Below are 288,358 nucleotides of genomic sequence, written 5' to 3'. Positions count from 1 at the left end.
ATTGCTTAAAACCAGTGTTTCTCAAACTTCTAAAACCGTCGCCCAATTTGTTGTTATTTAAAAAATATTTTAGTTAACTTGAATAAGGCTCTTACTGAACTTTAACACCACCCTCATCATTGAATTAATTTGAAAAATGACAAGAGAATATATATATATTTAGGGTTTAGAAAATAAATAGTGAAAAATATTATGCAAAAAACTAGAAATTAACTGTAGAACTTTTTAAACTGTTAGAAATTAACTGTAGAAGACTGCTAGAAGAAACTAGCTATATTTAAAAGAATCTACGGGATCTTTTAAAATTATTTTTCCTTTCTGGGTCTGTTAAATCTCAGATGACGTTTTTTAAAACAAGTTCACTGTTACAAATTCCGGAAACTTTTATGGTAAATATTACTGTAAAATAAAGTGTTTACAGTACAGAAAAATGTACAGTAATTGTACCGAAAATTATAAACGATTGCAGCGCCAATTGACACACCACGTGATTTACAGTGCGAAGCATAAACCCACGGAGTAGTGCATTTTGCCTTTTTTAGACTCTCGTTTATTCTACTATAAAATTTTATAGTAAAATAGGATTTTGCGGTAAAAGTTACTGGTAACATGGATGCCAGTAACTTTTACCATAAAAATTTTGGATTTTTTTTAACAGTGTTGCCTTATATCAGATCAGGGGTTCCCAACCTGAGGGACGTAGAAGAACTTCAAGGGGTGTTGATGTACTCTAAAAATAAAGTTAAAAAGTAAAACTTAACTATAATTGATTCAACTTTGAGGTTACATGTAAATATTTTGGACGTTATCGCCGTGTTTGAAGTTTATACTGCAGCTATTACACGTATTTGCAGCATTAGCAGGCATAAAGCTAAAATATCGTCAAAGATGGACATTAAAAGTGACTTTTCTTTTAATTTGAAGTAAAAACAATAATGGTGAAGTGAAAGCGACATAAAATCGAAACACACACACTAACATAAATGCAAATTAAAAAAAAAACTGTTATTATTAACGAACTAGAAAATCACCCGTCATGGTGTGGCGGGAGAAAATTGTTTCTACATTTGAACGAAGTCACTGCCTGTTTGATGATATTTTGATAGTTCAAATTTTAACCCTAACTCCAGGGGATTAAAGTAGATAGTGATCATTGTTGACCCTCTTTTCGATTCTTCATTCTTCTGAAATGACAGTCTTACCAGTAAAACGATTAAGTTACCGGATCCAGTTCAGCCTTGTCAAAATAAAGCATCTCCCTGCATTTCAAGCATTACCAAAAAATATCATCTAATTGTAAAAAAAAAAAAAAAACTCACAGAAGTTTTGGTGCTTCAACAATGAAATAATGCCGTCATGCATGCTAAGGCCGCTAGTTTCATTGTTGGTGACGTCAGCGTTACTCGATTAGTGAATTAGTTATTATATATGTATGAGAATTATAATTAGAAATTAATACGTTAACATAGTTTTTAAACCAATCTGATATATAGTTTTTTAAAAAAATTATGAGAAAATGGCGACCGTACAAATATTACTGATTTCCGCTCAGGAATCCCATTAACACATTAATAAGATGCTTTCTGTTTAGAATCTCAATTTTGCCAAGCATTTATTACTCTCACACATTCTCTATCAACTCATAAATAAATTTTGTACTGCCAAGAAAAGTTAAATTCTTGATTTTTTCATCGTTTAAGAACTATGAGCTGAATATTTTTCGAACCAAGAGTGTAAAAATACTGAATTTAGTAAACAAGAATAAACAGATGTTTCGTAACATTTGATGATAAAAATTCAGGAAACTGTGAATTTGATGAAGAAAAAAACAATATCTATTGGAATGGGGGAGAAAACTTGAACGGAAAACAACATGCATATAGGAAATCAATTTGAAAATATTTTTCGTGAAAACAGTTTCTCCCTAAAGATTTCCAATTCTCTATTTAATACACAGAAAAGAGATAAAAATAAAAAGCTGCAACATTTGTTGACAAAATTTCTAAGAAAAACAACGTTTTTCAACGACAAAACAAAGATTCTCATCAATCAAATTTTGAGTGATTAAAACTGAAAGAAGTTGTTGATTTGACTGCCGTTCTAACTATTTTTTTTTTCAGGACGTTAACTCGACAACTTTTTTTTCTTATATTATGTTGAAAATGTCGGCAGAGAATTTTTAATTAATAAAAGGCTTTTTTTGTATCTCTCTCTACATATAAATATCACTATAGTACGATTAAATAAAATAAAACCACAGCCAGAGTTTCAAGTCATTTCCTACAGCGAAAATTTTAGCTATAACATGATTTTTTTAAGAATAAAGTTAAAAATTAAGTCTTAGTACAGGATAGCTTTCGTAAGTTGAGGATTGACCTTGACAATGCTTACTTCTATTTGGAGTAATTGGGAAAGGTGAATGGTGCTGAGTTGAGCAGGGTGATTTTCTTAGTAGTTTTTCCCATATACATCACTCGTGTGTGTGTTGAAAGAATCGAAAGTAAACATTCTCAAGGTCATGCCTCAACTTATTTGAGCCACACAATAACAGACAGTTCAAAATATATTGATTGATTTTTACTTGAGTGATTGAAATTTGATCTTTGTAAAAAATTATATGCTCAACAACTCAACAAGGTTAGGTTGCGTAACGCTTGAAAGGGATTCCATGATTTATAATTAGGATTTTATATAATTGCGTAATGGGGTTTTCTGAAATCGCCTACTGCGCAGATGCTAGAGAGCACCTGAGGTCATAAGATTATTGGCAGTCATCGACAAGAAAATCCTGACCAAATAGCAGGATAACAATTTATGTAATATTTCTTGACCGCTATTCGGGAGAAAGGGCGGATAGGCTGCCCATCCAGTAAAAATTTCTCATTAGGTAGTACAATAAAATAGCGTGCATGGTGTGAGTATGATCCATTGCTCTCCTAAATATTTGATTGATGACAAGTGTGAACAAGAGAAGTGGGAATTCTACTTCAATCGTTATTGATACAAGAGTACTAGTATTGGTGCAAACATATAAATTACATGTGTGTGTGGTAAAATAATCAAGGTATGACAATAACGTATACATTTTTCAGTACTTCTTCATACCTTTAGAGAACAGGGTTTTGTGAAGAAAGTTTTTCCAGATGCTTAGATGTAAAGCATTATTAATGACAACTTTACTGGTTTTACCATTAATAATACTAATACCATTACCATTAATAATACTAATTCAAAGGAACAATGATGCAAGTTGGTTTACCTAACTCAACTTAGAGAAAAAAATAATTAAACAGCCGTGTTTTTTTTTTTTAGCTTAGTTTCTTCAGGGTATTGTTCATGTTGAATTTTTTGGTAATTAACTTGATTTATGTTCTTCCGTGTGCATATTTTATTCTTCAGTTAAAAGCTCAAGAAAACAAATTTCTTTGTAGAAATTTCGTTTCGGATTAATATTTATACATATAGCATTTAGTAGTTCTTATTGTTTAGCGTTCGTTATTTTCATCATTTGTTTTGTTATCTATAGCTGACATTTTAGTTTTATTATTTATTTAATTCGTTGTCTTATTTTATTATGTTAATATTCAGCGATTTTCGCTCATAACTGAGGTGACAGCAGTGCTTCTTGAAATTCTTTTTTTAAAAAGAATTCTAAAGGTACAGAATTTGAGAAAAATAGGAAGGGGAGGGCTCTAGAAAAATATAAAAAATCGAACTTATATAACGTACACATTTACTGGAGCTATTCGGGGTTCTTATAAAAGTACAATACAGTTAATATTTGATACGCTACCATTCTTCCTTATAATGCTTCAGCATTTCATATTTTAACAGCGATTTTTAATTTTGTTAGCATCATCTCTTCAAACCTTCTTAAGATTTCAAAGCGAAAAACCTTCTAATGTTATTTCTACCGGGATTCAAAAACGAAATTAAATTAATTTCAAAGCATGAAATTCAAACTGACTTAAGAAATAAATGAAAAATTACCTAGTTCAAAAACAACAAAAAAATGTTCCGAAAAATTCTTTTCATATTTCGTTCTCTACGGGAACAACGCTCTAATCCACAACAATGGCACAACACGAGTTAATTACGTAATTCGAGTAAGGAAAGAATCAACCTGTCAGAGTCATTTTCATCCCAAAATCTCTCAAGCTGTGTGAAAGAGGAACGAAGGCAACAAAAAACTTTAAACTTGGTGACAAGGGGTATTGAAATCAACTTCCTCCAAAAGTTTATTTTAGGCCTTTATCGAACGCGCACTGGAGTACATGATTCTTCCGCAGCATTCGGGGAGGGGGAGAGGGGGGGGGGGCGAACTCGCGTTCTATTCGTCAGCGTCTAGCCGGTGTTTCGACCCAATGTATCAGTATCCCAAAGTTCCATTTAACTTCTTTTTCTCTTCCAGGTGAAGCGGCAACAACGCAAAATTGGTACCCGACGCAGATTTATTTCCTGACAGGGGATTTATTCGAAAAGAGAGAATTCAGAAAGTTTCGATCGTCTTTTGGAAGAAAGTTCCGGAAGAGAAGGGCGTGACAGGGAATTTAATAGCCACGACGTAGTGGACGAAGATGCGATTCCGGATGCGTTCAAAACTCGCGGCTCCTTCGACTTGGTGGAAAAGGAATGGCATCAAGTATCGGAATGAAAGCCGATTTACAGCATACAAAAAACGAATGTGGAGGAGAAATGAAAATAAAAACACATTATAAAATTAAAGTGTTGTCAGAAAACTGTAATTATAATAATAAAAGTTGAGCGCATGAGTTCACGATCAGCAGTAAATTCAAAGGATCTAAAGTAAAAACGCTTCCCGTAAGAAATTATTATTCTACTGCACAAAATGAAATGTAACGAAAATGTTCACGAATTAATTTCAAAATAAATAAATAAGTTGTTCTTTCTAGATCCTTACGATTTTTTAAAGCTGGAATACTTTGTACAAATCGGATTTGTAATTGGATAAATAAAAGGACACATTTCGCCAGTTTCAACAATCCATTAGTTTTCAGCTTCATTTTCTTGTTTTTAAGTTTCAGTTTCATTTCTCAGCACATTTATTTCTGAAGTTTTCTTTTTTTTTTAAAGGGTTTTTCAGGATTACTTTCCTTATGCTAGACATTTTTTTAGAAGGCCCATTTACTTTATTTGAAAACTGTTACCTGAATCCTACCAGGGACTAATGTCCTTAATCTGACGGAGATTTGATTGAATTCATTCAGAAAATGATTTTCAATTCAATCGCATGCATTTTATAAGCCAGCACTCTCTTTTCTGCAATCACTTTAGTTTCTTTCACTAAATTTTTCAAAATAACTTTACATAGCTAGATGCATATACAGCGATCCACCATACACTGATTAGCTACCTACTAGCGGGTCGCGTCATATAGCTTAAGAAATGATGTCCAAGTGGCGTGAAACGTCACAGAAAATTTCTCCAGTCGAAATAATTGTCGACAAACTAAGGACTTACTGCATAGTCAACTTTAAACTTGTAGCACCCATCGCTAGACTAGGGAAAGTTCACCGTTCTTTACACAGCAGTAGACATTGGTTAACAATATACAAATAATTTTTTAAAAAATGCATAAAAACAATGAAAAGGAAAAAGTTTTTTTTTTAACTTTTTAAGTATAAATTAACATGATCATTAACAAATGCAGACATTTCAAATGGCTTTTAATAAATGCTAAAAGATACATTGCAAGAGGTACTGGAAAAATAAATGAAAGCGCAGACTCCATACGTATTCGCAACTCCAGAACTCGAATACGCTACCTTGCAGTGATAAACAATGCTAAAGAAAAAGGTAAAACATTTCATTCCACGTGTTTTCTTTGGGGTAAATTACAGGCTTCAGACAGTTTATAATGTAATGTAATTTCAGAAGAATAGAAAAGAAAGCTTCCCACAAACACGATGAAAAATTACTGTCATTCACTAAGCATCAAAGCAAGTTATAAGTTACGGCATTTGTTTGTTTTACCTTTTTCATCGGCCATTAGACAGTGGCTGCAGCGCCGCCTATAGTTTATTGGAGTTGCGAATAGGAGCCTCTTTGAATAATGAATTTTTCGAAAACAATATTATTCTAAAACACAAGAGTTACGCAACCACTAAATTGATTAAAATAAGAAGTAAAACATAAATGAAGTAATCAATGAATAAACAAAGGAGAAAATTGTAATTTACATTCAGCAAGATTTATGACTTTCTCAAAAGTGCCCCGTTACTGTGGAATATTTAAAATAGAGTTAAAAGCACTATGCTAAATGAATCTGGCAAAGAAATGACTTAAATATGTAAGTTTCCAAATTTACCAGACAGAAATACACGGACAAGTATGTTGACCTTGAATAGTCGTAAGTTACATAGCATGAATAATGTTTTTACGATTCTCATACCAATGCGGATAGACCGTATCTCCCGTTCCAATCGAATTGGCTGCACAAATTGGTGATCTAAATCTTAAACCTTCGATTTGGGAAGTCTTGAAATAGAAATTAATGATGATTTCCAGACATTAAGGGTTCGAATCTTGACGATCGAGGGGAATGATTTGTTGGGAAAATGGGCAATGAACAAACGCATAACTCTTGAATTTGAAAAATACTCTGGTAATTTGTTCATTAAATTATTCAGATTTAATTAACGATGCAAATATTAGTGCAATCCTTTTGGGTAATTTTGAACCATGTATGATAACTTTGCACCGTTTAATACTTTTTAGTATATTTGACTTCAAAAAGAAACTGTAAAAAGGCCCAGTGTTACATTTTTTATTTTGCAAGATAAGTTGGCAACACTTCATCTTCCTGTTTCATCCTATACTTTTGAAGTGAGTGTAAGTTCTTGAATGCTAATTTTAAGTTGTGAAAATCGTTCATTTTACCACTTAATACTGCAAATGACGGAAATCTAACGCTCTGAAATAAGTGAGGACTTTTTAAACTTCTAGGAATTTTACATTCTGGTTCAATGTTGCACTGCCTTCTTTTAAAAAAATGTATTTTACACTTCATTTCTCACATGTTTTAATATATACCTTCAGGGGCAGGATAACTTTGTACCAGGTACATTATTCATTAAAAAAAGGTTTTTATAACTAGTATTTCGTAATTTTGGATAATTAAGCAAATATTTGACTTTTTCTAGTTTTATGCCAATAAATGCAATAACACTAGTTGTTAGATTAATATAAGTGCTCAAAGCTCAAAATTTCTCTTCATTAAAAAATAGTTCCTTGTGTGTGCAGTTATTTTTATGTTGTGCTTTACAACGGTTTATACAGTTTGCTTCTGTACAAAAGTAAATGTTTTTATTCTCGTTTGGAATTATCAGGAAAATTAAGGTTTAGAATCTTTTGTTAGAAACTTCGTTTAAAGCCCTCTTTTGCTTATTTATTTATTATTCAGCCAACTGACACAGTGGCTTCAACAATTAGCTAAAAAAAAGAATGTGGCCTTAAACCAAGCCACGGTGCGTCAAAAGGGGTTAAAATACTAAGTTGAATTCGAAATACTCTTTATTCAATGGAAAAGAAAGAAAGAAATGAAAAGAGAGCAACTCCTTCAAATCTCCCTACAAACCCCGTAAGTTTAGAGGCATTAGGTAGTGCTTCGAACATCAAAGATGCAATGGCAAGTCATTGATCAACTGTCCATCGCAGATGGGTTTGCACGCTGATGCGAATGGATTTTGTCCATTACTGAGATTCGAGGCACGGCTACGTTGTGAAATAAATGCAACAGGAGCGATGGAAAATATGTATCATGCAGGAATTACTGTCTGACGTGAAGGGGGCATAATTACGCTAGAAAACAATGAAATCAGTTATGTTAAATCATTATGCTTGTGCAGTTTAACTTGCTTATAACGAGAGCGAACGGGAAGCGTTATTTGATCGTTGTAACCGGTGCTCGTAAAAAACAAATCCGTGAAAAAAATCGAACATTCACACATATTTGTTTTGTGTAGATGTGTGTGTCTTTTATACAGTAACAAAGAACTAGGTAATTTGCTTTGAACTATCTTATTGCCTTTATCTTGTGTTATTGTTTTCGAGGAATAATCATGGCCGACCAAGGGTGCCCAAAAGGGGAGGGGGGGTTATGGCGCGAGTTGCGCCATCAAAATTTTTGGGAGGGATTTTTTTGTTTATTTTTTTAACTTCAATAGTATAAATTTATTTATTGATTTATTTTTAATTAAATCTATTTATTTTATTTTATTTCATTCTGTTTATATTTTATTTCATTTATTTATTTAGTTTATGTGTCTGTGTGTGTATGTCATTGATGTAGCACAGAACTTTTCAAATAAAATAAAAATGACAGTAATAATTTAAAATAAATAAATAAAATTAAAAAAAGTAAATTAAATATAAAAAAAATTTAAAAAAAGTAACTTAAATTAAAAAAAATAATAATAAAAGTAAATTAAAAAAATTGGTTTAAAAATATAAAAAAGGGAAAGAAGGTTGAGGGGTTTTTTCGGGGGGGGGGGATTTGCGTTATTGAACTTGGGGGGGGGGGATGAGCACCCCTGTGGCCGACGATATTATGACGATACTTTGAGTGTTTTGAATCAAGATGTATCCCAAGAAGCTAAGGATCTTGAGATACAGCGGTGCAATTTGGGCAACTATGTCCTCGGAAGTAAATCTCTATGTGTAACGAGAATCGGCGTGACAAGGCAAAATAACTTTCCACTCCCCACCCATTTCCCTTTCTGGTTGTCATGGTTACAGCAGCATGAACTTTTTAAAATAAATTACTAACCTGGTTTAAAATTATCCTGCTACTTACCCAGGAAAACACATGACGGTTTACCGTATCGAAGCATTTTATACAAGAAGTAAAACGACTTGGCAGTGTAAAAAAACATGCCTCGTTTCACTACATATTTCTAAATGCTTTGAGAAGTATCACACGTTACAAAACTATTAAATTATTATTTCATAGTATTATTATTTTATAGTATTATTATTTTATAGTATTGCTGAATTAATTATCAACCTTACAGGTGTTAGATTTAAGACTTTAAACTATTTTAAAACAATCAGCATCATTTGCATAATTTTACTTAATAGTGTTTTTACTTGAATTTCAATTTGGCAACACTCTTAAGTTTTGTACGTGTTCATTCTTCTAAATTTTTACTGTAACAGTTTATTCCATGTTTATGATGTGTCGTGTGTTGTTTTTACGTCAGATGTTTAATTTGTTATTTATTTGCCAGTTTTACTCTTAGTCAAAATAAAATTGTTTCATATGAAAATATTGCTGAACTCTGCTGAATACTTTAACAATCGAATGTTAAAAACCAATGCGAATTTCAAAATAAAATGCACTGTTTCTGAGCTTGTACATAAGTGCTCTTAATTGTGGCAAACTCAATGACAGGGACGCGTCGACGCGCGGTTTACTTGTACGACAAGGGGTTGATTTTACGGAGATGATAGTCAAAAAAAATGTTTTTTTTTTTTTTTTTCTGTACTACCTAACTTCCTACCTGGTTAAATTTTTATCGTATTTCATAATTTCAAGGCATAAGAAATCGTCCATGAATTGTATCCCAAGAAATAGCAACTTTACAAAAATAGAAACACGAGCACTAAAGAAATAACAAATTTGAGATTCTAATTCTTAAAAAACTCTATATCTATTTTCCACTGAAGAATAAGTTTCCTGAAAACAAAATTATTTTCAAAAATTTTTGGTACCTGTTCAATAATTTTACCATTTTTTTTAGCTTTTATAAGGTCACAAATTCGTCTCATAAGCAAACATGCATTTGATAATATTCCTTTTCAGTATTCAAAAATACGACGATCTTCAAATACAGCCAGCTAATCAGAATTTTAAAAATTTCATCAAAATAAAAATCCAACTTCACAGAGATGAACTATTTTACAAATTTTAAATGATCATGTCCTTCATTTTCTGTACCATTCCTTTAAACGAATTTACCTGTCTTCCCTTTTAAACACGGCAGCTTCTTTTTTTTTTTAATAACTTTTTTCAAAGTTCAAAAAGAATGGAATCAGAAAACCCAATTTTTACGCACGAACTATCCCACAAAAAGGAAAATGAACAATTCGTCATCTATATTCAAGTTCAAGAATCTATAATACCTCAAGCAGAGTGGAAGTAAGAGTTTATAAAAAGCAATTTTCGAATATGTCAAAAGAGTAGGATTCAATTCTTTTGAAAAATATAATAGCCTACCTATTCAAACAAAGGGCGAAGTCAATTTTCTTTATTCTTAATAATCATTTCAAATTATTCAGAAGATTAAGCTAAACCGTTAAGTTCCATCATAATTTGAATTGCTTGTTGTACCAATCGCCTTCATCATTTATGACTGACGTTTAGAAACTGAATTTCTCATCATGAAATTCTACTTAGATTCATCTATACTAATAATATAAAGGGAAAATTTTCAGCATTTATTACCCGGTTCATTTAAAAATCAAGGGTTTTCAATTCTTTTTTTTTTATTGAAATTTTTTTTTCGGTTTTCTTATTTAAGAAAAAATCGATGTGGATAAGAGTGCGTAATTTTTTAACGAAAAAAAATATAGATCATATAAATATCAAAGCGTCATGTACTTAAAATGGTTTTTTTATTCATTGTTGTCTTATTAACGCGGGTGAAACCGCGGGGTGCAGCTAAAAATAAATAAAGAAAAGTATGAATTGTTTCTCAATATTATTACTGACCCAGGCAACGCTGGGTATGTTTGCTAGTCTACAATAAAAGTGTTTCTTTAAAAGAAAAACCATCTAGAGCAAGGGTTCCCAAATTGGAAGCCGAGAAGTGTCCATGATATCAATATACAGTGAAATACCGTTACAACGAATACCAATACAACGAAATATTCGTTTCAAAGAACAAAACTTTCAGTCCCGGTTGAATTTCCATTACGTTGCTCGAATTCCATCACAACGAAATCCCTGTTACAACATACAAAAGTTGCGGTCCTTTAAGTTCATAGTAACGAAATTTCACTGTATGTATATTAATAAAGATAGACTGGAGTGTTGTGAGGAAATTCAAATTTTGAAAAGGGTGCCGTGAATCGGAATAATTTGTGAACGTCTGATCTAGATGGTTTAGACACTGTATAGAATTCCTCATAGCTCAAGCACTGTATAGAATTTCTAGACATTTTATATTACAGATTTCATACTACTTATCAAAAAAATAAAAAAAAGCAACCCCCCACCCCCCTCTCCCTCCGACAGAAGAAATGTTAATCAAGATACCGCGATTAACTATGCTAAAAAAGACGCTTTCTTCTCTGATTTTGATGCAACAGTACAACCGCGATTCAGAATCTTATAGTGAGTTTAGATTATGTTCTCGGAAATTTAGATCAAGACCCAACTGGCAAAAGAAAAAAATCTTTCTGATAAGGTGAATTTTTTCATAGATTTTGCTTCATGTTCAATCCCATGAAAGATTTCTAAAGGATCACCCCCCCCCCCCCCGGGCTTTGCTTTTTTTTTTTTTTGCCCTAAAATACATTTCTCACAAAATTTGCTAACGCAAGAAATATCCTTCGTAAAACTTTTAGTTTTAATCACATTCTCTATTGATACTTTTTTAAAACGTTCAATTCAAGTGCCACAGAAAAAATACTGGGTTGGAATTGTAGAAAATTTTCCGCCTCAAATTTTTAGGCAAGAAAACTGAAAATCTAAGTACTACGGTGATCTGACGCCAGGTATTTATCGAACCCCGAGAAGGATAGACATAGTGTACGAGTGTGAAAATAAAAATAGAGACTAACTGAGGAAAAAGAGAGAGAGAGAGAATGAGATTGGATTCATCAGTGTTGGAAGTCTCAAAAAACAATGGTATTTACATAATAAACTTGCTTTTGCGAATGCTTCTGAAGATTTAGTTATCTTATTTTTCATTTTTTTTTTTTTTTTTTGTTTTTCATTTATTTTATTCCAATAATCTTTGCTTTGATTTTACCATTCAAACCACGAAAAAAGTGTATAGCATTTTAGTTTACTAAAAGAAGAGGTTCACCAAATATTTTTCAAAGGACATTTTAAAGTCGAAATTACGGCCCGGGTGAGGGAAGGGCGTGCCAGAAGTGGCAGTTAGAAAACGGAACAGGAATTTAACGGAACGTCGTTAAATTTACATAACAAGAGCTCTTGGAAGAGTTGGAAGTTTGCAGGTAATTAATTTGTTGCGCATGGGAAAATTAACAATTAACATCATCTCAAAGTTGATTCGGGATCTGCTAGTGTCACGGAGGTGATATCACAGAGAAAATATGAGAGTTTAAATGGAGTTCTATGGATTTCTAGAGATTAATACAGCGGACGAAGTTTAATTACAGACCCTCCCACAAAACTGAACGCCGATTTTTTGTGAAATAAAATGATTATTAATCATTGTAATATCAATGTAAATGTTTTGCATATCAGCTGAATGCATAAATAGAAGATAATAAAAATAAAACGGGAGGGGCAGAGATATTTGCAACGCTTTACGCACAAGAATATACAGGAAAGGAAAAAAAAAACAGAAAAATCTTTAAATTTAAAAAAGGAACATAAAACAGATAAAATACTTTTCAAGATAAGATTTGAAAAAAAAAAAAAAAGTACTTTTTGAAGATTTTTTAAAAATGTGATGAAGAAGTTTCATTCTAGTTAAATTTAGTTCGACACCATGAAATACAGAAAGAAGTATTGCAATACTTTGTAGATTCTATGGCTAAAAGACAGGTTTTTGTGTTCAGCGCCAGAGGAGGTCGAAATCATATTAAATACTTTTCGGTCTTATTGCACTCATTTCATTTCTTTCCTGCCCAGAAGAACTTAAAATTGTTTCTTTATTTCATTTTATTTCACGGGAATGAACTTATGACAATCGAAACTTGAATTTAATATTGTTTACTATTATTTTTAAAATGAAATAACTGTTGTCTTCAAAGTAGTTTAACATATTAACATCTAAAATATAGTAGAATTAAAGAAATAGTAACCATTACTACTATTATTATTATTGATCTTACTGTAGAAAAAATATGATTTCTCAATCCCATAATACTTTTGAGCTGTAGCTATCGACTGGAGTCAAATTGTTGTAACTGTAATAAGAATTTTACTGTAAGGAGAATTGCTTCCTATTTAGAAGAAAAAGAAATTGAAATGTGGGAAAAAATATTGAAACATTTCTTTATAAAAAAAAGAGAATATCTGAAAATGTTACAGGTGAGTCATCACTGTTTTTAGTCAAGACTTGAAGAGTTAGCAGAGTAAAAAATAACATTTTCATGTATGGAAAAGCTCAAAAAAAAAATAATAATAATAATAATAATAAATAAATAAATAAGAATAAAGCGTAATATATTAGTTTAGAAACTTCATTAGCAAAATAGTCGAACACGAATTTTAAATTACACGTGTTATTGTATCTGTCCTCTATTTCCAAAATGGAGATTGAATGGAAGGAAAATTTTGATGAAATAAAAAAGCTGTCTGAACAGAGGGCATTTAATTTTCAGCACTGCGCAGAGAGAGAGAGAAGGGGATAGACAAAATACCATCCTAGATGTCTTAGTTTTTTTTTCATATTGCAAGTCCTAGTATGGTAATTCATTTACATTAAGGTCTTTAAGTCCCCCTCTCCCAAAGAAAAGTTTTGGCAGTGCTAGTGCTTTTTACGAATAAAAGTTCAAGAGACATGATATTTTTTAGCTCATAAGAAAATGAAAAGAAGAAGAAGAAGAAGAAAACAATACGAGGAAAGAAAAAAAACTTTTTTTTTTCATTTTCTTTCTCGCTAAGAGTGTTGAAAAATATTTAATATGCCTGTATCAAATGAACTGCTTTATAAAATAACGACAAAAAGGTTTTATGCGAATTATGCTTGTCTTTGTAGAGAATCAGTTACAGATTCAACAATTGAAAATCGGTTGTTGAAACAGACAAACACGCTATCGCGCGTCCTTGATGTTGATCATTCTACTACGTCAATAACTTTTCCACCAGCAAATTAACACTACATATATAATACTAAATAAAATACCCTCCCTTGTCAAAGGTCACCCATTACCTCTCCCTCAACCTTTGTTTAGGATAGAAAAAACAAATCACGTGAAAAGTTCAGAGTGTACTTTGATGCTTAATTACAAGATTTAAAAGAAGTTTTTCAGAGGTTATGGATAAAAATATTATGAATCAACAACACATGAGATCAATAAATATATTTTTCTGTAACAAAATATAATTTTAATAAAGAGTTCTTAAAATTATATTAAGACTTCATTAGAGTTCTATTTAAAAGAATAATTCAAAGATCTGAGGTGCAGTATAAAACAGTAATGAAATCAGAAAACAATCAAAATAGTCCGAATAGTACTACTCCCCCCCTTCCCTACCCCCAAAACATATTATATATATATATATATATATATATATATATATATATATATTTATATATATATATATATATATATATATATATTTATATATATATATATATATATATATATATATATATATATATATATCAGGGTTGGCAAAAACCCGGGTTTTTTTTAAAAGCCCATGGACCCAGGGTTTTTTGGGTGTTTTTAAATAAAACCCAAAAAAAAACCACACTAAAGCTGGGTTTTTTAAAAGAAATGTTTTTTTTTTTTTTTTTGTCGTTTTTTAGGGAAAATGGGGTGCTTGTAGCATATTGTAGTGTAAGTATATGGACAAAGCACAAAAATTGTTTTAGGGTGAAAATACTGGAAAATTCAGCGCTTTCTGAAGAAAAGTAAAAAAGACAACGAAACCCAAGAATGGTGAAGTTTAAGATTTTTTAGTTTCGATGATTACCAACAGTTAGGGCAAAGTTACTTCTCGAGTGATAAAATCTATTGTTCGTTTTTAATTACTACATTTTTTATTTGCATTTTACTTTATTGTATTTCATTTTGTTATGCAAAACTACTGTAGAACGTCAAAGTAGTTTAAATCCCTTTTTACTGAATTCCAGCTTAATCAAGACATTGAATTTTATGTTGCCTGTTTTTCTATTTCTGTGTATCGAGTAAGAAATATTCAACTTTTTGTAAGATAATGAAAGTACATACTATTCTGTTTTCTGTTCGACCGTTTGTAAAACCTGTTAATTTCTAAAACATATACGTTGTTTATTTGAGATTTGTGACATGTTGGTTTGCAGAAAATAATTCACATGAAAGCCTTATAGCTAGAGTATTTTCCTCTGTACAATCTACAAATATCGAGAAAATCAGACGTGACAGGACTTAGTCCAGATAATTTGAGTTATTTATTGATCGGTTAAAGAAAAAGTTAAATATATTTATTTAAAATCTTTGAAGTATTTTTTAATGCCATTAAGAGTTAAGAAATACTATTAAAGTTCAAAATTCCTTTTTTATGTCCATTGTCTGTGGTGAAGAACAAATAAAAAAGAAGTTTAAATTGTGAAAGTATTTAAATTAATTATTGTTTTAAAAAACTTCTCAGAAAATTTAAAAAAACCCAAAAGTGGGTTAAATAATGGGTTTTTTTGAATGGGTTTTTTCAAAAAAACCCATTAGGTCCATCTCAATTGGGTCCAATCTGGCCAACCCTGATATATATATATATATAGTTTAACATTATTGTCTTTCTTTTTGAATTGCAAATCTAGGATGTGTTACAAATTTGATCAGTTTTTAAAAAAACAAGTAAATAATAGTAAAACTGTTTTTTGTTAACACAAGAAAAAAAAATATCATAAAGAAAGATACAAACATAAAAGGCTATATTAGAGAAAAAATAAAAACATCACATTAATTCAAAATGACGAAATGAAGTTCTGAAAACTTACCGAGAGAGAGATACGGGAGATTTAATCCAAAAGCGCATCGCAAGTTGGAAAAGTTTTTCAATTACAGCATCAGTTGAGAAAACGAAAAAAGGTAAAGAAAATCACACCACAACAAAGCTCGTTCTAATCCATAGGAAATGACTCACTACCTTGTAACTGAGAAAGATAAAACAGTTTCCAAACTTTTCCGAATCCAATCCATTTTTATGGAAACGTTGTTATGGTAACGGGCCACATCACACAACACAAAAAATACGAATCACTGGGATAATTGCGTCCAAAAATTTTCCCAAATAAGATCGGAATAAATTTCATCATTTTCAAACAAGCGACAAGAAAACTCGACTTTTTATTGTTGTCATATCAACAACTTCAAACGTGAGACGAACGGGGAACCCGGCTCTTCAAAGTCGGATGAAACTCTGTTGTCGTATAGAGGTAACTAAGGGTTGCCGTGCATAAAATTTCTCGCCAATAGGAGAAGAACCGCCAAGTTTGAAGCAGACGGAGGGCAAAGTAAATAATAGGTTATGAAATGGGGATAACGTTATTTGAAGAGAAAGTGTTTTGTTTTATCCGACTGATAACACATGGTTGCGGTTGAAGTTAACGGAAGTAGGGCGCATCTCTTCTGTGTTCTATTAATGCTTCCAAATTCATGTTTGAGAGATTTGCTTTGCGGGACTGCTGTTATTTATACAAAGCATATTTACATTTTGCAAGGGGTAAGGTTTTGGTACGTAGGGCACGAATGCGATGCGAAGGTTTTAATGAAAGCAATTAACAAGCTACGAAACACATTTGAAAATTTCTCTCATACTTAAGATGTAGTTTATCATGCAAATTTCCTGGCTTTAAAGATGTAGTTTTACAGGTGACATTTTATCAGGTGATATGGATATTTTATGAGACGATTTCACTTTTTTAAATGCCAAAATCAGAGAATAAAAATAGATTTTTGTCGGAAAGATTTTTTTTTTTTTGCGAACCAAAAATATTACTTTTGGACAATTGAACATAACAAGTATTTCTTATTTCTCAAAATATGTAAAATCCAACTAATGTACCAGAAATTTATTGAATAATTCATATTTAAGACCTGATAAGTCATATTTAAGCGTAAATAAAAACTTTTCCGACATTTATTGTACTTTTAACACTTATCTGAAGTCATGTTGCTCGAAACATATAAGTTTCAGTTAAAACGAGAAACCTTTCCTTGATTTACCATTTGCTACTGATGAAAAATCATTTGACGTTGCTTTTTCAGTGAAGTGCAGAATTCTAGTTTTGGGTAAAGAAAAATAAATAACAGAACTCAAACGTACAAAAATAAAAAAAGATACCATCGGCAGTTAATCCCCACTTATATGGAAGATCCTCTCTCTGAAAGTAAATCCTTTAGAAATAAGATCTCTTTTAATTTTAGAGTGCTAGACTAGCAAAAGGCGAGGATTTTTCGGTTTTTTTCTGAACTTCATCTCAGCCAGTATTTCTCAATCTTCTTTGACCTGAGGACCGGAAATTTTTTTAAAACATCTTTAGGACCGATAGGGCTTTTTCCTTTTAAACTTTTCTATGTAGCGCACAACTATTATATACGTTAAATGCAAGATTTTAAAAACGATTTACTTACAATAATATTTAAATATTAAGATAAATAGTTACTGCAACTGTTAGACATAAGAAAATAAACCTTATAAACCACAGAAACTTGTGAAAAGTAATAATGAAATTAAGTAAAAGGTATCGTATAGATGCTATTCGCATGGTTTTTGGAAAAAAAAAATCATTTTTAACCTTTACAGGTAAAAAATCTCTGAGGAACAATCAAATGTTTCCAACTCCTCATCTAAACAAATCATTTAAAATCAAATTCTGCTGCAAAATTCATTTTAACACCACAACGAATGAGTGTAAAACTTTTGAGGGCCATTCCATAGAAAAGCGAACATTTTGTCGCGAACGTAACAACTTATATATTTCATTAAAAACAATGATTGAAAAGATAATGAATAAATGTCAAAACTTAAGAAATCGCAAGCTTAAGTTTCTGATTTCTTAACTGAGTTAAGTACTGATTTCTGCAGCCAAAAATTTCGTCAGAAACTTTTAAAATAAACTTTTTAATGAAATATTTTAGCTGTCACTTGCAGAAGAAAAGGGCTGTGTTCCCGTGGTATGAGCTTTTGATATTCAGAAAGATACATATGCAAGAAAATAATTATATTCTAATACAAACTTTCAGTTACACGACAATTGCAATGTACTAAATATTTTTACTCACTACCTTACAAAATGTCTTTTTTTTTTTTTTTTTTTAACGATATGTGAGGAAATTAGCTTTGTCCTAAACATCTAATATCGAAATTTGTGGTACCATTTTCCGATCTAGAAAGAAGTAGAAAACACAAACAAGTTGTTGAAATGTAGAAAATACAGTGACTCCCAAAAGTGTTCGTACACCTACGACTTTCAATGAAATAGGACCCTAGCCATTGGTTAGAATTAATATTTCGGAATAGGTATTTATTTATCAGATCTGTGATTAATTTTCAACGAAATTACATGATTTTTTTTTTAATGTTAAAACTTAATTTTTTTAAAATCAAAAACAAAAAAGTGCTGGGAAATTTTATCTCACAAAAGTCTTCGTACACTTTAAAAAATGTTTATGTATTATTGAATAATCTAACTTTTTATTGAGTTATTATTTAGTAGAATATGATGCAGTATCAACAACACCTTTTAAACGTCTATGAATAGATTTCATTATTTTTTCTTTCTTTTCTTTTTGCGTAATTTCTGAGTAAGTGTTCAACCACACTCCGAGTCTTACTGTTTCTGGCTCTACTTTCGTTTCAAAGCGTATTTTCATAATCTAGCCTCCAGATATCTCTAAATATGTTACATTAAGTTCAAATCTGAAGATGGAAGGAGACAGTTTTTGAGGCACTAGACGCAAACGTTGAAAACCGTGTGCTTCTTATCGTTATCTTGATAAAAAACAAAGTTGTTTCCGATAACCAAATTTTTGGTTAAGAGTTTAAAACTGGTTTTTAAAATATTTAAATGAACAACATGATTCATTATTTCATCCAAAAATTCCAAACTACCAAGTCCTGATGCTGATATGCACCCTCACACAAGAACACCTTCACCGTCCTGATTAACTGGTTCAACTAAGTTCTCAAGATTAAGTTCCTAATTTTTTCTTCTATTTACAATTATACAACAATTTAACCAAAAATGTTGAGTTCATTTTCATCTGTAAGTAAGACGTAATGCCAAAATGTTTTGAGCTTATTTATCATTCATTTAGCGACGAAAAACGTAAGCTTTCTGTTTTTCGCACGGCCAATAAAATTTCTGCGAGAAGAGGTCCCGTTTAATCCAGGCTAATCAAAGAACTTGATGAACAATTTTAGGTGAAAATTAAATGTAACAATTTTCATTTAACTCTGCAGAAACTTTAACAGCACTCAAATGTGTATTTTTGATAAATTTTTAACTGTAAATCTCCGATCATGCTTTGTCAACTTTGCCGGTTGACCTTTTTTTACTTTGTTTTCGGTTCGATTCTTTTTTTTAAAGCCTTTTATCAAGCACTTTACTATAGAATGGAACAAATTAAATTAATTTAAGAGACATTTCAAACCAATTTACCGCTACTATAAGGAAAAAATTCAAATTTCGAATGATGTTTGTGTTTTCTTACGAATACCAGACATTTTAAAGTAATAAGCACAATATTAAGGAATAAATTAACAAAAAAATAAAGCCGAATGACTTTAAAGGGTCAACACAACACAAAAATAATAAAAAATAAACATATGATAATTTTAATCACAAATTTATTCGAAAATATTTGAGTGTACGATGATTTTTGTGGCGTATTATTTCTCTCTCTCTTCGTTTTTTGACCCACTTCAAAAAGAAGATCCGTCAATATTTTGAAAAAAACTACAGGGTTTTAATTAGAATGACATAGGAATGATGTGAAAAAATATTGGACTTCATATTCGAATTCAATTTCGCGTTATTACGGTTTTACTAAAAAATTTCAAAGTGTACGGACACTTTTGGGAGCCACTGTATTTCAAAAAAAAAAAAAAAAATGGAACAAAACAGCAGACGATATTTTTCTACACCGGATTTCAGGAATAAGCAAACTTTTTGATGTGAAAAGATAATAGAGAAACTTATGACATAAAAACCTTTTATATTTTTAGAAGCATGACAAAGTAAATAACATTTATAGGAATGGGATAAATATAAAATTTATTGAAAGCTCTACTCCAACCGATACCGAAATAATAATCGATTGGATGTAGTGAAAGGGAGAAAAACCGATAACATGTGACAGAGGCAGTCGGAATTTTTTGCTCAGAGAAACGTCGATGGATTAACCGTTGACCATAAATACGCTACCTTGCGGTGATTAACAATACTAAAGAAAAAGGTAAAACATTCCATTCCACGTGTTTTCTTTGGGGTAAATTACAGGCTTCAGACAGTTTGTGATGTAATGTAATTTCAGAAGAATAGAAAAGAAAGCTTCCCACAAACACGATAAAAAATTACTGTCACTCACTAAGCGTCAAAGCAAGTTATAAGTTACGGCATTTGTTTGTTTTACCTTTTTCATCCGTCATTAGACAGTGGCTGTAGCACCCCCTATAGTTTATTGGAGTTGCGAATTGGCTGCCAACTATCTTAACTGCTTTTAAGGTTAGTTCTATTGTTAGTTTTGTATTTAAGCGTATAGAAACCGATCAATTACGCTATGAATAACTTTATTAACTGAGCAGAAGAAATACATAGCACTTGTCGAAGTTGTACATAGGGGAAAAAATCCTTAGGTACAGAGTACGTAATATTAATATATATTAATTAAAAAAAGTAAACGAATTTATTATTTATTTTGTGAAAGGGCAACTTACACACTGTACACATTTATATCGACTGTCAAGTGCCTGTTTGTCATATATAGACACGGTATGAAAACTTTAAAATTTAAATCACGTTATTTTGATGCAAATGTAGTCATGCATGGAATCTTGTCACAATGTATAAAATCTTGTATAGAGGGCATATCTTCATTTTTGAATTTCTTCAAACTTCGCATATGCTAAATGTTATTTTTAATGTCTAGGCGGATAATCGGCCAGTTGTGGACATGTTTAAGGGCCTTTTTTCGTTCTGTTTCTTCATTTATTTGAATACATATGTTACAGCTCTAATTCAGGAAAGAAAAAAAAAAAAAAAACAATTCCACTGGTGTTAGGATTTAGTTCTCTTAGATCATTGTGACATTTCCACTTTTGTAGTTATGATATTTTCATTAATTGTCAATTATGATTCAGATGTATTATTTGACTCTTTCACTTCTTTGGGTAGGGGGTCAAATATGTTGACAAAATGTATGATATCATTTATGGACATCCCCCAACGGACGATTTCTGAAATTGAGTTTAAATGCATTTGCGGGGCTCCTCTTTGATCATTGTAACATTTCTATTCGCAATTGCAACTAGAAGGAAATAAAAGCAGCGATTTCCTTCCGTTTCCGGTCTTACCATCAAGTAGTTGATAAGAAAGTAATTACGTTGGTCTTTCGGCGGGTCGTAATAGTTTCACATTAAAGTGCGTGACACAAGAAGAAAAAGCTGCTCTTCGCTCACAGGGCAGATGTAAAAATTTTTTTAAAAATCACCGACACAGTCTTCGCTTGTAGTTTAATGTCAATGGCAGTACTGGCATCTGGTTTTCTTTCACTAAATCTTCCGAACGGAGTAACCGTTAAAAATGATTAAACCGGTTATTTATTTATTTTTAATATGATAGTGCTAGTCCGACAAATGCCGAAATAAAAAGAAAAAACTTTGGCGACTAGTTCTTTCCAACAAGAAAATTTCTAACTATTTTATAGCGCGTTCACAATCCATAAATCTATGCTTGCTTTGCTTCAGACTTGAAATTAAATGGTTAACTTTATTAGCAAAACTAACTTTATAATTACTACTATTCATTTTTGGTTTTAGCAACGGTTAAAATGTTTTGCTCACTCACCAACGACAGAGCAAGTATAATAAACGCTTATAGAAAAAAAAGCTTTTAAAAATGTTTGACTCGGAGGAAATTCGATATTATTTGCAAAGTTTGAAAAGTTTTAGAAGTCCATAATCCACTATTTTATGCGTGCTTAAGTTCAATCTTAAAATTAATTTGTTTATTTAATTAATAATTAACTTAATAATTGCTGATATTCATTTTTGTTTTTGGCAACGCTTAAAAAGTAAATCCCAAACTGACAGGACAGAGCAAGAGCTTTTATAAAATTTACTAATAAGAACTTTCAAGGTTAAGAATCTTAAACAGGAATACGACGACGCAGTTTTTTAAATTCTGTTGACTGTTAAATTGACTGCCTAACGGATCGCATGCTCAAGCAAAATAACTTCTTCGTGTTTGTGTTGGGGTGTGAAATTGTTTTTCGCGTCCTCGGGCTTTTACGACCTATATTTTGTTGAGGATGATGATGCTTCCATTCGTCCTGCCTGGACAGATTCCAATGTTTGTGGCTGTTGGCTCAACTGAAAGGGGGAGGGAATGATACTCTCCTATCACCTTGGCAACGCGTGCCAAAAGCGGAGCAGAGTTGACAGCTACGATCATCGATATGACTGCCCCTGCCTGGTTATAAGTAGGTTAGGGCTGAGATTCTTTGCGATTTTTTTTTTAATACCTCACTTATTAGGTTTGTACAAAAGGCTGCACGTGCTTCTCTTTCAGTGTGTTCCACCCAACATTTCTGTAGGTCCAGTGACTGGATTTTTGTTGGCAAACAACTTTTTCCCCAAAAAAATTCAAAATTAATAATAATTTTGAAAACGTGAATTTCGTTGGATTAAACTAATACTAATCGCTCATATTCTACGTATCGATTCAAGGTACCCACCCCCTCCTCCTCCTTGCCGGGCAACATGAAGAGTAATTAACTCGGTTCAAATATTGTCAACAGGAACATTTTAACTTTTAACGCTATCAGCGGTTTGCTTATTTATGCATTTAAAAGAGAATTGTTAAAACACTGAGTTAAAGTTTTAGCTCCTTATCCACACACAAATCCAGAGCCCAAACAGGGGGGGGGGGAATTATGGCGCAAGTTGTACCATCAACATTTTTTCTTGGGGGAATTTTAAAATTTTTTAAATTCAATTATTTAAATTTATCTATTGATTTATTCTTAATTTAAATTTTTTATTTTATTTATTCTGTTTATATTTTATTTCATTTATTTATTTAGTTTGTGTGTGTGCGTGTTATTTCATTGGCGTAGCACAGAACTTTTCTAATAAAATAATAAGAATAATAATAATTAAAAATAAATTAATTAATAAGTAAATAAAAAATAATAAATAAATAAGCAAAATTTTAAAACATTAAAATAAATAAATAAATAAGCAAGTAAATTAAAAAATATATATGTAAAAAAAATAAAGAAAGGAAACAGAGTACAGAAAAATTTTGGTGGGAGGGGGATATTTGCGCCATTGGATTTAGGGGGGATAGGCACCCCTGCGTAAATCAATACAATTCGCAACTTAAAAAAGAAAAAAGAAAAAGTTCCATTACATTAGCAGGGTCAGACAAATTCAGAGCATCAGGTCGCTTGAAAAAAAAAAAACATCTTCGCTACTAGTTCTTTCAGAAAAAAACTCTAAGGAATATAATTTTTTATTTACTACGCTTGTACTCTTGTAAAAATCTAAACGGAGATAGAACATCTTTTAGGAGACACCGCAGTTATTATGTTATTAACTGGCAACAGATTTAAAAAAAAATGTCTTAAGCAATTTTTTTTAAACATCTAAATAAGAAACAGGAGAACATAAATTCTAAAGTTCTTTTCAAATCATTCGTAGAGCTAATACTTGAAATACTAAAAAAAGAAAAAATCAGAACAATAATAAATAAATGGTCGTCCATTAATCTATTTCATTCATTTTATTTTCTAACTTAGTTCATTCTAAGCATCTTTTTTACAAAATCCAAATAAGAAGTAGTAGAACGTAAAATCTAAAATACTTTTTAAATTCTTCAATTATTTCATTACTAAAATAAATAAATAAATATATAAAAACAATAATTAATACAATGTCGTTCGTTAATCTATTTCATTTTATTTTCTTTCTTAGTTCATTCTAAACTCTTGAGGAAACTCAGGCAAAACAAAAAGTAATAAATAGAAAGAAAAAAAAATAAATAGAAAAAAATCGTCTAATTTTTTTTTCTATTTATAAAATAAATAGAAAAAAAATCGTACAAGACATTCTAAAACGAAGCGAGACAATATTTCTAATATCTTTCATAAGAAACGATCGATGCTTAATATAGAAAAATTAGTTTGTTTCTAGCTAAAATTTTGAAATGACATTTTTAAAAATCTAATAAGAAAATAGAAAAACATAAAATTAAAAGATACTAATAGGATGTTTTAAATACATATAATGATTAAGATAAATAAATACCTTTGTGCTGAACAGTAAAGTAAGACAAAACCACGTTAGAAGAAGCACAAATATAATGATTGCTCCTTTAAAGGAAGTTCAGGAGAGGAAAAAAAAAGACTTATCGACAAATGTCGAGGGATTGGCAATTTTCATATTCGTGGGAATAGTGTGTGGTTGTGGAGGGGGGGGGGGGGAGACCCTTTACTCGCAAAAAGAATCGAAAATTGACCCTCGAAACACAAAAGCGATCACTCGCCATTTCTGGCCTACTGTTTCGAAAATACATAACGGCTGTTTGTAGCTGAGAACACAGATATCAGAGATGAGAGGGGAGTGGGCTGGGATAGGCTGGGAGGGAGAAAGAATGATTCGAACCCCATCGGAAGAAACAGCCGGCACGCGCCGCTGACGAGTAGTAGATCCATCTGCTACTCTAGCATCCAATCCTGTCAAAGCAGCCAGATTTTCCAGACAGGTGTTTCAGGAAGGGAGAAAGGAAAAAAAAAAAGGTGCTGGGAACCCGACAGCTATCAGACAAACAGAACATACAGGACTCATTATTTTGATTGGAAGTCCCCACAAATGACCTACTATATATTTCGCAGAATGAATGCAATGAGTAGAGCCCGGCACGAAAAAAAAACATGAAAATAATGTGCAAATCGTAGCAAAAATACCTAAAATATGTATTAAAAACTTAACAATATGCACTAAAAGCTTAAAAAAAAATGTGTGTCGTCATAAAGACACTCGATAGAAGTGCAACTTTATCGTTTCTTTCTCTGTCTCTCATTTATTTATTTATTTATTTATTTATTTTTTACATTCTGAATTGCCACATCACTTGCACGTTTTCTCTCACACCACCTCTTATTCTTTCTGCGCCTGATTTACCATATTCACAACAAAGTTGTATATTTTAAGGAAAAAATCTATTATAAGCAACGAGAAAACGCAACAATATTCGAAATCCGTTATTTAATTGTTGTCAAAAACAATAAAAAATTGATGGTAATTATAAAGTTAATTTTTATTAATAAAAGTGAGCAAACTAATTTCAAATCCAAACTGAATAACTTTGGATCTGAAGTATTGTGGGTTACGCTTGTAAACTGATGACTTGACTTGAATTTAAAAAATCTTCGAAAACCTGCATTATTTTAAAAGTTTTTCAACGCCCAAAATGCACAAATTTATGCTTGCCTAAGTTTAGTCTTGAAATGCGTTTGTTAAATTTACTAAAAAAAACTTACTTTATAATTAATGTCAGTTTTCATTGTTTTTGGCAACAATTAAGAAACAACTACGTCACTTTTGTCACACAACAAGCTTACAGATCAGAATTTCAAAGCCCACGCATAAAAAGTTTCACTGCAATGTACAAAAAGGTACATGTTACACTAATATTTTCTTAATCCTGCCTGCAAAGTTGTCACACATCTGACTAAAAAATAGCTTATCTGCTTTTTCATTTCGTTACTAAGGCGATAAATGTATTTTATTGGCAATTATTTACACAAATAGTGAATGCCTATTAACTACTTTTTTTGCAATGAATTACGATATGCTAATGAAAATTTTCTTTTGACAGAGAGTTTTTTTTTTTTTTCATTTATTTCTATTTAAAAAGATAAAAGTATCTTTTCAGCTTCTGCAGAATATCTTTAAAGTTACACGTATAAATAAATAAAGCACGTGAAAACCGCAGTAATATGCATTTATTATGAAAAATTTGTTTTCATGCATTTGTATGCATCAACGTCAATAAAATATGCAATTGCATATGCACGTCAGCATATGCATATAATCTGTGATCCAGTAATGAGAGAAAAAGAGAAGTACAGAAAAACATCTACATCAAGATTAAGAACTCCGATATTAGCAAAAAAAATAAATAATTAAGTACGAGAATAGTACCAATATCTCTAATTAATTGGATTAATTCTACTGTTTCATAACACTTCAAAACACAATGGAACAACTAATGGTATTTGTATTTTTACATTTTTCTAATAACATGAAGAATAAATTTTAAGCAGTACGAATAAGGATTTATGTTTTCAGAAACGTGTGTTCACACTTCAACGCACAGGCACTAACATTGTTTAATAATCATTAACCACTTAATATTTGTATCATTCTTGCGAAAATAATACAAATAATGTCCAAGACTTACTTTTTTTAAAAATCAATTTTAATAATTTCCACTAATTAATAATTTTATAAATGGTGAACAATGGTTTGTGCATAAATAATTTATGAAGGATTTAAAAATATGTTTGCATTTCAAGACTTTTAATTAACATTTTAACGACCTTATCATTTGAAGCTAAAACACGTAATATTCTACTACTTGTTTCAAAGCAAAATATATTTGAATCCTTTCTAAGTTACTGATGTAGAAACGATTAATACTAAGAAATTCACAAATAAAAAAACCAATAAAAAAAATAGTTTATGGAAATTATTAAAGTTGATAAAATTAAAAATTGTCGGACATGATTTGTACTATTTTCGTAAAAGTGACCCATTTACAAAATAATAAAAATAATAATAATAAATAGATAAATAATACAAATATTTACAAGTTTTTTGAAACTGCCATTTAAGCGACGTCACAAGCACAAGAAATTATTTTATTCCACTGAATGTGTCGAGTTGCAACATAATCATTCCCGCAAAAAAACAAATAAAAAACGCAAACTGAGCACAGCTAAGTACTATGTTTCAGCAAAAATCGAAAGGTTACACGTATTGAGCGTTTACAGCCGAAATACCAATTTGGTATTTTTGTTTACGCATAGTGCTAGGACTAAGATAATTCTCCTAATCTTAAGTCTTTTATACAATAAGAAGCATAGATAGTAGGAAGTACTTTTTTATCAAATTTTACCTATTAAAAGAGAGAATTAATACAGCAGGAAAAAGCTGTACAAATTTGCATCAGCAAATCTTTATTTACATAAGCATACACTGTAAAAAAAATTCGGAAACGTTTCTGAGTATATCGTGCAGCTGCGGTTCATGAAATTTTCAAAAACGTTTTTGAGTATTTCGGAATTCTCTTTCTGTAATGTCCGGAAACGTGTCTGAGTATTTCGGAATCCTCTTTCTGTAATGTCCAGAAACGTGTCTGAGTATTTCGGAATCCTCTTTCTATAATTTCCAGAAATGTTTCTGAGTATTTTGGAATCCTCTTTCTGTAAGTTTCAGAAACGTTTCTGAGTATTTCGGAATCCTCTTTCCGTAATTTCCAGAAATGTTTCTGAGTATTCCGTGCAGCTGTGGTTCATGAAAGTTTCGAAAACGTTTCCGAGTATTTCGGAATTCTCCAAACAATTTTCAAAAACGTTTCTGAGAATTTCGGAATCCTTTTTCCGTGATTTTTTTCTAAAAAATAATTCTTTACTATAGTATTGCATGCCATATCAGTTTCAGTTTTTTCATATCTAAGAGCAATGAAACAAGCAATTTTAGAATCATTCGTGGATTTTTTTTTTCTTCTGAATTTCTAATGACAAATAGCATGGTTAACAGCATAACATATGCACAGTTATAAATTTTTGAAAATTTATGAAATAATATAGTAGTTTCATTCATAATCACAAAATCGTCGGGGGAGGGAAGGGGAGTACTTTCTCAAAAGTGGGATTGTTTGTCAAACAATATTAAACTTCAGTTTTTCTCTCAATATTTTCAAGACAAAATTATCAACATATTGTATTTTTAATGCAGAACTTAAAAACATATCTTGTATCAAACTTGATAGCTTTTATTTTCGGATAAAATTTGACAGAACTTACCTACACTTTGCGTTCCGAAATTCGTTCATGTCAAGTCAATTTCTTTGACGAACAAAGTGTACCGAAAAGTACCAACAGAGAAATTGATGAATTTAAATATGACACCAAAGTCCCCCTGCTGGAACCATTCGGGTTTATTCTTCTGTTCTTGCCCTTTTCCAGTTTATCACAAATATAGATACTTAATCAAAATAGGTTACTGATTTAGAGTGTGCGCAAAATGCATTATATATTTTATTTATTAAAACATTGAACTCTATTACATGATTATTCCATTTCATATATACGAGAGTCCCCCCCCCACACCATAAGAGTGATGGTGCACCCATAAAATGATATAAAGCGCCCCCCACCTTAAAAAAAGCAACCCCTTGAAAATGTCAATGGCACAATCTGCGTGGTGAACGCCCCTCGTCTTCTCACCATATGTGCATTGCATACTAATAACATAGTATTTAAAAACTGATCACTTTTAAAACGATGACATGAAATAATATTACTTTTTATTTCAGCATGTAAATGCAACTGTTCCATTTTTGCCACTGACTCATTCCTCCTGACTGTCCTACATTAAACTAGTATATCCACGAAGGAAATGTTATTTTCGGAACTAATGTCAAGGAATTTTTTTATTGTTAACCACATTTAACAAAATGAATAAGCAGATGAATTAATTTCATAACTATGTTTTTACTAATAGATAACATGGTCATTTTCTAATGGTATAAATATTTTTAAATGAATGAATTAATTATAATAAAAAAAGATAAATTATACCGGCACATTTTTTTGTGAAGCATATTACAATACAAGAAAATATTTGCATTACCATATTTCTAATGAATTAAACAATTGATTTTTTTTTCTTTTTGAACCAAAATGTATGTACATCCAAGTATTTCGAAATAACTTTTCTGTGATTGCTTCTCAAATATAAATCTTACTTCTTTTGCGTAATTAATCAGTTTCAGTTGGTTACAACAAATAGTACACCGCGCACATAGGTATGTAGGATAACTTTAAATTAATTCGATAAACCCAAAAACAGTTACAATTGGAGCCTCATCAAATGCAAATCAACAAAAATATAAATGTATATAACAACATGTTTTAAAATATTCATTAATACTTACAAGTGAACATGAGCGGAAGAAAATCTAAGTACCTCCATTACAACTGAATAAGTAATCCAAAGGGTTTCGTTTCATTAAGTATAAACACGGGTGTTGAAACTATTCACGCTTGAACACACAATATATATCTAATTATGGTCGCATTGGAAATTGTAAAGAAGCAAATGGTTACTAACTTAATAGCTGCGTACATCGTCTAAAAAATCAAGGGCAGTCCAAAATGCAAAGGCGTAAAATTAGTTTCGACACATTTTACTACTCTCTAGACATGAAATAACAAGCAATCCAATGCTAAACAGTTGCTGATTGCAGCAACCATAGATAAGAAAAAAAGAAGTTCTCGTTATTTCCGACTCATTGGCGCCTGTGTTGGAAGGATGAAATAGGTTTCGAAGCGTTGCGTCATCACTTCCGCTTCTAGATATCTTGAAATAACAAAAAGCTTTCTGAATATTGAGGAGTTCGCTATTGGATGAAGGATTCCTACTATTTCGGAAACGTTTCCGATATATCCAGAAACGTTTCCAAAATTTGTTACAGTGTAGCTTGTGAAACTTTAACTACGAAATACAAAATGTTTTAGAAATAAGTACTTTTTAAAATATAAAAATGTCTCATGCTGCACTAGTACCATTGTATCCTCTCAAAACTACTAAAATGAAATATGTAAAATGTTTAAAAACATACAAAAAAAAAAAAAAAACTTGTGTTAGCTATTTGAAAACATCGCTAAAAAGTTTTTAAAAATTTAAGAACTATAAATGTCAATAAAGTTAAAATAAATTAAATTTTAGAGCAAACCGTCCGATAAAGTAATGATAATAATAGAAAATATCCGACTCTCTCTCTCTATATATATTTTTTTAACAATAGAAAAAGTTAATTTAAACAATAGCTGCAAAACACACCACCTACTTATATTCTTTCTACAATTAGGTCAGTTTATTAAGCTTTCAATAAATTCTTAAGAAAATACTTACCTCGATTAAAAAGAAGTAGAAAGCAAATTATCAAGTATAACTTTAATTTTGAGTGTGCCAATCCAGAGCAAACTTTTACTTCAACTTTGTTAATGGATAAGGTCATTTTAACGATTTGACTAATGAGTTTAAATCAATCATTTAAATAATTGCATTCCATTTTCAAGCTATTAATCACAGAAGTATTTCCCCCTCCTCTTGACTTAATTTTTCCATTCAAACGGAAACTAATAAATAATTTCCCGTTCGTTATGTTTTCTAAAAACATCTTTCCTTGCTTTAAATATACGTAAAAAAAAAAAAAAAAAAAATCAACATTCAAGCTTTGTTAGAACAACGTTTTTTAACCTTTTATAGTTCACGTACCGGTAAAATAGAAGCGGGGGGGGGGGGGGGTATTTATACCGGTAGATTTTTTTTTACAAAAAAAAAAAAAAACTGCAAAAAAAATTTATAATAAAAGTTTTAACTATCATTTAAGTAAAACAATAGTTGAATGTAAAGAAAAAAATATTAGGTCCTATACTTATCTGTATAAGCAGTCAAGTCCCATTATTTACGAGGGTCAGAAAGAATCCTCCTGCCCTCTCGGCTTTGAAAAACGAATGTTTTACATACAAGTGGGCGAGATTTTTGTTTTGTTTTTTTCTTTTAAAAACTGCATTGAGTATTTAACCTTTGTGCCCCCCCCCCCTCGTTGGAAAATTTTGAAATAACGAGCTTGTCTATGCATAAAAAAAAACACGCAGAAAATAACCGAACATTTTAAATGTACATAATTACAAAAAATTCAGTTAAAAGGGAAAAAGTAACACGTGACTAATGCGAGTACTGCCAATCTTCAAAACAAAAAGTAATTATTCTAGAATCTAGGTCGCGGCATTAATTTTAAATGCCAGGTTAAAATTATATATAATTATATATATTATATATATTTACATATAAATATGGCATTAAGGTTTTAAAAAACGCACAGAATTTTATCTTTATTTTTAATTATTACTATTGTAGAATTAGAAAATTCTGTAACGCGGACAACTCTGAGGACCGGTCGAAGTTTTCCGCGGACTGGTGCCAGCTAACCAGGCGAGCGGTAGAAAATGTATGGGCTTAGAGCACATTAATAGGAGATCGAATAGCATGGCATCCCACATTTTATCACAAATAAATAGCAAAAAAGGAAAAAAGATAAAAGGAAAAAAAAAAAAAAAGAGAACTAAGTGGAGTAAAATGCAGCCCAAATAAATGTTGACACAGTCGTCATTCTGATGCGCAGTATATGAATACGGATTAGTCATGAAAGTAGCGAAGTGATGTTTTCATCAAAAGTTAGATTTATACAACTGTTTACTGAAAGAGCACACAATATGATAACTTTTACGAGCAACGTCTTCTCCAACAAAAAATAAACGTATTCAAAAGGGAAGAAAAAAAAAAGCAATTGGGTTGTTTCCGAAATTTTAAAGTATTTTTTTCTGAAAAAGCATACTTAAACACATGGGATTTAACCATTTTTTAAATATTTTGACAAAGTTTAATATTTAAAAAAAATATTTTAATCGGTGTTTAATCGATTCAGTTCAATTTTTTACGCTTCTGCGCATGACATCACAAGTAATAAAATACCATTCACTGATGCCTTTAGCGTAAACGCAATATTTTGGCAAGAGATAAAGTTAAAAATATTGTAGCACAATAATAGTAATGAATTTCATGTTTGCTTCAGAAAAGCCTACACTCAAAATTCTTATTATGATTGCAAAAATATTGCTGTCTAATGGCAACCTCTTTTTAACAATGCGCTAACATTCAGTGCGCCAATGGAGTAGCGCGCCAAAATACATCACTTTTGAAGTCATAAAGATCACGCCTTATTTCCAAAATCGGACATTAAAAAAACAATAAAAAATAACTGTTGGGAAAATAAAAGTTTTTTCTGGCTTTATGTAATTATTATTATTATTAATTTTATTTATTTATTTATTTATTTATTTTTTGTTTATTTTATCAACTTTATTCTAGTGCCTAAAAGTAGTACTTTTGACTAAAGGAAACAACCCCATTAGCACAGGACAATGGCTTTTTAAAATAAAATTTCAATATTTTTCACTTCCTACTATTAGTTTACACCTCCACTTATATCTTGTTCAAATTTTCAATGTTGATAAAATACTCTTTACTCATCCACTCAAGTTCAAATATTTTTTTCAAACTTATAGTGGATGACACTCGTTCTTATACACTTTTTTCAAACACTAATTCATTAATTAACTTTAATTTCCATTAAATATTGTCATTCTGTCATATGTATATCATATTTATATTCATTCTAATTATTTAATCAAAAGTAACTAAAATAAAAATTTTCTTTTTTAACCTAAGTAGGAATTGACTTTTTTTTTACATTACTTGTACATAGAGTTTCAGCATATTTTCGTGAATCGCAAAATTTTCTTGAAAATTTCCATAGCCGAATGTTGATAAAGTTTAACAACATTCTGCTACGGAAATTTTAACTTAAACCAAGATTGGGGTAGTAGTTTTACCGCCTGTTTGCGAAAGTGCAGGACATTTTAATGTCTTTTTTTATTTAAGGTTTTATTAAAGGGTAAGGGAAGTATGGAAATTTATTCATGATGATGCTCAAGATTTTTGACTTTCCAGAGCTTACATATTTTATCCATCAAAGAAGTCGTTAGATCGCATTCATACTTTTTTTTTTCAAAGATATATTGCGTTGGTTGATAATTTGGAAGGAAAGTTATGCTTTAACAAAAGCAGCGTAAATGGAGATGATCTAGCAGTACTATATTTAAATCTGTGCTTTATCAAGTTGATCTGCTACATGTGAAAAATCTATGAAACTTAAAAAGTTTATCACTGCGCAAAAATTTAAAAGAAACAAAAATAGAACAAAAGAAGCCGTTCGAAGCACAAAACAAAAATAAAAATTACAGGTTAGATAAAAAAAAAAAAGTCTTTTCATTCAAAAGTTAAAATTGAAAAAGGGGTCCGTTCTAACCCCAAAACACGTGTTTGCTGCAAAACATTTTACAATTTTTTGTTTCACAAAATTGATCTTCATGAGTTTAAAATATTTAAAACTTGAAAAATTTTATTGTTTTCAAAAAAAAAGAAAAAGTAAGAAGAACAAAGCATAACTCAAACTGCAAATTGAAGAAAAAGTCGAATGTCTTCTCATCAATAAGCTCGTATAGTTTCCATTGAAAAAGAGGTTCCTTGTGATCTCAAAATACGTGTAGCGTAATTTTGAGTTACTAAAGTTTGTTTTTAAAACGTTTTCTTTTAAATCTAACCTAGATATCACTAAACCCACTAAGTGCATCAAGAAAATCATTCCTCTTATTAATATAAGTTTCCTTTCAGCCAATTGTTTCGTCCTCATACGCTTTTACACCAATCGAACACCAGTACTTTCGCCAAAGTCATAAACTGAAGAAATTTTGAGAAAAATTCTCATTCCCCTCGCCATTTTTCTAGATTCTATTTCTTTTATAAATTCCAACAATTCCGCAAAAAAGCCCCAAGTCGTTTTCCCCCATTTTGGTCGGAATGTGGCAATGAAGCGAGAGATTCATCTTTTTGATTCGAAAAAAGGTCATATCGCATGCTATCACACTTCCGTTGAATTTATAAATGTTTTTTTTATTTTTCCAAACTCCGCTTCACTGAAAGAGGGAGTTCTTAAGCAGCAAAGTTAGGAGCATTTCCCCGCACAGGGTACAAGAATTTTATCTGCGTAAGCATTAAATTGTTAAAAATAACCCACCTTTGGATTCTTGGAATGGAAAGAACAATTTGCCTACCGTTTTATTCGTTTTCTAATGTTTTTTTATGATTAGAATTTCACGATAAAATCTGCGAGAACTATTTATTTTCAAGAAAAATATTTAACTTTAACTCAATAAATAAAACAAGAAGTTCCACACAGAATAATTTAAGGAGCCTACTTTCTGGTTTGCTAACTTTTCAGCTACTAAATCTCTCGCTGTTGAATTAAGGCCGCCAATTATTTCAAATATATATTTTTCATAATTAGAACAACTTTATAAAAACGAGATATGAGTAAAACCAGTTTTTTTTCTGTCGTTACAACTAATATGATAACGAGGGAAAAAATAATAACATGAGCGGATTTAGGATCATGTGTTTGGGATCATTTGAGTTTAAAAGCTTAAAACAAACGGATGACTCCTTTAATGGGATATCACAAAAATAACCGCTATTAAAATCAGTTATTCGAACTTTAAAAAAGCACGTAATTAACGCAAGAAATAATCTTTACTAATAATAAAGCTGAAAGTCTCTGTCTGGATGTCGGGATCTCTCTCTATCTGGATGTCCGGATCTCTGATCACTGTGACGCGCATAGCGCTTAGACCGTTCGGCCGATTTTCATCAAATTTGGCACAAAATTAGTTTGTAGCATGGGGGTGTGCAACTAGAAGCGATTTTTCGAAAATTCGATTTTGTTCTTTTTATATTCCAATTTTAAGAACATTTTACCGAGCAAATTATCATAACATGGACAAGTAAATTACCAAATTATCATAACGTAGAACCGTAACATGGGCGACCAAATGAACATAGCAAATTGGCGAGAAATTCACCATCCATTATTTGTAAACATACAGGCGAACCAAATGACCTTTTAATTTTCTACTACGGGCAAAGCCTTGCGGGTACAACTAGTAATTTATAAAGCTATACTTTTCAACGTCTAAGAACAGTGCAACCTCATTACTAAAGCATTGTAAAATTTATTGGGGATGTGAGACAAGACAACACCAATAGCTTCCACAAATTTTACTTGCTACAGCGTCAAGTATCAACGACAACCAGTCTCAAAATTATGCTGGAAACATGCAGGGCTTAATTTCGAATGAAAACAAATGCAGAAGCCTAATAGTCCCCAGAACTTATTTTAATGCGTAAAAAAACCTCAATTCTGTGCAAAATCTGAAGAATCATGCAAAATTGAAAAAAAAAAAAAGTGCAGGGGTTGAGCTCCCGTGAGCTTCCACGAGAAGTAAGCCCAGAATATATGAATAAAAAAAAGGAACCCCATAGTAGGAAAACCAACATATTGGATGACTTTCTCCCGAGGAAAATTTGAAATGTTTTACCACCGAGACTAATTTTACTTCCTTTTAGAAAAAAGGAAGTATTGCATTCGCGAAAAAAATTTCACTCAAAATTCGGCCTTAATTTCCATTTTGCTCACCCTCGAATTAATGTTTTTTTTTTTTTTTTCAACCCGACTACACGCGGATATGCGCCTAAGAACGTATAAACACTCGAAATATCCATTTTGACATTCCCTGAGTTAATTACAACGACTTTTCTCGTGATGTCCGTATGTGCGTATGTATGTGCATATGTATGTCGCATAACTGAAGAACGGTATGTACTAAAAAGTTGAAATTTGGTACGTAGACTCCTAGTGGGGATCTAGTTGTGCACCTCCCCTTTTGGTTGCATTCGAGTGTTTCTAAAAGGGTCTTTTGCCCCTTTTTTGGGGGGAAATCAGTGTTAATTTCGATGCAAACTCAAGTGGTGTTATAATTTAGCGGACACTTAGCGATAGATTGCCAGTCTTTTGGACGCCAAGTTTGTCGTCAACTTGGCTTTTTTTTTTTTTTTTTTTAAATCTGGTTTCAATTTGGCCACTGTTGGTGATATTTAGAGAGTAAACTATTGAATCACATTAAAATTGCCAACAATGGGAAAATGACATCAAAATTGGAGTAAACGGAAGTCATGTAATGCACAGATCAGCTCGTTTTAAATCACTGTAATGTGACGTATTCGAGCTCTAGAGCTGCGAATTAGTAAATTTCAGCGTATGGTTTAGCTTATTCTGACTGTTACGAACTTATGGTTTATAAATGATGAGATACTGAGTGAAAACAGATAAAAAGAGCCATTTATTTCAAGAACGGTTTACGCAAATCAGGAATTCCACCACCGAAGCATTCTCGTGCACGTCATCTTAAAGTGAACTGAGCAAAAGCAGCAGCTGCCAAATCACTGAGCTTTTCTCTGGACGGAAACTCTGATTCTAACTGACGCATATTGAGCATAGAAATGCCGCTTCGATCTTAACTAAAAAAACATTTAAAAATGTAATTGTAATGTATGTAAGTTTAGACAATAAAAAAAAAACGAAAGAACAATTGCAATACGGAAATAATAAGGAATTAGTGCTTTTCGCCGAAGCAAAAAGATTACCTAAGACATAGTTGAGTTTTTAATAAATTAAAGCTTCATAAAATATATTTCATCTATTTGTTTTCAACAATGAAGTTGAATTATTAGCTACAAAATATTTGTTCACGTTGAGTAACTGGCACAACACCAGCGTGAAACGAAAATCTCTACTAATAATAAAGCTCGAAGTCTCTCTGTCAGGATATCTGGATCTCTGTGACGCGCGTAGCGCCTAGACCGTTGGGCCGATTTTCATGAAATTTGGCAAAAAGTTAGTTTGTAGCATGGGAGTGTGCACCTTGAAGCAATTTTTCAAAAATTCGATTTTGATCTTTTTCTATTCCAATTTTAAGAACATTTTCCCGCGCAAAATTATCATAAGATGGATGAGTAAATTAATAAGTTATTATAACGTGGAACCGTAACATGGGCAAGCCAACTGGCGAGAAATTCACCATACATTATTTGTAAATATACAGGCGAACCAAAAGACCATTTAATTTTCTACTGCGGGCAAAGCCGTGCTGGTACCACTAGTAACTTATAATTTCTTGAGAAACTGGTAGGCAAACAACAATAAAAGAAACGCAGAAGTTAGTACAATTATTAGGTATACAATCTAGAACTAATTATATGAAATTTATTTTAGAATGGTTTGAGAAAATTGTCGCAAGGGAAAAACTAATCAATACATAAAATCATTCGATGCTTCCAGACAGGGTTGGCAAGTTTTTGCCATGAGCAATGAAATCATGAGTGGGGGGGAAACATGGAAAAAACCGCGGTTTTCTCCAACCCGCAAAAATAAGTTTCTGCCAAAGTGGCAAAAATAGAATTTTGACCGAAAACTCACGGGGGTAGTTTTTTAATTTTATCTCCACTGCAAGTTAAAATAAATAAATAAATAAATATGTGTTGAAAAAATTTTATTTTGTTTTAAACGCTAAGATTTTTTTTCAAAGTATTCAAATTAAAAAAGGGACTATTTCTATTTAACACAACAAAATAATTGTGGAGTAATTTATCAAAAAGAAACATATCCACTTTTTAGAAAAATTCATTTTATGACATTTTCTAAATCTTTCAGACGACCTTTATCAAATCACTTACTCTCAAGAAGTCCAAACGTAGAAAATCCGATTTTATTCAAGGGTTAAACGTGGCTTTTTGATCAAAAGGTAACAAATCCGCCCTCTGCATGTTTTATTTTGAACAAAAGGGGACATATCCTGAAAGAATCTGTAGTACGAAGACTTATGGATCCAAAGAAACACATGTCCAAACTCCTCAAATTTTAATCCACTATTTTTTAGGTCCATGTACTTCAATAAGAGAATATGAGATGGTGAAATATTAGAGTTTTGGTGAAATTGGAATTTTCAACATTTAGGTTTTCATTCAAAAGGGCACAGATCCAAAATTAGGATGGCGATATCTCCTTGTTTTTTATTATTATTATTATTATTATTTGTTTTTTTACAAAAACATTTCTTACTCTGGGCCATGATTTGCTGTAATTTTGTGCTAAATTCTGTACCCAGTGAAGTTTATAAAACTATTTTGCTCTTACCCTAATTCTCTTTTTTCACCTCCTGAACATTTTTAGAAAATGGATATGTTCCCTTTTGATAAATTAGTCCTCAATTGTTAACTTAAAATACAAAAGTGATTAGTCTTTTACTAGAGACGTGGTTAGCATTGGTAGTTTCTGTGTCCATCTTGAATTCTTGCTCCCCCCCCCCCCAGATGGCCTTTTCACCCTTTTGAAACACACAATGTGTTGTATTTATGTTAAATGCATTTAATTAACTTAGAAAATAAGCAAACCAATAAATATTGAAGTGTCATTTTTCTCTTTCCATTATAAAAACTTTTAGTTAGACACATATATGTATTTCTATATAACATATCCGAAGTTTCATATAATGTGTCACGCAATCGCTATGAAAATATTCTAATCGCACCCATTAATTTGTTGTCCTGCTTAAATATAAACAAACAATAAGTAATCTTAAAACAGAAAGGGAGAAAAAAAGCGTTATTTCTTTAGTAGAGTAAATAAAGTTCTAGTATTTTTTTCGATTATTTGACTACTCTCTGTTCAATTGAATAGCGTAAAAATCTGATAGAAAATTTCACATTATTTTTATAAATTTACTTATCACAAACATCTAATTTTTTTTAAATATTAAACAGTTAGATAAAAAAATTATTGAATATGGCCTAGCTGAGATTTAAAACCAATGCCATTACTATTATATGTATTTTTTCAATTTATAAATTACTACTATAATTAATATTAAAATTGATATATGAAATATTTATTTACAGGGTATTACTTGTATCATTGTTATTCCTTAATTAACAGAGTTGATTACAACTTTATTTGTGATTGAGTTTTTACCACTTTTATTTATTTATTTTTTATTTATTTTTTTTTCACTGTCCCGGCAAAAATACCATTTTGCAGGTAAAATCTACCTACCCTGCTTTCATATTAACCCGACAAATCAAACCTTTCATCGGCAATTCTTCAAAAATTCAAACACGTCAAGATTTCTGTTTCAACCATTTTCCGACATCATGCGCTCTCGTTCAAAAACGGAAAGCATTTTTAACTTCTTTTTCCTTCTTTCAGAAGCACATCCGAAGACAGATTACGCGTTGTAAGGCTTTTGAACATTTCTTCCAAATTCCATTTTTCTCCGAGAGAGAAAACTTTCCTTCGAAACTAAAAGCAGGTAAAGATTTTTGCAAAGAAGAGTAAAGGAAAATGATACATCAAACCACCTGCTCTTTCGTCTCACGGAATTCACGTGCATTAGAAAACTGCGGCGTATTTTCCGACTGATTTCTCAATGTTCGAGGCAAACAGGGAATGTGAAAACACACACACACTTTTACATAAACATAGAAAATGAGATATCTATTTTGTAGTTGGGTGAGACGCGGGGAAACGCCTTCCCCCGAATATTTTGTTCGTTATTGTCAAAATCATGCAAATTAAATGTAAATTAGTTTTGACAGTGGCGTCGCTACGGGAGAGGGGGCGGTCCGCCCCGGGAGACACTTACAGTGAAATTGCAAGTTTTTGAAAAATGTAATGCCAAAATGCATTTTTAAGGTTACGAATTTAAAAATTTTCACAGGGGGACTAGAAAATTGAAAAATTTCCTCAGAGACCCCCGGATCCCTTCTCCCCCACTCCACACCATGGAGCGAATGCTATACTCAGTATTACTTTCATATTGTCAATAGTAAGACCTAGTAGTGACTTCCTCTACAACCAAACAAGAAGTTCTGTCTAGAACTAGACGAGCCTACTTTCCCGTATACCCATATTACTTTCTAGTACCTGATCAATATTCTCAAAAATAGCTAAAGTCGCAAATTTTTTCAAACATATTTTTAAAATGCTTTAAGCTGATTTCTAGGAATAAAATATTCCTCACTCATCTAAAAAAATTAGATGCGTAAAAAAAAAGAAAAAAAAAACGAACAAATAAAATAGCAGCAACTTTTAAACAAAGCAGCGAATACACTTTTTTCCATTAAAAAAAATCTTTAACAGCTTTCAAAACGAAAAAATAATAATTAAAATTAATAAGCTCATTAAAATAAATACATCATATCAAAAAAAAATGTCTTTTTCCCTGTTGCCAAAAACTTTTTTTTAAATGAATTAATGCACTTACCAAAACAAAAAAAAACAATAAAATGTCAACTTAAAGAAATAATTTTCATTGTCAAAAAAAAAAAAATAAAAAAAATCGTCTGCGCATATCTATTGTCATGCAGAAACATAAATGACTTCGAGGTTATTCGCCAAAAACTGAGTACCTAAATTGAAACTTTAGCGTAAAAATAAAAACAAATCATATCAACAATAATTATTTCACAGTTAAAACCAAAGCTGCGGAGTCGGAGTCAATCTCATTTTGAGATAAAGGAGTCGGAGTCGAATGTTTAAGAACCGGAGTCAGTCATTTGTCCTCCGTGTGTAAATTTTTGCCAAAGCTACGAAGTCAGAGTCGAAGTCGGGGAGTCGGAGTCCGATTAATTGTCGGGCACAGGAGTCGGAGTCGGAGTCAAGTGCCCCTAAATTCCCGGAGTCGAACTCTGGAGTTTGGCGTCAAGAGTTATTTCCAACAAAATTTGTTTAAAGTAAATCCGCCTTCAAGTACAGAATCTACATTGACTTTCAGTTTCCCCGTAGGCGCTACTGTTAAGGGGTTTGAACTGTTCAAAATTGAACGGAAAATCGTTCAAATCAAAAAGATACTTTACATACAAGTTTTTCATCAAAAGCTTTTTCCTACAAAGTTTGTTCGAAGCAAATTCGCCTCACAGTTCGGAATTGCCTTGAATTTCCCCGTAGACGCTAATGTTAAGTTTTTTTTAAATGTTCAAAATTGAACAAAAAATTGTTCAAATCAAAAAGTAAAATATGGAAATGAGATGTCCTCGCTGAGATCTTTCGAACAAAAAAAAGTTTTTTCGAATCGGACTATTCACTCAAAAGTTATTAGGGGGGGGGGGGCAGACAGACAGACCGACAGACATTTTTCCCCATCTCAATACCCTAGTTTAAAATTTTTAATTTTTCGATATTTATTTAATTATTTTAATTATTTTTGACATTTTTTTGTTTTTCACGATATTTTTAAGATGCATTGAGCCTTCTTTCATGCTTTTTTCTTCTTTTTCTGACTTTTACTGGGAAAGTAGGCTTAAAACTGAGACCCACAATCTTTCAATGTGTTTGAGATATGCTTTTGAAATAATTAAGGGGCCATCAATTTCATACAGCCCCTTATTATTGTTTTGACCTGGAGTCGGCCCTGCACTTATGCGTCTGGGGCAAGTTATGTAAAATGCGTTTAGTTTTTATTTGCCTTTTGTACATTAACCAATTTAAAATTTTGTTATGCACAAATGTAGATGTTTCTGAAAATTTTATGAATTTCATGCTTACGTAGAACATTAAAACCTTTTATTTATTTATTTATTATTTTTTTGCGTTTTATAGTGGGGGGGGGGGGGGGGGTGACAGTACAAATTACCGCCCCGGGTGTCACCCATGCTAGGTACGCCACTGGTTTCGAATCACATTTTTCGAAGAAGAAAAAATAAATGCCGGCTTTTTGAGTTACAGCTGATTAAGTTAAAGCATTAGATCGAAGTTTAAGTAGTGACGCGTCCGCCATCTTGGGGCTAAATGTCGTTTCCTTCCTATGTCTGATCTAAAAGTAGCGTGTTTTGCTTTTTGATTATGGTGCTTCATGACTCTAGATTGACGTGGATTTAACAAGAAAACACAATCAAAAGCAAAGCAGAACACCATACTTCACCATAGCAGACATAAAGAAAATGGGGCGTAAGCATCAAGATGGTGGACGTATTTTAAAGTCTCCAACTCCGACTCCTTTTCCCCAAAATCAGTCCGACACCGAATCCGAAGCCCTACTAGAAAGACATTCATCCTCCTAACACCAAAGCACTCACAAACGTGGCAAAGATATGGATTATAGAAGACGCCAGTATACTTCGAACTTGGCGGCGGAACTTGACGTTGGCGAAAACAGCAAAAAAGAACAATTATTTGGCTGAGTTTCAAGTAAGATAACGAACATCATAGATATGCATCCTCATCAAAATCAGCTTAAACTGACGAGCTACATTAAAATATCGATAAAAAGAATCGGCGCTATCATCCATGGTAATCGATATAAATAATTAAATTATAATTAAAATCGTTCGCATTCATATTAAATTAAACTTGAAGTACATACAAAGTGGGAAATCACAAAATAAATAAATAAAGTTTAAACAATAGAAAAGGAAGAAAGTAAGAAAGAAAGACAAAAAGGAAATTTAATATGAAAGTCAGCGGTGCCCAACCTATGGCCCGCGAAGTTTATCCATGTGGCCCGTTGTTATGTTCAATGTTACGAGTCGAAAACTATGTTCTTGAAATTTCCTAAAGAACCTATCATCTTTATTCGGTGCTAAGAATGATTGGTGAAAACTTGGATCCTGATTGATTTTAAGAGACATATGAAGAATTCGTATTGACAAAATAAGTATGTAGCAAACATTTATTGGTTTGTAAACTGCCTTCCTAATATTCCATGTTATCTAGAAGAAAAAATTCAAATGCATCAATTTTATATGTGTCCCGGCCCGCGAGACTTATTTTAATATGAGGGGCAGCCGTCGGGTAAAAAAGGTAGGGCACAACTGTTCAAAGTTAATAACTAAAATTTTTATTCAGTAAGCGAAGAATGCAAAACTGAGAAAAAGAGTTAGACTAAGACTAAAAATATAATGAAGAGCAGCACGTGTTTTTTCGATTTCAAAGTAGGGCAGGCGATTCTGAACCAGTGGTCCGGCGGACCGGCATCGGTCTGCAGATAAACTTAACTGATCCTCATAGATTTTTTGCTCATCCACGTTAAAACATTTTCTTCTACTAAAAATAAGTTGAAATTAAATTAATTAAATTAAAATAAACCTTGCGTTACTTTTTTACTCGAATTGTGTGAATATTTTTGGTAAATTTCTACGATTTTTCAGAAATGTTTATTTACTTTGAACAATTATTGTAATTATTATTTTTGTTCCTTTTAAATATTTTTGTAGTGCTTTTTTAAAACCAAATAAATTTTTGTTTAATTATTTATTCATTACTATTATTTTGTAGGTAAAAAAAAGAAACTAGCACACGGATTTGATTTTTTTCCCCTCATAAGTTCTGAGCGATTCCCGAAACTAAAAAACACACACCTCTTGGCAGATCCGAGGGGAAAAAAAATCAAACATATATAATAATAATAAAAAAAAAAAAATAATAAATAAATAAATAATTCACAACTCTTTAACGGTGCGCTAGTCGAAGTTTTTTTTTTTTCAATTTATTAATTAATCACTTTATTGATTATTATTTTATTTATTTAGTAATAAGTACTTTTATTTATTTTTAGGGTTAAAAAACCTCAACGGGCAGCGAAATTTAGTTTCAAGCTTTTGCCTGTATGTGGGCTAAAAAAGGTTGAGAAACGGTGTTATAAGGTATACGTTAAAAATTTTAGGACAACAATATCTATCAAGACTGAAATAAAACTCTTTGTGTAAAAATAATTGCCATTTTAATTTGTCGTGGTTAGAATGAAAGAGGCGTAAGTCATACAAAGTTTCGGTTGATTGAAGGTTTTGTAAAAACACCTGCAAAAAGATTTGGAGTAAGAATTTTAATTTAAAGAGAAGGCTTAGTATTTCAACATAGGTACTTTTTTTAATCATTATACAGCATTTTTTATGAAAAGTTACTTGTTTTAAAGTAATTTTAAATGACTACTGTCATTCTAAAAATGATGATGAGTTTTTATGAAAGAAAGTAAAGAACATGCACAGACTGTCACGAGTGAGTGATGCTTCCTTCCTAGGAAAATATTCCAGCTGCTGATCCAATCAGCGATAGGGAAACTGACTTATGCCACAGTCATCCTCACATGATCAGTAGTTTCAGTTAGTGGACTATTTTCGTGTACTCTACTCCGAGCGAGCAATATAATTTTGCATTCTTTTGCGCCGTTAGTACCTAATAGAGGAACTAAAAAAGGAACAAAAATCCATGTTATACATGATTTGAAAAATTTTTGACTTATATACCTGACTCCTGTTGTTCTAACCATTATCATTTAAGTAGGATAACGGCACCAGTAACAGACATACTTAAGACATCGCTCTCAGGTTAACTCAATTTCTGAGCCATTTAATGTATTTAGATTTTTTAAACTATTTTTCTCTCTTTCAACTACATCTCTTCTAAAGTTTGGCTGCTTCTGATCCATTGAATTACTTAATTCTATTTTTATTTGCTCAATTTCGAAAAATAGGTCCAACCCCCCAATAACAGACACTGACAATTCTGATGATACCCAGTAGCAGATAGAATAACGAAAGGATAAGTAATGGTCAGAATTCCCCTTTCTCTTCAAAATGTGCAAAAGTTCTTTATTTTTAGATCTAAAACTTCATTAAATTCAATTGAACATGAAACACCAGCAGACCACGTGGTGACTGTTCATAACCTTCCACCACTGCCTTGTAAATACCAACTGACTCACAAAATTCACTGTGGTAACACTAGATGGTTGCATCGTATTCCTGGGACACAGCAACATCAGATTTACCCGCCTAAATTATTATTTAAATCCAAACTTACGACTGTCAGTTATTGAACCCTTGTCTGTTATTGGTGCCGTTACCCTATAGTAGATAAAACTGAAGCGTGAAAGAAAAATTTGACCGCCAAATTTTGAGCAAACAAGAGTAAAAACAAGCGTAGAAGAAAAATCGAGCAATATAATATCATTTTTGGAAGGAAATGCACTATGAATAAAGTGATAAAGATAATAGCTTTCTCTCTTCTCCCCAAAAATAAATATATATTTCCTCGAAGGTAAGCGCAGGAAAATTAATTACGTTTCAGCCAGTTCAACGAATTCCTACTGCGCTGGAAATGGCGCTGTCGAATAAGTGTTATGACAGACCGCGACAATGTTTAAATCGAAATCAGGTTTACTTTTGGTCGACTATTTTCTGTTAAGTTTAAAGATTATAATTTACTTTAGCAGCAGTTCTGTGCGCCAAAATTTTTAATTTTAGAAAATGCTTTATCTGATGTAGAATACAGGGGTGCCCCCTCCCCTGAGAGCAAGGGCGCGCCCCACTAAATGTCGTGAAGACACCACAAAAGCAGAACCCCCCATAAAAGTGAAAAATACCCCTCAAAACACCCCCTAAAAATTTTAATGGCGCAGTCTGCGCCATGACGCCCCCCCCCCCTCCCTAGAAGGGCACCCCTGTAGAAAAACTACAATGCAGTCATTTCATAAATAATTCGTATCAAAAAAGTGATAAACAGAGTCAAAGATACGCAAAACTACCAGGTATTTTACTATACAATCCAGTAAATTTAGAATTTCAATGTTTAAAGTCAAGAGCGATGTATAACGTAGCAAGGCGACTTTTAAGTATCAAAACACTTTTTGCTATCTAGTTCTTGGGTTAGGTGGTCATGTCATATGCAATGACAAAAAAGGTCTGCGATTGAACCTCTACAACACTTTCTATGATTAATCAAGGGGATGCCTACAGTTGTGTCAGGCCCACTGTCCTAAAATTTCAAAATCGGGACCTGCTAGTTACTTTCGATTCGGGAACTAAGGCATGGTCTTTATGACGTCACAAGTGATGTACTTTGGCGCGCTACTCCATTGCCGCGCGCAATATTTATGCTTTGCTGTCAACCGCGTTGCCAGGACATGATAATTTGCGTTGTGCGCTAACGTCATCAGTGAATGACATTTCATCACTTGTGATGTAGTGTACAGAAGCGTAAAAAATGAATTTCAATCTGCGGACCGATTAAAATAATTGTTAAAAAATATTAATTGTTGTCAAATTATTTTAAAAATTGGTTAAATCCTATGTTTTTAAGCATATTCTTTCAGAAAAAAATATTTCAAAATTTCGGAAAATACCCAATTGGTGAAAAAGCAGCCCAACTGTACAGGTTTTAGGTCAAGCGATGAACAGTTTATTTTCATAGGCTACAACAGAGAACTCTTCGTTTCCGTAGCGCACGTTGCCCAGCTGCAGAAAAATAAACGCTTATTTTCGGAGGCCTCTTTTCTGGGAAAACGGGCCATCATCACCTTTTGATCTGAACCAATAAACACAGTTGAAACACCTTCCACCGAAATGTGGGAAAGAAGAGCTGGCGATTGACACCCCAAGCGCGCTTGGATAAATAAAAAGCTATTGATCTTAGCATTGCTGATTTATCCCAGGATCGTCATGGAGTATATCATTAGCAATCACTTCGTCGTGGATTTCCAGTTGATTAAAAAAAAAAAATTGAATTTTGACATTTTGAATTCAAATTATGTTTTTCGCAATCACGAGTGTGTGTGTGTGTGTGTGGGTAGGCGTGTGTGTTTGTGTGGGGGCGGGGATATGTGTGTTTGTGTCTGTGTGCAGGCATGAGTATGTGGGTAGTTGTGTGTAGGTGCCTGTATGTATGCGTGTGTGTATGTGTTTGTGTATGTGTGTAGGTGTATGTATTTATGTATATATATGTGTGTGTGTAGGTGTGTGTATGTATGCGCGTGTGTGTGTCTGTAGTATATGGACGCAACCTGGAAATGGTTTTCGCTATAGGAGCAGTATCGTGAGGACCCGGTCGACGGTGAAGCTGCAGAGGGTGGCGATGGTGGAGGGAAAATAAAATGATAGGAATTCAAAACTGTCAAGTGAGAGCAATAAGCAATCGTGATTGTTCAAAAAAAAAAAAAAAAAAAAAAACCATCGTGACTGCAACTACAAAATTATTATTTAGAGGAGAGTTTCGCAGTATTCTAAAGTTACAGTCGAGCTAATCAATGCAAATCAAAACTGCACATTCAATAGTGTTGAAAATTTCTCCATATTCAAATTTCTCGATGATAGTCAATACACTACAGGAAAGGGGGGGGGGTCAATTAACTTTTGAGATAGTTACATTCTTTTTACGTAAAAATAGTTTTAAATATGTGTGTTGCACATCACATTAAAGTTCGTAAAAAGTGATGCTACAAGACATATTAAAGAATTGTCTAGCATTATTTGTTACATAGCAGTAATGAATTACTTAAAATTATTAAATATTAATACGTATTAAAATTATTTCTTAAAACTTTTTATTAGAAGTATTAATACGTTAGGCGCCAAGGTTCCAAATGTTTATCACTTTTACATCTCAGGTGTTCAAGTTCAAAATAACTATTATTGTTTGATTTGACATGGAATATGACCCATTGGTAAATAGTAGGGCTCGACCGATGGCATTTTTTGGCCGATGGGCCGATGCCGATTGTTGGCTGATTGTTCAAAGATGGCCGATGGCCGATTGTTTTCCTCCAAATGGCAGATGCCGTTGGCCGATGGCAAAAAAAAAAAAAAAAAATCTAACAGAAATAAATTGATAAGATTGTCAGGGATTTTAAGGATCATTGATTCATTTCACTTTACTTCCTTTCTACGAAGAAGGAATTGTAATCACAAAAAAGAAAAAGAAAAAATCAGATTTCGGCCTAAATTTTTATTTTACGATCACCCAATTTAAACTTCACAAGTTTTTTCTGCACATCTGTACATGCATATGTACCTAAGAACATATAGATGACAGAAATATCTATTTTAAACGCCTCCTTAGTTAATTATCGCAAATTCTCTTGTGATGGCTTCATGCGAGTAAACTTGCGTCACTCAAAAACGTTATTAAATAGTAAGTTGAAAACTCATACGTACGTACACTGTAACAAATTTCGGAAACGTTTCTGGATGTATCGGAAACGTTTCCGAAATAGTAGGAATCCTTCATCCAATAGCGAACTCCTCAATATTCAGAAAGCTTTTTGTTATTTCAAGATATCTAGAAGCGGAAGTGATGACGCAACGCTTCGAAATCTATTTCATCCTTCCAACCAGGCGCCAATGAGTCGGAAATAACGAGAACTTCTTTTTTTCTTATCTATGGTTGCTGCAGTCAGCAACTGTTTAGCATTGGATTGCTTGTTATTTCATGTCTAGAGAGTAGTAAAATGTGTCGAAACTAATTTTACGCCTTTGCATTTTGGACTGCCCTTGATTTTTTAGACGATGTACGCAGATATTAAGTTAGTTAATAACCATTTGCTTCTTTACAATTTCCAATGCGACCATAATTAGATATATATTGTGTGTTCAAGCGTGAATAGTTTCAACATCCGTGTTTATACTTAATGAAATGAAACCCTTTGGATTACTTATTCAGTTGTAATGGAGGTACTTAGATTTTCTTCCGCTCATGTTCACTTGTAAGTATTAATGAATATTTTAAAACATGTTGTTATATACATTTATATTTTTGTTGATTTGCATTTGATGAGGCTCCAATTGTAACTGTTTTTGGGTTTATCGAATTAATTTAAAGTTATCCTACATATACCTATGTGCGCGGTGTACTATTTGTTGTAACCAACTGAAACTGATTAATTACGCAAAAGAAGTAAGATTTATATTTGAGAAGCAATCACAGAAAAGTTATTTCGAAATACTTGGATGTACATACATTTTGGTTCAAAAAGAAAAAAAAAATCAGTTGTTTAATTCATTAGAAATATGGTAATGCAAATATTTTCTAGTATTATGCTTCACAAAAAATGTGCCGGTATAATTTATCTTTTTTTATTATAATTTATTCATTCATTTAAAAATATTTATACCATTAGAAAATGACCATGTTATCTATTAGTAAGAACATAGTTATGAAATTAATTCATCTGCTTATTCATTTTGTTAAATGTGGTTAACAATAAAAAAATTCCTTGACATTAGTTCGAAAATAACATTTCCTTCGTGGATATACTAGTTTAATGTAGGACAGTCAGGAGGAATGAGTCAGTGGCAAAAATGGAACAGCTGCATTTACATGCCGAAATAAAAAGTAATATTATTTCATGTCATCGTTTTAAAAGTGATCAGTTTTTAAATACTATGTTATTAATATGCAATGCACATATGGTGAGAGACTGTGCCATTGACATTTTCAAGGGGTTGCTTTTTTTAAGGTGGGGGACGCTTTATATCATTTTATGGGTGCACCATCACTCTTATGGTGTGGGGGGGGGGACTCTCGTATATATGAAATGGAATAATCATGTAATAGAGTTCAATGTTTTAATAAATAAAATATATAATGCATTTTGCGCACACTCTACAAATAAAATCAGTAACCTATTTTGATTAAGTATCTATATTTGTGATAAACTGGAAAAGGGCAAGAACAGAAGAATAAACCCGAATGGTTCCAGCAGGGGGACTCATTGTGTCATATTTAAATTCATCAATTTCTCTGTTGGTACTTTTCGGTACACTTTGTTCGTCAAAGAAATTGACTTGACGTGAACGAATTTCGGAACGCAAAGTGTAGGTAAGTTCTGTCAAATTTTATCCGAAAATAAAAGCTATCAAGTTTGATAAAAGATATGTTTTTAAGTTCTGCATTAAAAATACAATATGTTGATAATTTTGTCTTGAAAATATTGAGAGAAAAACTGAAGTTTAATATTGTTTAACAAACAATCCCACTTTTGAGAAAGTACTCCCCTTCCCTCCCCCGACGATTTTGTGATTATGAATGAAACTACTATATTATTTCATAAATTTTCAAAAATTTATAACTGTGCATATGTTATGCTGTTAACCATGCTATTTGAATTAGAAATTCAGAAAAAAAAAATCCACGAATGATTCTAAAATTGCTTGTTTCATTGCTCTTAGATATGAAAGAATTGAAACTGATATGGCATGCAATACTATAGTAAAGAATTATTTTTTAGAAAAAATCACGGAAAAAGGATTCCGAAATTCTCAGAAACGTTTTTGAAAATTGTTTGGAGAATTCCGATACTCGGAAACGTTTTCGAAACTTTCATGAACCACAGCTGCACAGAATACTCAAACATTTCTGGAAATTACGGAAAGAGGATTCCAAAATACTCAGACACGTATCTGGACATTACAGAAAGAGGATTCCGAAATACTCAGACACGTTTCTGGACATTACAGAAAGAGAATTCCGAAATACTCAGAAACGTTTTTGAAAATTTCATGAACCGCAGCTGCACGATATACTCAGAAACGTTTCCGAATTTTTTTTACAGTGTAGTACGATCTAAAAGTTCGAGGACAAGTTGTTTAAAACTTTACCCTGAATAGTTCACATTACCGAAGTACATCTATCTACAAAATACTCACCTTGAACGACTATGCACTTCTGCCAACGTTGATGTGACAAACAAATAACATAACGTTTCGTCGGACTTAGCTCCGTGTGGCTTTTACCTGTTCCCAACAAAAAAAAAAAAAAACATTTGCATGGACGCCGCTTTTTTCCGTCAGGAGAAGATAAAGCTGCATCACAGAAGGTAGCGAAAAATGACTTCCAGGAGTGTTTCCAAGAGTTATATGAAAACTGGCAGAATTACATAGTTTCTCAAGGTGAACTTTTGAAGGTAGATGTGCTTAGGTAATGTGAACTATTTTGGGTAAGGTTTTATACAGCTTGTCCTCCGAACTTTTGGATCGTACTACGTACAATCTGTATAGGGTGTAGTTATGCTTCTCCTTTTTTGACTCTATATGATGGAAGAGAAAGAACAACAGCAAAAAAATAAAAATAAAAAAATAAATAAATAAAAAATAAATAAAGGAAGAAAAACAAAGAGACTGTTTAATAACCAATTGACTTTTTTTTATAAATTGAACATATAACTAAGGTTTCAGTAATATTGTAATAATGTATGGATTTAGGTACACTAAACATCGTTGAAAATCATTAAATTATGTTGTTTAATCATTTAGAAAAATATTAAGAATAAAACTATGAAACCGTCAACAAATTACGCAATTCAAGTGGAAAGATTGCACGTAGACATTTTTTAGTCATCAAATTAAACAAAAGAGGGAACAGATAAATTACAATATTAAATCATAATAGGAATATTTATATACTTATTTAAAATTTATCAAAGGAAAAGTTTGCATTTTTCATAAAAGCTATAACCGTGACATAAATTTTGCAAAAAAAAAAGAAATAGCCACGAAAAGAGCGAGGTTCTTAAAACGCAGCCACAATAAACAAACTCAATATTTACATCAAGTTAATAACTGAATACATATACTACTTGATCTGATGTTTTCACACGTAATATTGAACAATTTGATTGATCAATCTTTTATGAAGCACTACAAACAAGTTCAAATTAAATTTTGAAATTTAACAATAATTTTCTGAAATTTAAAAAATTGCATAATAGAAAATCCAAAGAAACTTTCCTATAACATATTATTAAAAATATGATGAAAACGAAAATAACTTATTCATTTATTTTATATATATATATATATATATATATATATAGTTACTTATACAACAGAAAAAAAATCGATCGCTATTAATGATGCAAAAAAGATGGCGCATTATGAAATATAGGTGAAACAAGTATAAGAAATACGCAAGATGATATTTCTTGACCAAAATAAATAATCGCTAAATATTTAAGAAGTGCTTGAAACGACGAGGGTGGGTTAGGGGGGTCACCCTCTGATTTTGGAGTGACTCACAACTTTAAACTTCGGCCTCATTTTTTTAGTACAGAACCGCTACCACCAACGACGCCTCGGAAGAGTTTCTGAATCTACTTCAGCACTTTCGAAGAAAAAATTCAAAAGTCCCTTTGGTTTCCGAATTATGTTTCCATTCAAAACATCTTTAATCAATTTCTGACAACAATAGATAAAGCTTGAGAAAAAAAAAATCTCTAATTTTATGAATGTTGTTAGTTTTAAACAACTCAGAAGTACAACTAGAGTTTAATTTCAGAAATTGTTCGATTTGGAGAAGGGGCACGCAAGTGTTCTCGGAAATACAAAAAATAATCGTTAAAAAATAGAGTTCAAAATAATCATAAACAATGAGCCAGGAAAACCCTTTTAAAACTTGCACCCGAGTTTGTTTTGACGAGCAGTGGCGGATTTAAAATATAGCAAATGTTGCAATTGCGCGAGAGGCCCCATAACCATAGGAGAACCGTAGGAGTTACAAAAATGCTTACGATAAATGTTTTACAACTTCTGTGCTAGAGAAATAGGGCCCAAAAATGTATTTCGACGGGCCTCAAACTTGTAGGTCCGCCGAAGCAATACAGAAAAGACTGCATTACTGTGATTCATATTACAAATATCGAAAAATTAAAAATTACCGTCGTTTCAACTGGAATCTAACAAAATGAAACAAAACCGGTTTCGCCATCTCATATTTGTTTCCATGGTCTCCAATTCGGCAATATATCATTGAATGATCGTCAGTCTGAGACGCTATATTAGTTTAGCATTAAAATAAGTAATTAATAGCCACAAAAAATGAGTAAATACGCTTTTTAGAACACCCGAACGAAAACAAAAAGTGAAGTTCACAACTGGAACGTACGCACACCCCACATGCGAAAATTTAGCCTTCTACAGTTTACCATTTTTGAGTTATTAATTATGAGAGATACGTACATCCAGCCGCAAGAAACAACGCAACAATTAACTTATTTGGTACCTGAATGCTGTATAAAAAACTCTTTCAAGGGTGACTAAAATAGAAATTCATACTGAAATTTAAGTAAACAATTTTATATGAAAACAATAACTCCCTTTTGTATTAAAAAGTAAAACAACAAAGGTCCTTTTTTTTTTTTTTTTCAAAAACATCGGCCAATTCCATCGGCTTTTCGATGTTTTTTAAGGCCGATGGGCCGATGTTTAATGCAAGTTAGCATCGGCCGCCGATGCCGATGGCTAAATTGTTGAACCATCGGCGCCGATGCATCGGCCAGACCGATGCATCGGTCGAGTCCTAGTAAATAGCTAAAGATATTCAATCTGAAAGACTTATTAATTTTCCAAATCTTCAGAATCCTAGACGAAACACTTAAAAGTAAAGAAAACTAATTGGAATTTCAAATATGAATTTCAAAAAATAATATTCTAAATTAAACATAATTAGCGGCTTCCACCGGCCATTGAGCGACTAAATGAAAAGAATGACAATTATAACTTAATAATCAATCTTAACTTCATCGTCACTTCAAAAATTAAATTGATGACCTTAAAGTGAGCAAAAGGCGTTATTAAGTAACTTGTAAAATATTCACCATCGGATTCTAAAGACAACCCAGTGGTCGGAAGTAGCGCGCTACAAGAAGCGACGCTACTATAGTAGTTACATTTTTTTAGTAGTTTGTATTGTAGCGTGCTACTTAAAATAGAGTAGCGAGTAGTTCGATACAAAAAAATAGTAGTTTGTACTGATTTTTGGAAACTACGTTTAAATTAAGTTTAAAAAAAAACATCTTGTCAATAGATTACGAAAAGGCAAGGTGTCCAGATCCAGAACCCTAGCTTAAGTTCAAAATTAATTAATTAGATCCTACAAAATATAAGTTTCTATGAAATTAATTCCGATATAGAAAATTGAAGTTTTCCCCTCTGTTTAAAAGATGTTTTCTCGTCTAATTGATTTATGTATATGTATATGCCGATGTAAAATTTAAATCAAATCATGACTGTTTCTATTTACAATTTTCAAATAGCCCGAATTGTAAAAATTTGAATCTTTCATTTTTTTAATCCTTTCTTGCAGCGAATATTCGTAAAAATGGTTTTAAAAAGAAAAGAAAGAAAGAAATGATAATTATAAGTAATTTTCCATGTTCAAATGATCTAATTCATTAATCTGAGCAACTTTTCGAATTTTTTTCATTCAATCCTCAAACGGTGTGTGTATATGCTTTTATTTATTTTTATTTTTTAAGTAGCGACTACATTTCAAAAGTAATTTGTAGTCACTACATTAAAAAAAAGTAGTTGTAGTAAACAACATTTGTAGTGAAGTAGTTGTAGTTCGTTAAAAAAAAAAGTAGCTTTTCCAATTATTGAAACAGCCTTTATGAACTATTATTACACTAGTTAATGTATTTTGGACTACTACATTTTAAGAAATTAGATTTTTTTTTAAAGGGTGGGGGGTGACGCGTTGCACTTATAGTGAAAAAAAATGCTATTATTTCAAAAAAGCGGTGACTAATGAAAATATTACGACCACCCGCGACTAAAGAATCCTCCCAATCTTGGATGTTAATAGAATCCAGAGGCTGGCCACTGAAAATGAAAAATGGTTTCGCCTTATGCTAAAAATTAGAAATAAGATCCAACTGAAATAACAGCACGTTAGTTTTTATAACAGCCATTAACATTGAACGTACATATTTTAGAGCAGAAGAAATTTCTGACAAGAGTTATGGAATCATTACACCGTTGTGGATTTTACAAAAGCACCGCATCCACAGATAAGAAATAGTTTACGCTCCTGTGTTCTAGCGAAAAGAAATAACCCTCAATAATTCTTTATTCTATTTAAGGATAATGAAACACAGATCCAAATATTCCGATAGAATTGAGAGGCTGGCTACAAAAAATGGTAAATTATTCACAACTGGGTTCCGTCTCATTCTAAAAATTTGCTAAATGCTTATGAATTTTCATATCAGTAGGTAATGCACCAAACATTGAACATTGAGCATTCTCACATTCTCGTATTTTAGGGCAGCCCAGATTTCTGTCAAGAGTTACTGAATCATCACATCATTGTAGATGTAACAAAAGCAACACATCCACAGATAAGGAATAATTTACGTTCCTGTGTTCTCGCGAAAAGAATACAAAGGTCAGCTTATAAAAGCAGCGGAATGTGACGAAAATTCAAGGGCTAATCCTATTACAATAGGTATTAGTACATATTACCGTCATTTTATCGCAAGTTTTTTTTATCGCTTTGGCTGCACAAAGAAGCAACAAAGGATTAACCTCCAACTCTAGATCGACAAGAAAAAACATAAACAATTCCTGAGTTTTTGGGCACATGCATTGTAATTTAATGAGCTAATGTTTAGATCATTTATGTAGGACTGAATGTCAAAAAATAACTTAAATTAGCTCTTATATTACGTACAAAGATTCTCAGGAATTTTCTGAACACATCCCAGAGAATGAACACCTAGTGATTTTCTTGCGGTTTCGACATTTTTTTAATATCTTTTTAATTAGATGAATTGGCAGCAGTAATTTGCTTCCACAAAATCCTAAAAAGCAAAGAAAAGAAAAGAGGGAAAATAAATAGTTTATATATATATATATATAAAAACAGGAGGTAAACAAAAGAGAGAGAGTATACAAAATAAAAGAGAGCGGGTGTAACAGAAATCGAGTTTGAAGAAGATTCAATAAAACTATGGTGTAAAAGACAAATTTCCTGTTTTAACTGACCAGAAAAATTAATTGTTTTACCAGGTTAGGCTTGTTAATTTACTAGTTTTCTGCACTACTTTTTATTTATCCCTCCCCTCTCACCGAAAAAAAAAAAAAAAAAACCCTGACTAGAGCGATAAAAGTTCTCCCAATTTCATTTTCTTTAAACAAATTATAGGGGGACCCGGGGTAAAATGGGTATAGTTGCATTTTTCTTGATTTTATTCTACTGGACAACATTTTTTGAAAATAAAAAAATATGGTGAAAATGTTTACATATCAGGCAATATTTTGACTTGAGTAAAAAAAATCCAGCAACTCATTTAACAGGCTTAGCAACAATTTTATTTTTTCAGAACACAAAGCAATGCGTTTATAGTGAGTGATAAACTTCTTTCTAGAAAAAGTTACAGGAAGAGTTTTGGAAGTTTTTTATTTGGATTTGATAGAAAAAGAATTTTTCTAACAGAAAACTCAAAAAATAAGTAAATTTTAATATTTACAAAAATTTTGTAGCACTTTTAGTTGCACGGGGTAAAATGGGTATAGCCAACATTTTCGAGTTAAAGACATTGAATGCATGAAGATTAAAAAACTTAATTATCTTTGCAAGACAAATGTTACATATTATTCATCTTTTAAACTAAAAGTATGTTTTTAAAAAGTTTTATAAATAATTACTCTTCATTTATTTGTTGTATTTTAATTACTACAACTTATGCCATTATTACTTAAAGGTATTATATTTTTTGATTATTATCGATATAGTTCATGATGACTGTAGATTAGTAATTTACTGTAAATATATTATGTATATAGTTAATTGCTACACATTATAAAACATAGTAAGATTGATAGCTAATGTGCTGTCTTTTTAATTTTCTTTTAAAACCACCAACCCCATTCCCAGAACATAGTCTAAGTACAACCTCACATACAATCACAACAGAATCCTTATGCCTCATAGCAAAGTTGTACTGAATAACTAAATCCTCCTACTATACCTCTTGGTTCACAGCCATTTTTTAGCACTGTAAGGAAATGAAAAAGTTACAAAAAAAAAAAAAAAAGTAAGAGTAAACAAAAATGGGAGATGTAATTACAGAGCAGGTGGCTGCAAGATTGTACACAAACTGGCAAGAGACAAACAAAAGCAGAAAAAATAAATAAACATAAAATAAATAAATTTAAAAAAAAAACAATAATTGATAAAATAACTAATGAAGTAAAAGTGAAAACTAGTGGTTCTCCTAGTTGTTAATTCCAGCAATTGGCGACAGGGCCGTTGTTAAATTTGTGGAAGTCATAGGTTTAACACTGAAATCTCAGCTGAAGGTGAATATACTGAGAAGTTTACTACAAAATCATCTGCCAAATTATCCTATGTGCTCCCAAGAAAGATGACATTGATGTTGTGCAGGCATCACAAAGTTGTAAAAATACTACCTCAGCCAAACTGCAAGTCTTTGCCAATGCGCTTTTTTTTTCGTAAATTTGGTTCTGTAAACATTTTTTGTGGTTGTTTTGGATTAAAGTTTTTTCTCCTCCAATGCAATTATACTCAATTAAAAAAAAATTCTCCATTAGTTACAGTGTAGTTCAACTTTAAACAGCATATACCCATTTTACCCCGGTGTATACCCATTTTACCCGAAGCACGGGGTAAAATGGGTATACACAGGGGTAAAATAGGTATACCCCTTTACACTAAATTTAAAGCAAAAAGTTAACACAAACTATGCCCAAATTAGACCTAAGATACACAATGTATAGAATATTCAACAAAAACACAATTATATTTCATGATATTTATGCTATGGGTCACTGAAATTAAAAATGCTGTTTTTTATACCCATTTTACCCCGGGTGACCCTATACATTAATAAAAATGTTTTTTTCTTTGTCAACTACTAAATGCAAGTTTTTAACGATTCTATGATGAGTTTCTGAATATAAAGTTGAGCTAAAGCGCTCATTTACTTTTTAAATTATCCTACCCATACAATTTTTTTTTTTTTTTTTACAAATCCATGTTTTGAAATATTCTTAGATGTTACGTTAAAATAATGATTCATGTGATTGGTGAAAAACATTGAACAGCAGAATATATCCTTATCTTTACTAATAAAGCTGAAAGTGTGACTGGATCTCTGTCGGGATATCTCTTTGTAACGCGCATAGCACCAAAGATGCTCGGTCGATTTTCATGAAATTTGGTACAAAATTAGTTTGTAGCATGAGAGTGTGCCCCTCGAAGCGATTTTTCAAAAATTCGATTTTGCTCTTTTTCTATTCCAGTTTCAAGAATATTTTACCTAGCAAATTATCATAACATGGACGAGTAAATTAACATAGCAAATTGGCGAGAAATTTATCATCCATTATTGGTAAATATAGAGACGAACCAAATGACCTTTTAATTTTCAACTACGGGCAAAGCCGTGCGGGTACTGCTAGTTCAAAATAAAGTAATTTTAAATATAACTCAGATTACACTTGATATGTAGTAAGTTTACATGATTTGTTTCCTATTATAGTCTCATTTTTCATTGCACAGTTTATAAGGTAACCTTTTTTTTTTTTTAAGCATTTTCTGAGTTTTAGATGTGGCACACAATTGCTTTACTTCTTTAAGCTGTAGAATGTTAATGATTCAATTTGCTACAAGTTATAAACTCCAGGTTCTTTATGAATGCTACGTAACTACAAAGCTGCTTTCAGGTTACAAAGAGCCCGTCTTCTTTTAAGCTAAGAATGCAGCATAAAAAAAAGAAGGAAATTAATTTTATTTTGATATCTTGAATTCAAATTATGTTTTTCGCAATCACGAGTGTGTGTGTTTTGTGTATGTGTGTGTGTATGTGTTTGTGTGCGCGTGTGTTTGCGTATGTGTTTGTGTGCGCGTGTGTTTGCGTATGTGTAGATGTGTGTATGTGTGTGCAGGTGTGTGTATGTGTTTGTGTGCGCGTGTTTGCGTATGTGTTTGTGTGCGCGTGTGTTTGCGTATGTGTAGGTGTGTGTATGTGTGTGCAGGTGTGTGTATGTGAGTGTAGGTGTGTGTATGTGTGTGCAGGTGTGTGTATGTGAGTGTAGGTGTGTATATGTGTGTGCAGGTGTGTGTATGTGAGTGTAGGTGTGTGTATGTGTTTGTGTGCGTATGTGCAGGTGTGTGTATGTACGCGTGTGTGTGTAGGATATGGACGCAACCTGGAGACAGTTTTCGCTAGAGGAGCAGCATCGTGAGGCGGCCGGCTGACGGTGGTGCTACAGAGGGAGGCGGGGGGGGGGGGAAATAAAATCATAGGACATCAAAACAGTCAAGTGAGAACAATAAGCAATCGTGATTGCTCAAAAAAAAAAAAGAAAAAAAAAAGAAAAAAAAAAACACCGGAAAAGAGAAATGTATCAAAACTATGGGTAAAAGTCTGTCTTAAAAAAAGGAGACTAAAACATTTTGGACACATTAAAAACGTAAAAATTAGGCTATAAAAAGTATAAATTACACATAAGATAATCGGACGTAAGGTTACAGCCAAAAAGAACTAAATCACCAAAATCCAAAGCGGAGGGAAAAAACAGCAGGTAAATACATCACAAGAAAAGAGCGCAGATAGAATTTTAATGAAAATTTGTCAACGTCGAAAATTTAAACTCAAATATTAAAATTTGCTCCTGGTCCCCAACACTGGTTTAACACATATTACGATCACTTAGTTACCGAATTATTCTACGAAAACTATTACCAACGATTTTAAAAGGAAAACAGAGGGTACATTATTAAACGAATTTCGCTGACGCAAAATACATTTTCCATTTCCTTCCACGATTTCGACAGAATTGTTTTTCAATTACAAATGTGTGTAGTTAAAATTTCACGTTCAGTTTTACGCAACGATTTAAATATTAACTATCCATCCCTAGCGTCCTCGAAAAATAAGCAATAAAAGGAATAAATAAAATGAATCTGCAGACACCACTAGAAGCATTCTGTGGCGAAATACATCCAATACTCGCATCTAATCATGTGACTGCTGAATGAAATTAAAATCATTTGGACTGTTAGGAGCATTTCAAAACCTCACATCACCTGAGTGCAATATAAACTGTCTCCGCGAGTGTCATATTATTAATTAAGAGTTACTCGGCGACAGTAAACAGTTTACCTTTCGGCCCGAGTACTGGACACACGTTTTGCGATGATTGGCATGTTTTTCAACAGCTACGTGTTGTTACAATTTAAATTATGGCATCTGTAATTTGTAGCGATATTTATTTTTCGAAATGGAAGTAAAATTCTTTGGAATTTTGTTCGTTCTTTTATTTTGATTTGATTTTTTAAAAAATCTTGAATTTTTATGGGTGTCCCTTACTTTTCACCGCCATTTAAGTCCCCCCTCCCGTTTTTCAGTTTCAATCTTACTTTTTGATTTATTAAAGTGGGGGGGGGGGGGAGGAAATTTTAAATGTCGGCGAAAAGTAGTGTAAACCTTTTTATTACTTTAAAAGCAAACCACGGTCAACAAGAACATAATTGAATGGTTATCGGGACGTTAAAAAGTCTTGTAGGGGGTCGCAGACCTATATTTCTATTACTAACACAAATAGAAGTGCAAATTGGACATAGAGAGTGATCTGGCAAAAGGAATGTAGCAGCAAATTTGAGCAATTCAATGAAGGAATCACACAATGAAAAAGCATTTGACGTAATCCTTTTATCCAACGTATTCTGAGGCTCTTTTAGTATTAACAATCAAATTTACGAACATTAAAATTTCTTTTAAGTTAGAACAACATCTAATTTCAAGCAAGAAACGATAATAAAAATATTAAAGGTTGTTGTTGCAACTGAAGAAATTCACCGAATTACAACTGAAATAAAACAGATCCTAAACAATTAATGCGGTACCTGCCGATTCTCGAAAGCAAAGACTACCACTCAGGACAGATTCCATTTCAAAAAGGGGTGATAGGTTGAGGATGGGCACTCACCGTTCGCACTTTTGTCTTTGAACACGTTATTTTGCACCTTTTACTTCAGGGTGTCCCTCCCTATTTTGATAAAATCACAGCAGACCTGACGCATGCGCAAATTGGCGCTAAGTCTCGGCTAAGGAAAATGAACAGTAGATGGTAAGTATTGGTGTGTTTACTGCAACGAAAGGTTCTCAAACTTTTCACTACTGAGGACCACTTAGTACCCTTCAGAATTCTTAGCGGACCCCTTAAAATAGAAATAATATTTTCACAACAATTTTCTTTCATTGATTTCATTACAAATTTAGATATGATATCGATTAGTGTTCACCAGCTATTTGCGGATTACATGAAAATTGCTCGCGGAACACAGGTTGAGAACATGGCCCGATTCAAGGGGATCAAGGCCAAATAACTTTTTGGGGCCCACTGTATTGAAACTTAACAATTTCAGTTATTGGACAAAACAATTTCAGCCATTGTCTAAAACAATTTTAGTTATTTGAGGGCTCCTAGGCCATGTCCTAGTCGGCTCACTCAGTAATCAGGTCCATGTTGAGAATCACTGCACTACAGGATCAATCATTTCGTTAAAGTAATCTGACGTACATAGGACTAAACATTTTCACAAACTATTTTTTTTCGATACGTTTTTTCTTTTTTTGGTGTCAGTAACTAAAAAAATATTCTTTAAGCCAAGGGATAAATGTAGTCGTTCTTGAAAGTTTTTATGCTTAATTACAACTTAAGTAATAATACTAATTGGAAAAATACCAGGTAGTACGTTATTTAGTCGTCCTCTTTTATAAATTTAAAAATTTAGCACCAACCAATCTATTATCCAAATAATGCTGCAGAATTATGCAATTCCCCACAGGACACAATGTTATGATCCATAATTCCACGGAGTAAGTTTTAACCATGCTTACATTCGCCTTCCGGAAACTACAACACAATGCCTTCCACCGATAAATCAAAGTGATTTACTTACATGGCCAACAATTTGCTTCGTGTTCATTTGCCGAAGTCTCTGTATACCTTCATGGATATCCCGAATCCTCCGCAAATTGTCCTCTGGAAAATAAAAGAACAAAATTACTGGCCTGCCTGGAAAACAATTAAAATTATTTATGCGAAACACGTAAGCTAAGAATGTTGCGTGGCTTCATGAAAAGTACAACAAATATAAAATACCTAGAAGAGAAACTCAGGGTCGTATACAAGGGGGAGGTTTATAGGGTTCAAACCCCCTCCGAAATTTTTCAAAACTATTTTAAATTTCTCAACAAGTAAGTTTAGTTAAACCCTCCCCGAAACAAAAGTCTGGTTACGGCCGTGAGCAAACTGTACCATAAACTAATTTCGAAGATTTCGTAACTCTTTGTTGTAGCACTAAATTGAAACCAAGAAACGTTAAGTAAATGTTTTAAAACAATTGCGCAGTTACACCAAGAAATACTTGAAGGGTGTTCGTTCTTGTTTGCTGACTGATGGCAGTTAAGTTTACCGGGCATAATTGGATGTTAACAAAATTATGTAAACACAAATACTTCTTGCCTCGGGCAGAGTATAAAATATAAATGACTCATGGCCAGGAGGAAATCCATCATCGTTCTTGCAGTAATTCATTAAGAACAGAGGATGTGCAACATCAACGATGGCTTTGGATTAAAATTCAATTAGTTTTAGAAAAGAAAATATACATTTCGCATATAACGATTTAAGTTTGCAAAGTACTATGTAGGTTATTTTATTATGGAAGAAAGTACCGCTTTTGTCCTTCAGGATGAAACACTTTATAAAACAAAACCGACATTCGAGTAATTATTATCTACACTTTTACTCTCTCTATATTTCACAGTTCCTCACTCACATTTTCACCCCTTAACTGCCGCAAGCGTATATATACGACTGGCTCAGTAGATGCGTTAACTGCCTCGTGCGTATATATACGCCCTTCAGAAATATTATCATTTGAAGGGCCACGAGGAAGAATGATCGTAGTCTACATTGCAACAATTTCTCCTCACTGCGTTTTTAAGCTTGAAACCTCGAATCTTTTCCGAGTTAGCCTTGTTCTTCCCTGTTAAAACTCACTCACTATGATGATTCTTGCCTGAATAATATTTCTCTTAAATACTGTCTGTAATAATCTACGTGTTCCCATTGGTTAACCAGAGATTTTTAGCAAAATGTACTTTGATCGTTCTTCCCCGTAGCCCTTCATTTGCATTGCGCTTTGATTGTAGTACAGGTATACCGAATACCGGTATTTCAAGCAATTTTGAGATTTCGTAATATCGGTATTTGTTGAAGTTAAACACCGGTTTTTTCGTTATAAGCTGAAAATAATGAATAGCTGCAATTCAAGAATTTCCAATTTATCTTATTAAATATCTACTTATATTTTAAATGTACATTCCTTTTCCCATGATACAGAACCAAAGTTAGTCTATTTATGTAAAAATTTGGCTTTAAAAAACACGAACTAATAAAATGTCAATAAACAAAAGTAGCGGAAAGATTTCAAAATGATATTTTCATTACTAGATGGTGAGATGAATCGCATTTTCATCTGCTTTTGTACACCATGTTCTTATTTTCTCCATTTCCCTGATCACTCACTTTCCCTTTTGGGAAAGTTAATTTCGAGTGTAATTTTGAATGCATTTGTCCTATGAACATTTTATTCCAACCATCAATTGCAGTAATATTTTATGATTTATTTTTAATTATTTGTCTCAACTGTGCTAAATTTTGACAAAAACGTTTTCTTGTTAGCATAACAAATGGCAATTTGTCGTCACCAGTATTGGTTTGTTGTCCTGTCTCGCTATTTTGCTTTCTACTTGGCAAGATAAGATTTAAAAATTATATATTGCTTTGAAAATTTGCATAAGAGGTGAAGCATCATCAAATGAAACATATTTTCAGATATTTACATAATTATAATTGTGAAGAATTTGGAAAATATACATACCGTTTTTGAGTTATGCGAGATACATACGCACATACACACATACGCACATACACACATACGCACACACACACATACATACGTACATACGGCCGTCACGAGAAAACTCGTTGTAATTAATTGGGGGATGGTCAAAATGGATATTTCGGATGTCTACACGTTCTTATATATCCACGTGTGGTCGGATTGAAAAAAAAAAAAAAAAACTCAATATTCATTCGGGGGCGAGCAAAATGGAAATTAAGGCTGATTATCGGGTGAAATTTTTTTCGCGCGAATACAATACTTCCTTTACTTCGTAAAAAGAAGTAATAACATGCGCAGTTGGAAATGTTGCACATTATTTGAGCGAATATCAAGAAAACGTACGCTCGTCACCAACAGATACAGGGCCAACGAGAGGCCATGTCAGTCTAGTCGGAAACTAAGGTTCCGGCCCTTGCAAGGGCCCGGTTTAAGTTCAAGAAATATTATTTTTACGAGTTTTATGGGAGCAATTTGCCCAGCGAGCAAACTGACAAAGGGCCCACCTTGGCTCTGGGTGGCCCTGAACAGATAGCATGAACAGATTACATTATCGAGTAAAAAATCATAATAAACAAAATTAAAATGCAGATCTTACTACAAATTCAGAATTTCTTCAACAATAAACAGCAATAATGAGCAAATGTAAAACTTAACCCTAACATTTAAACTATCACATTGTTATCTTTAATTTTGAGTCAAGAATACATTTTCATTTAATTTAACCTTGGTATTACTTTTTAAAACAGCACAAAACAAATAAAAAGCTACAAAGACAAAAAAAATTTAATAACAGGCAAAACTTTGTTTCCCAAAATTAATTATAATAAAAAACAACCATTAATCATTCAGGGGGAGAACATTTGGTTCTTTTATAGCATAGAAGGAAAACACACATATTAACGTCACTAATATTTTTTTCGGTCTAAAAGTTTTAAAAACAAAAACATATTTTTAGTTTTAATCTTAGATTAATAAGCAGCAGTAAATTGAACTATTTGCAGATCAAGTTTAAAACAAACTTTCGAACAAAGCTTAATTACAGAGCAGACAAAAATTAAGAAAGAGCTAGCTTAGCCACGCAGTTAAAAGAACAATTTTCGTGTCGGAGCGTATCATATTCCGATTTTCTTTTATAAATTTCTGAAAATAAAAATACTAACTTTCATTACTCTTTGCTTAATGATGTGACATTCCATCGACTAACACAATTAAATTAATTATGCTGAAACGCCTGCGTTGTAATTTCATTAAAGTTTAATTAGGGTTGCGATCAAATAAATAAATAACACGGTAAAACTATTTTGTGTAAATAAAAGTATTAAATGATTGCATTTTTTTCTTTCCAAAAGATTAAGAAATAATGAAAAAAAAAATACTGCATCCATATGTGTAACATTTGGGTATAACGTAAAAATATTTCAATTTTAATAGAAAGAAAAACCGACTCACTCCAATTTTTAACATTAATTAGCTATAAAAATGTGCCTTTCTTTTATTATAAGTTGAAAGTTTTATTTCCTACTAGTGGCACCCGCACGGCTTCGCCCGTAATAGAAAAATTAAAGGTCTTTTGGTTCGCTTGTATATTTACAAATAATGTATGGTAATTTTCTCGCCAATTGGCTTGTACCGACGTTACAGTTCCACGTTATGATAATTTCGTATCTCGCCAATTGGCTTGTGCCCATGTTACGATTCCACGTTATGATAATTTCGTAATTTATGATAGTTTTTTTTCTTAAAATTTGAATAAAAAAAGAACCACATCGAATTTTCGAAAAATCGCTTCGAGGTGCACACCCCCATGCTACATACTAACTTTGTGCCAAATTTCATGAAAATCGGCCGAACGGTTTAGGCGCTATGCGCGTCACACACATCCTACAGACATCCAGACATCCTCCGGACAGAGAGACTTTCTGCTTTATTATTAGTAAAGATAAATACAGGTTATCCAATGTCTACAATTAAACGACCCTACTTTAGAGTTGTCTAGCGTAAGTCAGTTTTTTTTTTTTTTTTTTTTTTTTTAATAAAGAATAAAGTATTTAATTTTAAAGATGAATACGTAAGATTTTTAGAATAGATTGTTTTTTTTTTTTTTTTTTTTTGAAAAAATGTGTTTGTTATATGTTTTTGCCATTTAATTCCTTATTATTGAAATGTTCAAGTAACGGCAATAACTGCTTTTAAGGAAAGCAAAAATTACAATCGTTAAGGTTTTATTGCAAGCATATTTTCGCCCATTTGTTCTTCATTTTTCCTCTACCAAACACACCTTTATGAGAATGGACTCCTCCGAAAGGAGGCGTGGCCAAGCCCCATCTCCTAACAGCCGGACTGTAAATGTTTCGTAAACATTAACAAACACAACGTTTTTTAGATCAAAAATTAAATACTAACCGTTTCTTCATTGCAAGGAAAAGAAGGAGCAATGCTATGGGGGGGGGGGGGGGATCCCACTCTGCTTACTTAAAACTTATTTTTGGAACTCTCTATCACAGAATCAAAAACTTGTGCCAAAAATGTTCTGCATTAATGTTTAAAATCTTTTATTTTAAACAATCATGTACTCGAATACATTAGTATAATTCTAGAAAATAGAAAAAAGTTTTTACTTAACTTCAAGCTTCGTACCTAAACGTGAAAATCATTTCTGTTCCCCATTAGCAGATTCTAAATAAAATTTTTAAAAAATATATTGAAGGCTTAACTTTAAAAAATAGCCTAAAACCTACAGCGAATGAGCTTTTGAACGGTAAAAGTTTTCAAAGTTAAACAGTATGTCCTAACAGGAAAGAAAATAAAAATAATAATTAAAAAAAAAGCGAGTGAGCAAAAATTTAGAAGCAAAAAATACAAGGGGGGAAAAATCAAACTAACTTAATTAGATTATATGTTTCACTAGAAAAGGAAAGTTTAGACCTTACTACAGTTTTGAGTACTTCGTTGTCATGGTGACGAAGCAACAAGCCTATTGGAGTTAGACGATAAATAATACAAACATTATAACAAGAAAATGTAAGGACTAACGCGAGAAGTATTGGAAAGGATTTAGTTCTAATCCGGTCTGGCGGGGAAATGTAGACACCATTTTGTTTTTGACGTCATTCGAAAAGCGATTTTCGCTGGACACAGTTTCTAATTATGTTCCAGCCGAAAAGAACATTTTCCATCAAATTGAAACTGTTCCAGACCGCTTAGTCAGTCTAATCGATATTGGCGCACATTTTCCAGCAGGAGAAAGTAGGAAAATAAATAAGAACTTAAGAGATGTGAATTAGAAAGATCTTTAAAGAGACGATTTTTTACTGGAAGTTCAAGGACAATGGTTTTCCGAGACATTGGGCTGATAATCGAAAAAAGTAATTATAAGACAGACTAGCGGAATAAAATGGTACCGGCTCGAAATACAATCACAGCTCAGTTTAGAGAAAATGGTGAGGAATATAGACAGAGAAAAGTGAAAAAAGAATCAATTGTTTTTTAGAAATGTGACAAACATTTTAAAAAGAAAACATTGAATAAATTGAAACAAAATTAGAATTTCTATTTGTTACTGATGCTTTCAGGCAGGGGAGAGTTGCTCACATTGGGGCACACGTGGACACAGAACATCTCGAGATAGCTTTCTCTTACCTTTTATTTTAAATTAACTCTTACCAGGAAAACATACCAATAGTGCAATGAGGAAAAACATTAAAATAGGCAACCACCGAAAGCATTTCAATGCAACATTTTTCAAAGCAAAACGGTTTTTCATCCCCCCCCCCCCCCCCATCGAGAAAACGGTCATAAAAGTTCGTTTTTATTTGTATTTTTTTTTTTTTTTTTTTTTTACAAATTGCAAATTTAAAGGTTTGGTGAGAAATGGAAGGCTACCACACGACTTCACCGTTTGTATGTGGCAGGACATCCATCTGCAAAGCGTATGACAGATATCTTCCATTTCTCACCGAGACTCGCTAAATTTGGCGATTTTTCTTAAATTTATGACAGACTTTAAGACTTTATATTTTAAACCCGGGGACATGAGGGCAAGTAATTTATGCGTCCAAAATACTATGCTCTTTCGATAGCTACTTACTTAGATTTTGCTAATTATTACACTATTGTGTGGTCTCCTGATTTGCACAAGATGCAAATGTAGATACAAGACCTTACAATCGGATACGTCTCGTCTCCACTGTTAAGTAAAAAATTAATAAGATTTTTCTTCTGCAAATGAGTCTAGTACAGGGGTGCCGATCCCCCCCCCCCCCCATGTTCAATGGTGCAAATTCCCCCCAAAAAATGTTTCTCAACACTCTTTCCCTTTTTTATTTTTTAGCTCTGTTTTTAAAATTTACTTCAAAAAAAAAAAAAACTTAGCACTAGTAGTAAACTTTCGTTCTCTTTTTTTTAAAATATTTTATTGACATTTTTTAAATATTTCTTTTATTATTATTATTATTACTAGTATTAGTATTATTTAATTAGAAAAGTTCTATGCTACGCCAATGACAAATACACACACAAACAAACAAAATAAATAAATGAAACAAATTATAAACAGAACAAAATGAAATAAAATAAATAATTTAAATTTAAAAAAATCAATAAATAAATTTTACAAAATTACACCCCTCCCCTCCCAAAAAAAAGTTGGTACAACTTGTGCTATGATCCCCCCCCCCCCTTGTGGGCATCTCTGACAACCTTCATGCAAAAGATTCACAAGTTTTATAGTGGAATTTTAACGAAAATATCTGAAATGTTGAGTATTCAATCTAAGTTGCTCAGTAAAAAAATGAATAAAAAAAAAACTGACTTTAAGAAGAAGAGGAAAATAATCATTTTCGAAGGATGAACAAGCATTCTAAGCAATGATGCTACCTCACAAAGCAATTGAATTTGATTTGAAATAAATTTTAAGTTTTAAAAATGAAAATAATTCTCTTTCCCATACAGAAATCGTTTCCTAACCACATTTTTAGATTGAGTGAATTCCATTCATAAAAGACATTTGTATCATAAATATTTCTGTAGTAACGTCAGAAGCATCTTATTATAACTGATGAAAATTTTTCGAGGGTTCGGCAAATCACATAAATAACAGAACTCAAAAATAAACACTCAGACATTTCCCCTTGAAGAGAGATTTCAGCACTTGGGGGAAGATTCATCAGAAAGAAGTTTCTACTTTTGATTTCCTTCTTTAATGGCAAAAAATTATTATGAATTTCCGGAGCATCACTCTTTTGACAAGCAAGCGAAATCGAAAATAATTTATTTTATTACTTTTGCTTTGTACTTCTGAGTTGGGCAATTTACTAACTCGTTGTTGTTAAATGAAAGACGAAAAGTCAGTTTATTGCTATATTCAATCATTACATGAGAATGCTAAAGTTAAAAGTGAAAGTTATTTATGAAAGTTTGGATTGCTGAAGCATTAATAAAACTTTTTGTAAAATAAGTCCAATGTTTAAAAAGCGAAATTTTTACCTTTTTGATTATGTTGGCAAATAGCTTGCAAAAATGATTCGCATAAGACACACACACAAACACACACACACACACACACACACACACAAAAAAAAAAAGAAAGAAAGAAAGAAAAACACTGAAATCACCAGTAGTCGGTACTGAACGAGAACTTGTCACAACGCTAGTATAGTCAGGGACGTAGGTTGAGGGTGGCGAACTTTACAAGTTTTACTGTATTTTAAACTGTTTATAATTTTTCTACAAGAAATCTCCTTAACCTAAGCCTCTAGCCGAAGTTTAGTTTTATATATTAACAATGAGAAGAGTTCTCTCTCGACTTATTATAAAAAAGCAGTTTTAAGAATGATCGCTCAAGTGTCATCCCCATTTTGGCATTAATAAGACTTTTGGAAGAATAGTATTTTTAACTGACTTTTTGAACATTTTTCTAATATTCCCTACTAACATTTAAGCTCTATTTGTCAATATTTTTCTTTTTTCTCTCCAAGGGCTTGTAGTTCTTCTCAAGTGCCGTCGTTGCCAAAACAAATTCACTGAAAACGAATATGTAATTATATCTTTACAACTACAAAACCTTGAAATGGCAACAACAGGCACAGAGAGAAATTTTAAATGGAGGAGATTTAAAAAATGGACAGACAGATAGGTAATTCTCACAATGAAGGGAAATCTTTGTCCTCAAACATTCGAAGTAATTTGGAAGGCTTTCCAGAATTTTTTAAACTTCAGGTAGGTTTGATTTGTTATTCTTCATTTGAAGTAAAAAATTACTCTTTGATTGAAAATTTCAAAAAAGCGGAACAAATGTTTGAAATGCCATTAGCATCATTAGCATACATGTTCACAGCAGGTATGTCTGGTATTATGTGTTAATGAAGTGTTAAACTCATGTTTGAGACGAAAAAAAAAAACTTTGGTTTAAAGGAATTTAAAAAGATCACTTATCCAAAAAAATTCATTTTTTTTAAAAAAAATATTATACGATTTAATAAAAGAATTAAAATTTGACCTTCATATCTCATTTTAAAAACAAGAACATATAATAGCTGGTCATTAATCTATAGTGAAGCACCGTTTATATGTTTCTCTTTTACACGTTTTTTATCAATTATACGTTTTTTAAATTGGTCCCTGTAGAGTCTAATACGCATTAATCTATACCTATTATACATTTTATCATTTGTACGCTTTTTCCATACAGTCCCTTCAAAAACGTACAGACGGTGCTTCACTATTTCATACTGACAAAACGACATTTGAAAAAAAAAAAAAAAGAAAAGAAAAGTTTCCCCGAGGGCAACAGGTAGCCATTTTAGATTAGTGTGTAAATAAAAGCATCAGCGGTATTTGGGAAACAAAAGTTAAATATTAGACGAGTAGGGGAATCTAGGGTAAAGTGAAATGGTGAAGTCTTTTATGTGCTTTTAGCGCCACCTATCTAGTAATACTAACGCATATAGTCTATTCCCAGTCAAGAAAAAAAATACCTCTAAAACTCAAAGCGTATGATTTTCAGAGACGCGACAAGAAATTTTCAAAAGTCGATACTCGTATTGTAATATTTTGTTGTAAGTCAAGAAATATATTTTGTGATTAAATGATGAAAATCTTGTTATTAACATTTTAAATATTAATTGAGAACTTCTAATATTCCGTGCCAGTATTTATTTGTTTAATATTGAGCATATTTATATTTTAAATGTTTCGATCAGTTAGTCAAGTGCATGCAGGGCAAAGTGAAGTAGTTCATTTCACTTCATTTCTTCATTTACTTATTCAATCTTTTATCAAATCACTTGCGAGTCATTCCATTTCAAATCAGGCAGGCAGGTATGAAAAGTGTCATATGACCATCACCGATTTTTTTGAAAAAAATACAGTAGTTACAACTAAGGGACATATGAAATATCCCAAAAGGATTTTGCAAAAAAAATTTTTTTTCTTCAGTTACAGCCTATTAAAATTCTGCACAAAATCCGCCATTTTAGAAAAAAAACCGGCAAAACACTCCATTTCAAATCGACATTATTTCAAAAGTATTTAACCTATTTGAATAATTCTTTTTTCTAAAAATAAATAAGGACCCATATATCCTCTAGACATCGTTTTTGAAAGTTTAGTTAGGTTTTTTGATAAAGAAAAAAAATCATTTTTGTCGCGAAAAAACTGCATTTTTACCGATTTTATGATTTTTTTTCTCCATGAAAAAAAAGTTTTTTTTACTAAACGGAGATGGCAGTCTAAAGCCCTTATATGATAGTTTCATAACATATTTTATTAGAATCCTTGGATGCATAAAACCTCGGAAATAAAATTTAAAATTTTGAAAATTTTCAAAAATTAGCGATTTTTGAAGTGATTTTACTCAAAAAACCAATTTTTTAAAAATCTAAAAATTGGCTCATTTGAACCCCATATAATGCTTAACAAGTGGGTAGACACCGCATCCCGTATTTTTTTCCCATAAAATGTTTTATGATTTTTTGAAAGTGACCTTATCGCCCATGGCATGCATGTAAAATAAAAATTTCTAATAATTTCAGTAACTGAAATTCTAGTTATATTAATGCCTAATAACTACAATAAAGGTGCCCTTTATCAGGAAAAACTAAAATCTTACTAACTTTTAATAATATATCAGTAACAAACCGCTGTTGATGACCTAGTCAATTCGTCTTTTTGTAAGACTCTGTGTGTAGCCTTTAGATAGAAGAGCCTTTGGTGATTATATTAATGACTAATAGCAACGATAATGATGTACTTTATCAGAAACAGTAAAAATCTATATATTTTTTAAATAAATATTACTTTATTTTGTCTCCAAAGCTATGCATTCACCGTTACTTTCATATGCAGCAACGAATCATATTTTTTCTCTTTCAATTCTTTTTCTCTTCAACTCAATTACGCGACAGGGGAAACCATCAAAGGGAAGAACAATACAATGCATTTAAAACGATTAATTTTAATTTCGTGCTTTGGTTGACATTGGCGAATGTTGTCACATAATTTTTGGATCCTACCTAGTATGATTACTTTTATACGTAAGAATATGTATACTAAATTCATACCGCAAAACTCACTTGTAGTTTAAGAATTTAAAAAGCCCACTGTTTTATGAGAGAAATAATTAATTGAACATGGTTGTAAGTTGAGGTAACCAAACAGATATCACCAAAGGTAGCTATTATAGCCAGGGATCCAATTTCTAACAAAAGAAGGTCAGGATCCCTATAGTCTTCAGAACTTATTTTAATGCTTAAGTGGCCTGAATTCGGTCAAAAATACAAAAATTTGAGTGAAACAAATAAGGAAGTATGGGATCTCAGCTCCCATAACAATTAGGCGCTGATCAGCAGAAAAATATATTCATTTAACAAAGTACAAAAAGACGAATTGACTGGGTCATCAGAAGCAGTTTGATACTGCTACATTATTAAAAGTTAGTAAGATTTTAGTTGTTCCTGATAAAGGGCACCTTTATTGTAGTTATTAGGCATTAATATAACCAGAATTTCAGTTACTGAAATTATTAGAAATTTTTATTTTACATGCATGCCATGGGCGATAAGGTCACTTTCAAAAAATCATAAAACATTTTATGGGAAAAAATACGGGATGCGGTGTCTACCCACTTGTTAAGCATTATATGGGGTTCAAATGAGCCAATTTTTAGATTTTTAAAATATGGGTTTTTTGAGTAAAATCACTTCAAAAATCGCTAATTTTTGAAAATTTTCAAAATTTTAAATTTTATTTCCGAGGTTGTATGCATCCAAGGATTCTAATAAAATATGTTATGAAACTATCATATAAGGGCTTTAGACTGCCATCTCCGTTTAGTAAAAAAAAACTTTTTTTTCATGGAGAAAAAAAATCATAAAATCGGTAAAAATGCAGTTTTTTCGCGACAAAAATGATTTTTTTTCTTTATCAAAAAACCTAACTAAACTTTCAAAAACGATGTCTAGAGGATATATGGGTCCTTATTTATTTTTAGAAAAAAGAATTATTCAAATAGGTTAAATACTTTTGAAATAATGTCCATTTGAAATGGAGTGTTTTGCCGGGTTTTTTCCAAAATGGCAAATTTTGTGCAGAATTTTAATAGGCTGTAACTGAAGAAAAAAAATTTTTCTTGCAAAATCCTTTTGGGATATTTCATATGTCCCTTAGTTGTAACTACTGTATTTTTTTTCAAAAAAATCGGTGTATGGTCATGTGACAGACCCTGCCTGATCTGAAATGGAATGGCTCTTGCGTATTAATTTATTAATTATTTCATTTGCATTTCTTCATTTAATGATTTATTCATTTATTCACTTATTTTCTTATTCATTCACTATTTTATTAACTCATTCCCCCCCCCCCTCATCTATTAACTTATTTATTTATTTATTTACTTTTAATTCGTTCATTGTTTCATTTCTTCTTCACTTATTCATTCATTCGCTTATGTACTCATTTTATGATCAAAAACATCTTTAAAATTAAATAAAAAATATTTCATAAGAAAAATATTTTATTTTTCATTTTGCCCCACGAAAAAAAGTGAAAACTTTCCACCTTTTTTTTGGAGGTACACAGGTATTGCCAAAAATTAAAAATAATGTTTCAATGAAAGTTATATTAGAAAATATATTGTTTTTTCTTTATGTACCGTAATTTTCAGAACAAATTTCCAACTAGTTCATTTTGAAAAAAAAAAAATTCTTAACTATTTCACTTTGTCCCACATTCCCCTGCAACAATTGTATTTCAATAGAATGGATTATAATTTTCTTGATATATTTTTAATTAAAATGTTTATTTTATTGATTGACATGTATGTTTAAATGCCACAGAAAGGACTATTGTATTGTGGTTTAAAATATTATTTTAATTCAATTTGGTCGTTCATTAGCATGGACATATACTTGTGTCATTAGTATATATTTTTCTGTCCATACCGGTGACAATAAGCTCATGAAAAATTAATAACTTCTTTAATGTGAAAATTTAATTATTTAGCTTGGCTTACAACAGGCAAAGCATACATGACAATTTATTAGCTAGTCCCCTTAAATAAAAAAAAGGGGGAGAGTATAAATTGGTATAGATGAAAAAACATGTGAAGAAAAATATATATGTACGCATACAAATCGATAGAAAGATAGATATAAATAGATAAGACACAGATAGATAAATACACCCATGGACAAACCGTTTAGAAAAATAGATAGATATAAATCGGCAGGTAGATACATAGAAATGGAGAAACGTAAATAGATAAATGGATGAAGATTGATATAAACAGAAAGAATAGATAGATATAAATATACAAATTGGTGCAGATGGAAAAACAGATTGGAAGAAAAATAGATATGTATAGATATAGATAGATAGATATAAATCGACGGTAGATCGATAGATAGAAATATATAAACATAGATAAAGAAATATGTAAGATAGACATAAATGGTGGGAGGAAAACAATTTTTTATTTTGACCATTTTTTTTATTTGCACTGCATTGCCATAAGTTCTATTTCATCATGGGAGAGAGTATAACCCAGCCCCCCCCCCCCCTCCCTCGCTATGCCACTGTAGAAATTAAAACCTAAAACAAAACAACAAAAAATAGCTTTGTTTAAAGTTTGGAGGAGTTCGTAAAATTTTTACATTTTCCTCCGGCATGAAAGAATCAGCGCCAGCGTTCAGGTGACAGTGGCGGGAGTGAAGAAAAAAAAAAGAAGAGAAGCCTTTCGGCCTCTTTAGCACTCGGGCAAGTCGTCAGGTGGAAACAAAGAACTCAGAATCGTTTAACCTTGGACGCAACTTCCCAACGTTTCCAGTCCACTTCTCTTCGCCTCAACAAGAGCAAGGAACTGGAACAGGGGATCGTTCACCAATTGTCGGTCGGGGAGCGACGAATCCCTCGAATTCGGTCAGTAGCGGCTCTGACCTTTCGCCTATAATAAGTGTAAAATATCAGCCTTCAAAGCGAAAAGTGTTAATAAAAAAAGATGCGCGTTTTTCGGAGTGAAAATGAAAAGCAAGTTTTCACGACAAGAGATGAATTTTTGAATTTAAAAAAATATCAGAGAGAAAGTGTCTATTCATCAAGCACACACCTCGTGTATTTCAAAAGGGGATTCTGCTTGTAGCCAGGCGCGGACCCCTCTTTTGGTTACAAAAATAGCTTAAAATTGCGTTATAAAGTCTTATTTTTCGAAACATTCGCATAGACTTCCTATTTATGCTCAAAAAATGAGTGAAGAACCCCCCTTCCCCTCCATTATTGAAATAACTCCCTCTGAAACCCGAAGTTGGGTCCGCGAAAAAAAACTGCAAAACAAACCCCTAGGGAAAAAAGATCGGTTTTCATGATTAAAAAAATATTTTAGGGGAGAGTACCCCCATGAGTCTCCCAAATTGCTACAGTGAAACCTGTGTAAGTTGACCACTTGCGGTGCACTACTTTAGTGGTCAACTTAAGCAGGTGGTCAACTTACAGAGGTTAAATTATATGATAAGATCTAATTCTATGCCTGAAAATAGCAGTCAACTTACACAAGTGGTAAACTTACAAGGGTGGTCAGCTTTACAGGTTTTACTGTACAAATATTCATGCACCTCTCTAGCCCATCAGAAGAGTGTTAATAACTTATTTTATGCTCCCTTTTCCTTCGAATAAAAATAATAGCTTTGAAACTGTCGAAAACTGTGGAAGGCGCCATTTCGAAAAGGGGGGGGGGGGGAGACGTGATGGGGAAAACGATGGTCATATTTAGGTTCAGCGGGTCAGTACATGTACATACGTAAGTACTGACGACTTGATTACTTAGCACATGAATTACACAAGAATACACATGAATTATGTCAGAAGTTTTTTGAAGGACATTGCTTGGTTCCAGAGGCGGCGATTGGTACTGAAAAGTGCTGGGGGGAGGGGGGGGGCAAAAAAAAATTAAAAGCCTAGAACTTCAAAAAAAAAAAAGAAAGAAAAAAAAAGAGAGAGAGAGAGAAAGTACAAAATTTTGCTAGGGCTGATTTTGAGAGCAGAATTGATGTAAATCTAGCAACTTATAATTCACGTTTCTATAAGGATTTTGATAAATTTTGTACATAATAAATTTCTCCGAAGAAACACTTACACATGAATTAGACTTACATTATTTACTCTCATTGCCTGTTAAGTAAAACAATTGCTTTATTAATATCTAAACAATGAATACATCAGTTAATAAAAAAATTTTGAAAAAAAAAAAAAAATAGAACCGACTTCAAAATTGCTCTAAAAAGTGAAAAATAATTTTATTCTTTAAACACCATCGATAATACTTTTAAACATAATTTTTGAAGTTGGCGCAAAAACGATCGATAAAATCATTCACAGCCATAACTCAACTACAAGTATAAATTTAACCAGGTCCAGTTTCTTCACTACCACATGCATTACGCATTGATGACAGCATATTTGAGTAACGATATAAATGTTTCGTTCCTAACTTTGGATGATTTTTTGATAAAAATATGAACGAAGCATGGTTACAATGGATTTTACTTTTTGTTTTTGCGCCAACTTCAAAAATTATGTTTAAAAGTATTATCGATGGTGTTTAAAGAATAAAATTATTTTTCACTTTTTAGAGCAATTTTGAAGTCGGTTCTATTTTTTTTTTCAAAATTTTTTTATTTCATTCTTTTTAGTGTAAATGTAGATATTTCAGTAAAAGTAAGAAGTTACCTAGTAAGAAGTTCGGCTCTATATCACTGTATTGCTTTAGAAAAGCCTTTATTCAAAATTATCATTACAATTACTATTAATGTTACTGTTATATGGCACCAAACTTTTATAACAATGAGTTTCCTATTGTCGCGTAGATGAAGATAGCGGAGACAATGTGAAAGCCAAATGAAGCGAGTACTCGTTAGTCTCAACTCGAAATCTTTATTCAGAACTTTTTTTTCTAAAGAACAAATATGGTCAAACAAAGTAATGGGACCTAAGTTGAGCCATCCCCTATCCATTAAAAAAAGAATCATAAATCGGTTCACTAGGTGAGACGCTATGAGTGGACAAAAAAAAAAAAAAACAACAAAAAAAAAAAACATACATACGGTATGAACTGATAACCGCCTCCTTTTTGAAATCGGTTAAAAACTACTGCTTGTGCTAAATAATGTTTCTGGTGGTTGCTGCAATGCGGCATGATTTTGAAAAAAATTTCAATGAAAGCTTTCCTGAGATCAGAACTTTAAACGCGTTTTACTCAAAACTTTAAAAATTCCACTTACATCCCTTTGTTTCTCACTGCCTCATATGAGTTTTAAATTCTAGCCAATTAGTTACTTTATGAAGAGAGAGGTTTTGTATAAAAAAATAAATAGGTTCTAAATTGAATGGCTATAAATTTATGTAGAAACATATTTGCTAAAACTCGTGTCAAGTGGACCAGTCAATCTGCTTGCGGACCAATATACATCTTCGTACTTACTGGTTCGCAGGATCAGTAATTTTTTATAAAGATTTTAATGCTGCAGTAAAAAGGCGCTAAGAAATCTATTAGCAAAATATAAAGATAACAGGAAGAAGTATTTGTTTTCACAAGTTTCTAAAAAACCAAAAAAACATTCAAATACAGATGCAAAGAGAAAGTATGTTATTAGCAAAATACGACAACAACTTACCACCATACCTCCCTACGTCAATTGCTGCAACTATTCATCTTCAACTGATATAAGAAAAAAAAATCCGAAGCATCTTCATTCGACTATGTGACAGGGAAAGTGAATCGTTCAAGCACAATAAAACTCGACCTTTATCATAAGATTTTGTTGTTGAAAGCAAAAGAAAATCCCAAACGTGATTTAGATGTAAATGGCAGCCAGTAATCGTGGGAGACCGCTATAAAGTGCCTAGAAAAATTCATAATTCAATTGCTTAACATTTAAATTTTCAATTCACTTCTTATCTCGACGAAAGTCGTTTCCCAAGGATTAGCTGGGGATGAGGGCAGGGAAGGGCTGTCAACCAGCTAACACAAACGATTTACGATGCCGCTTGTCGATAGTGCCAGCGTAGGAAGAAGAATTATCCTAACATACGTGAATATGTTCGCATAGAATTCGTGCAAGAATCGGAGAAGTTTGCAGAGGTTAGAATTTGAATGAGGCCCATGACACAAGACATGAATTGAAAAATTACAACAGTGTAATCTGTTCATCAAAATTGATAGGCAGAATTGCCAAGCAAATATTTTCACCAGGTAAACGTTTTACAACTCACTACGTCCTACTCCCCACGTAAGATGAAAGCAATGTCTGTTGCATCTTTTTATTTGCTGACTCATTAGGATTATTCCCTCAATCACAAGGATTTTTACCATCCAGTCTTTAGAATTTGCTCCATTTCTTTGTACTTTTTTGATAAGGATTTTAATTTATTAGATTTTTCCCTTCGTCACCTTCACATTGACTAAGGACATTTTACAGCGTATTGCTCTTCAAACTTGAGGGCAGTATTACTTAACAAACATTTAAGCCAGGTCTTCATTTTATGCCGATACCTATATAAAATAGAAAGTAATATTCGGTTTCGAGAGGGATCTTTTTCTTTGCTGGCTCATTAGAATTATTCTTTCAGTAAGAGAGGTTTTTACCATCCAGTCATTAGATTTTCTTTCGCTTTTAGTATTTTTCCCTAATGATTTTGTTACATAAGTATTAATCGATTTGTCATTTTTACACTAAGAACATCTAGCAATGCATTCCGTTTATCCAACTTGTATTTTTTTCTATAATAGTTTAATTACATTAGGTTTTTTTTTTCTTAGTCACTTTAATACTGTTTTGAGATGTCAAACGAGTATTCTGCTCTTCAGATTTATATTTTTCTTTCAACCGATTTTACAATAATATTTTTTATCTAGCCATATTTCCACTGAATAAGGACATCGTATAGTGCATTCTGTGTAGTGTGAATTATTAAACAAAAGAAAATTTGCACCAGGCTTAATATCAACAACCTGGACTTGTGAACAGAATTGTGTAACAAACATGCTCGCCAAGTCTGCGTTTCCATATCCCCTGGGCAGTTCCCAATATAAAGTTACAAGCAATGTTCACTTTCGAGAAGGATCTTTTTATTTGCTGACTCAGTAGGATTATTTAGTCATAGGGAATTTTTCCATCAATTCATAAAACATTTTTCCAGTTTCAAGTACTGTTCCTTTAATGGTTTAATAACTAGTGCTTTTCAATTAAACATCTTAAGATTCCAGAGATTAAGACCTCAAACCATTACGATTTCACTGTGCAAGTATTTTTCACTGCATTTTTGGGCTATAAGCAAATTTTAACTTTTTTGCCGTTGTGTGTCAAAAACGAGGGGCGGGGGGGGGGGGAGAGACAGAGAAAGTTTTCTGTTTTATACTTGAGCTTTTACTTCAAACTGGTTAATTTTCTAAGACGTTTTACATTTCACACTTCAACTTTTGCCTCATGTAACTTTTCTATCGAATTTTTAAAAGATGCAATCCGCTCTATTACTTTTTGTGATGAAATCCCATTTAAAACAAAACAGATGAAATAAGTTTCACAGTTCAGTGAGTTTGAAGGTAAAGATCACACTGAACTAAAATACAAATCGCTTCCGGAAATAACATGGGTATCCAATGTATCTAACCGACATACCTTGTCAATATCAAAAAATACTACAGTATCTTATACTTCATGGAATTGACAAGAGTAATAAGATTCAATTTTCACAAAAGATGACTGTGGGCGCAACCATTATTCAATCTTGTAGAAAAGCAAAAGCATCGTTCTACAATTTGCAGTTGCCCTGGAGCTATCCCAATATGAAACCGACTATCGAATTCGAGTAGAAAACTGGTCATTTCTCCGGCAATCTCGGCTTTCCGCTCGAACATAACCGCACATTGTTTCCAGTTTAATGTAGGAAGGAACGATTCAACTCATCTTTTTGTCAAGGTAATAGATGGGAATAAATTTTTGACGCACGAGCTCAGTAGGTAAAAGTTTTGAAAGAATTATACTTCGTCTAGACAACTGCTGTACATTTGCGGGAAACAAGAGTATTCGCAACTCCAATAAACTATAGAGGGCGCTGCAGCCACTGTCTAATGGCGGATGAAAAAGGTAAAGGAAACAAATGATATAACTTATAACTAGTTTCGACGCTTAGTGAATGATAGTAATTTTTCATCGTGTTTGTGGGAAGTTTTCTTTTCTATTCTTCTGAAATTACATTACATCACAAACTGTCTGAAGCCTGTAATTTACCCCAAAGAAAACACGTGAAATGGAATGTTTTACCTTTTTCTTTAGTATTATTAATCACCGCAAGGTAGCGTATTCGAGCTCTGGAGTTGCGAATAGGGTAAGCGAAATTCCAATCTGTTGCAAAGGAAGATAATACATGGGTTTACCAATTGGAAGACAAATAAATTCATTCAAACAAAATTCTTTGTTTCAAAATTCGTACATTTAACTTAAATATTTGTTCATGAATACCTAAGTAAAGACTTCAAGAATATTGTCTAAGTCAATCAATTTAATCAAAAAGGAAAAACTGTTCTCTGAAACGTAAGTTTTTACCATGATTTGCTTTTTTTTTAACTGTCATTCTTACCTCAGTTCAATTTAACCATTTGAGGCATATTAGCTTCATTTGAAATCCTAACCTTTTATTACCATTTAGCCTTCTTTTTTTTTTTTTTTTTTTTTTTGCTAGGTGAGACGGTGGTTTCAACTGAATCCACCTGCTCCCATTAAAAAAACACAAATATATGCTCTGTGCCACAAGGGGTTATAGTAAATATTAAGTAGCTGGTTGCATGCTCACTAGTTGCTAACATTCTCTGATGCTTAATTAGTAAAAACTGGCTTAGGCATGCGTTAATTGGTGCAATATCAACCATGATCATCTCACCTCGAGTCTATTAGAAATTTCTTGACGCATTTTAAGTTCCCAGTTGGCTGACTTACAATTCCAACCCCCACCCCCTTCTTCTTTTTTTTTGTCTGCATTGTTTTTTCGTAACAAGACAAAAGGAAATGCCTGCAACAATCCATTTGAATTGAAAAATGAGTACTACAGTCCCTTCAAAAAATGAGGCTTTTTAAAAACTTTTATTGTAATCGATCTTTGAAGGTAAATCACCTAAATTTATCAAGGACATTTTACGCTAATATATCATTCTCATTCTACAAAACAATGAGTGTTCAAAACCTTATCCGATTAATTAATTTTTATTGCAAATTCGATTTGTTGCCCGATTTGTCCAGATCCAAACCTTAACCAATCCGCATCGACAAGATTCTATTTCAAAGCAAGAGAATTTTTTCCATTGGTCAACTTCTGTGGAATATTTTTTTTTTTTTCACCTGCAATTCCAAATCAAAACCGTGCAATTTCAATACAACTTCGATTTGCTGCCAAATTAATTCAGAGCGGCCAAGAATCTGAATTGATCCACATTGAACGAGATTCCATTGTTAAATAGGAAAAACTTTTCTGATTGATACATCAACTTGTATGGATGTTTTTTACCTGTAATTCCGAATCTTAACAAATCAACATTGACGACATTCCATTGCAAAGCACGAAAAAGAAAAAAAAAAAAAAACTTTTACCGATCTGATTGATTCATCAACTTTAACAGAACATTTTTTTCTTTCTAAACTTCCCAACAGATGGAATAATATGGCTCGTCCTTTAGCAGTTCATTTCCTGCCCAACTCTGACAATAGCCGCCTACCTTCAGCTGCAAATGTCAAACGCCTCCTCCAAGGGGATTATGACACTTTATTTATCAATATATAGATCGAGACCAACCTTCCATCGGAGGCTTTTAAATCGAGAGAGTGCTTTTAGGCGTAGGTAACGACGTTTCACGGCCAACGGGGTATCCGAATACCCAGGCTGGCTGTCACCGACGGGATAATGCGTCCGGTTTTGCAATTGAATTTCTCGGATAGAACTCGAAAATGGAGAAAAGAAGCTTAGATAGTTCCAAAAGCTTTGCTCTCGTTTTTCTTCCTTTCCCTTTCGCGTTATGGGTTTATAGAAGTAAAAAAGTTTGTTTTTTGTTGTAATGTGTGATACTTTTTTTAAGAAGTCTTTATATATACACTTATGTATCATTTTCACGGTTTGAGACACAACTAAAATTCTTAGTGGCAAACTCATTTTTCATTTTCTTCAGATTATTTGTGTGCGTTTGTACCTTATATAATACAGTAAAATCCTTAGAGCAGGAATTAAAATGGGGGGAGCAAGTCCACTCATTGGCTAAGCAAAAGCTTGGGCAAAGATCTCAAGTCACGTGACTCAACGTCGACGAATGATTGACACGTTCTGCAGTAAACTAGAGAAAAAAAAACCCGATCTCTTCCAATGCTTTTCTTTAAAGTCTATCACGTGAAGTGGGGTCCTTCCTTTATGAATGAAAGACTTCACTCCCTCCATTTTATCTCATCTCAATGGTAAAATCCCGTAATAACGAATACTAGCACAACGAAATATCCGTTAAAACGAAATAAATTTTCAGTCCTGTTTTAATTCCTATTGCATTGTTTGAATTCCACTGCAATAAAATTCCCATTTCACCGAACAAATATATGGTCCCTTGAAGGTCGTTGTAAAAGGATTTTGTCCTCAGGTCTCATTTTCATACGTATAACATCTACTTCCCGTCAAATACGTAAAAAATCACTTAAATTTGACAAAGTACAATGAAAAAGTACCACTTTTTAGTTCAAAAAAAAAAAAAAAAAAAAAAAAAACCTATTGCACGCATTTTAGAAATAAAATAAATGTAAAAGGTCAACATCGTAAAACGAAAATGAACTTAGAAGAAAATTTCGTTAAATGATGTTCCCTAAGACAAGCAAATAAAAATTTACGATTTATATTAATATCCTCGTAATAACTCGCTAAAGGTTCGGGTGACGAGATACCGTACACGTACAAAGTCCCGAGTTTTTCCTAAAAGACATATTATCTTATGAATTTTAAAGCTTCGAGAGTAGTAAATACTAAACTATGTTATTAAAATAATAAAAAGCAAATGTGATGTTCAAAAGTTACCAGCATTTTTCGAAATACTTGTTTCGGTAAACTTGTCAAGATCTAGAAAAGCGCTACAAAGAGTGGAATTTTGCACAATACAAGAAGATGAAGATAAAATTCCAAATTGTACAGCATAAAGTGAAAGATATGTCTGCCTGCTCGAGAAATACTTTTATCTTTCCATCTAAAGTATCTATTTTAAGACCTTAAAATCAGAACACATTGAACATCTTTATACCGTTGAGTTTAGGGGACATATTTTGCACCGGCGGCGGGGCGGCGTTTTAACAAGATCGCGGTAAAATGAAAATTGAATTTTTACCAAATGTAAGTTAACGAAAATAATACGGTACAGTAAGTACAAAAAACTTTGAATTGTAATCAACTCGCGATAATTAGAAATCTTATAACTCGAATATTTCTTTGTCTCGCGAAGATTTCATCAGGGCTGCGTTGCGGAGTCGAGGCCGGAGTCGGACATGACCGATTTCAGGAATTTTACAGCCCAAGACTCCCGACTCTTTTACCCCAAAATCAGAATCAGTCAACTCCGACTTTGACTCCGCAGTGCTGGCAGATGTTCGGACTCCTAGGGAAAATGAATGACTCTGACTCTTGGAATTTTAAAGTCTACGACTCCCGACACCGACTCCTTTACCCTAAAATCAGTCCAACTCCTTAGTCCTGCTTCCCAAACTCGAACTATTGTCCGTTTTCCACTTGAAAGCACTTGACTCCGCCTTCGTCACGTGGCATCCGATGATTCTATTTCGCTTGTTTTCGGCAGAAGGCATATTCGGATCATAGCATTTTGTTGCAAAAGCAGCAGTTTTTAAAATGTAAGAATAACGAAAGTAGCAACAGGCAAGTGATGAAAAATACACTAAGACTTTTTTTTGTACATTAAAATTTACGCCAAAGTTAAGGTTGTATAGTTGTCTCATTTACAAGAACGGGTATATGAGGAGCAAACATTCAAACCATGTTTTCTCCTTCGGATACAGTTTTTCAGGAAACACAAAAAACTAATATATTTAAAAAAAACTTGTATTAGACCCCAATTATCATTTTTTTAGTTGTATTACTGATTACTAGTAAGACTTGTAGGCGTACTTTACCTAATAAACTTAAAATGAATTAGAAAAATGCATTTGAAATTTTGAGAAATCATGTTTTGACCGAATTCAAAGGAGGAAACGTGTTTTGAATGTTTTCAATGTGGAAGAAAAAGGATATATCGTAAAGGATAATCGTAGCAATTTAAGTTACTATCCTATGAAAAGGATAGTAACTTAAATTGCTACGATTACATTTTTTAATGGAATAAAACTAATTAATGACATAATAAAACTGATTGTTATAAAATAAAGCTAGAAATTTATATGTGAAAAAAAATTGTCCTGCATAATCCTCATCCAAACAATCGCACACTACTTCCTCCGTTTCATCATTGCGTGCAGGTAAATTATAAATAATGTCTTTGTACCAATTAAAATCAGGTTGATTTTGCCACTCTTCGCCATACAATTAAGTTTAAAAGTTTGTCTACGTCTCTTTTCTTTTCAACTGATATTCCATGGCTAAGAGGAAGAGATTGTAAGACAACACTTTTCACAATGTGCATCTATATTTCTTCCATCCCTAAATTAATAATAAAAATTTAGGTAAAAGCACACCGCTCTAAAATAAACAAACAAACCCCCCCCCCCCAACATAGTACCAAGCAAACAATAACATAACCTCTGAAACACTAGACACATTGGGAAATAGCTGGGTCACGTGATCAGTAAGAACAGCTCTGATTGGTTGACTGGAGGAATCACTGTTTGACTGGAAACTGGCTCTGGAGGAAACACTTTTTGAATGAAACCTGAATTTTATAAATTGGTTTATAATGGGAAAAAATATGTTTTTGGTTGAAAACAATAGCATATTTTTGTACCATTTAATGTTGAGTTCAAAGAAAAATCACTAACTCATTTTTTTTTATTTTTGGAGAAAACACTGTTTGAATGTTTGCTCTTCATATGTGTACCAATCACCCCCGCGTACAATTGAACTCTGCGTTCGAGAAGGCGGGGCAAAGTTCCTTCTCGAGGAAAACGGACAATATCTATATTTCGAGGGTTTTAGCCGGTTCCTCCGGGACTTCGAGTCATCACTGTTGCCTACAAATGTACAAACTTGACTAAAATTGCGTTAAATATACACAAACTAACAGTAATCACAGCCTAAACAGGATTACATCTCATACAGGCGGACCAGCGTGCGTGTTCTTAGAACATAAAGAACTTGAAATGGAACGCAGTAGGTACCGAGTCTTTGAAAAGGGACACACATAATATTATGAAGAATGCTTTTGTACAAACCGTTTTTGAACAATTTGCACTGAAACAGTTTGTTGTTTCAAAAAAAAAAAAAAAATCAAATCGACTGATCCCAAATCACTGAATTCATTACAAGAAAACGCTTTATTTGGAATAACTACAAAACACCGGTCTTCCTCAAACATTATTCAGGATATTGAGGTCACATAAGCCAATCCATCTTTACTAAGAATAAAGCTGAAAGTATCTCTGTCCGGATCTCTGTCTGTCAGGATCTCTCTCTATCCAGATCTCTGTCTGTCAGGATCTCTGTGACGCGCATAGACCGTTCGGCCGATTTTCATGAAATTCGGCACAAAGTTAGTTTGTAGCATGGGAGTGTGCACCTCGAAGCGATTTTTCAAAAATTTGATGTGGTTCTTTTTCTATTCCAATTTTAAGAACAAAACTATCATAAGATGGACGAGTAAATTACGAAATTATCATAACGTGGAACCGTAACATGGGCACAAGCCAATTGGCGAGATACGAAATTATCATAACGTGGAACCGTAAGATGGGTACAAGCCAATTGGCGAGAAAATTCACCATACATTATTTGTAAATATACAGGCGAACCAAAGGACCTTTTAATTTTTCTATTACGGGCAAAGCCGTGCGGGTACCACTAGTAGAACTTTTAATGGAATGCAGTAGCAGATATCGTACATAAAAAGGTAAGACGTGCGATACTAATTGAGACTTCGCTAATAAGAGAAAACGGGCCATTTCCATTTCTTAGAATATCGGATGACCCACGGCGTAACCGATTCTGTTGAATACCGAGGCTTGGTATAAGGAGGTTACACACATAATAATATAAGGGATACTTTTGTACAAACCGTTTTTCAACAATTTGTACTGAAACAGTTTGTCGTTTCAAAAAAGTAAGCAAATCGAATGGTCCAAAATCACTGAATTCATTACAAGAAAACGCTTCATTTGGAATAATTACAAAATACTGGTCTTCCTCAAACAGGATATTGAGGTCACATAAACCAATCCATTCATTACATAAAAGACTGATTAAGACTGAAGTATTCCATGCGTCACTAGGTCCAAAAGGTACAAATCTAATAACTCAGGCATATCTTCTGAATAACTTGAAGTTCCGATAGCAGGTAAAACCGAACATAATCCATCCAGTAGCATTAGAGTAATTGAAAAGAAACAAAACGCTCTAACCCCGAAAAAGGACGATTGGAAAAATAATGGACACTAGGGTGGATGGAATAAGCAATGCGTCTGAACGATGGCGGGAGAACTCATTTTCTGGTAATGATAGCACAACTGGAAGATTGGGAGTTTACCTCGCTGCAGCAGTAGGTTAGGTATTTGTTTCCATCGATCACGTCTGGTTCTAAGAATGTTATCTTGGTCCGTGTAAGTATCAAAACTTCTTCTGGAATAGAGAAATCTCTGTTCGAGCAATTTCAGCGGAGCAAAGTTTGGGCGCTTATAATAAAATATAACTTCCCTCTCTCCCTCGACATTGTAATGTTTGGTAAATGTCAGCAAGGTTAATGAAAATATACATCTCTTCTCCACATAGTAAAAATGAAGTCCCCAAAAAGCGTCTGTGTGTTTGAACTCGCAAAACTCGAGAACTACCCGGCCGATTGCGCTGAAATTTTCACAAATTGTTCCTTTGAGTCCCGAAAAGGTTTGCAGACCAGTTCAAATAAAATTCGATGAATAGTTCTTTTTTTACTCCAATTTACGTCCAATTTTCACATAAATTCTCAAATATTTGGGTGAAAAATTTCTTGCACATATTAATATTACATATCGTTAGAAAGGGTAGAATTTCCCGCGTTCCACGCAATTTGTTTCAATGATCTAACTTTATTACGGCGGGAATTATTTGCGTTTTTAGCTCGAATTTTTTTAGGCTTAGCTGACATTTAGGCACTACTTTCTTCATTAATAAAGCAATAAAAAGTGAAGGAATTGTCCCACAGCTTTCTTTTCGAAGCCATTGGAAAAAGCGACCTTTTTTACTCCATATCTAACTCGACCAATGGTCGAAAAAATAAGCTTTTATCTCGAAAAGAAAAAAAGTTCACAAGCCTTTTTAATTCAAGTTTAAGAAATCTCGATTCCATTCAAACTGTGAACCATTTTCTTTCGCATTTTAATTCCTTAAACTTATTTTATTTTGTGTTTCCATGGTTACGCATTTTAAATCCATCTTTCTGGATTTAATTTCTTTAAAATGTTTTAATATCTGTCGTCATTGTTTGGAAGGGAAATCATGATGTTTTTTTTATTTATTTTTTACTCCTGATTATTGAATATACGTCACTTGACACAATTTTTATTTTCAAGGTAGACCGGGCAACGCAGCTAGTTCACATATAAATTGTTATTATAATTTCTTACTTAGCAATATTGATGTGAAACAAAACATGTTCAAGCAAGTGATTAAATTAAGGGGTCACATTAAAAAAAGGGGGGGGGGGGCATGAGGACGGTTCTCTTCCAAAAGGGTTTATTTTTACTTCGGAAAAAAAACTGAAAAATTTAGTATTTCTGCTTTAAAAAATGAATTTCGAAATTTTTCAACATTAACATTCTAATGCTTTTTTTTTGTTTGGTTGTTTAAAATGTCTTTGATGCTCAGTATCACTCATGAAAACACTAACTTCGTAATGATGCAAGTTACAAAATAATTTAATTTCCCTGCGCACCCAAGTATTATTTGCCGCTTTCTCGCTACAACTGTTATGTATACACAAGGCGGAACTAGAATATCAATATTATTAATTAGTGGAAATTGCTTAGTAAAACCAAAAAGAAAAAGAAAAAGCCAATTTCTGTCAAAAAATTCATTGAACATTTACAAAATCATTTTATTCAAAATTCATGGTTGAATCATGATTACAATAAATTGTATAATTTTTGGTATTGAGAACAAGAAAGCTACTGGCTTAATTTTTCGAATAGGTTTAAAAGTTTGGTGTACATTTCAGTTAAAAAGAAACAACAATATACACTGCATTTATGTTTTTAAACATTTAACATTTTTTCAGTTTTTTAAACCGCCTAAAATTTCCAGAACTTTTGCATATCTGAGTGACATGAACCCCGCCGTTTATTAATTTTTTTTTTTTAAATCACTTCACCAGCTAAGGTGTTTCCAATGTGTGAGGAATGGGTGGCTTAGGGAGGGGAATAATTGTAAGGGGGTACAAAGCTGTTACCAACATAGTTTTCAATACAAAAAGAAAATGAGTGCCAGAAAATAAAAATCAGCAAAAAGACATTGTTTATAGCTTTCCGGTTTGAGTGCCCACATTAAGAACATCGACATATTTTTGGTGATATCACGGTTTTGGAACATTTGTGATAAAAAGCACCTCAATAACATTGAATTAATAAATGTTGATTGTTTTATTCTAAAAGTTATATATTAAAGTAGTAAAATTATCAATACAGTAGAACTCTAACTATCCGAACCCCTATTTTCCGAGTCGCTTTCAGAATTGAGATTCGCAACATAATAGTTCTGACTACGAGCTATTCCCTTCGGGAAACTAGTCAAACAATACACTTTCGGGGACAAATTTTCCAATAGGCAGAGCTGCCTAAGGCGGCAACTTTTCAGGGGAGGCACTGGTTTTCAGAAACCATAAATGTTTTGAAATTATTATTCTTGAAAGTGAAATACAGCATTCTATCATTTTCGATAGTGACATCTTTTTCTTGAAATTTAATAATGTTTCCTTTCACATATCTTATGAAAATGAAATATTTTTCAAGCATGTGGAAATAGATTAGTATAAAACAATTAGTGTGAAGACGAAAAGCGGGCGTCGATTGACGAAAAGCAGGTGTCATTGCGTTTGACCAGAAGTCGCATTTAAATTGGGAGCTTGACTTACATTTTTAGTGCCATACTGCAGTTTATTTCATTGTGGTTTATTTTCTCTTTTACGTCTTTACTAATAATAAAGCTGAAAGTCTCTCTGTCCGGATTTCTGTGACGCGCATAGCCCGTTCGGCCGATTTTCATGAAATTTGGCACAAAGTTCGTTTGTAGCATGGAAGTGTGCACCTCGAAGCGATTTTTCGAAAATTCGATGTGATTCTTTTACTATTCCAATTTTAAGAAAAAAATTATCATAAGATGGACGAGTAAATTACGAAATTATCATAACGTAGAACCGTAACATGGGCACAAGCCAATTGGCGAGATACGAAATTATCATAACGTGGAACCGTAAGATGGGTACAAGCCAATTGGCGAGAAAATTCACCATACATTATTTGTAAATATACAGGCGAACCAAAGGACCTTTTAATTTTTCTATTACGGGCAAAGCCGTGCGGGTACCACTAGTAGAACTTTTAATGGAATGCAGTAGCAGATATCGTACATAAAACGGTAAGACGTGCGATACTAATTGAGACTTCGCTAATAAGAGAAAACGGGCCATTTCCATTTCTTAGAATATCGGATGACCCACGGCGTAACCGATTCTGTTGAATACCGAGGCTTGGTATAAGGAGGTTACACACATAATAATATAAGGGATACTTTTGTACAAACCGTTTTTCAACAATTTGTACTGAAACAGTTTGTCGTTTCAAAAAAGTAAGCAAATCGAATGGTCCAAAATCACTGAATTCATTACAAGAAAACGCTTCATTTGGAATAATTACAAAATACTGGTCTTCCTCAAACAGGATATTGAGGTCACATAAACCAATCCATTCATTACATAAAAGACTGATTAAGACTGAAGTATTCCATGCGTCACTAGGTCCAAAAGGTACAAATCTAATAACTCAGGCATATCTTCTGAATAACTTGAAGTTCCGATAGCAGGTAAAACCGAACATAATCCATCCAGTAGCATTAGAGTAATTGAAAAGAAACAAAACGCTCTAACCCCGAAAAAGGACGATTGGAAAAATAATGGACACTAGGGTGGATGGAATAAGCAATGCGTCTGAACGATGGCGGGAGAACTCATTTTCTGGTAATGATAGCACAACTGGAAGATTGGGAGTTTACCTCGCTGCAGCAGTAGGTTAGGTATTTGTTTCCATCGATCACGTCTGGTTCTAAGAATGTTATCTTGGTCCGTGTAAGTATCAAAACTTCTTCTGGAATAGAGAAATCTCTGTTCGAGCAATTTCAGCGGAGCAAAGTTTGGGCGCTTATAATAAAATATAACTTCCCTCTCTCCCTCGACATTGTAATGTTTGGTAAATGTCAGCAAGGTTAATGAAAATATACATCTCTTCTCCACATAGTAAAAATGAAGTCCCCAAAAAGCGTCTGTGTGTTTGAACTCGCAAAACTCGAGAACTACCCGGCCGATCGCGCTGAAATTTTCACAAATTGTTCCTTTGAGTCCCGAAAAGGTTTGCAGACCAGTTCAAATAAAATTCGATGAATAGTTCTTTTTTTACTCCAATTTACGTCCAATTTTCACATAAATTCTCAAATATTTGGGTGAAAAATTTCTTGCACATATTAATATTACATATCGTTAGAAAGGGTAGAATTTCCCGCGTTCCACGCAATTTGTTTCAATGATCTAACTTTATTACGGCGGGAATTATTTGCGTTTTTAGCTCGAATTTTTTTAGGCTTAGCTGACATTTAGGCACTACTTTCTTCATTAATAAAGCAATAAAAAGTGAAGGAATTGTCCCACAGCTTTCTTTTCGAAGCCATTGGAAAAAGCGACCTTTTTTACTCCATATCTAACTCGACCAATGGTCGAAAAAATAAGCTTTTATCTCGAAAAGAAAAAAAGTTCACAAGCCTTTTTAATTCAAGTTTAAGAAATCTCGATTCCATTCAAACTGTGAACCATTTTCTTTCGCATTTTAATTCCTTAAACTTATTTTATTTTGTGTTTCCATGGTTACGCATTTTAAATCCATCTTTCTGGATTTAATTTCTTTAAAATGTTTTAATATCTGTCGTCATTGTTTGGAAGGGAAATCATGATGTTTTTTTTATTTATTTTTTACTCCTGATTATTGAATATACGTCACTTGACACAATTTTTATTTTCAAGGTAGACCGGGCAACGCAGCTAGTTCACATATAAATTGTTATTATAATTTCTTACTTAGCAATATTGATGTGAAACAAAACATGTTCAAGCAAGTGATTAAATTAAGGGGTCACATTAAAAAAAGGGGGGGGGGCATGAGGACGGTTCTCTTCCAAAAGGGTTTATTTTTACTTCGGAAAAAAAACTGAAAAATTTAGTATTTCTGCTTTAAAAAATGAATTTCGAAATTTTTCAACATTAACATTCTAATGCTTTTTTTTTTGTTTGGTTGTTTAAAATGTCTTTGATGCTCAGTATCACTCATGAAAACACTAACTTCGTAATGATGCAAGTTACAAAATAATTTAATTTCCCTGCGCACCCAAGTATTATTTGCCGCTTTCTCGCTACAACTGTTATGTATACACAAGGCGGAACTAGAATATCAATATTATTAATTAGTGGAAATTGCTTAGTAAAACCAAAAAGAAAAAGAAAAAGCCAATTTCTGTCAAAAAATTCATTGAACATTTACAAAATCATTTTATTCAAAATTCATGGTTGAATCATGATTACAATAAATTGTATAATTTTTGGTATTGAGAACAAGAAAGCTACTGGCTTAATTTTTCGAATAGGTTTAAAAGTTTGGTGTACATTTCAGTTAAAAAGAAACAACAATATACACTGCATTTATGTTTTTAAACATTTAACATTTTTTCAGTTTTTTAAACCGCCTAAAATTTCCAGAACTTTTGCATATCTGAGTGACATGAACCCCGCCGTTTATTAATTTTTTTTTTTTAAATCACTTCACCAGCTAAGGTGTTTCCAATGTGTGAGGAATGGGTGGCTTAGGGAGGGGAATAATTGTAAGGGGGTACAAAGCTGTTACCAACATAGTTTTCAATACAAAAAGAAAATGAGTGCCAGAAAATAAAAATCAGCAAAAAGACATTGTTTATAGCTTTCCGGTTTGAGTGCCCACATTAAGAACATCGACATATTTTTGGTGATATCACGGTTTTGGAACATTTGTGATAAAAAGCACCTCAATAACATTGAATTAATAAATGTTGATTGTTTTATTCTAAAAGTTATATATTAAAGTAGTAAAATTATCAATACAGTAGAACTCTAACTATCCGAACCCCTATTTTCCGAGTCGCTTTCAGAATTGAGATTCGCAACATAATAGTTCTGACTACGAGCTATTCCCTTCGGGAAACTAGTCAAACAATACACTTTCGGGGACAAATTTTCCAATAGGCAGAGCTGCCTAAGGCGGCAACTTTTCAGGGGAGGCACTGGTTTTCAGAAACCATAAATGTTTTGAAATTATTATTCTTGAAAGTGAAATACAGCATTCTATCATTTTCGATAGTGACATCTTTTTCTTGAAATTTAATAATGTTTCCTTTCACATATCTTATGAAAATGAAATATTTTTCAAGCATGTGGAAATAGATTAGTATAAAACAATTAGTGTGAAGACGAAAAGCGGGCGTCGATTGACGAAAAGCAGGTGTCATTGCGTTTGACCAGAAGTCGCATTTAAATTGGGAGCTTGACTTACATTTTTAGTGCCATACTGCAGTTTATTTCATTGTGGTTTATTTTCTCTTTTACGTCTTTACTAATAATAAAGCTGAAAGTCTCTCTGTCCGGATTTCTGTGACGCGCATAGCCCGTTCGGCCGATTTTCATGAAATTTGGCACAAAGTTCGTTTGTAGCATGGAAGTGTGCACCTCGAAGCGATTTTTCGAAAATTCGATGTGATTCTTTTACTATTCCAATTTTAAGAAAAAAATTATCATAAGATGGACGAGTAAATTACGAAATTATCATAACGTAGAACCGTAACATGGGCACAAGCCAATTGGCGAGATACGAAATTATCATAACGTGGAACCGTAAGATGGGTACAAGCCAATTGGCGAGAAAATTCACCATACATTATTTGTAAATATACAGGCGAACCAAAGGACCTTTTAATTTTTCTATTACGGGCAAAGCCGTGCGGGTACCACTAGTAGAACTTTTAATGGAATGCAGTAGCAGATATCGTACATAAAACGGTAAGACGTGCGATACTAATTGAGACTTCGCTAATAAGAGAAAACGGGCCATTTCCATTTCTTAGAATATCGGATGACCCACGGCGTAACCGATTCTGTTGAATACCGAGGCTTGGTATAAGGAGGTTACACACATAATAATATAAGGGATACTTTTGTACAAACCGTTTTTCAACAATTTGTACTGAAACAGTTTGTCGTTTCAAAAAAGTAAGCAAATCGAATGGTCCAAAATCACTGAATTCATTACAAGAAAACGCTTCATTTGGAATAATTACAAAATACTGGTCTTCCTCAAACAGGATATTGAGGTCACATAAACCAATCCATTCATTACATAAAAGACTGATTAAGACTGAAGTATTCCATGCGTCACTAGGTCCAAAAGGTACAAATCTAATAACTCAGGCATATCTTCTGAATAACTTGAAGTTCCGATAGCAGGTAAAACCGAACATAATCCATCCAGTAGCATTAGAGTAATTGAAAAGAAACAAAACGCTCTAACCCCGAAAAAGGACGATTGGAAAAATAATGGACACTAGGGTGGATGGAATAAGCAATGCGTCTGAACGATGGCGGGAGAACTCATTTTCTGGTAATGATAGCACAACTGGAAGATTGGGAGTTTACCTCGCTGCAGCAGTAGGTTAGGTATTTGTTTCCATCGATCACGTCTGGTTCTAAGAATGTTATCTTGGTCCGTGTAAGTATCAAAACTTCTTCTGGAATAGAGAAATCTCTGTTCGAGCAATTTCAGCGGAGCAAAGTTTGGGCGCTTATAATAAAATATAACTTCCCTCTCTCCCTCGACATTGTAATGTTTGGTAAATGTCAGCAAGGTTAATGAAAATATACATCTCTTCTCCACATAGTAAAAATGAAGTCCCCAAAAAGCGTCTGTGTGTTTGAACTCGCAAAACTCGAGAACTACCCGGCCGATTGCGCTGAAATTTTCACAAATTGTTCCTTTGAGTCCCGAAAAGGTTTGCAGACCAGTTCAAATAAAATTCGATGAATAGTTCTTTTTTTACTCCAATTTACGTCCAATTTTCACATAAATTCTCAAATATTTGGGTGAAAAATTTCTTGCACATATTAATATTACATATCGTTAGAAAGGGTAGAATTTCCCGCGTTCCACGCAATTTGTTTCAATGATCTAACTTTATTACGGCGGGAATTATTTGCGTTTTTAGCTCGAATTTTTTTAGGCTTAGCTGACATTTAGGCACTACTTTCTTCATTAATAAAGCAATAAAAAGTGAAGGAATTGTCCCACAGCTTTCTTTTCGAAGCCATTGGAAAAAGCGACCTTTTTTACTCCATATCTAACTCGACCAATGGTCGAAAAAATAAGCTTTTATCTCGAAAAGAAAAAAAGTTCACAAGCCTTTTTAATTCAAGTTTAAGAAATCTCGATTCCATTCAAACTGTGAACCATTTTCTTTCGCATTTTAATTCCTTAAACTTATTTTATTTTGTGTTTCCATGGTTACGCATTTTAAATCCATCTTTCTGGATTTAATTTCTTTAAAATGTTTTAATATCTGTCGTCATTGTTTGGAAGGGAAATCATGATGTTTTTTTTATTTATTTTTTACTCCTGATTATTGAATATACGTCACTTGACACAATTTTTATTTTCAAGGTAGACCGGGCAACGCAGCTAGTTCACATATAAATTGTTATTATAATTTCTTACTTAGCAATATTGATGTGAAACAAAACATGTTCAAGCAAGTGATTAAATTAAGGGGTCACATTAAAAAAAGGGGGGGGGGGCATGAGGACGGTTCTCTTCCAAAAGGGTTTATTTTTACTTCGGAAAAAAAACTGAAAAATTTAGTATTTCTGCTTTAAAAAATGAATTTCGAAATTTTTCAACATTAACATTCTAATGCTTTTTTTTTTTGTTTGGTTGTTTAAAATGTCTTTGATGCTCAGTATCACTCATGAAAACACTAACTTCGTAATGATGCAAGTTACAAAATAATTTAATTTCCCTGCGCACCCAAGTATTATTTGCCGCTTTCTCGCTACAACTGTTATGTATACACAAGGCGGAACTAGAATATCAATATTATTAATTAGTGGAAATTGCTTAGTAAAACCAAAAAGAAAAAGAAAAAGCCAATTTCTGTCAAAAAATTCATTGAACATTTACAAAATCATTTTATTCAAAATTCATGGTTGAATCATGATTACAATAAATTGTATAATTTTTGGTATTGAGAACAAGAAAGCTACTGGCTTAATTTTTCGAATAGGTTTAAAAGTTTGGTGTACATTTCAGTTAAAAAGAAACAACAATATACACTGCATTTATGTTTTTAAACATTTAACATTTTTTCAGTTTTTTAAACCGCCTAAAATTTCCAGAACTTTTGCATATCTGAGTGACATGAACCCCGCCGTTTATTAATTTTTTTTTTTAAATCACTTCACCAGCTAAGGTGTTTCCAATGTGTGAGGAATGGGTGGCTTAGGGAGGGGAATAATTGTAAGGGGGTACAAAGCTGTTACCAACATAGTTTTCAATACAAAAAGAAAATGAGTGCCAGAAAATAAAAATCAGCAAAAAGACATTGTTTATAGCTTTCCGGTTTGAGTGCCCACATTAAGAACATCGACATATTTTTGGTGATATCACGGTTTTGGAACATTTGTGATAAAAAGCACCTCAATAACATTGAATTAATAAATGTTGATTGTTTTATTCTAAAAGTTATATATTAAAGTAGTAAAATTATCAATACAGTAGAACTCTAACTATCCGAACCCCTATTTTCCGAGTCGCTTTCAGAATTGAGATTCGCAACATAATAGTTCTGACTACGAGCTATTCCCTTCGGGAAACTAGTCAAACAATACACTTTCGGGGACAAATTTTCCAATAGGCAGAGCTGCCTAAGGCGGCAACTTTTCAGGGGAGGCACTGGTTTTCAGAAACCATAAATGTTTTGAAATTATTATTCTTGAAAGTGAAATACAGCATTCTATCATTTTCGATAGTGACATCTTTTTCTTGAAATTTAATAATGTTTCCTTTCACATATCTTATGAAAATGAAATATTTTTCAAGCATGTGGAAATAGATTAGTATAAAACAATTAGTGTGAAGACGAAAAGCGGGCGTCGATTGACGAAAAGCAGGTGTCATTGCGTTTGACCAGAAGTCGCATTTAAATTGGGAGCTTGACTTACATTTTTAGTGCCATACTGCAGTTTATTTCATTGTGGTTTATTTTCTCTTTTACGTCTTTACTAATAATAAAGCTGAAAGTCTCTCTGTCCGGATTTCTGTGACGCGCATAGCCCGTTCGGCCGATTTTCATGAAATTTGGCACAAAGTTCGTTTGTAGCATGGAAGTGTGCACCTCGAAGCGATTTTTCGAAAATTCGATGTGATTCTTTTACTATTCCAATTTTAAGAAAAAAATTATCATAAGATGGACGAGTAAATTACGAAATTATCATAACGTAGAACCGTAACATGGGCACAAGCCAATTGGCGAGATACGAAATTATCATGACGTGGAACCGTAACAATGGGTACAAGCCAATTGGCGAGAAAACTCACTATACATTATTTGTAAACATACAGGCGAACCAAAAGACCTTTTAATTTTTTCTATTACGGGCAAAGCCGTGCGGGTACCACTAGTTATTAGTATTTAAAAATAGTAATAAAATACGAGCAGGCACGCTTGTCATATCGTCGCCTCAGAGCAAAACCAAGACATCTGATCCCAGAAATAACACTAAGGTATCCTACTGTTGATTACTATTGTAAGATATCCTACTGAGGCGACGATATATACATAACTTCTAATGAGAAGAAGTATTAGGTGTCATTAAAAAACAATTTTAGAAATTTTTAAAAAGAAAAAGAATCTCAATGTTGCTATTTTATCTCCAAATCCACCGACTCATCAGCAGAATTTTCCAAATAAGGAACATTTGGGAGGTCACAGAGATCTCCCATTGGGGCATCCCTGAATGTAAAGCCTCACCATTTCATCATAAGCTTGACTTTAAATTCCGGGAACACTATTTTTTATGTTTTTTGAGTCAAGGATTTTTTTTTTACTCTTTTGGAGGGGGGGCCGGCAGATTTCAAATCTGCCTAGGGGCGGCGAGGAGCTAAATTCGGCCCTACTTTGAAAGAGATATTCAGCAAGCAATGAGGTTTCATTTTAAGTACGGTATGTACATACTATTTTAATGTACAGCACATGTTTGTACTCTAAAAAAGTATAAGTGTTGCCTTTTCATTTGATTAATTAAAAGCTCTCTTTCTTTAAAAATGTTTTTTTTCCTCCCATTCTCTCTTAACGGGCATTCAATAAATAATTAAAATGAGCACTTTTTTCGGACAAACTCCAATTATCCGATATTTTGATCATCAGAATGGGGTCCGGTCGCAATTGATACGGATAGTTGGAGTTCTACTGCACTTATATATGTATAATTTCTTTATGAAATAAGAAGGCATAAAAAGTTCGGAAACCACTGAGTTAAGGGTTAAAATACTGAATCATGATCAGTTAAAATCGAAGATTTCTGGGAATAACGACGGCATCTATGATTATTTTATTGACACAGACGCGGAGAAATGACCCTGAAAACCTCAGAACAGTTCTAATCTTGAAAGCAAAAAGTATCCACAACGTTCCAGCATTCCAATCATTCTTTGCATACGATTCAAATCTTTTGTGGTAGGATCTAACTCAACCAATCGTTTTTCAGCTGGAGATTTCACAACTAATCCAAGTACTTTGACGTAAATCCCACAAAAAGTAAAAATACCTCTTTTGCAAAAATACAGAGATTACCATATTCAGTCGATATAACTTGACATCACGCTAGTTTACAACTTCGGTTTTTTGTATGTAAACAGGATAATAAAATCATGTATAAACACCTGGTCGCATACCATATTTTAGCAAAGACTATTGATAACTGAAACTCAAACCAGCGTTTTTTAAATTGTGTTTTGTAGAACCCCAGGTTCCACTGGCGAGAGAAGGAGGAGTTCTATAAAACTTGCATGTTTTAACCTTCACTTTTCAAATTTGTCACGTAAAATTTTTATTAAAATAACGTTTTTTCAAAATTAAAAAAAAAAAAAACTTTTACTTTCGTTAACTAATCCTAGCATTATTATCCATCAGAGTTAGCCAGTATTGAAATAATTTTATTTGTCGCCTAAAATAATGCACATTTCAGGCTATCAAAATGACCCTGAAATTGTGTCTTTAAGATTTCAACTTCAAAAGTTTTCCGAGATCAATCCAAAAACACATCTTCCTCATCTAATGTCTCCAATAGGGTTTCCAATCCCGAGCCGAATTCAGTCCTGCGGCATTTCGGGATTGTAAAGTGCCAATCCCGCGGGATCCCGCGGAATTGATTTTATTCTTCAAAAAATTAAATTTTTATAAGAGAAAACATTGTGCTTTTTAGGATAGACTGCTTTTATTACTTGAATTAGCAGTCTTCTTGAATTTAGTACAACAATTGTAAAGCACTACAAAGTCAGATCCTAATTAGCAACTATCGTTTTGTAAGCAAAAGTGTGCCGCTCGTATGGGATGGTAAAGGATTTTTACTCTAAAAATAATGCGCTTGATGAAAACACGTACTGTGGCTCCACTGCAATTGGTTTTACTAAAATCAAGAAATTGTGGACAGTTAGAAAAAAATCCGAATTAATTTCATTACCTTCTGAAATAGGTTTTTCTTTTCTTATGCTGGGTTTTTGCTCAAGAACTGTAAATTTCGGACAAAAACGATGTTTGTTGGATATGCGTTTTGCTGTATCAAATTTAACTTGCATTGATAATACCTTTGTTGCTTCATTAACGGTGTTCAAAGTATCAGTGAATTTAATTCATTACAGCAAGGGGTGAATGGGTGAATACTGCTTGATTTCAACCAAGTTGCAGTCTTAGTAAAAGAGTTTGGATACCTTTGCTAATTTTATCTCCCACTTTAAAGAGGAATTCAAAAACATGAGCAGCTTCAGGGGCGTGCACAAAGGGCTGAAGGGGGGGACATCAGTTAGCCCGGGCCCGAGGCTGAAGGCGGCTCAATATTTTTAAAATGATGGGTGAAATACAAGGGTAAACAATATAAAGGGGGTCCCGTAAAAGTTATTAGTAACGGGCCCCAAAATTTCTGTGCAAGCCCCTGAGCAGCTTAACTTACTGCACTGTCATGAGAGTCATCCTGTGTTTCATACAAACTTCTGTCACCCCTTTTAAAGTCGTGCCGAATACATAAATAATGTCAGATTTTTAATTGCTTTCTTCTTTGGAGTGCACCTTTTGTAACTTTTAGGTTTTGAGTGTATTACAGAAATGCTCCAACATTGCATTCAGGCTACTCAGCGGGTTTTAGAATATGTTATAACCTTTCTCTATGTTTTAAGCGTAATTTACTGGATTTTGAATTTTAGTGATGGATTTCAAAATGCTTATAAGTTTTACGCATTTTCTCAATTGATGAATGAATGAAAATTGAAACTTCGAATGAGAATACCAATTCATTCTCGGAAAAATATACTCTATTGTTATCGTGTCCTGAAATGGTAAATCCATTGTTGTTCATATGAGACACAGTTTTACTTGCACGCCTTGCAGATATACAAGGAAGAACATTCAAACTTCAGATGATGCTTGTGAAAATAATCGTTTTATGGGCGGCAAAAGCTGGAAAACACTAGAATGGAAAAAAAATTGCGGGATTGGGAATCCCGCGGGATTGCGAGCGAAATCTCGCAGGACCAATCCCGCTAAAAATCCTGCAAGATCCCGCGGGATTCGGGATCGAGATAGGAAATCCTAGTCTCCAAAGATAACCTAAAAATACGTTTTAAAAACTTCAATTTCGAAAAATTTCCGGAAGTAGCTATTGACTCCTTAACGTCAATATCTTCTTTCGGAAATTTTTCGAAATTGAAGTTTTTAACATCACCAATGGTTGTTTAAAAGTAACTTCAGTGTTGAAAAACTTTCGGAAGAACACCACAAAACCCCCTTTTCTACAACATATCCAAATATTGACAAAACTTGAGATTTTTCACTTCAATTTCAAATATTCTGCTGTAGATTCTAGCCACTCTCACAGTATCTATGGCAGCAGTTGAAAAGACAATTTTTTCGGCACCTATCGAGTGAGTACCAATTTAAGGAGCAATACTGCCGTGGGCAGGTAAACGGCAGTATCTGCAGAAATGAGTTTTCGAGATGTTCGATATTTTGGATTCAATGTTAACAACAGGAAAGTGTTGGAATTAGACGCGCTTTTTTTTTTTTTTTTTTTTTGCACTTTTTTTGCACTTTTTTTCAGCGGAAACCAAATAAGCAAGCTTGTGGTGTAGAAGTTAGTGGAATAACAAGCATAAGCAAATTTGTGGAATAAAAGTGCAGAAACTGTAAACATTCTTAAGGATTCTACAAATCAAAGAAATTAATAAACGCTGCACTAAACATACAGGCGCACGGTTTCCTGTGATTTTTTTACAGAGGAAATAATATCAGGATACGAAATTACGGATAAAAGTGAAGAAACTGTTAATATTCTTAGTTTTAATACCTTTGATCATCCTTTTCTTCTTATACTTCCCGAATTGGACATACATAGTTTAGTTATGCAGTAAAATTATTCAAAAACTGTAAATTGAGGATTTATGTCAGTTCCGTCGACAACACGTGGTCTGTCATCTATGTCAGAAAATTGAAGTACAAAAATCTAACAACTTAATTAAAATGAACTTCCGATTACGTGCGTTAATTAGCTTTGTAACACCCAAACTTGTGTCTGAAATATTGATAGCTATTCGAGCAATTTTAACGTTGTTATTTGTTTAAATTGTATCTATAGAATTTAAATTAGAGCTTGCTAGGCCAGGCATGTTCTAAAAAAATGGAAACGCAAATGCGCGGCAATTCATTTAAACCGTGGTCATTAGTTGTCTCGTTAAAAAACGTCGCAGAATGGGAGAAGAAAAGCGAGGTGACAACTTGTGCGACACCAGCACGCAGAATTAACGACCAAATAATTGACACTATTTTAACGACAAGTGACAGCTGCGGGATGAAGCGGGTGTGGCGGACTTTTAGACACTTTTTTTTCAACAGCAAGCAAGAGGAGAAATTAATTACAAGCGGGTGCTACCGCCAGGGACGCAGAGGTCTCAGAACTCTGTCAGGCGCAGATGTAACTCCTATACAGAGGATATAAAAAATTGAGAAATAAAAAGGTCTCGGTCGTTTGATTCATACGAATACAGGACGCGGCTAATTCGCCATGTAGTTAGTTTCTATCCAATTAGTGATTGGCTGATTTATCGTAAAAGCTTGGAAGACATCCACGAGTGTCCTTGGAAAATGCAGAATACGGGTTTCGCTATTGGTTGCTCTGCTGCACGGTGGGCGTTTCCGGTGTTGTCTCATCGTACAAGGACAGATTTGTCGATGATAACAGATCAAAGTAGTCAGCATAGGTAAAAATCTCAAAGATTTCTTTTCGTATGCAATTTTATTTGAGCAACAGCACATCACAACAGCGCCCACTTCCCCTAAGAGCAAGGGCGCACCCCCTAAATATCGTGAAGACTCCCCCCTCTCCGAAAAAGAGAAAAATACCCCTCAAACCCCCCCTCCTAAAAATTCCAATGGCGCAGTCTGCGCCACGACTCCCCTAGGTGGGCACCTCCTGCATCATGAAGATGTTTTTCACTCATAACTCTTAATCGAGGGGGTTGATTTGGAAACTTAATGATATTGTGCATGTATCTTGCTGTTTGTTCCCCATAAAATGCATTGGAGTACATACGCTTAAGTTGCCCTTCCCCCTGGAAAACTTTGAAATGACAGGACCGCTTTTATTTGCAAAACCAGAATATTATTACCAGGGCGCTCCGATGGACGCCCCTGGTCATAATATTCTGGTCACATAATGACCATAATCTGGTCATAATATTCTGATGGAAGGTGGAGGACACTGTGACCTTCCAAAAATTTCCTTACTCGGCAAATTTAGAGACATAATTGCAATATTGTAATTTTTAAATGCCCGAATGCCAATTTTCATTAGATGTACCTATGTGTGCATACCCATATTTTATCATTTGGCAAAATTTGGAATTCCATTCGGCAAATTAAGGATTTCCGTACTCCCAAAAATTTTAATTTGTTGCTCCTCTAATTAAGACTGCCACTGGGCTGAGGAAATGCGACGTGTGATTATATTGCATATCGTCACCCAAAGCAACAGTATATCTTACTGTTATTTCTAGGTTTTGATGCCTTACTGTTGCTCTGAGGTGACGTTACGCCCCCAGTACAAGATGTATGATACAAGCGGTTGATGAACAGGGGGGGGGGGGGTGAATGGCAGATTGGTTATGCGTTCAGTAAGAACTGTTAAATTGCAAATGAATGCCTAAGTCGGTAGTTAACGCGATTTGGATAAAGTTTCCAAAAAGAAAAAAAGAACTAGTTTAGTTGGATATTCACGTCCATGAAATTTATCAAATCAGTCAATTAAAAAAATATAGACAGTTAACAGCATGTATGGTGTCCATGGACAATCAAAAATGTTTTTATCGTGTAAGTTCAGTTGATTCATATTGTTTCACGAGAAGCGATAGCGGAAGTAAGCAAAAGGGTTGCTGTTTCATCACCAACATTTGTCACAATCACATTTTTCCAAGTTGAGTAGAAGGCTCTTTGTATGATAGGAAGGATAGTAGGCTGCTTTTTACTGCCTTTTACAAAATAAAGAAAGAATTAAAATCACAAAAACATTTTCACTCTATTTTCGGCCTAAATTTCTATTTTACTCACTTAAAAAGAATGTTGACTAGTTTTTTTCGGTTAGGCAGAGCGCAGTTAACAGCATCAGTAAACTTAGCAGTTCCGTGGTAAAGCTCAGGTCTATAGAAGGCGATACAGAACTTAGATAAAAAATTTCTTTCGCATATCGCAATTCAAAGAAACACTTCCCACATTGATGGCAGAAAATTCGCGATACATGCTAACTTTTTCGATATTCATTCTTCTCCTTTATCTCGGTTGCGAAGATTTTTAAAAAATCGATTAAGTGATTTTCGATATGCAGCAGTTTAATAGAAGAACTGAAATTTGCCCGCTTTTTCAGAGCTTCGTACTTGAAATATTGATGCAAAATAAATTGCAGTGTACAGTATTGCTCCATACATAAATAACTCTATAAATATGTTCATAGAGGTCATCATGGACGCCGTGGCATCGCAATGAGTTCATAGAAACAAATGCTAATTCAAAAATGACAAATTTCGACGCAAAGAAGATGGTCATGACCGTAAATTGAATTTTGTGAGTGGCACCGTGCTAAATTAGCATAGGACGATCAATTCCCATACACCACACTAAAGATGTAAAATTTCCGAAAATTTTGAATTGGTGGGGAAAAAAAAACGGTTTTTTTTTTCTGTTTCTTTTTTTTTTCCTCTCTAGAAAAATTGGAAAATTTGATTTTTTAATGAATAAAAATAGGGTTTCTTAATTTTTCTTGTAATATATAAAGGATTTCTTAATTATTATTAAAAATTATTATTGAAGGTTTACGCATTAAAAAACATATGCAAACCAATCATCTTCTTTTTCTACTTGACAGAAATACACATGAAACTTACCTTTATTAGAAAAACAAATAGCCTTTTTGTTTTATAACCAAGAGCTTTCATGGTCAAACACGAGAGATAAGTCAAATCGTTGGTTCAACCAATAATATTGGGCATGGTGTGTCTATTCATAACAATTAGGTTTTCTATTTTAGATTGCCTTTGAAACCTGAAATAATATCAGCAATCATTGACATTCAAACACGATTGATATTGTTTGAAAGAAAAATAAGTATGATTTCCCCCTCCCATGCAATGTAACTTTACTGTCGGAAAATGAAAGCTTTTGAGTTTTGATTTTTTCCAAACCAAGTTAAGTTCAAATCAAAACTAAATTGGTTTTTCTTTATCTTTCCAACAGAAACCCCAAACCAAAACTGCGTAATGGTTTCTAAAGCTGAACAAAAACTCACGCTGGAGTTTTAGTTAATTATATGGCCGTGGTAAACACAGTAGTAAACGTAGTCATACCTGCGCTTTTGAAAAAAAAAAAAAAAAAGAGTTATTGTAACCGAATTGTACTCTGTTTCGCATTTTGCTTAATAAATGAAATGTGTTTTAGGGTCATTTTATCGGGAACTATTTAGAAAAATTCTGAAAAAAAAAAAAAGACATTTGAATCAAATACATGGAAGAGCCAAAACGCACTATCTCAGTTTGAGTTCAACTGCAGATTCCACTTCTGTTTTTAGCATGGTTGAGTATGCAGAATTTTTTTAAAGTGGTGTTTAATTTACTGCTATGTGAAGTTATAATAATTGAATTCTGTATTTTTTCAAAACTTTTTATTTAAGTTTAAGTTTTGTTCTGTGTTATGTAAAAAATTGTTGGGTTTTGTTCAATGGACTGTAAAAGTTAATAATAAAATAGATAATATGGTCTCCCCTCCCCTCCCCCCCCCCCCAAAAAAAAAAACGAAAGTCGATTTTTCAAGTCGCATACCCTCTTATATTTTCCCTTTTAGATCCAAAAAAAGTAAAAAAAGTTTCATACAATTTGAACAATGGCAACCCGTGCCGACATGCGCTTGAAAGTGTGAACCAACACTGTGTACTAGACCGAATCGAAAAAATATTTTTTTCGAAGTTTGAAACTTCATGTTTATAAAACGTTGCCTCTAGCCACACATGTACCACAAAAATATTTATCCAAATCAAAAAATATTTAGGTGTCGAGCAGGCTTAAAGTTTTCTTTAAAAAAATTTAATTTAATTTCTCTATATATTTTTCAAAATGTAAGGTAAATTTTAAGAAGTTGTCAAGATAAAATATATAAACAATAAAGTCGATAATGGCAATTTTTGCTCTCTTGCGATATCTAAGTCTCTCACCTGGTACTCAAAATATGGGTCTTTTCAATTTTCAGTTAAATTTTTCATTTTAAATATTTTTTTTATTATTCATTTGCAAATGTTGATTTGAAAATTTGTTTGCTAATAATTTTTGAATTTGATATTTTATTTTTTAAATGTATGTGCAATTTCTTAAAAGGTAAATCGAAAAAAAGCAATTTTTCGAAGAAAATTATAAATTTTAGATCTCCTGATAGACACCCAAATATTTTTTAATTTGGATAAATATTTTTGTGGTACACGTGGCCATGTGAGACTATAGAGCAACGGTTTTTTTTCCCCCCCAATGAAAATTCGAACTTCCAAAAAAAAATCTTATTCGGCCTAGTACACAGGGTTGATTGTGCACTTTCTGGCGCAAGTCGGCACGGGCAACCGCTGTTTAAATTACATGAAACTTTTTTTTACAGTTGTTTTGATCTAAAAGGGAAATTAAAAGAGGATGTGCGACTTGAAAAACCGACTTTAATTTTTTAGGACACTCTAATAAATAAAAAAATAAATATATATTGATATTATTGAGATACTTTTGTGGAAAACAATTAATTTTTTGGGCAAAAAGTGTTAAATGTTTTTTGATCTATAAGTTTTATTATCAAACAACAACTTGCATTATCAAAGTCAGACACTATTTTAGCATACAAGGAGGGGGTGGGGGGAGAAGGAAATAGCATCAGAATTTAAGTATGAGATCTACAAATTTTATCACTTTTTGCTGAAAATTTCAGTTAAAACTTCCTGAAAAGTTGGAAAATTTCAATTTTTCCGATTCCGAAATAACCCCCTTCGGGGGTAAAACGTTTTTTTTTTCCCGTGTTTTTCCGAAATTTTCTGGGTTATTTTCGGACCGCTTTCATCTCTACACCACACCCACTTAAGGTCTCCGGATTTGACCCTTTTTCGGTTAGGGCAAATCGAAGCCAGTGCTAACGGCACAAAACTTGCCACAGTCAATGAGTTGAGAGCAACCATTGAGAGGAAATGTGACCAAATATCAATCGATGTGATTTGAAACGTTTTAGATTTCATTGGTCAGCGTAATCAGTTCCTCCCTATATACATTTTTTATATATGTAGTGGCTCTAGCTTGAACCACAATGGCCAGATATTTGAATACTTTCGTTAAACGGCTTTTTTTCATTTTTTACATTGGTTCACACTATTTTTAAATTTAGAACATTTTTGTACCAAAATAATTGTTTGCGTTATAATCATTGAAAAAGAGTACAGCCTCTCCCCCCCCCCCAAAGATTTTATTGTGACCACCCAAAACTTTCCTTTATTCGGCAAATTTTGTCTGACGCTTCGGCAAAATTATCGTCATCCGACGAAATTTGGAATCCCATTTGGCAAATAGAGAATCCCCACCCCCCACTCCGAAAATTTAAGTAAGGCCCTGAAAGGGCACACATTTTTTGGGACAGTTTGTACTTTAATTCATTTTCCTTTTAGTGTAGATTTTCCAAACTGTCATTTGAAAAAATTCGACTTTCAAAAACGAAAGCCACTTTAATAAGTGATAGGCAAAGTAGACGAAGGAATAAAATAACGAGCCCCAAAAAAGGATATTACTTTCAAGCAATAATAGCCTCACTAACCTCATTGTTAATGAGACAATGGCGGAAGGAGAGAGTAAGAATCACAAGTCGTCTGACACGACAAAACGCACGGCCGAGGCCAGACAAAACAAACACTTTAACAAACCACAGATATTTTAGCATCCCATTTAAGGCTCAAGTTTCAACCTCCCACACAGCGAGGTCGACATCAGGAATATCGACCCATTCACGACACTTAAATTAGAAACACAACTTCAGGGCGAGAGAAAGACGTGGCTTTCTCTTGAGAGAGAGAGAATCAATCGCGGCCACAAAACCGAATCTAAAAATATCCTTCTCCTGACGATCGCTCCCCCTCCAAAAATTCTTTGAATAATAAAACCGCGCGCGCGAGTGAAAGGGAAAACAAATCGGAATCCTGGGTAATTAAAAGCGCGCGCGAGCATTGTCGGTCAAGCCGCGTTTGGCGGTCTTTGATTCAGAACCGCCGGGGCGGAACCAATTAACGCAATTAGCCGCACTTGACGCGAAATGAATGGGTTTTCTGGGAGGGAAGGGGTTGAGGAGACGTCACGGCCAGAGTGAAGCCGGAAAATCAAATCCATAATCTATTGTGAGCACCTGAAACAGCTGTGATGGGAGCTGTCAGGGAGTCTACACTATCCAACTTTCTCTTTTTGTGGCGTATATAGTTGTATTGTTGTGTAAAGTAGTGGATGTTGTATCTTCCATCTTCCTTTGTATAACATCCATTAAAATAAACTTACCACTCGCTCAAAGTGAACACAAACGCATCTGGAGTTCGGTAGCATCCTCAATCCTTTTTTGAGCAATCACGATTGCTTATTGCTTTCATTTGACTATTTTTGGCGTTCCAATCATTTTATTTTCCCGCCGCCACCCTCCGCACCATCACCGTCGACCGGGTCCTCACGATGCTGCTCCTATAGCGAAAGCCGTCTCCAGGTTGCATCCATATCCTACACACACGCGCATACATACACAACTGCACGCACACACACATACACAACTACACGCACACACACATACACAACTACACACACAAACACATATGCCTACACACACATACACATACCCCCCCCCCACACACATTCATACACACAACTACCCACACATTTATACCATCACACAGACGCAAACACACATGCCTACACACACATACACCTACACACAAACACACATACCAACCACACATAAACACATACGCCTACATACACACACTCGTGATTGCGAAAAACATAATTTGAATTCAAGATGTCCAAATTCATTTTTTTTTTTTTTTTTTTTTTTTTGCGCAGAAGAGGTACGAGGTTCGATTAAAAAGTAAAGTTCCCATCAGTTTTACAAATATACAGCACTGTCTATTCTCATTGAAATTTACACCGTTGGAAACAAAAATATTTTTCTATTTTTATTCGTGATGGCATAATCGAGTTCTCATAATCAAATCACTCGATTATTCAAGATCACTCGAGAACTCGATTATCACGAGCTCTCGATTTTCAGATCTCGAGTTCTCGATTATTGTATTTCTAGTTCTCGATTAGCACATCTCGAGATCTCGATTTGAAACACCTCGAGATCTCGATTAAAAACATCCCGAGGTGTCTATTGCTCGAGTGTTCTATTCAAAAGATCTAAAAAAGTCGATCGCTCGCGTTCTCGATTCAAACGATCTCGAGAAGTCAATCGCTCGAGTTCTCGATTTCAAAAGATCTCGATTATCAATCAATTATCAGTACTCGATTCTCGAGATCTCGATTCTGCCCATCACTTTTATACATAATCGCCATCTTTTTCTGTGCATTATTGTCGACGGTGCCCTAACATCTAAGACGAGTGTGACAGAATTGCACTGCCAACCCGTTGAAAAAAAGCGTTTCACCCCTTTTTTAAGTTCGTCGTCGCTCCGGAAACGTTGGCCATGAAAGTGTTTCTTAAACTTAGGAAACAAGAGGCAATCACTTGACTCGAGCTCCGGACTGCAATCAAGAACGGAGTCATGTCCCACTCTGGCGGTGGAATTCTCAATACAGAAGTTAAGACACCGTCGACAGCAATGCACAGAAAGAGATGGCGATTATGTATAAAAATAGAGAAACGTTTTTTTTCCTTCCAACGATGTAAATTTCAATGAGAATAGACAGAGTTGTATATTTGTAAAATTGATGGAAACCTTACTCTTGGATCGACTCTCGTATTTTTGCGCGTATTGCATTTGAAAGGATTTATTATGAATCATAAAATCGCATAATGGTAAGTAAAGTGACACAACTCACAAAAAAAAAAAAAAAAAAAAAGAAAAAAGAAAAGCATTGGGGGAAAAAAAAACAGATTTTACGCAATAGTAGTTTCAAGTGATTTGGTTTCAAACATTACAATACGAGCAAAAATGTAAAATGCGATGTTTACAGGTTAGTTTTTGTTGCATAAATTAATAATGCATACTTCAAGCTCGAAAAATTTAATGATTTGTCACAGTGGCATACCCAGAAATTAATTTCCAGTTTTGAATTATCACTTGAAAAAAAAACTAAAGCACACGCAATATTTGTCACAAATCGACTATAGTAAAATTATTAGCATTGCGAATCTTTTTGATTTTTAGTGCAGCCAGAATGTTTTTCGGAGGGGAGCCCCCTCCCCTTTAGTTAATAACAAGCCAGAAATTTTTACTGAGTGGCTTTTAGTCATAGTCATAACAGTCCTTAAAAGAGTTCTAAAGAACTAAACCTTCCCTTTGGATACTGAACGCCATTGGTAAAAGTTTAATTCGATGCAAGTGAAGTATTTCTGTTTATTATACTACAAATGAAGACAAACTTTTTTTTATGTATTGTTGAGTCTCGACTTACGCGAGGGATGCGTTCCGAGACTCCTCGCACAAGTCGAAATTCCGCGTTGTGGAAAAGGGTATGTAATACGAATTTTTTATTAACATACCCCCAATTGTTTTAGACATTTTTAAATACCCCTCAAACTGTTTTAGACCATTCCTCAACCATATAATGTAACCGTTTTTTAAACAAAGAGCTAAATTTTCTGCTTTATACAACATAAAATACTGTTACGATGCACAAAATCAATAGGGGAGAGAGACATAAATTAAAACGGTACGGTACGTACAGTATGGAAAAATAATAAAGCGCTGCACAATAACAGTTGTACCGTAGATACAATAGTTAAATTAGACTTATGAAAAATGTGGAGTGGTTTTCTCCCCACTCTTAAATACACACTAACCAAGCGATATTTAGACTAGTTTGGTGTAGGAACTTGCGCAGTCAGTGATGCTAAAAGGATGAAAGTACATTCACGGAACCATTATTTTCCAAATATTTTCGTGTTGCGAGCAAGGAATTCACGTTAGTTTAAAAATTCGTTACTAGTGAAAAACTCGCGTTATAGCCATTTCGCGTAAGTTGAATCGCGTTGTAGCAGCAGTCGACTGTAATAAAACAAACATGCTTCTTTGGTGATTACTGTTTAGCGCCAAAAGGTCAAGACTTTTTCTACATAAAAAAGTTACTAATTTGCTATAAAAAACATGCATATGGTGCAAATTTTCCAATTTTGTGGACCTACAAATTTACAAGGCGAAGATGAAGTCCTCATACAAGCACTTATATTGTTATTGCACTTGCTTACATACGGAATGACCAACGTAACACTCGCTATATCGCGAAAAACAATTCTATTACACAACTTAAAAAAAAGAAGCCAAAATCCTCTGTAACACAAAACAAGAACACAAAATCTAATGCATTAGCTGCTATCACGATATGTACCAATGTCACTGAACTGTATCCATGTTACTCCGAACATTTAGCTGCGACTTACTAATGGCAGCGAAAGTAAAAAGTGCAGCAGACGATTTGAAATAACTGACAAATAGGAAAATGGGCTGCTCTCTTTAAAACTCTCTTTTTTTTTTTCTTTCTAATCAAATAAAAACACTTAAGCGGCAACTCAAATATGAAATGGACGCAAAATGGATTCCAAAACCAGCCGCAGCGGCACGCACATCTGCCTCGTTTATGGGGATGCTGTTTTATTTTTCCATTGTTCGGAGGTTGCTTTTTAATCCCTCCTAAATTGAGACGGATTAAGATGGACAGGTGGTAGGGTAAAAGACCCAGTAACTCTTCCCAGTTTTTTATAAAATAATGGATGGCAAATGCGGTAGGGAGGACGTAATTTCAAATATGTAAGATATGCTGCTGACCACTAAGACCGCGAGAATTTTTTTCCGGTGGAGAGACGGGGAGGGGGGGGGGGTCTTTGACCATAACCAGAGACAAACGAAATCTGTAAAATCTTAGGAACCAGGAAAAGATTTTAGTGCGTCATACAATTTATTTCTCTGAGGTTATAGGAAAATGTCTAACGCGATTTCTGAAGACTCTTGTCCTCATAGACATTAAGATCCTAGGATTCACATGGGGGGGGGGGGGGTACCCTCAAAATACTCTTTTGTTACAATCCTGGTGCAGATTCTCAGTTTAAGGGAGCTCAAGGAAAGGAAATATTTATTACCAAGTATCTCTTAAGTCTTATCACCAATTTAAGCGCTACTTGAGTTAATATTTTTTCTAAAGCGAACCTTTCTGCATTTGTTTTCATTTAAAAAATAAAATTTTTTTTGGTAGATTTTCCCAATATATCTTTCTGTTTAATTATTAATCCCTTTTAAATTGTATATTTCGAAAAACATTTTAAGCGGGGGAAGGGGTAGCTCAGATATTTTCCCCCATGGTTTAGCAGTATATTTTGCGTATGGAAACAGATTTCAGTACAGATTAGAGTTATTAAAATTTGATATTTTTATTAACTTATTCATTAAGGGCTGGAGAAGAAATGTTTTTACATACATTTTTGCAAAGAAAAAAGTACTAAAAGCAAGGGAAAATCTAATTTCTACGGGAAGAGGGGCTTGAGCCCCCCCCCCCCCATATGGGAGCCTATGTCGTTAAAGCACTTTCCAACCATCCGTCTCCAGCAACGCCTTAAAAGAGAATGTTCACAAAACAATGGCTCAAATGTTAAAAAAAAATCATTGAGAATTTTAATAAGGTTCCGGTAACGACGGTAATTAGCCCTTCTCTTTTTTTCTCGACGTCACATACAGCTAGATAAAGTATCTGTAATAAACTTAATGCGCTGCAGAAATTTAATCTATGTTTGTTAAATTTAAAACACGTACACCAACTATTACGAAGTAATTGAATACAAACAACTTGGTAATTTAAACTACTTAAATTATTGATAGTTACTCATCTGAACGGTTACTTATCTGAATTATTAATGGTTACTTAACCTGACAAAGCAGAATCACATAAATCGGGACAATATCTAAATACAACCCCGCAAGTCGTTGGCACGAATCACACGATACGTGCCGCTCTCTGGTGCTCGATTTAGCACATGCGGAGAATGCCCAAGCTAAGACTACTTCATCATTTTCGAATAATTAATATCACGAACAACCTATCCAAAGGTACTCGGTTAAGTTTTATTCTAATTTTAAACATCCTTCTGTTTTCAGAAAACATTTCTTTCTTTCAAACACTAGTGAAAAGAAGAATTTGTGATTAGGATTTGTTCTAGAAAATAAGATAAATCAGGACACTTTAAAATCTTTGATGAACAAAATATTATTGATAATATCTTTAAAGACAAATGATGCATGAATAATTGATAAGCACGATTTCTTGCGAATGAGCCGATTTCCAACGGAACCAGTTGCATCGAAGTATGCACAGGTAGTGCAGATGCAAGGCGGGTACTATAATGGTTAGGACGACTTTTCATAAAGGGTCATTTCTTCATTCTTACCGTTCGAAGAACATTCTGTCGAATATTTTTAGTTCCACATTCCACTTAGAGAACCGAATTCGCGCTGCCGCGATGCTACCTCACAACAAGGGAGGAATGGTGTTAAGGTGCCGAACGCCGCTACAATACTGATGTTCTATGAACACAATTTCTATTTACATAAAATTTCCTTTAATTCATTTTTTTTTATTTCATTTTTGTTGCAACGTTTAGCATTCATCGATCTTTATCATCATTTAAAATTTGCTTTACAACAGTAACCAAGAGCTGAGAAAGAGAGTACCATCTTAGTTTACAGATAGAAATGAACGAAATTTTTTCATAAAATTGTCAAGTTAGCCTAAGAAAGTGAACCATATATACGTGCAGCCTGCAATAATAGAAAAATAGTTTAGGGACTACAAAATGCACGAGTGCATCCCAATCCCCAATAAGCAGGAACAGAGAAAAGTGTTGAAATAAAAAAAATCCTTAATTCTAGAAAAAGGAGCTCCAGCTCAGTTTCAAAATCGGAGCTGAAACCCTTGCAGTCTTCCCTCTTCCACGATGTCAACAGCAGGAACTCTACCTCACCTCTCACCTCTACTCAGCAAGCTTTGGGACCACGCCATCCCCCGCCACAACCTGCGGTTGCAGAACACTCATAATTATATTACTAACAATACATATTGGTCAGCGCCGCCTGGAACAAAACATCTCAGATTACCAATTAGTATCTCGGCAAACCAACGCCTTTTCGTATCTAGGCAGTTGGAGAAAAGGTCTTCCTACTTCATGTTAATGCAGTCATCATGGCCATGATAATTTGGCTTTTTCACCCCGTTTAAAATACAAAAACTTACCAGTATTGATTGAAATTAAGCAAGTGTAATGCAGTGGAATATCGTAAAGCATAACGTAACAAAAAGTAGAGTAGTGACTCACCCAGAACCCTAGTCTGGAAGCGAGGGATTTGGTTTCGCAAAGCATGCCTCGGCAACGAGGCTGATCGATTTGAGTTGTTGAAAATCTGGGCATCTTTCAACTTGAACATCAAATTTTCTTGGAGATGCCCTGAAAATATAAAGAGCAATTGAAGTAATGTTAATAAATAAGTAAATTACTAAAATAAAAAATAAAATGAGTTGAGTTACGGTAGCATATAATAAAACACCTCAAAAATTTCTGAATAATTGAAATATTTTCAGGATGCAAGAGCACGGCACGCAATTTTCGGTGTGGCACATGGTTCAATGTTGACATGTTTCCAAAACATATGTTTACAGCGAAAATTGCGGTGGACGAAGATTGATTGGAAAAAATACAGAAAATGGGATCCAAAAGAAAAACCAGAATCCAGAAATATAAGAAATATAGGATCGCTCTGAGGTCTGAAATAGTAAAAAAAAGGAGGAAAACTTTACGAAACAAACATAGAAAGCTGGAATTCCGGCAAAATCCGGGCAAATCTCATTTTTGTAGGGTGCTTAAGGGCATAAAGCAGGTGCAGGCAGTCAAAGTTGATTTTCTGCAGAAATTTGTACAATGTCTGCAAATATTTCTTTAAGGGGGTCCGGGACACATTTTGAAAATATTTTTATTATGTACTTTAGAGTTTTGAAATCTTTTGAACTGATTCATCATTTATTTAATAAGCAAAATCATAACATAAATATGAAAAAAATTATTTTTTTATTTAAATTTAATTAGTTTTTTCCAAAAAAATGGGGTTGCTTTAAATTGCTATAACTCAAAATATTGTTGGTCAATTTTCAATTTTTTTTCAAGAAAGTATGCACAAATATCTAGGCTTTAATTTTTATTTGGCGATTTTAAAAATATTGATTCGATAAAAAATAAAAAATATTTGAAGAAAAATTTCAAAAATTTCGAAGATACTTTTTTTAAAAAAATCATAATTTTTTCAGTAAACATTTTTTTCAAATTCGCCGAATAAAAATTAAAGTAAATTGCTTGAAAAAGATATGCTCCAAGTTTCATTACTTTATCTCTATCGGTTCCTGACTTATAAGAGTTTGAATGCAAGAAATCGGGAAAAATTGCATCATGGAGAAAAACGCGTTTAAAGTTTTAAAGTTATGTACACATTCGTTAGATGCCTGCAACAAAAATAACTATAACTTTCGTTCTATTTAAGGTAGAAACAAGATTCAAACGTCCTCTTAAGCAGAAAAAAACGGAGCAATTTTTCAAATTATAAAAAAAAATTGCAAAATTTGAGGATTTTTGTGTCCCCGGACCCCCTTAAGTTCAAAGTAAATTTGAAGTTCCTACAAATGACGCATCAAATTCAAAAATTTGTGCGAGCTTTCCGCCGAATTAGCGTATTTTTGGATTTTCTTGTAACATGAAGAAATCTGTAGAAATTGTGCAGAATTTCTGCAAAATTATATCTTTAGTTGGAAGATATTTGTAGAAAATCTGCAATTTTTCTGCAGAAATCCTACAGAAATTTGTCGGAGTTTTCCTCTCACATTTGAACAGAATTGTTCTGCAGCTCAGCCATCTATTCTGCGACGTACGTAGCAAATTTAGTTGTATTCTGCTATGGGATTTACGCGTAAAAATAAGATATGGGGACTATAGGGCACCTGCACTTCTTTTGGTAGAAATTAAGCCCTGCTGTCAAACCACTGTGCAGACAGAAGAAACGAACTAAAATGCTAAGCGAAGCCATTGTTTCAAAGGGTTGTTTTCTAAATTTTGAGGAGTGCATAAGAAGTAAATGTTGGGGTTTCATACATGATCCACCACTCACATTACAAAAAAATCCTCTCATCAGTTAAGGGTTACCTGTTAATTTATATGAATGGAAAAGTTTAGGAATTTTGACTTCGTAAAATTTTTCAGCTTTGTTATCGTTTCGGAAGAAATAATTCTACAGAAAACAGCTTAATTTTCTTTCTTTCTTTTTTTTTTTTGAAATTCTTCTTGCAATTTGAAGTTTGAAATCCTGTAATTCGTACCATGCCTGAAATCAAGTCCGAGTCATATGGGCGCAAGGTATTGGTTTTAACCATTAGACAACAAAAACATAACTTTAACATTTATCATTTGTTAAAAACTTTAATCATAGTTAGCATGAAACAGGTGTGAATGCAACAGGATCACAAAGTACTCAACTTCTATATACTGGTTATTATAAACAGCACTTTTGGCACCAAAATCGTAAAAAAAACAGCTGCATTCGAGGAGATTGATTTTAATGTAGCACAATTAGTGCTGCAGTTGTATGTGTGTGGAAGGAGGGGGGGGGGGGCGTTCTCCGAAATATTTAGTCTTTTCATTGTAAAATTATTGCAAGTGTTAGTATGAAATAAATTAGCTTCAATCCCCTTTGTTTTGAAGAGTCCCCCCAAACCCCAAGGTGAGCTCCCCCTAATATTTCTCCCAACTACAGCAATGTCTACGCGTCAGTGGTTTTAAAAATGATCATATATTTATCAAATGATATATAATAGGGTCGTTTCAAAAATTTTAAAAGTATTTTTTCTGAAAAAGCATGCTCAAAAACATAGGATCTGACAATTTTTTAAATAATTTGTTTAAGTTTAATATTTTTAAAAAATTACTTAAATAGGTGCTCTTTTATTGTTTACGCTTCTGTCCGATGACATCACAAATGATGAACTGTCATTCAATATTGCCATTCACGGAGCAAAATATTTAATTCGCATCTTTACTCTCGTGTATTGGCAACGATATGGTTGATAGCAAGCGTAGAGCGCAATTTTAATTCGCTTCTTGATTATCATAACGTGGAAACGTTATAGAAACATGCGCCAAAGAGCATCATTTGTGACGTCATCAAGACCACGTTTTGTTTGAAAAATCGACATTTAAAAAAATAATTAAAAAATAACTGTTGGGAAAATGAAAGTATTTTCTGGGTCCATGTTATTGTTTTTGCTTATTCTATCAATTTCAGTGACAAAAAGTACTACTTTTGACTGAAGGAAACAACCCTATTGTACTTTCACGAATCAAATTTACTAAGGTTTTAAGGTTACGTTTACTTCCAGTCACTTTTCGGTAAAGATAAATGACGTTCAGTAAATAAAACATGATTTGAGAAGACGAACGTAAAAATGTGATTAACAGATATAAAAAGAAAAAAAGGGGGATGACATACCATTTTGAGTAGGATTGAGCTCTTTCATGTTTTCTGTATCGTTATCTTCTGATTCGATATCTGATAAAAGAAGTTTTTGTTCCTCTAGTTCTAAGATATCATGCTCTGGAAAGACAAACAAATATCACATAGAAAAAAAAAAGACAAGAATCTACATTTTAATAAAGATAATAGGTAAGATAAAAATTAAAAAATAAATAAATAAGGTAGACTTGTTAATGAAACATCAACCTCAGTGAATGGCCAGTTAATTTTTCTTTTCTTTTTTAAATAAAGATTTTAAAAGGGTTTTCTTCGATGAACGACTGTCAGTTGTTTCTCTTTCATACTTCTATTCCAATAAGAGCACGACCAAAAAATGCTCTGTTTGTCCACTGGTTGGGGGTGTTCATTCACTGAGTGTACCAGAAGCAACTTTTTTTTTTTTAACTTTAATCCCTCCATTAAGTTCGACGCGGAACCGTAAATGTTCTTCCAATTTTTAAAAAATAATTACATTACATATAAGGCAGTGAGAAGCAAAGGGATGTAAGCGGACATTTTCAAGTTTTGAGTAAAACGAATTTAAAGACAAAAAAAAAAAAAAAATTAATTTGAATTTTTGGCATCTTGAATTCAAATTATGTTTTTCGCAATCACGAGCGTGTGTGTTTGTGTAGGCGCATGTGTGTGGGTGCGTAAGTGTATGTATGCATGTGTGTGAGTGAGTGTTGTGTACGTGCGTGTGCGTGTAGGTGTTCGTGTGTGTGTCTGTGTAGGCGTTCGTGTGTGTGTGTAGGCGTTCGTGTGTGTGTGTGTGTAGGCGTTCGTGTGTGTGTGTGTGTGTGTGTAGGCGTTCGTGTGTGTGGGACATGGACGCCACCGCCCAGCAAAAGTGGATTTCGGGGGACAGTGCTCAGGAGCAGCCGCGCCGCCGCCGGTGGACGGTGGTGCTGCAGCCCTGGTCCAAGCTGAAAAAGGAACCACAACGCCAAAGACAGTCAAATGAAAGCAATAAGCAATCGTGATTGCTCAATAATGTCCTAGGTAAGACTTTCATTGAAAAGTTTCCTAAATCATGTTGTATAACAGCACCTACCAGGGCTACTAGTACTATCTCTTGCCCCAAGACAGAGGAGGGGTTCACCTACCATTTGTACTGGTTATTTCCAAATTTATAATTTTGCCACTTACATCCCTTTGCTTCTCACTGCCTCACGTATATCAATTTAAAAAAATTTACTGTCATATGTCGAATACTACATTTTTTTCGGAATTTTTGAAAGTAAAATTTTGCTAGTGTTCATTCACAGGTCCGCCTGTACAAAGTATCTGAATCAAATGATCCTGGGGCCGTGTTTTCGTGTGTTCGAAGTGAAACTAACAGGTCAAATCAATGAGCAATACGTGAAAAAGAAAAATAGCACATTAGATAAAAGCTCTACATTTTTTGCAAATACTCGGCATGTAGTAAAGCGTTTTCACTAATCGCTTTTCATACATGTAAACACGTTCAGTTGCTATCAATAAAGGAACTATCAATGAACTGTCATTTTCAAATTATGTAGAATTAGATGCGTTGCCCGGTCTACTTTGAAAATAAAAATTCTGTCAAGTGACGTATATTCAACAATCAGGCTAAGATAAAAGAAAAAAAAAAAACTATCATGCAAAATTTCCCCTCCATGACGACAGATATTAAAATACATTTAAGATATTAAAATAAAATGAGAAAAACGAATTTAAGAAGCGTAACCATGGAAACACAAAATAAAATAAGTTTATGAATTGAAAATGAGAAAGATGGAAATAAACAATGGATTTAAAAAGCGTTACCGTGGAAACGCAAAATAAAATGGTTAAAATCTTGAATAGAGAACAGATTTTTGAGCTTCATTCAATTCGCTTGTAACTTTTTTTCCAATGGAGATAGAGGGTTCAACTTTCGACCAAGGGTCCAGTTAGATCTGGAGTAAAAAAAAGCAGCTCTTTCCAATGGTGTCAAAAAGAAAACTGTAGGACAATTCTTTCACTTTTTATTGATGTATTTAATGAAGAAAGTAGTGCCTAAATTTCAACTAAGCCTAAAAAAATTCGAGCAAAAAACGCAAATAACTCCCGCCGTAATAAAGTTGGAGCATTGGAACGAATTGCGTACAACGCGGAAAATTCTACCCTTTCTAACGAAGTGTAATATTAGTATATGTGCAAGTATTTTTTCACCCCATATTCGATAATTTATGTGAAAATTCGCCGTAAATTGGAATAAAAAAATTACTCTTCGAATTTTTTTCAAACTGGTCTGCAAACCTTTTCGGTGCTGGAAAAAAAAAAAAAAAAAATGCTGTGAAAATTTCAGCAAAATCGGCCGGGTAGTTCTCGAGTTTTGCGTGTTCAAACAAGCAGGCGCTTTTTGGAGACTTCATTCGGCTTATTAGAAGAAAAGTTGATTCAACTAATTTGCCTCATGTGAAGACAACGAAAAACGCCAGCCAACTATAGCTGACAGGCAACTTATTCGATAAGTTGATTACACTAACCGCGTCGTATGTAGGAGGCCGATGACCATCAATAATTGGTTGAAGAAGAAAGAGACAATCTCTTAAAAATAATCGTATAGTTAAGAAAAATATCTTATAAACATTGTGATTTTCAGAAAATATTCAATATCACATAACTAAACATTTTCGACTGCAAAATCCATTGAAAAAACATTCCTTTCTCTGATGATGTTCACCAATTATCTATGCATATCTTGAACAGAAAAATCAACGTAAGTTTTTCGCAGTATTTTTTGAAAAACACTCGACACTGAAAGAATGTCATTCTCAACTGCCTAAAAGTCTTTTTATTTTCCTGCTGAGAAGCGATGTCAAGAAACACATATAAAAAAAATTCCTCACACATTTTCGAGGAAAAAAAACTACATAATGAACTCCAACTATTTGATTTGACATCTTTCGAACTCTTTAAAACATTTTTTTTTTCTAATCGACACTGATTTTTAATATGTGAGTACAAAAATATTTTTTTTTCCTTTATTAATTAATTAATTTCAGAAAACATGAAGCAATTTTTATTTGTCAGTTTTCATTTACCGCAGCCACTTACCAACGTCGGTATGGTTTTGTTTAATATCTGTGGTGATGACTAAAGGCTGAACTTTTTCTTTTGGCTCAACAGCAGATTTGTAAGGTTCAAAACCGTTTTCTTGCTTCCGGCAGCTAAAATGGAGAAATGAAAATTAAAAAATGACACTGAACAACGATGAAATTACAATAAAGCATCTTTTTACTTCCTTTTACAACGAGCTGATGTGTGCATCACATGACTTCCTTTTACTCCAATTCAAAGTCATTTTCTCATTATTGGCAGTTTTAATATGATTCAAAAGTTTACTCTAAAAAAAAAAACGCCAAAGTTGTCGCCAAGTTGGCAACAAAATTTGGCGACCAAAAGACTGGCGATATATCGCCAAGTGTTCGCCATATTATAACACCGCTTGAGTTCACATCGAAATTAACAATGATTTTCCCCCAAAAAGGGGCAAAAGACCCCCTTTGGAGCATCCGAATGCAACCAAAAAGGGAGGTGCACAACTAGATCCACCTAGGAGTCTAAGTACCAAATTTCAACTTTCTAGGACATTCCGTTCTTGAGTTATGCGACATACATACACACATACCGACGTACATACAGACGTCACGAGAAAACTAGTTGTAATTAACTCGGGGATCTTCAAAATGGATATTTCGAGTGTCTTACGTTCCTAGGCATGTATCCACGTGTGGTCGGGTTGAAAAATAAGCTCAACATTCATTCGGGGGTGAGCAAAATGGAAATTAATGCCGATTTTTGAGTGAAAGTTTTTTTGCGAATACAATACTTTCTTTTTTGTAAAAGGAAGTAAAAAATAAATTTTCACTCAAAAATCGATCTTAATTTCCATTTTACTCACCCCCGAATAAATATTGAATTTTTTGCGACTCGACCAGACGTGGATAAGTGCCGAAGAACGTATAGACACGTGAAATATCAATTTTGTCGATTCCCGAGCTAATTACAACGAGTTTTCTCGTGACGTCTGTATGTACGTATGTATGTGTGTATGTATGTCGCATAACTCAAGAACGATAAATCCTAGAAAGTTGAAATTTGGTACGTAGTCTCCTAGTGGGGTCTAGTTGTGCACCTCCCCTTTTGGTGTCATTCGGGTGTTCCTAAAGGGGTCTTTTGCCCCTTTATGGGGGGGGGGGAATCGTTAATTTTGATGTAATCTCAAGTGAAGTTATAATTTGGTGGACACTTGGTGATATATCACCAGTCTTTTGATCGCCAAGTTTTGTCGCCAACTTACCTACAAATTTGGCGATTTTTTTTTTTTTTTTTTTCCTCCAATTTGTTATAATTTGGCCACTGTTGGTGATATTTAGAGAATAAACAATTGAATCACATTAAAATTGCCAATAATGGGGAAATGACATTAAATTGGAGTAAAGGGAAGTCATGTGATGCACACATCAGCTCTTTTTTTCTTCTTATTGTAAAGAAGGGGGGGGGGGGGGGAATGAAGAAAATCAACGTTAAAAGCACAAATTATACAAAAAATTGCAGACACGTGTTTCGGGGTTGCAAGGGAATCTAGTCTTGTAGAGTCCATTGCAACTCTAGTTTGTGCAATAGAGTGAGTTCGTACAAATCTCTCTATTGTACAAACTAAGCTTTTTTTACGCTCCCCGCATAAAATAGTATTTTAGAAGAATATTATTTTTTGCAATAGCCTTGTACTTCACACTTGACACGCCAGGGTCCCCTGTACCTACCACTAAACGTGGTTTAACCGGTTTGGATAGGGCCCTGAAGACAAAACCTTAATATCAGATTTTTTTAAACGTTGCACATCTCCAGAATCCACAAAGAAGTTTATAAAAAGCAATGAAAAATTTCCAAGAGACTAGCAAAGTGTCATTTTTGTAAGGGAGGAGAACAAAGAAAATGTCTTTTAAATCCAGCACAATATAAGAGAGGTTATACTGGCTGACAATGTAGAAATTAGGAAATTCTATAACTTGTTAAAAGGTTAAGTAAAATTTCTACTTTGCATCCTAGTCTGATTTTAAGTTAAGTTGTCATTCAGTATTCTAACGTTACCAGGGGTGCCCACAGGGGGGGGGGGGGTTATGGCGCAAGTTGCGCCATCAAAATTTTTGGGGGGGATTTTTTTTTCTTGGGGGAATATGAAATTTTTGAATTGCGGAAAGAAAAAATATTTAAACTCATTCAACAAGATATATATGCATTAATAATACTTTTTCCACGTACTCTTCAGAGACATCGCGAAGGGGGTGATGTTCACCCCCTCCCACAGTTTTTCAGAAGTGGGGTCACCAATATCATTTCAGAGATGCAAGTAACGAAGAAAAATTGAAACTCTTCGTTGTTTTAAAAGAAATAAAATAGTAATTATAAATGAACAATTGAAATAATAGTGACAAAAAGTATTTTTTTCTGTAAAATTTGAATAGAAAAGTAGTCTTAAAATACAATTTAGTAGCATCCACGATATCTTTTTACTAAGAGTATCTAAGTAAGGCCCGCGGAAATGTACGCTTCAAACATTCAAAAAAAAAAAAAAAAAAAGTATGCAGTACAGTACACTAGGCCGCAGAGTGAGTATGTCTGCCTAGTTGGAAACTGTGGGCTCGGCTTAAATTAAAGTGTTGTGCATAGAGCGGCCCTGGTCATAAAAAACTATGCTTCATGGTTCTTCAGTTTAAAATTTAAAAAAAAAAATACAAAAATAAATAGGACAGCCCTTAGTGTAGTGGTCGCGAAACATTCCCGTATGTTTTTATTATTTTTTTTATTTTTATTTTTTTTAATGACAAATATTTTCCTGAAAATCATTGCTAAGTGGAGAAAAATGTATGGGTCGTCGAAATAAATTGGAAATATTCACAGAGAGAGGGAGAGAGAAAAGAAAAAAACACTTAAATAAAAAAAAGAGATTCAAAGTATTGTAATGAATACTCACACCAAAATTTCTAAATGTTTGAATGGAAAAATCGTAAGTAAATCAAAACTTGATCAAGAGATGCAGGTGGCATATTTGCAATAACATGAAGTGGAATAGAAACCTAAGGTATCACAGAAAATTACTACATCCGTTCAAAATGTTAAAAGTCCTTTCTCTAAGGCCGTAAACACTTGTATTGCAAGAAAACAAAAATATTAGGCCGGGAAATTGAAAATTTTACTAAAGAAACTCCAAGTAAATAATCGTGTTTGGCAAATGAAAATTGGAAGAAAATATTGCCACAATATTTGTATCAATAATTAAAATTTACAATGAAGATAGGAGGAACGTAGCCAAACTAAAATCCCGGGAAAACGTTCTCAAACCCCACCCCTTTTCCCTTACTCTAAAGTCATTAAAGATGGCCTAAACCTGAGTATTTAGGACAGTAATTTCGAAAAACCATGAGAGTGCTCCCAACGTAACCTCCGAGAAACGCCCTCTCAATTAATCATTCATCATCATTCAAGGTCGAATAAATTTCGTCGTTTGGACTTTAATTTAAAAAAACTCCCTGAGGTGTCCCGAAACTGTGTTGTCCTCCAAATATTACCGTAGATCCTCAAAAATTTCATTTTTAAGGTTTCAATTCAGAAAAATTTTCGGAGGAGGCCAAACCTTCTATTCCTCTTACAGTATTGAAAATCGTCTACGACAGCGTTAATTAAATTTTAAATTTGAAAATTTGCCAAGGGAGGACTCCGAATCTCTCCACCCGTTAACATTACCAAAAATCTTCTGAAACTGCGGTTTCTATAGATCGTATTTTTTCCGAGAGAATGCCCCCCCCCCCTCTCGCCAACATCATTGAAAAATGTCTTAAACCTCGGTTTTAGTGCTTCAATTACGGAACATTTCTGGTCGCGAGCCCCTTCAAAATTCCCCCCCCCCCCACTTTTCATCGAAAGTTGGCTTAAATTTCGTTTTCGAAGCTGTAATTTCAAGTAACTGGTAGTGCACAAAATTTTTAGAAAAAAAAAAAAAACTCTACAATCACGTTTTTGAGCCTTCAAAATTTCAAAAAATTTCGGGGGAGGGTCGCCTTTGCCTTTAATATTACCATACATTGTCTAAAACTGCATTTTTCGAATTACAATTTTCAAATTTTTCCCGAGGGAGAGCCTGCGAACCCCCCTTTACGTGTGTGTCACAATCAGAAATAATTCACAATTAGGAATGCGTGCTTGAAGTTTGCATTTGGAAAAATTATAGAACGATGCCCTAGAGTCTCTTTCTCCCTTAACATCACCATTGGTCGTCTGAAACTGTGTTTTTTAGATTCCAATCTCGGAAATTCCGGGGGAGAGCCCCCGGACCCCCTCTTCTGAACATAATTAAATATAACGTATGATAGTGTTGGGAACTTAAATTTGGGAAAATAATCGGAAGAGGCTATCCTGGACATCCACTCTCCTTCTTCCCAAACTTAAAATGTAGTCTAAGCCTGCGTTTTTACATCTTCAATTTCGAAATAATGCAAGAAGGTAGCCCTCCGACACCCCCTAAATCTGATTGAATATTATCCTTGCGATTAAATTTATATTGCTAGTACTAAGGTCTAGTAATATGACTATCCCTGCTAAACCAGAAGCCATATTTTCTCTCTCTCTCTGCATATTGGAACATGCGTTTGAAACAATTAAGGGGTCACCAAAAGCTTACAAACCCCCTCCCCCCAGTTTTGTGATCTGGCGACGGCCCTGGTACTCCCTTTCCAAAATTTAATGACTGTGTCTCTTTTTTAATAAAGGGAACGTCCCAGACGGCATGGAGTTAGTGTCCATCTTAAAACTGGATCAGACGATTTGATTTTTTTTAAATTTTTTATAAATTTTCTTGAAGTAGCACAATTCTGCATGATGAATACGCGTGACAGTGATGAGAGGGAGAGAGGTCAAAAATGTTTTATTCTTTGTAATAATTCTGACCAGTGTGCTGTAGTGGTCTTTCTTTGAAGTTTACGAATAACATATTTTTTATCCCTCCAATCGACAATTAATGTATTTTCTTCATTAACTAGCTTAAGCTTACGAATAATTTTTCATTTCACTTCACTCCCATTTTTAAACTGGTTGTTTTAATTTATCATTAGAGGATTTTTATTAAAACTTTCAGTGATGTTGGTTTTCGCTGATGGAAGTGGAACAGTCTGTTCTTAAGGTGTTTATATTATTTTTCATTGCCCCTTTCCTTAACACGATCAAAGACAAGCCTGGAACTGCGTTTTTGGAGTAGCAATTTCAAAAAATTGCCGGGGGAATGGCATCGAAATTCACTTTCCACTAACATTACCAAGATCGATCAAAACTGCATTTTTAAAGCTATAAGTTCGAAAATTTAAGTGAAGCGCTCCTCTTCCTCCCCCTCCCCCACTCTCGTCAACATTATTAAAAAATCGTCTTAAATTTGGTTTTCAGGGCTTCAATGTCGGGAAAAATTCCGGATGAGCTTCCGAAAACTCTTTTCTTCACGTCACAAGGGTCGGCTACAATTGCGATTTTAGAACTTCAATTTCAGAAAATTGCTTGTCCCCCAACCATAGATAAGCGTTTTTAAAACTTTAATTTTAAATATTTTACTGGGGCGAGCCCTAGGATCTCTTCTTTCTCTAACATTACCACAGATAGTCTAACACTGCGTTTTTAGAACTACAATTTTGAAAATAAAGGAGAGCCCTCCTTAACACAACGGTAGACTAACCACAATTGTGCTTTTAAAGTTTCAATATTGAAAAATTACCGGGAAGGGGCCACCAAATCTTTTATTCCCCCTAAATCACCAGAGATCATCTAAAACTGTGGTTTTAAAACTACAATTTAAAAATTTTTCCGGGGGAGAAACCCCCGGACCCCCCTATTTAATTGACAATAAATTTCTGTTTCAAGGTTCACATTGTATACATCTCGTGATGCTTCCATCCTAAGCCAGAAAGTTGAATTCAATCTATCCGTAAGTATCCAAACGCTTCAAAAAAAAAAAAAAATGCAAATAAGGTGTAGCAAAAAACAGGGATACCCAAAGCTAGTTTACTCAAGATCCATATTGTAAAAATCGGGAAAGCAGGGTGGGTCAACAATCCAACAATATTTCAGTTCAAATGGTATTTGTTAGCGCTACCCCCCCCCCCCCCCCCGAGTAAATTTGACTGGAAATTAGACACTAAAAACTGTTTAAACACGATTCGAAAGCAAGAAAAAAAAATTTCTTGGAGGGGGGGGGGAATTTGCGCCATTGAGCTTGGGAGGGATGGGCACCCCTGAACGTTACTAGGTTTAGGTTCATGTAATTTCAGTCAACTTACGGTGAAATAGAATATAGCAGTGAGGGGGGGATACTAACCAATCCCTCCCCCATAATTTTTGATTTTAAGAAATATTTCGAATCCTAGTATGACCTTCCCCCTAGAGGAAAAAAAATCTGGTTGCAATAGCGGAATGCAGAAATAGTTATGAGTTAATCAACTTGTATTGTAGTGTATAATAACAAGTTAAATTTTTGAATAAATAAGTACAAATCTGTACTTGAGTATGCCGCACTTCTTTCCGATATTTTAATGAAGAAATACAGCTGCAACTTGTGTATCATGAAAAATTTCACGTTTTATGCAAAATACTTTTTGGAACTTAATAAATGATTGCTAACTGTGCAAATGGTCTTATTGCAGGTAGAACCCCTATAACTACACTGTTAAAAATTCATTAAGATTTTCTGGTAATTGTTACTGTAAAATGGCGGACTTAACGCATCGCTGATATTTACGGTAATTTATACCGGAGAAATAAGCGATCCCAGCGCCAATTGGTTGCTGTGGCCTACCGAGGAAACCGTAAAATTTTACAGTAACATTTGATTTTTACGGTAATAGTTACTGGCAACATGGATGCCAGTAACAATTACCGTAAATTTTCCGGAAAATTTTTAACAGTGTAGAGAGGCCGATGCATCCGCCATGTTGGAGCAAGTGTACTTATCGCACAACAGGAAAGTACAGAATAAAAGACATTCCGTTGAACACTGCAACATGTTAGCAAAGATTTCAGAGCACTTATAACGTAATGATAGTAAAACCATGAAAAATAAATCGATATAAACCTCAAACAAGCGAGCTCCATTTAAAGGCTGCCAGTCACTTCGTCGGCTATAAATTATCCATTTATTTTTCTTTTCCGCTGGAAATCTGAAGAGCTGAAATCCTTTCTTAGAGTTGTTTGCACAATTAACAGCCTAACCACCACCTATTTGCTTCAATTTAACATATGCTAAATAAATGTAAACATCAGCAGCAATGCTTTCGCTGTGAAGCACTGGTTCAAGTTTGCTCTAAAATGGCGGATACGTCGGCTCGTCCACTGTAGGGGCCTTAATTGTAGGGAGATACAGCACACCAATGAGAACCGGACCTACGGTATGTCAGGTTTACACATTAAGGGGTGAGCCCTAGGCTGGATTGATTGATGCCCAGCGAGAGAACTTTCCCGGCGCAAATGCACCATGTCCCGAACACAGCCATACGGTGCTTAGCGGTGGCTACACACTAAAAGTTGGGGTGAGGAGGAGAAATGTACATCTTATTGTAAAAAAATGGATGATGGGTGGAGGCATTTTTGCTCTTTGGGGCAAGTTTATTTTATCGCGATGATGTTTGATATTTTTTTGAGAATCGCTGATAAAAATTACGCTTAAATGAACATTTACAATTCATTTATTTACATTGAAAGTATCGCTTTCAGCATACTTTGGTGAGTTTATGCCGTCCCACAACACCTCAGTTTTAGTTCCTTACACAACATTGGAACTGCCAAGATGAATAGCTACCGAAATGCCTATTTTCGTCTCTGTACTCACATTAACGATTGAAAATGCTCAAAAATGATACATCTCTTCCCTCTCATTCAGCAATGACAAAATACACAGCTTCACCCAACCAAAGCCACCAATTCATTTTGATTACAGCTAAAAGTTTTAATAAAGGTATCCCCGCAAACTACTTCAAATATATTCAAAACACGCAAACAGAAGCGGATCTGCCCTTTCAAGCAAGAAGAATCAAATCACAAATGCATATTAAGAACAGCAACACACAAACTATTCCACAAAGCCAAGCACCACGGAAAGCAATACCAAATATTATATTTATAGATCCAGCTATGTTTACCTTTCTCCGAACAAAGCATTAATCACTTTTAAGTCGATTCGCAGTGGTACATTGTATTCATAATGGTGTTTACCCCCAGCATAAGATAATGCATCAAAATCTTCCATCTTTAGAAACATTATTTGAGCCAGCTACTCCGGTTTCTTCACTCAACAATGAATAAAGAGGGCAGAACGATAATGGGAGATTTCGATTCTGTTTTCGCTCATGATGCTCACAGAATAGACCAGGGTGCTTGTAGATTGCTTCCTGGTTTAACTCATTTCTGGAAATTTCTTTGTGTAATGAATAAAAATCCCTAATGGTACGTGGAATTCGGTCCTGCCATCAACTACAATAAAGGATCATGATTACGCAGAGAGACGTAGATCTACTTCCACTTCTTCATTTCAGTAAATGCGTATTATTGTTGCAAGAAGATTTGAAAATGGCGAGAATGCTTGAACTTGATGTGCGTGATTTCAGTGCCAGATTCTCGGGGGAAGAGAGCGAACAACGGTTATTTCGTGAAAGCTGAGAATGAAGTGAATGCAGGAACAATAGAAGGGAACTCCAATTTAATAGATGTATCAATTCTTTTACAAAACATTCTACAGAGATTCTAAACGTGCTTGATCCAGGCGAGGGTCCAGAGAAAGGGGTCACAGGAGGAATGACATTGTCCCTATAAGCGACGAAATATAGCCGAAAACTGTATTTGGGGACTTATAAGTAAAAATATTTTCGTTCAAGTTCTGAAATTGTTCTTCAACGCCTCGTTTCTGATAAGTCCCCTCGCTACCCTCAAAGGGGGAAAAAAACTAAGCTGGATCTGCCCTTAGTTTGATTCTTGTTTCATTGCATGATATTTATGACGGACATGGATTCTTCTTCAAAATAGAGCGATTAACTTTTGAAGATTTCCAGAAACAATATTTAACACTTTTTTGACTCAGTAAAGGACGTAGCTTTATTTAAAGCCCTGAATCGAAGAATTAGTCGAGACACGTCCGCCATCTTGGGGTTAAACGCCGCTTTCTTCCTATGTCTGTTACAATGAAGAAGTGTGCTTTGCTTCTTGATTGATGTTTCTTGATTGTGGAGTATGATGGAGATACTAAGGAACCACAATCAAGAAATAAAGCACACTACTTCACAATAGGAGGAAAGCATCGTTTAGCCCCAAGATGGCGGATGTGTCGCTACCTATTGTACGATTCAGGGTTTTAGCTTTATGAGATACGTTATTTACGGTGCAAATTGTTTTTATTCAAGTATTGCTTATCTTTAAAATTTAAATGTTTTGCACAGAAATCGAGTCCTTATAAACGTTATGTGTGGAAACTAAGATATAACATATTGAAGTCTTTGTAAGGTGTTTATTGCAATAATTGATAACTCAGAGCCAGAAAGACGTAAGTCATATTATGGCAATTTTACAGGAGATAGGAAAACCTTTTTTTCAGGCGAATGCAAAGGATGGGACGCGCGCTATTTAAACCTTGGTAAAAAATTGAAAAGGATTTTTTTTTAAAAAAGAATTACTTTTAGATGGTTAGACGCGGAATAGGCATCTATAAACAATGCACTAAGGAAAATCGCAATTTTTGGCTTTACGTCAGTCTGGCTCAAATACAGGAATGTGACATATTTCCCAAAATATTTTTTTCGCAATATTGAAATTCGAATTAATACTATTTATCGTAACAAACAAACAATTGCAGACAAATGATGATAATAATTTAAACTTATAGCCTAAGAGCAATTATCTGCTAAATTCTTAAAGCAGCTCATCCCCATAGGGTGATGGCATCCCCCCCCCAAAAAAAACAAGATAAAAAACCAACTCATAATTAACTCAACCCCTAAAAGCTTCAATGGTAGACTGTGCCTTGAGCCTCTTTCTCCCCGCTCATGGGCACCTCTGCTTTAAGGGCCATCATAAACTTTGACGTTCAGAATGGACAATTTGATCTGTAAAAACTTTTGAAGGGTTAAGCGCCATCATCCAAGGAACGAATGAATGCCAAATCCCACCTCCGTCGCCTTCACCTGAATGATGTTCAGTATCCAAAACAGAAGCCCCTCAGAGGTTCTTGAGTTTTGACTTGTATTATCAAAATAAAACTTTGGTTACATGTAATAACTTTTATTATGTTATTATCATCGATTTCTCCACGCACAGAAAAATGTATTTCAAAAGACGCAACAAATTCTTGTCAAGGATGTAAAAATTGCACTTCATTATCGGAATTTAAATATTAGGGTCAGTCAATAAATAACGAGACAGAGGCTATAAAAAAACAGATTTTATTCCACATTCTTCAAAAATTCTGATTGAAATTATTGAAATACTTATCCCACTGGGAAATTAGTCGCATAATTCCGCGTTCATTAAAGTCCTTTGGCTGCTGCTGGCACCAGTTACGCACGCACTCCTTTACTTCATCGTCCAAATGAAATCGTTTTCCCCGAAGTTCCTTCTTGATTTCCCCAAAGATGTGGGATCACATGGGGATAGATTTGGACTATAAAGGGTGTGGTTCAAGATTTCTCACTTAAATTTCCGTAAAAGTTCTTCTTTTGCATTGGCTGTCTGTGGTCTAGTGTTGTCGTGCAACAGGATGGCACCACGTGAAAGTTTACCGGGACCACAGACAGCCAATGAGAAAAAAAGAACTTTTACGGAAATTTAAGTGAGCAATCTTGAACCACACCCTTTATAGTCCAGATCTATCCCCATGTGATCCCACATCTTTGGGGAAATCAAGAAGGAACTTCGGGGACAACGATTTCATTTGGAAGTTGAAGTAAAGGAGTGCGTGCATAACTGGTGTCAACAGCAGTCAAAGGACTTTAATGAACACGGAATTATGCGACTAATTTCCCAGTGGGATAAGTGTTTAAACAATTTCAGTCAGAATTTTTGAAGAATGTCGTATAAAATCTGTTTTTTTATAGCCACTGTCTCGTTATTTAATGACTGATCCTCATACAATCGGAGAAAAAAAAAAGTTAACTGATTCTTATAGGGAATTTAATATCACTACAAAAACTTTCTGGCGGAACATCATTCAACTGTCTAAGATGTCACTTTTTGAGCCACAAATGAATGTCAGAAAAAGAAGAAAAAAAAGATTGAGATGAGAACAGGGTGGTGGCAGCTTACAATTGTAGCAGACTGGAGAGGTCGTGGTACCCGTTCTGGAGCGCGAGGTCTTCGGGCAGAAGACCCTCGTGGTTGGGGGCGCTGAGGGCGGCTTGGCTGCCCGGCAGGCTCAGGAAATGCGCCGACAGTTCGCTCAGTCCGAGGCGGGCCGAGAAATGCAGAAGGCGCTCGGTTGATTCACTGCCTGGAGGAATAAACAAAGAAACTATCACCACACAAGTCACTTTTTTTCCTAAAGATAGTATTGTCCGTTTTCCACGAGAAGGCACTTCGCCCCGCCTTTTCAAACGCAGAGTTCCATTTTAAGCGGGGGTGATCGGCAAACATATCCCTGCGCTTGTTAATGAGACAGCTAGACAACCTTAACTTTGGCGTGCATTTTAATGTGAAAAAAAAGTCAGTGTCCTCAACATTCTTACATTTTAAAAACTGCTGTTTTTGCGGCAAAATGCTATGATTCGAATATTCTTCCTGCCGAAAACAGCATAATAGAATCATCAGGTACCACGTGACGAAGACGGAGTCAAGTGCCTTCTCGTGGAAAACGGACAATACGTACATGTTGTGGGTATGCCAATCCGGGGCAGTGGAGACATTAGCTTTATTATTATTTTTAATACATACGATAAAAGCTTGATTTCACAAACTAAGCAGTAAGTTAGCACTCTCAGCTTCAATGAGATTACATCTGCCTCCAGCTCGGTTATTTTCTATTCCAGACTGATCCATCCATAGCAAGAACGAAACTGCAGTCTTTGGATGGGATAACTGGCCAGTCGGTATATTGCAGACTTGGCGACTTGCCGATTTGAAGTAGCATTTTGCATACTGAGAATTTTAGATAATAGGTAGAGACTACGGCTGAATTCACCCTTAACGCAACAGCAAACAAATACGACAGCTACAATCATTTGTAGCTATGAGTATCACACCAACTGCAAGTATGCTATAGAGTTATCCACTAAATCTTGATTGTCAGGATGAAATTGATTTCTGAGGAGGAAATAAAGTACAACCAAAGAGTAGATGATGGTAACATCAAGGCGCGTTAATCGAACCAGGTAGAACCGATCGCGTGCTCAGAATGTAAACAACAAACATTTTGGCCGTCACAATCGGTGTGAAACTATCAAGTATAAAAGCATCCGCTATCTAAATTTTAATGAATATACTCAGCAAAACATTTTGTTTCTGTCGTGCGATAAAACATCAATCAAAACATGTGTAGTGGTATATCTTTCCTTCTTGAATTTGCCAGTCGACGTAGCTTATTGGTGCAGTCAAATAATCACTATCATCGCGATGTAGCGATGACGCAGTTTACCAAATGTTCATTTAGTTTTACCAGTAGTTAAAGCTTCGCTTAACTTTTTCTGGAGTTGACCCATTGTTCACTTGATGGTTGCCATTGGTTGAAACCTAGTTTACTTATTCAAGAAACGAATGGTCATGACATACCCAATGTTTACTTGGTGTTGCCATTGTTAAAAACTAGGGTTCTGGAGTCGAATGATGATTATATGTTTCTCTAATATAAACATTGCTTTTACGTCAGTGAGGGTTTAAATTTATTCCAACGAAGCGTTTGTTGGTTATATATGTATTTATATATGTATACATATAAAAAAATCAATCAAAAAGCAACAGTTCTATAACGGAATACATAATTCGAATCTTCGAGGACTGATCATTTAGTCATAAAATCAAGGGAAATAATCATTCGATAACCGATCATTCAAGAATCACTCGAAAATTCTGTACAACAGAGCTAGACTACCGTAAGTCATATCAAGTCATATCGCTACTTTGCGGGAGAGAGTGAATACACGGCTCAATGCGAAATAGGATTCTGCATGCACTAATAAACGGAAAGTCGAAATTTTTAGACTTAGTCTGGCTCTGAGGCACGGAATTAATCATTCGATTTTCAGAATATCTCCGTCATGTCCATTATCTGTATGGACAACGTTCCATGTTCATTTAAAACGAAGCTTTTGCTTTTCCCTAACTCTGCGTATTTAAGATTTACTTATCACTACAGTCGAACTCGCTTATAACGACCCTGATTTAACGAGAACCCGAATTTAGCGAGTAAATCAGAAACACGTGGTTGGCACAATGTTAAGTCTATGGGAGCATAACTCGCTTTTAACGAGCAAACCCCGCTTAAAGCGAGCAATATTTTTGTGATTCATTTCTATTGACTTCCAGTTCAGCTTATCCTTTTTTGGCAAACTTTCTTTAACATTCCAAAGTCAACCAAAGTTAGTAATTAATGATAAATCCTGAGAACAAGCGATGATAGCACTTTTTTTAATTTGAAAAGTAAAGAATCATTAAAAAATTATATCCATGTGTGTGTATATGTATATTCCTCAAAAACAATGTCATAAAAAGAGACATTCAGACAGTTCAAAGCAAAGTAACCAACTTATTTGCTACTGTATAGTGATCAAGAAAGAAGAAAAAAAGAAACTATGATGAACTTTTATTATTTTTTTCAGGAACTCTCTTTTTACGAGCACTCCGTTATAACGAGTAAAATCGCGGTCCATTTGCGTTCGTTATAAGCGAGTTCGACTGTACTTAATTTTTCTTCAAAATAATAAAAAACAAATAAAAGGAAGCAAAGGAACATAAATTTATTATCCAGAAACAAGCCGAGGAAATCCCACTTAACCCTTCCTCCCACGGTCAAAGCCAGCTGGCGCAATGTCAACCCTTCGAATGTCTGTTAATCTGAACTTGACAAGAACTTCCATCTACCTACAACGTGCCCGCAGCTTACAGGAAGCGCAGACGAGGGAACATATATCAGTCTCTCGAGCTGGTTCGGTCAGTTCCTTGCACATCGAAAAAGTAATCAGCCGTTCCGGGTAACCCGAACACACTGTAATTACCTCATCTGCATATTAAGAGGCATGAGGGGATGTTCGGTGAAAAGGCGTTTCGGCACCACGAAATAACGGAGAAGCAGAAAGAATGTTTTTGACATTTTATATCTGTTGAAATCCTTTATTAATGGTAGCTCATTTTTTAGACGAAAATTTTGAGGTATACTCATAATATTAGCCATTAATATGAGGTATACTCATAATAATAGCCAATGATCGATAGTAACGCTCCTGATGTCATCAACAATGAAACTCGCGCCACGGCATGATCATCTGATAATATAATTTGGTAATGTTTAACATGCAGGGAAAGGCTTTATTATTGTGACGTGGTTGAACTTGATTCGGTCACTTAACTGTTTTACTGGTAAGACTGTTATTTCAGAGGAATGAAGAAATGAAAAAGTGGTCAACAATGAACGCTACCTACTGAAGTTTAGGATTAATCCACTACAGCTAGGGGAAAATTTTAACTATCAAAATATCACCAAATAGGCAATTGCTTCGTTCAAATGTTGAAGTAATTTTCACCTGTCATATCTTGACGGGCGATTTTCTATGTTTTAAAATGTTTATCCACAGTTCAAATTCATGAATTAATAGTTTCACTGGACTTTTCAAAACAGTCCATTGTAAAATAATTTAGAAGGTCCATAGTTTGGTCGAATTTCATTTTTTGTAGGAAAATTTTAAGGAATTTTAAAATGTATATCAACAGTTCAAGTTCAAGGAGTAATAGTTTGACTGGACTTCAAAACAGTCCGTTATAAAGAAATTGAGACGGTAAACAGTTTGGTCGAATTCATAGTTGGTCATTAAAAAAAGGTTCGGACATTAATTCATATAAGAGATTTTAAAGAGAAAAAAGAAAAACATACTACGAAATGGGTCCTTCTGGTTGACCAATTGAATTTCAGATCATGGTTAAAAAATGCTCTTTTAGTAAGACAACCATTGAATGTCTAAAAATTTTCTCTTCACGAATCCAAACTTTTAGGAGACGAATGACTATCAGACACACATTTCTTTACCATTTTTTAGATATTTTTGACACATTTATGTAATCATTAAATTACACATTTATGTTTTTCCCCTGACCCGCGAGTTAATTTTTATAAACTTATTTTTTGCATCAAAATAGCGAACAGACAAATGAAAATATTTAAAAGTTAACGATTATAAATGAGAAAGCAGAAAAGAAGAAAGAAAGAAAGATGAGCAAAAGATAGCTGTCAAGTTTTTCTGTCAACAAGTTTTCGGTTCTTCTAAGTTAATACATAGTATCCTTTTTACCACGCATCCTGCAAGTGGCTTATTTACAGTAGTCACTTTTACTTAGTGACCCATCGGCTAGTGTTTAAAAAAAAGTTAATAACAAAGTATGACCCACTTTTAAAAAAGTTTTGCCAATGCCGATAAATGGTCTAAGACCTACACATGTTTAAATTATAAATATTTAATGAAGCTCTTAATACATTTCTTCTTTTTAAAGAAAAGAATATTTACGGTTTTCTGATAAATGCATCTGTTGATTCAATTTTTTAAAAAACAAGAAGTATTTAAAATTAAATAAAAACTTTAAGTACAATGAATATCGGATATAAAACGAAAAAACATTCGAAGAACAAAAAAAAAAAAAAAAGATAAGTCCCACACACATTACTAGCCCATCCATTTGTTTTAAGTAAACATAATTAAGGATCCCTTCTTACAGAAAACAAAAGCGTTACAATTACAGTGAAATAAAAACGAGAAAAGCATTTCGAATGTCCTTTTGAGCAGAACGGCTCCAGTGAAGGAGAGGGATTGGGGGAAAGAATAACGGACGATAAATACACGACAATCCCATCAACTATCCTCCTCACACAATGGACACTTAAAAAACGAAAAGAAAACTTGTTTGCGAAACAAAAGGTTTTCAGGAACAAATCGAATGCTTTAACTCTGTAAAATGTGAACAGCAAAACACTACATTGTTAACTGCTCCATTGAAAATTAAAGTTTCTTTTCCGCCTTCTTTTAAATCTTTTATTCAAAGATTAAAGTGCAGCATCGATATCTCCTGTTGACAGTAATCATTCGAAACCGTATAGTCTGAATAAACTGAAGTGCAATCAAAATAGAAGAAATCGAGAAAAAGAGAAAAAATTGTTAGTTTTCTTCTTTTTCTATGGTCAAAACAGGAAGTGTTCAAAGTTTGGGGGAGGGGATTAAGATTAGCGGTCGTCATTAGCCATGCGGTCACTAAATAGAAAATGGGGCGACTAAAAATATTGGATTTATTCACCACCTCGGATCCAATCGCGGTGTCTTGAACATTATTTATCGCAAAGTTTTTTTTTTTTTTTTTTTGGGGTGGGGGGGCAGGTACGCCAGAACTTCATCATTACTTTATCAAACTTCAAAAGTTAGACATCATTTAACGTTTTTTTCACCGCTATCAGCGAAAAATAAACAAACAAATCACATTTTTGCTATTACTATAAAAAAAAAAAAAAAGAGACGTACCGAGTACTCGATAACTACTCGGTACTCGGCCTACTCGGCCAATTTGCCGAGTACTCGGTACTCGGCCAAATTCTGATCAGATACTCGGCCAATACCGAGTAGTTGCAAAAAATTGAATATTGTCCAAGACAGATACTAAAATTTATAAAAAAAAAAAAGAGCAAGCATTATATTCTGCAATCATTTACAATTAAAATTTATAAGTCAAATTTAAATTTTGAGAATAATGAAGTTTGTAATGCTTCAATGGAATAAATCTTTATTTTAATGTCCCCAAAGTTAATAAAACTTGTTTATTAAAAATTATGCAAAAAAGGTAAGTATAGAAAATATGGAATTTTTATATTAAAAATGGATTTTTGCTACAAACAAAAATTAGTTATAAAAAATATAAAAATACCTTTGCTTAAAAAATTAAAGGAAATAAAACAACGTTAAAAGCACAGTGCAGGAACCAAGGCTGAGGAGTCGGAGTCGGAGTCGAAGAGTCGGAGTCGGATAGGTTTTGGGGTTAAGGAGTCGGAGTTGTTCAAAAACATGCCGACTCCGACTCCGACTCCAGGCTTCTTATTTTCTTTCCTTTTCACTGATTCTTCTTGCATTTTTTAAAAACTGACTACCAATTGGTTCGATTACATGTATAAAAAGATACTAATGTGATACAATTACAGCCGTTATGGCAATCAGCTAGCTTGAGTGCTTACCGAACTTTCTGTAGCCGTCCCCTAGTTTGCTTGCTTTTGAACTTAACTAATAGCAACTGTCAGCAAACGATTTTGTTGCCTAACATTTTCAATTAATCACTTTCAAATAAAAATAGAAATACAGTGTTTTGTTCGATCTCAGTTATAAAATAGTAAAAGAAATGTAACAAATTAGTAAGTCGAGGCCCGTAGCTAAGGTTAAAACGTTTAAGGGTGATCGGCAAATTCAAAAAAGTTATGCCGCGAAAGCACGAATCCAAAAGATCCGATGAAATAATCTCATGTTTTTTTTTTCTTTTTTAAGACTCTTTCTATAAGCTTGGTTCTCACTAAAAAGTATGGAACAAAATAAGTGTAAATGATTTCTTGATTACAACACTCAATAATAGCAGTTAATCTTAAAATCTTCATATTAAGGTTAATTTTAAAGCAGCCAATAAAATTTAAATTAAAAATTTAGCGAAGAAGAAATATAGGTATAGTAAAAGCTATTCGTATAAATTTGTATACCCCCGTATTTTGTGTAAAACTAGCTCCTGACGTATATGTGCCCTATTTTCGCTGAAATTTTATTGATGAAATATAATTTAAAATATATTCGCGAAAATTTTCAGAATTAAAATATTTATATTTTTTTATAAACTCTGAAATTAACTTGTGGTGTCATCTACCAGATGGGTGTCACCCGGGGCAACCACGCCCTCTCAAGAACTGGGATTTAGAAAAAAAGCTTTTTTCCTCTCAAGTTACAGCTTTCAAAAAGTGAAAGCACACCGTTTGATCAATATCAATTTGTTAAACATTAAAGGGGGGGGGGGGGGCAAATTACAGATAATCCTTTTCAAATTTTTTAAAAGGGATTTTTAAGTCATCTCACTTTTTAACTTGTAACTATTGGAAAATTTGATTTTTAAATTGAATTTCTAACGTTGTATGCGTCTTAGGTTTACAATAAAAAACAAAATGCGAAATTTTCATAAAAAGGAATTAATATTTAAATCTCTTTTTAGAGGTTTCTCCCCTTCCCCTGAAGGGAGAGAGGGAGTTGAAAAAATAAAATTAAAAATATAAAATAAATACGGAGTCGGAGTCGGAGTCGGGCGTTTCAAAATCCAGGAGTCGGAGTCGGGGTCGGAGTCGGCCATTTTCCTTCCGACTCCGCAGCCCTGGCAGGAACACTGCAGTTACGTGTTTTGGCGTTACAAAGAATTCCTTTTTCAATGCATAAAATGGGAGTTCGTGGATTTAAAGGCATCCGACAAAAGTCGGATTTTTTTTTCGAATGTCTTTACATTCTTTAGCTCACATGTTATGCACGGAAAAAGACGTTCCTTGTAACGGGGTGGGGGGGGGGGGTAGAAACACGTGTCTGCAGTGTTCCTGCCCATTTGTTTTATCTGCTTTTAAAAATTATTTATGTTTGGCGGACTAGAACTATAATTGATTGGTATACAGTGAAACCCCTCCTAACGGGCACCCCTCTTATGCGGACAGTTTTTAATTCCCCAGTTCCAATGCAAATAACATTATTAAACCCCTGTCCTGCGGACCTCTCTATTGCGGACAAAAAAAAAATTGTCCTGTTAGTGTCCGCATTAGAGGGACTTTATGTAATTTGTTTTAATTCCAACTTAATTAATCATACCTTTTATTTATTTTTAATTTTAAGAATAATTTTTTGGTAAAATTTTTGACACAAACAAAATTGTTTATATAATGCGTAATTAAACTTCAGCAGAAATTTAGTTTTAAAAACTATTACACGGACAAGGAGGTCTATACTACTATTCCAATAAGTTCAAAATTCATCACATGAGTGTCAGTGTTTCTTCTTAAAACATAATTGGTACTTGGTAACTCGGCCGAGTCGTGAAAGGCCGAGTACTCGGTACTCGGCCAAAGTGCTACTCGATACGTCTCTAAAAAAACTTAAAAAACCGTGTTTTTGAATTCTTTCCGCCGAGCGCGAATGCTTCTTAGTTTACTAAACAAAAAGTTTTATTTTTGTATTTATTTACTTATTATGATTTTGGACGCAATACAGTCACGGCAGGTTTTCACATGTTTATCTTTTTCAATTTCATACCCACAAACAAACACAATTTAAATTGCATCTAAGTTTAAAACTTTCTTGCTTCTTTTCAATTTTTATACATTAGACAGAATTCTGGCAACTTAAGAATAAAAAGGACACCTGAGCGAATTTCTTGCTTTATTTATTTATTATTTTTTTTTAAAAACCGTACTAGAATTGAGAAGTCTCTGCTATAGCAATCCAACTAGAAAAATTACATTTTTTATCCTTAAAATCTGCTGTAAGAGAAATCCACCAAATTCTAATTTAACAATCACTGATTACAGGAAGGACCATAACAACTACTGCTACTTCTACTAAATTTAGGAACAAAGGGCGCGTGATGAGTATCGATTTATCAGGAAAGCAAGCATTTAGTTATGCTTCAGTCAAACGTCAAAATTAACATTCGAAACATATGAACAAGTCGTTTTCTATTCTGATACACCATTTTCTTGAGAAAATCGATACAGACTTTGATCTCTGAGAGGAAATAAATTTATTTTCAAGTTAATGATTTCGAAAGTAAGAGTTATACATATCAAGTTAAAACAGTGAATTATCAGCGAGTTAATCAGAAAAAGTAAAATGTATTTTCGCAGCAAGAAACAAAAACCAATCCCCCCCGCCTCCAATATATATATATATATATATATATATATATACTAGCTGACCCAGCCACGCGTTGCTGTGGCGAAGTAGTTGGATTAAAATATTCTTTTACTCAATATTTTGATACTCGATTTTTCCTCCAATTGCGACATCTGGTTGCAGTCGATGGCAGACATTTAAAAAATATTGTTGCGAAATTTTATTTATTAAAAGCATTTTTCGAAAAACTATGAAGTAATTTTCTGTCTTTCTTTGATACTCTCTTACATCTGCTGCGCCATCTTGGAAAATTCTTGAACTAATTTTTGGAACTTTGGGGGACGAAACTTATGGCCCACCACATGAATATTCTGCAATTTTTTTTTTTTTTTTTTTGTTTTAAATTAACAATTTTATTGTTATGAATTTTCGAAAACAGTCCGTCTTTTTCAGGACACCTTGTAGTTGCCCATGAGAGAAACATGTATGTCTAAAGTCCAAACCGAAAGTAGACATTCTTTGGTCTTGAGATCTATTTATGGTCTTTTCAAAAGCTAAACAAATCGGGAATTGAAGCTTTCCAAATGTGTTTGAAAATTATGACGCCTATTAATCGCTTACGTGGCAACACAAACATTTCTCCTTTAAACTTTTCCGTCAAAATTGTAAAAATTTTGATGAAGAAACGTGAACCGTTGCATAATCTAGGTGAGTTTAAACTGAAAAAGAATAATTAGTGAACGAATTTTCAACCGAAAATCGTCTAGTGGCATTCCTGGTATATCTAGAAACTTTAAAAATTCAGTTGGAAAGTTTACGGCTTTGTTTTCATCGACAACTGTATAGCCTTCTTCAGCATCAACGATCAGCACAATCTGACTATGATTTTTTTCCAGCTGTCAGTAATGGCTCATTATTCATAATAATTCTAGCAAAGACAGCGTCATTGCACTGTTTTATCTCGTTGCGAATCAGTGTCAACTAAGTAGGTGACCATCCGATCAGGTAATATCACACCATAATGACTAAACAACAAATTTGAAATTGAAATGCATAAATCGTCAATCAACACTAAAGCTTCATTATACATCTTTGGTGTAAAATCTAAACTTGGCCATCGGTGTGTTTGTCTAACTCTTTGGAGTTTATCTTCAAGCATAAAATGTACATAGTTTCCCCATAGAAACGATGATTGTGTTGGATATTATGTTGTGAAAATTATCTTAAACAAATGACGAATACTGTTTCTCGTTATGCAAAACCTGCATTAGAAAATGCAACTCCCAATGATTGTGTGCTACCAATAATTACTATTCGCGAAATGCATCGTGATATGTATTAAACACTCGACAATTAACGGTCCGCAAATATTCCCGTCTTTTAGGAAATGTTTAACGAAAACAAATGCAAAAACAACATTTACTTTGTTTTGGATGCACAGTTTTGTTTTGGATGGAGTTTTGGTCCCAATGTCTTGGCTTTAATTTTTAATTATGCCCGAGATTGATGAGTGTTGTGTTCTTAGTTTGCGTGGCTTCCATGATTTTTTTGATTTTGTTCAACACTGTAATAACAATTAAGAAACGTCCTGAAAAATAATGGGCAGCGAATACGCCCAATTTCTGCCAGTAATATATCTTAGAAAAAATATAGGAGCGTATCCCACTAAAAGTCAGAAACCTTCCTAATATTATCCTGAAGTCTTTCTGGAGAATTTTGAAACCTCTCCAATTCGAGACAATCATTTCTCTGAAACCTTTAGAGAGAACCGAAGTAAGATTAAAAATAATAGCTTGGCACATTTTTCGACTCACCAAGAAATTACCAAAAGCATTATCGCAGCCATAGCCACTGTTAAGAAGGACTTTCAAGCACGCACAAAGAACTCTACTTGCTTGGGAAACTACTACTCTACTTGCTCTTGGAAAGTTACGGAATCCAGAGACTCCCTTCCTCCCATTGGAAATTATGTCAATCTGAACGGACCACGACTACGGTAATGAAGTCAGTTCATCACTAAAATTTATTAACCTTCGTGAAATTATCCTGAAATCTTGGAAATATTCAGTACTATCCCAGGCTAATAGCCAGTCGTGTCGCCGGACCTTCAGAAAAAGATTGGGTAAGTATTATAGAATGCTTGACACCTCTTTACTTTTCTAAGAGCGCTCCATAAGTATTACCGCAAGCATGACAAAAGGTACGACAGACGTGCAAGCAAGTATCATGGTATAATTCGTCTACGATTTCTGGAAAGGTACGGAATTCAGAGGCTCATTCACTCTGATTGAGAGTTTGGACAATGTAGACTCAGCATAATCGAACTGAAACCGATACACTTAATAAATACGCTCAGTTAATCTTTAAACTGGAAATTAAAAATATTTTTCGCAACGGGAAGAAATCTGCATTTATGACGTTTGTAGCAATTCAAGAAACTTTTTGAAGCAGATACTTGATATCCAAATGAAATTGCTGCGGACCTGCGAAATCCCAACATCTTCCACTGAAATAATCAGTGACATTTCGGATTTGCTTATAGTGCATGTAAAATAGCGATGAACATGGGTAAATAATTTTATTTCTGAGAATTGAGCCAAACACGTTAAGTTTTTGACAATGTAAAAAAAAAAAATAAATAAAAAAAACATTCAAGGTCGTTTTTAATGATCCAAGTGCTCTCCATAGAAAATATCTTCGGTAAAATATACTCGTTGATCCTTTTCAAGATGTACTGCAAGATGCTGTACAGATGAGTCTCTTTCGCATATGGAGAAGTCAGATAGCTTCGCTGCTGTTTTTATGTCCACTCATCGCTTATCATGTTTTTTCGGTAATTTTGTCAATATCTCTTACCTCAAATGCAACATAATAAGGACCTTTAATCACGTATTTGACAAAGTATTTTATAGATTTCACAGAAACGCAAAACTTGACATTTATATGAGCTTCATACGTTTTTAAAAGCAGTGGTGATTATGGAACTACCCGCTGTTTATCAATTTGAACTTGATTCGTAGAATTTGACATTTAGGTTGAAAAGTGTGGCCTCTATACTCCTCCTTTCTACGGCGATATTGTCGATAATCATCAATATTCGTACCATAGTATCATTTGTAAATTTTAATTCAATTAAGAGTAAAAATGTTGAGAATAAATGAACTTACAGCGCCATCTAGTTCGAATTTACAGAACCAAACAATCAATACACATTATTAATATATAATAAACGTTTTATTTGCAATAAAAAATTATAAAAACCATCCTATCTTTTAAGTTGGACCAAATTACAGATACGTATAAAATTTGATAAAAATCGGTTCAGTAGTTTCGGAGTTTACCCCGAACAAACATCGTGACACGAGATTTTTATATATATAGATATATATATATATATATATAAATTTAAAGCTAGTAGTTCTTGTTTCACATGTTATGCTTTTTCATCGTTCGCTTTCTACTTCTTTGTTGATACAGTGGATGCCGGTTAATTGAATCAGCCGCTTTATGGAATCAAAACTGTTTAGAACAAACGTGATTCATATAAGCGGCGGCCACTGTATTCAGTTCTAGTCTGCCACGGGAAGGTAAAAGCGCAGTATTTGCATTTTTTTTTTTTTTTTTTGAGCAATCACGATTGTTTACTGCTTTTATTTGACTGTTTTGAGGTCCTATGATTTTATTTTCCCGCCAGCACCCTCTGCAGCACCACCGTCGACCGGCCGCCTCACGATGCTGTTCCTATAGCGAAAACCGTCTCCAGGTTGCATCCATGTCCTACACTTACACGCATACATACACGCACGTACACACACATACACACACACACACCTACACACATACACAAACACATACAGACACCTACACATACACACACATCTACACACAACTACCCACACACTCATGCCTGCACCCAGACACAAACACACACGCCTACACACACACACATCCCCCCCACACACAAACACTCATACACACCTACACATACACACACATCTACACACAACTACCCACACACTCATGCCTGCACGCAGACACAAACACACACGCCTACACACACACACATTCCCCCCCACACACAAACACTCATACACACCTACTCACACACTCATACCTGCACACAGACACAAACACACATGCCTACACACATACACATACCCCCTACACACAAACACACATACCCCACATACACTAACACATACACACACATACATACGCCTGCACACACATACACAAACACATACACACGCATACATACAGACACCTACACATACACCTACACACAACTACCCACACACTCATACCTGCACACGGACATAAACACACATGCCTACACACAGATACACATACCCCCCTACACACAAACACACATACACCTCTCCCACACACATAAACACATACGCCTACACACACACACACACACACACACACACACTCGTGATTGCGAAAAACATAATTTGATTTCAAGAGGTGAAAATTCAAATTATTTTTTTTCTTTGCATTTTTTTTCCATTCATTGTATTAAAGCTTTATTGTAGGATAGACTGGAGCAAGTTGACGAACTTTTTTAATCCTATCAAGTTACACTGGTTTGAAAATGACTTCAGATAATAATCCGAATTAGACGTCATTTGTTGCGTAAAATATGGGCAAGTCACTATTAATAATATTAGAAATTTTCTCCACCGTTATAGGTTGTATAAGAAAATAATTAATTATGAAACAAATTACTTAACACTGCGGAAAAAAAACTTTTTCTCTGCTACACGTTTAGCTTGGCAGCTTTAACTGAAAACACACTCACAGTAGTGAGGCAGCTACGCGGTCACGTGACTGTTCACTCATGAGTGTCACACCAAAAGCAATAAAATGATTTAGCATTCGCATGCTGTTTGACCACGGATTGTATGTAATTTGGCAGTCTGCCAAGTAAAGACGATTTCATCTGAATGAATCTAGCAGGGTAGAAGGGAAAATAACAATGGGATTTCGATGCACGTGTTGTATAATGTCACTAGTACCTTATTCATTTATAGTATTCTCAAAAATAAAATAAGGGGAAACAAAAATAGTTACCATGGGAACAACAAAAATAAAATAAAATATTTTCATTTCGTTCAGAAACGTAAAAGCAAAATGGTAAGCTCAAAACTTTGTTGTGAATAAATAAATCAATTAAGTTTTGCTGTGAGAATATAGATCGAATATACTTCAGATTTAAAAAATGTTGCTGTGAGCAAATTTTTATTTTTACAAAACTAAGGCTTAATAATAGAGAGACAAAAGTGTACATATGAAACAAACCAACTAATATCCATATAAACCAATAGATACGTCCATTTCCGCCTAGAAACCGGATGTTAGGCTTTCCATGTAATCGATGGTCAGACAGTTCTTAGTCCTCCTCTCCTCTACAAGCTTGCTTACTTGGTTTCCGCTGAAAATAAAGCACGAAAAAAACGTCCTATTTCAGCATTTCCCCATTAGTATCGAAAGCAAAACGTGTTTCCTCCAATGTCACAGAAACTCTTTTTTACAGATACTACGCTTTACCTTCCCACGGCAATACAGCCATAAATACATAACATTTTTCCGGTACAGTGTATATTTTCGCTGTTTGTTTTGTGAATCAAAACAGTCAAGGTTTTGAGAAAAACAAATTTTTACCTCTCTTTTTTTTTGGGGGGGGGGGGGAATCGCGATTTTCCTTTCCCATAAAGCGAACTACAAATACCTCGAAGGTTTTAGCCATTCCTTTGGGACTTCGAGTTATGGTGAGTTGACTGTATCTCAATAACGGGAGCAAAAGGGCAAATAATTTTTTAGTCTGAAAAATGTTTCAATATGCTCTTTCCATTGCTACCTATTCGACCTTTTTTCATTTCTAGAAAATCGCCCGTCAAGGCATAACGGCTGAGAATTGCTTCTACATTTGAACGAAGCAATTGCCTGTTTGATAATATTTTGATTATTGAAATTTCAACATTTACTCCAGTGGATGAACCCTAAACTCCAGTAGATAGCGCTCACTGTTGACCGCTTTTTCGTTGCTTCATTCCCCTGAAATGACAGTTTTACCAGTAAAACAGTTTAGTTACCGGATCCAGTTCAGCCTCGTCAAAATAAAGCATCTCCTTGCATGTCAAACATTACCAAAAATATCATCAGTCAAATTATCATACCGTGGAGCGAGTTTCGTTGTTGATGACGTCAGGAGCGTTACTCGATCATTGGCGAAAATCAGTGGCGGCGATCCCCCCCCCTCCCCCCCCCCCACACACTTTTTATGATTCATTCACTTTTTTTCCAATTTAGAAACCAAAACTAGAAATTATAAAAAAAAAGCAGAAATGTCAAAATTTTTATAACATAAATGTAAGTCTAATTCATGTTTACGTGTTTCTTCGGGGAAAGTTATCGTGTACAAAATTCATCAAAACCTTAATCAAAACGCGAGTTAAGTTGTTCGATTTACATCAATTACCACCCACTTGCTCTCAAAACAGCCCTACAAAATTTTGTACTCCCCCCCCCCCTCTTTTTTTTTTTTTTTTTTTTTGTTGCCACTGAAAGTCCTATGACTTTTAATTATCGTTTTTTCCTTTTTGCCCTCCCCCTCACCCATTTTTAGTCCCAATCGCCACCTATAGCTATTATAGAATACATGAGGATTACATTATTCGTCCGGTTTTCCAGACACTGCTGTTACCTTTGAGGTCTGTTCCCATCATATTCCAGCATCGTGGCAGCTGCAGGGTCTTGAAGACGGCTGTCAGCTTCCGATCCAGCTGGCAACGGTCCTCGGGGGCGAGGGGCCCGCGGTCGGCGAGCTCCTTCAGGGGCTCCGGTCGATCGGGGCACCCCAGCAGGAACAGCGCCATCTGATGGGCAGAGTCGCTCGCATACTGGAATCGGGTGGAGGCGAGTCTCGTCGTCCCAAGACCGACGTATGCAGAGAGCTCGACTTCCTCAGCAGACGAGTGACCTGATGAAAAAGAAAAAAACATTTCAATACACATGGCGTCTTCAAAAAGTCAATTTAATCACAGTGATAATGGGGTTGTTTCCTTCAGTCAAAAGTAGTACTTTTTGTCACTGAAATTGATAGAATAAGAAGAAAAAAAATAATAACATGGACTCAGAAAATACTTTCATTTTCCAAACAGTTATTTTTTAATTAATTTTTTAAAATGGCCGATTCTTTAAACAAGGCGTGGTCTTTATGACGTCACTAATGATGCAGTATGGCGCATCTTTCTACCGCATTTCCACGTTATGATAATCGAGAAGCAAATTACAATTGCGCTCTACGCTTGCTACCTACGATATCGTTGCCAATACACGTGAATAAAAATGCGAATTAAATATTTTGGACCGTGAATGGCAACACTGAATGGCATTTCATCATTTGTGATGTCATCGGCAGAAACGTTGAACGATGAAAGAGCACCGATTTAAGTAATTTTTAAAAATATTAAGCTTGCAGAAATTATTTAAAAAATGGTTAGATTCTATGTTTTTAAACATGCTATTTCAGAAAAAAATAATTTTAAAATTTTGAAAACGATCCCATTGGATGCCTCACTTGCTAAATCTACTAACTCATAGAACAGAAAGTAGAGAATAGTGATGAAGAAGATGGTGTTATATCCATAGGAGTAAATGGGCCCCCATGTTACATTTTCTGCCATCACATGGTAAGAAAAGTGTTGAACCAAAACTTTAATATAAATTCACATATTAAACATTGATAAAGCACTATTCAAGCAGAAATGAGGATTTTTTTAAAGTGGAGTTAATCGATTTGGCAATTGAGGCATCCAATTAAAATTACTCTATTCTTATATAACTTAAAAACGTAAATAAACGTTAGCTTTATTGCACTCTTTTTTTATTTATTTATTTATTTTTCAAGTTTCTTACAGCTTTTCCAAATTTACTACAACCAATTTTTTTTTCCAATATCACATTCAGCAACACAACCGGATTTCGCTCAACTCGGTCAGCCATTCAGATGTACATACTGAAAAATAAAAGGACAGTTTTGCAGGCCATATTTTGTATTTTTCTCAAACGAAATTTGGAACTTCATTCTGTTGAATTCAAAATGCTATTTTTACTGTGCACAGTAGTTTATGTACCTTGACTTAATTTATGGGTTATTTTGTTACTATTTTCATTAATTCGCTCAACCTGATGAGATCCTCTATTATTCAGGACTAATGATGTTTTACTGAAAAGGAAACAGATATAATATATCTATTTACTTTTCAGTAAAACGGTATCGAAGGAACCACTAAGGTATAACTGAAAAACAACAATAAAAAAAATTTAAAAAACTGTCATGACATTTTTTAAAAATTTTATTTGTTTATTCATTTTTAATGAAAGGTTATTCCATTTCCGTACTCAAAGCCCTGCAAATTTGCTGACGCATATTTTAAAATGTTACAAAGTTTGAAATACTCAAATATGTGTTTAAAAGTTTCTTTTTGCTTTATTTATTTATTTATTTATTTATTTTTATTTTTTAAAATTTATTTATTTATTTATTTTATTTATTTATTTATTTTTTATAAAATTAGTACAAAGTACACAGAGATTTTTTTTTTTAAGTTAAACATAAAATGTTCACACAGTACATAGTTTTCAAAAAATACGAAAAGGTGCGGGGAAAGTGCTTATTGATACGATTAATTTGACACCCGGTTAATCAACGTCTGGATAATCGGCTCTCTCCTGCATATTCCTCAGCATTCTTCTTCACTTTTTCCTTCATCATAACCGGTTAAAAATAGAAACAAATACTTTGCATGAATTAGCCTGATTAAAATGCGTTGATATATTACAGCTTCCATTAAGTGGGCGATACTGCGTTTAATAAAACGCATGGCAATGAAATTGCCCTTTTTGGAAAGCAAGGCAAATTTGTTCCACGAAGAAGAGGAATTCAAATATTTATTGCCACCATTTGCGGAAAAACACTATCTTGCTCATTTATTGCTCTCATTACCATTTTAATTGCGCCAAACAAAGAGAAACAATGATGCGAGATTCCCGCCAAAAAGCACATTTTGCACGATGTGGTATGGTGATGAGCACCAATTCGGAGGTTAATTATAGACCGTGGAGAATTATTTCTTCCTGCAGCAGAAAGGTTAATTGCATCATTATCACTAAGTATCTAGACATCAAACTTTTCCTTGATATAGCTGCTTCAAAAAGGGTAATGGATCTCGAGAAAAGAATGTATAATATGTAAGAGTCTAAGAAAGCATTAATCAAATGAAATTGAAACATTTAACAGCAAAGAAAAACTAATAATCACAAGGCGGTTTTCAGCTGTGCGCAAAAAATCTGAGTTTTGATGAAAACGTAAGGGGGGGGGGATGAAAAGCTTGACATCAAAAAAAAACAGTTCCTTAAGATGACATCAAAACGAATATTTGAAGCATTACAAATTTTCTAACAATTTATTTTAGAATAAGTAATTATTTATATATAAAAAAAGAAAGAAAAAAGAAATGGGGTCGTTCCCGAAATTTCAAAAACATTTTTTTCTGAAAGAACATGCTAAAAAACAAAGGATTTGACCACTTTTTAAATAATTTGACTAAGTCTAATATTTTTAGCAATTATTTTAATCGATGTAAAGATTCAAATTCATTTTTTACGCTTCTGCACACGACAGAGTGATGAAATGCCATTCACTGATGTCATTAGCGCAGAGTGCAATATTTAATTCGCTTCTTTACTCACATGTTATGGTAACGATATGGTTCATAGCAAGCGCAGAGAGCAATATTTAGTTCACTTCTGAATTATCATAACCTGAAAACGCGGTAGACAGCAACCGTAAACATTCAGCACGCAAGTGAAATGCGCGCCAAAGTTCATCATTAGTGACGTCATAAAGACAAAACCTTATTTTCAAAATCGGACGTTTAAAAAATCAATTAAAAATTAAACGTTTTGAAAATAAAAGATTTTCCTCGCTCCATGTTTTTTTTTTTTTTTTTTTTACTCATTCTATTAACTTTAGTGACTATAAGTAGTATTTTTGAATGATGGAAACAACACCATTGCTTTTTTTTTTTTGAACAATCAGGAACAGCTTATTGTTTTCACTTGATCGTTAAATGACGTCCACATCCTTTGGTTTTTATTTTCCTATGCAAAAATGCAGGCGTCCGTGTGCCTTTTAATCGAATTATTGATAATACGACCTTCTTTACTTAACACAATCCTTTTGACGCGAAAACAGTATCCAGCACACAAGTCCCTGGCATTTATTTGAATTTTGACGTCACGAAATCAAATTATTGTTGCGATAAAAGCCGTTAGTAGAAACAAGAAACATAACGAGTAGGGTCCTATCGCAATGCGTGATTGCGAAAAACATAATTTGAATTCAAGATCTCAAATTTTTTTTTTGTTTCTTAGAATGGTACCGCTTTGATTTTCAAGAACCGCAAAAAGATAAATTGTAAGTTTCGCAAATCATTTAGTATATAAAACAGGAGCTATCCAACGTCGTTTAGCAAATAAACACATTACTGAATACACTCGTTTCGGGGTTCCCAGGAACCCCCTTTTCAATGCAAAGTTGTGAGCTAAGGGATGTATTTTATTTGTGATAAACAACGTTGGATATTTCCTGTTATTTCTCAGCACAATTGTATTTATTTATTTCGCTTTTGTATTGAGTTGAAAATGGTGGAAAAATGTTTTCAAGAAAAAGATTTTTTAATTAATTAAATGAAAGAACAACACTTTTACATGTTTATCGTACTAACAAGTGCTATACATTAGATTAGAAGCCAATAACAGAATTGAAAAAGTTCGCGCTCACTTACACCACTTCGTAGTCGAATCTATTTTTAATTTTTCACTCTTTATTTATTCATTTATTTATTTTCTGAAATTCTGGAAGCCATTCGGAGAGTCACGCTTCCAAAGTTCTACTGTATTAAATAAATAATATCTAACAAAAATTTCGTATTAAAAAAAAAAAAACTCTTAGCTACGGATGAATTGAGGGTAAAATTATTTTGCTCATATAGCGACAGAACTTAAATATATTTCAAATATTTCGTTGTTGACAGCACATGCTATAAATAACAAATGTCATATTTTTCAAGAGGTAAAATGAAAACATAATCGTACTAGGCAAATTAGTTGGTGGTCAAGATTCAAAAAAGTAATATAGTCTTCTTTATCTTTCTTAATTAATAATTTAGATCAAATTTTGTCTGGATATCTGGATCTCTGTGACGCACATAGCGCCTAAACCGTTCGGCCGATTTTCATGAAATTTGGCAGAGAATTAGTTTGTAACATGAGAGTGCGCACCCCGAAGCAATTTTTTGAAAATTCCATTTTTTTTTCTATTTCAATTTTAAAAACATTTTGTTGAACAAATTATCATAACATGGACGAGCAAATTACCATAACGTGGACGATGAGCAAATTACCATAACGTGGACGATGAGCAAATTACCATAACGTAGACGAGCTAATTACCATAACAAGGGCAAGCAAATTAACATCGCAAATTGGCAAGAAATGCATTATCCAATATTTGTAAATATACAGACGAACCAAATGACCCTTTAATTTTCTTTTTATAACGGCAGATTCTATAATTAATATTATAAAATAAATATATATCGTCGCCTCAGAGCAACAGTGAGATATCTTAGTGTTATTTCTGGAATTAGATATCTTACTGCTGTTCTGGGAAGACGATATACAATATTATATAATATAATTGATATAATTAACATTTTCTATAATTAACGGCGAAGTCGTTTGGGTACCGCTAGTTATAGATAAAGAGAAAAGATCAATTCAGTTTAAAATTTTTTTTTTTAAAGATCCCTTTCAATTGGTGCTTTTTAAGAGCTTACTCCAACTTCGAATATATCGTGCATAGCAGGATGACAAGAGCTTCAACGTTTACTGCCATTTAAAGACAACAGCGTCGTTTTATTTGAAGAAGCGAAAAGAAAACTTTGATGGACTGCGAAAATGTCATGACGCTTACACATTTGTTAGTTTATGACGTTTTGAAGACAGTTTACAGAGTAAAAAGCGATGATCTCATGAGACAATGCCAGTTTTACAGCCACGTTTCGTGATTACAGTTACATTGAAATCACGAAAAAAGCGCTGAGAGTTCGATTTTTAGCACGAGAGCTGAATGTTTTTTTTTGTTTTGTTTTTTTTTTAAGAGTCACAAATAACGACAATTTGTGGTTAAAAGTGGATTTCGTTTTTTTTTTTTTTTTTTTTTTTTTTTTTTTTTTTGTTATTAAAACATTTTTTTTAAAAATTCTGTACCTTAAAGCCAGATCAACGAAAGTCTTACTATCGCTACTTTGCAGGACAGCGTAAAAACGTTTGTCTGGTGCATATAGAGGTTGGGACTCGAACTCTTATGACACTGGTAAATAAAAAAAAAACATTTTTAAAAATGTTTAAATAGTTAGGGCTCAATGCGAAATCTTCACTAATAATAAAGCTGAATATCTAGATGGTCCGGATGTCTGTGACGCGCACACCGCTTAGACCGATAGGCCGATTTTTATGAAATTCGGCACAAAATTAGTTTGTAGCATGAAGGTGTGCACCTCGAAGCGATTTTTCGAAAATTCGATTTTGTTCTTTTTCTATTCCAATTTTAAGAACATTTTACTCAGCAAATTATCATAACATGGACAAGTAAATTACCAAATCATCATACGTCGAACCGTTACATGGGCGAGCAAATGAACGTAGCAAATTGGCGAAAAATTCATCATCCATTATTTGTAAATATACAGGCGAACCAAATGACCTTTAAATTTTCTACTACGGGCAAAGCCGTGAGGGTACCGCTAGTAAGACATACAACGCAGTAACCTGAAGATCGCCATTTTTGGACTTACGTTAGTCTGGTCCTGAGGTACAGAGGTTTTTTTTCTTTTGAGTAGAGCTGTTTAAATGAAACAATCAAATACTTTCCTAACTCATTCAAAACAAGCAAAAACACTATTCTATAAACGGGTGCAAGAACAACTGGAAGGATTTTAATGCATCAAATTCAATAAAAAGCACACAAGAAGCATCTTTTAGAAGCGTTGTACGATCGTAAAAATTTAACTGTCTCGAACCACTCCTTCAGGTAAAAGGCGGCGACAGCGATGACCAAATAGCCACGTGTGCACGAAAATTCCGATGGGGATAAATCACAATTCTTTGGTTGTAACCTTGACTGAGAACGGAATTTCAGAAAACGCTGAAGCGGATATGAAAGTAAAGGAGTAATGAAAAGGCGGCTTTCATTGTAGGAACTTAAATTGAAAAGAAGAAAAAACTCTCTCTGGCGCAGAGATGGAGGCAGAAGAATGAGAATAGCTGTTGGGATGAAGTGCAGAAGATACGATGTTGGTATATAAGGAGAATAAGAAGAAAGTGAAAGGGGTAAGGTGTCTTCGAAAATTTTGCATTCGAAGTTGATGCGTAAACGATGGAAGAATACTTGTTTCGTTATATTTTTGGGGAAAATGATGTATAACTACGTAAATATACTAGCTTATGTAGCCCGGCATTCCGTGTGGTAGCCTTGTCTTGATGATACAGTGAAACCTGTGTAAGTTGACCACTTGCGGTGCACTACTTTGGTGGTCAACTTAGACAGGAGGTCAACTTATAAAGGGGGTAATGGTTTTTTTTTTTTTTTTTTGTAATTCTTGCACCATGTATGCATTTTTTGACTAATTGACACTTACTCGTTTTGTTCAACTCACTTTCATTGTTTAGTATTACTTGAAACAATAATTTAAAATGTTATTCAAATATTTTTAGAGATTATTTTCTCAGAATGGCGTATAATGTGTCATAAAAATTTAAAATTTCAGTAAATTGATCAAAAAAAAAAAGTTTTATTGTTTATGAAAAGTTACTCATTTTACATTAATAGTTCCTAAAAATTTATAGCTAATCAAAAATTACAAATTTTTCGCTTAACAACAAAAGCAAAACAAGTTTGGAGAATAAAAGGGTTCTTAGTAGTTTTCCCATGTGTCAAAAAGAGGTTTCGTTATGCTGCTGTTTCATTTAGTTGGTAAAATGCTGGTCTGGCATCAAAAACATTCTTGGAAAGCTATAAAAAAATAATAATTAAAAAAAAAATTGCTAAATAAAGTTTTAAAAAATAAACCCAGTGGTCAACTTACAAAGGGTTTTTTACAATACTCCAAACCAAACTTGGTATTCATTAGTGGTCAAGATAGACAGGTGGTCAAGATAGAGAGGTGGTCAAGTTACAGAGGTTTTCCTTCATTTTATAAGATAGGACTAATTCCGTTCCTGACAAAAGCGGTAAACATAGACAGGTGGTCAACTTACAAAGGTGGTCAACTTTACAGGTTTTACTGTATAAATTTATAACCATCAAAAATTATCTACTCAACCGCTCTACCTGAAATTTTGTCAAGCTACCTCTGTCTACCAACTAAATTCAAAGTTTAAGAGTTTACTATGGAAGAATATTCCGTGTGGTAGCCTTGTCTTGATGATATAAATTTATAACCATCAAAAACTATCTACTCAAACACTCTACCTGAACTTTTGTTAAGCTACCTCTGTCTACCAGCAAAATTCAAGTTGATGAGTTTACTGTGGAAGAATATTTGTTTCGTTATATTTCTGGGAAAATGATGTATAGCAATATAATAAATATACCAGCTTATGTAGTCCGGCATTCAGTGTTGTAGCAAAGAGGGAGATAGGGGTTAAAATCCCTTGCCTTGCTGATATAAAATCCATAACCATGAAACACTACTAATCAACAGCTATTAGTTTTTGTCTAGTTATCTTCCTATATGTATGTCTCTCTTTCTCTCTCTCTATCCATATATTTAGTTCTACCTATTTCTATCTATCTATCGATTGATCACTATCTATATATCGTTATCTGTAACTTTTGTCTAACTATCTCTATCTAGCTCTACCTATATTTATGTATCTAGCTCTATCTTAGCTCCACCTATATTTATGTGTATATCACTCTCTCACCTTCTCAGGGCCAGATTACGGCACAGGCCTACTAGGCCTGGGCCTGGGGCCCCCTCTTCCTATGGGGCCCCAAATTACTTAGAGAATTATGCATAGCATTACAAATATACAAAAAATACACACATTTTTAAAATAATAGCCTTCAGGGGGGCTCAAATTATTGTGGGCCTTGGGCCTCATGTTTAGTTAGTCGGGCCCTGCACCTTCTCCGTCCATCTAGTTCTACCTATTTCTATCTATGGATTGATCGAATACTATCTATATCTATATATCATTACCTGTAGGTTTTGTCTAGATATATCTACCTATCAAGCTCTACTTTTATTCATGCGTCTATCTCCCTCTCTCTCTCCATCCATCTATCTGGTTCTATCTATTTCTATCGATCGAACACTATATCTATCTATCATTGTCGGAAACGGATCTCTATACAATCGTGATATCTATCTGTTTATATCTCAACAATCCATCCGTCAATATTTTTTTTTATCGATCCATCTTTTAAGAGATATATACATATAGATATAGATGCGTGTGAAAATTAATGAAAACATAGGTCATTAAAAATTCCTCGCCAGACAACGGTCGGAATTTAACGGGGTTTTTCATACTATTTCAGGGGTCTAAGTGGGAAAAAGGGCAGCTAATTCTCAAACTTTTGCTTTCTGCATGCAGAGCACTTGCCACAAACACCTATCTTTCGCTACGAATGCAGTCAATTTCATTTTCAGTAAATTTAGTTTCAAAAAGAACCGTACCAATGGATACCGAATTAAAGCGAAAGAAGCCAACAAATCTAGGATATGTTACCAGTGGATGAGATGACAGTTGAAGAATAATAAAATTCAAAAATAACAGATTTGATCATGACTTAGGCGCTGAAAACGCTAAAAATCAACAAAATACCTTTTGACCTTGAAATCACAAGAAATGTAACACACGAGGAAAAAATTATGTGAATATCACAAAACCTTCAAGCAAGTCACAGCCATGACCTTCACGCCAGAAGAACTGATGAGAGATCAGAGGACGGATAGCTGTTGAAACATTTTGAAATATTCTTTCTTTACGCACCAACACACATTTTCCCTTAAAAAATCTTCAATACCACATATCCACAAGTGAGTTCGGAGAAACCACAAGAGCACAAGCGAGTTCAAAGATAAGATTGTGGCAAGATGAATCCGGACTCGGGAACATGTGAGGTTTAATTTATAACGACTGATAGGTTTGAGCTCCAAACAAACACAAGACATACGCAGCAGGACTGAATTTATGATTTTCAGTTTCGGAACGTAAGAGAAGGGAAATCGAAACGAAAACTTTGACACGTTAGTTAAAAGTAGATTTATGGAATGCATGCAGTTAATAGCTTCCTCCACGAATGTCTGAGACCAACTTGTGGCTTGGTATTTTTCGGAGGGAAGAAATGAGCTGATGTGTGCATCACATGACTTCCTTTTACGTTAATTTAATGATAACAGTGCCTTGGGCGTGTAAGCAAAGAAACACTTTAAGTATTTTCACCCCAAGTTTGTAGCGAACCGAAGCAAAAAAAAGAAAAGTTTCACACAAATTAATTTCCCCAATATTGGCAATTTCAATGTGATTCAATGGTAAACTCTAATTATCGCCAATAGGGGTCAAATTGAAACCAGATTAATTAAAAAAAGAAAGAAAAAAAGCCAAAATTGTCAAGTTGGCGACCAAAATCTTGGCGATATATAGCCAAATGTTTGCCAAATTATAACACTACATGAGTTTACATTGAAATCGTCAAAATGGATATTTCGGGTGTGTATTACTTCTTAGGCATATATCCACGTGTGGTCGGGTTGAAAAAAAAAACAAGCACTTGATTTTGAAAGATTAAAATTCTTACTAAGAGGAATATCATCTCTGTAATCTGAAGCAGGGATGCGAAGTTGGAGTCGGACTGATTTTTGTTTAATGGAGTCGGAGACTAAAATTCCCGGAGTCGGAGTCGATCAGTTTTCCTCCGACTCTGCTGCCTTGATCTGAAATGTATGAAATGGAATTTTGTCCACGTTGAGAACATTTTAAGTATGAATGGTCAAGGCTGCGGAGCCACGGTAGATTCTGAACTTGAAAGGAAAATGGCCAACTCCAACTCTTCGAATTTTCATATTTTCGACTCCCGACTCCGACTCCTTTACCCGCATCCAACTTTACGACTCCGACTCTTTTGCACCAGAATCAGTCCGACTTCGACTCCACAGCCATTGCAAATTGTGGACACGGAGGGAAAAATGACCGGAATTTCGGAATTTTAAAATCTTCGGTTCCCGACTCCAACTCTTTGGCCCTAACATCAGTCCACTTCCGACTTGACGACTCCTTTACACAAACATCTGTCCGCATCAGATGCCCTGTGAAGGATTAGTTAACAAAACACTAGCTCGTGGAGTCTCAACAAAGTTCGGCGAGATTCTTGAACTGTGTTGCCGAATGTCCATGCGCAAACGACTTGAGACTAACTAGAAGTTCAACTATCGAGTTCTCTATTATATATATTGTAAGAAGAAATTCACAAAATTAAAGGTAAAAACACTATTATCCGTGTTTCTAGTACTTTTTACTGTTAAATCATATTTACGGCAACTTAATATGCTGTGCATTTTACGACATGAAGTAACGATAACATCTACTGTGGTTTAGTGTTATTTTGTGAAACTTAACAGTTAAATATGATTTTTAAAGGTAAAAAGTACAAGCATTATGGATGCTAGTCAAGCACGGATCCATCGAAGAAGTGGTCATGACCAGTGCCCGATCAAGTGAAGATGATGCCCAGGTCCTGTAAAAACTAGGTGCCTCTCACACCAGAAAAATCTGCACATTTTCAAAGTTGTAGTTCCGAAAAAAAAAGGGAAGAAAGGAAGAATTGTACCCTATTTTGGTGCTCCTGAAACTGTGGTGCCCAGGTCCACGACCTGCAGGACCGAGCATTAATCAGGTCCTGGTCATGACCCATTCCACTTAGGGCGACTGAAAATAGTCTAGAGTTGCGTTTTGGCGACTTAAATTTCAAAAAAGACACCCTAGACCCCTATTTAGGCATTGATTCCGTGTCAGATAATGACTCTCTCCAAGACATGGAAGCTGGTTTACCCTTGCTGGCAGTACTTTTGACGCAAGGGCAACATCAATGTTTCCTGTAGTCGCTGAAATTTGAAACCTTCTCATTATAAAAACTAAAACATCTCAACATCAGATACAAGCAAAAAAACTTTTACAGGTAAAATTTCAGAAGCTGGTACACAAAATACTGAAACATATTTTCATCTTTTAGAAGCAAACCTAGCAATTGATGTGTTCATCAATAACAGTAACCAATGAAATATAGTTCCAAACATTGACCACCATAAATCGAGGGCGGGAAATAAAATTCGAGATAAAATCTCGGCAGAAAGAGAACTTGACCATTTGCAACATTGAAAAAGAATTGCCATTCCAAAAAATAGCGGAAAGTGAAATATTTATCGACATCAAGAGTTTTCAAACCTCTCATCAGCTGCCGCGTTAGTACGCCCATAACTCAACGCGCAGGTAATCTAAGACTCCAAACATCGCTCCAGAGAATTTAGAAGGCTGCTGCAGGCTATTCGAATGATTGACAAAGCATGGCGAAGGGGGTCACGAATGGAACGAATGACAAAAATTGCGCTTCGGAATTGGCACGATTTTCTCCTGACGGATGCCGAAGAAAGAGAAACACAGAGTTTCAAGGACACTTTTTTCTATTAGAAATGCTCATTTCCAAAAGGAAAGCTGCAATTTTGGGAGGGGTGGGCGTGGATTAGCGAGGTATAGAATTCGCTTCGCCAGCAACACAGTGCCTCAGTTCCACTGACTTAGCACTTCAGTCATCCATTAACTTAGACTCATAGTGATAACCCAAGAAGAAAAAACACAGAAGACTCGTGGTCCAGCGAACCATCAACAAAGAAGACCGAAAAAAAAGCTCTTTAACAGAAGCTATTTACATAAAATGTGAATGTTACGAACTTAGGCCGCTAGATAAATAAGCCAACTCATCAGGCATTTTGAATCAGATTTTTTGTTAAAAAGCTTGAGGGGCATTCCACGGTATTTTTGACATTATGTAGAGTCCGTAACGTGACCTTTTTTTGCCATAATTTTTTAATTTACCGTCTTATTTGCAAATTATTTTATTTTGAGCTGGTGTGTTGGTAGGAAAAGATCAAAATAAAATAATATGCTAATCAAACAGTAAATTAAAAAGTTATGGCAAAAAAGGTCACGTTACGGACTCTACATAAATGTCAAAAATACCATGGAATGCCCCTTGATTTATTTAGAGCAAACTATCAGAACATTGGTGAAAATTCGGCAAATTTTGCCCAATTGGTGAAAGTTTAAACGCCTAAGAAAGTATATATCAGCCATATTGGATAATGTTTACTGTCAGACCACGTTCGCCATGGAATTTGCAAACCGCTAGTTAAGACGATTCTACCTTAAAGAGGGGGAAAGAAAAAAGGTGTGCGTATTTCCTTTTATTTCAATGTGACTCTACTTAATTTAGCGGCTAAAACACTCCTGTAACGCAAACTGGCACCCTTACTAACTATAGAGGCATCCTTTTCCTCCTATAAACCGGATGTTCACATTTTTATCGCATTGGTGGTTAAACAATCTTTGGACAATTAGCGATTCCAGAAAAAAAAAAAAGGATTTTAAAACGTAGACGAGATATTTTCGGCTCCAAGACCAAAAGAGCACGATTCTGTTTCAAAACAATTCTGATGCTGTGCAAAAAGATAAGCAAAAAAGATATGCCAAAAAAGACCAACGCGCAAACACGTTTGTTCCAAAATGGCGAATTTGTTGGTCTGTCTACCACTGGTTTACTAAGCTGCACATAGCGGCTCTATTACGAACTATACAGCCTTCCAAATTCAATAACAGACTTCTTTAAAATTCGATCTGCAATGCATCTACTTCAAAACTTATGCAACATTGTATGCGGTTTTTAATTCTTCATCACATTGTAGTAAAAATGTTGTTTTTATGGAATTAATTCTTCCCGAACGATATGAAGTAAATATAAATCCTGCAAACGTATGAATTATCCACTAACTAAATCAAACAACATCGAAACAACATCCTATAAAATAAAAAGTAAAACGTCAAATAAAAATGGATTAAGCCTTTAAAAACCATTAAACTTACATTAAAATGCAAACTAAACGCGTGAGAAGCAAACATGGCGGTGACAGAACCGATACTTAACTGTTTTCACTGGTATAGGTAGAACGTAAATATAAGTCGCCCGAGAGAGGAAACGTACTCCTATTTTACCATCAGATGCAGAGAAGTCAAGAGAGAAAATCAAAAAATGCTTGCTGTCTCTTTCTCTGGGTGCGTAAGTATGTGTTGGGGGGGGGGGGCTTTTTTTTTTCGTACGAAGATTAACATATCACATTTAAATTTGACAGCATGATGTGAAATAAGGTACTCATGCGACAACTTGAAATTATCCACTTTTCAAAAGAATAATAATCTATCAAGATTCAAGTTTTTCTTTTCATTTTCAACGCGTCAATACAAAGTTATAAATAACCAGACATATTTGACGTTGTCTGAATATGATTAATGATCCCGCATAATCGAATAAGAATTCGGAGGGGCACCCTTAAATCTACCGCCACGGGAATTATTATTCTGTACAGTCATTTTAGATTTCTCAGAATGGTTCCATTTCGAGAAATAAGAATTTCATTTAGATATGTGTCCTTCAATATCAATTTCTGCTGAACCATATCTGAAAGGAAACCCTAACGCGTGGTTTGTGATGCAGAAAATTTCATTTTAAATGGAGTAGTCAACTACAAAAAGCTTTTTTTTAATATTATTAATAGTCATTGCTTCTTCAAATACAATTTGTTCTTTTTTTAAGCGTTTGAATCGAAAGGGATACTTTTATCCGACTTCGAAACCGGAATTTTCAAAACTATTTTTCTTTGATTATTAGTAGAGTCCGGGTTATATGCACAAAAAATCATCACAATATGCATATGCAAATATGCAAAAAAAAAAAAAAAAAAAAAAAAAAAAAAAAAAAAAATCCTAAAATATACACTAAAAATTTTTTAAAAATTGCAGTAAAAATTTTTACTCAAGCAAACAAAAGGTTCCGCATCTGAATATAAGCACGAATAGTCTTTCTATTCTTACATTTTTTAAATATTTTTGGCAATAAATATGCACAAAAAAATAGTATTAATAGGAAGCACAAACAAATTGGGAAACCCGAGAAATACTCATTGTCGCCTTTCATTTTTTTTTTCTTTTTTGTATCCTGTTTTTCATTTTGTATGTAAATAAATATTTTGTAAATGTTACTGCGCAGAAATACACCACAAGGATTATGCAGAATTATCCGCTAAGACACATAATTTTGTACTCTGCCACAGGGCTTAAAACGTGTTTGATTTGAGTACATTCTCTATGAATACACAAAACCAATCACACAACGTCGATAATTAACAAAACTAAAAGATATAAACTTATAAATTTTTGTCGTTACATTTTGTTTTAACAAAAAGATGGTTACAAGAAACGACAGGCTAAAATATAATCACACACCCAGACAAAACAATCAAGCATAATGTTCTCTTCTTCTTCACAGTAAGTTTTCAAGCTCCCCTGGACATGGCAGTAACGCACACACTGTGTGTTGTGTGGACCCGGTAACACAAGAGTACAGAATTACCATCATGAGTAGAATTCGACGAATTTCCCGGACTTACTATTCGCATCCCAAAAGCTATAGGAGACGCTGCAGTCTGACAAATGGCGGCTGAAAGAAGTGAAACTAAGATTGACCCTCTAACGTAGGATATACTTGTCCAACGAGACATCTGCCTGCAGGCGCAAAATTGAAAAGTTTTATATATTTGGCTCATTTCTTTAATCACCGCAAGGTGGCGTCAAGGACGTCCCGAGCATAAATTTTTGGGAAGGAGGAAAATTTCAATTTGCAGAAAGGAACTAAAAATTTTGCCGAATGATAAAAAAAAAAAGAGTATGCTCACATAAGTACATCTAATGAAAAGGGACTTTCGGGCATTTAAAGAATTCTAGTGTTGCAATTAAATGAAAATTTGCTGAATCGTCAGGCAAAATTTTCCGAATAAGGATTTCTTGGAAGGTCATACTGTCATCCCGTTGGGTGGAGTATTATAGCTATGGAATTGCGAAAAGTTCCACAAAATAAAAACCTATTAACAAACAAAAATGACCATGTTTGTTAGCTTCCTCTTGATCTAATTTTCTACTAGTAAGCAGCCCATTCGCTTAAAATACAGAAGAGTTAAATAGAAAAAAGACCATAAGCGAAACTGTTAAAGCAATTAACAGACAAACTGTTAAAGCAATTGTTTGCAAACTGTTAAAGCAATTGTTTGCAAACTCTTAAAGCAATTAAATGACAACTGTTAAAAATCAATTAACAAACAAAAATGACCATTTATTTTTTAGCTTCCTCTTGATCTAATTTTCGACTAGTAAGCAGCCCGTTCGCTTTACATGCAGAAGATCTAATCAGAAAGAGACCATAACCGAAACTGTTGAAGCAATTATGAATCCGGAAATGCAGTGACAGACAGCCATGAGGGTCCCGCCTAGCAAAGAATGACGCCCAGCGATGAATAAAGAGTTAAATGTCGGAAGAGAGAAATGCCGGATGATTAAACTCAGGGCGTCAGCCGCAGCTAATATTTGATGGAAGTTGTTGAAGCTATAAACTCGGTTCGCACTTCATCGGCGGATCTATGTACACTGAATTCGTAATCAACAATCGAAGACGTCGAAGATTGGGAAGAATCGAGTATTCTTCTTCCGGTAGTTCGAGGGTTAACAATTAGAAAGGGCTTGTTCATAAAAAATATCACTTTTTCACACCATCACACTGAGGAATAAAAAATGACACGTAATGATCCAAGAAATGAAACTAAGTTTATATACAATAGAGATGAGAGTATTATAAACTTTTTATTTTTCATTGTTTGATATAGTTCGCCACAGAGTACATATAGCATTGTAAATATTTCTGTTTTTTCCCTTGTGTTCGGCAAACAATAAGAGGTAATTTTCAATAAAAATGTAATTGGTACATATTGTAGCGTTAGTGTACTCAACCTCTTTGGTTCCATGGCCAACTATTTTTCTTGGTATTTTCTTGGTTATTTTCAAAAATCTGAACTTTTGCTCCCAATTAGTTTGGTTTTTCGACGTCATATCTGCTTCAATTGTATTTTTATCAATCAGTGATTAAAAAAAAATAATAAAAAATAAATTAATATTAAAAAAATCCCTACTTTAACTACACAAATACGAAAACACATCGAGTACTTTGACTTTGAGCACACAAGCAATATAGTGATGGGGAGACATATAACTCCCCTCACAACATATATTACAAAAAAAAACCACTTCATCCGTTAAGAATTAACATCCACCAACAGTTTTACTACGCAATTTATGTCCACAACAACAAAACAATGAACACTATGATGCGAATCCAAAGTATGCTGAACCACGTTACCAAAAATATTAGCATACCACAAAATTCAGAAAAGAAAGCAAGTTACAGCCCACGCAGTTATTAAAATTACTTCAGGAAAACCGAAATTATTCCAGAAACATATTTTTCATCGCTAAACCCATTACTTAAGAATTCATCTCTCAAGATTTTCGCTCGGAAAGAATGCATGAATATCAAATAAAAGAGTGAATGGGTTAACTTCTAAATGCATTAGGCTTCCGTCAGGAGACGCATAAATTAGGCTCAAAATAGCTCTCGCATATTGAAACGATCGCTTTAAATCGATGCAATATTCACAGCGCCTTGAAAAGACCAAGTAAGAAATGCAGATTCGATGTCGGATGGGAATATGAGAAAGAAGTTGTTATTTCTTACGAAACTAAATTAATAGTGTTTACTTCGGGGTGCTCACCGGGGAAGGGAAGGGGTCATGGCGCAAAATGCAGCAATGAAATTTTAAGGCGGTGTTTTTTTTTTTAGGGAAATTGGGGATGAGGGAACTTTGGCTCTGGGGATGTTCGTGGTACTGGGGGGTGGGGTGGGGAGTACCCAGGGGCGTGCACAGAAATTTGTGGGGGCCCGTCACAAATGACTTTTCCGGAGCCCCTCCATATTGTTTACCTCTATATTTCACGCTTAGTTTTAAAAATATTGGGCTCCCGTCAGGCTCGGGTCAACAGATGTCCCTTCTCCTCCCTGTGCACGCCCATTGTGCTTCGGGCCACCCCTGTTTTCTATACTTTTTATATTTTTGCAGCAAATCATGTTGTGAACTCCAAAAGACCGATGTCGAGTTCACATAGCTAGTTTGCAGGCAAAAAATCATCTAAAGGACATTAGGTGTTACTGAAAATTACACGTGGAAAAAACATGCACTGAGTTATTGACCTTAAAATAACCAATATCTTCAGCTTTCCAGCGCAATGTAACTATTCAAGCTAAGACCCAAAATAGCGCGAAAAACCCACGTGACTGGCAACCTCCAATCACAATCGAAAGCACGCAGGTGCATGGCCGCATGGCTCAGTGTCGCTACTTAAACGCCGACTTCATGGGGCTTGCCCCCCCCCCCCCAATAATTTGTGGTGGTGTGGCGAATGCTTTCGCTAGAGGAGTGCTTCATGTGAAGACAAGTTTTTCTTTTTTTTTTTGTTTTAATTAGCGTGATTGAGAGTTGTGACACTTTTGAGAAATTTGAAAACCTTACGAAACTATGAGTCAAATATGAGGGGTAAATTGCAGGTGGATTTCAAAAGATGGTTTTAAATTTACAACCCCAGCCCAATCCATGTATATTCACTGCAGGGCACCAGGGCAGTACTCTGGGGGTGGAATTAGAAAGCAATGCCCTACGTTTTGTGACTGATGCTCTACCTATAAAATTACACTTAAAAAAAATCAAGCAAGGACGGGGATTGGGGGTCCCCAAAGCTTCCTTACTATAACGTTAACAAAGATACTCAAAAATTGCGTTTTAAGAACTCTAATTTCTAAACATTTCAGGAGGAGAGTACCAAATTCCATGTCTCCACCTAAAGTCATTGAAGGCAGCCTAAAAAATTGCATTGTTAGGACTTCCAATTTCAAATAATTTCTTTGATAGGGCTCCAAACCCCACCCCTTCCACAAACGCTGTGAAATATAGCCTATAGTAGGATTTTAATTTCAAAAAAAGAATCAGTGGAAAGCCTTTGAACTTCGCCTCTGACATCGCTAAAAGACAGTATAAAGTTCATTTTCAGAACTTCAATTTCTAAAAATTTTAGGGAAATGATCCGAATTCCATTTTTTCACCTAATAATGTCATCAAAGATGGCCAACTGAGTTTTTAGGAGTGAGATTTAAAATTTTCCGGGGAAAAATCCCCCTAACCCTCTTTTATCTGACATCTTTGATGATCGTCTAAAATTGCTGTTTTGGAAATTAAGTTTCAAAAAATTAATGAGGAAAAATCTCTGAACCCCATCGTTACCAAAGATGGACTGAAATGCAATTTTTAACACTAATGTTTCGAGACATTTCCATAAGACGGCCCTCAAACCTACCCTCTCCCTAACATCACCGAAAATCGCCTGGAATTGTATTTTGGAACTTCTATTTCGAAAATTCCAAACGAGAGTTCCGAATTCCATTCCTTCCTCTCATATCAACACAGATAATATACATTTACGTTTTAAAGAACATCACTTTCAAAAAATTTCCAGAGCTCCCTTTCCTTAACATCATCGAACATGGTATTAAACTGCATTTTTAAACCTTCAATTTCGAAAAATTTCTGGGATGAATTCCTTAAATTCCTATGTTTCTTCTAACGTTACGAAATATATTCTTCAACCACGTTTAAGACTTTACATTCGAAATATTGACCAGGAAGAGCATCTAAATCGCTCCTCTACCAACATAACCAAAGTTCGTCTATGTGTTTTTCGAGATACTTTTAATAATTTTCTGAGAGAGAACTCCCGTGCCCCTGTTTCTGTGTGATGTTACTTATTACTTTACATCTGAGATTATGTTGCTAATTGAAGATCTTGCTGTAAAAACAAGAGCTCCAAATTTCAATTTTCAAAAGGTCAATTTTAGATTAGTTATCTTGAAAATACTATATTATATGTTACTAATTTGAAAAACTATGCAACAGAAAATATGTAAATTGGATTTTTTAAGGTACAGAAACTTGATCTTTTTTTTGGGGGGGGGGGCTATTGGATTACTTACCCCTTTACCCCCACCCCCTCCAATAATTTCTGCAAGTCGGCGCCCCTGCTCAAAAGTAGTATACGGGATACAGGGCTATAATTTCACCTTCAGTCTTCAAAAACAACAATTTGCATATCGTGGAACTTTTCTTTCTTTTATTTTTTTACATGTATTAAAAAATATTTATAAAATTTGGCATATTCTTTTATTCCAATTTGAACCGCACGGACAGAGGGGTTGAAGCAGTTTTTCAGTACAGTATATAACCTTGTTCATCCGGCCCCAGATGAACTTTTAGCCGAAATAAAAGCTTTTTCATCATACATAATTTTAAACTATGATAATTGTTATTGTTAATTTAAACTCTTATGTTTTTAGAAACAAAAGGGAGTGGATCAGTTCTTTGTTAAGAAATGAAGTGAAAAATAATTTTTATATTTTTTAATGTTTTGTAAACACACAGTTCTATGTAATTTCGTCACATTTTTTTTTTATTATTATTTTTTTTTTTTTTTATTATTATCGCAATGAACTATTAGTCTGCTTATTAAAAATCAGTTTTGCTTTATCACTCGCAGAAACCGAATTATCCGGATTTTTGATCACCGGATTGCCTTTGATCCTAGTTATTCAGGAAAAACAAGGTTGTACAGTACCTTTTTAGGGGGGGGGGGAGATAATAAGGACTTATGTTTTCTTAATGTTACAATTGTCCCGGTCAACGTAATTTTTCAATTAAAGTCTACAAATAGGAAGTAGCATTTTCGAGCTTCAAAATCCCTGCAATACTAAATAATGGTTTCATCCACGTTTTCCTTTTGGCGGAATGTTGACAGCTTCAAAACGCAACGCAACAGCCATGGGAGTTGTCCTTACATTGCACAAAAGAACAAAGCGATGCCCCCGGAGACCCAAAGGCGTCCACAATCCAACAACAATCGAATGATTCAATGTTGGAAGAACTTGAACAGATAGGAATTTCTTCAGAAGAAATTACTGGTTGACCCATTCTATCAACTTTCACCTCTAAGGATTCCCATTCATATTTCTTCTTTCTCAGTTCGCTTCAAATCGTATTTTTCTTCTTGAAACGGTTTGCTGTCAAAAAGGTGACATGCAAAGACTAGCATTTTCGATCAAGAATGTAAATATAGGACCAAATATTTATTTTCGGCGGTACATTATATTCAAACACTTCATTCGGCTTTAGATAGGTACGCGCCCCCAGGATTCCATTCCTCCTTCTTGTCGAGGTTCGATTTACCTTATGGAAAAATATTCACACAGCATGAAGTAAACAACGGCGAGGACGGATCCAGAAAATTTTCAAGGAAGGTACGATTTTTTCCCTTCTCTCTTATTACGTATCTGATTTACAGCTGCTTTCGGAGGCGGGGGGGGGGGGGGGGGGCAGCCGCATCATTTTTATTCAAATCAACTAAAATATAGATATTTAGCCAAGGTGGTTCCCAAACATATTCCTTCCGTTTCAATTGATAGAGAATAAAAATTGCGTTTTAAAAAATCACTTTCATAATAATTCCAGTGGAATGTTTTGAAACCCACGCCCTCTTAACATCATCGAATGTCGCCTAAATTTGGCGTTTTTTCTTTTCGGAGTTCAGTTCCGAAAAATTACCAGAGGAAAGTCACTGAACCCATTTCTGCCTACACATAAGATATCTACAGTCGCGTCTTTTCGGCTTAAATTTTGAGAAATGCCCAGGAGAAGACCTCAAAAAACCTACTCCTCCTGAAATCACTAAGACCGTCTAAAATTGCCGTGTCAAAACTTCAACTCCAAAAAATTTCCGAGAGGGAGATTCGAACCCCATTCTTTTCCTCATCATTATATCAAAGATGACCTACACTTTCGTTTTAGGACCTCAATTCAGAAAAAAACTGACAGTGAAAGGTCCCTTAAGGCCGGGACGATCGCCATCATCGCCCTTCTCTTGTATTCGTCCTTGAAACAACGACTTAAGGAATCAAGGCAACTGAACTGTTAAACTCGCTTATAACGAGCGCAAAAGGACGGCGATTTGCGTGAAAACGGGTTTGTGAAAAAATCATTAAAATGTATGCGAACATATTTTGTTATTTTTATATTTCTATACAGTACCAAAGAAGTTGGTCATTTGATTTGAACTGTCTTGTTGTCTCTTTCTTGTTATTGTTTTCAAAGAAAGTGTGGCACGAAAAACATCGTCATTTGCATCTGTGACTTTAAAATAGTTTGAAGTTTTTCTGGCTGCTCTTTAGAAACCATTAAGTATGTTGAGGGCTGTTGAACTTCAAACTTCAACACTCACACATTTCACACAACACATTCGTTATCGTGATCGCTTACATTTTTTTTTTTTTTTTCCATCTGCTTTAGCTGGACTTAGAACTACTAAGTCCTCGGATGTGATAACATTCGCTTCAACAAATATAATAATTTTTAAATGCTCCTCCACTCTACGAATTTCAAAAAGAAAGTGCCGTCATCACTTATTCTCAGGATTTATGTCATATCTCTAACTTTCGCTTGAATTCAAAATGTTTATAAAATTTTCAAAAAATAGAATAATCTTTTCTGAGGTGAAAATAAATAGAATTTTTTTACAAAAGTATTGCCCGATTTAAGCGAGGTTTGCTCGTTGAAAGCGAGTTATGTTCCAAAAGATAGAACATTGTTCCAACCAAATCTTTTTGATTTCTTCGCTAAATCCGAGTTCTCGTTAAAGCAGGGCTCTTATTAAGCGAGTTCGACTGTATATAGTAATATTAGGGGAAGTAATGTTTTCCCGCCAAACCCTAAAAGTTTGACAAGCTTTTATTTTTAATCAATGTTGTAACTAGGGAAAATCACAAAGCCTGGTGGATTAAACGAGAAAGGTTGAAGTTAATAAAAAGAGCATGTTGTTTAATATCCTAAATAAACACACAAAAACAATTTTACAACAGTTTTCGAACAAGATAATCTCGAGTAAGTATTTTGAATAGAGTAACTAATTTTATGGTGATGTACAACACACGACATAATAGTTTTTTCAGCTTATGAAACGACACTTGGGACTGCGCACAAATACTTACTTGTAAGTTTTACGAACTATCGGCATTCCATATAGAATTCAAGTGAACAAATGAAACTCATAATCTAATATTTATCAGAACATTTTTTTTTCTTCCCTAAGGACACAGAACAAAGAAATAAAAATCTCTTGAGTACCAAGTAGGAATGGTCGATAGTGTTCGGCTTCTATTGCTCATCATAATCGAGTCCAACATGGAACTCAGAGGTATTGTTGCGGTTTTTATTAATTTATTTAGGGCGTGAAAACACTCTTTGACGATTTTTAGAAGAGGGAAATTTATTTCAAAGGAGATAAATAGCGAAAACAGTTGAAGACCACAGTAGTGATCCATTCCATAAACATACTAACTTTCTAAAATGGCAGGGAAAGAAGAGATAGTACTGTTATGCTTTTCAACAGTTAGAATGTTTGACATTTTGTATTTAAACAGAAAAAAAACCCTTTAAATGTAATATTTTAAAAATTCCTTATAGCCTTTTTTAATTTTTATTTTCCACAATGCAAAATTTTTTATTCAAAATTCAAAACGTAAAAATAGGTTTCATTACATTTTTGAGACGTATTTTAGATTTTTAATGCGGGAAATACGTTTGTAGAGACGTTAAAAATCTCTGATTGGCCTTGTGGTAAAATTCCATCTTGACAAGATTTGTGCAGAACGCCCTTAACAGCTACTCTTGTATCAAGAGAAAAATCAGGAAAATAATATTGACCAGACAGCTTGATAAGCGACAGACATATTAATAACCGCTTCCTATTTTCAACGCTACGACTTTCAGAAGCATCTTCCAACACATTACCATTTAGTCCCGAGTTGAACAACTGTAAATGAGTTTCTTTTTGCTAGGAGTAGATGATTTAGTTCCAAAATCTAATTTTAGTTAAATCTCTGGAAGTATAATTTGTCTACACTAAAAAGTGAGGATCTTATTTTTCTCTCCCAACAAGAAAGTGTAGAGAAAACGCTGTGCAGTTCACAATGACTAGTTCAGCCCCAGGAAATGTCTGATGTGCCAGAAGTACCAGATGACCAGTTCCTTTGGCATAAAACTAACAATCATTCATCCTATGATTGTATGGTCCGTTGACTAAGTTGAGCCTTCCTCTTGGGCTGAAACATCTCGCTATTGTTTTCCCGGGCGAAGCTATTAATGTATAACTGTGTAAAGTGAAGGGTGTGAAAGAGGATTTGCTAAAAAGGAGGCATAAATTACGCTCCAAATAGCAGGGAGTGTAGTAGATGAATTGGGCATTAACACGTCATCCTAAGACCACACACGATAAGAAACATAGTCCTCCAGGGCACGTCTTAACTTAATAATTTTCTCTGCCTTTATGTAATTCGCAAAAGAAGAAAACATGGCAGAAGATATCACGCAGATTCAACGCGATCAGTTACCTCAAGTTCAGCGTTTCCGAAAGCCGCGATGTAAAATCGGGGTAAGGCTGCAACATAAAGGGTATATTAGCACTCGACAACTTGTTTACTTACAACCAAATTTGGCGAAAACAGAAAAATATCATTCATGTCGACACCATACTTGCTCCTCATTTTACATTAAAATAAAAACTTTTACGTTTTTCAAACATGTTAGAGGCCTTGTCTAGTGGTCAGAGAAGTCTGACTGATGGGGAGGTCCTGGGTTCGCATCCCGGCTCGGGTACGGATGTACTTTCTTTCTCCTCTCCTTGTCCTTTCTTAGTGTGAATGTGTTGTAGTGCTATGAATGGTTGCCTATCCTATAAACGGGTCCTTATGGCATGTGCAGGGGCGTGCACGGGGGGGGGGGAGGGATACCTGTTGGCCTGGGCTCGAGCCTGAAGGAGGCCCAACATTTTTTAAACTAGGGGTGAAATATAGGGGTAAACAATATGGAGGGGGCTCGGAAAAGTGATTTGTGACGAGCCCCAAAATTTCTGTACGTGTTCTGGCATGTGTGTACTGTGGTAGTCGGACTTCACACGAAATTCCGGTATAATTGGAAAAGTGAAGCAGCGCACCCCAAATTGTCAGCACAGTTGCATAAGACAGCAACATGTTTGTTGTTGTCCAATTTAATGTAGGCTAGGTAAAAAACTAAATCTTTGAATCTGTCAAGTTCAACAATAAATGCTAACCGATCGAATGAACAATTGAAATATAAATTAAAGCAAAATATCAACTTTAAAAATTAAATGATTACAGAATAATTCAAATTAAACTTCAAACATCACAAACACGCATTAGAATAGTTAATGTCACACCTATGGTCACCGTTAATCAGAACCCTTGAGAGATTTTGTTCCCACGGTAAAATATAACGTTATCAAGGACACCAGCACAATAAAACGAGGCTTCACCTGTCTAAGAATGGACGCCCGAGGTAGGCCTGGGATTTCGGAGGGCGTGGTCCACCCTTTCAAGCAGAATCAAAATTATCAATTAAACTATCCAAATCAGAAGGACACACGGAATAATTACTGTTCCCTCAACAGCCATTACGAAGGGCGGATGTTTTTGAAAGCTCAGGATGCGTCTAAGTACATAGAACCGTATTTAGATTCCGTCGTTCTATCGGAAGAATTATAAATCGTCTGCTCCTTATTTTCCAGACTAAGAAGCTTACATTTCTGCCGTGTGAAAGACCAAGGTTGTGCCGTTAAAATCCCAGATTAGACGGACTGTTCTAAATAAGAATGGTTTACGTATTTAGAATGTGAATGATTAAGGCAATTTAAACAGCTTTGATCAAAGTTCGTAGACTGAATTGAACTAATTCCATTGGGATTTCATTTGCAGTTCTTTCCGATTGCTATAAATAAATTGAAAAGGGTTTGAAAGGAAATAATGAATTTTGTTTCTCTCCTCATCCATTTTAACCTCTGAATAATGAATACCAGTGTTTAAACAGGGTCTCAACTGTCTAAAAATTCTTTGCACAAAAGAAAAAAAACACACACAAAAATATAAGACACAAGCACTATTAGTTTTATCTTGAAAAATAATATAAAAGTTCACATGGGTTCCGCAATCGATCCGACCAATAATGCCAGTTTCTGATGACGGCAGCTCAGATAGGGCCTCTTACTACTCGGTGCTTTCTGGCTGATTCTACCAATTACATACAAATGATGTTTCCGCTTCAAGGTCATCTGCAATCTCTCTGTGGTCAAGCTTTACCTAGCCCCTGGTGCAGTGGTTAGCAGTTACCTTGGCTGCAGAGTGCTCAGGGAACAACCTCAACCCTTCCCCCTTCCCTTAGTATGATAAAATTGTGAAGGACTCAGTGCCCCACTTACTACGACGTGCCGTGCCATTTCAACCCGATAAACAAATTCAGGTGGTAGGTGCGGGATCGCTGAGGTGCAAATGAGAAGGTAAGCTCTTTTTAAATCCGTGGGTCTGAAGCCAAGTAGCAAAGAATTACAACATAAAACTTCGTCAACTACTCACAAAAAAGGTATTAAAAGAGAGCTAAATTTTACATGCAATTTATAGGCTAACTAAAAACACGACTGATTTTACAATTCGCGAAATTACAGAAGCGTTATATCTCTGCATACGCACATGTATAAGGGTATGGTTTCATAAAATCCGTCAATTCTACATGCTGGCCAAATTATTAGACTAAAGAGTTTTTTTTTTTTTTTTTGGTCACTATTTGTACTAAAATACAATTTATTTTACTGTTAAAGTACAGTACATACTGTACACTGATTATTACATGTTTTTTAGCATGATTTAATGTTTGCAGGTGGCAGTACTGTCTGCTTTGTTTATGTTCTTTGTTTATCTACCTACCAGGAGCATAACCTCAATCAGCTTAAACAGTTCACTAGTTCTTTTTATTAGTGTGTTCTGTTATATTTAAAGTTAGTTTCAGGTAATTACTGAGTATGTGTATGTGAGTATATATAATTGTGAGTATAAACAATTTTTTACCTCCTTTTTTAAAAAGTTAAGAAATGGTGCAAACCTTGTGAAAAGTATTCCAAAAAGACTTAAAATGCTCATCAAGAACAAGGGAATGCATACTAAATATTAGATAATTATTTCACTGTTCGTTAATGTGTCTATAGTTATGTAATAAATAAAGAATTTGCTTTTAAAACAGTCTTAGTCTAATAATTTGGCCAGCACTGTAATCACTAAAACTGGGATAGAAACAAAGTAAATGAATTGCAACTACCCTATACATACCAAGTCACGACAAAAAGGTTTTTTCTTTTTTTTTGGGAGGGAGGGGGTTTTGCGTATACCTTCGTTCACACACATATAAGCAAGTACATTCCAATCACGATCTCTCTCATAATTATGAGCAGTAAAGGCTGGTGGCGTTCAAGAGAGAGTTCCACAAGAGAGCACAAAATCATAACAAAAATCCCGAGAGCAATAATAATCGTAAAGAAAGAGATAAAGACATCACACATTCTGCGCAAAAACCCATTATCCCGCAGCGATACGTACAGAAGGTCAGGAGGTGGAGTGCAGAAAAACCTCTTCCACCACCGAAATGGACTGACAGAGACCACACAAAGCCAGTCCTTTTCGGACTAAATTGCATTCGCAGGGAATGAGGAGGAAAAAAACTCAGTGGAATATCAAGTCAAAGGTTGGTATCCACCCACGGCCACATCGAGTATTATATGCGATATGAATGTAACCTTGGCTTCCAAGCATCCACTGACTCATGCCAAAAAGCAATCATCCCCTGAGACAGATGGACCACTGAGAAATCAGAAAACTTCCTTCGGCTTCTAGCTAGACATGACTCTAGATTTATTTGGCAGCAACGTCCTGCTGTCTTTCTGTAGCGACTATTGTTTTTCTGAAGCGACTGTTGCTTTTGTGGAGCTTCTATTGCCTAGCGATTGTTGCTTTTCTGAAGCGACTGTTGCTTTTGTGGAGCTTCTATTGCCTAGCGACTGTTGCTTTTGTGGAGCTTCTATTGCCTAGCGACTGTTGCTTTTCTAAAGCTTCTATTGCCTTCTGAAGCGACTGTTGCTTTTTTGGAGCTTCTATTGCCTAGCGAATGTTGCTTTTCTGAAGCTTCTACTATCTCTCTGAAGTGACTTGCTTTTTGGAAACAAGTCACCAGAATGAACAGCTACTGCAAGCGTTGCAGTAGCTGTTCATTCTACAACAGCTACTGCAACGCAGAACAACAGTGCTAGCGTTGAGCTGATTGATTGATTGATTGATAAAGGCAGACTATACGATACACTGGGTTCCTTCAGAGGTTTCGAAATTAGCATTGGTCAGTCGTATTTTTAAGCAAAATTAGTTTGACAGCCATCATTCCCCCTTCAGTCTCCGTTCTTGACGAGTAACATTAAAAATTTTATAATAATTTGACAATCTTAATTTTGCGCCTTGTCCTCAATTTTTGCGAACTTTACATGCAGTAAACTCTCAACTATAAGCGGAATAGGATGACGCGGTAACCGTAGATAAACCAATTTCGAGAAAAATCCGCAAAATGGGTAAAAACTGGTATGGTAACTCGTTTACGTGTGTCAGTAGTATAGACCTAAACTCCATTTATATCCTAATTTCGAGCCCTAGAAAACAAAATATCTCAGGGGCTGTCCTTATATATAATTGATGCCACATTTTTTAAATATTTTTGACCCCACACCTTTTGTCACAAAGTTCAATTAACCCCCTCCCTACCTTTGTCACACGTTGCGCTATTTTTCTTAAATATATCCGAATTTTAAAAATGCGTCATGTCACACTTCTTGCTACCTCCTCCTTCCCCTTTGTCACAAACTGTCACCATTTCACGAACCCCCCTCTCCCAGGGGTGCAAATGAACCGAAGTAAAATTTTCTGAAGACTGTAAAATTTCTGGAAGCTCGACGCCTCCCTTCTCTCCCGTAAAAACTCTTCAGATATGCATACAAAAATCATTATTTAAAAAAAAAAAAAAAAAAAAAAAAAAAAAAAAAAAAAATTCTACAAGATTTTTTTTTTAACATATCATTTTTAGTTTCCTCTCCCCTCAAAGCGTGAAATCATTTGTGGAAAGCCCCTTAGTCCCCACTTTCCGCAGCATCTGAAAGGATTCAGAACTACAAGCGTGTCTGTGTTCTAGCACTCTTGTTGAACAAGATTGATCAGCAGCCCTGCTCAAATTGAAGCGCGTGATGAAAAATGCTTTTTTTCATAAATTTGAATAATACTAGTAGTGATAGAAACTAAGATCCAATTTGAAATCTATTACATAACTTTGATAAATAATTATCTATGTCCTGTTACGACATTGTGGGACATTTTAACAAATGACTTGTATCGAAATAAGATCTGATTTCTTAAACACGTGTTCTTATTTATAGAATACCAAACTCTGAACCATTTTCATCAATCAAAATTTCAAGATCCTGTTTCCTTTGAAGGTTAGTACAGATCATTTCCGCTCGTTTCGGCAATGGGGGAAAAATAATAAAGAAAAGGTTGGAGACACGCAAACGAAATGGAAATGAATCTCTGCATGGGTTTCCGAATTGCTTTCTATTGAAATCAGTTACCTGAACATTTGCTCTGCCCGCGGCGAACAAAAATTAGCAAAAGAAGTTATTACTTGAAATCGGTTTTAAATCTTTGCGAGGTAATTGAAAACAAAAAGAGCCAAAAATCTTTTTGTTTTTGAGATTCAATTCTGAAAGTCAAAAGTATTTTTGTCTCAAAACTACCTTGCGAGTATCCAAGCATTCTTTTGACTATAACAAACAAGAGAAACAAACACAGAATTCATCCTCATACTCGCCTCCGAAATTGATCAACAAAACGAATGGAAATATTTTTGACAAATATGTGAACAAAATTTTTATATTTAGAAACATGGATAAAACTTTTGGAATAACATTATAAAGACCTGTGGATACAGGGGAGCCCCGACATGTTTTAAAAACAAATGAACAATACTTTTTAAACACGATTAGTCTTGCTAATATCATTAAAGCATAAGGCTTACAATTTAATATAATGTTACAAATCCTGTAAATAGTAATTATTGTAGTAACGTAACCTGTAAATAGTTTCCCGTAATGAATATACAACCCTTTTTCATATGGCTAAAGTATACGACCCCCCTATTTCCTTTTTGTTCATTGATAAAATTTGATAACGGTCTACTATTTTTCCAGAAGCGTGTGGAATATTTGAGAGATTTCTTTTCGGTGTGTATATAAGCCGTTAGCGATGGATAAAAAGTTTAGTTTCGATTGAGAATTTGTGCTGAGTGTGTATTAGCTCTGTTTATTGCGAGGCATTTCGCTGTGTTGTTTTCGTATTTGGAAGTAAATACGTGTGTAAACGTTGAGTTTACGGTGTTGTGTGATAATTGCTTAATTGCTGATGAATAATTTAGCAGTTGTTGACGATATTTCGTGTACATAGTGTAAATAAATTTCCTGTGTTTTTATCAAGAACTGTGTCATCCTTTCAAGAAAGTTGGAAGTCTCACCGAATCCGTTACAATAATAATTGCCCTATCCTCTAATACATTAAAAGCGTTAAAAGTAAAATGAATGAAGATAGAGAAAAAGGAATGAGCTGATGTGTACCTCACGACTTCCTTTTACACCAATTTAATGTTATTTCCCTATTATTGCAATTTTAATGTGATTCAATAGAAAACTCTCAAAATATCACCAACAGTGACCAAATTGAACCCAGATTTTAAAAAAATAATAAAAAAAATCGCCAAATTTGTCGGCGACCAAAAGACTGGCGATATATCGCCAAGTGTCCACCAAATTATAACACCACTTGAGTTTGCATCGAAATTAACAATGATTTCCCCCCAAAAAGGTGCAAAAGACCCCTTTAGAAACACCCGAATGACACCAAAAGGGGAGGTGCACAACTAGACCCACTAGGAATCTACGTACCAAAGTTCAACTTTCTAGGACATACCGTTCTTGAGTTATGCGACATACATACGCACATATGTACATACATACGTACATACAGACGTCACGAGAAAACTCGTTGTAATTAACTCGGGAAACATCAAAATGGATATTTCGGGCGTCTATACGTTCTTAGGTATGTATGCACGTGTGGTCGGGTCGAAAAAAAACTCAACATTCATTCGGAGGTGAGCAAAATGGAAATTAAGGTCGATTTTTGAGTGAAATTTTTTTCGCGAATACAATACTTCCTTTTTTGAATAAAGGAGAAAAAAAGAACTTGGGTAAATAGCGCTATTCCCGATTATGAGTCGGAAATTAAAAATGAAGCTCAAACACAAAAATGTTCATCTTTGTTACGAAAAATGTCCAAACACCGGAAGCTTTGTAGAAGATAAGATCTGGGAGGAGCATTAATATGATTAAAAATACATCATTTCAACATTTTTCTTCATAATTTGTAGTGGAAGCATCAAACTGAGAGCCTGTATGGTGTGAAGAGAAGTTAAAATTCGTGTTAACAACTTTTTGTAAGGAAAACCGGGATTTACAATGGCACAAAAATAACTTATACGCAAAAACTGTAAACTTAAAAATAAAATAACTATTCGTTTTGCAAAATTATTTCTCTTGCACAGTATTCATTTAAGAAGTATAAGGTGAAAAAAAGATTTTTAAAACGCTTTTAAACTGATGTGAATGAAAGAAAGCGTTGAAAACCTATACTATTCGAAATGTTTCAAAATAATAATGTTACGGATTCGGTGCGACTTCCACTTTCTTGAAATGAAGACACAGTTCTTGATAAAAGCACAGGAAATTTATTTACACTATGTACAGGAAAGATCGTCAACAACTGCAAAATTATTCATCAGCAATTAAGCAATTATCACACAACACCGTAAACTCAACGTTTACACACGTATTTACTTCCAAATACGAAAACAACACAGCGAAATGAATCGCTATAAACAGAGCTAATACACACACTCAGTTCGAAATCTGAATCGAAACTAACTGTTTATCCATCGCTAACGGCTTAAATACACCGAAAAGAAATTTCTCAAATATTCCACACGCTTCTGTAAAGTAGTAGACCGTTATCAATGAAAAGAAAGAAAATAGGGGTCGTATAATTTAGCCGAATGAAAAAGGGGTTGTATATTCATTACGGGAAACTATTTACAGGTTACGTTCCTACAATAATTACTATTTACAGGATTTGTAACATTGCCCCCTTCCTAAGGACTGCACGTCCCGGGCAGTACAATCCCCAGAAAGGGTGCCAAACTTCTATCACAAGTTTACAAATATACACATTAATTAATAACTAACAGATACAGAAAACACAATAATAACAAGAAATATTACTAAACATTAAAAGCAAAAATTATCTACAACTTTTATGTGATCAACCATGGTTGCTTACGTAATACTCATGAACTATGGCCATAGTATGGGGCTAACCGATCATAATGTACAACCCTAGGTTTTGCATTAGGTGATTTTTGGATCCTCACTACGACGTCATTTAGTCGGTTAAGGACTTTGTAGGGTCCATCCCAATGCGACTGCAATTTGGGTGACAGACCTTTCCGTCGGATGGGATTCCATAACCAAACCTTGTCGCCTTCGTTGAATTCATGTCCAGTAGACCTTGTGTCGTATCGGGTCTTCATCTTCTCCGCCGCGATGTTGATTCGCTCTCGTGCGAAGTTATGAACGTCTTCCAACCGGGCCTGGAGATCCTGGATGTACTCCTCAGGCGATGCAGGCGCATCCGGAGGACGACCGAAGACGAGATCACAAGGTAGCCGAAGCTCTCGTCCAAAGAGCATCTGAGATGGGGCATATCCGGTAGTCTCGTGGACAGCACTGCGGTAGGCCAGCAGGAACAAAGGTAGCTTCTTGTCCCAATCCTGTTGATTTCTGGATACCATAAGTGAGAGATTATTCAGGATTGTGCGGTTAAATCTCTCCACCATGCCGTCTGATTGTGGGTGTAGTGGTGTTGTCCTAGTTTTCTCAATTCCGAGAATTTGACATAGGCCCTTAAACACAGCAGAGATGAAATTCCTCCCTTGATCGGAATGAATCTGCAAAGGTGTTCCATATCTCGAGATCCAGTGTTGGACTAGAGTCTCTGCTACGGTGGTAGCCTCTTGATCTGGAATGGGATATGCTTCCGGCCATTTGGTGAAGTAGTCGATGGAAACAAGAATGTATTTGTTCCCATCAGCAGTTCTTGGTAGAGGTCCCAGGATGTCGATCCCAATTCGTTCGAAAGGAGCTCCAACGTTATACAGATGTAGCTTCCCTCTGCTTCTCTTCTTCGGTCCTTTACGAGCAGCACAGGCGTCACAAGAATGGCACCACTTCTCCACGTCATCCTTCGCCTTGCTCCAGAAGAAGCGCTCCCGAACTTTATTGAGAGTTTTCAAGACACCAAAATGTCCTCCAGTCGCACTACTATGTATTTCTTTCAGAACATCTGAAATCCTGGATCGAGGAAGTAGTAACTGCCACCTAGATGTCTTGCCGTCGTCAGATTCCCATTTCCGGTGTAGCACGCCGTTCCGTAAATGGAGTGAGTTCCATAAAGCCCAGTATCTTTTTGTTGCAGGACTGAAGATGGAAACGTCCTGCCAGCTAGGGCGTCGACTGTCACTTTCCATGAACTCTAAAATTGGTTTTATGTCGGGGTCTTCAAGTTGATCTTTTCGAACTTGGTTATCACTCCATGGATCAGGTTCTGATGATGTTGGAGTCACTGTCACCTGATAGGCGGTAGGGCTAGTCGTTCCATACTGTTTCTCGATTCGGGAACAATAGTGGCAGTTCTCAGGACAGGGTCTCCTTGATAAAGCGTCAGCATTACCGTGAGATAACCCTTTTCGATGCTTGATCTCCATGTCATATTCCTGGAGCCGCTGTATCCATCTGGCTATCTGGCCTTCTGGATTCTTGAAGTTCAAAAGCCAAGTTAACGAGGCATGATCTGTCCGAAGCAGAAATTTTCGGCCGTAGAGGTAATGATGGAAGTGTTCTACAGCTTTCACTATGGCCAGTAACTCCTTTCTGGTGACGCAGTAATTTCGCTCCGACTTTGATAAGCATTTGCTCCAGTAAGCGATGACATGTTCATTTCCGTCAATTTCTTGGGATAAAACAGCTCCAATTCCCTCGTTGCTCGCATCAGTGTCCAGGATGAAGGATTTTTCAGGCTGAGGATAGGCGAGGATAGGCGTTGATGTTAAAGCCTCCTTCAGTCGTAGAAATGCATCTTCGCATTCTTTGGACCATTCAAACTTTTGCTTGCTCTCCGTCAGCTTATGCAAAGGTCGTGCAATGTTGGAAAAACCCTTCACAAACTTCCTGTAGTACGTGCAGAGCCCCAGGAAACTTCGCAACTGATGGATGTTTTCGGGACGACTCCAACTCCTGACCGCAGATACCTTCTCTGGATCGGTTTGCACACCCTCAGAAGAGATGATGTGACCAAGGTAGTTCACTTCCCGGCGGAACAAATTACATTTGGACGGGCTTAACTTCAGATTGGCTTCCTTAAGCTTTTGCAGCACCTTCCTAAGATTTGCCTGATGTTCTTCGAAGCTGCGTCCCACGATGATGATATCGTCTAAGTAGACCAGACAGGATTCGTAAGAAAGTCCTCTTAACACTGTCTCCATAAGACGCTCGAACGTAGCTGGTGCATTGCAGAGGCCGAAGGGCATCACTTTAAACTGCCATAAGCCTTGTCCAGTTGTAAATGCTGTCTTTTCTCGGTCATCAGGGTGTATCTCAACCTGCCAGTAGCCGCTCTTCAAGTCCAGGGTCGAAAACCACTTGTGTCCGGAAAGAGTGTCCAAGGTGTCGTCTATCCGTGGAAGAGGGTAGCTGTCTTTCTTGGTGATTTCATTCAGCCGTCGGTAATCGACACAAAATCTGGTGGAGCCATCTTTCTTTCGGACCAAGACGATGGGAGAGGCCCAAGGACTGGATGAAGGTTCGATTACATCATTCTCCTTCATCTCTTTCAGGAGGGTCTCAACCTCTTCCTTCTTGGCGAACGGTAGTCGTCTTGGATGCTGTTTAATAGGGGGGTGTTCTCCAGTGTAGATCCTATGCTGCGTTAAATTCGTCCGGCCCACATCCTCCGATGTAGATGAAAACAGATGCTTGAAGTCGTTCACCAATTGTTCCGCAGCAGTTCTTTGATCCTTCGATAAGGGTGCACTCCCAATTAACTTCGATGTCAAGGACTCAGAAGACGCAGTCTCGGGGGAATTGATTCTTCTAATGATGCAGTTTACGGGAGTACAAGTTGCTAACACTTCGCCTTTCCGGATATTCCTTGGCCTTTCACTCACGTTGGCGACTCTCACAGGAATTACATCCTTGGAAAGGTCCACAAGCGTAGATGCCACCAGCACTCCTTTTGGGTTATTGCTTAAGTTGGGGTATTCAACGAGTCCAAATCTAAAACTATTGCTCTCTTCAAGGGAGCCAGGTATTAACGATTCTGACCTTGAAGGAATCGATAAATCTGTTTGGGCTATTATTTGATGAGCGGATTTGACATCACTTTCTGCAGGGAAAACGGCTATGTCTTCTCTCATCGAGTGCAGCTCATTAGTCTTGAAGTCGAGAGTGAAGTCATATTTCTTCAAAAAGTCCAATCCGAGAATGAAGGGGTCCGTGATATTAGCGACGAATGCCGTATGATGGTAGGTGGCATTCCCAAACACTATTTCCAAGTCCACTTTACCGTCAATCTCAATTTTGTCACCTGTCACAGTCTGGAGACTTACGCGTGGCGATGTCCACAGCAGTTTCAATCCAAATTCACGAGCCACATCTGTCCTAATGATTGTCACATTGGCTCCAGTGTCAACAATCAATCTGCAGGGGTTCCCATTTACATGTGCGTAAATGAAAAGTCCATCACTGCCACTACTAGAAGAGGAAATCTGCAGAGCTTTAGTGGTGGTGATTTCCTTCCCTCGCGTAGCTTGGCGAGCCGGACAACTCCTTCGCAGGTGTCCTTCTCTACCGCATTTCCAGCACTTCTGCTCTTGTTTCTTTTGGGCTGTTATGCTGCTCAAATGTCTTGTCAAGTCACCGAGTTGTCTCTCAAGTTCAGCGAGGTGGGACGACCTGGAATCAGACTCATCAGCTTCCTGAGTCCGGATTAGATGGCGATCCATGCGGGTTGCTTGCTGGGCGGCCTCCAACTTCATCGCATACACAACAGCAGAACTCAGGTCTTTGACATCCGCCATCCGTAGAGCTTTCTGGATTTCCGGATCTCGAACCCCGTCGATGTAGTAGTTGAGTGCCAGGTTGTCTCGAACATCCGCAGGACAGTCGCAAAAAGCAAGATGAGACAGTCTCTCGACGTCCGCCGCTAGCTCTTGCAGGGTTTCCCCGGTTTTCTGGAAACGGGACTTCAACTGGAGTCGGCTGAAATCTTTCTGGCACTTCTCACCGAAGCGAAGCTCCAACGCAGATGTGAGGGAGGCGAAATCCAGGCGCTGGCTGTCCGAAAGGGTCTGAAGAATGTCCGCTGCGTCACCTCTCAGGGATGCTGCAAGATGGCAGGCCTTGGTAGCAGAGTCCCATCCGTTCGCTTCCGCCACTATCATGAATTGGGTCTTGTACACCTGCCACGAACTTTTCCCATCAAATGTGGCCAGTTTAATGGACGGTCGAGCAACAGATGTGGGAACGCAAAACTGTACAGAGCTGCTTTCCGCGGTCGCCAATCTCCTTTCCATGTCTTTAATTATTTCTTCCTTAAATGAGGTAAATTTCTTGTCTTCTTCTTCCAACTTATTTTCTACATTGGCGATACGCTCTTCCACAGTATCAAATTTTTCTTCCAGAGCATCAACTTTATCTCCCATGGCGGTTAGTTGATTCTCCATCATGGTTTTCATCGACGTTAGGTCACTTTTTATTTCATTTTGACTTGTAGTAATTTTAGCAGTTAAATCACTATTTAACTGTTCTTGGTTAGTCGCCAATTCATTTTTTAATTGTTCTTGGTTAGTCGCCAATTCATTTTTTAATTGTTCTTGGTTAGTCGCCATATCATTTTTCACAGACTTGATTGCGTCAAGAAGTTGTTTTAATTGTTCATCCATTGCGCGAGTAATCACCATAAAAATAAAGTCCAAATTCAAAAAGTCTTTATGAAAAAAATGTCCAAAGTCAGACTTACTCCAAGAAAGTCCAGAAGAAGCCCCACGTTAGGCGCCAAATTGTTACGGATTCGGTGCGACTTCCACTTTCTTGAAATGAAGACACAGTTCTTGATAAAAGCACAGGAAATTTATTTACACTATGTACAGGAAAGATCGTCAACAACTGCAAAATTATTCATCAGCAATTAAGCAATTATCACACAACACCGTAAACTCAACGTTTACACACGTATTTACTTCCAAATACGAAAACAACACAGCGAAATGAATCGCTATAAACAGAGCTAATACACACACTCAGTTCGAAATCTGAATCGAAACTAACTGTTTATCCATCGCTAACGGCTTAAATACACCGAAAAGAAATTTCTCAAATATTCCACACGCTTCTGTAAAGTAGTAGACCGTTATCAATGAAAAGAAAGAAAATAGGGGTCGTATAATTTAGCCGAATGAAAAAGGGGTTGTATATTCATTACGGGAAACTATTTACAGGTTACGTTCCTACAATAATTACTATTTACAGGATTTGTAACAATAACAATACTTATTACTATGCACTATTTATGCTAGGAGAGCGGGGAGAAAGCAAGGACTCTCAGACATAAGTTCGAAAATTAAAATTCGTGATTCTTAAAGTAAAAAACAATGATTTTCTACTACAAATGAAATTGTTTTTTGAGTAATAAACCAAATGACACTAAATATTTACTAGCATTTTGAATTTTGATCATCTTTAGATTAAATCACCGAATTTGACAGCTTAAAAAGTTCTTAGCTTCTGATTAAAGAAAAACTATTTTATGCATAAAAAAATTAAATAGACAGAATGATGATTACATGCCACCTCATGCAGTTGAAGTCATGGGCTCTTCTATTTTTATGGTCACTACTAGGTTAAAACCTTGTTTCGAATGTTGGAACTTGGAACCCAACCCCGAAATCGGAGAAATGTGGAAAAAAGCTCACAACGCGAATGTGTCACTGACAAATGCACCAAGTTCGAAATTATGCTTTATATCGGAGTTAGTGCACTTGAATTTGATCAATTCGCGATCCGGAAAATCAGTATTGATCCAAGTCTAATTTCCCTTCTAGTGGACGGGCGAAGTACCTCCACATTTACAAAAGAGTCAAGATAAATGTGGAAGTGAAAAACAGTGTGGAGGAAAGAGAAGAAAAAAAACATACATACGGTATGAACTGATAACTGCCTCCTTTTTGAAGTCGGTTAAAAAGCAAGCAGTCCCTCACAATTAATTTAAAAAAATCAAGTGGTATCCAATTTTTAAAATACTTTGTCATACTTATGAAGTTTTTCGAGGTTATTTACAACGTCATCTGAATTGGAGTCACAGAAGAATATTTTTTCTCACTATGGACAAACTTTTTTAACTGGAAATTCAACGAATATCGTTAAAATGATTTTCCAACCCATTTCACTCATTTTATCTCAAATAACTAGTTTAAAAGGAACGTTTTCTGACATTTATCTGGCTCAATTATAGATGTGAGGGGTGTTTCGACCATCCTTTACGTGTGAAATCGAACTTGAATAGTCACTAATTCGCCAAATCGCAAATTGATCAAATTCGTGAGCACTAACTCCGAAATAATCTAACATTTCGGACTTGGCGCATTTGTCAGTGATCCAATCGCGTTGTGAGCATTTTTTTCGGACATTGTCCAATTTCGGAGTTGTGATCCAACACAACTAAGAAAAAACTCAATACTTAAAAATTTTATTTCAAATCAAGTACGTTACTTAAAGAGTTGAATGTAAAGTTTATTTGAAAAATAGCGGCCGAACCTCACTCAAGCGAACAAATACTATAAAACGACTCAAATGAACAGATAATTTTTCTGAGTGAGTGGCAGTAGGCTTAAGGGGTCTAAGGACCTTTAATCTTCAGAATTTTCGATTTTCTGGAAAAAACATATGTTATGCATAATTTTATTCTGAACAATTTGATACCTTATTTATTACCATACGCCACAAACTTTTCGAGTTATTGTAAAAATGCGTAAACTTTCCCCGTAGAGATTTATGTTAACAGCAGCTGTTTAAGCCTCTTTTTCTCAGGTGCCGATTTCTTCGGTTTTCTCGTTTTGCGCGCATGATATTTCAGAAAGTTTGTAATATATTTCCGTAAAACTTTTCATGCATATTTGTCTGATACATCTTAACGATCTGAACCTAAATTTCAACTAAAAAATTAAAGTTAATATTTAAAAATAAATATTTTTTACCCAAAATTTTGGAAATTTTCGATATTAACTTACCAAATTTCAAAAAAATAAATAAATAATTTTCAAAAAATAAATACATTTAGGTTCAGGTCATAAATATAAACCAGATAAGCATACATTAAAAGTTTTACGGACTTATATAAAAAACTTTCTGAGATATCATGCGCGCAAAACGAGAAAACCGAAGAAACAGACTCCTGAGAAAAAGAGGCTTAAACAGCTACTGTTAACAAAAATCTCTATGGGGGAAAGTTTAGGCATTTTTACAATAACTCGAAAAGTTTTTGGCGTATAGTAATAAATAAGGTATCAAATTGTTCGAAATTAAACTGTGCATAACATATATTTTTTCCAGAAAATCGAAAATTTTGAAGTTTAAAGGTCCTTAGACCCCTTAATTAAAAATACTACGAATTAGAATAATCGCCATGTTGGGAGCACAATATGAATGTGCCCCTGGGAAGAGTTTCCTGTAAATGTGAACCATATACACCCAAACCTGTTTTTGTAAGGTGGATAGAGATCGCATAAAAAAAAAATCAACAAAAAAAAAAAATTCGCTCAAAACTTCACGAGTACCTATCAAAAGTTGTTTTCACAACACAGTTTGATTATTTTTTTTTTATGCGGTGGATAGGGATCGCATAAAAAAAATGTCACGTAGGAAATAATACAAAATCTTACGAAATAACTATCTTTGAACGAAATCAAAATAAATCAAATGATGATAATTTTGCCGAATTGTCAGACAAAATTTCTCGAAAAAGAAAAATTTTGGGAGGTCAAGGGACCTCCTATTATTGTGCCCCAGTCGTCACTTGCGTCAATTGAGTCTTAATCTGATTGAAATTTTCATATACCGCACAAAAAAAAGCACAAAAAAAGATTGCACAGAAACATGTTTGATTGTATACATACTTTTTTAGACAAATAATTTGAAATGAATCTGGGATCAAAAAATTTTTTTCATCGATTCTTTTCTGGAATTTAAAATATCTTATATTCCAGAAATTAGAAAAACTACGTGAAACTTAAATTGCTTTTCATCTCAACGGCTCCTATCTTCTTAATCACTTAACACTTTTTGAGAATGTTAAAAAGCAGCAACAACTTTTTTAACCGAACACGCCCAACAACTTACACAAAGCAAAAAACTGCTTTTTTTTTTTTTTTTCTATCGGGCTTCGGGGAACACTTAGCTTGTGTACAGTCATCACTGCTATCGTTTGGACTCACATAAACATCTTCTCGTGAAAGAAAAATAAAAAGCATGACAGAAAAAATTTAACTGCTCTTCCAACTCCGACTTGCATTGTGTTTTTTTTTTTTTAAAGCCACTATTGGCGGACGCGCTGTAAAATTTTCCCGTGAAATGAGCTGGAGCATTTGGTGGAGGCATTAAAAAAGCGATTTAGAGGTTTGGAAGAGTGAAAACCGAGATAGCAAAAACTAGTAAGCATTTTTGTTTTTTTTTTGGACGAAAGTACTGAGAGAAAAAAAGGCTAATGTTGTTTGAGGCTGCGTATACAAGCCAAAAAAAAAAAAAAAAAAAAAACAGGGTTCATACTCGATTCGGAGGAAAAAATTCCATGACTTTTCCAAGACTGCATAAAAAATTTCATGACCTTGTTATATGAAGAGAATAGTACTATATTTTAATTTCAAACTTGAAAATTTTTGGAAATGACCATTGGCGATACTTCTAAGTGAATGCCACTAAAGATTGGCCACGAATAGATGGCGGATGACCTTGAATCGAAATATCATTTGTATCATTCGTAATAGGTGGAATCTGCCAGAAAGCACCGAATAGTAAGAAGCACAGTCTCGCTAATTCTATCTATTCCAAAATAATACCAAAAACCAATCACAAATGATACAAGTGAGCTTTTGCTTCAAGGTCGTCCGCCTTCTTTTCACGGTCAAGCTATACCTCATTGAAACACTTACTTGTGATTGAAAAAATACCAGTGTACACCTAAAAAACTAAACTATTATTATTTGTCTTCATCATATAACTTAAAGTAAAGTAAAACTACTAATAATCTTTTCATAAACAGGTAGAATGATAATGAATGGGACAAAGGTTGAATGAGTCATTACTAAGTCTCAATAGTTGCTTCAAAAGTTGCCATTTAGCATCAGCAGTGCATTTAAGCATACACATAACTTGACAGTTCTTTGATTCATGAAAGAAAAGTCACATTCTTTAGTAAATTCATGTTTCTAAACCAGATATTTATATTTAAAAAAAAGAAAGAAAAAGGATTCAGTAGCGAATAAAATCTTCTGATTCACACACACACACAAAAGTGCTTGTTTACTTATTTGCACATTTTCAAATGCTTTATATGCATTTACAGGTTCATTATGTAATTTAAAGGTTCAGAAGTTCTAAAACATAATGTTTGATTCCTGACACTGAATGTAGCAGTGGGTCACAAGGATTAGTTTTGCGGGCCGTATGTTGAGCACTACCGTTTTAGAGCATTAGAAATCCTCTATTTCTCTATTCTATCACCTGACTAAAGATCTTGATTTTCTAAAACTTTCAACAAATTGAGATAAACTCTGATAAATTTAATAATAAAGCTTTTGCGAGTGATAGAAACAAACTTGGGTGCCATTGAAATGCATTTTTAAGTGGGCGTGGCAAAATCAAGAAAATGCAAGTTCGCTACTACATAGTATAAAATATAAAAGTGTTGAAAATAATGATGAATGCAAAATGAGTGATGTCCAAGCAGTAAAATCACATTGCAAAAAAAGACGAGAATCTGCTACAGAAGTGAATGATTTTAAAATTTAGATTTGTTTTTGAGATCGTTCAATTTTCCAGTTTTAATATGCAATACAGTTAAATCACTCAACATTTCTATTGCTCTTTTAGCTAATGTTACTTTTTGTTACCTTTTCTTTGCCCAGGACATGTTTTCATGACTTTAAAATTTCTCATGACTTCGAATGAAAATGCAATTTTCCATGACTTTTCTAGGTCTGAAATTTGCTTTTTTTTTCCATGACTTTCCAGGATTTCCATGACCCGTAAGAACCCTGGAAAAACTAAGAAATCCAAATCTAGCTATACGTAATGTTGACGACTACATCTGGAAACAAATGTTGGAGCAAAAAAAATAAAACGCTGTCTGAACTTTAATCAAATTTGCGAAAATGAGTCCTTTCGCTAAAACTCTCCAAGTGCTCTTCGAAGTATGACCCTTGGGCAGCGGCGCCCCGATGGGAGGCCTCTTAAAACTTTTCTTATTCGGCAAATTTTGTATAACGATTGAAAAAAAAAAATCGTCATTCGGCAAAATTTGGGAATACCATTCGGCAAATTGAGAAATTCTGTCCTTCCAAAAATTTAAATTCGGGGCGATCCTGCGCTTGGGGTTCCATTGCACGCCATAGAGTTAAATGCCTCAAAATAAAAAATTCGCGGGGGGGGGGGTGCAAAGCACTCACAGTCGGGCGTATTTATTTTAATGGGTCCATTTATTTCATAAAAAACCTTTCTACGACTCGAAATATGATACATTCTCATTGCACGAAATTATGAAAAACATGAACCTTTATTTTATATAATGCAATTAAATGTTGAAGGATTTCAAGAAACATGTTTAAAAACATTTTTGGGCTTAGCAACGGATGTATTTTTTGCGATACGTTCACTACCGAAGGCAAAAAAAAAGGTAATAAAATAATGAATTAATTAGTATTCATTTACTAATTCATTTTCATTCCTTCGATTAAAAACCCAATTATTTTCTCATTTATTCACCTACATTCTTATTCATTCACTATTTTATTCGCCTCATTTATTAATTCTCTTACTAATCAATAAATTTATTTATTTATTCTTTTACTGTTTCACTATCTATAGATTTATTCATTTATTATTTTAGTTACTCATTCATTTGATAAAAAATATTTATGATCAGATAAAAAATATTTTATTAGAAAAACATTTCAATTTTCAGTTTGCCCCATGAAAAAAAAATGATTTTTTTTTTCGAAAGCACAAATTTAATGCCAAAAATTAAAAAATAGTGTTTCAATGCAACGATTATTGTAAAATACATTGTTCTTCATTTATCTACTGTAATTTTCAAAACAAATTTATATTTGTTCATATTGGAAAATGTAAGTTTGAAAATCAAAATTACTTCAGTTAAACATTGTAATTAATCGAAATAGTTGCATTCCTGTTCCTAACAGAATAATTTTAAAATAAAGCTTCTTTTTTTCCAATATGCAAAAGCACAAACTCAAGAAAAACAAACTGCAGAACTGAATTTTAACAAAAGCCGTGCTAGTAAAACTGCAGCTGACGAAGAAAAACATTCTCTTACCTTGAATTTACACAAGATGTGAAAGTGAAATTTGCTTTTCATCTGAATCGGGGTATAAACCGGAAAGTCCATTAAGCTATTAACATATAAACTACATTTTCCGAATTAAACACAAAAGGATCTGACCTCAAATAAATAGATAAGAATACTAATAAATAAATTAATTTATTTATTAAATAAAAACACGGGAAGAGGGAGGAAAAAAAACCTTCTCAACAGCGTAAGACTCTTTTTGCAACCAAACCATTTATGATCCCAAAGCAAATATACGAGAATATACTTAATCATATAATGACTCCCAAACAAAGGGTGATTAAAAAGAGAAAATCCAAAAATACTTCGTCAATGTCAAGAACATCAAACATGAAAAAATAAATAAATAAAATTAGACCAAACTTTTTTTAATCCTATTTTATTTCACATACTTTTTTTTTAATAATATGCAGAGCGTGCATTTATCCTAGGTCAAAAGCCGATCATACAACAATGGACGGTACAAATTAACGCATTGTATGCAAGAGGGGGGGGGGAAGAAAGCAATCGAAAATAGAATATGAGAGGGTTCAGAGGGCAATGGCTCTAAAAACAGGCGGCAGTCAATAGATCTCAGGAAGAGTAGAAAATTAAACATAATCAGAAACAAAACAACTTCTGAGCTTCCTCATGCGTTGAACTGTGGATGAAGAGGGCTTTGTAAGATGTCGAAGAAATGGAACTCAAACGGAACTCCGTGTTGTTCGAATGCGGAGGAAATAACAAAGAAAAGAGAGTGCTCTTAAAATTCTTTATAATCAGGACGACAACTTCATCATATAAGTCCTTCCTCACAGAAAAAAATGATGAAGAAAACTGATTTGATTAAAATTTTACTTTAATTTGCTCTTGAAAAACACAACGTCTTCTTAAGAGTTTAAAAATAATAAAACAAACATTTTTAAAAATAAAAACTAATACAGAAGCATATAGTATCAGATCTAATTTACCCAAACAAAGCATTATCTTTACTAATAATAAAGTTGAAAGTATCTCTGTTCGGAGGATGTCTGGATCTCTGTGACGCGCATAGCGCCAAAACCGTTCGGCCGATTTTCATGAAATCTGGCACAAAGTTAGTTTGTAGCATGGGGGGTGCGCACGTCGAAGCGATTTTTGGAAAATTCGATGTGGTTCTTTTTCTATTCCAATTTTAATAACAAAAATATCATAAGATGGACGAGTAAATTACGAAATTATCATAACGTGGAACCGTAACATGGGCACAAGCCAATTGGTGAGATACGAATTTATCATAACGTGGAACCGTAACATGAGTACAAGCCAATTGGCGAGAAAATTCACCATACATTATTTGTAAATATACAGGCGAACCAAAAGACCTTTTAATTTTTCTATTACGGGCAAAGCCGTGCGGGTACCATAAGTAATATTACACATTAATAACATCGTTCTGTTAACATTGAGAGCATATTTAATGGATATTTACTATAAATTTCACTTTCAGAATAAAAGCACCATATTTTTATCTATACAGTAAATTTAAAAAAATTTTTTGCATTGGTTGCACAGACAACACAGGGAAAAAAACTTGTCAGTTTTACCATAGCAACAGAAATTTGGAAAACATTTGAGGCAGTAAGAAGCAAAGGGATATAAGTCGACATTTTCAAGTTTTGAGTACACGCGTTTAAAGTTTCGATCCTAGGTAGGCTTTCATTTTCTAAATCACATTTAATAGCAGCACCCACAAGAGCTACTAGCACAGTGAGAAGCAAAGGGATGCAAGTGGCAAAATTAAAATTTGGAGATAACCAGTACACATAGTAGGTGAACCCCTCCTCTGTCTTGGGGCAAGAGATGGTGCTAGTAGCCCTGGTAGGTTCACCTACCATTTGTACTGGTTATCTCCAAATTTTAAATTTTGGCACTTTCGTTCCTTTTTCTTCTCACTGCCTCATTTAGAAAAATTGAAAACTCTCATACTCAAAAGTATTCCCAAGCATCTATTAATTCCGATATTTCCACGTTCTTACTTTTATAATTGAGAACCAGTGATACTCAACCCTTTCTTAGCAGAAGGCCTCACCTTATATTAGAATTAATCCCACGGGCCAGTATACATGTATAAAATTTGAATACGTATATATATTTTTTTCTAGATAACATGGGAAAACACGAAAAGTAAAGAAACTTCGCAACGAAAAATGTTATCATTAAATTTTTTTTTTTTTTTTTTTTTTTTTAATACGCAGTAGAAACTAATTTCTGACTATTTGACTCCATAATTGCAACCATCATCCTCACATAAATAATAGCTGATGATTGAGTAACTCGTGTGTTTCAACAATGAAACTCGCGCCACGATATGATAATTTAATATGTTTTGGTAATATTTAAAATGCAGGGAAAGGCTTTATTAAGAAAAAGCCGAACTGGATCCAGTAACTTAACCTGGAATTACCGGATCCAAACCCGAGTTTTACTGGTAAGACTGTCATTTCAGGGGAATGAAGAAACGAAAAAGTGTTTGGAAATTAACGCTATTCACTGGAGTTAGGGTCAAAATTTCAAATATCAAAATATCAACCTTCCATGCAATTGCTTCGTTCAAATGTAGAAGAAATATTCACCCTTCATACATTGACGGGCGACTTTGAATCTTTACTAATAATAAAGCTGAAAGCCTCTCTGTCAAGATCTCTGTCTGTCAGGATCTCTGTGACGCGCATAGCGCCTAGACCGTTCGGCCGATTTTCATGAAATTTGGCACAAAGTTAGTTTGTAGCATATGGGTGTGCACCTCGAAGCGATTTTTCGAAAATTCGATGTGGTTCTTTTTCTATTCCAATTTTAAGAACAAAACTATCATAAGATGGACGAGTAAATTACGAAATTATCATAACGTGGAACCGTAACATGGGCACAAGCCAATTGGCGAGAAAATTCACCATACGTTATTCGTAAATATACAGGCGAACCAAAAGACCTTTTAACTTTTCTATTACGGGCAAAGCCGTGCGGGTACCACTTGTACTGAATAAAGAAGATTTTTTTTTTTTTTTTGGAAGGCTCCAGAATATAGTTTTCGATTCACAACATCGGGCCACAAATGCCTCACGGGCCGTATTCGGCACCATTGTGCTAAAAACTAATTCAGCATAACGAGCAATATTTGCTTTGACTCTGATACTCAAAAAGAGGAAAAGACTACAACAACAGTGAGTACCGTATAAAAAGGAAGATGACAACACTCGCAACACTTCCGGATTCAGCGAACTTTTCTCCACTACCTGATAGTAGCCACTATCTAACAGTGAACGTGATAGAAAAATAATTTGGGAAAAGTAATGGTAATAAAGATCATAAATTACGATAGCATCCTCTTCCGTTTTTCCCCCAGCAGGTTGTCAATCAAAGTCATTTCCACCAGATACGAAACTCACGAAGTGTGAGAAGTTCCCTTTTTGAAACAATCAAACCACGTGGCCATACAAAAGCGTAAAAAATTGGACTTTTTATAAGCTTCAATTAAACTGCTCCAACACGTGCGGCGAGCGAAGCGTGTCTGCAAAAACGCCCATCATTCACACGGAACAAAATTTTTCGCGCAAAAAAGAATGAGACAGGTTGAAAAATGTTTGAGGCCCTGAAGTTTTTCGGGGATAGAGTAATTCAAATGGTAGTTTCTTAATGAATTGTGGAAATCTTGTGACGTTATGAAATAATACAGTTTTTAAATGTTTCGAAATTTTATTTCTTTGGTTCAAAGCTGCGCTACTTTTATTAGCAGGGGTGCCCATTCCCCCCCCCCCCCCTCCGAAAAAAAATCTTAACACTTTTTCCGTTTTTTACTTATTTTATTTTTAGCTTTTTTTTAATTTATTTTTATAACTACCATTAATTATTTTATTACAAAAGTTCTGTGCTACGCCAATGACATATACACACACAAACTAAATAAATTAATGAAATAAAATATAAACAGAACAAAATAAAATTAAATAAAATTAAAAAATTTAAATTAAAAATAAATCAAAAAGTAAGTAATTTTTAAAAAATAAATTTGAAAAAAATACTCCCCCCCCCCCATTTAGATGGCGCAACTTGCGCCATAATCCATTCCCCCCTAGCAAGTGCGTCCATAGAGGAGGGCAAGTGGGGGCTCAAGCCCCTCTTTAGAAATGAGAACTTCCTTGCTTTAAGTTTTTTCTTTGCAAAAATGTATAAAAATTTCTTTTGCAGCCATTAATGAATAAGTTATTAAAAATGTCAAATTTTAATATCTCTAATCTGTACTGAAATCGGTTCCAATGGGGAAAATATTCTGTTAAACCATGGAGAAAAAATTTTTGAGCCCCCCCCCCCCTTCCCTTAAAATTTTGCATATGGGCACCCTTGCCCCAAGTGGGCAACCCTGTTTATTAATTACCGTCAGGGCTGCGGTTTCCGAGGGAAATGACCGACTACGGCTCCAACTCCGACTTTTGGAATTTTAAACCTTCGACTCCCGACTCCGAATCCTTAACTTCAAAATCAGTCCGATTCTGACGCCATTCCGCAGCCCTGGTTACTACACAAAAAAAAAAATTTTTTTTTTGGTGCCCGGAGTTTTAAAACAGATGACAGCTATATTTATGGTGCTGAATCAAAATAAGAAATTAAATTTTTCTCAATCAGTTTTTTTTTTATTTTTTTCAAAATAGTGAATTTTTAATGAACCCGAAATGAGTAGTTTTAACCATTTTTGTGCACTTCGAAAGCAAAAAAAAGGTCTCTGAAACAAAGATTGCTTCTGGTACATTTAACGTAAGTCAGTCTGAAGTCTAATTACTTCCAAGAAAATTCACAAGATGAAGTCTGTAAATTTAGCAAGCTTAATACCAAGGACGGTCTCTTGAGAGACTCTCCACGGGTAAGTTTTCGTTATTGAAGTTTAAAAAAAAAACGCAATTTTAAGCCATATTCGATGATGTTAAAGTTAAGCGAAGAGAGGTTTGGGGCTCTTCCCCTGAAATGTTTTATAACTGAAGTCCGAAACTTTTGCGATGAGCATGTGCAAAACAGGATGCGTAGTAGACGGCATGTAAAAGAATTCAATCGCCCCTCCCTTGTCTCTTGAAAAATTTCTTGATCTGCCCTTAATAACAACCCTTCAACGAGTAAAGATTAGTTTTTAAATCCTTGTTATGCAACTGACCCCCACTTCGCGCGATATGTGTGACGAGTTGGATCTTTGTAAAAAATAATAATAATAGTTGCATGTTCTCTTTTTATCATTATTATTATTATTTATTATCTTTCAATGGATTTAACGTAAGTCTGAGTCAACAACATTTCTCCAAAATACTTTCTCTTGGAAATATGAGAGCTTCTAGGCAAAAACTGTCATATTTGATTGAACTCAGCGCACCAAATTCATATGAAATTAGTTATAAAAACCCTGGCACCAAAATAATTTTTGCCCTTTGTTTATGATAAAGATTATTATTCACATCCATATTTCTGATATGTTTCACAGCTTCCGTAAGTGACGGGATAACTATAAATGAGGCTAGTAGTTCATTTTAAATGGTTTTTATAATTCGTTTATCAATTTTGGATAACTATACTATACTCAAGACGCTTTTCTTCAGTGTTATGCCAGTAGATACAACAATGTTGCAAATGGAGTAAAACGGTTTAAAATTTAAAAAAAAAAATGAACTCAAAATTACCCAAAAACAGTATTAAAATCAGGATTAGTCAAAATCATTAAAAAACGGTAGGAACAACACAAAAGCAAAAAAACAGATAAAGTAATTTTATGATTAACTGTAGGTTCCATAGAGCTCACAGATAGTTTTGTGTCCGCATGGAAAGAGAAAAGAAACTGCAAGAAATCAGTGATATGCTTGTCCACTATGCTTGTATATCCACTAAGCACAATCATTTACTTCTTCATAAAAAAAAAATAAAAAACAAAACTAAAAACATTTCAAGCAGCATCATCATCATTACGCGAAGCAGCGACATGCAATAAATTCTTATTCTTGAACTCCAACAACATAGCCGCCGGCAAATGAATAAAATTAGTAATTGTAAAGAAACCTGCAAAAACTGACGCATTTAGAAAGTGCGAAAAGTGCGTCTGAGCAAAAGAAATGAAATCAGATCAGGTCATCTCTCTGCATGAATTTTAATATTAACCCCAATTCTTTTTGAGGCCGCATAAATTTTGCTTTCCGCGCATCTCCGTTTAAAAATTCTTTTTTTTTCTTTCCCCTCTTTATGATGAGATAAATGTATTCAACAGTGAAATAATATCTCCTAGAGTGGTTCAAAAAAACTTTCTTTCAACTAGAGTCCAGGACACCCTCTATTTTTTCTAGACTTACTAATCGTTTTCTACTGAAGTTTTAGCTTCATACTCAAATTTTAAGAGGGTGCTCAATTAGCCCTTAATTTAACATTAGCCGTAGCACAAAAAATGTCACAAATTTAGAAGCATTTAATTTCCCCAGCTGTTTTTTTTTTAATATAAATTATTATTTTTTTACAATGTACATGTGCATTGATTATAATTGTATATTATAATATGTAGCATTGTTTTTTTCAGTTCAATGTATTTTTTTGACTCCCCTCCACATACTTATGATGTTTGTGGGAGGGGGTTGGGCACCCTCTTTCGGTTGAAATAGGAAGCTAAAATTCTTCCAGTATATTACTATCCACAAGTCTAAAAATATTGAGGGGTGTCCTGCTATCTAGGAGAAACTTTTTTTACATGCATTTTTGAACTACCCTAATGTCCCCTTTGAGAGAATAAATAACATACAATATAAAAATCTTTATTTTAGTTACAAAAAAAAGAAGGGGAAGGGGGATAACTTAAATTTTCTTAGCGTTTCACAGAATTTTTTTTTAACCAAGGTTTATTTTTATATATGTGTGTGTGTTTAATGTTTTAAAAGCCACAACGGCAATATTATGTCTGACGAAGTTTGTGCCATGATTTCATTCGGTGTTGAAGTACCAATAAACAAATGGCTGCCGAAGGACAGAAAAAGGTCACACAAGGAATAGGATAAAACCAGAAAACTCACCGGCAACTTGATGAGTTACCTTCTTTGAGTTCCTTATACAGGCGCATCACAAAACTAACCTTACCTCTATTATATTGGGATTTATATTTTCCGTTCTTCTACATACGGAACAAGATTCAAAAAAAAAAAAAAAAAAAAAACTCTAGTAGTTAACACGTCGACGATGAAAATTTTTATTTGAAACCTTTTAACGACGACAGGAACAAACGATATAGCTACAATACATCTGCAATCAAACACTGAAGTATGATGACAGAAATATGTGTGGCATCGGTGGTGCGCTCTTGAGGACTAAATATGATGACATCTTCTATTCACACACATAAACATTAAATATTACACATAGAAACATAAATCACATGGACAATGGACATCGTACATCGTTAACACATCCCTGTGTCCAGTCATCAAGGCCGCGAAGCGTCTGGGAGACAATACATCTCTCCACGTCATACCTTTGAGCGTGTGTATCAAGATAGTGTATAGCTCAAATTTTAGTACTCCTTTCATAATAAAGAAAGACTAGTAGTAAACACAGAAATGCGCCATTTGGCAACCTTAATCACATGTCTGATTTCAATAAGAACAAATTGGTGCCGAGCAGGCGGCGAATACGATAGTATTGATATATATATATATATATATATATATATATATATATATATATATTCCAGAGAAATACCCAAAAGTGACCGTAGTGACAAACCTGCTTGTTTACTTTCGGTCCATCTTTTCCGTGAACAGAGTGTTAGTTCTAAATGAAGTTAGTAGATAATATAAAAATATTCCGGGCTGTTGTGTAGTTGTTTGAGTGTAGCAATATTTCTAAACGTTTCGACTGCATCTGCGGCGGTCATATTCAGACCACGGCACAAAAGCCCGGAATCTTTTAATATTATTGACACCGGCCGCGAAAGCTTTCACTCTTACGAAGTTGGTAGAGTTAGCTGGGGAAAACACCATCTGTAATGTATGTTAATAAGGCACCTAATGGGGCATTAACGTTACAAATTTAATCCTTAAGCAATTAAAAGAAGTAGTGTTTCAAATATTTACTTTCAAAAATTACTAATGAATTGAAAAGACTACTGAAATCGTTTACATTTTGTTGATAAAGAATACTATTGTCGACGGTTTGGGGGGGGGGGGGGTCCTGAAACCCATGATCCTCTCCTTGTATCCGGCACTGACAGGGGTGTGCACAGGCGGGGGGGGGGGGGAGAAGGGACACCTGTTGGCCCCGGTCCGAGCTTGAAGGGGGCCTAATATTTTTTAAACAAGGGGTAAAATATAGGAGTAAACAATGTGGAGGGGGGGGAGTCATTTGTGATGAACCCCAAAACTTCTGTGCACACCCCTGGCCACTGATCAAAATACAGCAGTACAGACAACAAATATAATCTAGACAGTCTAGAGTTTAGAAGTCGTGAACGCTTAAAATATATGTAGGTTATCTCACGATTTGACGGTACCAAGAATTCGGCCAAAAGTCGGATTTACTCCAGATTTTCTACCTCATGAAAAGCCTTGTAATCCGTGTCAGGGAGTCGTAGTTCATAATGCAACGTCAAAATCCATTAGACAGCACACGGGGAAAAGTGTGCAATAGCACAAATAGCAAAATGTGACAGACATTAGAACTTAATGTCCATCACAGCCAAATGGAAGCGCAGAAATAAAAAGAGAAAGAGCCAGCCTTTCTCAAACGGAGTTGAATAGAAATTTCGGATTCCCAGAAAAATTCACTAAACCACTCCTCAATGTCAAAAGCGTCGGAGTTTTTTTCCTCGTCCCGCCGATTCAGAAATAAGCTAACACAAAAGGCCACAGCTTGAACTGCATAATTCTGGAGTTCAGAGATTTACAGAAGTTAAGTCAACACGGCCCCATCCGAAGAAGAATGCTACAGAAACCTGCCAACGCCCGACTGCACCCACGGGTCAAGGAACATTCGCTTTCGCTCGCACGAAAGAGAGGCCCCACCGCAAAAATCAAGCGGTGCGGAAAATTGCTTCCTTTTCTCGAAGACTTTTACTTACTTCCCTTCGCGAGCAGAGAGTTTCAGGTGCATCATCACCGAGGGGCTCATTAACGGGTGCAGCTAAAAACAGCCACTTATCAGTACGCTTTATAGACTGTAACTTTGTTTGTAGAGAGAGCAGAGACCATATTGTACCGCATAGCACGCGTTAAATGAAGCAAACCTTGTTTGGACAATAACCTTTGAGAAAAAGTTGCATTTACACTGGTTAACTGCATCGGGATTACAGCCAGAGCCGTAGAGAGCCATGGCGGGCTCCATATCAGTTATATTGTTGGGTCACTCCCCCCCCCCCCAAAAAAAAATGAAAAAGGGGAATGAAGAAGATAAGGGGGGAAAAGAAAAAAAACGAAAACTGCTTATTAGAAAACAATTAACTCTATTTTAAGTGCCACAACAGTACACATCAAACGAGTAAATTTTGCTTAACTTTTACGTTTTCTCTTGTTCGAGTTTTTGCCCTCCTTTTTTTCTTCGTCAGTACCCCCCCCCCCACACACACACAAGGCCCGTGCCCTTAGATTCCGACTGGGCTGACATGGTCTATCGTCGGACCTGATTATAGCAGATCAGGAGAGCATCGAAGGAAGGGTTACGGGGATATGTTTGCCGATCACCCCCCCGTAAAATTGAACTCAGCGTTCGAGAAGGCGGGGCGAAGTGTCTTCTCGTGAAAAACGGACACTATTTTTGTATTAATTTCTGACGAAACCCGATGAGGGTAGGCCAATCTAAGGGATTCATTCAACTGTAAGAGGATTCGATCGAATCGAATATGATTAATAGTATCTACCAATCGCACAGCCGGGAATTTCCCGCGACCCACCCAATAGGTAATTTTTCGCTACGCTACTGGTAGATAGAACTGGATCGAATCAAGTAAAATCGAGTTGAACAAGCCATTAAGTATTATCAGGGCCGCAGAGAGCCAAAGCGGGCCTCTTGTCAGTTGTGTCGCAGCGCCCCTTCCCGCTCCCCAAAAAAAGAAAAATAAAAGAAAAGAGAGAAAAGAAGAAAAAATGGGAGAAAAGAAAAAAGGGGGAGAGAAAAAATCAAATCTGCTTACTACAAAACAATTAACTATATTTTAAGTGTCACATCAGAAAGTACCAAAAGAGTAAATTTTACTTAATCTTTACGTTTTCCCTTATTCGGGACCCCTCCCCCCCTTTTTTTCTTCTTTTCTTTTCTTTTTTTTGCGTCAGTGTCGCCGGGCCCCCTAAGGCCCGGGCCCCTAGTTTTCGACTAGGCTGACATGGCCTCTCGTCGGGTCTGAGTAGGATCTTAGACTATAAACTTGTAAGGGAAACTCTTCAAAAAATTTCTCAGCCAAAAAAGTAGCCAAGCTGCAGTTCTCACACTTCTTCGATTATCCAAAGAATAAAGAAAAAAGAAAAGGCCTTTTGACTTCTACCGTTATTTGTTATTGTATTCCGTTCAGCAATGAAAAACTAATCCTCCCAAGGTCTCACATCTGTAATGACTCATTGAAGAAGAAAACAAAAGCAGCTGCAAAAGAAACGACCTTCTCAAATATGTAGCCGAGAGATCTCTAAAATACTTATCATAACACATTCAATCGAAATCTGAGCGTTATCCAGAATACTTAATTATAACAAAGCCTGAGAAATAGGGATTAATTGTGTCACACCTGTCAGATGCAGATGGCGATAACGAGGAAGGGCAAGAAGAACAATGAGAAACGGCGGTTATCTCCCATTTCGATAGAGTTATTTCTCGAAGCGGATTTGGGCGCTAATTGATCTTTTCATGCATTTGTTTGTTTGTTAACATTATTAAGGCAATCATGAAGAATAGGAAATGTCATCAGTTCTTCACTGAGCTACTCTCCTTTGCTACTGCAGCGAATCTCCGAATTTATTCAGATAATAGCACTTGCAGAGATATTTGTTTATTAAATCAATTTAAAAGATTTAACGCTTTGCATATTTTATCGATGGATAACAGAACAGATTAGAAAACTGTAAATCAAGGGCGGATCCAAAATTTTTTCAAGGAGGAGGGCGCTTTATTTTTATTAGTTACCTCTTTCTTCGTGACTGAGTTACACCTGCATGGGGCGGGAAGGGGGGGGGGGGTGGCATAGCATTTTCGTTTAAAATAAATAAAATATAGGGTGAGGTTTCAACTGGTCCAAACTGTCAAAACACATCAAGATAAGTTTGTCACTCAAAACCACGAGAAATTTTTGGACCAAATGGGAAAACACCAAATATAGATATGTAATCAATAAGGTGGGAGGGAGGAGGTCCCGAACCTATTCCCTTCCTTTTACGTCACAATAAGTGATCTAAAAATGCGTATTTAGAAGTTCAACCTCGGAAAAATTCTGGGAGAAATACCTTCCTGACTCCATCAAAGGTCGTTTAAAGTAGCGCTTTTGAAACTTCAGTTTCGAAAAATACTGGAGACAAGTCAATGAATCCCATTGCTTTTCCTAACATAACCTGAGAGAGATGGGTTACTATCGTGTCTTAAGCACTTCAATTTAAAAAAAAAAAATCCATTCCTAACGGCGTTCCTTCCTTTAATATCATCAAAGACGGCCTGCAATTGCGTTTTTTAGATTTAAAAAAATTCTGAACCATTGCCGGTGGAGAATCCATCAAGGAAGGGTGATCGCCTCTCTCTTGGATCCGTCCTTGTAGTAAGTAGATGTAGAAAAGCATTATTTTGAATTGCTGTGTTGTTGCTGTTATAGTTGATGCCACTCGGAAAGCAGAATCCTAGTTCTCCATATCACTATTCAGTTGAACCCTTTAAGGTTTACAAATTCAAATGGTCAATTCTAATGCCTCAGAGATGTTTTTAATATAAACTAGATAAGGTTTTAAACATATGTTAAAAAAATTCACGCACGTAGAGTGGGGCGCGCCGAACTTAAAAATTTTTGGGAAGGCAGAAATTCTAAATTTGCAAATGACAATAAGATTGCCAAATAAAACTTATTTTGCCGAATCGTCAGACAAAATGTGACGAATAAGTAAAGTTTGAGGATCAAGGAGCCCTTACACGTGGAAATCGAAGAATAAGTAAATTTTGCTACATTTACGTTGCCCGTGGAAATTGCGGGATAAGCGGTCAGAAGAAGGTTAATGACGATGCGCAACCCGTATCGCACACATTTCTGCTTCTCCCCTATAAGCAGACCCACACGTACACTGGCTAATTCAACATTGTCAACCATTACACAGTCAAAGCGCATCTTCCGATGGTACGGGTGAATCTTTCGTCTGAACTACAAAATGGAAATTTGTTCACAAAGTCACGCGCGGCCAACAGCCTGTTATAAAGCGTCTCGACCGGGAATGAGTTCAAGGGCCCGATAAAATTTCCATCTCTCTTTCAGCTGTTCAAACGACTTCTTTCTCTCTTCCTCTTATACTAACGAAAGGAGGAAGAGGTTACCTAGTTCCAGGAGGACACCGCCCACGCTGCATGTCACACACCAAACGAAACGATTCCAATTTTCTGCTGTAAAGTTCCACATTATGGGTCAACAGATAGCTTTTATGGCTTTTTAACTCCAAAAGCAAGGCAATGTGTTAAAAACCATGCAGCGCTGGAAGAATGGAGAGTTTCCTGAAAGGCACCACACTGCTAACGAGGAATAAATAAATGCAGAACATCTTCGGGAGAACCCAAGCAGTTTTTATCGATTTGACCTTAAACACGGTTCGTCATGCAAACGAACAGGAAAGTTCGACTCTATCTCTTAGTTCTTACTTTCGCCCACTGATTTGGATAGGAAGTAGATTCATTTTTAGTATCATTCCAGAAACGATCGATTTTGCAGAGGATTTAAATGTCCGCCAGCTGCTCAGTGCGGCCATTCACTTTTTCAAACAAAACAAACAAAAAACGTTGCCATTTACAGGCATGAGGCACGCGTGAAACTTGTGACTAGTCCAAAACAGCAACATCAATTTTACACACACACGCAAAAAAAAAAAAAAAAAAAACACCCAAACACTATCAGTTAACAGTTGATTCTCTAATGACTTTCAAAGGACAACGGAAAATCGTCCCGTAAGTGGAATGCGTCCTAAAATAGAATGTTTCTAAAACTACACAGTGGAGCGTACGGGAGCGTGAAAAGTCGTTTTAAATAGAGAAAGTTGTTAAATAGAGAGTCATTAAACAGAGAACCAACTGTATTTGTCATTGGATAATTTCAAATATCAACCATAATGTGACGATAGCAGTGATTCAAATAAGTCATTCGAAATTATTTCCTCAAACAAGAAATTCCACTTATATCACGGATTGAGATGATTTCTTCAATGTATCATCATCTCAATCGGTGTTGACTCCAAATGGTAGGAAGCAAAGATTCATCAATAATTAGCCGCCTTCGGAGGCCGTAAAAATAATGAAAATGTACCGTCAATTGGTTTCAAACCAGCTTGTCTTTCGGTAAGTCTCTCAAGATATTTCTTTCCAACTATAGAGCTGCGTAAAAGAGAGGGTACTAGTAGCCCTGCTGCATATGAACAACCTTTACTCAGCTAGGGACCTTGTAATAGTTTGGGGACTTCTGAGTGGTCAGTCGGTGCAAATGTGTTGTCAGCCATGTTTTTTCCCCCATTCAAAAGATTGAACTAATTCCATTCCTCGGAAGTTCTGCATTCGCGCTTTAATGTTTTTTAATTCTCCCCCTCCCTTCGAATAATGTCTAGAAGAAATGTCTTTTTGTTTCGAAATAAACAATAATTAGAACTTGCAAAACAAGCTTTTTAGAAGATTAATGACGTTTTCACGAGGTAGCCAATCAGCAGTCTCCAAATATTTACATAATCTGTAACAGAGTAAAGTCTGCTTATATCCTTATATGCAGCCCTGTCACACAGCATGATTTGGAAAAACTTTTCAAGTGAAAGCCTACCTAGGATTTGAACTTCAAAAAAGCTTTTTACTCAAAACTTTAAAAAGTATATATATATATATATATGCTTCTCATTGCCTCATATGGTATTTTGCAAACAATGATTACGCAACATTTCTACGAAGTTTAATTCAATTCTAACGAACATTAAAAATGCAAGCGGAACAAATGCACTTCTGACAACTGTAACACAAACATTTGTTACGAAACAAAGAAACCATAAGGCGGTAGCAGGGAACGAAAAACTTATACACACACACAAAAAAAAAAAAAAAAGGTACGATAGCAAAGTTTGTGGAAGCTATCAATCTAAACGCATTGTCTCGTTTCCGAATTAAAAGAAGGGGGGAAAAATCATTACATAACAAGATACATAAAAAAATATTAGAAACTAGAAACCTGTTAGCAAATCTAGTTTACTCCTTGCTTAACTATTGTTTAGTTCATGCCGCTTTAGACCTTGATGCCTTTGTAAAGGAGAAATGTGTGTGTGTGGGTTTAATAAGTTTTTTTTTTCCTCTCATCAACAAGATATCTCCATTATACCATATTTTCAATCTCAATGATGCGTGTCCTTGCCTATACAAAAAAGCATGTTATAGTTCCTCCGATTTCCATAAGAAAGTCTTTACAAAGACATTTTCAAGACGTACACTGCTGGAGACTGGGAATAATTAAAGACAGCGAGGGGTCTTTATTCATAAAGCTCAAAAAAATATGTGCCTTTTGTTCTTAAACGTTTAATATTTCAAGTCAATTTATCAATCATGGATTTTCCCGGTCAAGGAAAATAACAGTTTCACCTACTTAATAAAAATATGAATAAAAGAGTGAAAAAAAAGTTTTTGAATAAATAAGATTTCTTTATCCTATTTTCTATAACAGTGAGATAAGGATAGGATGTCTTAGCAGTGTCACTTTAAAAAAAACTAAAGCGAGAAATATTTTTAAAAACTAAATGCACTTGCAAATCATTCTGCACTCCCGCCTTCCCCTAAAGAAAAAAACCAAGCTAGTTTGAGCAACAATTAAACTGTCAGAAATTTCAATGAGAAGAAACGGCTTCAGAAAGGTTAAATATATTTTCAAAAATCTATATTTTGCACAGAAAATGTGAAGCCCTACTCTGTTTTGTTCCAATGAAATAAAAAAAGTTTGCTTTTATATTTTCCAGCACTATTCATTTTGTAATTTATCATTTGATTTCTTAAAAAGACCGTAAAAATGATTTTGGACAACAACCCCTAGGAGGGATTGCCCCCTTTGTACGCGAATGGTGATAGGTGACTGGTGCAAAGTAAATCAAATCTCTCTATCTAAGCTCCCGTCCCAGAACTGGGGGTGATGAACCAGGGATTGCTCGGTCTCTGTATGAATTTAAAAAAAAATAAACATTTTTCTTCAAGACGCTGTAGTGTAGTGCCTTATATATAAAGGTTTAAGTGATGCCAAAAGTAGTGCACGGCGAAAGGAGAGATGTCATATTAAATTGCTTTTTCAATCTGTTTGCTGTTTGGCACAGCTTTTAATGCAAATATCACAACCTATGAATAAAGCATTTTTTTTTCACGTATGAATGTCAAAAGTAAGTTTAATGCACAGTAATTTTACAAAAATATATTGCACATAATTCAATACTTTTTCAAGCCCCCCCCCCCTCTCCCTCCCTTTATCGATCAATGAGCAAAACTGTTTAATTAAGTCGATTATTATACTGGCGGGTCCTGGGCCAAACACTTTTTCGGGCCATCCTGTAGTCAAACCTTACTGTTGGCTGAAACAATTTTTACCTCTGGCTAAAACAATTTTAGCCATTTAGGGGATGTTAAAACGCGAGGGCCCTAGACCACGGCCCAGTTTGCCTATTCAGTAATCAGGCCAGGGGTGCAAGTGGACTCAAGTTAAATTTTCTGAAGACTGTAAAATTTTCGGAAGCTCGACCCCTCCCCCGTAAAAATTCTTCAAATATGCATACAAAAATAATTGAAAAAAAAAAAAAAAAAAAAAAACTTTTTTTAAAGGTTTTTTTTAAGTTTTTATTGAAAAAAAATATTTTTTTTAAAGTTTTTTTTTTTCAATAAAATTTTCCAGTTTTAGAACGTAGTCAGATCAAAATTTTTGGAAACATCAACCCAAAATTTTCGGATATTCCAGAAACTTCAGAACACAAACACCACCGAATCAGGCCCTGCTCTTGTGGCCCGGTAAGTTAAAAATTAGCACAACTACATCACTGGTGCATACACTCCAGACTTCTGAGGAGCGCGACAAGAAAATAAGTCACCGTTTGCCTATTATCGTGCGTGACTGAGACCAACCCCTCTGGAGCACGGAGCCCCGACCTAAACCGGCTCGCCCCAACCGCCTTGACCGCTCGCTCCAACAGGTAGTAGGCCGCCGTACGATTTCCTCTCGACAGAGAGGCCTTCCTTCCTCCTTGTAACCTGTCTGACTGCCCCGTCGTGTGTAGGTAGGGGTTGAGTCTCTGTTGACACTCGGTGCTAGCATCTATCGGGTTTATATATGTGCCATCTGAATTCATTATGATCTTCCGATAGCATTATTCTGTGACTCAGGCCAATTTGCTGGCTCCGATCGACTCTGTTTGGAATTTTGGATGGAAAGTGAGAAATGTACGCGACAGTTGAAGAAAATGACTGGTATTGTTTTTTAGACTTTAGAGTCGCTTCCGTTTTTAGCGAATTTATGGCTATTACGTTATTGCTTCAATTCCCTGTCAAGTTTTCCTGCATATCGTCACCAAAAGACGAATGGGCGTACCTCACTTTTAAGCATATCGCAGAAAACCGACTTGAAGATTTCCGGTTTACTGTATCGCTTGAAAACCGCCACCAGTGTGAAGGACTAACTTTTTTACTATTTATTGTAGAGATACGACCATTGGTCATATTATAAAGACGACTTTGGACATTTCTGTGGTGGTATCATAACTCATTTTTCGATTTTTTTTTTATTTTTTTGAGATACGCCCATTCGTCTTTTTAGCGACGATATATGATTTAACTTCTTACAACGAAATGGGGTTGTTTCCTTTAGTCACAAGTAGTACTTTTTGTCATTGAAATTGATATAATAAGCAAAAAAAAAAAAAAGCATGGACCCAGAAAATACTTTCATTTTCCCAACAGTTATTTTTTTAAAATGTCCGATTTTGAAAACAAGGCGTGGTCTTGAATGACGTCACAAATGTTGCTCTTTGGTGCATCTTCGTAAACAATGAAAGCGCTCCAATTCAAGTAATTTTTTTAAAAAATATCAAACATAAACAAATTCATCAAAAAATGGTCAGATCCTAGGTTTTAAAGCATGGTCTTTCAGAAAAAAATACTTTTAAAATTTTGGAACCGACCCCACTGGACATTTATTTTCGTGCTTTTTTTTTTCCTCAGCGGAAACCAAATAAGCAGAGCTTTGTACCATAAAGTTATACACAATAGATGACAAAAATTCAAAAAAATGAAAATTTTGCAGTTACTGCCCTTAATCTGACCACGACTAGGAGTACTCTAAATGTAGTAGATTATTCTGCACTTTTCCACTTCAAGCGAACCAACCTCGTTAAGCAGACTTGGTTCGCGACAACATTCAAGATACACATAAAAATATTAACTTAAAAAAAAAAAAAAAATTGAATTAAAAGGTTGCTAGAGCGGATATTCTGTTTGGCGTCAGGTTGCATCTTGTATCACATTTAGTCACCTGCGTTGGCGAAACAGATAAGTACCAGTTACTGTTACGTTAATTAGTTCGTTTTATTCTGGCAAAAACAAAGCCTAAAATACATTAGTTTTTAATATTTGGGCGTCAAGAAAATTGACGACAATGAGAAAAAATAATCATTGAGGTACAGAATAATCATCAAAATTCACCCGTGCCCCGAAAAAAGTCAAAATATCTTCATGCTAACTTCAAGTCTATTTTGAGAATTTACAATTCGGTGCTTTCCTCAACTTTTACGACGTCATCATTTTCTGTATATCTTGTATTCGTTACTAAATGCAACAGTGCAAAGCTCCAACTGACAATGGATTAATCTACTTCTAATAGCGGGAGTCTATCTGTCGGAGAGAAAACAGCTATAGATAGAAAAAGGAGGGCCGACAAATAAATTTGCTTCCACTCGCCACTCTCGAACAGAAGAAAACTCAATCTTGATATTTAAATCCCCATCAGCAAGTAAAGATCAGGGCTGGAAATTTTTATGGCGAATAGAAGCGAATTTATTAGCCGCCACTCCTTTCTTTACTAACCGGTCTCATTTCTTGTAAAGAAAAAGAAAGCTAAACAACAAATTAACTTTTTTTTTTTTTTTAAGAATTATGTCCACATGGATGGATGCGGAATAGGCTTCTACGTTCAATGCACTAATAAACGGAAAATCGCAACTTTTGGACTTATGTCCCTTTTGGCTCTGAGGTACAGAAATAAGGATTAACAAAACCGATTAATGGCAGATTAATTTCATCGATTTACAGAGGTGGGGTTGGCGGGCAAAAAGCCCGAATCGTAGAATAAATAGCGACACGTCCGCCATCTTGGGGCTAAATGCCGCTTTCTTCCTATGTCTGCTTTTATGAAGTAGGCGTGTTTTGCGTCTTGATTGTAGTGCTTATTGAATGTGGATCAATATGGAGCATGGCCCCCACTAGATGGCGCTGATGATTAACGGGCCATGACAATTTATCACTTATCTGTGTTAAACCAATGCAATTATGATCAGCTAATGTATACACCAATCAGTGTCAACTTTTCAAAGTTTGTTTATTTTTGATTGTACATCACCCATTTTGACCGCAAGAGGCGCTGAATGGAGCCTCTGCATCCCATCCACCAATCAATGGCGACGTAACGGAAACAGGGGTTCCTTGTAGCTTCCTCTTTGCTGACATGAGTTTCAGCAATTGTCACGGCCTATAAGTGTAAGCGAAATTTAGTGCGGTCATGCATGGAGTTAATAAGAAACCACAATCAATAAGTAAAGTACGCTACTTCACCACAGCAGACATAGGAAGAAAGCATCGTTTAGCCCCCAAGATGGCGGACATGTCGCAATTTATTCTACGATTCAGGGCTTTAGATAGTACAACATGTCAAGGTAGATACATATAACTAAACTTATTTATCGCCAAACTTCTTTATTTAGTCGCCAAGCGGCAGCCGCCAATCTTGATTTTTAATCAGCAGTAGAGCGTATTCCGAATGAATCAACCTTTGGATAATTCATTTGAATCTCAGTGCAAATGAACGTTGCAGAGCAATTAATTGGGATAGATGCTTTCAGTTCCACGTCTTCGCAATCAATCAAGAATGTGAAATTGGAAGGGGAGGGCCGCTGTGTCCCTGGCAAGAGGAAACTGTCCCTTCAATCGACCACTTTGACCGCAGATACAGAAAGAGCGCTTAATTTTCAATTAGCGCTGCCTTCCTCAGTACAGCATCTCATTTCCGATTAAAATTACGATAAGATTAATGGAGGATTCGTTGCCCAATTATTACAGCGCAATTTCGTAAGACGATTCCACATAGAATGTGAGTTCCTTTTTCCTGAAACCAAATTAGAAAAAAAAATATATAAAAAATGCGCATAGTAATAAATGGATTCTAGGTACATTTATGCAAATCATCAACTCACTGAAAAGATATTGTAATTCATATTGCTACTGTGCAGACACAAGTTAAGCATTTATTTTCATTACCTAAGATAACACTGTTTCTATTTCACTTACTGGCGTAATCGAAAGACTAAGTATAATAAATTACATACAAAATGCCTCCTGGCAAGTAAGTACATTCTGTTCTACGAGCCACAAAATTTACTACAAAAATGTTAGAGAAGCTTGCAAAACTGCTCGCTATGATTTTTTCAATTAAGTTCATTTTAAAAGTTTTTTTATTATTATTTATTTATTTTCTTTAACTGTTCAAAATAGTGAAAAAAGTTGTTCGCATCAAAAAATGAAATATGTAACTGGGCAATTCTGGCCAAAATGTTTAAAAAACGATTAAAAAAAAAAAAAAAAAAAAAAAGTTGTACGAACATTTAAAACGGCGATTCTCGAAAAAATGTCCCGTGAGTAACGTTAAGTTTTTTATTTTACTCAAGTAACTCTTAATTAAATTTGGGATTTACTGTTAAGCTTTGATAGTATATTAAAGCATGTATTATTCCCCAACAATATTATTTTTTGAAGGCTTTGGTTAGTTGGAAAAAATTAAAAACTGTGCGTTACGCACGGGACATGTTTTCAAGAATCGCCCTAAAAGTTCTTGCGGTGGACGGAGATGACCGACATACATATTTCCCCAACTCAAAACCCTTTCAACATATTTTTTAAGCATTTATTTAATTGTGTTATTTATTATTGAGCTGTAATTTCGACATTCTCACAGAAATTAAGCCTTACATAATTTGTTGAGAAAAAAATATAAAAATAAAAATAATCGGCAAAAAACATGGTATCAAAACATTCATTTTACACAAAATCCAAAAATAAGAAAAAAATTTTCAAAACCTCAGGCAAACCCTTTGCGTACTACAAAACATTATTTTGCCCAAAAAACCATTATTTTGCCAAATTGATGTCAATATCTTATACTGCCTTTTGTTGTTCGTTGCAAAGTTATACCACGGAGAGATGGCGGATGAACTGGAAGCGGAACAGAACACCTCATTTTATACTACGTAGGATCAGAGAGAACGCGCGAGCAGTAAAAACTTAACTTCTTGCACGTTCTTACTAATCCTACCTAATACAAAATGAAATGTTCCATTTCCGCTTCCAGTTTATCCACCATCTTTCCGTGGCACAACTACAGCAAAAAAATAATTTTCTATTATTTACACGTTAATCATCATTCGGAAAATAGCTTTACAAGTTTCATGCATAATCATATAGCGATTTTACTGAACTTCACTTCCGACCACTGCTCGTGATTTTTCTAATTTTTTTTTTTTTTTTAAATCAAAAAAGTCAGATTTTTTATTTAAATAGGATTTTTTTCATTTAAATCCGATTTTTTTTTTTTAATCGTCAAAAATTTGTAGTTATTAATTACTTTACACATATAAACATAATACATTTCATACAATAGATGAATCCATTCAGCTTACTTTTAAAACGAAGATAAGTTATCCCCCCCCCCCCCCAAGTATCCAATACATTTTTTAGATTTATAAATGCGTCATAATACTTAGATAAGAAGTGATTTTGTTTCACGCTTTGCTTAAAAATAAGGTTTCCATCATCATGTAGGTTTTTAGTATAAAAGTATATGCTGAGCAATTACTTTTCTGAACTATATTAGTGATAGTGTATAAGAAAAACTGCAAATTTTTATTTGGTTCCGTAATGAATTGAACTGTAATTTTGGAGTAAAAGCAATATTGCAAGAGTGAAAATCTATTTCACACACAGAAAGAGGGATCCATGTAGTTTTGCCTTTTGAATTTAAGATTGTTTTATGCAGTGTAGTTAAATTTAAAGCAACGCATTCTAAAAATGCAAAATTAATTGATAAAAATAAAACGAACTGACTTAAATCGATGATTTTGTTTAAAAAAAATCACTTGATTCAAATCAATTGATTTAAATCAAGGGCTTTTTTTTAAATCATTAGATTTAAATCATGATTTTGATCATGATTTAAATCAACAAACCCTGCTTCAAACAGCAATTTTCTATTATTTACGGGTAATTCCATATCAAATCAACCAATGGTCGAAACGTCATGTCTGTAGATTTTGCTCATTTTTTGTTCCAATGGAGTATTACCACAGCAGAGAAAATATAGAAAGTTTTGGTTTTTTTCACTCATTTGTGTTCGAGTTATAATATTTTAAAGTTTTGACGAAGTTGAAAATTTTTCCTGACACATTTTCTTTAAACGGCCGTAATTAAAAAACTATTTGACTCAAAGAGTTAAAACTGGTCATGTTTTGTTCTGTATTTAATAAGGTTTTATAAAATATGTGACATGACCTAGTTCTACCTTTTTCTTTTTTTTAACATTTTTTTGAAAAAAAAAATTTTTAATTTAAAAAAAACTCAAAATCGAAATTTTAAATTTTTTTGAAAAAAATTTATGTTATTAAGTCATACTTTAGCAACATTTATGCAAAATTTCATGATGGCATTATTGTGGTATCATAAGAAAAAAAAATTTTTCCTCTTTCAACATCTTGATTCATGTAACAATTCATACTGCTTGATCAGCTGGATCATCAAAAGGGGGTGGAGGGTGGAGGGATGGCAAAGACTGTGCCATTAAGATTTTTAAGGGGATGTTTAAGGGGCATTTTTCTCTGTAAAGGGGTTTCCTTCCTGTGGGGGGGGGGGGGGCTGTACAGTATTTGAGGAGGTGTTATTGGCACTCTTGGCTTGATTCCTTTATATATATATATATACAGGTTTTTTTAAATAGCCAAGAATTAAAATTTGTTAACTGAAAATATATTAGTCTACTTATCGATGGCAAATGGTCCGTAATTGTAAGTGTTGAAATAATTCAGTAAAGCAAAGGTCTCCAATCAACATTTTTTCAATCCTATGTTCATGGGTTGATACAGTAGAAGGCCTTGACCATCATGAGTCATGCTTCAGCAACTACATCCCTGCTACCCATCCCCTAAGTAGCCATTCCCACTCATCAGCTGCCTGCTGTAATGAACCCTTAGGCTTTCTCCTGGTGTAATATGAAATCCGTCTGTTTTCTCCCACTACAGAGGCATTGAAATCTTCAGTACTTTGTATGTTCTTGGACAGTGCACATTCTAAATTTTACTGCTTGCTTTCTTTGAGAAATTTTTTTCCAAGTTTTATTGTTATTTTAATGTTAAATTTATGCATATTTTTGTTGTTAAGAGCCAACTTTCAGTTGAAAATAGATAAACAAAGAAGCATATTTTGCTGCAATCCATTTAAAAAGGAAGGACATTGGGTGAAAAAAGATCTAAGAACTGCAAGCTTGTGGATGACAACACTAACATATGGCATTGAAGAAGGAATGAAAATTTGTACTGCTTGTCGCATACAATTAAGCAAAAACATTCTTCAGTTCCTGAAACTGATGATGTTATGAGTGAGTTCAGCAAAGATCCAAAACCAGGCTCTAGTACAGAGGATCCCAAGTTCATGAGCCCTCATAATGGGGATGTACAGTTTGAAAAAATTTCGGGCTATATTGCTTGTGCCTATGACAGCAAATGGTGGATAGGATATGTAATTTCAAAAGATCAGGTAGAAGAAGAAATCCAGGTTTCTGTCGTTTATCTTAGCGAACCATCATCATCATTCATTTATCCAAGAAAAGCAGACATTTTTTTGACCATTCCTAAAAATTTTGTTCTGTGCAAATTACATCCTGTCACTGCTACAAGCAGAACATACCAAGTCTCAAAAGAGGAGATGGCAAAAGCAACTGAAATCTTACATAAGAAGAAAGTATATCTATACTATAGGACTTACAAATTGAGTTCTATAGTAGCAAAGTGAGTTACACACATCTCAAACTGCTTCTTAATTGGCTTAAAAAATATTAAATTTTATATTGTAGCAATTAAATTATATATAAATAAAACTTAAATTTGCTTTTAAAATATGGCTAAAAAAGCTTCAGTAACTTTTAAATTGAAGTTTTCAATTTTAAATGAAATTCGGATTTTTTATTCAATAATAAATATTTTTTCACCAAAAAATTGTTTGATATTGTTAATATGCTTGCAATACTGCCAAGTATTTGTTTTTCTACGCAATAGTCCCGGTTTAAACTTTAACTACTTTTCATTAGAACAAATGTTTTTACAAATAAAATTAAAGCAACTGTTTGAAAGAGAATTTTTTTTTTCTCCATGATACCACAAAAATGCCATTATGAAATTTTGAATTTATGTTGCTTAAAGAAGACTAAGTACCCTGTTTTTCTTTTTTTCTTCTTTTTTTCCAAAAAAAAATTAAAATTTTGATTTTCAATTTTTAAAAATTATTTTTTTTTTTAAATAATTGAATTTTTTTTTTTTTTTTTTTTTGTAGCTAGGTTTTGTTATATATTTTTTAAAATCTCCTAAAATACTGAACAAGACAGCACAAGTTTTAACCTTTTAAGACAATTAGTTCTTTGATAATAGTCTTTTAAATATTACTAAACGATGTAAAATTTATGACCCTTCCAGAGTTAAAAAAATTATAACTTTGGAAAGAATTGTTGAAAAAGTTTGAAACTTCAGAGTTGTCATCATGGAGGTGTGTATCCTGGACAGATAAAAAATCATTACATTCTAAAATATTGACCTTAAAAATTTATTTTTTATTGGTTGATTTGACATGGAATGAATGACCCATTAAAAGCACTGTTGAAAGAGGAAAAAAAAAATTTCTGCATGATACCAAAAGAATGCCATCTTGAAATTTTGAATAAATGTTCCTAACAAAAGGCTTAGTAACATATATTTTTTTCAAGAAAATTAAAAATTTCGATTTTGAATTTTTAAATTAAAAAAAACTTTTTTATTATAAAAAAATTTTTTTTAGCAACTGGGCTTTGTTATATATTTTTGAAAACCTCATAAAAGACTGAACAAAACAGCACCAATTGTAAACTTCTAAGTCAAATAGTACTCTAATAATAGCCCTCTTAAGATTTTAATCAATGCAAAATTTCGGATTCCTCCAAAATTTAAAAAATGCATAACTTTGCAAAGAATTGTTGAAAAAATTTGAAACTTCAGTTTTTTCATCCTGGAGGTAAGTATAATAAACAGACAAAAAATCATAACAATCCAAAACATTGACCTTCAAAATTTATTTTTTATTGGTTGATTTGATATGGAATGACCCTTACACGTTAATCATCATTCGGAAAATAGCTTTACAAGTTTCATTAATAATCATTCAGCAATTTTACTAAACTTCACTTCAAACAGCAATTTTCACATGACATTTTCTTAATACATTCATATTGAATTAAATTTTGCAATAAAGAAACTCCCAGCGTTTCCTAGGGTTCGAATAACATATTCACAAACTCAACTCAATCATATTTTAATTCAACAATCTCAACATGCCAAATTAGCTGGGTTGGCAACAGCGCGTGACATTCATAAAAATATGGATTACTAAGTTCAAGTTTTTTATCCCTCCATAAATTTTGTATTTCAAAAAGCAGTTAATAAATAATACAACCATTACAATCACTCCGAACATGCGACAACCAATGAGGTTGAAGGATGGGGGTCGCGAAAGTCCCTTTTTCTCCCACAGAAAAAAACCACCTGCTGTGTTCAATCGAATTCCCCTTCCCACGTTCAGGCATTTTCCCGAGCCTTTCACGGCCTAAGGGGGACACATTTAATGTGTAACCCACAAAGAAAGAGGAATTTTATGTTTAAAAAAAAAGGAAAAAAAGTATAAGTAAAATGTTGTATGTTTTTACATGAATATAACTTTTGAGTAGTAAAATTGAAACAAATAGTTTTGAAACATTAAAGAGTAACAGCAGTTGAATGCTCAAACAGTCACAGTTGCCAACGAATGAGAACACCGTCAGTTCCTCCCTGCAATCAATAGCAAAGGCTACGCTTTCAAAAAAAAAAAAAAAAAAAAACTTTCTTTGGGTTCAAAAAAAAAAAAAAAAAAAGTGCAATTACATAAAAGACTATAAATTCATTAACAGAATGTCGTTATAATGAAAAGTTAGTTTATTTAACCTGTAAAATCAAATACTGACTTTTAATTATAATGTTTATAAACAAAGAGATTTGAGGGTGCTAACTATTTTTTTTATTCGAAATTGTTTTAAATTAACTTTAAATTTACTTTGTTTTAAATAAATTTACATAAAAAAATCCAAGTTTCATAATTGAAGTGAAAATGTAGAGAAGTAACATTTAAAAAAATATAAAAAGCTACCCGTCTCTGAAATTGATGTGCCTCCAAAAAAAAAGTTCCGTCTTAAGGGTTAAATTAAATGCAAATTTTATAGCTGTGAGACATAAAGCAGTATTTTACTCTGCTTAAGGCCCTATTCTTTACGGCAGGTTCGTTTTATATGAAATCGCGCTGAAAAAGTGAAATTCAAAATACGAAATAGAAAGAATGCTCGAAACAGTATGCTACGAGCGTTCCGGTTCCTTTGACAAAATTCCAGGAACGGAACGAAATAAAAAAAAATTACACCGTTGTTTCTTCCAAAAATTATTGCAGAGTATGAAAGATTGCAATTTGATTTTAAATGTAAAAGAAAGCATGTTTTGCGATGGGTATTGCCCCCCCCCCCCCCAATCCTTCCTTGTTTCTTCTTTAAAAAAAACCTGTTGAATGGGTAAAATTCCTTGAAATCATTACGGTGCACTGAAGCATATTGATGGGGGGGGGGGGAGTTATCAATGAAATTGATTATTGAGAACATGTGACTATATTGAATTAAAATGCAAAACAGTACTAGTTGGGAAGGAATATACACATGGAAGACATTTTTACATAACTCACTGTTATGGTTTATTGTAATTAAATCTAATCTACACTCATTCTATTATGTAACCATCAAGCAAAAAAAACTATAAAATTATAATACTTCTTAGTGAAAACTTAAGACTGCTTTAGATTTCAAAACAAGAGAGAATTATATGTGTACCTTGAAACAACAAGAAATGTCACATTTAAGTCAAATTTAATTTGTAATGTCTGTCCACAAAGTGTCTCCGAAGAAACTTTACAGTGCAACAACCATGTAAAGGAGCGCCCTTGATTTAGTAATAACACAACAACAGTAACATATGTCCTAAAGTTTCCTAACGATGTCCTTAAGTATTTTTACGCAGAGCTAAAAGTTAAAACCAGTTTAAAAAATTATATGAAAATTCTTAAGGTAGCATAAGACAATAATCACTTGAAAAGTTGGATAGAACCGGAAAATAATTGAGAAACTTTACATCAACTTTTTGCAAAACTGGCATTTTTGACATTGGGTGTGGTTCAAAAGTAAAATGTTTTCTTGAGTAATACGAAAGTTTTTCCTCTCGCATTCCCTATATTTGTACTGCATTCGGGCCTTAAATATTGGTCTAGTAACTGAAGGGGGCAAATCCAATCATTGGCTTACGAAAAGCTGAAGCAAAGATCCGAAATCACGTGGTTCAGCTACGACGAATGGTTGACACGTTTTGCGTGAAAGAAACACGATTTCTTCCAATACTTTACGTTAAAAAATATCACGCGACTTGGAATAATTGCTTTAGATATTGAAGAATTCACTCTCTCTACCTTTTATCCCATCTCAATGACTCAAGATTTAACTTGGACAGTAGCTCAGCTCCCATGCACTTATTTTCAATTTCATGTGCATTTTCATATATTGGACGAAGTGCAGACTATTTACGTATTAGAAGTTCGAAATACTATAGAGTTTCCGCACTTCTTTCGATAAAAACTAAGCTCTGACTCTCCAAGCAGAATGTTTTCAGAAAATAATTCGACATTTATCAAGCACTACTGACAACAACTTATCACGTTAGTTTTGTGTCCGAGCAAAAACAAAAAGATCCTTCCCTTAAGTTTTGATTCAGCATAAACAGAAAAGAAATCTTAACACTGAGAGCTCAGAAGCAGAAATCTCTAGGACAGGTGTACACGTTCAAAAGACCATTAGCACGTAAACAGCTGCATGGTAATCACCTAGTGTGGGAGTTAAAAATTTGAATGCGGTAAAGCATGCCAGACTCTGAGATCAATATCGCTGTGTTAAAATCGCTTTTTGAATATCTGATGTGGCAACAAGAGAGAATAAGTTCTGAAAAAGTTTAGGATGCTTAGAGAGTCAACATCGCACATGAAACCAGACGCAATTTAAATTTAATGCAATTTGATTTAATTGGACATAATATGGTAAACTTTAAACTGTAGTGCGTTATTTTGTCTTTAACCTAAAATATAAACATATCACCAATTAAAAAAACAGTACTTCATTTTCACATTTGTTTGCTTTAGAATTCAATGATACTTTAAAGAATAGAATTATTAAGTGTTCCAAAAATTTACTGAAAAATTTGAATGGGAGGAACAGAAGTAAATGAAATGCATGGATCATTCGATAAATTATGTTTCTGCAGTAGACTACCGGTGACCTTGAAGTGATATTGACAACTTTCCATAAAAACTTTCAGCAAACCGATGTCGGTTAAACGAAATGCTGGTTCAGAGCGTTTCGGATAATTGAGATTATATTGCGTGTTTCTTTTGAGTAAAAAGAATTTTTTCACTGTAACGCATAATGCTTCAGATATTCAAACAATTAAATTTTTGATTTAAAGTGAAAAACCAAAGTAAATAAAGCACAAATTTTGAAGAAAATACAGCATATAGCTATTTCAAGGCTACAATGGAGCCTCTTCATCAGCGCAAAAATTTTTTGTCCATTTTTGCATTGATGAAGAGGTTCCATTGTAGCCTTGAAATAGCTATATGCTGTATTTTCTTCAAAATTTGTGCTTTATTTACGTTGATTTTTCACTGTAATCATCTTATAGCACAAAGCTTATATGATAATTTTTCATCAGGATCATCTCATATCCAAATTGCCATCACATTTCAGACCTAATATTTAAAAGTACAAATGTGGGGGGGGGGGCAAGTGAATTATATTACTGAAATACAGCAAATATTTACCCCAATTAAAAGTTGGAGGGTTAATAAGAAAAATAATTCTCATATAAATAAGTAAACGAATAAAGTAAGTAGGAGTTTTAAAAATCATGCTGCCCTACAAACGCTCCTATATCATGGGTTTTAATGTCTTAAGTTTTTTTTTCCTGCAGGAGTTATCAGCTAAACTTTAGAAACTTTCTTCTCAGGTAGGTATATTTATTGCAATTTAAAACTGATATCAGATGCATCTCACAAAAATCGTTTTCTCCATTCTAATTCGTTCCGCAGCTTGACGATGGTACGCGATTTATGCATTTGATCTACGAATCATCACGATGTAAAACTCAACAGAACAACAAAGAACGAGCATATCTTGTCTTCAGAATTTCATCCATTTAAAAATGAAAAAAAAAAAAATCGCCCACTGATACCCATTTCTAAACAAGCACCCGGAAGAAGTAACTGCGACCGCGGAATACGCCTTTCTCACGCTCGACATTCGTTAGCCGCGGCTCAGCGAAGTTCGGCTTCATTAATCCCCGAATTTTATTCGTGGGAAAGGGAAAGGAAAAATGGCGATGCGTGAAGTTTTCTGAAACTTCGGCCGGGCGAAAACAAGACAGTTGCGGTTGTTGCACATCAACACAGAGAAGAATGCAAAACAAAATTTCTCCCCAGATTAGAATTCGGCCATTCGTTTCTTCTCATTGCCATTTCCCCTTTTTACCACATTCTATTAACTTCCAAGCAAGGAATTTTTGAGCGGACGTGATTGCATTGTATTGTTAAGAATTTCGAGTACTAAGTATTCTTAAAACCAGGTAAAATTGTAGTTCGGAAATTATTTCCGCCGATAAGATAAATTGCACGTTGTTTTAGGGCTAAAAACAATAATAAGATTCAAAATTTAAAAAAAAAAAGGGGGGGGTGACATTCAATTTCCTTAAGATTTGAATCAATCAATTGAACAAAGTGTCGAAGTTCAGGGATAATTTCCTATTAATACTTGATGAAATTAAAAATGATGACAACAACAATAAGACCAATACTTAACAAAATAAATAACCAATCCATTAGGAGGTGCTAACTCAGGCTCTCTTTATGTAAAGCTGAGGTACTGAATATTTTTAGCAACCTGTGCTCAGTTATGGCTGTTCCAGACAGACCAGCCTCAAAAGGGCAAAACTGCAGTCTCTGGATACTGTAACGAGCTGTTCGGTATTTCCTTTTTCTTTTCACACAAGGAACTTGAGAAAAATATGGAATTCATATGATGTCTAAAATTAATTCCGCATTCGTATCAGCTAAAATAACTTTTTTTGTTCAGGTATTTATACTCATTCAACGGCTTTGACATTATATGCAAGATATAAATGTAATAGTACATGGTAACAATAAGATCAGTTTTGGTATGTGAATGTGAATTGGGAACAATGACAAATCGACCAATAATATAACCCCAAATGCGCCAAAAACGACTTTCTCCACCAACTTGCTCAACACTGCTAAATACATTTTACAAGTCATGAACAGGGTCCGGCAAATCCTAGGGAACTAAAAAAATTACCTTTGCGATAAGTTCTTTCACAACAAGAATCTTGCAGAACCCATGTAACACTGAATTTTCCTTTAAACTTTGAGAAATGATTTGTATCTAGTCTGAAAGAGAGAGAGAAAGAAAAATCCTGGCTCCGAAGATTTTACAATTTTGTCGGTCCTTGGTCAAGAGTGAGCATTTACCAATCCTTCTCAAGCACAACTTTCTCTACTAGAAATTTTTATCTAAAGATATAATTAATGTGAAAAGAAAAGAGAATGAATTAATTGGATAAAGTAAGAGACTGATTCACAATTCTTGTACCTCACAGAGATCTTTTTTGGAACTTGACATTCGATTTCGCATTCGTCATTAAAATGATCAGTTATTACAATAATCTCACCAGTAAAGGTATAATACTTAATTAGAATTAGAATTAATCACAATTTCAGTTTCAGAAATCAACAAAAACGTTATAAACTAGTTTTTGTATAAGACAAATTTCACTTCTATTTTTTTTTTAATCGTTATAGTTAGTCATTAGAAGAAAAAAAATCTAGGACAACTTTTATGGTTCTGCTCAGCAGCCGAGTTTTTCGGGGATTTAACTGAAAAGTTGTGCAGCAACCCAATCAATGAATACACCTCACCAGTGGAAAAACGAAAGTTTTTGATAATTACCTTTTTGGGATAGGGCAGAACAAGGTTACCATTGCCAAATCATCTAAGGAAAACTTTTGAAACTTTTTTTTTAAAGCATTCTGAACTATTAATTCCACGGAATGTATTTAATCATTGATCGGACGACCCCACGCATACACCAATAATTAGAGATAGGGGGAAAACAAGCAGAAAAAGTAAAGTGAAAGATTACTATGAAACATTGTACAAACAATCGAACAACAAATAAACACGTCCCATTACTCATCTTGAAGCGATCCATGATCGAAATTCACACAGAGCTTTCTCAATACATCTAAAATTTGTCCTTATTCCATTCAGAGCACCTTGCGTCAACTGTCGAAAACTATAGCGGATGACATTCATCAAAAAATGATAAATTTAAACCTTGATATCTTTTGACGGATTACTTCAAAAGAAGGGAATAAAAAACTTTTTCCCCCGACATTTTTTTTTTTTACTAAAATGTATATCTGTATTCGCATTTTCTTGTCAATACATGCAAATATGTAGATTTTCCACATTCGCTTATTCGAAGATGAAAATAATTCCACTACGCCAGAGGTCTTTAAATTTCGTAGCCTCAAAGAGTCCTTGGAACTATAAATACGATTTTACAAGTAGAACACCATGTCCTATCCTAGGGAAGATGAATCTCAAAAATAGTTGTTGTAGATACTTTGTGCAAACGCAATAACAGAAGAATATTCTTCTTTGGTTTAGAATATTTAGTGTAAAATATTAAAATATTCTTTTGTGCTTCAAGTAATTGAGGTACGCTTTTATTTTTTAAGACAAACTGCCGACGCCGACGTCTGATCTCACTGAAAGCGCAGTCCAACATTTTATATGTTATTTCTAGTTAACGCTAGTCAATAAGTGTGAATGTTTTTTTTTTTAAATATACATGTACCCTCAGTGAATGAACAGTTTGTACTTCGTTTTATAAAAACCAAGTTCCAAGAGCTTCTTATTAGATAAACTTTTGACAGAGATTGACCCCCCCCCCCCCCTGGCGTGCCTAAATTGTCCAAATGACAGTTCTGATCCATAAGGTCAGACAAACTTACTTTTAGTGTAATTCAAAGTATAAGTTTTAAACGTTTGTCTGTACATCACAACGTGGGAGATACACAGAGCTCTTAAACAATTTAAAATTTAAACCTGTTACGCTTTGAAAAGATTTCAAACGCATTCTGCGTGTTCTCCGAGAGAAAAAATGGTTCGTAAAGTTTTCGATGCAAAACTGGTCACACGAAGTTAATTCAAACATTTCTAAACAACTTCAGGTAAACGGAAACAAATTAAATATTCCCACGCACAACAGTATAAAAATGAAAGTGAAGGCCAGTTTTCCACTTCATTGTAAATAAATAGCTCAACAAGGGGGGGGGGGGGGGTAATTTGTTTCAAGTTGCAATATTATTATTCGACGGTTGAAAAACATCAACAACCCCCTCGTGGCGATGGAAACGTTTTCTCGCTTTCGTGGGCGTTTTCCTATTGCGGCGCTAATTGCACTTAAAAGGTCAATAAATTGCAACAATGCCGAATTTGCAATCATTAATCAAAGGCGTCAAGCCAAGATAAAATTTTGCGTCTTGGTTGGAGGACGAGAAAAGCGAGGTTTTACTATTTTTATCGTGGGTGTGTCTGTAAGACGGCATTTACCACAAAAGATCCGAAGTATGGGGAAGGGGGGAGAAGTGTAATTACATTTCTATTCAGATACAGGTTCTGCACATGGAGATAGATCTCTGAGCAGCTTGGCGTCGATGGATTCTAGTTTGATCGTAAGAAGTAATATTTTGAAGAAACAGCAATTGCTCAGAATTCTGGTTCGCTAAGAAAATGTCGACGAGATGAATTAGTAGTGCGTAATAATAGCCCTGCAGGCGGATTCAAAGTAGCACATCGAGGGTTCTGACATTTGGCAGCAATTAGACATGCAGTTGGCGACATTTTATTGGTTTATTAATGTGTTACTGTGAAATGCAGTCAGTACTCGATCCAGTCGCACCAGGCATATTTTGTTTTTAGAGTAATCCCAAGGCTATATGTATGGTAAGCCTAAGGCTATACGTCTGGCAATCCTATTCGTATTTTAATCCCAAGGATATACGTATGGTGTGGCTAAGCCATATGCAGAGTAATCCTTAAGTTTATGCATGGTGTGTGTGTGTGTGTGTGTGTGTGTGTGCAATTAGTTTAATTGTGGTTTTCATAAGTTTGAAGCAACAAATAATATATTTTTTTTAGGTTGCTAGTGTTTTTTCACTAAAATACTCATTTGTTGAAGCATAAAAAAACCTTACTGATAACTTTTAAATGCTTCTCGAAAATATAAACATACTAGCAAAAATACCCGGCGTTGCCTGGGTCAGTAATAATTATGAGAAAAAATCGTTACTTGCTTTTGTTTTCTGTTTTAAGTGAAAGAATTTAAAACACATCTTTTTGACGTGATTAAAAATCGAGTTTCTTCCTTACCCATAAAACTAAAATAGCAATAAGTATAAAGAACAAAGTAGTATTGATTTAGAAACGAAAGCACTATATTTAAGCATATGCAAATTTCCAAAACATGAAATTAATCTTCTCGTGTTTAAAAAGATTAATCTCTTGATACTTTTTTTTTTAACATGGAGTCTAAAACCTTCTCTGTATGGCTATTGAAGTACGAAGTTTTAAAAAATATATAGCCGTACTCGTAATAACCTTATACTTGCTTTAGTTATTTTGGGAAATTTCAATCATTGTGGGCTCTTGGTGTGATTTTACCGAATTTGCTTGAATCGTTTTGGGATACCTTCGATGATGCTCCCCCCTTATTTCCTTACTTTGTAAAACGATATGATATTAACTTTCGTTGAGATATTATCGCCAGGTGCTGAGATACTTTTGGTCACCATAAAATGGCGCTAAAGAGTTTCATCCAAAATGTTCCCAAAATAAGTAGTAAAATTTGGCGATTGTTTGACATTGTGCAAAAAGGAAAATTAATGGAAGTTTTTGTGCTATTTATGGGTTTGCCTAATTTAGTTGCTGGATTATTTAACACAGTAAAAAAAGTTTTTTAAAGATTCTTTGATTGGCGATATTTTGTTTACATGGTGAAAGCTGAGAAACATTATGACGTAGTCTTCGGCTTCAAAAACACCGACGTTGAAAAAAACTGCCAAATGCATCAGCTACGGAAATCTTTCTGCAAAAATTTTGGTGATCTGCTGATTGATTAGATAATGAGTAAGTGTTCAATCAGCATAAATAATAATAAAAACCATTTACTACATTAAAGTTCCGTTTAAATGGAAAATCATCAGCCAAATCATGTATTATTCGCCCATCTTGTGCAAAAATCTTACTTCAAGATTTGACTTGAGAAAAGCCTTGAACAGTCACGAAAAGCAAAGATAGCCAACAATACAACAATTGTCGCTATCGACAGGGAGTTGACGGAAAGGGACTATTCGGCGCGGCCGTTTCGGCGCGAAACCCATTTCGACGCGGCCGTTTCGGCGCGACCGTTTCGGCGCTGCCCATTTCAATACAACCTGTTCAAAAATCGAAATTGTCTGCATATAAATATGCCAAACATTGCTTCAAAATTCAAGGTATCTTTTGTTTTTTTAAGTTTTGTAAAAAGTTTTATGAAGTAACATTTTTAAAGGTGTATCTTGTTTTCTTTTTCATTATTAGTTGACAAAATATAAGTTTAAGAACATCTTCATAATTTTCGAAGTTAATAAGTTAGGAAATAGCATTGGCATTTTTCTATGAAATTTAAATATAAAACTCATTAAATTTAAATTTATTTTTTTTCGTATATTAATTGTGCACTTATTTAAATATATTTTCTGTAAAAAATTAAAAACAGTAAACTAATAATAAGATGAATTTTTTATATTTTTCATTGGAAAAAGTTAAGGTGTTGAGAAAATCACCCGTAACCCTGCTCTCTATAAAGTTTTAAGTTGTGTAGCGTACTTTGAACACAGGGTAGACAAGAAAAAACTTATAAGACTACAAGACACAAATAATATTTATTATGTAAAGATTATTATTATTTATTGCTTTTAAGTTTCATAAAAACTAATATAATGAATATAAAATATTTAAATTTTTTTTAAAATTAAAATAAAATATTTTGTGTCTTTTTAGTTTCCTGTAACTGCTGTATAGCACTAAACTGCCGATTAACTATTTGGTAAAAAAAAAAAATAATAATAATAATAATAAAACTTTAAAAAAAAAGTAATTTGCAAAAAAATTTATAAATCGATTACAAAAAGTAATGCTTAAGTAAGTGTTTAGAACTAACTTCAAAAAAAAAAAAAATATTTTTTAGTCAATAAAAAAAAATCAAACATTGCCTTAAATTTACCTTATGTCCATACATGGGTTTGCAATAGTTAAGTCGAGCTTTTTGGTTCGTTTGAAACGTGTTTTCACGCGAAGAAGACTTATGAAATTATTTCCAATAGCTGCTACAATAAAGAAGTAATCACCACAGAAACACAAAACGATTCAGCATTGATAAAAAAAAATTGACAAAGCGGTAGGACTGGTATTGGCATTATTTGCTAATTTTTCAAGATATTTTCCTTTATGTTATCGCAGTAAAACATACGTGGATCACATATGCCCCCTCTTTCCCCCCACTGTAAATTTTAAAATAAATTTTAAGAGAGAGCGCCAAATTCACACACTTCTTACAGAAATCTTTTTTCTTCTTTGAACTAAAATTTATGAAATTCACGAAGTTCAGAATGCAAAAATCTGGCGCCGAAACGGCCAGCGCCGAAACGGTCAGCGCCGAAACGGCCGCGCCGAAACGGCCGCGCCGAAACGGTCGCGCCGAATCGTAACAAACCCGGGAGTTGACATGATACACTAAATACTGTATTGAGTTGAGGAAATACTTCGAACATGGAACTAAAAAGCTCATAACTCGTTTTTTATTCTACTTAGAAATTTCGAATAGGTGCCATCTTCAGCAGAAAAATCAGAGCTTTCGATGGACATATAATGTAAATATGTGCAAGTATTTTTTCATCCCTATATTAGAGAATTTATACGAAAATTGTATTTTATTGCCCCCCTAAGGGGGTTTTGCCTCCCATAACTGGACGAAAACTACGCTATGTGTTATTCTGATGCATAAGCTATATTATTGTAAAGTGTCATAAAAATCCGTTCAGTAGTTTTTGCGTGAAAGAGTAACAAACATCCATACATCCATACAGACAAACTTTCGCACATATAATAGTAAGTAAGATTGTCGCGATTTAATACTTTTTAATACGAAGCAAAACAAAATAAATAAATAAATAAACAAAAGAAGAAGATGAAAGAAAGGAAGGAAAAAAATGAAAGAAAAAAAAGTCCCGTTTCAGTTTGTTACAACTAAAATTATTTTCAACATAATGCTTCAACAAATTTTGAGCAATGAGCTTCCAAATGAAGGACTTTCGGGCAATTCTGAAATCATTTCAAAACTTTTTAAAACTTTGCAAAATAATAACGACTACACGAGCCTTAACATGTATGACAAAATCTAAAACTATAGCTTGCAGCAACAAATAAGAATTCTTTTAAGCATAAGAGATCTAAGGAATCTTACGAAAAAAAATTTCAAAAACCGAAGTTCATGACGAGAAAAAAAAGGCATATTGTTACAGCAAAAGATGTAATCTTCACCTGCTTGGTGATTAAAAAAAAAAGTGTTACAAAGTGAATTAAAAGAAATAACATTAACGTTTCCAGTAAAGTCCTAAAAACAGCAATTATATTTTTATTCAAATTCCGAGAAACTCAAGTTTTCTTAATTGCATTTTGATTACATGGATTATCTTTTTTCCCCCAATGGTGATCGCTCTAAATTCTAGGTATTTACCAAAACGTAATTCCAAATGTACATTTAAAGAAAAGAGAAAAAAAAACAATACAGAAAATAAAAAATACATATGCATTTTTATCGTACGCCAACTTTTGACATTTTTTGCAGCTATATGGCAAAAGCATTTCGAGAATCCAGAACACAATAAGAGTAGACGGAATTCCTTTTTGTTTAGCTATTAATGGACAACTTAAGAAGCACTCTAAAAGCAAATTTCAAGAGAAGAGGAATACTGTTTCATTAAATTATTTTGATTTCCTACATTCATGAAAAAATTAGTGAGTCATGATTTAATGCGTTAGAAAGTTGAAGTTAACGTTCCAAACCAAACAGCTTACAATCTTTTAATGTAAAAGCATTATGAACAGTTTTACTCGAATTTAAATTTAAAGTAAGAACAACCGGACTCTATGTATGAGCCCCCACATGAAAACATATTACGTAACAATAATAAGATCAATAAATTAACAGTATGCAAATAAAACACAAAAGGGACTGAAGTTAATGTCCGAAAAATAGATTTTTGGGAAACATTCGAAAAAAAAGTGATGATTAAAATCGCAGCGTAAAAAAAAGGGGGAAGGGGGGGGGTTGTCATAATTTGATTTAAAAAGATTTTTGAATTTAACCATCAAATACATTTATTACGTAACTAAACTATTTTTCAAGCAACTAACATGATTTGTTGAAGAAAAAAAAACTGAGATGCTAATGACAGATTTCTTTTAAAAAATCCTAAATATTGTTCAATTCCCGGCAACTTGGTTTTACATAGAACATGAAAGTAATGAGCAAATTAAAAAATAATCCATTTTCTCTATAATTGAACAATTGATTGTTTCTTATTTCTGTCTAATCCAGCACGCAAAATCCCTTTCCAATTAATTATAATCCCCGCAGAATAGGAAATATTTAGAAAACGACTTTAGAATCCAGAAATCCACAAAAACATTGTCGAGAACCACTAACTACCGAGAACTCATATTTCAACGGAAGCAAATACTTAGCACCTCAGACTACTACACCTAGAGATGCAAAATTTCCAAAATTTTCTGAGGCGGCGGAAAAAAACAGTTTTTTTTCGGTATTTTTCTGGAAAAGTTGGAAAAAGTTGATTTTTTTTCCACCAAAAAAAAAACCCTAAAAAAGTAATTATATTTTCTTTGAAAGCATGAAGTGTCAACTATTTAAAAATATAAGAAATTCAATTTTTTTATTCATTTTCTTTCTTAACAAAGATATACATTTGGCTATTAATGTAAAAAAAAAAATAATAATAATAATAACAATTTCATATGTGTTAACAGGGCCACCAGTATTTTGTCCAAATGTAGAGTCCGCAACGTGACTTTTTATGCCGTAAATATTTTTAATTTACTGTTTGATGAACCCAAGAGTTTATTCTGAATTAGTCCTACCAACACACAAACTCAAAATAAAACAATGTGTTAATCAAACAGTAAATTAAATAGTTATGGCAAAAAAAAATGCCATGTTGTGGACTCATATGGAAAAAATACAGTGAAATATCCCAAAATGCCAAAAAGCGATCCAAATTAGTCAAATCATCATTCAACCATTAATTTGGGGATAGTCTAATATTTTTTGTTATTGTTAAATCAATATTTTAGACAGTAATTTTCAGGGGGATTTTCATTAAATAAATTGTGAAATTTTTGAACAGAAAATTGTTTTTGTTTTGTTACATATATTTATACAAATGTTTGCGGTACACGTAAACATATAGAAAATAGAATATACTAAACTTAATCATTTCCACTAATTGATATAATTGAGGCAATTTTTGTCCCGCATATACAAATTTCTAGTTTTAGTGAGAAAAGTAGCAAAAAATACTTGCCGTACAAATATATTAAAATCGTACAGCTTTCTGCATTTATCAAAGTTAGTGTTTTCATGGAGAGATGATACTGAACATGAAGAAATATTTGACGAAAAAACATCAGAATGTACATATCAATAATTTCTGAGTAAATTATTTTGAGCTAGAAAATTTCCAACTTTTCAATTTTTCTAGGTGGAAATCAACCACTTCGAAAAAAACGGAGAAAAAAACTTTTTTTTTTCGTTTTTCTCCGAAAAAAAAAATCCGTTTTCCCCCAACCATTCAAATCTCTATCTAAATTCCCCCCCCTCCCCCAACCAAATGAAATGTGCAACAGAAGCAGATGTTGCACGAAATCGAGGCCAGGTAGTTTGCTTATTTAAAATGAATTACTTTTTAAAACTGCATTTTTAATAGCAATTTTTACATAACTAATATTTTCATAAATTGCTCATTTTTTAAAAATAACTAATTAGTTGCTCTTTGTTTTCAGTTGATATAAAAAAATTTTGTACGCAATTCCCAGAACTGTTTTTTTATTTTGTAATGAGGAAAGATATGTTTTACTAACTTTTAAAATAAATAAATAAATAAATAAATGAAAGTTTGAATCCAGTGTTATAGCAAGTGGAAAGACGAACAGTGTCGACGATCTTTGACAATAAAATCTTGCTAACGGTTCCACAAATATTAGTCAGATTTCTGAACAGGGGTGCCAATCCCCCCCCCCCCCCCATTTTTCTCAACCCTCTTTCTCTATTTGTTTTTATTTCTAGCTCTCTTTTTTCATTTATTTGAAAAAAAATATTTTTTATTCATTTAGGTATTTCTAATTATTTTTTTCTGACTTTTAATAACATACACGCACATAAAAACTAAATCAGATATAAACAGAAAAAAAAATAGAATAAAATAAATATTTTAAACTAAAACTAAATTAATAAATAAATTTTTTAAAAAAAATTAAATCCCCCTCCCCCATTTTGGTAGCGCAATTTGTGCTATAATCCCCCCTGTGAGCACCCGTTTCTGAACGGAAACTTATAATGCTTGCCAGATTCTGAAGTACATTTAGCAATGCTGACTTCATTTACAGTCGTAGGTTTTTTTTTTTATTATTATTATTATTATTCCAAAAGAAAACAAGAACTGTAAAAATAGAGAGGACGCGTTATTACATCATTTAAATAAACAACAGTAAGAACAAAAGAAGAAAAACTACACACAAGAAAAATATTCATCAATCATTATTATTTACGAAACCGAATAACTACTAGACGTAATTACAGAAAAGCAGAGACTAAGATTCGAATCAACGAAAACATCTTCAAATTGAGAGAATTTTCGGATGAAAATTTCCAGCAACAGTTAGCGAAGCATTTCACTAAGACCCGCTCTTCGTTAGAATTACAATTATTTATTTTGGATGCTCTTCAAACATGCATCATTATTATTTCCACATTCTTTCAACAACACTTCCGAAATCAGCGTCCGTCAGTACATAGAAGTTGCAGTTGCAGTTAATGAACGAAACAATGCAAAATAAAAACACATACTTCGTTAGGCACGCCAAGTACAATGAAATGAAATGCTTAAGATTCAACTATTCTCGCTCACTGCAAGATTGATTTAAAAATATAATAAATAAAAATCTCAACTGCAAGTTTATTACTTGTCTTCAACAATGCAAAAGAAAACAATGGGACAAATCACCTAAGCGTATTATTTTTTCAACGCCGATTGAATTTAGCTTTCATCCCCCCTGGAAGTGAAATTATGCAGAGTTCAATTCGTCGATTCCGGGTGTTTTATTTCCGCATATGGACTTGGGTTTTTAATGGTGCATTGGTAAACTTATCTTTTACTTACATCTATTCATAAATTAGAGCAGCAAAGCTCGCTGTCAAAAATAAATCTCCCCAATAAGGTGAAAATACATTCATAAAACAATTTCCCAGTAAGTTGATTAAGACACTTTTACCAATAGCTTCAGTCTTTTATCAATGTGAAGACTTTTCATACTAAAGTCAGACCGAACAACGTAAGTAGAAGCACAAATTTGTAAATTACAGCAGACACGTGTTTCGGCGTTACAGGGAACGCCTTTTTCAATGCAAAAATAATGAGCTTATGGATGAAAAGACATCCGACAAAAGCCAAGAGCAGATAAGCATGCAGCTTAAAAGATAAAAACAGCGGATTAGCCAAACACCAATGACAAAGTTATAAACCGATCAGGAACCAATAGGAATGCAAGCAAAGGTCAGGAGCTTTCGCTTAGGTACGAACCCAGAAAGAAAGAATTCAATTGGACAAGGATTAAGCCGAAGCTTAAACAAAAAGAAAAGAAATTGTCAGTAACCGTGAACCGCAAGAAAGGAAAAGCAAAATGGAAAACCATGAAATAAGATAAACAGAAACAAAAAATATTCGAAAAAAGGAAAAATAAAGATAAATAGAAGAAATTTGGGGGGGGGGGGGGGTGTCAATCAAGACAAAAAGGCAAAAATAAACAAAGGAAGGTAGATAAAAATGAGTGGGGAAAAAAAAGAGGGGGGGGGGAATGGGGAAAAGACAGTATTAAAGATATGGGAGCCAAATGTTAGAAAAATATGGAACTGCACTAAGATCGTTAACTAAGTTAGAACTGTTCCTCAAAATATGAAAGGATTCCCAAAAGTCAAGATCTGATGAATTGGGGCATTTTTGGATAATCTGAAAAGAGTTAAAATCAAAAGAGTGATTCGAATCCCAACAATGTTGAGCAATACTAGACTTATTTAATTGTTGTTTTTTCACATAATTTTGATGCTCTTTCAAGCGAATTTTTAAAGCACGCCGAGTCTGTCCAATATAGGCAAGTTTACAACTACAACTGGCTATGGGTAACCCACTTAGCCCCATTCTTAGTGATATTTACATGCATTATTTTGAGGTTAAGCTGTTCCAAAAACTGCAGTTCCAATTTTATGTTCGGTATGTTGATGATTGTTTTGTTCTAATGAACCAGAATCAGTTTGAGAGTGATGAGGTTTTATCTATTTTAAACTCCATTGATCCTCATATTCAGTTTTCTTGTGAGAAAGAACGGAATAATTGCATTTCATTTCTTGATGTACTTGTTTCTCGTACAGAAATTGGTTTTGAAACTACTGTTTATCGCAAACCTTTTGCTGTCTCTTTACCTCCTCATAGACTATCGTCTCATCCTCCAAATCAAAAATATTCTGCTTTCAATTCTTTTGTTTATCGCGCAATTAATATCTGTTCTTCGTCGGAACTTCTTAAAGTGGAACTTAATTATCTTAAAGCTGTGGCAATTGATAGAGACTATCCGCCAACTTTGATTGATTCCATTTATAAAAAACTTTCAAATAAATCCCAAACTAATGTTCTTAACCGAACCTTCATCAGAAAGAATTTGGTTGTTTTGCCATTCTTTCCATCTGTAAGCTATCAGGTTGCTAAGATTCTAAAACGTTTCCAATTCCAGGTGGTGTTCTCTCCTATTAATAAACTTTCATTCTCTTCTCTTAAAGATCCTATTCACCCTCTTAATTGTTGTGGAATTTATAGAATTAGTTGTAGTTGTAAACTTGCCTATATTGGACAGACTCGGCGTGCTTTAAAAATTCGCTTGAAAGAGCATCAAAATTATGTGAAAAAACAACAATTAAATAAGTCTAGTATTGCTCAACATTGTTGGGATTCGAATCACTCTTTTGATTTTAACTCTTTTCAGATTATCCAATAATGCCCCAATTCATCAGATCTTGACTTTTGGGAATCCTTTCATATTTTGAGGAACAGTTCTAACTTAGTTAACGATCTTAGTGCAGTTCCATATTTTTCTAACATTTGGCTCCCATATCTTTAATACTGTCCTTTCCCCATTCCCCCCCCCTCTTTTTTTTCCCCACTCATTTTTATCTATCTTCCTTTGTTTATTTTTGCCTTTTTGTCTTGATTGACACCCCCCCCCCCCCAATTTTCTTCTATTTATCTTTATTTTTCCTTTTTTCGAATATTTTTTGTTTCTGTTTATCTTATTTCATGGTTTTCCATTTTGCTTTTCCTTTCTTGCGGTTCACAGTTACTGACAATTTCTTTTCTTTTTGTTTAAGCTTCGGCTTAATCCTTGTCCAATTGAATTCTTTCTTTCTGGGTTCGTACCTAAGCGAAAGCTCCTGACCTTTGCTTGCATTCCTATTGGTTCCTGATCGGTTTATAACTTTGTCATTGGTGTTTGGCTAATCCGCTGTTTTTATCTTTTAAGCTGCATGCTTATCTGCTCTTGGCCTTTGTCGGTTGTCTTTTCATCCATAAGCTCATTATTTTTGCATTGAAAAAGGCGTTCCCTGTAACGCCGAAACACGAGTCTGCTGTAATTTACAAATTTGTGCTTCTACTTACGTTGTTCGGTCTGACTTTACTATTCAGTACAAAGGTATTTATTTATCTTATCTTTTTCATACTAATCAGTGTGTCTTAACAAAAAAAATTTTCAATGTGTCTTAACAAAAACTTTTATCAATGCGTCTTAACAAAAACTTTTATCAATACGTCTTAACAAAAACTTTTATCAATACGTCTTAACAAAAACTTTTTTTAGTGTGTCTTAATGAAGACACGTTTATCCGTGAGTCTTAGCAAAGACATTTTCATCAATGTGTGGGAAGATTACAATACAAATAAGTTAGAGAATTAGTAAAAAGTATTAAAAAATACTTTTTAAAGGTAATCATGCCAAAGTAACACATATTTCAGTATATTTTTTTATATATAAATCATTTTGAACAATAAACTAAGAAATATTTTCCAAAAAATGCTGTAATCTCCCTTTTAAAAAAACTAAAAAAGAATTAAAGGTTTCAAATAGTCTAGAATTTCAATTTTTCATTTTCCTAAAACTACATTTCACTTGAATTTTCTGGGTTAAATTCAACATAACTACAAATTTATAGTGCTTTTTTTTTTTCTTTCTTTCTTTCTTTTTTTTTTTTTTTTTTTTTTTTTGAAACCGTTTCGTTTGTTGAAAATAAATAAATCAATACCTTTATGCTAAAATGTAAAAAATAATTAAAAACGTATGAAATGTAAATTTTAAAAACATTGTTTATTTGCAAATGTGCGCAATTCATACACTAATTAATTATCTTTTATCCTTTATGTGCGTTATTTATTTAGTTTGTTTCTTTTGTTTTGATTACAACATTGTTCTATTTGCTTTCAAAACTATAGAAAACTGTTTTTTTTTTTAATTCCTTGAGCACAAGGGTGCTTTTAAAAAACATCGCGAAAGATCAGAGTAAAATTAAATACAACTTAAAACTGAGATACCAAAAATAATATTTAATATTAATTAATTCACTCGGCCATACTATTAAACTTAACGGCAAAAATTGGGGATCAAAAAGCAATTTCAGCTTTACAGAATATAAAAAGTTAGTGAACAATAAAGAAAAACAAAAAAACTTTTTCATTAAGTGCATGCAAAGATAGTACGAAAATCTCATTATAACTGAGAAGCTTGCATACCATTCCAAGCATCAATAGTTTTTCCGAAGAAAATAAAACAACTTTTCATTCTTTCTGCCCCAAACTACGGGCAAACTTTAGCGAATTCCTAAGGAAGAAAACGTTAATATATTTGAAGAATAATGATACAGTTTTTCTAATTTGGCATCAAGTGTCTCGTTTCGGAATATTGAAGAGAAATTTCGGTAATCATTTGCATTAGCGGAAAAGAATATTTTAGAAATTATAATTTCACCATTTCAGCCCGATTTTAAACAATTACACATTCATATAATTATTGAGGACTGGTATAATTGTTAAGATATACTTGTATATTTATGTATTAAAAGGATTTAATCGACGCAAGTTTAAGAGATTTTTTTAAATATATTCAGTGATGTTCCCATCAATTTTTCTGAGGGTATACTCCCAGTAATCCATTATGCACAATATGTGTATGCGATCATATACATAATGTGTCAGAATATGAAAATTTTTAAAGCTTGAGGGTGTACGCTATGTGTCTCAAAAATGTTTGAGAGTATACGGCGTATATATGTAGTATACCATATGGGAAACACCACTGATATATTAAAGAATGAATTTTCAAAAATGTTGCTTGTATTTTGCCATTTCCCAGCATGCAATGACAAACATGACAATTCATAGAATATCAGTAAAAAGAATGTTTTTAATCATTTTTTATTTCAATTAACCTGTAATTAAATATCTACTCTTAAATATATTTCAAAACACCACACACGTTGACCCCTTCCCATTCTTTTTCTCAAACAGTCTCTCTAAAAATTCGATGTTTTGCAGTAACGACATAAACTTTTCCACTTAAAAAAATGATTTAAAAAATGTTTTTGACTTTCTCAGTACAACAATATATCGAATCTCACATTACTCAAAACTCGAAAGAGAACTGCATTCAGTTTAGTTATTTTCTATTTTATCCTTTAAAAAAATATTTATTCTTATTAAAAAGAATAAAATAACAACTATTTGAATGAGCTCAAAAAGAGCTAATTGTATGAAACTTTTAAGCAAGCTTTTTTTTTGAAAAAATTTTAAACACGTTCTTAATGTAATTTGAATCGTATTAAGGTGAAAGAATAAATTTCAGCGGGGAAAAAATTTCACTTTTTTATAAATCACGAAAGCTAACAAAAGCCCGGATAAGGGTGATACGCTGTAGGTCTGTCACGGCTCAAATCAAACGCTTTCACCAAATTGGCCAAAACAACAAAGAGGTTATTCGCTCGTCAAACATTGCAAAAATCAATATTTTTGAAATTTAAAATTTAACGTTTGATTTTAAATAAAGCAATCTATTAAATAAGACTAATAGTTTATCAAAGAAAAAAAATATCCAAATAAATACACTAAGCCGTTAAATATATATCCTTAGAACGTACGATCTGATGATTGATGTATTTTTATTTTATTTTTTTCTCTTTGTTGTATTTTCATTTAAATTAATTTCCCAAGACTACTTTTGAATTACTGTTATATCTGTTTTAGCCAAGCAATTTCAGTAAGACATTCACAAGGGCAGAGAGTAAGAACACAGAGTCGTTTTCGAAATTTTAAAAGATTTTTTTCTGAAAGAGCATGTTTAAAAACATGGGATCTGACCATTTTTAAATAGTTTAAGTTTAATATTTTTCAAAAATTATTTTTATCGGAGCGCTTTCATTGTTTACGCTTCTTCCAATGACATCACAAATGATGAAATGCCACTCACAGAGCAAAATAATTAATTCGCTTCTTGATTATCATAACATGGAAACGCGGCAGACATATGCGCCAAAGTACATCATTTGTGACGTCATAAAAACTATGCCTTATTTTCAATATCGGACATTTTAAAAAATTAAATAAAAATTAAGCGCAGGGAAAAAAATGTCTTGCTCTTTTCTTTTTTTTTTTTTTGCTTATTCTATCAATTTTAGTAACTAAAAGAAGTGATTTTGACTGAATGAAACAACCTCATTTGGGAGAAAAGAAACAAATCAAATAAATATAAATTTTTTCATTGATTTGCCTTTTGAAAAATCTATAATAAAATTATACACAAATTGTAAAAAGAAAAATACGACTTTTTTTAACACTATGATGATTATCTCATTTACTTCACCCCTGTCACTACATTCCGGCGATGCTCTTAGTTAGCAGTAAAGCACAAAACAAAAAGTATCCCAATGTTTGCGGCACGTGGCAGACGGTATTACACAACCAAGATCTGTCTGCTGAACTTCCTTCAAGTGTGTAGTGATCACCGGCTCTGTACTTAATACAAAATAATAATAATGATCAGGGTCTGAAAATATCTGATATTTTGATATATATCGGATATTTTGATATATATCCGATATTTTCAATCAGCACATAATAGAGTCTACAAAATAGAAAGTGCATCCTAAAACCACTCTTAATTTTCTTATGTTATTATCACAATTTCAATATGTAGACTTAAAATTAAGGTTTCCTTCACTATCAATACTTTTCTTTCTTTTTTCATTTCGCATTTTTATCAATTTTAATGGAGTTAGTTTAGCATTAGCTGTTTTACTCATTTTTCTCCTCTTAGCTACTTTTACACAGTTATATGATTCAGATATAAAAAGTATGCAGTAGTCGGTGCACAGTCATAAGACAATTTCTTTTATTTTCTTACTAACGTTTGATATATAACTATGCATTTTTAATATGAATTAAAATTGTTACATTAATGATGTATTAATACATCATAAAAAATAGTACATAACTTTTTGGTTATATTTAATAATAAATGAACAATATTACTATGATTAATAATATTTTACATTGAAAATACCGTAGTAGAAAAAATAAATATCGAAAACATCAAAATATCATGATATTTTCAAAATAACTACCGGATATATACATCATGATATATATCCTGATATATATCGACTGATATGTATCGGCGAACCCTGATAATGATAATAATAATAATTCAAAATGTATGTTATCATCTTGGACCATAATTATCATTCTGATATTGTATTAAACATAATCAAAACAATTAAAATTCTTTTCATCCTTCAGATGTTGCAGAAAACAATTCTTCTATCCTCCTTGTTTAGACTTAAATAGACAGAAACAGCTACTTTTAATAAGGGTTGATTAATGCACAATAGTTAAGTTGACTATTGTCGTGTTTAAAGTTGTTACTATACGTCCCGTTTTCAAATAGCCCTTCCGGCTGTCCCCGCACATAGCCTCGGGACACTGAAATGGCCCGTTTTCTGAAGGGACAAAATGGAACAATTGAGAATGTTTCAACCAAAAGTCATTTCGTGAAATTGTTTCAGTATTTTCACACCAATTATTTGAACTAAACGAACTTTGCATTATTATTGAATACATGTTATGTTTGACCGATACTAACCAGGACCGCCGAAAGAAAAGGCGGGTCCATTGTCACTTTGGGTCTCCGGGCCCCCTGCCACCATAAAAGTTATAAAATTTTTACTACTCCTGAGTCCGAGCAGAGCCCCCACAAGTCCCGGGCCCCTAGTTTCCGATTAGATTGCACATGGCCTTTCGTCGGGCCTGGTATTAACACACGGAGAGGGGTATTTTCACTTAAGAATAATGAGTACAGTTACGAAAAGTCACAGTTGCAAATCGCAGTTCTTAAAGCAATGTTGCTTGTAAAATTTAAATTATATGAAATCCTGCCAATACTTTCATTCTTAATTGAAATCAGCACTAAATGTATTCAAGGAAATCTGTGTACGAAAAAAATAAAATATTGTTCGTTCTTGTTTTTTTCTACGATCAAGCACAAGCCGCTTAAAAAGAAAAAAGAGGCAGATTTTTAAAAAAAAAATAAACATGCAGCTGTCAAAAATATTTGAATATCCCATTCTGAGTAAAAATAAATAAATAAATAAATGGTCACCTTAACAATAGCACCACATTTTAGCTCTAAATCAGAAGAAAGAAAACTCAACTTACGTTGCCCAACAATCGGTCAGCGGTCACAGATGATACATTTCCACACGAGCAACAGGTCACCGATTCTAATCGCTTCTCCTCTCCAAACAATCTCAGCAGCACCACATCAATCAATCAATCACTCAATCGCACCACATTCCACCAATTAGTTTCCTCCAACCACTCGAAAATGACACAAAAACACCACACACACAAAGATTTCAGCACCAAATCCAGAGATCTCGAACGTGCGCGGATGTATCCGTCTGGGCAAAAAAAGAGCTGACAACCTGGCAGAATGCGGCAGGTGTGCCTATATGGCCACCAGTGGATTCAAGAGTGTAGCATGCAGCAGAGCCGAACGTCACACAAACTCCGCCTACCCAGATCAAGGGGTTTTCCTCTAGTTGAGGTGGCATACGCAAAGCGTTGCATAATGGGAACAAGTTCATCAAAGTTTCGGAACACGTTCTACCCGTGGTGGAACGCTCGCAAGACGGCGCGTCGCGCAATATGCCAAACACACGATCCTTCCTGAGATAACGAGATTTTAGCCTTGAAGAGTTCTTGGAAGTGCCAATGACCAGCTCTTTAAGAGATAAAAATAACCTAATGGCAGCAGAAAAACAATTCAAATCCGAACTTCTTTTTATCCGAACTCATAGCTAACGGAGGAATCATCTTAGTTACATGCAAGCAGGGGAGCCCCGAACTTAAAATTTCGGGAGTGCAGAAATTTTCAATTTGTAGAATGGAACAAATTTTGCCGAAAGATGATAATTTTGTAAAATGGTCAGACAAAATTTGTCGAACAAGTATTTTTGGGGAGGTCACGTGACCTTCCCCGTCCCTGCACAAAGTGTAAGAAGTACAGGAGCCCTAACAGTCCTCAGACCTTGCTTTTTGCACGTAAATAGACCAAATTTCGTCTGAATTTACATGAAAATTGAAAAGAAGTATAGGAGCCCAGCTCCTGTGAGTGCCCATGCAAAAGAAGCCCTGGTTACACATCCCCAGCAAAGATTGCATGGTTGATCTCGTAAAAATGGACTATCTTTGTAAATTACGTTTATTCACTCATAATAATATTCATTCATAGTAGCATACACAATACAAATACAATAAAATTCTAATTTTCATTTTTTCCCGGAGAGATCCTACGGTAACATAACTCTCTGGTATCGTCTGCGTTCAGAGCAGAGTTTAAATAAAATGTTAATAAAGTGGCTTCGATCGATTTCATTATCAAACAGATGCAATGAAAGAAAGCTTCTTTGGGGATCATTTCATATTAAGTTCAGGCTCCCTCCTAAGGCACAGAGAAAAGCAATCAGAATTGGATTGTAAACTTTCTACATAAAATTTGATAGAAAAACAGCCAGGGGAAAGTGAAGGAAAAATTTACTACACGCAGTAATTTTCAAATCTACCTATTCACTTCTAAATTTTATTGTAACAAATTTTCTACATTAAAAAAAAAGTGTATTTCAACCGTTTCTGTACAGTCAAAAGCAGCTCTGAAGTTGCTTGCCATTCGAATTTTTGTTTATCCGGACTAGAATCAGTCCAGACAGGTTCGGACAATGGGCTTTCTTCTGTAGATTAACCGAAATGAAAGATATTACAAAAATGTTGCGAGAAACGTTTATTATTATTATTTCTATTAGTACAATGCAATATAGTAATAAAACTATAAAAACTGACAGTTACTCAAAAATTGCATTTATAGGTATATCAACCTTATGCGGCCTCTTTTATTGATGCCTAACTTAAATGTGGCCTCTAGTCGTAAAAAGGTTACCCGTCTTAGGTATACTGCCTTTCCTCCCTGGAAAATTTTTAAATAATGAACCTTCTTTAAAGTATAACGGTATAATTATCTTTCCCTTCATTTCTTTAAAAAAAAAAAGCTTCAAATAGTTAGAAACTGATTCTCCTCCCCCCCCCTTTTTTTTGTATTTGCCATCCAGCATAATCAATCAAGTGAAACACATGGGTTTTAAATGGCAAATAACGTGCTTTTACTTTTATTCACCTCTTTACACAAAAGTTTGACTTCTAAAACAAGCAATATAATCTTGAAGCGCTCTTATCAATTCACATTGAAATTTTAAAAACATTTTCTTAGTTATTCAAAACGCTCTACTTCAAATAAAAAATTTAAAAAAAAAAACTGAATGAGTAACTTAAGTTAATGTACAAATTTCTCTCTCTCTCTCTCTCTCTCTCCATTGTGCCATAAAAACAGTTCAACAAAAAGGGAGAGTGAAGTGGAACGAATTCGGCAGTTTCGAAAGCATAAAATACGAATTTTTTCAACGAAGAAGTAATAAAAACTTTGGAGCAGAAACTAAAAGTGCTCTTCAGAAGACGACTTAAAAAAATCAAGTTCTTGAGAAGCATTAAAAAAAGAAAAAAAAATGAGGGTGTAAGAAATGAAACTTTTAAATCAATGTCTGATTATTTTTCTAACTCTTGAATCTAAAACTATGTGTGCGTGATACTAGATTTCGTCACGTATTCGTTTCCTGTTAAAAATGTCAGCACTTACTTGACGTAGAAAACATTGTGGCGTTTTAGTTTATTTTATTTATTTGTTTCTCTTTCTTTGAGAAACTTTTTAAAAAGAAGTTTCAATATGTTGGGTTTGATTTCATTAATTGGATTATTTTAAAGTAACATAATCCTACAAAAGTAATATAGTTTAAAACATAACTGTGCAATCTTATTTATTTATTTAGTTTAAAGTAGTACTTTAAAGCAGTATAATACCTGCAGAGTAAAATAGTTTGAAACAGCAGAATGTTGCACTAAATTCTTTATTTATATTTCTTTTAAAGAAATATAATCGGGAGAGTAAAATAATCTAAAACATTATTATGTTCAATTCCATTTTATTGATTTGGTTTAAAGTAGCATAATCCCGGCAGAGCAAAATAGTTTAAAACATAAGTGTGCGGCCTTATTTATTTATTTTAAAGTGGTACTTTAAAATAGTATAATCCCGGCAGAGTAAAATAGTTTGAAACAGCAGAATGTTGCACTAAATTCTATTTATTTATTTATTTTAAAGAAATATAATCGGGAGAGTAAAATAATCTGAAACATTATTATATGTCGGTTCCATTTTATTTATTTACTTGTTTTGAAGTAGAATACTAGTAATCCCGGCAGAGTAAACTAGTTTAAAACAAAAAAGAATGTTGTGTTTAATTTCATTTATTTCTTTATCTACTTTAAAGTAATATGGAGAATCGCAGATGTTTCATAAAAACAGCTCTCCTAGCATAAAACTCAAACAAAAAAACATCCTAAAAATTAAGTTATACATATAAAAAAAAAAGACTGCTCCCTTATTTCGAATTTTCAACCATTTGAAATTCCTTGAACTTTGAAGACGAATGTGTTCTGCTTTCCTTATGCATTTTTTTTAAACTACAAAATCGCCCGTCAAGGTATGACTGATGAAAATTGCTTCTATATTTGAACGAAGCCATTGCCTGATGGTGGATATTTTGATACTTGCAATCGTAACCCTAACTCCAGTGGATTAACCCAAATTTCAGTAGGTAGCGTTCATTGTTGACCATTTTTTTCGTTTCTTCATTCCCCTGAAATAACACATTCTTACCAGTAAAACAGTTAAGTTACCGGATCGAGTTCAGCCTTGTCACAGTAAAGCCTTTCCCTGCATGTTAAACATTACCAAAACATATTATCAAATTATCATGCAATGACGCGAGTTTCATTTTTGAAACTCTCGGGTAACTCAATCATTGGCTTTTATTTATATGAGGATAAATGTAAATTTCCATTATTCTTTTTGAATCTATTCTTAAGTTTTCAAAATCCAAGAACAATGTTAAAATGTACAATTCTACCCTTTGCATTTCCAAACATGAAAAAGCTAGACAATGGTTTTACAGTTAGTTTCTAAATTTTAATTAATTATTTATTGACAACAGTACACCACCTTTGACGTGCACTTCTGGGATTTCACTCCCTCCTTGACGTCAGCTGCGGCTTAAACTAGCAAAGGAATGTTACTAGTCGATTTAATTAATATATCTTCGAATTAAAGTCGTACAACGATGAAACTGGGCTATCCAGGATCTTAGTAAAATTTCAAATTTATTGATATCTGGTTTGACCGTCACCGTGCAGCCGTTCTAGGGTAGTTCGAGCAACATACATTAGATACGGTCGGTGGTTTTTAAAAATCCATATTTTACCGCAAAGCTTATTGTCCTTAGAGGGTTAGGTTAACTTCTTCCCAACCAAAAAAAAAAAAGTGAAGGGAAAATAAAAAACGAGAAGCTCTTTCAATACGAGAAGATTAAAAAAAACTCCCAATATAAAAAAAAGTACCTAATTTAGCATTTTTAAAATTAACTAGGTACTTGAAAACGTAACTCACTATATAAACCGCCCCGAAAAGGCAAGCAACAGAGTACGTTTATTGGATAAGAATTAAACAGCTAACAAAATAAAGAAATAAAATGCGAAAGAGGAAACAGCGTCACGGGTAAGAGGAAGAAGATGAAAAGAAAAGAAAAAAAACGAACAGAACTCGAACTCGGACTTTCGTGCCGAGAACGACCACAGAGCACAGGTGAAGAAAACAGAGCGTCCTCTCAAATGTGGGGAAAACAAGGAAATTCGATTTGCTTTTACGCATTCAGAGTTGAGGAGTAATTTATCAAAAGGGGACACATCCACTTTTTAGAAAAATTCATTTTATGACATTTTCTAAATCTTGCAGACGACCTTTATCAAATCACTTACTCTCAAGAAGTCCAAACGTGGAAAATCCGATTTTAGTTAAGGGCAAAGTGTGGCTTTTTGCTCAAAAGGTAACAAATCCGTCCTCTGCACGTGTTATTTTGAACACAAGGGGGCATAACCTGAAAGAATCTGTAGTACGAAGACTTATGGATCTAAAGAAACACATGTGTCCAAAATCCTCTAATTTTAATCCACTATTTTTAGGTTCAAGTACTTCGATAAGAGAAAATGAGAAGGTGAAATATTAGAGTTTTGGTGAAATTGGAATTTTCAACATTCAGGTTTTCGTTCAAAAGGGCACATTTCCAAAATTAAGATGGCGATATCTCCTTGTTTTTTTTTCACACAAACATTTCTTACTCTGGGTCGTGATTTGCTGTGCTTTTGTGCTCAATTCTGTACCCAAAGAAGTTGATAAAACTATTTTGCTCTTACCCTAATTCTTTTTTCTCATCTCCTGAACATTTTTGGAAAATGGATGTGTTCCCTTTTGATAAATTAGTCCTCAGTTATCCATGTTTGCTTTAGGATGAATTCAAACCTAAACAATTACCTGACCCTCTTTTACACAACTCTCCCATGTCCACAAATTAATATTCGAATATCCTTTTTGCCCACTCAATTGTTTTTAGCTCTTTTAAAATCAATTTTTCCATTGCAATTCTCTGACAAACGATTTATATTAAATTCGTACACTATCGATTTACAAGTGAGTGAAATAATAATTTCAATATCGCGTTTTAAAGCATCTGGGACGTTATTCAAGTATTTCTAGTATAAAAAACCTTGATTGCCATTCTTTACATTTAATTACAAAAAATAACTTGTTTGCAATATTAAGATTTTTTCATTTCAATTCGTTACATTTCATAACTTATTGCATTTCTCTAGCACAGCGTTTTTCAAAATTTTTTGACCAACATACCAACAGCAGCGTTTGGAAAACTTTTTTTTTTTTTTTTTTTCTGCAAAAGTAATTTTAAAAAAAGACTCGAGGGCAGTTAAGATTTTGCGAACCGGTGTGCGCGTGTATATATGTGTTTTACAAAGTAATACTGATAATAATAAAGATAAATAATAATTATAAATAACTAAATAAACATTTGTGGGAAACAAGAAAGTTACGAAAATAAATCACGAGATTCCCTTACAAAAAAAATTGCATAGGATACTATTATTATCGTTATGGTTCTTCAGTAACGTTTTTTTTTAACGAAAACGACCAAAAGTTTATGAGAACCGGTAAAATTCACCACCGATTTAAAGCGAATGAAACAACAACACGTAATCACTAATGTTATGATCGTGTTTTGAGGCACCTTGGACACTACCTTAATAATTCAACTGATGAGAACAAGCTTAATTTATATAAATCATCAATCAAAGAACTTAAAAATTATCACAAAAATTGCTAATCAATAAGTAAATTAATGTTCTAAATGCTAACAATTGTCAGAGGTGATTTTATTAATTATTACTTTTTGAAGCTAATGCTGATGAAATTAAATTTTTAATAACGAATATACTGATGTTTCACTTAGAACACAACTACTTGTTGCTTAGAAAACAAAAAGTTAACAATACAAAAAAAGAAGGGCTCATTCGAGGAACCTTTGGAAAATTTTAATGAACTCCTAGGCTCTAATCACTCGTTGAATACCGCTGTGGTAAACAATTCGATTCTCTCCTACGTTTTTGGTACTATTCTCGGAATTTCTGATGACACTAGAAAATCTAGTGTTCCAGGGAATCTCAGTTGAGAAACGGTAAAACTCTGACAAGCAAAATATTTTTTCCCATACATAAACTAAATTTCTGACAAAAAAGGATATTTTTATTTTGTCAAGATACAAGATTTGTTGAGTTTTAGCAATTCTTTGTTCAGGTTTGACAAATCTGCTATTACACGTCTCTTTGAAAGAAGGAAATAAAGTTTTGTTTGAATTTTTTATTTAGAAAAAAGAAAAACTAAAGAAAAAACGGAAGAGAAGGAGGGAGGACAGAAAATTCTTCTACGACTATCTTTTCAAAAACGACTACTTTTGAAACTGGTACTACTGCAATTTCAGCACAAATGTGTTAATGATTTTTTAAACAGATTGTTTCAAATAAATTAAAAACATAAAAATACTTTTTTTTTTAAATCATTAAATTAGTTTATAGTAACAATAAGGGATATTAAATTACAATTTTATACAATTTCCAACCATTATAAATTCTTTCAGATGGAGGGAAAAAATCGTTTTACAACATTCTAAGAGGGTATTAGCCTTTTGCGTGAGAATGTTTGGGTGTGGTCTTAAGGAGTGTCCACAATCGTTGAATACATACGTTTAATTCAAAAATATACGCGAACGATGGAGAACTATGATGAAAATAATTTAATAATTAATAAAGAGTCATGTTGTTACTAAAAGTGGAACGAATCTATTCAATTTCTTAATGAAGGCCTTTCGAGCCTTCGAACAAGTTTCAGAGTACAATAAACTTTACCCTAACTTAACTTAACGGTAATTTGCATGTTTGAGAACTGAAAAGTCCGGGCGAATTTTTCTACTCACGCCCGTATGTGAGCTTACAAATAAACAAGTCATATCCGGTGCTTTGTGAAGGGTATTGATTTTGTTTGTGCAGATATTTGGGTACTTTCTTTTATAATTTTATTGATTCTTTAGTTTGCTCTTTATTCCCTACTCGCAGCTATTTTTAAAAGTTTTTTTCTCTCTCTCTTTCTTCCTTTTTTACTCTGTCCTGGCATTAAATTCGGTTGTGTATCTTTTTAATTGTTGCCAAAAATAGCAATTATGAAGTTAATTGTTAAAAAAATTTAAAATATAGCTTTGAGCCATAGACTAATAATAAGAGTAGACCGAGCTTTCTCAGACTTGCTGATGAAAAAAATTGGTTCATGGATACATCATGTGACTAGTGGAAAGGCTTGGCGAAAACTTTGGCAGCATGGTTGCTAGATGGCAACATTATCTATAGTTTGGCACTCGACATGTACTTTAAGACGTAATGTGTTTTCATTATAATTTTTTTTTCCAGGTGCAGAGATTGAACTGTTTTTCTTTTAGTTATGCATTATTTTGACATTCGTAATAAGTTTTTGATCACAGTTTTCAGTAACTTTTATTTCATTTGGAAATCCTACGTCAGCGTTGGCGTGAACGGGGCGTAAAGGTTTTGCGTTAACGCAAAAATGTACTAATCGGTATCTTAAATTGAAATTGTAGGTAAAAATCTTACCGTTTGCCGATTCTTTTTGGACATTTGCATCTTTAATTGCTTAGAGAGTTATTGAAATTGACTAAAGAAAATGCACAGTACCATCTAAACGAAAAACTCACTATATTAACAAAATGTTTACAACTTAGAATAACAAATTTACAAATAGGATTTCATAAAAGCTAATTCTTCCGTATTCCATCAATTCTATTTATTTTATTTCTCGCTCGCGTTGATCGTCTGCTTCGATCAACGCCCGCTGTTGCTAGGATATCCACCAGTCACATGGTTTGGTTTATGAGCAGCAAAAGGGTTGCCATAGCTCGGTCTACTCTTATTATTAGTCTATGCTTTGAGCTGAACTGACGCAAGCATCGAGTTGTTGATGGTAGACTTCTAAAACTTATTCAACTTTGCACATAATTCAGGTTCTCGAGGCTTTCCTCTATTCAAGCTTTTAACTTAAAAGCGTTTTTTTTTTTCCCCCACTAAATATTTTTCTTTTAAAGATTTTACACAGTTGATCGGTGGCAGCGATTTAATTTTGTCAGACATTCTGAGTATATCATTGGTTCTACATAGCTTAAATTAATTTCCTCACGTTGTTATTCATTGATCGCACCAAATTCCTGTGCTATGACGCGGCGATTTAATTTTATCACTGACAAAATGCGAATATCATTGGTTCTACATTGTTCAATTTATCCTCATGAGTTGTTAATCATTAGTCGACGTTCTTTAAAAACTACTTTTACACAAAGGGACATGATTGGATGACGTAATCGATGTGGATTTAGGACTTTAAAATTATTTTTTTAATCCTGAATTCATGTCGGTTAATGTTTGCCATCACAGGGATGTTTGATTAGATTTTTATTTCTTTCACTTCAAATTTTGTTTCAACATTTTAGTGAGAACAAAATTAATAACACAACAGAAATCTGAAAAAAGAAAAAAAGAAAAAAAAAAATTCAACAGGAGAAATTTGCATGCTATTGATTCTCATAGAAAATTCATATCTAGAAGGCAAATACTTCGCATATTTGATTCGACATAACTGCATGGCGAGAAACGAGATTTCAAGCGAAAAAAAAGCATTTAAGTTTTTTATTTTTCTTTATCTCAATATTAACCTACCCAACGAACGGAAATATTTCTTCAAATCTTAAAAAGCCGTTCATCTTGTTTTTCGTTTTGAGTGAATGCGAGTAGAGGATTTTTCTTGCTTCGGTGGATTTTGAAGTGCCATTTGGTTTTTCTTCATCAAAAGCTATCGTCTGTATCGATACTTAAAGTGGCTGAAACACTGTAGGGGAAAATAGGGGAGAGTGCTGTACCTTGGGACATTGCTAATTTCTTGGAATCTATTCTTAGCAGCCATGTTTTTGTAATCTCTCCACTAAATGGTGCCATAGTAACAAAGTAACAATCAGCATCAAAAGTAGTTAAATTGATTATTTTATGAGAGAAAAAAAGTTTCATGACTCAAAAGAAAATACTTTCTTCATTTTTATTTCATTATCTGTCCTTGTATTTGTAAAATAAATCTACTGAGTTTTATTTTATTATGAAAGAGAAGTACTTTAAATATTTTGGTTAGGAGAAAATAATGATTGTGCATCTAGATTGATCACCATTTTGGTTTTTTCGTAAACCACGCGGTGATTGTACCGTGGGGCAGCCAAACATATCGTACCTTAGGACACTACCCAAGGTACAACACATGCATAGTTCTTAATAATTAAGATATGTTTAAGGACATGGAACAGTGTTCTAATCTTATGTATGTAGTCTTTTAAACACATTTAATGTTAGATAATAATTAATAATTCATTATCTATAATTTATTATTCATTACGAATGATTTAATTCATTAAAATGAAAAAAATATTTATTTTGTTTTTTGATGCAATATTTGTTCAAGTATATGGTTGTCTCCTGAATCATGAAGACTTTCACATAGCACAGCAGGATGTGTCCCAAGGTACAATAAGATATTGTACCTTGGGATAGCTTGGAACTCTTACTTTAAATGGCTGGCCATTTTTTATTTTCAAACTGTCTGAATTTAAAAAAAAATATATTGCATAAAATATGTTGAGATTTTAATGTGATTTGATTCAAATAATTGACTTTGAAAATTAAAATATGAAAAGTGTCCCAAGGTACGACACTCTCCTTTATTGTAAAACGTAGTCTCGTCGCAAATGTGTATTTTAGTGACTACTCAATAAGCAACACTTCAAAATCTACAATTAATAGCAGATCATAGATAGAGTTATTTATTAAAATGATTTGATACAAAATCATAGAAATGAGCAGCAGGAAAGTGAAAACGTAAAGTATAAACTATTGCACGAAAAAAAAATTATATATATATATATATATATATATATATATATATATATATATATATATATATATATATATATATATATATATTGCACTTGCCTCATATAAAGTTACTGAATAAAGTAAATGAATGAAATCTCTATAGAAATAAAACACGTTCCCTGTATGCCCCGGTAAACTCGGAACCAGACCGATTTCGTTGAAATGTTTACAGTTTGTCTAAGTTAGTTGTGCGAAGGTTCATAGACCGAATATATATAAGTTCGATGAATAGTTCTTTTTTTTTATTCTCAACTCAATTTTTTGACCAAAGGATCTTTCTACGCGAAATAATTATCGTATCGTTTCGATTCTGTTTTCATTTGAAAGAGAGGAAAAAATACATCTTTAGAACATTCTCCAGCTGCAGTGAAAAGAACGGAGGCGATTAATTAGCAAGGAAAAAAGTTATGAGCATTTTAAGTGAGAAAAAATCTTCCCCCCCCCCCCCCCCCCCCCGACATTTGCATCGTTGCCATTTCGCTCAAACTTTTCGCTTTTGGACAAATAAAATTCTTCAACTTGCAATTTATGAAATTATTCTAATAAAATTAGGGGGGGAAATATTATAGTAAAAGTTGTAGTTTTTAAGGAACAGACCCCCAGCCCCTCTCCCCTCAAAAAAAAAAAAAAAAACAGGAGGAAATAATTTTAAATGATGAGAAAGTAGAATAATAAATTTCACTCGATCAAAACATCCAAAGTTCGTTGATATTTAAGAGCAGTATAAGCTCCGTCTTTCTTCACTTGCGGTGATATGATTTTCGCTCGATCAGTTAGAACTCCATGTCTTTGTTACCTAAGAAACTATGTATTAGAAACGCTCAGACTAAATTTTGAAGTCATGAATAACGTTATCATTAGTCTGCTAATAGGAATTAGTTACTTCCCTCAAACGATATTAAAGGAAAATTACAACAAAAACAGTCAACTTCAATGCAACAATTTTGGGCACGTTAGCTAAAATAATTTTCAAAAAAGCATTTTAACCCTTTAATTAGGAACATAATGTAGGTGTCATACAAAGAGTTTAACTAATAAAACCAAAATTTCCCAAAACCTCTTTACAACAAGTCCTTATTAGGAATCGAAAAAAATTAATTTCCTAAATGGTTCGTGGTCTCCTGTAGGAGAGAGAAGTTGTACTTCTGAAACTCAAATTTTTAAAATGAAGTTTGGGTTATTATAATTTTTTAGATTATTTCCTACACATAAAAAACAAAGCATGGTGTGGTCCACAAATGATGTCATGTTTTAAAGGGGAGGGGGTTCGTGAAATTGTGACGGTTTGTGCCCGGTGGGTGAGTTGGGGGTGACAAGAAGAGTGACATCGCATACTTTTTTAATCGCAATATGTTTATGAAAAAAAGCGCGACAGGTGACAAGGGGAAAGATAGAGTCAAGTGAAGTGTGACGAATTGTGACGAAGGGAAGGGGGGGGGGGGAAGTGTGGCATCATTTATGGACAGCCCCTATATTCATTGAGGGGCTGTTCCAAAGACTGTCCCGATGGGCTGTTCCATTGACAATGGGGTCGTTTCCAAATTTTTAAAAGTATTTTTTTCTGAAAGAGCATGCTTAAAAACATAGGATCTGACCATTTTTTAAATAGTTCGACTAAGTTTAATATTTTTAAAAAATTACTTCCATCGGAGTACTTTCATTGTTTAACGCTTCTGCCGATGATATCACAAATGATGAAATGCCATTCACAGTTGCCATTCAGAAGAGCACAATATTTAATTCGCATCTTTACTCCCGTGTACTGGCAACGATATGGTTGATAGCAAGCGTAGAGGCAATTTTTAATTCGTTGCTTGATTATCATAACGTGGAAACGCAATGAAAATCCGCCAAAGAACATCATTTGTGACGTCATAAAGATCACGCCTTGTTTGAAAATTGTACACTTTAAAAAATTAATTAAAAATAACTGTTGGGAAAATAAAAGTAATTTCTGGGTTTTTTTTTTTTTTTTTTTGCTTATTCTATCAATTTTTGTGACTAAAAGTAGTACTTTTGACTGAAGGAAACAATCCCATTTCGTTGTAAAAAGTTAAATCATATATCGTCGCTAAAAAGACGAATGGGCATTCACAGGTGAATGAGTTCCGGACGATTTAATAAATCTAAATAATTTCAAAAAAGATTCAGTCTAAATCGTTCTTTATCAAAAACACGTCCAACAGTACTTACTAGGTAAATGAACTATAATATACAAAATGAATTACATTATGAATGTCAATACGTAATCTTTATCACGTTTCAATGTAGACCTAATCTATTAATTCTGTCATAACGCTGCTGCAAACGTATGTTTAGAAGATAGGGTAATGATATTTTTTCACGCCTGAAGGCAATTTATATTTTTAAAATTATCTGAGAAAGATATGACATTAATAAATGGTCCGGCAAAGCCGAATAAGAAGCTGGTGTGAAATAAAAAAATCACAAATAAACAAACGAACGAAATTCAGTCAACACAGAGACAAATATACTTCTCACCGCCATTTCTTATTCCTCTCTCCCCGGATACTAAAAGAAAAAAAAAAAAAAAAAAACTCGATCCAAAGAACATCACTTTTCCTCATTATTCAGCTGGTAGCACACAACAAATACTTACAATCTTCTCCGCAAATAACTCCTCTTTTTTGTTTCCGAATGCATTCCATATTGGAATATTGAAAAATTCAAGGAGAAAGTGGAGAACCCCGAAATGATGGGGAAGGAACAATTTGGCGTGATTGATGGGAGTTGGATTGTTTAGTCGTCACGGTTAGTGGTATCGAGAGTGTTTACACTCTTTTCCACCCATCTCGCCGCATATAAAATAATAAACACACCTGGTTTTCTTTCAAATAGAAAAAAAAGTTGGTGACACGCTCCAGTTGCAAGTAATGTTCGAATTACTAACAATTTCGAACTTTTACTTTCGGTAATTTTTGTTTATAAAAAAAAGTTGTGGAATGATGATAAAATATTTAGATCAGCAGGCGAGAACTAGTAGAAACCAATTTAGAAAGGTATACACAGAGGAGGGCGGATTGGGTCCCGCAAGAGGGCGCCAACCTTGGCCTCCAAAGGGCGCAAAAAAAAAAGTGCAGAAAGAAAAAAAAAGGAGCAAAAACAAAGGTGAGGGGGTTGGAGAAGGAAAAAAACGATGCTACACCGGTTTACGAGTTTAAAGAAAAGAAAAAAAAAATGGAAGTGAAGTCTTACAGGTTTGTGAGCGCAAAAAAAGGGGGGGGGGGAGCTGTACCAAAAAATAAAATAATAAGATTTAAAAAAATCAATAAATACAGGTACTCAGTCTTGAGGCCGCATAGGCGGGAGGGCGCACCGGCCCGCATTGCGATGGGCCGGCCGGCTAGTCCGCCTTTGGGTATAATACATTTATTCATAATTAGACCTTTGTTTTATGTTAAAACGAGGACGCCCCTCGGGGGGGGGGGGGGGGGCAGAGTAACATTCTAACATCAGCCATTAATGAATGACCGTTATTAAAACCTTCTGTACTATAAAATTTTTCTAATTTTAAGCTGCATTGGTTTTGCTTTCAAAATTATAACAAGAATGATTTAGAACTATACGAGAGTCATTCAATAATTAAAAAGTGACCTGAAGAGAAAACTGTTCATTTCTACAAAATGAGAGACTCTTCCTACTTTTCAACGAACTCCCTTTGGACATTTGGGGGGGGGCAGTGGCGTCACTACGGCGGGGCGGAGGGGTGGTACGCCGCGGGTCTCTCATCTGGGGGGTGACACCCAAAGTGGAATTGCAATTTTTTAAAAAACATAAATACTTTAATTCAGAAAATTTTCTTCAATATTTTAAATAACTCCGAACCTCTTCAATTCCAAAAATTCTCTAGACCAAAATGGTCTAGAATGCCTTTTAAGATTATGAATGAGAAAATTTTCCCGGGGTGCACTCTCAAGCCTCTCCTTCCCGCAACATCACCAAAGTTTGTCTAAATGTGCGTTTTAAGAGCAACATTTTCCAAAAAATTCCGGAGGACTTCCACCGAACCTCCATGTTCCAAACATACTTGGAGATTGTATAAATTTCATGCTTTCTATATTTTTTTTTTTTTTTTTTGCATTTGTAGGGGGGTGACACCAAAAATTACCGCCCCGGGTGCCACCTATGCTAGGTACGCCACTGCCAACGGGTTACAATTTTTTTTTTTTTTTGGTACTGGCTGCTAATTACTCTTTGTCTCAGTGTCTATGTCGGAGCCAATTTCCCAATCCGATAGGTTCGATTCTTAGCGCTCCGCAAATTGGACCACTGTGTTTATCAGTCAGATTGCACTGTGTGGTAATATTAGCATGTGTATTAGTTACAACACTCCCCTCCCCCTTTCTTTAAATTAAAGCCATTAATTTCCTATCCCCCGCTAAAATTACATACATGGGCGACCATGTGCGAAAAACACCTAAGGATCAAATCGTCCCTTCATCAACAATAAATTGTTAGTCAATTTCTGAACAAGCGGATTTTAAACTTCTCTCCTTCAAATAAAAACACCCTTCAGCGGCGACCCTAGCTATTTCGGAGAAGCCATCATGCGGGCGTTCAGGGGGGGGGGGGGTCAATTGACGCCCCAGGACATTAGACCACAATGAAATAGGTTTTTTGTACGCATTTTGTTGTTTTTCTTTATGAAATGCATTGAACACAAACCCTTTACCCTCCTCCCTCCGAAAAATTCTGAAATGACAGGCTTGTTCGGGGCCCTAGGCGATGTTTTCACAGGGCCTTCTTTTTACAGAAGAAAAATTGCAACAAAAATATAATTGATCATATTAATTAGGAGAGTATTAATTAGCAAGATTAATTAGGCTTTGGGTAATACTATGTGTAAACATCAGTGCGACAACATGCATGAAACCAAAAATTAGTACTAAATTAGTACCAAGTAATTAAGTAAGAAGATTCCCTATAACTACCAAAAAATTAAACTACTGGTCAGTTAGTCTTTGAAATACGTATACAAATAAAAAGGAATGACTGGAAATCGACACCGAATTAGGGCTCATTTTTTATCTGTCTCTCTCATTCTTCTATCTATCTCTGTCTCTCTCTCTTTCTCGTGTACAGTAGAACCTATTAATCCGGAAAATTAAGGGATTCATGTCGTCATATGAATTTATGAAAGTACGGATTAAACAAAATAACCTGCTAACTAAGCATACAGAATATAAACAAACTAATATAAAAATTGTATTTTTTAATTCAAGAGTATGAAAAAAAAGCTGCATAAGAAAAAAATTACATAAGTGCACAACAAAAATACATTATTGAGCTAATTCGTCTTTTATTTATACAGCTTAAACATCTAAATAGCTGTCTGGATTAAACGAAGTCCGATTTAATAGGTTTCGGATTAATGAAGGTTGACTGCTTTTTTTTGGGGGGGGGGGGAGGGATTTTGTGAGCGTATGCATGCAATACTTTTCTTTCAGAACTCAATAGAATCCAAGATTAAACGCCACTTCAGTCAGTACATTACTTTTTATTTGAAGCAGCTATTTAGCTAACTGAGGCGTAAATTTGTTTCTAAGTGGAAAATATTTAGAAAACGTCATAATAATTATGTACTAAATGTTTAACTGCTATAGAATAAATAACTAAAATATAATACTTGAATAACCGATGTTCCAAATTCAGGTGTACTTGCATTTAAAATCCCCCCCCCTAAATAATAATAATATCCCCCCTCCATGTCGTATTTTCTTCACTCGATTTTCACTTTTTTCACGAAGTGGATAGCAGAAACAAAATTTTAGTCACATTTGCGCCATCTATTGACTGAATAAAGAAAGAAAACAAAGACCGAAAGAGAGAGCATAGAACAGCAGAGCAATTTCTGCTGCAAAGTGCAATTTTCTAGTTGGGGGAAGAAACTGCGTACACACAAATACAATTATTACATTAAATTAAGTAGTTATTTTTATATGTTTATTATTCACATTTACGAAGTCTATTTATTACTCTCTAAGACTTTAGAGACGCTGCCAAAAACATCTGTGTATAACAGACATTATTTTTTCCGTTAAAAAAAAGAAAATAAAAAGAAATTAAAGCTCCCCGTGCAGCCGATTTTAATATGGTAACAACAGAAACATAAAGCGACCAATACCCAGCATAAGACCTAGTAAACAATTTGGTACGTAGACTCCTAGTGGGGTCTAGTTGTGTACCTTCCTTTTTTGGTTGTATTCATCTTCTCCAAAAGGGGTCTTTTGCCCCTTTTTGGGGGAAAATCATTGTTAATTTCGATGTAAACTCAAGTGGTGTTATAATTCGTCGGACACTTGGCGATATATCGCCAGTCTATTGGTCGCCAAGTTTTGTCGTTGGGACTATAAACGAAATCAATTTGAAGAATTTGTGTCATTTTTTTTTTCTTCTTTTTTTTTTTTTTTTTTTTTGCTTTAATTAGATTTTAAAAGTTTTTTGCTACATGAACTGGCAACAGTTGCTTTTTTCTACACAATTACAAAAAGAAAACCAATACAAAATTAAATGTTTTGAATTTCAAGTAATATGTGTGAATTTTTTAATGGATTTCTGAAAATGGAATAGTGCTGAAAAACGCTCAGTGACTGATTACAATAAATTAAATATGAGAAACAAAAAATTAGATAAATAATGCAAAAAATTAGAAATGAAAACGAGAAAGTAAACTTTGATCATCCACGCACTCGTGAGCAAAAACAACTTTGATGATTACATTTTTAATAGTTAGTGAACTCAACCTAAATGGCGTAGAAGATAATGAAGGAAACGTGAAACCATTTAATGTCAAGTCCGTGCGTTAATAAAGAAACAAAACTTAGAAATGACGCAGCGGAATAAAAATTTTAAATATAAAAATGTGGAAACATTTAAGAAAATAAATATGCAACGCAGTATTTTTTAGTGAATTGATTAGTCGGGTATTCAATTAAAAGAAAAAAAAACATTCAAATTATGTTTAAATTTCTTCTCTCTTTCAATTGACCAAAGATTTTTCTTTTCTAGACAAGAAATATAGAACATTTTACATGGACAATTATGAGTAGATTTCGATCTTGAATGCAAAACAGAGGTAACATGAAATTCTGCGCAAGTACCTAATAACGGATGTTTTACATGATTGCAAAACTCACCTAAAAGTACAATAATGCTCTAGCACAAATTATTATATATGAAAATTAAAAGGGCATAAAAAATGTAGTTAATATTTTCTTATAGCCATAAACAAATCTACACAGATTAAATAAGACTTTTTTTTAAATAAAATATACAGCAGACAACAAAGGAGTACACTTTTACGTGAGTATTATTTTTTGAGGGAAAAGGGAAACTTTTACAACATTTATAAAAATATATAAAAATCCTGTAACTGATATCCTATCTCATAAACACAAGCAGGTCTGCACTGACAAAATGAGTTTCAATTAATAATTAGGGATAATGAAGTAAGGGATTAAGTTCTAATTTGGGACATTTTTTGTAATTATAAAAATATCGCGACATTTTCCAACTCTGAGCAGCCAAATGCAATCTCATTCCATTTGATGTTTCAAACTTTTGCATCTAGCTTTTTAATTAGACGCGGAACAGCTTAGAAGCTTCAGAAAAAATTAAGTCGAGAACAACCTTTAGATTTTTTTTTTTTTTTGTCTAACAATACTGTATTATAAGCCCATGTTTCGAAATTACCAACATGGCAACCCATTTTTATTTCAATCTCATCGTTATGTTAACTATCGAACATAAATAAACTCTGTAAAAGTTGTTTCTGTGCAAGCACAGTGTCAGTGCAGAGAAAACAACCTTTCATAGTTATAACGCCACACATAGTTTTTCCATTCTAATTCTTCGGCAATTTATTTTTCGTTCCTCAGTTAAAAGAAAACATCAAATTATTCCGTTATTATTTCAAAAATATATTTAATTACATTTATTATGCATACAATATAAAATAATATTTAGAGCTCACGGTCAGGCGAGAAAAGTAACATTTACATTCTATTAAGAATTCTAACTTTTCCCGTTTTTTTAGCGTTGCCATTCCAAAAAAAAAAGCAGACGATAAGTTAATTTAATAATGGTAAAGAAATGTATACAGCATTGCAGACGATAATAAATGAATGAAAATAAATGTAAAGCACAGCGGACGATAAAATTTACAAATAGCAGTAACAACACGCAACGACATCTTTCAACCACGTCAATATACCCCGTGGTTTGCTCCATTTTTATTGTAACTTAAATGAATAGATCACGGCAGTTTTTAATTTACTTTTACAGTTGTTACAATTGAAGAAAAGTTTAAAAAAAAAAAAAAACAGTAAAAAATATGAACTTTAAAGTCCGATGAGCTATTTTTATCTTTATTAATAATGAATCTGAAAGTCTCTCTGTCTAGATATCGGGATCTCTCTCTGTCTGGATCTCTGTGACGCTCATAGCACCTAGACCGTTCGGCCGATTTTCATGAAATTTGGCACAAAATTAGTTTGCAGCATGAAGGTGTGTACCTCGAAGCGATTTTTCGAAAATTCCTCTTTTTTCTTCTTTTTCTATTCCAATTTTCAGAACATTTTACCGAACAAATTATCATAACGTGAACAAGCAAATTACCATAACATAGACGAGCAAACTACCATAATATGAGCGAGCAAAGAACACAGCAAATTGGCGAGAAATTCATTATCCATTATTAGTAAATATACAGGCGAACCAAATGACCTTTTAATTTTCTGCTGCTGGCAAAGCCGTGCGGGTATACCACTAGTATTATATATTTGCAAACTTCCAAGGGCTCAGTTTAAAGCATGTATTTAATTGCACACACAGCATACAGGTCACTCCCGCAAAGTATGATTAATTGGTTCCGTGTCTTTCGCGCTCTTTGAAACTTATTCGAGACTACAAAAAACGAGATTCCATTCCATTCCAAGTGTGAAATTTAAATAAAAACTTTCATTAATTAAAAAATCCATTTCAAAAGAACAAAAAAAAAAAATCATACTCACGAAGAAACATTACTGTCGTTCAATAAGCTTACGAGGAAAAAAGCAAATTATACGTTACGGCATTTGTTTGATTTACCTCTTTCAGCTGCTATTAGTCAATGACTGCAGCGCCTCTTATAATTTATTGGAGTAACGAATATTTATATTACTCTTAGCAATTTCACCTCACTTGAATTGGTTCTTGCCAAGAATATTACAAGTTTTTATTTCTTGTTTTGACAACGATGTTATTCGCAGTTCTAGAGCTTGGACACGCCACCTTGCGGTGATTTCAGAAATTATCGAAAGAGGTTAAACATTGCAATTCAGAGCAGCAGATGCCTGACTGGACTGATAAGTGGGTGGGTCTTTGTTTTACCTCTTTCTGCAGCCATTGGTCAGAGACTGCAGTGCCTCCTATAGTTTGAGTTGCGAATTATTATGCTTTTTGTCTGTCTTTGACAGTCATCGAGCCGGTCGCAGAAGCACTTCGCTTCGTGATGTTCAAAGCTTCGAGCAGGAATAAGTAATTTGAGGGAGCAAGTACAATCATTGACTTAGAAAAAGCTGAGGCAAAGATCCCACGTCACGTGACTACGACGAATGGGTGACACGTTATGCCTAAAGCTAATGAAAGAAACCTCATTTAATCCAATACTTTGCTTCAAATGCTTTCACGTGACTTAAGATCTTTGCTGGAAGAATAAAAAGCGCCACTCTCTCCACCTTTCATTTCTTCTCAATTAGTGATTGCAATACCGGTATTTCTAGCAATTTTGCAATTTCGTAATACCGGTATTTGCTGAGGTTCGGTATTTTCGGTATTAGCCGAAAATAGTAAATTGTTTCAATTAAAGAATTTTCAATTGAACTTATTAAATATTTACTTATATACTTAAGATGTACATTTCGTTTTCCATGATACAGAACAAAATTCAATCTATTAATGTAAAAGTTTGACTTCAAAAGCCCGAACTAAAAGAATTATTTTATTATTTTATTATTTATATCATTAAACATAAGAAGCGGAAAGACCACATAGATCATGAAAATGATATTTTCATTACTAGATATTGAGATAAATCGCATTTTTGTGCACCATGTTTTTATTTTTATTTTTTTATTTCCCTGATTACTCACTTTCCCTTTTGTGAACGTTAATTTTGAGTGAAATACTAAATGCATTTATGTTGTGATTAATTTATTCCAACCATCAATTGCAGTAAAACATGATGATTTCTTTTTTATATATGTCTCAATTGCACTAAATGTTGACTAAACTTTTTCTCATTAACGTAAAAAATGAAAATTTGTCGTCACCAGTATTGGTTTGTTGTCCTGCCTTGCTATTTGGCTTTATACTTGGCATGATAATATTGAGAAATTATATACTGCCTTGAAAATTTGCTTAGAGATTAAGCATAAACAAGTGAAACATATTTTCAGATGTTTACATAATTATAATTGTAAATAATTTTGAAAAGAAAGCGAAAACGAATAAGAGAAACTAACAAGATCAAATTTCGTCAAGTTTATCGTACATTTCACACCAAAGGGCTAATAATAAAAATCAATCAAACATAAACCTCTCCTGCTCAAATGATGTTAAAATTGGAAAAATATCATTTCTCGGAAAGAAACTACAATTAATTAAAAATTAAAAGAAAGAAAAATAATAATTAATGCAAAACAAAAGAAACACATTCACACACACAAAAAGATTTATCCAAAAATAGCGCGCAAGACAACGAATTATTTTAAGACAACTCCACAATTAGAGGAGGTGTATGGCGACCAGTACCACCGACCTGCTTGAATTCAGAAACAGTATTTTCAACTGTAAAAAAGTTTGGTACTAAATAAGTACCAGACTTAGAGATAATTAAACAGATGCTTCTTTTTTTTTAACTGCTATTGAATTTTTATTCCATTTGTTTCTTCTTTTTATATTTGTCCAATACGTTTTCATAAATATTATTGCAATTTTTGTACAAAGTTATGAAATGTGGCAACGAAACAATATGTTTTCTAGCATTTTTTGAGAAGTTTCAAATACCGGTATAAATACCAGTATCGCGTTTTAAAAATACCGAATACCGGTAATGAATTTTTGTTCCGGTATCGCAATCCCTATTCTCAATGGTTCTAAAATACATTTAAAATGCTGTACTTAATATGTAAACAATAAATGCAACTGGATAGTTTCACATGGTCGTTTGCATCTCTTACGTATCACTGCTTCTTATAAGGCAAATACGAAATACGTCAGCTATAAATGTTTTTATCCGTAAGTTTCATTCCCAGAAAAATCATATGAAACTTCATGGGTGTGTCTTATACTCCTAAAATACAGTAATTCTCACAACCAAAGTCTTCTATAGACAAAATGGACTCGTCTCGGGACAATGCAACGAGGCATTTCCAATTCGCTCGCGGTAATAGTAAACGTCTGTGTTGTCGCACGGAGCGGGGGAGGCTGGGAATGTTCTTACTGATCGGCACGCGACATTCTTCACATTCTGATCGTGGAAATGGGTAATTCATGCAAAAGTGTGGGAAGATCTGCTGCTGAGAGTATTCAGCCAAGTCCATTATCTGACACAGTACAGTAGACTATTTATTTATTTAAAATGTTCGATGATAGAGGCTCTAATACTTTCACGTTTCTCGCCGTGTATCAAAAGGGTGAGAAGAATTGATTGGTCATTAGGGTGGAATGAAAAAAATAAATTTTCGAATTTCAAAACGCCTGGGGTCTCAAAATTTGACTTTTAGCACCAATAGGGTACCCTTAAAATATTAGCCTCCTAGGATAATATCTTTAGAATCCAAAATCGCCCCAAAAAAAGTCCAAAATTGCAAAAAATCGATCTTTTTTTTAACTTTTTTTGTGAGATTTAAAATATATAATTTTGAAGATGCTTAGAGGTGCAAATTTTAATTTTATGTAAGGTTAATATCTCCTCAAAGTTTTAGGTTGATAGAATAATTTTTTTCTCATTTTCTAAAAACCATAAACTAAACCAAAAATCGACTTTTTTCTTCCATTTTCACACGACCTTGTAAAACAAAAATAAGACAAGTGCACACAATATAAGTATTTTTAACATAGAACCTGAATTTATTTATGAGTTTAAAAAATTTATCTTATTATTCAGATAATTTATTACATTACATTTAAGAGCTTTTGCTGCGCATCATTTTTGTAGTTTTTGCATACAATGATGGTACAATCCAATTAACAAGCACCCAACAAAAACAATTAAATTTTTTTTTTACCAATCAAAATTTTCGATTATAAAAATGTTTGTTACCGAATTTTCCATTACGCGAGTTCGTATTAAATCTAATTACTTGCGAACAGAGCCGCCTTCTTTTTAGAGTAGACTGGAAAAAAAAATGAATTTCCGAATTTCGAAACGTTACAAAAGTGATTCTCTTCGCAAATGAAAAATAACAAAACGCATTTTACAACTAGTGTTGAATATCATGATACAAGAACCCGGCTGAAAAAACACAAGACGAATAACAATTCTGCGCAGAGAAGCTGAAGTTATAGAGTATAACATTATTAATTTCTAAACAATTTATGAGCATTTAGCAGCCATTTGCCAAATGTCTATGGCATAGACTAATAATAAGAATAGACCGAGCTATGGCAACCCTTTTGCTGCTCATAAACCAAACCATGTGACTGGTGGATATCCTAGCAACAGCGGGCGTTGATCGTAGCAGACGATCAACGCCCGCGAGAAATAAAATAAATTGAATTGATGGAACACGGAAGAATGATCTTTTATGGAGTCCGATTTGAAAATTTGTTATTCTAAGTTGTAAATATTTTGTTAATATAGTGAGTTTTTCGTTTAGATAGTACTGTGCATTTTCTTTATTCAATTTCAATAACTCTCTAAGCAATTAAAAGATGCAAGCGCCAAAAAAGAATCGGCAAATAGTAAAATTTAACCTATAATTTTCAATTTAATATACCGATTAGTACATTTTTGCGTTAACGCAAAACGTTTACGCCATTACGTTTACGCCAACGCTGACGTAGCAGTTCCGAATGAAATAAAAGTTACTGAAAACTGTGATCAAAAACTAATTACTAATAACAAAATAATGCATAACTAAAAGAAAAACAGTTCAATCTCTGCACCTGGGGGGGGGGGGGGGGGGGGGGGGAATTGTAATGAAACCACATTACATCTTAAAATACTAGTCAAGTGCCAAACTATAGATAATGTTGCCATCTAGCAACCATGCTGCCAAAGTTTTCGCCAAGCCTCCCACCAGTCACATGATGTATCCATGAACCAATTTTTTCATCAGCAAATCTGGGAAAGCTCGGTCTACTCTTATTATTAGTCTATGGTCTATGGTAATATGAGATCGCGCAAACGATAATTTTCCGATTTAAAATTTCTGTTCCATTAGGCTTAGCAGTGCTTTTCAATTTTTTCCCGGTGATTTATAGCTTTTTTTTTTTTTAAATTTGAAGGAAATGAAGGAACTCTAGGGTGTTTTTCGCGGGCTTTAGAATGGGACCTGAATCAAAGAAATCGGATAATTATTTCGGGTAGAAAGATCCATTTAATGCCATTTGCGGGTCCTAAAATTAGAATTCGAACGGTTCGGTTTTTTTTTTTGGCGTTCGAAAACCCTCCTATATTCCTTCTCGGGTGCCCAAGTACCTCCCTGCTAAATTTGGTCGAGATCCGACGTAAACTATGGACTTGTATAGGGAACACACACACATAATATACTGTTTTATTTATATAGATTAAGATTATAAAACAAACCGTATCTCTTTTTTATGGAAACAATATATCTTACTAAAATATCTATTGAAAAGCAAAAAATAAAAATAAACCTAATCAACGCACTTCAGTGAGCTTTTCCTAAAAATGACTGTTTTGAGATGCCTGCAACAGTATCGCCAAAATGTAATGGTCAGAAAATTATTACAAAGACATCTTGTCATAACTCTGATAATTAAAATCTCTAAATCTACTGGAATTGCTTTCTAAATATAACAGAAAAGTTTTAAATACTCGTTCCTTTCTCCTCTTTTTGTTTATTTTTTTTTAATACTCAACTTTTAATAATTCAGACTGGCAACAGATTGAACTTGAGCACTTGCAATGGGGTGGTTTCCTTCAGTCAAAAGTACTACTTTTAGTCATTGAAATGGATAGAATGAGCAAAAAAAATTACATGGACCCAGAAAATACTTTCATTTTCCCAACAATTTTTTTTTTTTTTTTTAAATTAATTTTTAAAATGTCCGATTTTTCAAACAAGGCGTGGTCTTGATGACGTCACAAATGATGCATTTTGGCGCATCTTTCTTCCACGGTTCTACGTTATGATAATCAAGCAGCTAATTAAAATTGCGCTCTACGCTTTCTATCAACCATATCGTTGCCAATACACGTGAGTAAAGATGCGAATTAAATATTTTGTTCTGTGAATGGCAACATTGATCGGCATTTCATCATTTGCGATGTTACACGACAGAAGTGTAAACAATGAAGATTTAAGTAATTAAGAAAGCGCAGAGATTTAAGTAATTTTTTTAAAATATTAAACTTAAATAAATTATTTAAAAAATGGTCAGATCCTATGTTTTTAAGCATGCTCTTACAGAAAAAAATACTTCTAAAATTTTGGAAACGACCCCATTGATAACACGAAACAATATACAGTGTCGTTCTTTAATATTAATATCAAGAGTCTCTTTTTTTTTCTTTCTTTTTTCAAAAAAAGCACCCCAGCTGCTGAACTCACAAACAGATGCAAACAATTAAATTTACCGTCCAAAGCAGCAGGAATAAAAATGTTGTTTAACCTTTTCCGGAGCATTCATTAGAAAAATCGACATCCTACTTTCTTTAAAAACATCCAATGACATTAAGACGAGGAAGAAAAACTAAAATTTCACCTGGCGAACAACTTAAATCGAGCAAAACACAAAGAAAAGGCAAATAATAAAAGAGATTGGAGGAGGTGAATTCGCTTGCGCGTGACCTGCCAGTTCCATTAAACTCGTTTAAATACCAGATCTTCTGTCGGCCATTTTGTGGCTTCGAATTTCTTTTAATTCAGAAATTGATCAAGGTAAAATGGAATCGATGCTTTGGGAAGAACTCTTAAAGCTGCCCAAATAGAGTCTAATTATGCTTTAGAGATAGGCAAGGTCGTTCTTTTTGATGATCCGTTTATCCGGGTTTAGTTCATTTTTTTAACTCGTACATTGAACTCGTTCATTTAAAAAAGTTACAAGTGATTTCTTAGCGAGAGTTACTCAACTGCATTGAAAATTGGATTAGTAATACTCTTTTAAGGAAAAGCAAGTAAAATCACCTAACAGTCAAGAAATACGCCTGTAAAAACACAGTTAAAAAAAATTATGTTTATACATAAAGCAATTACAGTTCATTCAAGATATTTCTTGGTGAACGAGTGGCGGCGAGGTAAGACATGGCATCTGTTTTCCATTCCAAAAGTCATAGGTTTGATTCCAACATGGTACGAAATTGGAGAATTTACTTTTACACTGGTGGACAATTGCTAAGGACGGATCATGATGTGCTACATAGCGCGCGAAAAAACTCGTGTAATTCGATGACAAGTGAAATAAAATAATGTCAGAACACTAATAATCTATAATGAGGATAATTTATTGCGCTTTGAAATCCAGAAGGCGTTGAAAAGTGTTTAAAGTACAAAACGGTCATTTTGTGCTGAATACGTAAAAATGGAAAAATGTAACTACCGTCCGAAGACGTTCCGGCTTAAGATGTCAATATGGGATATGGCCACCATGGAGAGCAATGCAAGCTTCCACATGTCGTTTGCTGCTTTGCACAACAATATCCAGCGGCTGTTGGGGTACTTAATCCTATTCTTTTGTCAGTCACGGATGAGTGTCCTTGTTTATAGGAGGTTGTTGTCGACCAGCAGGACTGTTCCCCAGAGCATTCCAAACATTTTCAATGGAAATCAGATCTAGAAAATGTGCTGGCCATCCGATGGGTTCAATATTCTTTATCTCCAGACACTCCTGGATAGCGACTCTTCGATGACATGTTGCGTTGTCATCCACGAAAACGAATTTATCGCCCACAGCACCACGGAACATGCAAACATGAGGTAGCAGAACAACCTCAATGTATCCCTGGCCAGCCATAGTCTTTTGGCAGCATATGAGCGACGTACGGTCATTGATCATAATCCCAGTCCACGCTATGACACCACTAGTAGGATATTTATCATTATCTTTTGTGTTTTCCGGCCTGTATTCAGTACCACTCTCACGCCAGATCAGCTGTCGTCAATAATTAGACGACAGACTGAATCTGCTGTCAACTGAGAATAGTACACAAGCTCAGTCGACTTCTCTCCAATTGTGATGCTGACCACCTCATTACAAACGGGCGAAACGTTGACTTGTAGACAATGGGGTGTACAAAACAAGCTGTCATGTGTGTAGTTCTACTGCTTGCAAACGTCTGGCTACAGTTTTTCGGGACATTTGTTTGCTAGTAGCAGCAGGAAACTGCTTTGCTACATCAGCAGTTGTGTTGCGCCTGTTAATTTTTGTTGCTAGCGCTATGTGCCAATCTTCTGCTGACGTGGTACTGAGTATACACGACCTCCCCCGTGACATTTGCTACACATTCCATTTGTTTGAAATGAATTCCAAACATTCGAAACAACCCTGCGGCTAACGTCGTACACCCTGGTAACAACTGACACTTTTTGCCCTTCTTAAATCTTGCTATAAACACGGTCATCCGTAAAGCTTTCTTAGGAATGTCGGGAAGACATACCGAAAAATTCAAATTCGCCAATTGATTATTTCCCGTCAAACTCTGCTTTTGAACAACAATAGTCGTCGCGTGCCAAATCCTTTATATCGCTTATCAGCGCTACCTACGTCATGAATCTAAAATTTGCATACGCAAAGCACGTCTTACCATATCCCACACTTATCCTAATTTCCATATTTCCTTTCCTTCCATTTTTTGGTTCCTAACGCTGATATTACCATCCGTCCTTAGCAATTGTCCACCAGTGTAGTTAACCCTTCAGAAATTACTTCCAACCAATTACATCAATGTTTTGATGTCCACAGTCACTAACTACCACTTACCACTCATCACAAATACAAGTTTTACACCCTTGGATGCCTACTCAACCTTCCTTCAATGGGTGGGTCTAAAAGATCAATTGATTTAATTAATGACCTAAATGAATTGATCTTCCTTAATTTTTATCCAAAAAATATTTCAATGCACCACTTTTTACAAAAAAAAAAAAAAACAGCCTTATGTAGTAGTTAACTCATACTTCTGGTTCTTGTTAAAAATCAACACCCATCTATCCTTAACTAAGAAAATACAGAAATACAGTTCACTAGCAATGAAATGACATTATTTTCCCCTACCAATCATGCAGCAAGAAAAGAAAAAAAAAAGGGGGGGGGTGAAGATATGGTCAAAATTTGGACGGGGATATGGCTAGTTTTATTATTTTTCTACGGCCAAAAAAGGAACATATCGGGATTTCAGGTAGTATACATCTCTATACCCTTCTCCATCGGAAACGCCCCTGGCCCTCCACTAACAAGGAGTCAATAACTTCCCAGCATGAATACTTTTTTTTGTCACTAATCCTATCGTATGTCAACTCTCGAAGTAAATTAACTCGGTAAAAGTTGTTTCTGTGCAAGCACAGTGTTACTGTGGAGAAAACGACCTTTCATTGCTGACTTTCTGACGTTGTTTCTCCGCAGATTTGAAAATGGTGATGAAGTTATTAAAATAGATTTTATTTTATTTTATATGATAACAGAGAAAATCAAGGATTATTTTAATGGCAATATTTTTATCGTAGGATAATCTTTACTAATAATAAAGTTGAAAGTCTGTACGTCTGGATCTCTGGATGTCTGTTACGCGCATAGTGACTTGACCGTTCGGCCGATTTTCGTGAAATTTGGCACAATATGAGTTCGTAGCATAGGGGTGAGCACCTCGAAGCGATTTTTCGAAAATTCGAATTTGTTCTTTTTCTATTCCAATTTTAAGAAGATTTTACCGAGCAAATTATCATAACGTGGACGAGCAAATTACCTTAACATGGACTAGCAAATTACCATAACGTGGACGAGCGAATTACCAAAACAAGGGCGAGCAAATGAACATAATAAATTGGCTAGAAATTCATCATCTATTAGTAGTAAATATACAGGCGAACCAAGTGACCTTTTAATTTTCTACTGTGAGCAAAGCCGTGCGGGTACCACTAGTTCTACAATAAAACAAATCCGCCTGTCCCTTCGAGTCAATAACCCTCCAGGACCAATACAACTTTTACAATATAAGACCTGCTCAAGCACACATAGTTTTTTATTTTATTATAAAAATTATTATTATTATTATATAAAAAAAAAAAAAAAAAAAAAGATCACCGAAATGGCGCAGAGATGCATCAACAAAATAACAGCAATTCCACTCTCACGGCGGCTTTTATCCCGGGATCTGGTTACGTCAGTGTTCACTGCGCTGTGCTTCCTAAAGGTGGAAAGACCCCACCTTTGGGGAGATGGCTCGCTCCTTGAGGCTTATTATCTTGTCTGTTGCTAAGGAGATTTTTATTCCTAAAAGGAGGTACACATCTTATTGTGATGCTTTTCTTTTGTGTCTGGATTCTGCGAAATAAGCAGATAAGGATTATGCTGTCTTCATGATACGCGAGCACGCTCCAAGAACTGAGGCAAAAAGTGTACTTAGAATTAAGTATCAATGGATAGGGTTCAACAAAAACGGAAGAAAAAAGAAATGTATTAAATTAGAAAGTCGTGATATTTTGAGAGTTGAAATAGTAACCCTAACTCCAGTGGATGAACCCTAAACTCCAGTAGGTAAGCGTTCATTGTTCCCGTTTTTTCGTTTCTTCATTCCCTTAAATGACGCAGTTTTACCAGTAAAACAGTTAAGTTTTCGGATCGAGTTCGCCTTGTCACAATAAAGCCTTTCCCAGCACGTTAAACATTACAAAAAATAATATCAAATTATCATCCCGTGGCACGATTTTCATTATGACAAAAGAAATTCGAAAATACAATGAAATTTCGTTACAACGAACTTCAAAGGAACGCAAATTTTTTCTTTGTAACGAGTATTTCGTTGTAATGGAACTCATGTACGGCTTCCTCTTTGAGTGCAGGGTTGTTTATTTTACGCAGCATGGAATGCGTGGAAAGAAAATTCAAGCTGGGTAAAATAAACAACTTTACAGGCACAGAAGCAATCTTAGGAAGCTCATCCTAAGAGTGAACTTTGACCTTGAGGAAAAAGGATGCACAAATATGCGGCACTGTATAATCGCATCTCATTAAGTTTACTTTTTTAAAAGAAGTAATTGGTAAAATTTGCAGGGAATCAAAGTACCGTAAACGCGGTCTACTTTGGTCTTAGGGTCCTTCTTTGGCCCAAACGAATTAAAAGATACAACGTCCTTTGTCAACCTTCAGAGCGCATTTTTTTTTTCTCAACATATTTTGACATATTCTACTAGAGAGCATCCCCAAGCACTCAGTTATGTATACCAAGCAGTTCTATAGTGTGCTCAACAAGCAACACTAGTGGTTTTGCATTCCTTGTGCTAACATGTGCCTTTATAACTTCTCAAACTTCTCCATGTAAAAGCAGTTCTACAACAGCTAAGAGTTTAAGTACCTATTTACGAGCACTATTTAATACTCTATGCCGTAGTATAGTTGTACTTCTCATTTCTGTGTAGTTTTTTTTTTTTTTTTTAATGATCTCTTTCCCTAAAAAGTATGACCTACTTTGGGCCAGCAACCTGAAAAAAACCTGAAAAAATCCGCCAGAGAGATTTGGAAAAGTAAAGAAAAGCTAAAATTAAAAATCTAAACGGGAAACACAAAAAAAAAAAAAAAAAAAAAACCCTGGAATTTTGGGCAACGGGTAAATAGAGAGATTACAGATTCAATTCATCAGGGCTCAGTTACGAGGGCTTTCATTATTTAAGATGGAGAGGAATTAAAAGTTGCAGGAGGTTTAGAAAAAGGTTTACCCAAATGCATCTACATATTACAAATATTGTTAAATGTATTGGAAAGTTTATGGAATCTTATTATTGTAGAATGGAATGAGCTCAGGTTTCCAAAGATAGCTGTTGATGCGAGAGAAGAAGGAGCGGATGTTAAGAGCAAAAATGGAGTGCACCAAAATGTTTTGGAAGTGACAAAAAATTTAGGATCCTTTGTTTTACGAATGGTGTTGTCTTAGTGAAATTATTCAACATCCAAAACTGTTGAAAAGATGACTGTTCTCCGTCGGTAATTTCTAAGACAATAACTAGGTATGCACACACACATTAATAATAATAATTATAATAATAATTTTCCTTAAAACAATTATGTGTGACTCAAACTTCTTTTAAATGTATTTTTCATTCAATTAAATATTTTTTTGCAGGAACACAAGTATTTCTTTGACTCTAATTAGTTCTACAACTATTTTAAATAGAAAAAACCACTTTGGGCTAAAGTAAACCAAACGCAAGGGTAACATTGGCCCAAATAAAAAAACACTAATAAAGGGTAAAAAATACTTGGAAATAAACTGATCACTATTCAAAAAATAAATTAGGAGACCTCTGGATGATTAAAACAAGTTTCCACAGCTTGGAAATATGAATAGTTACAAAATTATTGAGAAAATTAAAAATTCTGGGAAAAAAGTAGCTCCCGTTTACGGTACTTCATTTTGCAAGGGAAAAAATTTTTTTTTTCTTCATTTGATCAATTTTCCTTCAATTTTTGTTATTTTTTCAAAATTCCCTGATTTTTCCCTGAGTGATAAAGTTCCCCGACTTTTGCCTGATGTCCCTGATCTGTCGCCGCCCTGTATAATTTCCACCTCCTTTTAAAATAGTTATGTTTTAAAAGTAAGCTTTGTTTTTCATAATAAATGCAATATTTTTTAAGCTTTATGAGATTAGAGTTTAGAGACAGTTTAGAGTCTATTATAATATATTTCATGAAACTGAATTTTTGTCATTTAGGGGAATCAGACTCTGGAAACAACTAAATGAACCGAACTGGATTTTTGTTATGCATACACTTGTTTTTTTCCCTAAAAAATGCATTGAGTGTATACTTTTGCCTCCCCCCCCCCCCCTTTTCTGCAAACTTCAAAACGACAGGACAGCCTTAAAACATGTGTATGCAAAGTAATTTGCAATTTCATGTGATACAACATTGTTTTCTCATATTCATCTCCAACATAAAGGTAAACTTTAAGTTGAAACATATGTAATTACTTCTTACTTCAACTGGTAATAGTGTTTGTTTTTTAGTCCATGTTTCAGATTAATTCCTCATGTAGGTTTTCATTGGTAAGTTTTTCTAAACCATGTAGTGTAGCAGCATCTACCATCTCTTGTCCTCAAACACAGAGAAGGTTGTCCTTACATTTGCGTTGGTTGTCTTCAGACGCATGCACGGGGGGGGGGGGGGGAGAAGGGACACCCGTCGGTCTGGGCCTGAGCATGAAGAGGGCCCGAGATTTATGCAATGAGGAGTAAAATACGCGTAGGAACGTAGGGGTAACCGATATGGTGGGGGGGGGGCCGTAAAAGTCATTCTTGATGGGCCACAAAATTTCTGGGCACACACCTAGCTGTCTCCAAATTTTTAATTTTGACACTTACATCCCATGCTTCTAGGTGCTTTATAGTTCTTGAGAAAAGAAACTTAGAACGATAATTTTGTTTCAAGGTTAATGGAATGATTTTTCAATTTATTCCAAACAATAACCATACTAGTCTTTATCGGCATATACCAAACTTGTAACTGGAATTAGTTTAAAAACATTGTTATCTGAGTTAAACTTGGGACTTTTTGCATGATTTTAGCTTTACTAATAAGTCTCACTAGTATTATCACTAGTTCATGCAAAAAGTGTACAGTGGCTCCCAAAAGTGTTCGTACACCTACGACTTTCAATGAAATAAGCTCTTATCCATTAGTTAGAATTAATATTTCGGAATAGGTATTTTATTATAAGATCTAGGATCTATTTTTAACAAAACTACATGAACATTTTTAATATAACATTAAAACTTAATTTTTAAAAAATCAAAAACTAAAAAGTGCCGGAAATTTTATCTCACAAAAGTCTTCGTACACTTTGAAAAAATGTCAAAAAATTAGTAAATAATCTAACTTTTTACTAAGTTATTATTTAGTAGAATATCATGCAGTAACAGCAACAGCTTTTAAACGTTTGGGAATAGATTTCATTGTTTTTTCTTTCTTTTTTTGTGCAATTTCTGAGTAAGTGTTCAGCCGCACTACGAGTCTTGCCGTTTCTAGTTCGTTTTTCGTTTCAATGGTGTATTTTCGTAATCTAGCCACCAGAAATCTCTAAATATGTTCCATTAAGTTGAAATCTGGCGATTGAGGAGATATTTCTAAGCTTAAGAAGAAGTTTTGAGGCACCAAACGCGAACGTGTGCTTCTTATCATTATCTTGATAAAAAACAAAGTTTTTTCCAATTACCAAATTTTGGGCTAATAGTTTAAAATTGTTTTTTAAAATATTTAAATGAACAGCATAATTCATTATTTCATCAAAAAATTCCAAATTTCCAAGTCCTGATGCTGAGATGCACCCTCACACAAGAACACCTTCACCGTCCTGATTAACTGATCCAATTAAGTTCTTAAGATTAAATTCCTCATTTTCTTTTCTTCCATATACAGTTATACAACAATTTAACCAAAAATGTTGAATTTATTTTCATTCATAAGTAAGACGTTGTTCCAAAACGTTTTGAGCTTATTTATCATTGATTTTACGACGGAAAGCGTAAGCTTACTGTTTTTCGCACGATCAAGAAAATTTGTGCAGGATGAGGTCCCATTTAATCCAGCTAATCAGAGAGCTTGGCGAACAATTTCAGGTAAAAATTAAACGTAAAATGTTTCATTCAGTTCTGCAGAAACTTTTACAGCACTCAAATGTGTATTTTTCATAAAATTTTTTAACTGTAAATCTCCAATCACGCTTTCTCAACTTTGCCGGTTGACCTTTTCTTTCCTTGTTTACGGTCCGATTCTTTTCTTTAAAGAATTTTATCAAGCACTTTACTATAGAATGGAATAATTTAACTAATTTAGAGACATTTCAAACCAATTTACCGCTACTGTGAGGAAAAAATTCAAATTTCGAACGATGTTTGTGGTTTTTTACAAATACCAGTCATTTTAAAGTAATAATCACAATATTAAGGAATAAATAAACAAAAAATTAAAGCCAAATGACTTTTATGGGTCAACACAATGTAAAAATAATAAAAAAAACGACAAATGATAATTTTAATCATGAATTTATTCGAAAATATTTGAGTGTACAATGACTTTTGTGGCGTATTATTTCTCTGTCTCTTCGTTTTTTGACCAATTTCAAAAATAATATCCGTCAATATTTTGAAAAAACTACAGGGTTTTGTTTGGAATGACATAGGAATGCTGTGAAAAAAATATTGGACTTCATATTCGAATTCAGTTTTGCGTTATTCTGGTTTTACTAAAAAATTTCAAGGTGTACGAACACTTTTGGGAGCCACTGTATATAGTGGACTCTCTCTATCTAAAAACTCCCTTATGTGAACACCCCGATATTCTGAACACATTTTGATGGTCCTGGTGAAACTTCATAGACTTAACATAGGCAGACTTCTTTGTACTCTGAACACTCTATAATATGAACACCCCAGTATATAACACTATTTTTAACCCTGTTCAATGATTACCTCTCCATATACTGAACATGTTCACAATCAGAACTCGGGAATTCCTATGAATCAAATTGGAAAGCCTGAAATACATTCACAATTTCATCACATTGGTTGAAGGGCATTAAGGGGAAGATGGAGAGAGTAAGAAGAAAAATTATTTTCCTGGATATATACTGCATCACATAAAATCATTTAGATGAGCAATATGAGCCTTTTCTGCCACTGAACTAGATTTCAAGAATCCAACCATTGTATTAAGTAGTGTTCAAGACCATTAAAGTATGAATACCTTCAAGAAAAATGCAGCTGAGAATCACCAGAAAGTATTTTCACTTGGTTGATTACACGTACCTTGCATGAGAACACACAATGCAAAAACAAATTAAAAATTGCTCTTTTTTTTCTCTAAAGGTATTGAAGCTGTATTGTAATATTTTATTGTTGAATGTAGTGTAAAACTTCTTAAGTTTAAAAAGAAAAAAATAAATGCAAGATCTTACTGAGTTGAATTAGAAATTGCAGTTGTACTAGCCATCAATCCAAAATTCAGCAACTGGTATAGCTCACTAAGCAAAGTATTGTACATAGTCCATTAACGCTATAGAAATACATATACATGGATTCTTCAGTCTCCCTCTATAATGAATGCACCCATAATCTGAACACTTTTGATTGGCCCCATGAGTGTTCAGAATAGAGAGAGTCCACTGCGTAGTTTTATTTTCTCTAAATCAAGTTTTGAATGAGTAAAACGAAGAAGTGTTAATAAGTGTTTGGAGAGTAACAATTGTGGTTTCAAATTTCATCTTCATTCTTCACTGTATACAGAACTTTGCAAACAAAAATATGTTTCATTTCTTTTTTTTCCCCATACAAAGAGATATCTTGAAAAAAATGTGGGTTTCTTTCGCTCAGCATTGCAATTTTTTTTTTTTTAAATTTAACCAAGCTTACTTTTTTTGCAGCTGTATAATTCCTTTATGCAATAGCTGATCCACTCACTAAAATCAAAACCATCAGATAATGATCCCAAGATTTTATTGATAGAAATACTATACGTAATTGATTCAGCGAGACTAAAAACTGGAACGGTTAAGCTAGCTCCTTTCTTTCCAAATCTACGTTCCTTTGGGAGTTTGACTGTAAACTGTAGCGGACCACCGCACCAACCGCTGCATGATGAAGCCAAGGCTAACGATCTTCTACCGCCAAGGTGAGGATAGAAGAAGAGCTGCAAACCCAAGTTTGAACTAGGATATAATAGGATTTTGCGTTTGTGTTTTCGTTTGAGCAGAAAAGCATTTGCTAATAGTGCAACAGCATGCTGGTCAAGGAGAATTTATCATAATGCTTTTAAGTTTAAGAATTTACATGATTTGATTTTAAACCTTTTACTTGTATTGTTTGTTTTGAAATATTTCATTAAATGTTTAGTTTTATTTTGCCATCGTCATATTGGAAAGCAGAAAAACACCACTGTATAGCATTCCAATCGCACAAATTTTCGTGCTCCAGACAATGAAAGACATATTTGGTGACTTATCACAATCTCTTGATACATTTGGCTCTTGGCAAAATTTTGCCATCACAAGTGTGTGTGTTACCAGAAATTGCTGAATGCATAATGCGTGTTAAATAAATTTGGTTCATACTTAAGATCTAGGATGCAAAAATAGCTTCCATTTCAGTTTAAATTTTCATTCACAAAAAAATCATTAAAACACCATTTTAAAGAACCACTATGAGCAAATTGACACAAGACTAAGCATTCTAACTGTTCTCTCAATTGATAGTATTTTGATTTAATGAAAATGTTTCTGATTTGTTTGCTTCAAAAATAAATAAATAATTAATTAAAATAAATAAATAATACACAAAAAAAGTAGCTAGTGTAAAGTTGTTTTTATAAATTTAATTTCTTTTACATTGTTTCGTGAATCTCTGTTTAAATGACTCATGAGTCACAACAACAGTATCTTTTTTCGCAAAATTTCCACTAAGCCTGACTTTTCTGGATTCTCGCTCAAATTTAGATATCTATATAAATACAAATATACAAATACAAAAGTGACGACCAGCAACAGGCTCTGGGCCCAGCTAGACTGGTCCTAATCAATTTACAATCCCCAGTGAAGATCAATGGCCCTCTTAAAACTGTCTACTCCTTTGCTCATTACCACCTCTTCCGGTAAGCTGTTCCAAGGTTCTACTACCCTGCTAAAATAATAATTTTTCCTAATATCCATGTTAGCCTGAGATTTAAATAGCTTAAAACAATGACCCCTTGTCCTGTTTTCAGTGCTAAACTTTAGCCCCGTAACATCTTTCGTTTTAATAAATTTAAACAGCTGAATCATGTCCCCTCGGTCTCTTCTTTGTTCAAGACTGTACATTTTTAGCCTTCTAAGCCTGGAATCATAATCTAAGTGGGAAAGTCCACTTATTAGCCTTGTAGCCCGCCTTTGAACCCTTTCCAATACATTAATGTCTTTCTTAAGATAAGGAGACCAAAACTGAACAGCATACTCCAAATGGGGTCTTAACAAACTTCTATATAAGGGCAGAAGAACTTCTTTAGATTTATTTGAAATAGATCTATTGATAAACCCAAGCATCTTATTGGCTTTGTTGCTAGCATTGCTGCACTGTTGGCTAAACTTTAAATCCTGACTTATTAGGACCCCCAGATCAGTAACTTTGTCTGCCTGACTAATGACTGAACCTTGCAAATAATAACTATGACATGACTATTTTCTATATCATGTCATAGAAGAGTAGGAGATGAAAAAGTAGTGCTTTGAGACACATTTTTCTCCAACAGCCTCTATACAGTTGCAATGAGAGGCCATGTCAGCCTAGACTAAAACTAGGGCCCAGGACTTGAGTGAGCCCTACTGGAAATCAGAGTAGCATAAATTCTACAAGTTTTAAGAGGGTAAGGGAACCAGGCCTGGCTCTTGGGGTAGGCGACCTAGGCGGCCACCTATGGCGGCAGATTTTAGGGGCAGCAAATTTCAAAATTGAATTTTTTTTAAACAGTTATGAATAGCTGTTTCAGCGTTATTAGATTCACTGCTTCAATGCTAAAGACAGTATTAATAATTATAATAATGATAAGTAAGAGTGTGTACCAGTGCTTGGATATGAAAAACATAGTTTGGAATTGAACTAGAAATTCAACTTACTTTTAGAGGTGGCAAATTACGCAATTTAAAAATTATTTGAAAACATTAATATCTCATTATTATACTTTAATGTTAATAAAAATATAATTTAAAATGTGTACCAGTGCTTGGATACGCAAAACCCAGGTTGGAATTCAACTAGAAACTCCCTTCAATTGTAAACACTTCATTATTGTTTTTATTTTGTAAAAATATCTTTATTTTACATTAATATTATTATTATTCAATGCGGGAGAGGGGCACTTGTTAATATGGCCTAGCCTAGGGCGGGTGAACTACTAGAGCTGGCCTTGAAGGGGACCGGCAACCAAACTGACAAGGGGCCCAGGGCTCTCGTCGCCCCTGCCTCTATACATCTTATTCAAATACTTATCCTTGTTGGTTTGTTTACAAGTATGAGATAATTCTTAAGATTTATTTATTTATTTTAGGAAAAAAAAAGGAATTTCCAATGATAGTTATATGCTAGAATAGAGTTAAAAATACAATATTAGAATAAAATGAAATTATTTCCAAAAATTAAAATTCTGAAATTGAGATAGACAACAGTTAAGTAAGACCATCTCCTTTATTTGTCTTACATACAGATTAATACTTAATTTTACAATAGGCAGATCTTGATTGCTTGTATACCAGCATAAACGAAAGCACAGAAAAGAAATTAAAGCAGCATTCTTACACCAAACACAACTAAGCATTGACATTGTATCAAGGAGGAAAGTCAAGAGAAGTTGCAAGGAAAGTGAGAAGAACAGAGAAATTGAAGCAGGTGAGAAGCTGCAAAAAAATAGAAGATTGGTTAATAAGGTCATTAGACCCAGAGAGCAGTAACATATTCACAGGATAGGACCAAAAAGTTCCCGGCATTGTCAGGCTTGGTTAAGAAATTTTTGAAATAAGCTGGAAGATTTTGTTTGGGAGGTTGACATTACAGCTGGGGAAGGTGCTGTACTATTCAGTAAGCAATTGCAGTTGTATGTGAAATGTCATCAACAGAACAACATGGCGATGCATGGATGCATCGCAAAAACCTTGTGTACATTTCGCATCATTAAATTGGTTCAGAATGTTTCTCTAAACCGATGCATCAATGCCGCACTGACTAAAAATCCAAGTACTGGTGTACAGACGCCAGTTTGCAATCGTTACTGCAGACACGTATCTTGGTGTTAAGAAGAAACCCGTTTTAAGTGCAAAAAGATGCGAACTTGTGAATGTAATGCATGACTTGACTTCTATAAGCTCACATCTTTTTTCACTGAAAAAAGAAGGTTCTTAGTAATTTCAACACATGCGTCTGCAATATTTATTGCTATCTTTATCTTAAACTTTTAATGTGTTTTTTTCCTCCTTTTATTGATATTTTTTTGCTGGTGCTAGAATCTGTTAGTAAGTATCTGGCATAATATAATTTTTATACCTTGTATATAATTTGTAAAATGTAAACAAGCAAATTTAAGTAAAGTTTTCAAAAAAAATAAAAATAACATTGTGATGCACTGGAACATCGCAATGTGAATTTGACGATGCATCACGATGTAAAAATTCCTTCATGGCCCAGCCCCAGGGTTGCCAACTTTGACGGAACAATTTGAGGAGCATTTGTGGTGATTTTGAGGAGCAATTGGAAATTTTGCGAAGCAGTTCGGTATTTTGTATAAAAATCAATAAAAATAACCAAAACCACCTATCTAAAATTGTTTCACAGCTTTAATAATCATTTTCAGCATTAGTAATTATTTTTAAATTTATAAAACAGCTTAAAACACCATTTCAATCTTTGAGTATAAGCATCTTAAATTTCCCATATTTACATGTTTGACATGATAATAGCAAAATATAAGCCTGAAAACGTTCGTCCGGGAAATGTAGAACAAAGTAACTTCTTTGAGGAGCCGCGGAGTTTCGCCATTTTTGCGGAGCAGTTGGCAACCCTGCAGCCTTACATGGAAATATCAAAATTTGCATGCTGTTGGAGAAATTACTCTTGGAAACTCTGAAATAAGCATATGGCAATGACACAGTGTAGAAAATCGCAATTTACAAGCGGTCACACAACAATTGAAGACAGTGCTCAGATTGGTGGCCTTCCACATGGCCACCAATCTGAGCACATCATGGCCTTGAACATGCATATAAGTCAGAGGTAATGAAAAATATGCTGAAGTGATTGATAGAATTTTCAAAAAACGGCTTTTAGGAGTGCTTCAAACAATTGCATGAAAGATGGGGAAAAGTGTAGATGCAGGAGGAGACTATTTTGAAAGAAAATAATGTAAAAATGTTATATATTCTTTCCATAAATTTTTATCAACCATTCTGGGAACTTTCTGACCCTACCATGTACATTAAATTTTAAAACTGTTGAACAATGTTGAGTAACAATATAACCTAAAGAACAACACGTTCTTCAGGGTGTGTTAGCATATTTAAATGAAATATTATTCCATATTGCAGAATGACCAAAACACAAGAAAGTCACATGCAAATAAAATAACTATTTGATGCTGTTTTTAAATTTATTAAACTCAACAATATTACACTGATTTGGCTAGTGACAACTATGGAATCACTTAAAGCCACTTCTGGTTGATGTAAACAAAGTCCTTAGTTGTGGGATAAGTCAAAGAACAAAGTGAAATATTTTGATAACATTCCTGCCCTTCTTTGTCACATGAGATCTGTACATTCAAACCCTTATCATAAAATGAATTGATAATTTCTCCATCCCTTTCTCTAAATCAATGTTTCATTTGTTAATTTTCTGGTTGCTTCAGTAATTACCAGTTCCTATTCTTGGATTATACCCAGGAGGAGCACATCTTGGAACATTGATTTGAATCCTTGAAAAACCCTTATCCATCGTCAAAAGTCAAGAGCCCCGGCTTGCTCCCCCATAGATCCAGCATTGGTAATTGCCAGAAGCATGTCTTTTATTTAGGGGAATAGGATAGATGATTTCTCATCTCCACTTTCAGAAATAGAAATCAGTATAACCTCGCTTTAACGATTATCAATGAATAGAAAAAAGTAATCGTTAAATCAAGGAAATCTTAAATCGAGGAGTATAAGCATTCAATGCAGACAAATGTACCAGTGAAATGTATCCTTAAATTAAGGAAATTGTAAAATCCGGTATCGTTAAATCGAAGTTATACTGTACATCAAGGTTGGTATAAAAACCGTTTTTTTTTTTTTTTTTGATGATGATTTTTTTGGTTTAAACTAGGTTTATTTGGTTTTTATTACTATTTCTAAGAAAAACCATTTTATTTTAGGAAAATCATGAAAATTTAATGAATTAATTGTTAAGGAATGTTTAATATTCATATTTGTACCTAATTTCTTCATGATTAATTAAATAATTGAGAGTAAAATCTTGTAATTTTATTTCCTCATACTTAGAGATTCCTATAGGAGAATATTGTTTGAAAGTCTTTAACTATTATAAAAAATACAATACGTAAATGGGTCTTGGTATAAATAATCAAAGAAATAATATACTGTGAAAGTTCATGCATTATTAATTACAAATTCTCAAGAATAAATTCTTGCAAATTAATTTCCTCATAATCATAGCTATCTACTATAAATAAAAAAACAAAAGTAAAATTAAAATTACGCATTCTTAAACATGGAAAGTATTTTGCAGTATCTACAAAGAATCATAAGTCTGATGTACATTATACAACGTTAAAAATCAAAAGCTCAATGTTTATTTTGTTTAAAGATTTTAAAAAAAGTTACAAATCATGTAATTTATTTACCTAATGTATCAATGACAACAATTACAGAAATAGAACAAGAAAATCATAGTGTTTTCCATTGCAGATATCATTTCTCCTGGTTTAATGCATTTAGGAATGCAATTTTTTTATCAAAGAAAAATTAATTAAAAGCCTCAGTAGAAACTTAAATGACAATACTTTTTTAACATACTTCAATAATGAAGACTGTCATAAAAATTAATGTTTATGGTTTAAGGATTCTTCCACCATTCATACATGAGACTTCTTTTATTATATTGGGATCAAAAAAGTTCTCTGAAAGGTGAAAATTTGGCATGAAATTTTTTTTATAAGAGCACAGTGTTACATGAATCTTTTCTGTTTTCATGATCTTATATATTTTCTTTTCTTGCTCTGACTGCGCCCTCTATTCATGATGCAAAAAGTGTGCAGGTATAAGCGCAATTATGCCTACTCTAAGTGTTGTTGGACTTCTTTAGTTATTTTCTTTCTCTTGTCATTTAAATATTCTAGTGTTAGGATATTTTTACACTATGCATCGCTTCAATGGTACATAATCTATCTCAATAAATCTTAAGTAATCAAGCAAATTAGGTAGTATGTAAAGTTTTGGTTGAAATATGCTTTTTGGACTATTTTGAAATGCAAAAGACTGAAAAAGAATGATAATTAAAAAGTTATAAAAGAGCTACTTGGATTTTTTTTTTTTTTTTTAATATGTAATTTTAAAGAAACTTAGTTGGCCTGCCTTGTATATTTATGTACCTAATAGGAAAGCTGCATAGATTTAAAAAGAGAAAAAAAATAAAAAAATAAATAAAAAATAAACTAATAAAAGCAAACTTGCATAACCTTAAAAATAGAATACAGAAATGCAAAAATCTGTCAAAACACTTCTTTTAAAAACAGTAATTAAATCTCCTTTAAATGTACATTAAAATATTCTTTTTTTTTTTTTTTTTTTTTTCAAGGACCACTTCAGAAAAATAAACAATTAAAACAAATTGACCACGAAAAGCTTTTGTTATCTAAGATGTCTTTAAAACACCTAACTCCTTATAACATATACCACCAGAAAGGACTAAGTTAATCGCTTTCCTCAAATTTTGGACAAAATGAAAGCCTGGCAATACAGGGTAATTATATGTCTTTTGCCTATTACTATAAAAATACCCAAACTATCACATTAAACTTCGTAACCAAAATCACATAATGAGGCAAACAAAATACAACTAAATTCCTGAAAACATTTCTTACATAAATGTTTGACATTGCAAAAGCCTGCACTTTTCTTTTGCATTAGCAAAAAATGCATTTGAAATTTTCAAGAACAAAAAGCTAACTTGTGTACTTGAAAATGCTTTATCAGACTACTTCAGAATTTTTCACAATAATTTCAAAGCAAAGAACTTTATTTTATTTTGGTGATAATTATTTTCAAGGTATTTTTTATATTGAGCTAGGAAGCCCAATTAAAAAGTATATGATTGTGAAAAGTTACAAAGTGCTTATTCAAGTTTGAATGAGTCTTGAAATTTCTACATTTATGACTTTTGAATTGAAAAAAAAAAATCTTGAACTTAAAGTTAATAACGAAGGTCATTCACTCTAAAATATGCGCTTAAATCCAATCATAAACAAAAAAAAAAAGCATGAGAGATATTGAGGCATCAAGCACAGCTAGATAATATAGACGCACACGTAAATGCCATGTGTCATACATTTGCTTCAATTCAGGTACAATTGCTGTAGATATGTGCCCCGCCTGATAATTGTGAATTAATATAGATATTAAACAATGAAAAGGTAGATAAATTAATGAAAACAGTACCTTTTTTGCTTTACATGATTAAAAGGAAAAGGCATTCTCACTAAATATTTTGCCTACTTATTATACAGTGCAGAACCTTTTATCCGGGAACCAAAAAACCGGGAAACCAGAAAACCGGCAACCTTTTGCCAATTTTTCCACTATTTAAAAAAAAAATTCATTTTTGGCAATTTTTGAAAAATTAAACATTTTTTAAAATACTTAAAAGATTATGAACGGCTTCGTAATAAATACCATATTACTCATCTATAACTCGGGAAAATGTTTACAAAAACGAACTTCAAAGGGTTATCCTTAACACGGGGCAAAATTTCCGAATATTTTTTTTAATTAAAAAGTACACTCGTAAGTCTGAAATATTCGTGTTTTATTCCAACTGAATACTAAAGAAATGAATATTTTCACATTCTAATGCAATATTTTATTGAAATCTCTGAATAGTCTCTGATTAAAGCCGCTTGGAGGGTAAGTAACGTTGGAAAAGCGCGAGAAACACCGAAAACCACTTTTGCGAATTTTTTGGATAGTTGATGGTGGAATCTAGAAATCGTTAAACGCAAGACTCAAAAATCGAATTTCTATTGGTATGAACTTTATGCAAAAGCAGTAGTTATATCAATAACTACCGCAATCGCAAACACTAAACCAAAACAAAAAATTTAAAAAAAAAAGAAAAAAAAAACGCATTCCTGAAAACAAATTCTTTTATACATTATAGTAGAAAAATCGTACATTTACGTTCAAAAACTTGTTTCTTGCACTCCCTTCATTTTCTTCCGTTTTAAAACATGGAAAAGTAGTGGTTTTTTTTTTTTCCCCCTTTACAAAATGAATGTGACGGTCTCAGGTCTTATGAATAACTTTCAATAATAAGCATTTCTGAACTATTTTCTTCTTATTTTAATATGTATTACTATTTATTATAGTAATTTAAGTTTCATACACAATCGGCCAATAGCACTTTTTAGCGATCCAGAAAACCGGGAAATTCATTTATCCGGGACAGCGTTGATCCCGAACTTCCCGGATAATTGGTTCTCTACTGTATATTGATTTTCCTACCTGCAGAGAGTTTTGAGAGTTTTGAGTTGTGTACACAGATACTTTATATTTTTATCCTACTATGACATCACGTACACCAGCACAGTTCTCAAGTTATAAAAACCAGCCAAGGTATCATTTATAAGCAGCTCAGTAAATTATATTATACTAGCTGCTTTGTGCCCGGCTTTGCACGGCCCACTCCAAAAATAAAAGTATTGTCAAGTGATGCATCTTCAACAATCAGGCTTGAACAAAAAGAAAAATAATAACCAGTAAAATTGTGCGGCAGATTGCGGAAAAATAACCCAAAAAGGAAACCTTTTAAAACCCCCAATTACAGGAAAAGCGTCAAACCAGAAATTTATTTCTTCATATTTGAGAAAAAAAATGGCAACAGGTTTTTTTTCTCAATGATTTTCTTCACGTTACAAATTTTAACAAAAGCACTGTTACGGAAAGTTGAGATGAAGCACTGAATAATGATTTGAATGGAGCTTTGAAAAATCGGGATTTTATGTTGAAATCTAAGCTTCATAATTAATATTTTTTAATTGATATCCTAGTTAATTTTTATCAGATTATTATGTTAAATAGCCGAACATGAAGACGGGAAAATTACGAATCCATCGATACCAGGTTCGATGATCAGCTTACTGGCGTTCGGGAGGAGTAACTCAGAAATACATAGATAGGTACATACGCTCAGTTTTTAATTACATAAGATAGAACACAGGCAAAAATTCGATTGAGGCAAGTGGCGATAAGAATTGTTTGAGTGGGAGGAATTTTAGATAATTTACGAAAGTCTATTGCTGTTCTCACACTTTTTAGCCAATACTTTCATTCATAACTATTAAAATTTAAAAAAAGGAATAATACACAAAAGTATTTCACCTAGAAAATTCACTACAAATGTCCCAACGACTATTCTACCATGGACAAGTAAACTGTAGTATCTGCAGAATGAGTTTTCAATATATTTGAAGAAATGCGCTTTAGATTCAATACTAACAATAGGGAAACATTGAAATTAGTGTTGTAGGCGTAAACTAAATAAGCAAGCTTATACAATAAAGCAAACAAAAAATAGATGACAAAAATGCAAAAAAATGAAAAATTTGCAGTTATTGCACTTTACCTGCCCACGGCAGTATTGTGCTATACACTATTAACAGTGCAAAAATAAAAATAAATTCTTATATGGTTGCTTACTTGGGATTCGAGCTTTTAGTTTGAGAGTACCACCAGTCCAACTTGGTTCAGCAACAGTAACATGTCGGTGTTGGGATCCTTCGAAGACTAAGTAATAATTTACATCTTCCAAAAGAGGCTGATCAAGTATTTCAACAATTATTTTTCCACCACCCTGTAAAGAAAACAACAGCATTGATTTTACTTTAAATAAATAAACTAATGTAAGTTTTTTCATTTAATGCAATTATATTTAAATGTACTACTTTCTTTTAAAATTATATTGCACGAAATTAAATTTGACTTCCACATTCACTTATTTTCCAATGAAAAAAAAAACACTTTTCAATTTCAATTAATTTCTAAAAGTGACATGATTTAGATTCTAAGCATTTAAGCTACTTCCCTTGTTTCAGTGTAAATAACTCAGGTGGGGGGCCAAAGAGTAATGAGGCACCTCCTCAAATGCTGCGGTGATTCCCTCTCTCCCAAAAGGAGAGCCCCCGCCCAAAATGAGATCAAAAATACAGTCAAATTAACCCTCCCTAAAAATTTCCATGCTGCAGTCGGCGTCATGACCCCCCCCCCCCCAAGTGGAAACCCCACAATAACTTTTCCCTATAAATGTAAATGTGTATGCAATGTTGATTACAATTTTTCTAACACAATTCTGTTTTCTTGCACCAAAAATGTGGTTCTCTGCATTAATGAAACATGCAAATTTCTGCCAAACAACTTTGGATCTCTTGGTGTGCAGTTGAGGCAGCAAAAGTATTGGACTATTACAAGAGCTGATCATACTTTGAAGTACAAGAAGTAATCGAAAATGAAGCGTTTACAGCAGTAGGCTAAAAGCAACCACTGTTTTCTAAAAATAAACATTGTTTTAATGCAACAGGACCTACTGAATTACATTTAAAGGAAATGATTTTTGTTTTTTTAATTTATCTCAAATAAATGGGTCGTTGCCGTGCATCTTTCCCTAGTACGCTCTAATGTAACTTGAAAACAAGAGCTAATTAAAAAAAAGTCATTCGCATATTTTTTCGACTCAAAGTTAGTAAGAATCAACTATTTATAACAAGGACACTAGGGCTGGGCGATGCATTGCAAAAAACCGGTGTGCATCCCACATTGTTTATCTTTAATTTTTGCACACTTATAGTAATTAACAGTTTGTAAATCCAATCTGGCTTAACAATGAAGGTGTGAAGAGTTGGACCTTCATTTCTCCCAAAACATATTAGAAATGCACATGTGTCTTTAGTTTAGACAAAAGATATGTGGATGAACTAGTAAGTTGATCGTATAGTCACTTGCCAGAAAGAAAGCAAAATTACAATAAAAAATGCAGACATTTATTTTGGTGTTACAAGCAGTGGAGTTCCTAGCACAGGTGTCACATGGGTAAGTAACTAGTAGTGTCACTGCCCCCCCCCCCCACACACACAAAAAAATCTTTATAAATGTTTTATGTAAATATGAAATTTATAAAATTTTCAGAATCAATTCATTCCTATTTTTGTAGCGTAACAAAAGTTTGGAAGACAAATATAAACTGCTAATCCATTTTATGCAAAATTTGCCCTAAACAATACATGTAACCTCCCCCTCAGATACTGGACACTCTGCTTTGGTAAATTTGTTAGATTAAAATATTATTAAAGATATATTTGTGAAAATTTTTAGAGTTAAAGCATTTATATTTTTTATAAACTGTGAAATCCTCTTTGAGTGGCACCCGGTGCAGAAGCCGCTACTAATTACAAGGAACCTCTTTTTTAATGCAAGAATATGTGAGCTTTTGAATGGAATGCATGCCTTTGCATCAATTTACTCACATCTTGCATTGAAAAAACAGGCTCACTGTAATCTAAAGCACTGCTTCATAACATAATAAAAGTATTTCTGGTGCTAGAATCTGTTAATTCGTATCTGCCATGATATACAATTCTTATGCCTAGTATGTATTTTGTAAAATTTAAACGAGCAAGTTTAGTATTTTCATAAAGTTACCGCCCTATAGTTAGGGCTAAGGCAGAAATGCATGAAATACACTGCCAGCTCAGTCATTCCAGCCGAGGACTGCAGTTTCGTGCTTATTAGCACTCATCAGCCCGGCTTAGGAAGTGACTGAGCTGGAGGTGGAAAACCTCTTAAGGGAGTCAAGAGTGCCAAACAAACTGGTAGCCAATACAGATATTAGCAGAGGCCAGAGGAGTGACGAAGCAATGGTTTGGTTCAACTCGAATATTGAAGGCAAAAGGCAGTGATATTTTCATTAAGTTACTCTTGACTTCCACTTCCAGAGATTTTCCACTTCCAGCTCAGTCACGTAAGCCAGGCTGATGAGTGCTAATAAGCACGAAACTGCAGTCTTTGGCTGGAATGACTGTGCTGCGGTGTATTTCATGCATTTCTGCCTTAGCCCTGGCTATAGGGCGGTAACTTAATGAAAATAATTCTGTCTTTTGTCTTCAATATTCAAGTTGAAACGAACCATTGCCTCAGTCACTCGTCTAGCCTGTGCTAATTCTATATTAGCTACCAGTTTGTTTGGCACTCTTGGCTTCCTTAAGAGGTTTTCGACCTCCAGTTCAGTCATTTCCTAAGCCGGGCTGATGAGTGCTAATAAACACGAAACTGCAGTCCTCGGCTGGAATGACTGAGCTGGCGGTGTATTTCATGTAAGCAAGTTTAGGTTAAAAAAACCCTTACATTGTGGTACATCCCTACATCGCAATGTAAGGTTGGCAATGCATCCCAATGTAAAATTTCCTACATTGTCCAGCCCTACAGGACGCAGATAAAAAGTTCTTTTTTGTTGTGTAGTGTTGCTGCCAATTAATCAGGGCATTTCTATTTAACACAATAGATTATTTATTACTTTACTGGATACACATTCAGCATGAAAATAATAAATATTCAATGCTTACATATACTGGGGCATCTTTTGGAGAAACATTCATCTTGCGTGCACATCACAGTCATCACTAAAAATATGAATCAGGAATTTGAGTCTTGAGTCAAATAAATATCATTCAAATATTGAACTACTTAAAAGAAAAATAGATAAGAATGAAATGGATTGATTTGAGCTTGTTGCAATCTTAAAATTAGCTTTAATTTAAATGGAAAATTTGTCTTTTATCTCTTAAAACTAGCTTTACTATCCATCAGCATATACTTTGAAGGTTAGCTACATTTATTCTACTCATTCAAACAAACATGGGTCAAAATGGTTAGTGATTTGATTTTCGGGGCTTTAGACAGTCAAAAAACTAACATGGTTCTGGGATTAGGTATCAAAATGTTACTAATTACCTAGGTAGTATTCAAATTGGAAATAGAGGGTCAAACAACAGTAATAATTTTAAGTGACTTCAATTACGGTAAGGGGTTAAATAAAAGCATTTTTGGTCTATTTCGGGTTTTCTATGGCAATTCTTGTAGTATTATAAACAAGATAAAAGAATTGAAGTGCAACAAAATATAGATGTAAAGTTGTATGCTATTGGAACTACGGAGACATGGGATGCAGATTTATTATGTATACCGCTGGGTATAATTTGTTTAGACAAGACTTTTTGAATCACTGAATACAAATACAAATACAAAAGTGACGACCAGCAACAGGCTGGTTCTAGTCAATGTAGTCAATGGTCCTAGTCGTGAATAATTCATACGTAAAATAGGCGCATCAAGGACATGTTTTCTGTATTTTCTCCATGGAAACAGTGAGAGAGATAACAGCACTACATTTGTTTTTATGAACTGCAGTTAAGGATCCTCATTGAAATAAAGAAAATAGTGTTAGTACTTAAAATCCCAAAATTGTTTTTTTTTTCTTGCAAAATTAAAAATGAATTCCCTAGTACCTAATTATTATGAAGTAATTAACTATGTTGTTTAAGAATCATTTTTCCCATGGAAACTGATTTCAGTACAGAATGGAGTTATTAAAATTTGACATGTTCAATGAATTATTCATTATTGGCTGGAAAAGAAATGCTTTTACATTTTGGCAAAGAAAAAAGTGCTTAAAAGCAAGGAAGTTCTAATTTCTAATTCCCCCACTTGCCCCCCCCCCTAAATGGGCGCACATGTTTTTCTTTGCTATAAAAACCTCTGGAGACAGAGAAAGTATGTTTCTTAAAACTTAGGAACTTATAAATTTTTGAGTATAATTTCTACTTAACCTAAAGTCCTATAACTTCATGAAAGATTCACTTGAAAAGCATTTAAAATTTTAACTTGGATGCAAGGATGGATACAAAGAAGGGCGATAGGGGAGATTGCCCTCTCCCCTCCTGTCTTGAAGGACTCTGTCCCTGGAATTTTTTCCGAATTGAGGTTCTAAAACGAAAGTGTGGGCCATCTTTGATATGATGTTAAGGAAAGGAATGGGGTTTGAATCCCCCTCCCAGAAACTTTTAGGAATTGAAATTTTAAAAGGCAATTTCAAACAATCTTTGGTGATAGGAGAAGGAGTTTCGATTGGAATATCCCAGCATTTTTAAAAATTTAAGTATATTAAAGATGCAATTGTCGACTTCTCAGGTAGTTAGGGTAAGGAATGGGGTCTGTGATTTTCCTCCAGTAATTTTTGGAAACAGAAATTCCAAAAATAGCAATTTTAAACAA

General features: G+C 34.1%; 1 protein-coding gene across 1 annotated transcript; it reads right to left on the bottom strand.

Moving 5' to 3' along the window:
* Positions 1 to 113,504: 113,504 nt before the first annotated feature.
* On the bottom strand, positions 113,505 to 286,707 carry LOC129228586 (A-kinase anchor protein 13-like; the record flags this gene model as incomplete). Its single annotated transcript, XM_054863269.1, is given in 8 exon segments — positions 113,505 to 113,546; positions 113,854 to 113,975; positions 117,055 to 117,159; positions 120,145 to 120,257; positions 131,413 to 131,596; positions 146,893 to 147,168; positions 283,736 to 283,889; positions 286,651 to 286,707. Coding segments are annotated over 8 exon segments (1,029 nt in total).
* Between the last annotated feature and the right edge of the window lie 1,651 nt (positions 286,708 to 288,358).

The sequence above is a fragment of the Uloborus diversus genome, chromosome 8 (genome assembly GCF_026930045.1).
Source record: "Uloborus diversus isolate 005 chromosome 8, Udiv.v.3.1, whole genome shotgun sequence".
Lineage (NCBI taxonomy): Eukaryota > Metazoa > Arthropoda > Arachnida > Araneae > Uloboridae > Uloborus > Uloborus diversus.
Note: the sequence above shows the minus strand (reverse complement) of the source record. Positions and strands in the feature narration are given on the sequence as shown.